At 42.5% G+C, this 288,358-nt stretch overlaps 3 protein-coding genes across 8 annotated transcripts; 2 read left to right on the top strand and 1 right to left on the bottom strand.

Annotated features, from left to right (window-relative positions):
- The first annotated feature begins 41,102 nt into the window (after positions 1-41,102).
- Positions 41,103-64,159, top strand: TNFSF11 (TNF superfamily member 11). Its single transcript, XM_075432491.1, has 5 exons — positions 41,103-41,330; positions 48,347-48,514; positions 55,053-55,098; positions 55,174-55,272; positions 62,871-64,159. Exons 1-5 carry the CDS (start codon positions 41,103-41,105, stop codon positions 63,290-63,292), a joined length of 963 nt encoding a protein of 320 aa, XP_075288606.1. The 3' UTR covers positions 63,293-64,159.
- A 63,551-nt stretch (positions 64,160-127,710) lies between these two features.
- EPSTI1 (epithelial stromal interaction 1) lies at positions 127,711-249,067 on the bottom strand. Of its 5 annotated transcripts, none has more exons than XM_075422350.1 (12): positions 248,715-249,067; positions 238,543-238,601; positions 236,296-236,379; positions 230,376-230,449; positions 229,662-229,745; positions 223,652-223,725; positions 212,692-212,785; positions 207,887-207,970; positions 205,150-205,223; positions 203,454-203,559; positions 198,534-198,566; positions 127,711-127,785 (listed from the first exon to the last, which is right to left on the bottom strand). In XM_075422350.1, exons 1-11 carry the CDS (start codon positions 248,909-248,911, stop codon positions 198,546-198,548), a joined length of 951 nt encoding a protein of 316 aa, XP_075278465.1. In that variant the 5' UTR covers positions 248,912-249,067; the 3' UTR covers positions 127,711-127,785; positions 198,534-198,545. The 5 variants fall into 5 exon arrangements, with proteins under 5 accessions (XP_075278465.1, XP_075278456.1, XP_075278449.1 ...); XM_075422341.1 differs by lacking the exon at positions 127,711-127,785 and adding an exon at positions 171,683-171,764; XM_075422334.1 differs by lacking the exon at positions 127,711-127,785 and adding an exon at positions 186,382-197,123.
- A 10,130-nt stretch (positions 249,068-259,197) lies between these two features.
- DNAJC15 (DnaJ heat shock protein family (Hsp40) member C15) lies at positions 259,198-285,312 on the top strand. 2 transcript variants are annotated; one of them, XM_075422323.1, is made up of 7 exons: positions 259,295-259,368; positions 260,142-264,321; positions 266,239-266,290; positions 268,189-268,262; positions 275,172-275,248; positions 279,895-279,965; positions 283,160-285,312. In XM_075422323.1, the coding sequence occupies exons 3-7, from the start codon at positions 266,248-266,250 to the stop codon at positions 283,228-283,230; spliced, it is 336 nt and encodes a 111-aa protein (XP_075278438.1). In that variant the 5' UTR covers positions 259,295-259,368; positions 260,142-264,321; positions 266,239-266,247; the 3' UTR covers positions 283,231-285,312. The 2 variants fall into 2 exon arrangements, with proteins under 2 accessions (XP_075278430.1, XP_075278438.1); XM_075422315.1 differs by lacking the exon at positions 260,142-264,321 and having other exon boundaries at positions 259,198-259,368.
- Positions 285,313-288,358: the final 3,046 nt, after the last annotated feature.

Below are 288,358 nucleotides of genomic sequence, written 5' to 3'. Positions count from 1 at the left end.
CAGTGTTAATTACCAAAAAATGTTAGTGATCTGTCTAGCCAACCACAGAGTGATGAAATCATGGTCATGTTAAAAATGAAAGCCTGATGTAACCCCCCCTTTTTTTTTTCAAGAACATAATTTTTCCTTGTATCTCTGACTTACCTCTCCAGAGCATCTGGATTTATTTATTTTTTTAATCTGGGCCCAGGAAAATGACACACATGCATACAGATGAAATAATGTGTCTGTTCCCGTCAACAGAAGGGAATATCATGAGTAGTGCCTCCACAGATCTCCATAGACCTAAGAATCAGCTAATTTGTGTTCAAATAGTCGTGCGGAACTAAATAAGATTTTGACTTTGTTTTTCACAGAACAAAGATGCAGTCCATTTTCTTTCAATGTGTGAAGAAGCAATAGTAACTATTGATAGTAACTATTTTGCATTTTTGACTTGCACAGTTTCTTACGTCACATTGTACATGGCAATATAATAAAGCTCTTTTTAATCTTGATTCTTCATTCAGTTGGCTGCTTGTAAACTCAGCAGTTCAGCATTACAATTTAAATGGTTCATTTTTCAAGAGTGCAATCAGTGTCTTCATTGTACTCATTGGTTACTTGGTCACTATCAGCATAATTGATAAATAGTAAGAGACAGAGTACATCCTACTGGTACTAAATTCTAGTATCCAGTTACTCTACTTTCCCCAGATTATGGCTATGGATGTCACACAAGATTGACTAAAAACATTCTTTGGAAGAACTGTACAAGTTCACATGAAGTTTAGAAAAGGTTCTGCATGCAGTTAACCATAAATAATCGTTATTTTGTAATATTCAGAGACATCTTATTTCCATGGACAAATTACTACTTTCTCTTTCTCTGGTGAAAATTTAAACAGTAGCTTCAAACAGAAGCTGCTTCTATTCCTGCCACAAGGTTATACAACACAGTGCTGATAGAATTTGAAGGGGCTGACTTACTGCTTAAAATAATGATGTTGCATATGACTTCAATAATATGAATTACATGCTGAAGTCATTACTGAGTTATTACCCAGGCAAAACATAGTGTTGCTTCAATAAATATTTCAGGATTCAACACTATAATTCTTATGAGACATTCTACAGAAATAAGATAGATAGCTACTTAAAAATTGCTGTTGAATTAATATCTCACTGTTTAAATATTTAGCCAGGAGCTTACTAAAATAGGATTGTTTCTCCATATATTTGTTAACCAAATAGTAAATTTACAAAAGACAGATCATATCTCCTGTCTTCTCCCTCCCCCATTCAATAAACATATAACAAGAATTCATAACTGTTCTTCCAAATATCTGGGTGAATCAGTATAGCTGCCTACGTCATAGCATCAGAGCGAAGTTTTGATGGGAATACACGTCTGTGAACAAAAGCCATCTTCTAATCAATTATAATTGTGAATCTAAGATACAAAAAAGTTGCATCTTTTAATTATAAAAGATTTTCTGTAAAAACTTTGGAAGAATCTCACAGAACATTTAGCGCAACTTTTATTTCTGTCATACGACAAAGTGGTTCCACTTCTACAGAACTGCAAATTCAGGCACAAAGAGGTGGTTTGTGCTTGATGGTAGTCCATAATTCTGAGCTCCTACATTTCAACCTCTTCATTTAGTGGGCTTAAGTTTGGATGACAAGAAGAATATTTCCAAGTGCTTCACAGCTAGTCGAATGCAAAGCCCAGAAAAACTCCAATAGTTTTGACATTTCTGTGATTGTGATCCGTAACTAATAAACCAATAAGTAGAGGATATATCTCAGTCAATTAGACATGCTGTAGTGTGGTATCTCTCTTTGACATGGAAGGTGGGAAGAGGGACAGGCCACTTGGGAAGAGTACAGAAACGTGGTGAGAGCATGCAGGGATGCGACGAGGAAGGCCAAGGCTCACCTGGAATTGAAGCTGGCAAGGGATGTCAAAAACAACAAGAAGGGCTTCTTCAACTACATCAGCAGCAAAAGGAAGGCTAGGGACAACGTGGGGCCGCAGCTGAATGAGGAGGGTATCCTGGTGACGGAGGATGCGGAGAAGGCAGAGCTAATGAATGCCTTCTTTGCTTCAGTCTTCAGTGCTAAGACTGGCCCTCAGGAATCCCAGGCCCCGGAGGTAAGAGAAGAAGCCTACAAAGAGGATGACTTTCCCTTGGTCAAGGAGGACTGTGTAAGGGATCGCTTAAGTGATCTGGATGTCCACAAATCCGTGGGCCCCCATGGAATGCACCCACGAGTGCTGAGGGAGGTGGCGGATGTCATTGCTGAGCCACTCTCCATCATCTTTGAGAGGTCCTGGAGGACAGGAGAGGTGCCCGAGGACTGGAGAAAGGCCAATGTCACTCCAATCTTCAAAAAGGGCAAGAGGAGGACCCAGGGAACTACAGGCCGGTCAGCCTCACCTCCATCCCGGGAAAGGCGATGGAGCAGCTTATCCTGGAGGCCATCATGAAGCAAGTGGAAGAAAAGAAGGTTATCAGGAGTAGTCAGCATGGATTCACCAAGGGGAAATCATGCCTGACCAATCTGATAGCTTTCTACAATGACATGACTGGCTGGGTAGATGAAGGGAGAGCCGTGGATGTTGTCTACATTGACTTCAGCAAGGCTTTCGACACAGTCTCCCATGATATCCTCCTAGGGAAGCTGAGGAAGTGCGGGCTGGATGAGTGGTTGGTGAAGTGGATAGAGAACTGGCTGAATGGCAGAACTCAGAGGGTTGTCATGAGCGGCGCTGAGTCTAGTTGGAGGCTGGTAACAAGTGGTGTCCCCCAGGGGTCAGTACTGGGCCCAGTCTTGTTTAACTTCTTCATCAATGACCTGGATGAAGAGTTAGAATGTACCCTCAGCAAGTTTGCTGACGACACCAAACTGGGAGGTGTGGTAGGTACACCAGAAGGCTGTGCTGCCATTCAGCGTGACCTGGATAGGCTGGAAAGCTGGGCAGAGAGGAACCTGATGAGGTTCAACAAAGCCAAATGCAGGGTCCTGCACCTGGGGAGGAACAACCCCATGCACCAGTACAGGCTTGGGGTGGACCTGCTGGAGAGCAGGTCTGCGGAGAGGGACCTGGGTGTCCTGGTGGACGACAGGTTAACCATGAGCCAGCAGTGTGCCCTGGCTGCCAAGAAAGCCAATGGGATCCTGGGGTGCATCAAGAAGAGTGTGGCCAGCAGGACGAGGGAGGTTCTCCTTCCCCTCTACACTGCCTTAGTGAGGCCTCATCTAGAGTACTGTGTCCAGTTCTGGACTCCCCAGTTCAAGAAAGATGAAGAGCTACTGGAGAGAGTCCAGCGGAGGGCTACGAGGATGATGAGGGGACTGGAACATCTCCCCTACGAGGAGAGGTTGAGGGAACTGGGCTTGTTCAGCCTGAAGAAGAGAAGGCTGCGAGGGGACCTAATAAATGCTTGCAAATATCTGAAGGGTGGGTGTCAGGAGGATGGGGCCAGACTCTATTCAGTGGTGCCCAGAGACAGGACAAGGGGCAATGGGCACAAACTGAGGCACAGGAAGTTCCGTCTGAACATGAGGAAGAACTTCTTCCCTCTGAGGGTGACGGAGCCCTGGAACAGGCTGCCCAGGGAGGTTGTGGAGTCTCCTTCTCTGGAGATATTCAAGACCCGCCTGGACAAGGTCCTGTGCAGCCTGCTGTAGGTGACCCTGCTTCGGCAGGGGGGTTGGACTAGATGACCCACAGAAGTCCCTTCCAACCCCTACTATTCTGTGATTCTGTGATTCTGTGACAGATTCTAGGATGCACATCTAAAATGTAGAATCATAGAATCATTCAATGCTTTGGGTTGGAAGGGACCTTTAGAGGTCATCTAGCCCAAACCCCCTGCAGTGAGCAGGGATATCTTTAACTAGATCAGGTTTCTCAGAGCTCCGTCCAACCTGACCTTGAACGTTTCCAGGGATGGGGCCTCCACTACCTCTCTCAGCAACCCGTTCCAGTGTTTCACCACCCTCATGGTAAAAAATTTCTTCCTTCTATCCAGTCTAAATCTACCGTCCCTTAGTTTAAAAACATTACTCCTTGAAATTATGTTACTCCTCCATGTACATTAAGTCCTGCCTGTGTTTAAAGACTGAAACATCTGTATGTATGCCAAAGATACAGCTTTCAGTTGAACATGTGACAATATTTTTAGAGGATCAGGCTCTTACCTCGTACCTACATATGTATTTCCCATAAACACCAGGTTAACGGGATTCCCAGCCTCCAATTACAATGACAGCTGCAAGAAAACATCTCTAAACTTTGAGACTAGAAATGGAAGGAGACAACTCTTAAACTTCACTGTTAAATGCACTAGAGTGGTGGGTCCGGTCCAAAGCTAAGTAATTCAGCAGAAAGACTCCCATTGATTTCAGTGGGCTTTGAACTAGGGAATGGTCTCTAAAATGCTCTGTGCCTCCTGCTCAGATATGAGAAGCACAAAATGAAGGGAGAGAGTTTTCATCCTCTATTGCCTAGTGTTTGTGATGACTCAGATACAGCAGACTGCTAGGAAATTGTACTTTTACCACAAGGACAACAGTTATTGCAACTCCTTAGTCATCAGAGAGAGAAGCTAAATTCAACTGTAAAGTTTGGTACAGGGTCACAGTCTGTAGCTTTTGCATTACTAATTTACTTGTTTAACTTACTGCTTTTTAAGATTAAGCTTACCTAGGAGTTGAAAATTCAGGTGTTTCTGAGATTTATTTAATTCAGGTGTTTTCTGAGATTTGTTTAATCCAGAATTTTGTGGAATAGCAGATTTTTTCAGTAACACCCATTGTTCCCAAAAGCTGACGAAATTAATCACACAAATGAATCTGGCATCATACTGTTACCAAATATCATCACATCAAATACTTAGCAAGCATCAGGGATAAGAAACTGCTTCTGACAATTGACTCATACAGGAACTATCTCATTTTTAACCTTGATTTTCAATCTGTTTGGGTCCTGTTACTCAAAAAGAAAAGGTGCTACATTTTATCTGTCTTCAGCACTTGCACTTCTGTCCATCACTTTAGTATCCTCATTCACATCTTCCCAAATAGATGCACTACAAATCTTTGCACATTTCAAACCTTTAATTTAGTGGAGTGAGCTCAGCTTTTGGGCTGTGTGCAGCCTCAAGGATTTCTTAAAAAAAAAAAATCTACATTTTAATACCTGTTTGATATTCACAAAGAGCATTTTGGCTGTGTCATGCTGTGCTAATAGGCTGAAGGATTTCTTGGTCGGTTTGACATTCTGCTGCCCCTAGGTAGCAAAAGGCTGCGGTCTCCAAGGACAACCCTCAAAACTCGAAAGAGCTGGGTACCGACTCCCAGCGGGGCTTCCTTTATGTGAACTCAGCCAACCAACAACTCCATGACTCCAACAGATGTTTCTGGCCTTCAGACCAATGGATGAATTTATACATCTTCCCTCATTCCCTCAGTCATCTCTCTGGCTGAAGCCAGCATGGTTAAACCTGGATCCCTGCCGAGGACAATCAGGAACGAAGCGTCGGCCCAGTGAGGTTTTCCAGCATGTACCAAGCAGATTGTATTCGGGGGCAAAGGGTCCATACTATATAAATGTCGTAGAGCCTGTACCAGTGTTCTTGGCTCCCCGTTGTGCTCTCTTTGATTGCGGGTTTTAAATATCTCATGTATTTTCAGATGCATTATTTATGTTTGCTTGTGTTGTTTTGCAATTTGTGGCAGTGTGAGGGGTCTACTGGAAGGCAGCCCTTGGTTTAGTGGCCAGCCCTGTAGCAAAGTATTAGTAATACAGAAATCTGCTGCTCTAAGTGAAATTTGATTTAAACGTAAATGACAGAAAGCATTCAAATAATTCATTTTTTTTAAAGTTGGTGATAGTAAAAAGTGATTAATTAGAACTGTAGCTATTTTTAATTTTTCTCTTTTCTTCCTCTTCTCGTCTTGTCTTGTCTCTTCCCTTCTCCCTTCCCTTCTCTTCCCTCTTCCTCTTCCCCTTCCTTACACTGCATGATAGGAGTGGGGATACAGCCTCTGGCTAGTCTGGCGATGCTCGAGCGCTATCAGATGGGTGGAAGCTGGTGGTGCCTGGTCACCCCTGTGGCAGTGGTTCAGATGACTTTTTTCAGCCAGTGTGGGTGGGAGGCTGTGTCTGCTTCTGAGTCTAGACTGGGATGCCATGAGCTATGCACACATCAGCTGGAGTTTAGGCGGTAGTCCTGCCATAAAACCATACCTTCAACCCTTCCAGAAACTGAAGCTAACACAGTTGACACATGGTGCAATTCAGTGCCAACATGTGACATTGGTGTTTCACAAACAGTCATCGCAGAGCTGATGGTTTCCAACACAGTTTAGCTCCATTTGTCTTCCAGTTTGATTTAATTGGTTAAAAAAACCTGACCCTTGCTGCGTGCTGTACTGCCTTGCAATCAGTGGAAGCATTTCATCAGGACTATCCTGAACTTGAAATGTAGCTTACAGAATTGCATCGTTCATGATGTATTCTAAAATAAAGGTCTTTCTTTCCCACCCCAAGTGGTTTTAAGGTAAATGCTTTTTTATACATATGTGTATAAATTCCAGGAGTTTCGAAGCAAAAAGTGTATTTGAGGCCAGATAATATGTGGTAGTACATGGTAGCTAGCCTTAATTTTAATATTTGCTTAGTTATTTCCAAGCATGATTTTATTCTTGGTACAATTTAATTTTTGCTGTTGCCTAAAATGCTTTGGTTTGCCCCCTCATGTATTGTCACCATAAATAAAAATTAGGAAGGAAAAACCATCTGCGAAGTTACAAGAGTGATAAGTTAACATTGTGAGATTATGACAATCTTTTTTTTACTTGGATGACCATTAATTTGCGTAAACTGCCAACTGTGTGATCGTCCTGCTGTGAACGCTACGTATGGTATATTGAAATTTACCCTACTCTTCTATGTGCCCACAAAAGGAATCCCCAGGGCCATATTTAATTTCACAGTCAAATGCACTACTTGACAGCAGCCTTAAAGCCAGTGTGTATCCTATAGTTTGGATCTCCTCTGGGAACAGTACTGTGCAGTTAATTTAGCTATTTCGCTTTGTACACGAGTCTCAGCAGAAAGATGGGGAGGGGGCAGGGACTGGGGAAAAATATATGTGCAAGTTAAAAAAAAGAAAAAGAAGACGACAGAGCAGAACTCTTAATGTTTTTTGAACAAGATGTAATCAGTTGCCATAATACTGTACTGTTTGTTTGACTTTTTTTCAGTGTGGTTACTGTTACTTCATCTCTGAAACGTATCCAAGAGAAACGAGGGATTGTCCACAAAATAATCACCGCTGTGTCTGACTCTTCTGCGTGTAGTATGGTGTGTCACTAAGATGGAGATGTTATCTATATGCAGTCTGTGAACAAAAATCAAGAATACTAACTGGGTAGTGTGACTTCCAGCATACATCATTCTGCGAACGGATGGTTTCTCCAAACAAAGTTTCTTGCTACTAGGTAGAAGCAGTGCTCTGTCTTTTTCAATATCAGTATTTCAGTGTCCGCTCTGTTTGAATGTGATGGCATCTTCAATACCTTCAATATCTTCAACTATCATTTAGTAGAAGACCAGTCTGATTCCTGAACTGACTTGCCTGCACATCAGGCACCAAGCCCACCTGGTAGCCTAAGCTGACGTCAGCTCAGTCCAAGGGACGCAGGTGATTATACGTGCCCATGCTCCTATGCGCTCAGAGGTGGTCAGCTATACCTGTCGTCCCTGCTGTGAGCTGGAATGTCCTGACAGATAATTTAATTCTTGCCCTGCCTGCAATAACCAGCATGGGCAAATTCCCCATCCCACAAAATAAAAGTCAGGGTTCACCAGCACGGTGTTTTCATTCTGACATATGACCATCTTCTCGTCATGCGTAAATCTGCATTATGAAAGTGGATGTTATGAAACTGCTGGCTTTGAGACGGGGCAGGTCCCCTGGCACCATCAGGCAGGGACTTTGCTCCCTAAGCTACACTGAGCATCTCACAGAAGCTACGAGAGCCACCAGAGCCAAATTTCAGGTGGGCATGCTTACTCCTCAGCACAGCAACCAGAGAGTAAACTTACATGAGTAAACAGCTTTTTTATGGCTGATTTGTATATTTACAGTAGGACCTATCCTGCCCAGCTTAGCAGGCACATCAATTTGACGTGCTCGATGAAGTATTCCTTCCCAACAGGGTTTTAAAATTCATTTTATAGTCACCAGGGAGAGGAAAATGCCTCTGGAGACATTCAGAAGATTGAGCTGTCACCCAACATGGTTCCAAAAAGGCAGGCTGGGTCCTAGCCTCTATCAGTACACAAGCATTTGTTTACGAGAGTTTTTTTTTTAAATTGCAGTTCTCATTAACTAAATAAAACTCCATTATGCTAGTCAGATTGTTCTTAAAAGTCCTTCCATTCACATCAACAGACTTTACTTCACTGTCAAATAACTATACATCCAGAATTAGGTCCATTAGAAATCTTGTGGGTTTTGTTATCCTTTTGCCATGATTTATTTATGTTTCAGCATCATGGAGAAGCCTGGTTTATAATCACAATTGAAAACAGCGTAATGAGAGATGATTTGCTGATGGATCTGCTAGTAAAAGCTACACTTACTCAATTTTAGAATGATCATTTTTCAAAACCTGCAATGTTGGTATTAGAAAAACAGTACGTTTTTGATATTTTTAATACTTACTGGATGGAGAGTATCTGAAGTGCAGCAAACAACAAGATGCTTAACATTTATGCCCAGCGCTGGGTCTTCATACCTTGACTAGCTTGAGTAGGTTTTTACTTCACAGATGATCTCATCAAAGCAAATTTCTGCTTGTTGTGCATCAGTTGGCAACGTCTGAAGAGTGATGGCTGTTGGGTACTAACATAATAACTGACACGAGTTAGCTGTAATCAGTCCATAGCTAATCAACTAGCTATAATTAATCCATATGAATGATGAAATCCTGTCTTCTGGTGTCAGAACACCTTGCAAAAAAGTTTTTTGTGCCACTTGATTTTATTAGAGTTTCTATGGACCAGTGAAGAAGGTAATATGTTTGATGTGTTTTATGTTAAGTCAGCACTTTTTGCCTAAAGTTGCAGCATGAAGTACCCTGGTAGAGAAAATTTGTTCTGAAAACGTCCTCGCAGATTTTAAGTCTGTGCAAAAAATTGAGTGATGATAATCAGCCAAATTGATTGAAAAATAAATCAATTATTCAAACTAGCAAAAATGCTTATAAAGATGTTGTGTAGGTGAAATTTGGAAAGAAAACCTTGACTTTGTTATTCCTTTTCTGTCTCATGACTTAAAATACAAGCCATTGCTCCTACGTTGATGGGAAAAGTCAAAACACACGCTTTTCAACTAACAAAAAAACAACATGCAAAGCATAATGTTATTGCAAGTGTAAAACTAAATGGAACTTTTCCATAAGCCATATTCAGAGCAGTGTCGATGGCCACAAGGCCAGCTTCAGCTTGCTTCTGGGGGTGTTGGAGCCCACATAGGCCATAATCCAAACACAGCAGAAATACAATACAACAATGTTTTCTCCTCCCGACGCTTTTCACGAAACCACCAGAAGTCATGCATTGGGAGCACAATGTATCAGCCTAGCTCAGAAATTCAGACTTGGGAAAACAGCTGGTACAACTGCTTCATGCATCATACTTTACAAAACTTAACTGCTTTACATTTGAAGAGGCATAATTATCTGTGCTAAATATCACTGGTTAGAAGCCACACTGAAAATGAAGTGACATGTTGATGGGTTGTTGGGGCAGGGAGAAGATGAATAGTTTTTGGTATTTTGACAAATACTAATTGTGTAATTAAATACCTCAAACTGCATTCTTCAGAGTGACTATGTGAAAATGGCACTGCTTACCCAACCTACCTACTCTCGATGTGAATTTACTCATTGCTCCCTTTATTAATCAAAAGCCATGTTTAACAGTTTTAACATGTAGAAATCCTGCTAAATCAGCACCAAATGGGGAGGGAGAGCTGGAGGCTTTTGGAGTCAGCGGTTACCAATAGCACTGTTAAATAAGCAATGACTGACAGTGTCTCAGCCCTTCACCTGCAGGCAGAGTACTCACGTCCTCACGTGAAATCCTGTGGAATAGGATGGAAAGCCATGGCAAGGAGCATTTGGCCTGTAACTTCACGGCCGCTGATGTTAATCAGCCAGCCAGGCAAAACACAGCTTGGCTTTCAACTGCTCAGATGTGTTGACAGGGCTGACAGTTAGAAATACTCTCTTTTTTTAACTTGTGAAATGAATGCGTTTTACCTGGAATCACTGAGTCACAACAAATACAAAAAACCACTCCCATGCCATTTCCCAGAGTAGAGTGGTCATTTAATAATAGCATGTTTATACAATATTTGTTTCCACTGTCCGTGTTAGGGCCTCAAAGTGCTTTGCAAATGTTAATAAAACTATTCGTAATCCTTTCTAGCTAAACAATTTATTTCCACTTTGTTGACCAGAGCCATGAAGAGACTGTTAACAGTTTTTAACTGTTACATGCAGTACTTCTAGGCCATGGCTTTCAACGTTCTTTGAAAAAAACCCACATTATCATTAAGCCCATTTTAGAGACGGAGAAATAAGGCTTTAAAAAATGCCAAGACTAAGTAATGGCCATATAACCAATCTGTTGCCACACTAAATACCAACCCCCTCCCTATGTCCTGATACCTATACGCTAGTGTAGTGCATAATGTAAATTGTTCTCACCACTCATGGGAGATTTCTGAGGCAGTGGGAAGAATTGGAAGGCCAAAGGAGGAGAAGCAGCCATCCTGTGATCACGTCAGTGTGGTTTTTCAGATTGCTTCCAAGGACTTGTTCAATGAGCACATCCCAAACTGGAGAGTCCTGGGTATGTGCACATGGTGGGCAGTTGCACATATTCACATCGCAGCGGAAGCCTGCAGGCATTGCACATTTGTGCTATAGGGCCTGTGGTACTGACAAAGCCCTGTAGTGATTTCTTCAGGGCTGATTTACCTGCAATATATATATGTATTTCAAAAACTAAATATATACATACAACTCAACCACAAAGCCATATGTATCTTCTCTTTCTCCACAGACTTTGGGAGTAGGATTGCTTGGTGGACATGGGGAGCTCCATCCATCTTCCTATTTTTGGCTAAAGGCTGAGTGTCTTCTCCATGGAGATCGCCCATAAAGCTGGTTTGAGAGCTGTAGCATTCACCACAAGCCTAAGCGCAGCCCTAAAAATGGTGGAGTGCAGGTGTGAGGGTACCATTCTTGGACTGAGGGATTGTAAGCGGGGGACTTTGGTCACTGAAGATTTTACCTCAGGCATTGAGTCAGAGGAAAAGTCCCTCTTCATCAAGTGACACAGACTTTATTCCTGGCAAGGGGCAAGAAATGTTGTTGTCTTGGACAACACCATTGCTATTCCAGGCTGTGGGCAATGAGCAGATTTTTGAGCCAATAGCCTTGATGCCTTGTGATGGTCTAGACATCACCTGAAGCACCAGTCAGAGATGGCTCTGTCTCCCCACTTGGAATTGCTCTCAGCCCATGTCTTGCTGCTATGGAAATGTGGGCTGTATGGCAGCTTCTTGGCTTCCAGTGGTTTGGGGATGAAGCTGTCCCTTGGGCCACTGGAGAGGAGTGGCCGGGGGCCGTAAGGTGCTGGGCAACACTCTGCCTCATGCCAGTCCTAAACCAGGGCTTATCCAAGCTTCAAGCAGTGGCTGCAGTGGGCTGGAGGACCTCTTCAACTTCTTTCCATGGTATTCCAGCTGGGTTACTCTCATGGTGGCCCTTAATATACTGCAAAGCCAAAAACATGTGGTAGATAAGAAATTTGTCCTCGATGGCTTTGCTAAAGATGGCTCTGCTAATGATGCCAAACCGAAGCCACTTAGGGCAGCTGAAGTTCCAAGTTGTTCTGTATTTTTTCAGTTTAAAGGGCTTTTCTGTGAGATGTTACTGAATTATCCAGCTTTTCTTTAATTATGATATGCTGAAGTGGGTGCTCACCAATACTCTTTCTTGCCACACTGTTGCCTATATTGCTGTAGGCACAGTTTCATTGGCAATCCCTCTTGGAGAAGAGAAACTCTAATGTGTGCATTTGGTTGGTTTGCTTGATGCTCTGTAGCGTACTTCGACTTCTCTAACAGCACTGATGTGTAGGTATGCCTTGATCCTCTTATGCTGACAATTCTCCTTAAATGTTTCTCTAAATTCATTAGAAAACAGGAGTCCGCAAAGCAGACAGGTTTTCTTCTTTGTCTTTTTTGAAGTTTATGTTTTATGAAAATGATTTTTGTAAAGGGAGGCTATACTAGCATCTGTCCCTGTAATGGAGAACCATGCTAACCAGTCTCGAGAGTGAAGTATCTTGGGCTCCTGGTTTCACCTTAGAGTGTTTCAAATGATGGTGTCTCATAGTTGTTGCCTAAAACAGAGTTCATAGAACAGCCCTTTGATTAATACCTGTCAGAAAGAGCTGTTAGCTTTGGGTCCAGGATATCTTCACAGAATCACCCTTCCAAGCCCATGAGTCAACAAACTTCAAAAATAATTACTAGATTTTGAGCTCATGGTCTACGAAAGTGGTCTCAAAATTGTGCAGAGAAACACAGACGCCCCAGCCTGTGAAGTTCACAGGATGTTGTTAAATCTCCATCCAAAACAAAATGCAGAGAGGAAGGTACAAACCTAAATGTATATCAAAGCTATACAGGTCAGCTTTTAAAATTATATTAGACTTTTAATTTAGCTTCATTCATTGCATTTTTAGGTTCATACACCCAAAGATTACAGATGTAAACAGAGGCATCGTAATGGAGGTGGCAAGTAAATTGCGAGCAAGATCTTCACGGGTACTTCTTCCCTTTGAAGTGTTTTAAAGCATAATTGCGCTTGCTAAAAAAAACACAAGATGGCAGTGCTCAGTTCATTAACAAACTAAAGCAGAAGAACTATTTTGCTGTACAGTGAAAATGAAATGGAGAAAAAAATGTTATCACACACAACAGCAGTGGGTTCTTAACCCTTTCTGCCCATCCCACACTAAGACAGTTTCTCCCTAACGTGTACAAGAATGTGTCAGTAAAACCCACAGTGAACACCCACAGCCCTGAAGAACCGCCAAATTCTGCTTTGTTACCCAGAGACACAGCAGTGTTTTGCTTAGCCAGCTAATCTTCAGACCAGCGAGAGAAAGTGAAAATGACACCTGAATTTGTCCCAATTTGTAGTTTATATATATATTTCTTGTCTATGCTTGAGGCTTAGAGCTTCCGAGATTACACATACTCAAACGGCAACATTTTTTTTTCTTTTTCCAAACAGTATGTAAGATAACAAATAGATGGGTTTAGCCTCCTCTATGCTTCTCTTTCTGCTTGTTTGGTAATACAGTAATTGTAAGGTTTTGCTGCATCATGGCAGTGCAGCGTTGTATTATGGTATTTTTAAAGAGACTGTTTTTCTCTTGATGAATTTTTCCTCAAAAAAAAAAAATTTGTCCTCTCTATTAGGACACCTTCATTCTTTAGCCTGGAAGCAGTTCAGAGCATGCCAAGTTAAGTACCTAAAAATAGGCAGCATGGATTCTCCGTATTTAGAGAATCATTTCACAGATGAAGCTAATTGCTGAGAAAACAAAACCCAAGCAAGGCACCTAGGCACCCAAGTCTTGGTACCTTGGCTTGAAGATCAATGCTTGGCTTCAAACCCAGTTTCCCACTTTTTAGATTATGCTCCGTGGCTGGTAAAGGAGCGGGGAAGCCAACAACCCTTCTGCTGGTCTTTGCACTGAAAGGACATGGGTTCACCCCTGCCTGGCTCAAACTATGCTGTCCTGTAAAGCCAAGTCTTTCACCATACCCCATCCCCTGTCTACGGTGCACCCAAGACTCCGTAGGATGGGCCTGTCCCTTATTTGTAGGGACACACACAAGGTTAGTCGGGCAGCTGGCACATTCGATGCCTTTGTCAGGGTCAGTGTGAAGCCATCGAGGGACCACAGCACCCTCTCCCGAAGGGAACAGGACCATGTTTTGGGGGGGTGGGGTGGAGGGAATAAGCAATGTATAATGGTTACAGGTACTCAGATGTTGCTGCCTGGTGTAGGGGAAAAAAGGTGACAGAAACATACGAAAAGGTCCCAAAAGGTACCCAAGTCCACTGAGTGAGTATACCCAAGTGTTACGGGCATCCTCACCCTCTAGACCGGGAGAGGGCAAGGTACTCCTGGGCCTCCAGGATACTTCCAGAGCCATGAAACCTCCAGCTGCTTAATGACAACTTCCCTTAGCTGGAAACACAGTAACGGGAAGTGGGAAAATGCCCTTCTTCGGTATTATCCCTCCCCTCACAGCAGTCCCCACCCAGCAATGGGCTGCAGCCAGAAGGGCATTTCACCGCTGCTCTTCACCTGGCAATGAGCTCCTGCCCCTAAAGCCATCTGCATTTTCCAGCCTTTTCCTCCTGGCAGCAAGCCACCGCTTTCAGTCTCCAGGGGGACCTCCTCACAGGCAGAGCCTGCTGCCCTCGCCCCATCGCTGCAGGGTGAAAATGTCCCCTCCAACTGCTGCAGCCGCTGCGCGGTGCCAGAGCAGAGCTGGGGCATGGGGTGAGCCAGCATCCTGGTGGAGGATCTCTCCAAATGATTTAAATTCTCTGCTACCTGGCTTTGCAGCAAACCCCAGCTTTCCACAGGTGCAGGAAGAGGCCTGAAATGTGCTGTTCTTCTTTGCTGCACCGCAGTTTGGAACCAGCAGTGGACAGACACTCATCTGATACCCTGGGAGCTGGATCAACATCCAAACCCTTACATCTCTGGGTGATTAAAATAATCCTTTTTTATGCTGGAGCAGGACAAATGGTGCAACTGGAATAAAAAAAAAAATACTTCTTTGTCCTTTTTGCTGTGCTAATGAAAATGGTTAAAATAAAACCAGCTCCTATAACAAAAATATATTGTTTAAAAACCTACCGGACCTTTGCTCTTCAGTTTATTAAATAAATTTTCCTCACATTATATGTAGATATTTCTTGTTCTATCCATCTGCATTCAGAAGGATCATGTCATTTCACTTTACCAAAATAAAAAAAGTAATAGAAAAGAAAAAAAAAAGAGTTGAGTCATCTGGCATACCTACAGAATACTGGCAAAGTGGTAACATATTCTAAAAATGAAAAGACAACTGTTCCAAAGTCAGCACCTGCTGCTTTGAGTTTGGTATTATTGTTTTTGTAGTACTTCCATTTCTGATGGTTTGTAGAAGCAGATGTTGCCATTTGGGAACGTCTCTAGTTAACAAGACCACTCGTAATCAATCACAGCATTTTTCCAACAGATTTATTCCTTATGGCAAGGTATTGCACTCGTACAGAAAATTCAGTATGCTCAGGATCTGAGCTGAATGTGTGTAACATAGTTCCTCAACCCTTCAAGCAATAACAGCCAATGACACATGTAATGCAGTTCCTCATTAAGGGAATGCAATGACTGATTAACACTTCACTCCTTCACATTTGAGACCAAGACATCCACATTCCCACGGGATATCACAATATTTTCTTTTATCCTTGTCAAAACTGTGCAGTCAGAAGGTAATATGGCTGTCTCCCACAGGCTATTCAGCTACGTTGGCAATGTTTTCACAAGAGAAGCCGTGCTACGATGACTCAGTCTGCAGTACTCGTCTGTTCGTATCGTGGGATTATGCCGCTCGGTTTTGCGTGGACAGAGCGAGCTGGAGTACTCCTCACTGTTTACAAACAACACATCAAATCAATGTCAGTACAAATGGAAGCTGAATTTGAGGGAGCTCACAGTGTCAATCACTGCTGTGGGATTTTAGGACTACTTGAATGGGCTGCAGACAAAGGTGCTGAGCTCGTCTGGAAAATCCATGACCACATGGAGGAAATGAAACCCAGAGAGTTATTTGTGGTTCTTACCATTGCAGCTAAGCATGGCATGAAATTAATTACTTAAAAATTGCTCCTTGCCCTAATAGTTGCTGTTCAGGCATGACATCCATCAGACTAGATTCATGGCCAGATAATGTACTTGGTGATGCAGGTTTGTGCCTTGCTCTAAGCCTCCTCTCCTAGCCACAGCTCTTACACTGTGGTTTTGTAATAGCTGAAGCTCACGTAAGCTGAAGATGATGTGGTCCAGCTCTCCTTCCCCTGCCTTTGAATGTCCATTGCCATCCATATCCAGTGCTGGTACTACTGAGTATGAACATATGTCAAGTCAGTTCAGGAAGCTGATATAGTTAAAATCTGACCCGTAAAAAAACCCCACCAAATCTATTTGTCTCAGCCAGATACGTTTCATGAACCGGCACACCCTGTCATCACAGAAACCACAGCCTGGGACACAGCTGGTGGGGAGTCAGTCCCAGAATGTAACCCCCAAAATGAGAGGGACAGGTGATTGTCCTGAGTGCATTCAATGAGGACAGTTGGGATACACTGATTTATTTCTGTTGTGATACCAGCTATGTCCAATATAGCAGGACAAGCCAGATTTTAGATGTAGGCAGAGAATACAACTGGCTTGGGCAGTTTTCTCCCTACTTTTGTGTCTGAGAGAGTCCTGGAAAGGTAGACATGCTGTTGAGACATGTTGTGTGGCAACTTTTGCTGGTGCTGAACTCCCTACAAGTCGTTACATTATGGCTTGTTTCTCCTAAGCAACAGCACAAGCCACATACATGGCTACGCAAGACTTTCCCCACCTCTGCCCCTTTCACACCAGTGCTCCTTGCCCTTGGGGTCACCGGACTGTCATAACACTGGCCGGGTCCTAGTTTTAGCATTACTATCGGCTCCCAACTCCCAAAACTCAATTTTCCCTACTCTGTTGAGAGACTTCAGCTGATGTTGAAGTAAATCTGTCGTCATCCTAAAAAGGAGCATAACAAGAAGGAAATAAAAATAATCTTAATGAATGCAAGGACATGTGAGACAGTAGTAAGTTGCTTGTCTGGGGATGTGCTAAGTTTTTATGTCACATTAGTTTCTTTCTACTGAACCCATCCTTTTCAAATTACTGTTCTCTGTACGGTGATAGGAAATTTCCACTTTTCCCATTGATCCTAACTTTTCACAGCCACTCTTGTATCCATTCCTTTTTTAAATGCCATTTTATTCAAGACAACACTACTCATCCTAAACCTAAAGTTAAAATCAAATTCTCTAAAAGAGTCTGCTACTTTTGGCCATGCTTCAGCAGAAAGTAATATAGCCTAATTGTAGGGTGAGGAATAACTCCTCACTGAGAGGGTGGTTGATCACTGCTGGCACATGCTCCCCAGGGAAGTGGGCACCAAGCCTGTCAGAGTTCTAGGAGCATCTGGATGACACCCTTAGTCATACGATGTAGTTTTAGGTAGTCTTACGAGGAACAGGGAGTTGGACAGGGTGATCCTTATGGGCGCCTTCCAGCTTGAGGTATTCTACGATTCTATGAACTGTGGTTCAGGCTTTTCTGCAAAAAGTGAGACAGTAGAAAAAAACAGACTATCAAATCCAGTTTTAAATAACTAAGGGATGGACAGGTATTATGTTGATGGGGAACAAATGGTCCCCATGGCCAGAGACAGACTGAGAAAAAGCACTCTGCCAACCTGTGTTGACTGTGCTGGACTGGACGAACATTTTTTCTATTGAATGTATGCATCCACATCCCCCCCCCCTCCCATTTTGGTACCTGACAACTTTGCAACCTCAGTCTAGATAAAAAAAGTCAGACTTTGTCCTTTTCTAGATTATGCATTCCCATCAAGACTGAAGATTGCATGCCTGGGACTTGGCAATAATGGTATTCAGCAAGAGGAGAAGCAATAAACTTCTTATGTGTGTCAATAAAGTCAGCAAGTAAGACTTGGAACACACACATGGAGCAAAACTGCTGAGTAAGGGAGAGTGACTTTTCCAATTATAACAACACATTAACATGAAGGTCAGAGGTTGAAATATTGAAAAGCAGTTAACAGGTCTCTTGAGAAGCACTGGTAATGCACAGCAGCTCTACATACTTGCAGACAATGTAAAAAGCCACAACATTGTACTCTAAAACCAAACACTTATGTGCAGAGCTCAGTTAGTAAAAGCTGTTCAGGAACTGAAATGTTAGTTTTGCTGGGAGATGCCCTGCCTGGGAGCAGAAGTAACAGCACTGTGATACCCTCCAGGACCCAGAGGTGCCCTGCAAGGCAAGGAGCCTGCTAAAGGCTGAAGTAAAAGCTGTCAGAAAGACATCAACTGGAGAAAAAAATAAACAGTAATGGTGGCTTTTAACACAGACAAATGACCTTTCTCACGACTGGCCTCGGGTTTTTTATTACCACAACTGCTTGAAGTAGCGACACTTTGGTCTTGATAATCTTGAACCCAATTTCAAGTATGTTGTGCACCTCCAATTACAGCTACATTTTTTTTATAGAGAGCTCTACTCTCTTTTAGTTATTAAAACTGAGTATCTCTTGTGGCTTTTATACTATTTGTTACTCTCTTCCAACCTACTGACAGTTGGCTGAGTGTCATTGGGAAACACCGTATGTGTCCTTCACAGCCTCTAGCTGAAGGGTTCTTATCAAATATATTTTCCAACATGGATGGCTTGGTGTAACAGGGTGCAGGAACTGTTAAAAGCACCCCAGACTCCATGCATGACCTGCCTGAGCTCAGGTATCCCACCTATCTCACAGGCCCATGCTATGGATGAGCCCACAGTCAGCTTCTGTGCCCTGTATTGTTTTATGATTTTGACATCTGCTCTATGGGACGTATGCTGATGGACTAAGATCAGTATGGAAGTCCATGATTGTTACCAGCTTATCCAAACTGCTGTACACACAGAGGAAGAGAGAGGAGTTCAAATTATCTGTGTTGTGCTCTGAAGTTATTTGAGCAGGAGATTAAATTCAGTCATTTTGAACATACACTGAATTTGAGATCACTGTTGTACTGCATCCATGCTTGGCCTGCAGCTAGGTGCACATGTGAAGTGACAGTCTTCCTAACTATTCCCTGGTTTAGGGGAGAAACTAAGTCCCTGTTAAACCATGTCTGCTTGCTTGGTATTCTACTGCAACTACATTTAAGCCACTGAAGAAGAGGCTTTAGTTTGCATGTAAACTCCATGGCTTTTGTGGTTTTGTTGCAACTATTTCACTCCCTGAATTTAAATAAATTGCGAAATAAAGGTCTGCTCCAGAGCCCACCCAAAAGATTGGTGGTCTTCCCAGCGCTTGGATCAGGCAATATGAAGGGAATGCAAAACTTACATCAGACCAAAACAATATGTAACCAAAGGTTCTGCACGCTCCATGCCAAGCAAACAAACGCTGAGACTAGCAATTTTTGCAGTCAAGGTGCTTCACCAACTATACGGTAACTTGGTAGATGCAGTTAGATCAAAGGTTTCCTTTCAGTCCCGAAGCAGAGGATATTCTACGGTGAAATCATGACAGTTGTTTCGGCTAAGCAAAGTACCGCCTGGCTCTGTCTGAGATAAAGCTCTGTCTGCTGGAAGGAAAATCTCAGTCACTCTGTGGCTATGTCATCCTTGCTCTGGGTGGAAGCTGTTTTGATGGGTAACATCTGTTATTTTCACTGAAATCTGAAAGACCTGTCTACATGTTTTGGTGTTTTTTTTCTTCCTCGGTATAGGATGTGAGGGAGGGAAAAATAACTAAATTGACCTTTCAGTTGACTGAGATGCAGCGTAAAAAGACTCAGAGAAATGAATATCCTTACAATTATGCATAGTAAGGCATTCTTACTCAGTTTTTCTCATGTAAAGAAAACCAAGAAAAACAGAGCTATTATGACTTTACCCACCTACAGACAAAGCCTGAGAAGATCCTATTTCTCAGACCTTTGTCAAATTTTCGGTCTATCTAGTGGGAATTCTTTTTCCTCCCTTAAAAGATAAATACGTTAAGTAGTCTCAGAGGACAATAGCTTTTCATCTGGGAAAACAAATGTCATCACTTTCTCTTGTTCTCCAGTCTTGTCTTCATTCTTCCCCTGCTCCATCTTTTATCCCTATCCCTCTGGCCACGGGAATACATATTCTCCTTCGGCATTAATCTCTTTTTCCTGGGATTTTATAACACCTGGGGACAACATCTACTGAGACAAAAATTGCACTTTAGGAAAATTGGTACAACTATAAGCCATCTTTCTCTTTGATTTTAAGTAAAATGTAGTAGAAAACATAAAAACAATGAGAGACTCACAGCCATTTAAGTAAAGAGGTAAGCCACTGACAATGAAAAAATGTTTAAACTCATCATTGCAACTTCCTGAATTTATCAACAAATTCACGTTTGACCCTGAACTGTGAAAGAGGAAAGGAAAGGAAAGGAAAGGAAAGGAAAGGAAAGGAAAGGAAAGGAAAGGAAAGGAAAGGAAAGGAAAGGAAAGGAAAGGAAAGGAAAGGAAAGGAAAGGAAAGGAAAGGAAAGGAAAGGAAAGGAAAGGAAAGGAAAGGAAAGGAAAGGAAAGGAAAGGAAAGGAAAGGAAAGGAAAGGAAAGGAAAGGAAATTACATTTCAAAAGTGATGTTGAAAGTTATGAAAATTCATATTACAAAACCAAATTTCTGCTCATAGGAATTGTACAGCAGGTAGTTAATATCTTCAGTCCCTGACATGGAAGCTGGCACTGGCTTTAAGACAGCTCTTCGTACCAGAAACAATCTTACAGTCCTTTACACATAAGCATACTGAATCACTGCCTCTTGCTCTTTGATGACCCATGGCAGGGCTGGATCATGAGCCTTGTGCTGGGGTTTTAGGCCATGAGATCAGCATGTGCTGTTGTGTTGGCTGCTGGTAATCCAAATCCTCACCTATGGGGAAAAACCAAGCTGGCTGGGGCTGGTATTGATTGATGGTCCCATTCCAAGGGTGCATCCCCAGCCATTTACAGTCCATACTTTGGGGGTCTTGTGCATATGGAGATGTTGGTGTACTGCAGATAATGTCAGACGCATTGGCCGGTTTGCTTGGTCCTGTGTACCATGTGAGTGGCTCCTCCAGCTCATTTGCAAGCTGATGAGCTTGTCGTCTACACAAGCAGATACTGGGGCAACAGCATAAAAGTGTGAAAGTTTCTACTGTACCCAGCTGTGTTGCAAAACTGTGGCAGTGGGTTGTCCTTGATTGCTCTGCTGCTGAAGCCACACAAGCACTACGGCAGGACTCGCTAATGCTTCTGGCCCTACGCAAACCCACACAGCAAAATCTTCACCACATTGATATCCAGAGGAGATTCACCACAAACCTTGGAGCAATAGGTAGAACAGGACCTCTAGGAGTTCACAGCCAAGAGATATTCAGGTATCTCCCACGTCACTATGAAGTGGGCTGGGGGCACAGCTGGTTCCCAGAGGACTCCACTGTTTTTGGGCTAAAAAAAATCCATGGAGGTACATTTCTGTCCATTTCTATGGGGTCACACAACACACATTCATTGAGGAAGTCGGTCTTGAATTGCTTGAGGTTTAGAGAGAGAGTCTGGCCAGTTCTGCACAATGCTGTATATTTTGATGCCTTCCCCAAAACTTATATATCCAAATCAGGCTTTCCAGAAAACAAACAATAAAAAATACTCTAATAATAAAAATTGTATATGATTCTGACATATACAGAATGTACTATAAAGTATATACCTGTTGCATGTTGCCTAACTTCCTCAGCAATCTTTTTTATACTCTTCACAGATTTGTTCTGTCTCCTTCCTAGATTTTTAAAAAAGGAAACTGAAAGGATAGAAGTCCCACTGCTCACCAGCATTGTGCAATGTGAATTTGTGGGACTGGAACATTTTGATCCAGTACATGGGCTTCTGCCATTTGAACTAAGGCAGAAGCTGAGTTTGCGGGTAGTTAAACATAATTGCAGGGAATATCCCTTTAAATCCAGATACTGAAACATCTGTAGTGTGAAAAGGCTTCTTGTCTGCCAGCTGCTAATATCTCACTAGCCATGTCCAAAATAAATGGTTTTGACTAGAATTTTTTTTTTTTAAGTTATCATTAAGTTGGGCTACCCAACATCAACAATTTCAGCCTGGAGAATGAAAGATCTACTGACTGATAAGAAGCTAAATCAGAATGACATAACAAAAAATGTTGAGCAAGATTAGAAATAGGCAGAACCACTTTTGGCATCCACTGAGGTGAGAAAACAAACCCAAATACACTTCCAAATTCAGGATTAAGTCACAAGGATGTTGCTTTATGCAAAATCTTAGCGAACCTGTTTATTTTTTCTCTCTTGACTTATCTCACTTCTGTTCTCTTGATTTCTTTGATAGTCATTGCAACATATCTAAAACTGGATTCCGAAGCTGGTGCTGGTAAGGTTGGATCATGGTCAGATCTCTTGGCAGAGCTGCCTTACTTTGGTGTTGCAACTACCACAGTTTATGAGTTCAAGAAAATGAGATTTGATTCAGGCTACCTGTTACTTAAGAAAGCCAAACTATGACTTCATATTCAAGAAACGGAGAAAAGGTGTTAATGATGCACAGACCCACAGTCATGTACCTGACTTGGCATTGACTTCACACTGAGAGCCAAAAAATTCCAGCCTAGACTTCATGTATTATGCTTTGGATATTTGTCTGTACTTGCATGCTCTACTGTAGACAAAGCTGATCTCTCCTTGCTGCCTTATAAACCAGCAAGGGCAAGGTGTGATCTAGAAGAAAAGCTATTTATGAGCATTTTAGGTAATCAGCTGTCCTCCCGCCACCCCCTCTTCACCCCTTGGCTTGTGCTTGGAAAGTGGGAGCTTTCCTCCACAGAATTCTTCCCTGCTGTCAGCTGTCATTAAACTGACTCCCGCAGCTGTATTGCGAGACGTGCTGGGTTGCAAGCTCATCGATACTATGCAAATTTACCCCATAAGTAGACTACCTGTCACTGTGGGAACAGACTAGCTTGCATCTGCCACATCGCTTTCACTTTTACTGGACAAGGTTAATGAAGAAAATATGGTTAATCTAGTAAAAGGTTAAGCAATTGATGAGTTACAAAGAACTAAAACAACAAACCATAATGATAATATCTTTATTTTGAGTGGTTTCTTCAGGTTTTTCTTTCAGCATTTTGAATTTGGTTACCAGTTGGGGATTTGGGAAAGCAGTATTTCTTCATATTGGCAGCTGGGGATACTCTATACTAGTAAAAATGATTTGTTTAATTTCTATGATAAATGCCACTATTTTTAACATGGAAAAATCAAGATTTTTAAAAAGCAGGCATTTCAAATCTAACCCTAAGTATTCTTGGCTAGACTATTATTTTTTTTTTTTAATTGGAACTGAACTGGACCTTTAGCTGTACCAGTATTATCTACAAGACTAACAAAAGGATGGAGAGCACACATTCATTTGACACTGTAAACTAGCTATACACATGAGATTACAAATATCAGAAGGCAAATCCTACAACAAAGGTATTTTCCTTATTAGCTTTCAAATTTGGCTGGCTTGAAGACTTCTAAAATGTCTGGTGGGGACTATCAATTATCTACACCCTGGTAATTAGCAATGTTTCAGAGAATATAAATTGCCCACTCTTTCTACTTTAGTTTTTGAATACATTTACTGTGCCTTGCAGAACTACTTTCAGGCTAATTTTAGGCTTAATCCACCTCTTCCCCCTTCCATTCAACCAATAGTGACACTCATACAGACCATATAATACAAATACTCTAAAAACCATACCTGAAACTTAAATTTTAACACAGTTTTAGAGTGAATAACACTCGACCTTTGGGAAACTCTCACCAGAATGGAGAGCTACACTTGTTTTGTGATAACTAACTCCCCAGCTATTGAGGTCTGATACTGAAAATGGTGTATTGCGAGCAAGCGAAAAGAGCAAATGGAAAATGCACAAACCAATTTGCTGTTTTCACTTATGCTTCAGAGCTCTGAATGTCATCTTGGGTGGAAAATGTCTTTCCAGTTTTCTCTAGCCATCTGAAACCATTGAAAAATGGCAGTGACATTTCCCCAAGTTATTTTTATGTGCAGTACTTGGTCAATCCTAAATGAGAAGAGAAAAAAGGACTCTGATTATAAACAACTGACACCGTGTCCTCAGTAGAACTGGTCTTTCTTTTCCCCACAATATATATCTTTTTTCCCTAGAAAAAAATCTCAATTTCATAAAAATGCTGTATTTTTAATTTAGAAATATAACTCTGAAGTAATATAACCTCTTTTTTCCTTTGTTCTCCTCTTTCTTCTTATAAAATGTAGACAAAACAGCAGCCGCAGCTATAATCCATTCAATTGCCGTTCTCTGTTCAGGCTGAACGTAGCTCCCAAGTACAAGCTCTTCAGTATCAGCAAAGGCATTTGGACTGGCAGGTAAAGAGTCTAATGACTTGGTAAATGGATATTTCCTCTCTCCCCACATGGTGGTGACTGAGCTGCAAGCAAGCTAGTGCACTTCAGGTGAATTATAAACTTTAGGTGCATATAGAAACTGAGAAATAGATCCAAACCAGCCCTGGAGTAGCAGTTTCCACATATGCCAGGTTTTATCATATCTTAGCGATGTTGCCTTGTGGGAAGCATAGAAGAATTTTTTTATCGAGTGCCAGATGGACTAAGCAAAGCTCCTTTTCAGGTTTTGGCTTCTCCTGGAGTAGCTGGAGCAATGCTGGATGTATCAGGATATGCCGCTCATGCTGTTATAGTTAAACAGGCAACAGGTAGCGACACCAGGTGCTACAAATATTTTTCAAGCTATAAAGATCCACACATGTCCCCTAGAATCAAGGTGGATTTAGAGTAAAACATGTGCTGGAGAAACTGGAGGCATTCAGGCATCTCTTCTAGTAGAGCAAGATGACTCCACAGTCCCACTGGCATTAGGTGCCAACTCCCTTATTTCTGAAGACAGAAATGATTTAGGACAAGACTAGACCTGCTCTGTAAGAATTATTGTCACTACTTCTCAGGTGATGTAAGCGAATACATTTCTTGCAGAATTAAACTACAACCCTTGTGCTGTTTTCTGTGCATATATTCTAAGACAAGGAATAATTTCTACTGTCAAAAAGTCTTAAACTATTATCTTCCAAGTTATATTTTATTTTGGGCTGGGACCAAGTAGGAGTTACTATTATTTGTGCATTTCTCACATGAAATCAGAGATAGGCTTGGACCTTTACTGAACAAGCCAGAGGATTTATTACACAGCCAGGAAAGCCTGTGATCTAAAACCAGCCGTGCTGCTCATGGACGTACAATTTTTCATGTGTGTTTATGAGCTCCACTCTGCAAAGTGCAGAAAAGCAGGTGTGAGAGGAGTAGGATGACGACAAATCTGCCGTGTATCACTTCAGAGGGTGAATTAGGGTCTTGATGCTTTATTAATATTTGTATACGTATTCTTGATGCATCGTATTGAGGTAGCTTTGGCTTGGCTATCAATTACTTGGGCTGAGAGCAGACAGCACTGCCAAATGGGGTGTCTATGGGATTTGGCAGTGGAAACCTCTTTTCATTTCATTTCCCAGCTTCTTTATGAAGTTGAACTTGTCTCTAGATCACCCCCAAGTGACCATGCCTCGATTTCCCTGTCTGTTAGGTGAGTACAATGACACTGATGTATTTAGAAATGTACTTGGGGATTCATGGGGGAGAGAAGAGCGCCAGCTGAGAAATGGGCATCAACATCTTTAGTATTGTTGTTACCTGTGTTACCTTACATACATAATGTTCTGGTACCTGAATGTCTGGAGTGTGAAGTGATCATGGGTACAAAGTAAGGTCAGCAGACAGGAGAATGCATCCACAGCTGTAAAAAAAACAGTTCAGGCACAAAAGTGCCCAAATTTAAGTGATGTGCAGCCTTGTCTGAAAGTAGAGGTGAAGCCTGTGAGGCCAAATAGCCCACTTTGAAAATCTCAGGTAGGAGGTTGTTGCTTTTTTGTTGCCTGGGTTTTTTTTTTTTCTTCAGGGATGTACATGATGACTGGTGTTTATTCAGATAATCAGCTTCACAAACAAGATTGGGAGTGTGAGCTGGGTGTTATCCCAGCCAGCACGTTTTCAAGAGAATCACTAAAGTGATGGTAAGAAAGCACTGGAAACACGCTTCCTGGAAATAATTCCCAGCTCTCATGTTGAATTATAGACAGACTTAGAGCTGCTAAGTTTTCCATGTCTCTGTTAAATCCTCTGTAAAGTGAGCAAAGTAAAACATATCTCAGAAGGATGCAGTGAGTTACCAAAATGATATTGTGAAAGATTTCCTGTCTCTTCGGAAGAGGTGAGCTGTCTAGTTCAAGGTATTAGTGTTCTGCTGTGATGAAGCAATTCTCTCTCCTCAATAAAACAAGGCAAAATCCTGTAACTTGGTGCTTTGCTGCTGATGACTGACAGCTCATTTTGAATTCATAATTATAGTCAAAACCCACATCCATTTCTTCATAATAAGTGTTTGGATTTGTGTAATTGTGATGTAAGAAGAAAATGTTCAGACCACTTCTTTAATTTCTGTAAAGAGGAATAAGGGAATAGCATGAGATAATGCTCTGGTTTCAAATAAGCACCATAAAAAAAAAGAAAAAGTATTTTGCTTTCCTATATGTTACACATTTTCCAGGTTGTGTTAGAAATACATATTCAGTTCATATGTAACGTATTTGTTATTTTCTGGTTTTCCTCCAAAACGTTTTGCCATTATCCTGCCAGGACTGTATGTTGTCTGACCACTTCCCCATTGCAATTAAGGATTGAAACCACTTGCTTACGCACAACGGAGACCATCATACCTAACCCCAAAGGAGGCCAGAAACTCCTAGCACACTGCATTTCCCAGACCAACCAGGAGGCCCAGGGCACAGAAGGACAGTGTGCTATTTGCAACAAGGGCTGGCACGCTGACAATCCACATGAGTGGAGCACTTCAAAACACAGAAAAAAAAGAAAGAAAAAGATGGAGGGCATTTAACGCATCTCACAGAGGTGCTGCCAGAACTTTCACAACAAAATGAGATAAACTACTTCAAAATCAGTTGTTAAGAGCACGCTACCAAAGAGCCGGCCTCAGGGAGTGATGTTTAGCCAGCAGCTTTTCTTCAAATCATGCAGTATGTATTTGGCAGTCAGTGTGCAGAATCACAGGCTTGATCTGAACAGACATCAGAATATGAAGCTTGCACAAGCGACGCAGCCTTCCCCGGGAATTTCACTTTGTCCCTCCTCCCCCTTCCCCACTTTTCCTCCCTTCTTTCTCTGGTGCCAGAGCCAAAGAGGAGGAGGAGAGACGATGCCTTGGGGTGCCAGAGGTGGGGTGTAAAAGAGAAGGAGGCAGTCTCTCACTCTAGAATGGAAATATTTCATCAGCTTCAGTGTATTTTGAATCAGGCCCATTGTACTCAACAAACTTAAAAGTGATCAGCATGCAATAAAGTAAGATTCAGAATCATACACTTGGGAAGATGAAAGCGATTGCTGAGTCCAGACTACAATTTTCATATGTGCGTGTGCGCATGAGTTTAGGGGCTAGGGATAGCACTAATCAGTCACATCTATGCACCCACTGAATTATTCTTTAGTTTCTCATAAGGTAAATCTTGTCATATTACAGAGCTGTGGTGACATGTGTGAATCTGGTAATCTCCACCGAAAATCATCTTTATTACATCTTTTCCTCAAGGCTGATGTTTAAGGACTTTAAAATGATTTGAATCACCAGACAACACAAAAAAACCCAAGCAGGATCAAATTGTATTGGCTATCTAAGTCCGCGTGGCAATATTTTTGAAATGCTCTTACACAGTTATAGCGTGAGGACATGATGTTTTCTTAGGATGAGCAAACACTGGGAGAGGAAGAAGCCTCTCAAATGACATACTGGCACAGACATGCACACATATATACAGAGAACTTAGGTGTGAGGGGTGCTCTGTCTACATGCGTATTCAGCCTGAAAGTGGATCTGTCAGGTCCAATTAAATAGTTCAGAGGAAAGAAATTACTATGTTACCTTTTTTTCCCTCTAAACTCTCATATTAGCCTGAAGCAAGACACGGTTTGAAAATAAGAAGCTGTTCGGCTTTAGTGTGTTCTGGAGCCATTAATTACAGTGTGTCCCATTTCTGTTTGTTTGTCTTAGTTCTTCTTGGTGTTGAAAGACTGACCCTCACGGACATAAAAAAGATTATCTAGCTTCATCTGTCTCACCAGCCTCTGTGGCTCAAGTCATTGTGGTAGGGCACTTCCCCAGACTACATGACACAGCCAGATGTAGCAACTGGATACCGGGTGATGAAAAAGCACTGATTTCAAATGTCAGCCTTCACACTTCATAAAACAGGGAGCATATTACAGTGTACGTTAAATTCTAGAGCAAATAATACCGAACATCAATGCAGATGTATTGTAGATTTGAGTAATCTGGCAGACTGTATTCGGAAATATTCTCTAAATTTCCTCTGTCCCTGCCCTGAGACTGTGGTAAGTAGCACAGAGACCAGCTGTCGAGCCTTGTTTTTCTAAGCCATTGACTAAACAGTGAGTTCATGTTAAAGATAACTGTGGGGAACCAGTTCATGAACTTCTTGAACTCTGCTGTCCATAAATGCAGTGATGGGATTGAAAAACTGCCACTTAATTAATGGTGGGTCTTGTAACTAGAAATGAACCTTGGACCAAGTGGGTTTTTTTCATTAAAAGATGTCTGGAGAGCAAAAATAAGTAAAAGCGCTAAGCTGGCTAAGCTGTTGACATTTTACCAGAGAAAGACATTGCTTTCTAAAAGGGGGAGATAAAACCATCACCTGCATACACAGTCCAAGGACTTGCAACGCGTATTGGATCTGATGCCAGAGCATTTACACAGAGCAGAATTCTCCCTGTGCCCCTTTCCAGATTCACTTCCCAATTTGAAAAATGGTTAACCTGGAGATCTTTCTACCAATGGTATCTATTTTAATGCAAGAGTCTGAAACTTCTCCTTTTCTTTGTGGGATTTGTTTCTGTGCCAGTTACAGGCAGAATAGGGATTGGTCTCTGAGGGAAGAAAGCTGCATAGAGCTTAAAGCTGCCATCTTGTATTGCAGTTTCAGCCTCTAAACCTCTCCGTTCACATTGATAACGATGCCTAAATGTCGAGCCTTTGTCCAATACAGACTCTTTGCTATTATACTTTTCAAAATTGCATGAAACACAGCCTTACTGTATACATCCACATACTCTGCTCCCCTAAGCTAGAAACCACAAAATTCCACTGTGCTTCAAGGTACATGCACCTCGCACAAGCAGAGCAGCATCTTCTCTTTAGCATTGGAAAGTGCTTGACGTCCATAAGCAGAAATCAACACAGAAGAAAGGACGGAAAAGATCTTCTGAGATAGAACCCTACTATTGCAAGACTTCTAAAACACTTAAATAATCCTTTTCACAGATAGAGGAAAGTCTGTCTAGTGAGGTTTCTAGAGTGGTTCCCTGCCCCCTCCACTCCAGCTGGTAGGTTGTTCCAGAACATCACTCCTTAAATGGATAAAAGAAGAGCAACAAAGCTAGCCAAGGCTCTAAAGCACAAATCTTATGAGGAGCAGCTGAGGGAACAGGGGTTATAAGCAGGCTGAGGGGAGAGCTTATCGCTCTCCACAGCTACTGGAAAGGAGATTGTAAGGAGGTGGGCGTTGGTCTCTTTTCCCAAATAACAAGTGACAGGAAACAGCATCAGGTTGCACCAGGGGAGGTTTAGATTGGATATGAGGAACAATTTCTTCACCAAAAGCATTGTTAGGCATTGGAACAGGCCGCTCAGGAAAGTGGTTGAGTTACCATCCCTGGAGGTATTTAAAAGACGTGTAGACATGGTGCTTAGGGACATGGCTTAGTGGTGGACTTCACAGTGCTAGGTTAAGAGTTGGACTTGATGATCTTAAAGGTCTTTTTCAACCTAAACAATTCTATGCTTCTATGAAAGCCACCTTCTGATTTCCTGCTTAAATATATTCCTTGTCAGTTCATATTCATATGTTTGTCTGTAAACATTTAGTTTAAATAAGCTCTTTTTCCCCTCTCATATCGCTAATATATTTATGGCTAGCAATTATACGCCTTCAGCCTTGACTTTGAAAGCTCTCCACTCCTCTAATATTCTGGCAGCTTTTCTCTGTCCTGATTCCATTTTGAAATCGTTTTTCTTCAATGTGGGTACCAGATTGGGACAGATTGTGAGCTGTCACTGCAGCATTAATACTGCCCGCTGTGGAAACAGAACTGGAACAAGAGCATTGTATTTGGAGTTTCACACAACTTCACCAGCTCAGTGACAATGGCCTTTGAGTAAACAAAGAAAATGCAAATGTTTCAAACTATAATTAGCAGGAAGTTCTCAACTAGCAAAGTATTATTTTCATACTTTGCCTTTATATGAGGCATCAAAGTATTTTACGATATATAATTAGGATCCAGATCTTCAAAATTGTGGCAGTATTCCCTGTTTCAGTTCACTCTTTTATTGTGCTTTTGTATGATGAAGCAGAATAGGGTGTAATCGTCTGCAAGTAGTTATTCGTGAAGAAACTATCCTATTTCTTCAGGCCTCAAGCTAAATGATGCTGAGGAAGTCGATTTCTGCTTCCATTGTACCTGAAACTGTTGCTGATTCTGCACACTCTTGGTGTGCTTGTTGAAGAAGTTATACAAGTTTTACTGCTAGTGACCTACAAACAACTGATTATTACAAAAAAAAGGTAACAAGTGCCTTTCTTTGCTATTGACCATGCTACAGTGTTAGGTGGCCTCATTCTGTAAACCCTGCCTCTGCTTTGTAATGTTCCTGGGCAGCTTTTACCATGGTCTTTATTTGAACTATGAAGTGGCACTGGCTGCGGGATCAAATGAGGTGATAAAGGAGGAAAAAAATAGTGGATGTGTTTCAGCAAGTTACTCCAGCTACTGCGCAGGCTTTGATCATCCGCAGTCCATTGCAGCTACCGTGCTGAGCACTGTGACACCAAACTTCGTGTGATCCTTGCAAAGTACTGGCCAACACTGTCACGAACTGGGTCTGTAGTCTACGGTCTTTATAGAAGGTACTTGGAAGGAAACTCTCAGGGACCAGTGCTGAGCAGCAAGATGCCTTGTGTTGTGGGGGGAAAGCAGAAAAAGAGAGAGAGAGGCTGATAATTGGGGCAGGCATCTGCAAAGAGAGACACAGCCCTGCATCCCTGCTTCCAGCATATACATTGCACATTATGTGACAATTTACATAGACCCTTCTCCAAATCATGCCGTCTCCTTTTTGCACTGAGTATTCTACTAAGTCAGACAGCCTCAGTTTGCTTTCCTCCTAATTATTCCAAGCAATGTGGAACAGTTCTGACAGGTGGGCTTACGCAAATGCCTTTGCTCCCACATCAGAAGGGCGGATGATTGTGCCGCTTTGCAGGGAAGTGGGACAAGCTGCTGTGCCTTCCTTCATGGAGGGAGAATTGAATCCAGATGCTCTTGTCCCATGCTTTAACCACTGAAATATGTGGAGAAAAGAGGAAGTGAGAGATGAAGACAGATGTTCCAGATAGATATTATCTCTAAGGAAGGTTTTGCTTTTTTATGGGAACACACCCATACACACACACATACACATGCTCCTTCTTCCTTTTCCCTTCCTCTTCCAAATCCCTAGAACTGCCATGCAGACTGGGAGAGCCCATCCTTCAGCCAGCACACAGATATGTGGTTAGGATTTCTTCCTGGGGATCCTGCAATATGTGTGGGCTTGAATCCCACTGTCAAAGAGGAATGTGAAGGCAAGTCTCCCACATCCTGCGGAGCTCTAATCTATGACCTAGTAGACAAAACTGTGTACTTGTGGGAGAGCCCAGCATCTCCTCCCCAAGGGCTGTTCTGTGCCAAGCCCAGTCCAGTGCTCTGAGAGCACCTACTGACATGGCTGGTACCAGTGAGATGAATGGAAAAAAAGTAGTTTGTGAAATTTGATGGGATTAGACGAGAGCACTGTCGAAACTTAAATGGGAAGAGTAGAGGCACTGACTTTTCTGTTACGAAAAGTAACAAAAGAATCTTACCTCCTCCCATATGCCCTGGGAATGCCATGTCCTTTTTGTAAGATCAAGATTTATCTACATCAAGTGGACAGTTAATTTATCTCAATCAACTTCCTTTCAGCTATCACTTTGCACATAGTACCAACAATGGCAGTCATATTTAGGGATGTTACTTTTCCAGAAGAAGCTTCTCTATTTTGTTGACCTCCAGTGTTTCAGTCTTGCTCTGTTCCCATGGGACTTCATCTACTATTTAACGTTTGCAGGTCTTTCCTGTTTGGTATCCTCTCTAAGGGATCTTTGCTACATCATCTGGTACTCTGTGTCCCCTCTTGTGAGCCACAAGCACTGATGGGTATGTCTGACAGCTTCTGTGTGGGAATTGGCTGGGCCGCGGGCGGCCTTGACGGTCTTGATGGAATAGAGCCATATCTATGAGCTAATTATTTTGTGCACCTGTGGTTGAAAAACAGGAGGAAAGGAACGAAGAAACAGGATGGGAAAATCCAACTCTGATAAGCGTGAAGGTTGTGTGAATGGACACATGATGACCAATCAGAAGAACAAAGGAGCTACATGCCAAAAGACCCTCACCAATAAGACTCTGGAGGTGGGGGACAAGGGGATATAAAAATGTTATGATTAACCATTAAAGTGCTTCTGCTGCTGCTTCTGCTTCTGCTTGCTTTTGCTTGCTTTGTGACTGCCGTAACTTATTGTGGCGTGCAGCCACACTTCTGACTCATACTCTCTGTTGTAATTGCTGCTGTGTTGGGTCTTTTCTTTTTGTGTCACATCCATTTGTCTGTGCCCCATCCAAGACTCAGCTCCCACTGAGGCTCCATCACATGTACATAAGCCATCAGAATCCTCAGGCATCTTCAGGCACAGTGTTAAGCACAAAAAATACCACCACTGGCTTAGGACAGCTCTGAGCCACAAGTTGCTGGAGTGTACTGGGAAGTTTAATTACATGCTTGCCCCATTCTTGTATTTTTTTCCTGGGCATAGACTATTGGCCACTGCTACTTCTGCAATCAGAACATTATTCTCTTGTCTTAGTTGGGTTTACTCACTATTCATTTTGCGGCTATCGGTTTCTTGGGCAGCAAGAGAGCCTGGATATTGAATGAGCATGCAACTGTTCTACTCCGTCACTGTGGATGGCGAACTGGAGGTGCTAGTGCATAATCCTGCCTTTGGGTTTTTTTTGGCCTGAACCACTTTTCCAGCCAGTTCGAGAGTCTCAGACCCAGAAATTCCAGCATGGTGGCTTGATCAAATGGCCGCTTGATTAACAAAGCCGTCCCTGTGAAGGACAGACCCCAGGGAACTGCAGTCTGGTTTCCAAAGAGCAGGGCTTGGGCTAGCCACACTGCTTTCCACAGTTGGACATGGCTACTCCTATTCTGCAGCAGCTGCCACCCACACAGGCGAATGTGAGCTAGACAGATCTCTGTCTGACTCAGTACTGCTTTTCATCTTCTCCTGTGTGAAAAAACTGTCCTTCAGCATAAATACTATCAACCAATGATTTGTTCTCAATTGTATGTATCTTAACAGTAATAGCAGCAACGGCTTGGAAGACGGCCACAAGAAGGTAAAGTTATACAGCTCCTAACCGCATTGTAAATTGAAATCTTAAATTTTAGGCAGATGGTCTTAAAAAGAACTTAGGGCTGCATGTATTTTGTCATAAAGTCTTGGACAAGGAAAGGCTGCTCAGTGAAAACAGACAGAAAATGTTCAACTAATTCTCACAACACCATTTAAAGAAAAATACTATTTCTGCAATGCTTTGATTTAATCAATTTATTGTATTTTATGGTGTTGTGTTTTGTTTGGAAAAATAAAACTGAAACACCTGGAATTTTTAGTTTGACCAGAGTGACTTTATGTAATATCAAACTCTTTTGACCAAAGTGCTTCACTGCCTGTGCTTCTGGGATGGATTGTAATCCGTGGTGGACTCCCATCTGTCTTTTGACTCCATCTCCTGAGGCACCACAGGAGTCTCACAGCTCTGCATGTCACCTGTAACTCAGGCACGGACCTTGTCTAGCTGAGGATGCTTGAAACTTTTGGCACTGTAAAGAGAGGTGCTGTCACAGTCAAGTGATGCTAAAGAAATCTTCTCTGCTCAGAAATGTTTCAGCATACCTGGCTTAAAGAAACATCCAGAAAGTTCCTCTTCTGCAAAAGAGGCCTTGAGGTGATGTAATCCAAATGTGTGAAGCCTATACAATGCAGAAACAAATTGCGCAAATTCATATAAGGTGACTTCAAGCTTCCTTACTGGAGAAACTTGATCCAAAACCTACTAAAGTCCTGAAAAACATATATTCACTAATTTATTTGAGCTTTTTAACAGGCTCTGAGGACTCTAACTGCTGACAAGCAATGTGAGTTTTTTTGTTTTACCAAATGTAGACAGACACGAACTGTTATTTTATTATTATTACTACTTATTGCCCAGTATTTTCCCCAACACCCTGTTGCTGCTTCAGTTCTAAAACAATGTATGAACATTCCTGCACTTTCATTTCAAGTAATTTTTTCCTGAACAGGGAAAAAACTATTTCTACTACCTTAATTTAAGAGGTTTTCCGTAATCATAAAAGACTTCAATATACTAATTATTTCTGTTGAGATTTCAAAATCAGCTTCATTGTTTTGACCTTTGTCATACCCACTAGACTAGAAAGAAGCAGAATGGCAATTCACTGGGAAATAGAAATGACATTTTAATGCATTTTTCCACTGTTTTCAAATATAGCAATTATTTGCCGGTATATAAACTGCTGTTTCCGAGCCTTTTCTAGAATACTATTTTAAATAAAAGCCTAAGTTGTCAGTGAGGAATTCTGTGTTATGGACCATATTTTTCCACCTTTCTTTTTACAATTGTACATCTACTTATATTAATCACCGTAGAGCATGTGGAGAAGTGAAAAAAAAATGGTTAAGTTCATTTCATGACAATTTTGGAGATTGCAGAATTGAATTTCCTCCTAACATGCATGGAAAATATCTTTGCATATTTTCAATGCTTACATCAAAATGTCCCTATTCACACTCAGTAGATCAGAGTTGCAGTACAGGATTTTCTTTACATCCCCTAAAAAGTCTGTTCTGTTCCTCAGAAACTTTACTGTCCAAAACATGCTCAGAATAGATGCATCTCAATTGAACATTTGTGTCAGGTCCAAAACAACCTTTTGCTGATGAAATAATTCTGCCAACAATCATAGAATCATAGAATCATAGAAAGTTTTGGGTTGGAAGGGACCCCTAGAGGTCATCTAGTCCAACCCCTCCGCAGCGAGCAGGGACACCACTAACTAGATCAGGTTGCTCAGAGCCCTGTCCAACCTGGTCTTGAATGTTTCCAGGGATGGGGCCTCCACTACCTCTCTGGGCAACCCGTTCCAGTGTTTCACAACCCTCATTGTAAAGAATTTCTTCCTTATATCCAGCCTAAACGTACCCTGTTTTAGTTTAAAACCATTACCCCTCGTCCTGTCACTGCTGTCTCTACTAAAAAGATTGTCCCCATCTTTCCTATAGGCTCCCTTTAAGTACTGAAAGGCTGCAATCAGGTCTCCCCGCAGCCTTCTCTTCTCCAGGCTGAACAAGCCCAACTCTCTCAGCCTGTCCTCATAGGAGAGGTGCTCCAGCCCTCGGATCATTTTTGTAGCCCTCCTTTGGACCCGCTCCAACAGTTCCATGTCCTTCTTGTGCTGAGGGCTCCAGAGCTGAACGCAGTACTCCAGGTGAGGTATCACCAGAGCAGAGTAGAGGGGCAGAATCACCTCTCTCGACCTGCTGGCCACGCTTCTCCTGATGCAGCCCAGGACACAGTTGGCCCTCTGGGCTGCCAGCGCACATTGCCGGCTCATGTCCAGCCTTTCGTCTATCAGTACCCCCAAGTCCCTCTCAGCAGAGCTGCTCTCGATCCTTTCATCCCCCAGCCTGTATTGATAGCGGGGATTACCCCGACCCAGGTGTAGGACCTTGCACTTGGCCGTGTTGAACCTCATGAGGTTCACACAGGCCCACCTCTCCAGCTTGTCCAGGTCCCTCTGGATGGCATCCCGTCCTTCTGGTGTCTCGACCGTACCACTCAGCTTGGTGTCATCTGCAAACTTGCTGAGGGTACACTCGATGTCGCTGTCCATGTCATTGATGAATATATTGAACAGCACCAGTCCCAGTACGGACCCCTGAGGGACTCCACTCGTCACTGGTCTCCATCCGGACATTGAGACGTTGACCACTACCCTTTGGCTGCGACCATCCAACCAATTCCTTATCCACCGAACAGTCCACCCATCAAATCCATGGCTCTCCAATTTAGAGAGAAGGATGTTGTGGGGGACCGTGTCAAAGGCTTTACAAAAATCCAGATAGATGACATCCATAGGTTTTCCCTTGTCCACCCTTGTTGAATATTCCAACCAATAGTAATAGCAGAGAAGTTAGTTACGAACATCTCTCTGCAGAATAATATCTTGCCGCTGTGAAAATACACTTGTTTAACAATGCTTGCTAAAAAAATTATGCATTTGGATGGATGCACTCACTGCTTTACTGAAATGGAAAATTTCAACTGCATAATCTCTCTTGAGTTAATAAATGCTCTCTCATTTGAAGTGTAGGCCAGGAGCAGAACTTCCAGCGATTCTCCCTATTTTGAAGGAGAAGAAACTAAAATTTAAAAAAGGACTTTTTTTTCTAATGTTTTACTTTGACTTGCAGGCTTGCTGTTCTTTGACATTTTCAGATTTTTCAAGACTTCCGACTTTGCAATGAGAATCGACTTTGCCATGAGAGCCTACTTTCAACACAGCCTTTTATGTAAACACTGTGTTTCCTGTTTTGCTTCAAAGCAAAATGATGAAAAAATCCTAGCATTTATGCAGTCTTCTCACAACAGGTAGTATATTCATGATCGTCTCCTGCAACACAAGTATTTTGTAGACAATAGCAAAGAGCTGTGTTCTACTCAGGGGCCAAGAGTTCACATTACAGAGCCAGGATTTCATTCATAGGAACTGTACCTATGTCATTAGTCCAACCCAAAGAAAGCCACATTTTTCAGGAAGAGAATATCTTTGATTAGGCAAACAGATACAGTTGGGTAAAGCACATTATTAGATAAAGCAGATTTATTTTCAGGTAGATGAACTACTCTTTGGGTCCAAAACATAGAAAGATTATGCAGGTAATTGTAGTTAATTGCTCTGAATTGCATTAATTGTTTCAATCAGTTGGACATTTGCGAGAAAAGTGTTTGCTATTTTGGGAGCAGAGGGTGATCCTGACCCTGCGAAGAGTAGAAGAGGTGACTGAAGCTAAATGACGAGAGGAAACTAATTCGCACCAAAGATCAGCAAGACTTGAGATGTGGGGAAACTCAGAGGTCTGTCTCAAATCCATCTGATACGGCGTCTGGTGTCTGATAGAGTTATATATTTCTGTTCTCTGGCCCATCTTTGATCTTGCAGTGTCAGGACCGCGAGGTTAGCAACGGATAAGTTGTTTGGGGAATACAATTTTCCAGCTGGTAACTGGGTATTGCTGTCCCTTCCTACTTGGTAGCACGTGGTGGTTGGCTGGTTTCACCCACAGAGTTCCCCAAGAGCGGTGAACGCATCGTGTGGCGCCTATGACATTTCAGGACGCACACGTGTAGGGTCTGTGGATTTTCGTGGTTCTGGTGTAGCAGGCATTTATCATGAGGGCTGTGGCAAGATTTGGATCAGATTTTCTCAAGCTATCTGGTTCTAGCCAGCATACGCTGGTCTGCCAGAAATTTGCTTTCAATGATGGAGCTGATGATAATGAGTGTCATTTGAAGGGAAGGAGGGGTGTTTCTAGGAAAAATAATTTCAAAGTATGATTTTCTTCCAACGTAAGTTGCAACTTGTTAACATTTTCCAGTATAGATTTCTTGCATATTGTGGTACGTGATACCCAGTGGGGGATTTTCTCTCTGTATTATAGGTTTAGGTGGCTTCTTCAAATATGCGATACTAGAGGAGAGTCACTGTTGGATGAACATCGTCTGTAGCTTTGTGAGGGCGTGTCATGAATGTTCTTCTCAGAGCAAATGAGGTGATGTCTGTGGGCTGATTGTATATCAGTTTTTCTAGTGTGTTTTGGATAGCTGATGGTTTGTGGAAGGAGGTGTGTTGGTCTGTGGATTTTCTGCATATGGTAGTTTGAAGGTTGCTATTTTTTATGTTGACCTTGGTGTCTAGAAAGTTGATGCTGATGTAAGTTTTCCAGAGATAGTCTGATGGACAATTCTGGTTGCTGAATTTGTGGTAGAAATCAATGAGGGAATCCAAGTTTTCAGTCCAGATGTCATCTATGTATCCTAGTGTATCCTAGGAAACCACGCTGGTTTGGTGGGAAGGTTCAAGTCTTTTTCTTGATGTAACTCCTGAAGAGCCTGATATCCTGGAGCTTGGATACAAGTACCTGGGTGCTTGTAGTTGCATCTGCGATTTGGTGAGGATGAAATTGTTGTGGATAGAGATGAAATAGATGGGCTTGATATATGTAAGATGCCAGTTAGAAGGCTGGTATCACTTAGGCATACAGGTCAAGCGCAATGCTTCCCTGGTGTGGCATAGTGATGATAATACAAAAGATCGTGCCAGTAAGAAGGTAGTTCACGATCCTGGAGGAAGCATGTTTTCCTGGAGAAAGTTGCTTTCATACACAATAAAGTGTCTAAAGATGGTGTCTGCAGATCCTCATAGCTCTTCAGTGAAAGTCTCACTGGGTTTCCTTCTGTAAGACTATAGAAGAGCACATTAAAGTCTTAAGGTGGCAAAAGAAGAGTTTATGCAATTTTTTCCTTCTTCATTAGGAAAAGATTTGAGCTCCAAGGTGAAAAGAGCAGAGGTCTTTCTTGAGTTCCTTCTCATATGAAAGCATCAAAAATCATCTGCTAGCATCACTGATGTTATCCTAACTCCTCCTTTATCAGTTGTTTAATAACTAATTGGTGACTGGATTTTTAAAACTACACAGACTCTTAAAAAAACCCCAGTTATATCTTTAGAAAAATTATTTCACTGTTATTCCTCTCCTGAAAAAATTGTTATTGTAGACCAATGTAAAATTAATTCAGGGGTGTCCAGCTCAGTATAATGTGAGATTATGTTCATGGTTATTTTCCAGGGGATGGTAGCTAGTTTACCTTCATTTTGTTTTCAGGAACGTCGAGACACACTTAGAGAAACTTCCTCCAACTCTCTGCAGACCACAATGCTACCAATGCTCCCGAGCATAAATGTAAGCATTTGGAAAGAAGAGCTAGGAGTAGCCATTCCAGGCTGCTCCATGGCTTCCTGGTGGGTGATGTTGGGAAGCAGGTGCTCTCACCATCATTTCTCAGATGTGTCTCACTGTTGGTGAAGTAATTGTTACTGCACTGTTTGGGTCCAGCGTTAAATGGTATCAGTTTATTTTGATAGTAATTTGTTGCATGGTGGTTTGGTGTATTTCAGACAGTTTCCTTTAATTTGCTGGAGCACGTAATCACGTCTGGTTCAGTCAACCTGTTTGGGAGTTAAAGTTTCTCAGCTCCTTAGCTTAGGCAGACCTAAACAGGACATTCTGTCATGTATCAAGAGTCAAAAATTAGACTGTTTTTCTACAGTCAAAATGACCTACATGGCTTCATCTCATACTCCCATGTTCCTCAAAACCTGAGCCGGACTTCAACTCACTTGCTTTTATGCCTGGACCATTTCCCCATTGAATTTTACAGGGCTACAGACCTAATATACCCGCACTGGCTCTGCAACAAGAACTTTCATAGTATTTAGGAGAACGCTTTCCACAAAGCGGACTAGTCAGGCACAGAAGACGGATCTACCGAAGAGACAAAGTGTCTCCAAAAGTGTAGATAAACTGATGAGTGGAAGTCCAGAGGGAAGAAAGACTACATGTAAGTGGGAAAGACTATAAATAGACAAACCCTGAATGAGCGAGTATATGAAGGGGAGACTTGACTGAAACGGGACCCCCAGAGGACCATGACAAGGAAAGTGCCTACAAACCGTCGCATGGCGTTGTTAGTAGGAGGTTTTGGTACGGCATGTCAGCCACGGTGTGGGGAGCGCAGGAAGATGCCGTTCCTAACCAAGCAATGCAACACCTCCGGAGCAGACCGGTTGCGTGAGGGGAGATGGGGGGGCTCTGATCCGGTTCCGGCACCAACCGACTGCCAGCAGAGCTTTCTGCCGTTTCTTTACCCCAGTCCTTCAGGAGGCCTCCCGTCTCGGGACAGCGCCAGCCAACGCCATTCGTGCCCAGTTCAGAGCGAGGAGTGCAGACACAGAGGGGTCGCCGGACCTGGGGTCTCCTGAGGACCTGGCCCCGCCAAGGGGGCCCGGGGGTGTCCGAGAGGCCCGCTTGGGGTGCGCGCCGCTGCCAGGCACCCCGGGATTTGGGGGGACAGGACCCTCCGTATGCTGCCGGCTGCCTCACAAGGCTGAGCTGGGGTGCGGGGTGAGGGGGGGCGGCCCGCAGGAGCCGGCCGAGGCAGGGCTGCCTGTACTTTGTTCCCTCATGGGGGTGGGGGGGGGTGGGGGGGGGCAGGCGAAGAGCTCCGCTCCGCGAGGAGGAGCAGCCCAAACCGCCATCGTCGGGCGAGCAGCCCGGCGGTGGAGGCCGGGGCTCCGGGGGCAGGGGCGGACCCGACCCGACCCCGACCCTCCCGCCGCGGGCCGGTCTCTGTTCGGGGAGGGGAGGAGGGGGCGGTGGTGCTGTGTGTGGCGGAGGCAGTGGCGGGGGGGGGGGGGGGGGGGGCAGAGGCACGCCGCCTGGGGCTGATTGGCCGCCCAGTTTATAAGAGGCGCCCGGCCGGGGCGGCGAGGTTGTTGGCCGAGGCCGGGGGAGCTCGGCGGAGCCGCCTGCGGAGCCGTCCGAGCGGAGCGGTGCGGTGCGGAGCTGCCCGCGGCGCCATGCGGCGCGCCAGCCGAGACTACACCAAGTACCTGCGCGGCTCGGAGGAGCTGGGCAGCGGCGCCGCCCACGAGAGCGCCCCGCCGCCGCCAACGCCGCCGCCGCCGCCGCCGCCGGCCCACCCGCACCCGCCGCCCGCCTCCCGCTCCCTCCTCGCCGCCCTCGTCCTCCTGGGGCTGGGGCAGGTGGTCTGCAGCGTCGCCCTCTTCCTCTACTTCCGAGCCCAGGTAAGCGGCGCCTCTGCCGGCGCTGGGAGGCGGCGGCGGGCTGAGGGCTGAGGGCGAGGAGGGCGGCGCGGCGGCCCCTTCCCGCCTCGGCGGCGGGCGGCGGGCGAGGGAGCGGCCGGGCGGGGCGGCAGCGACCGCCTCGCAGCTGAGCGGAGGGGGGAAGGTCCTCGTGTCGGTGGAGTTGAGGCGATTAATAATGATAATGATGATGATGATAATAATAATAATAATAACAAAAAAAGCACCAGAGAACACCTTTATCTGGCTCTGAAGTTGGCGCAGCTTTGAGAGGGGGTCGGGCTGGAGGGCTCCCGGTGCCCTGCCCGGCCTGTGCCGTGGGAACGTTCAAGGCCAGGTTGGATGGGGCTCTGAGCAGCCTGGTCTGGTTGAAGATGTCCCTGCTCGCTGCAGGGCGGGTGGGCTAGGTGACCTCTAAAGGTCCCTTCCAACCCAGAGCGTTCTGTGGTCCCCTGCTCGGTGGAGCTGCTCACCCTCAGGTGTTATAGGCAGTGCCCCAGCCTTCGGGGTGTGCGTTGGGGCACGGGGCTTCTCAGCGAGTTTGGGCTTGGAGGGTCCCTGGCTCGGGAAGCTGCTGCATGGTCCTTCACCTGAAGTCTTGCGGGGCTTTGGTTTTTAGTGGTCGGCTTTGAGTTCTTCACCGGAGAGCAGTTTGACGTGACTGAGGTCTTTGGCTGCCATTAATCTTTCACCAGGAGGAGAAATGTGTTTTAGGGAAAATAAAAAAAAAAAAAAAAAAGGCCACCGCACACCACCACTTGGGATCGTTTGTGCTTCAGACTGCGCAGGGGCACTGCAGAGCGCGGTCTGGCCGTTGGTGGCCGTCGGTGCCCGCTGTGGCTGGGGAGCTGGTTTCGGAGGGAGAGCTGCCCCTCGCCTGCCAGGCCCCTCGCCTGCCAGGCCCCTCGCCTGCCAGGCCCCTCGCCTGCCAGGCCCCTCGCCTGCCAGGCCCCTCGCCTGCTGGGGCACGCTGTGGGAGAGGCAGCCGTGAGCCTGGAGAAGAGCGCGGGGAGGTATTGCTGTGGGGGAGATGAGACCACGGGCGGTTAGGCTTTCAGAGGGAAGAGGAGCCTGCTTCTTGGAAACAGCTTAGCTGGCTGGCTGGATTTGCTCGCTGCTATGTCTCTTACCCCGGCGCGGCTGAGCCCTCTCGGAGGAAGTGGGGGGCTGCTGGCTGGTTGCTTCTTGGGGCTCGGTGTTAGCTTTCTGCTCGACTCTTCTGTCAGATGCTAATTAGTTCTGTTAATACGGGTCTCACTGCCTTCGTGGAAGTGGTGCTTCTGTTGCGTGTACTTTTCATTTAAAGTCAGTGGGCAGTGGAAACTGGTTTCTTTCGGTTTACTTTCTAGGTAGGTGCGCTTGATCTTGATGTAGCAGACTGGATTTCTTAATGTGCACTCTGAAAACAGACATTGCACGACTGTATACCCACTTAAGCAGATGAGTGACTTATCGAATATACAGTAAAGCTTCTGATCATTTATTATGCAGACCAGTTCGTATTTTCTTACTGACAATGGCTTTGTGTTTGCCTTTTTTGCAAAAACAAAATGGAACAGCAACACAGTACTTAGTTAATCATATCCTGAGTGCTTCAGAAGAGTGATGTTTAATTTCTGGGCCTCATTATAAAGTAGCTTAAATCTACTTGTTTTCTTGACAGTGAAATAGATTAATGCCCACTTCAGCTTGCGGCAGAGAAATGTTTTTCACTCCAGATCTGCATGAACTTGAAAAGACATATTTGTCAAAACATGGCTCGTAGAACTGCACAGCTATACATTGATTAGCAGGCTAGAGAGCCGTTGCAATCAAAACAACTAATCAAAGTATACTTTTTGAAAACCCCGTGTTTCCATTCCCTTTACCTTCCCTGCCCCCACCTTATTAAGGACTCTTCCTGATGTGTTCAAGTCAGTGCTTCACACAATGCCTAACAAAGGGTAAAAAGAGCTTTCTTACCATAATGACTGTTTTTCTTCTGTTTCTGCGATTTAAAAAATTACGTAGTCCGGGTGTAATTCTGCATTTGGCAGCTTAATTCTCGTGCTGGTTTCTTGTTCCTGTAGATTTGGAGTAATGCTGTTGGATGGGGTCCTTTGTGAACTTGAACTTCTGAAACGTCTGAAAGAGATGATGTAGCTAGATGTAGACTTGACTGAAGTCATTGCCTGAAAAATTTCGAATAGAGAAAATGTCGTGTTTGCCATCACTGAAAAACAAGTGTACTTTTGAAGTATATAATTCACAGTAATAAGATGTAGTAATCCCCATTTGTTCACCAATTTGTTACTGTGAAATAAGGTAGATGGAAAACTATAGTAGGTCCTGCAGAAGTTAAGTCTTAGTTAACCATCTTGCAGATTGTTTTACTTATATGGGACGTGATCAAACCTCTTTCTTTCGAAAAGATTGCTGTCAAATTTAGTTGTACTAAGCTATCTCAATTTGTACTTTTCAGTACAAATTTCAGCTGACTAAATTTGTACTTTAATAACAGAACTTAGTGTTGTGGTGTATTTTGTTAAAATAATGAGAAGGTAATAATAGAACCTGTGCATCAGAAGATTTGAATGGTTTTGTTGGTGAATTAACCATGTGAATTGGCAAGGTTTGATTGTATAAGCTGATATTAAGGAATTATTTATTTTACAAACTCTTTAAAACTCTACCTAAGAGGCTGAGCAAACTCTGACTCAGTTTTACCATACACATTTTATCTGTATTTACATAAAATCATTTGGGCTGGATCATGACACAGTATGAGCTGAGACAACAGTTGAGGTTTTGGTTTTTCCTTAGTTTTGTTTATTTTGTGGCTTAAGCATTTGGAATTTCACAAGACACATAACTAAGACTGACACTAGATTTTCACGGGTAAACACATGTTTGTGGACAAGAAATAATGCAGTGCAATGCAAGTGAGACAATGAGCTGTGTAAAAAGCAGAAAAAAGCTAAGAACTGAATTTTACCAGTAGTCTCGTAATAGTTTTCTGTAATGTAAAAGCATAAGGATGTTCTGGCTTTCTGAATCCAAGAAATTAAATGCTACCAAAATGTTTTGGTCTTAAGTGTTTATTTTGCTTATACTTTGTGAGGAATATTTGCTCGTGATCGATGAAAATGCTGTGAAGGAATAGTTACATACTTGAAGCAGCTGGTCTTTATTACGTAATAGAGACTCATGCACTGCACAAGGTGAGAGAGCAAAGTATTTTATTGAACTTTCACTGGTAAGTGCTAAAGTATAGTTTCCTAAAGTTATGTGTTTAAACTTTTCTTTCTGGCCCATTTCCTTAACGTAATTACATCATAAAAGAGCAGAAATTTGGTCTAACCCTGACTGAACTGGAGGGTGGTGTAAGAAGCTGGAACTGCTCAAATGCGGATGTGGACGCTGGAAGGCTAACTCCCATAGTTTAACCTAGAGTTCCAAGATTATTTGCACTTCCAATGAAAAGAAAAGTCTGTACTAATGTTAAGTATTCTACCGTATTGAAGAATTCACGCTTGGATAAATGGGGACTTGGAAGTCAGATTCTTATTGTCACTTCACGCATCTGCAGAACTCCAACTTTCAGTGCAGTGTGTTTTGAAACAATTGCCCTCCAGACTTCAGCTGAAGTTTTGTGAGCGTTCTAGGGCAGTGGCTAACAGAAAACAGCTTGCTGGTGGTCATTAGGACTTTCTGGAAGCCTGGAAGAGCCCCTTCTTGGTTGAAGAAAGAGCGCAAAGTGATATTTGATAATCTGGAAATTGTTTTAAGTTTGCAAAGAAGTGCAAGTATAAACATCAAACATTTATTGTAAGGAGTAAGTACAGAATATAATACTGTAACATTTCACAATCGAAGCAACATTTAATAGATAAAGGTGGCTGGAATATTTTGTATCTTTTAAAACCAAATGGAATCTTTTTAAGATTGGTAAATTGGTTCTGAATTCTGTAAATGCATCTGGTCTCACCCACAATGCTGGAGTTCATTTTGGCTGCCCTGAGTTAGGTGAAAAGAGTTCAGAGATGCTGGAAATCAACTAGAATGATGGGAGATGCTGGAAATCAAGGGGCACCAAAAGATTTGATCTGATGCCAAGGTCAGACAGAACAGAAGTATACACAATAGTAGCATAGGAAAAATAAGCTAGACACTCCTCTCTTTAAAGAGGTTAGTTTCTCTAGGATATTTAGTTTGTTTAACGTGTTATAAAGCTTTCTCCATTTTTTTGTTTGCATCTCGGTGTTTCTTCCGGGTATTAAATCTTTAGGACTCCATGCTGAAGGTCTCTGTGCCTTGCAAGTTAGCAAGCTGCTTCCTGTAGACCATTCTGGTATTTCATCTGGCTCTTTAGAAGTTTTTCTCAAAACAAGTCCTTGAAAGTTTTTCTGTGCATCACTTCTTGCCCACAGTTTTGGTCTCAGTGCTTGGAAATGTCTGTTTACAGTAGCTCAGTAAATGTTCTGTATAAAGATGGAAGATGCAGGATTTCTGAGAACGCCTTTTCAGACAAGTGAGCTAATTTCCATGGTTTAATGTGGTAAGGACTAGGTATTCTTCGAAAAAGGTAGGGGCAATCAGGTATCTTAGCTAGTCCCAAGAGTAGAGCTTCACCTTATCAAACACTAAATCTCTAGAGAATTGCAGTTTGTCCGTATGGGCTGCACAGCTTTAAGTTGCTGAAGCTATCAGTTACGCTGTTTCCATTAAGTCTTCAGTCTTTTAACTGTGGGTGCAGAGATGCTGATTTTGTGTCTTAAGCCTTCAGCAGATAAACTGTAATCCGAGTAAGTGCTTCCATATAATATGCTGTTACTGTTCTGGCACGGTGTTGTGTGACACATTTGACTGATTGCTGATGGGTGATAGCTGTAAGTCTATGCTACGCATGATTTGTCGTGCTGGACGCTCAGGCCTTTACAAATTTCATGATCTTTGTGTTATAAAACCTAGTTTTCTTGTCTACTTTTTGGAAGATAAATCCGAAACTGGGATAATAGTCTCTCAGTAGTAGAATTACTGATAAAAATGAGTATATACTGGCAGTTATTTGCTGTGGCTTTCTATCTTCTATCCTGTGATGTATGTGGAGGGGAGGCGACTTAGATATCCAGATCTTGAAGACCCTAATTCCCTCAGGTCTCTAACAACCCCAACAGAAGAGGCTACACCTGGAATAATGGGTCCTATTTTGGGTTCTTCAGTACCAGAGGCATGGCAAAAAACTGGAGAGAGTCCAGCAGAAGACCACTGTGATAGGTGGGGACCATAATGTCTGAGAGAGAGCTGGGTTCTTTGAACCTAACAAAGAATAGACCAAGGTGAGGGAAGCTAATTACTGTTTTTAGCTACTTAAAGAAGGAGCCAGGCTCTTCAGAAGTGCACAGCAAAAACAAGAGACAGAGTCACAAATTGTAGCTGGACATCAAAACCAGTGTTTTTACCTAATAAAAGTGGTTAACTTGTAGAACAGTTTGCTCAGAGGTTGAAAGTCTCCTCCATTGATGGAGATTCCACAAAGCTTGTCTAGACCAGGCCTTGACCAGCCTGACCTAAGTTGCAAGTTGGCCCTGCTTCGAGCAGGGGGCCAGACTGGAGACCTCCAGAGGTACCTTCCAGCCCAGGCCATTCTGTATTAACTGCCTTTTAGCAGCTGTTGCTAAACATTTTGTGCTGTGCTTTTTGTTTCAGTTTACAGTTGATTTTCTGAGTTCTGGATGCTAGGGGAATATACTGGGAGAGAATGCTTCTAGGGTGCAGTTTTACAGTTGTTAAGGCTAGTGTTGCTTTCCTGCTCTGTCATTTCTATGCCTGTCCCTCCACTGGCTCTGATGCTTGTCTGATACCTGGAGTGAGTTGATTTCAGGGTGCTAATCTTTCAGGAAATTGGATCAGCTAAAATTCCTCGCAGGTTACTGGTTTAGAAGAAGAGATTGAGAACCAGCAATGAAATTTTGTGGTGAAGAAGGTGAGGGCACAGACGTGCTGGTTTAGATCAGCTTGAACAGTTAATGGGGCTGCACTGCATAGCTGACCTCAGAAGTCTTAGTGTAGTTTTTAGTCCTTAATTCATAGAGCTGTAATGGGTACACACAGGCTTTCTTTTGGATTCAGCTGTGTCAGGCTATCCCAGGAAGATCTTGCTGCCTCCAAGCCATTCTGTAACTCATCTCTGCCCCTCTGCTCAAAGCTGTGGCATCCTCTGATGTTCGGGTGAACTTTTGCTGACCTGATTCGTTCCAAGCAGGGATAACTGAGACAGCTCAACCAGGTCACAGGGACTGCCTTTAGTTTGAATGAATTGGGCAAACAGCTCTCATCTGGAGACTTTGGCAGAAGGGTGGTGGTGGAGGAGGCAGCATTTGGTGTTGCTACCTGTGCAACAAATGTTTCTCTGCAGTGTGTGCCTGATGGGTGGCTGCCTGGCTGGTGTAGACTGCAACTCACCTCTGCAATCATAACCTTATGCTTTTACGTTAACTTGGTTCTTTTTTGGAGTTAGGAAGTTGAATTTATGTTCGTGTGAACAAATGATGTAACATGTTCATTTTTGGGGACCTAATAAATGCTTATAAATATCTGAAGGATGGGTGTCAGGAGGATGGGGCCAAGCTCTTTTCAGTGGTGCCCAGTGACAGGACAGGGGGCAGTGGGCACAAACTGAGGCACGGGGGGTTCCGTCTGAACATGAGGAAGAACTTCTTCCCTCTGAGGGTGACGGAGCACTGGAACAGGCTGCCCAGGGAGGTTGTGGAGTCTCCTTCTCTGGAGATATTCAAGACCCGCCTGGACAAGGTCCTGTGCAGCCTGCTGTAGGTGACCCTGCTTCGGCAGGGCGGTTGGACTGGATGACCCACAGAGGTCCCTTCCAACCCCTACCATTCTGTGATTCTGTGAAGTGTCTGTTCAAGAGACATTAAAAGCATTGAAGTCCGAGAGAATTTTCAACCATCTAGAAGTCTGGCACGCAGACTATGGTTGTGCTTGTGTTTTTGTCTCAGATGGACCCTACTAGAATTTCAAAAGAAGATGCACACTGTGTCAGAACACTTTTTGGACATCAAGAAAATACAGATTTGCATGATGCGTCCTTTGAAAATCAAGAAGCGAAGTTAGTGCCAGAATCATGTAGAAGCATGAAACAGGCTCTCCAAAGAGCTGTGCAGAAGGTAAGTGGCAGAGAGACTGTGTGTTCCTTTATTTCGTGCTGCTGTTGAACTTACAACAATTTTTCCAACATCTGTATTCAGAGGTAAGTTCTATAAAGTATTTCCTGGTGTTCAAATAATAACCGAAGTTGCATCCGACATCAGATGGTGTTTGTTCACGAACCTGGTAGCGGTTAACCAATTCTGTATTCAAACACATTTTTTTTTTTTTTTAAGAAAGGAAGACTCAAAGTTGCATTGAGAAAACTATGATTGCAGTTAGCTGATTGGCCATTCTGACATTTGGATGGGCCCAAATGGTAGTCACTTATCCTAATATTTGTATAGCTTTGCCAGCACTTCGGATGTGCATGTAAAAACAGTTCCACATTTTTTCAAAGCAATCTTCCTGACTGTGTTTCTGACAAGATTCTCCTGAGTCAAGACTGTCAACAAGAAAAATATTTCCTGAAAGACAGAGGAGATAACATTTCGTTTCTCCTTCTTACTCTTTCTGCTGCCCAAAATGAGGCATAGTATCTCCTTTTTATCTTTTTGCTCACTTTACCGGTTCTATGTTCTGTGCAGACTATTTCCACACTGGCAGAAGAACTACTTTGCCCAGCAGTTGAGAGTGAGAGCTTGTTCCCAAACACAGATAGCAAAAGTAGTCAGCTAAAGAAGTGAGCCCTAATGAAGAAGCCTAGGCAAGCTGGATATGTGTCACAGTCACCTCTTACTGCAGTTACTGCCTTTGATCTCTTTGCATGTTCGTGATAGTCTTCAGTGCTAAATATGAGCTATTTAGAAGGTGGATGTCTGCCATAGTATTTGGTTTTCCTGGCTTACCTTGTCCGTTACTACTACTGTCTGACTTTACACCAACTTCTGTGTTGTGTGCTGGTACTAGACTGCTCGTTCATGCAGCTCCCGTGACAGAGTAAGGAGCTTGTTACAGTAAGCGAATGGGAAGCCTTGTATTCTGGTCATTCGCTGCTGGTTACTCAACAAAGGCATTGGCTTTATTTGAGGCTGCATATCCTGCCATTCTGGATGGAGGTTAAATGCTGCAATGTCCGTGGCCAAGATAAGTAGTGAGTAAGGATAATTTTTTTGGCTGATGACTATCAGTTTGAGAACAATAAAATTTTACTTGCCAAAGTAATCAGACTCTGAAATTCCTTTGAATGCAACAGAATGTATTAAGCAGCTGTGTCAGTGTTCTGGATGCTTTGTCACCATATACTGATAACAAAGAGAAAAGTAAGGATAGGAAAACGCTTGCTTGGGGCTGCATTTGCATCTTTTCGGTATATCAGAGAAGTGAAAGAAACAGTGCTAAGGCAGAATTATACTTTATCACGTTCTGTAAGCTCTGCCTTTCATTGACTCTGCTACAATGAAGGGTAGAGATGCAGCTGAATCTTACTTCCAGTGGTGTTAGTCCTTTACGTGTAGGAATGCAGCTAATGTGATTTGAAAGAGAGTTCCTATTGTCTGTGCTCCTCTGAAGGCTCACTTTCCTGAGGGAGAATGTAACCTGTGTGTCTTTTAAGAACCAGTGTCCTTATCTGAAGTGGCAGAAATGGAACACTTTAAAATACCGTTTAAGTTTTCTGATTTTTCAGTATTTTGTCTTTTGCAATTCAAGCTGTTCAGGAAATGAAAATAGACAACTTGCTTTTTCTCAGGTTTATGGTCTGGTTACAGCTTTTAGCTTACTGCACTGGTTCTCATCTGTTTTCTTTGCACACCTGTAGACCTAGTGCTTAAATCTAAAGTAGGGATTGACATTGAAAATGAAAGTGCTCTTATGAGAACCAGTGTAGTAGGGCTGCAGAAACATTTGTCTCCTGAAAAAATAAGAATTAAAGATTTTCTTTTAATCAAAGTCTAATGGTGAATTCCTTAACATATTCCAGGATAAAAAAAACCCCAAAGTGCTTAGGGAGCAGCTGACTCAGAAGAAAACACATTTTCAATATTGCATATGAACTTTCAAGCAGACAAATAATATACTTTCCTAGCCTGTCTGTTTGCTTAATTTTTTTTGTGTGTAACCCTACAAACCTTTTGGCAGTCCAGATACACTAACCACAGTTCTTATGAAGTCCGTTATGAGCCTGAAGTAGAAAGGACTACAAACATATCTTGGGTCAATTCATAAGTAATTTTTCTTGGCTATACTCCCAGCTTCTAGCAGCCTGGGGAATTCAGGCGTAAACTAGTCTCTCACATGCAACAGAATACTTTGCTAGACCTCCAGGTCGTATGAAGAGATCTGTGTACTTAGCAGACATTTAAAGAGATTAGGTCTTGTAAAGACATCTGTATAGCTAGGTCTTACAAAGAGGTCTATATACTTTGCTAGACCTCCAGCACTTATAAAGAGATCTATACACTTAGCAGACATTTACAGTACATGTAGTTATGGGCAAAGTCCAGATTTCACGAGTGATTGCTGTAAGTTGTTAAAATTTCACAGTTTCTGTCCTACAATCTTTACATGCCTTTTTTCTGCAGGTGATAGACTACTCCTTTGGATAGAAATTGTAGTCCTGATCTCTAAACTCGCTTCTGATGAATATTGGTTCATGTACTTTCTTTTTGACTTCCTTCCTGATTAGGATTCTTTCAGATTGCTGAATTTCCGGCAAGATAATCAGATACTTCTTCCTGGTGTTAGCTGGACTTAAAGCACTCGGGTAGTAGAAGAAACAACTGCATAAAGGAGCGTTAAGATTGCAGCTGAAGTAATACATGAATGTCCAGGGAGGTTCTCTTCTGATTGTTTTCAAAAGGCTACTTATAGCTGCTCAAAGTAGATATTGAGATATTGTAGGAGCCAGAGGAGAGGAAAAACTATTCACAAACGTCACGTGTTCAAATGTAGCCTTGCCTCTGTATCCTCAGCATTGGACATAACTTGAAGAGCAGGAGTTGTTTTTGTTTTGAGGATGCTGAGATGCTAAGGGTTAAAATCTGCAGCCTGCTGTGGGTGAGGAAAAAGCAGTTCCCAACTTTCCAGGCACTTAAAGCATGATTTTAGCTTTTAAAATGTGAAAGTTTTGTAGCTTCCCAACGGCCTCTCAAATTTTTTGGGTGAAGGAGGACTCATTTTTCATTTTTGTGACAGACTGCTTGTCTGTTTAAACAGTGGCTGTGTGAAGGAGGTTGGAATGTGGGAAGCAGGCCAGCAGAGTTGACTTGGTGGGCAGTGAGCAAATGACGCAAAGGTGTACAAGTGCAGCTTATCGTAAGACTAGAGTGGTGTGATTTTTGTGTACAATTTTATAAAAATAACTCAACAGCTTGGTAGTGCATATGGTTCTGTGGGTGGCAGTCTTAAGAGAAGTCACTGGCAATATTTTGTCAGCAGTTCTCATGCCATTATAGCAGTGTCTTAGTGACAGGTTCTATTGAGCTGTTTCTGCTTTCTTAGTTGTAGTGTATGTTGGATTAGGTATGAGACGCTTAGTCTTGCTTTGAGCAAGATGCTAAAGAATACAGTTGATACTTTAACGATTTGGAAAATTCTAGCTCTTAATTCCTTGCAGTAAGGATACCAGGGGATTTTTATAATCCTACTAAAAGGCAGTGTTTAGACATCTGGATATCTTCAGACATGCACTGAAAAATGTAGTCCTTGAGTCCTTCAGGGTCAGAAGCAAGTACATGCTCAAATGCTTTTCTAAGGTAGGTTGTGTATCAGCACCTTGGAACTGTAAAAACATGAAATAACAAATCAAAAGAAGTGTTGAACTACTTATTCTTCAGGAAGAAACCCACAGCTCCATCTCTGTTATCTAGGGACTAGTTCATGTATTTCGACTTCCTTTTGGAAGCCTGGTATAGCAGAACAGAAAAGAATGTCAAAATTTTGTGGGGATGGTCAGAATCAAGTAAAGAACTTGACACTAGTCTGGCGTTTGGAGAACTTGGCTGATGGAGGATTTCTGTTTTCTGGCCACGGGCTAGCCACTTCTAATCCAATGACAAGCATGCAGAAGAGTCAATGAACACAAGGCAGTCTCCAGCTCGTCTCAGTGTGTTAGTGTTGGGCTCACGCTTATAATCTCCCTTTTATTGTAATGCCACTTGCATTCCTAATTGCGTAGTAGCATAGCTTCAAGAGGAGTACAGGAGAGTGTTCCTGGCAGAGGTGCTCCCAGAGAGCAGGAAAGTAGGCTCAAGGCCACCAGCACAGAGAGAGTTGTGGACCCAGGTTTTCCTGCGTAGCTGTTCTGCTTACCCAGTGGTGATGTTGCAGATGAACAGCACCACCAACAGTTAGAAAGCAAGCAGCTCAGACTGCATTTCATGAGGACTACAGAACTTTCTGCATGGAAGATGAGCTGAGTCAGGCTGCTAGATCTCAGAAGATGAGGTACCTGGCTGCTCAAGCTAGAGCATCATTGGAAATGTGCAGAAGCAGAACTCTATACTCCTAAGAAAAATGTAGGCTAAGAGGAGGATAGCGACTGGCCAGTTCGGGGATTTCAAGGGCTGTGCAGGTAACAACCATGGGATTTTTTTTTTAGTGCTGGTTTAGGTAATAGGAGATTGAAATGTACATAGCTCTTCGTGGATCTGCACAGTAGACTCCCCAGACAAGGAGATTATCACGTCCCCCAGAAGTAAAGGATGCGAAAGCAGACTCCACATCTGAGGACTTTCTGTTAAGAAAGCAAGCAAAGAAAGGAGTCTGCCCTCTCTAGGGAAGGGTTTAGGAGTAGGTGTGGTGCAGTAATCTCTGAGAGTGTGGTCCGTATCCCAATGTCTTTTACCTTATGTCCTGTTCTCTTCAGAGGCTGTTGCTACTCTTTGCAGTATCTAGTACTTGCAACTTTTTGTTATCTTCCTACTTCTCATGAAGTTAGAGCCCAAGTGTGGCAAGAGACTGATGCTGGTGTGCAGCTCCTAGAACTGAGCTCGACTTTCATGCTTCTAGAACTGACATTGAAGTAGGAAGATCAGAGAGGGGAAGTGAATGTAACTGGGGGAGGTGGACATAAGTTTTGCTTCCTTTGAAGTTGTGATTCTTCTGCTTTTCTTCTCGTCTCTACAGCAGAAAACATCTTAATGATTCTTATCTGCAAAATCAGCATATCTCTGCTGAAGCATTACGCTTTGATAGTCATACTACAACTTCCGTACTGCTGTGGCTTTTCATTTTGGTTTAACATTTAAACACCTACTGAAAGGGGAAAGTGAGAGTAATAAATGCACCAACTAAGGTGTTACAGATTTCACTGTGGCTGCAAAATTGCAAAAAAAGCAGGACTTTAGGTGTTCTCAGTGCAGGATTTCAAATTCTAAAACACTGCAGTGAGTGACAGCACAGTGGAACATTGCTGATCTGGCCAAATCTGAGGCACATTGTATATACATGGTATTGAATCAGACGACCAGCAATATGTGTGACGTAAAGATAAAACAAAGGACCACTCCTAGGTTTCAAAGATGAGATATGATTTGCTATCTTCAACAAAATATTTCCTTTTAATAAACATCTTATTGATGGCTCCATGGTATGAGGTATTCTGAATAGCAAGTAGGATATTACCCCTGTTTTTTAGAAAACTGAGAGAGAGTCATGGGGAAATAGGGGACAGAACTGAGGATTGAACCTAATATTACTAAGACTCAGTCCAGGCTTGTAACAAGAACAGGCTGCTTAGATTTTTGAAAGCTGCTGTTTGTATGTTTTCTCAAGAGGAAGACAGGTGTGGATTATTAAAAGCAAGGCTTTTTGTGGTGCCTGCTGTCTGTTACTTGTGATGTTCTTGATTCTGGGTAACATGGGCTTCATTCATGTTAAAATTAATCTGCAGTTTTGAAGGAAGCATACTTCCAGACTCTGTCACCCAGTCCATTTGGCCCAGTACAGGCATGGAAAATGCTTAATCCTTCAGTTCCTGTATACATTGTTAGAAGTAAGCCTTGAATATGAAGCCTAGTAGTCTTGCAACCTCCCCTGTTAGTGGTCAAGTGTGAGGGGTTGAGGTTTTCATTAACCTCATTTACCTCATCGCAAATGAAATTCAGAGCTTAACTTTCAGTAGTTGTTAGTGTGATTACACATTAGTCCCTATGTAGAACTTAGTCCCTGTGTAGAACTGCCTCTTTTGTTACCTTTTGACCCCAACTAATTAAGTCGTTTCATAAACTCCATTGTTTTATGTGATGCATTCTTAGCAGTCATTGTTATGTTATATTTGGAGAAATACTCTGAGTGCAATAAGTAGGAAAGATTGTAAAACTCTTCTCACCACTACTTCAATAAATAGTGCAGCCATCATACACACCATCATTCCTGTCCACCTTTAACAGGAGTGTTGGACAGAGGAGGTAATTTGATTGTGGCAGCTAAACTGTGTGTTCATGGTATACATTATGCAAATATGAGAATATGTATCTCAGGCATCTGAATATACTGTGGGTAGAACAACCCCCACGTATACATACACACAGAGTGTTGTAATTGTGCAAAATACCTGCAATACACAATATTACAGAACCAAGACAACATCAAAGCAATGGCTCTTTCTCGTTTTAGGAAGTCCAGAGTGTTGTGGGAAGAGCACCACCAAGACCAGAAAAAGGTAGGTGCTGATTTTTGAATAAGAAATATTTTAGTTCTACTAGACTTGTCTTTAATGCATTTCTTTTATTTTTAGCTGCAATGGAGGCATTAGGAATGGATTTGTACAAGAGAAACAAACCTGCGAAGCAGCCTTTTGCCCACCTTATTATTGATGATAAGAATATTCCATCTGGTAAGTTCAGTTTTAAATGAATACTTCCAATACATTAAACAGTGAAGTATATGAAAATAGTTCAGCAATACCAGCAACAGACTGGGATTTCAGAATTGGCTTTTGAGAATGAGAATAAATTGGATGAATTAAAGGGCTTCAGGGGCAGGAGGGGTAACGTTAACAGGAGGATAGCTCCCCTTTGCCCCAGGTGTCTTGCATCTCTGTTATGTGCTGAATGGCCTCCATTTCAAATGACCAGTTTTTGTGATCAAGCTCTGAGGGCTTGGCCTGCCTCTTTGTGCTATCTTCAGGTGAGGAATGAAGATATGCATTGGATGCTCTCCTCTGAAGTTTCTTCTTTTCTTTGGCTAGTAGGGCCCATTTGGAGTTCTTCACTCACTGGACACCAGCTGTAGGTATTCATACACATAGATGTATGCATACACACATACATACAAGGATATAACAGCACAAAGATTGGCCAGAATCCAGATCTTGAAGATTGCAAGATATTTCCTTTCCATTGAGTCTAAGATTTTTTTTGTCCTGTTGTCAGGTGAAGAAATGTGTTGTTTTCTGTTGTAAAATTCAAGAATGTCTTACATGCACCTATTCAAACATTCACAGCAACATTCCTTTTGTGTGCTGAAGTGTAGTTGGATCTGTACTGGGTGGCACAGCATTTGTCCTCAGGGTGGATCTGCAAGCTGAGAATCTTATGTGAATACACAACACACATGCATGTCAGGTGTCCCATCAGTGTAAGAACTTGCCATAAAGGAAGCACATCTTTGATTCTGAGGTGTTGAAAAACCTAGAGCTGCAGTCCCAATGTCATTAGTGTAACTTGCCTGCTAGTTCTGTGCCCTCTGTGGGTACATTGCACTCTCGTAGCATTAGGGCTGAATTTATAGCAAGTGTTCCCTGCTGCGGATGGCATGTTGAAAAGATTTTGTCGTATTCCATTCATTATTATGTTGCAGGGCTGGTAAAGACTTTTTCACATTAGGACTCCCAGGGCCTTCCTGATGTTCAGACATGCCAAAGCTTCACAAGGGTCTTTCTGCATACATCTAGCCCAGTAGCAGGAAGATCAAAGATCATAGCATTGTACTTTGAGCCACAGGGTTTCTGGTCAGTGTGTTGACTTGGATGCAGTATGTTTCTGAGCTATTGAGTAGGAGGAAAAAATGTTCCAGTGGCTTTTGCCTGCCCCTGTGGTAAGAGGATACGTTCTTTTATCTTGCATGAGCGCTTGTTCTCTACCCACAGGTATCTTTGGATGGCTTTGAAAATCTCACTAGAACAATGTGAGGGAACAAGCTGCAAGTCTGCCTTGGAACACTCTCCAGAGGAAAAGATTCATTCTTACAAATTTAAGATATCTTAGTACTGTTTCCTTTTTTGCCATGGGGCAGAGTCAGTTGAGGTATTTCTCTATATTCTCAACACAACAATCATCATTGGTGTGGTAGAAGTAAACCAAAGTATTCTGAAGCTGTCAGAGGATCGCAAGATAGGAGGGGGCTTTGATCACCACTGTCGTCTTCCTCTGAAGATGTATACATTATGCAGTGCTGAACAACTTGTTGATTGAGCTATGTACATTGCTTTTCTGTTTTATGTAACCAAACCAAAGGGGAATGCTGTGTTGAGGCTTCAAATCTGAGATTTCAGCAGCCTTCGTTATAATACTTGCTCTACTTAAAGACAAAGCACTTCTGTACACAAGAGGTTAGCTTGCCTGGAGGGATAGGATTCTTTCTCTGCTCAAGTGCTTTGGCATGGCTAAGATCCAGAGCTTTATAAGCAGAGAGCTTAAGCAGCTTGTCACATGGCAGTCAGAACTTCTACAAGCTTTTTTATTAGCTCAGATGCCTACTGACAAGCTTCTGTTTCAGTCAGATTTTGGCTTTTGACATAGGTCAGTAGTAGAAGATGGAGTATTGGTAAACTTGTCTTAGCATTTTGTCTTTGGAAGGATTCAATTAATTTGCTAATCATAGAGACAGATCACTTATCTCTATAGAAGTGGAGCATGTCAGTGACACGCACTGTGAAATCCAGTTTTTCCTGTGGGGAAATTTATTTGCTGTCTACCTGGATGTTGCTGTAGACTATATTTTTATCAGGGCTAGCAGCTGATAATTTTTACTGTTGTGCATCACTGCATTAACCTTCTAGGGAGCGACGTGGCACATCTGTGGGTAATGGCAAGGGAGGCATTGTTCTTGCTTGCTCTCTTCCCTTTTTTTTTTTTAATAGCACAAGCTGCAGGAATTCTCAGAAATACAGTGCCTGTGATGACAAGCTGCTTTGCTCCTCCTAGGAGCAGATCAGCCTGTTACCAGTGTGAGTTGGACATACTCCCCCCTGATCTGGCACATACGGCTTCTGCCTCTTTTGGAAGAGCATTGCCAGGATATTAATCATGAGCACAGCTTCTGTGGTCCTTGTGGGCACTGCTGCAGTAAGGGGCTGCATCCTTATGGGTAGCTGGAACCCTGAATCTGCTGGTTGTGAGGCATTCTAGTATCATGCTCGCTGGTATGAGGCAGTACCCGCTTGGCTGGGTGGCATGGAGGTTAATGACGGCGTAAAGGATGAAGAATTTGCCTGAGGGTCGCCAGGAGTTTTTCTCTCCCATCCTGTTCCCTCTGACTGCAAATGGCAATTTCTATTTTCTTCCCCTGATTCCTTACCCTATGTGTCTGAAATCCGTCTAAATTGTTTCATGCCCTCTGTGAGTCTGGACAGATCTGTTCTTAGTATTTTAAGGTTCTCTACTGTCATCACTCTGACCCAAAATAAACAATGTCGGGGGGGGCGGGAATCGGTCTTCATCACTGTCAAACAGGGTTTTATTTTAAGTAGTTTGCCACTGAACACCTTTCATGAAGGGGCACTGAGCAGTGTCTGTGAGGGAATATTTTCCTTTTACCTGGTTCACAATAATATCAAGCCCCAAATGGACTTTTGCAACTGGGGGGAGTGCGAGGGAGGGGGGGAAAATAACCCTTCCCAGATCTTGGTGTCCCCACCCATCATTTGGCTGCAGAAGCCGTAGTGGTTTGGCTTGCTGTGTGTATTTTTTAGGTTTGCTGCCTTAGGTTAAAGCTGGATGCTTGCTGGTTGCTTCTTACCAGAGCTCACTATAAATGCTACCTAGGTTTTAAATGAAAACAGTGAATTTTCATTTATAAATTGATTACAGAAATTAGTCACAGTTTAGAGGAGAAAAATCACAAACAGAAATAAATATAAATGTTAAATATATCGTTTGGGATGTGAATTGATACCTTTAGCTGTCTAAGGAAATGCTGCAGTATTCTGAGCTATTTACAGCCACAGGTTCGGCTTAGCTGCCCTTTGCCTCCAAAACAGTTTTTCAGAGCAAACAGTGCTTTGGTCCTTCCCTCAGGCTATATTTACACCTGAAAGCTACTAGCATGCAAAAAAATTATCAATACAGAGCTAGTTTCTTCTCTGTTCCCCTCCCATCATCTTCCTTCTTATTAATTTTATTGAAACTTGGTTCTGTTAGTTCATGCTTCCAAATATCCAAGACATTGTTTTGATTTGTCTTCAGTTACCAGAAAAACTGTGTATTATCTTGAGTGTTTCTTAATGCTTTTTACCATGTCCGGGAGGTTATCTTACTCATTATCTCTCTGACCCCTTCCTTCTCTGTCAACATGACTTACTTTGTGCTGTTTTTTTCATGGCTCCATAGTAAATAGTAAAAAGAAGATACTGTATTGCGGCATTACTGACTGCCCCATGGCTTGTGTTATGTTTCAGAGTTTCTTATATATGGACAGCTGATTTGGCACTTCTGTGCTCCAGTTTTCTCCTCTGCCTGTGTTTTGCGGTACTGATTGTTTCGGTGTCTTCAGATTTGGATGTATTAGCACCAGAAGCGCTGAGAGCCTGCTCACTCCTTCCATTAAAGGTTGCATGGCATAACTGCTACCAATGAATCTTCGTGCTGTGCTGCTGGCAGTGGCATACGTCTTCTGAAGCTCTGAATTATGGCAAGATGCCCATCTGCCTCAGTTAATACTCTCATAGTATTACAGTTTAGGCTGGAAGGGACTTCCAGAAGTTATCTAGGCTAATTCCCTGCTCGAAACAGGTAGGGTCATCTTCCATCATCTCTTGGCTTGTCCCTCTACCTGACCGTGGATGAATGGTGCATACTCCCCTCAACACCAAAACAGTGTGAGCAAACTTCACCCAGAGTCCATCTCAGCATCTCAGTTACAAGCGACTGGCACCTATTTTCTCTCTTCCCGCTTCTTCAGCAGAGAATCATGTGTTCCTACTAAGGATTTCTTCAAAGTTGCTATTTGATGAAGAATGGCAACTAAAAAATTTACTTGCCAGTTAGATAAAATCTGCCTAGCAACTACCCAGTGTGCCACCAGTTGGTCACAGCATGCCAGCATGCCTTACTGTTCCATCATACGTATGCATTCCTGTCCTATGTCTCTGAGGTGCCTCTCCTCTGATCCAAGCAGTGATCTCTTGCCTATGCTCCTCACCTTGAAGGTAGCCCAGCCTCCTTGGGGCAGTTTTCTGGCAGACTTAACACTTTGCACAAGAAGTTCTACAACTTCCTCAGCTATCCCCAGTCCTTCAGAGGTGTACTCTGGTACCCCTGTCTCGGCATCTCTTGCAGGTGAATAATTCCAGGCTAAGAGACTTCAGATCTTCGTGTCCCGAAGATGGTTTCTTATTTTATGGTTTTCAGAAGTTTGAGGCACTGCACAGAACACAGCTTCTCTGCATAATTTTTCTTGACTTAATTTCTACCTGGCTGTACTGGAGCCATAGGGGAGCAACTATTTATGATCTGCCTCTGGCAGCCTGGGCTTTGCTCAAGTCTTTGTGGAAGAAGACCAGAAGCTTTTTGTTCTGGACTACTGTTAAAGTATTTCTCTCGCATGCAGAAGTTGCTTGCCCATGGCAGCTACGAAAGACTCATGGCTCTGGAATTCCCCTGTCCCTACTTCCCCTCACGTCTTTCTGCACAAACAAATCCAGGAGGCATCTTTTTAACTAATCAAATATACCTGGGGCTTTTTCGCAGCACACTTGTGAGAGTGATGGTTCTGGCGTGTGCCTCAATAGATGCTTGGAGGAGAGGGCACTGGGCCCTGCCACATGCTGTGAAAATTTTGGTGGGAATAGGTTGTTTTGGTTTGATGTTGGGAGAAGAAGGTATTGAATATTCCAGGCAGGCATTTAGATGCACTGGGAGCCTAAGGTTTAAGGTCTTCTGGTGCCTGTGTGGACCCACTGTTGTGGGTGTCTCAGAGGGAACAAATGGAATTAGTCTGAAAATTGCTAGTGGTTAGGAGGACAAGATGTCCGACTCTCATCTGTTGTGTGATGCCCAGTGTATTACACTGAATGGTAGAGTCTTAGTGGCTTGTGCGTATTGGGAAGGGTCAGGGCCTGTGTGACTTTCTCAGGACAGTGCTGTTTCTTCTGTGGGCATGCCCATGGGCCTCGGCGGGATCTTTTCCTCCCACTGTTGCCTATTCCTCTGTTTTGGCAGGCAGCGGCTGTGAGATGAGGTGGGTGCTATAATAGAATGGTGGTGAAGCTGGAGAGGTGGAAGGGACTGTGGGATGTGTGCTGCAGGGCATGCTTCTCGACAGAAAATACTGTGATAAACCTCTACGTGATACACGTGCTGCAGTCGCAATGCTATCTGGGCTGGTGTTGCAGGGTGCTTCTTAACACGGTGTCACCAAAAATAAACTGAAGTGTCAAATGTGACCAGGTTTGGAAGAAGACTCAAATGCTCGCTCTCGGTGCCTGTCTGACCTCCTGCCAGGCTGTCTCTTAGCATGCCCTCAGCAGCAGAATCACAGAATATATTGGGTTGGAAAGGACCCATAAGGATCACTGAGTACAACTCCCCTGCTCCTTGCAGGGCCAACTAAAGCTGAACCATATGACTTAAGAACATTGTCCACACGCTGCTTGAACTCTGGCAGGCTTGGTGCTGTGACCACTTCCCTGGGGAGACTGTTCCAGTGACCAACCACCCTCTTCATGAAGAACCTATTCGGAGTGTCCAAAGAACCTTTTCCTAATGTCCAGGATCTATGTGAAATGACATCTGGGATTTGACCAGCTTGCAACTTCCAAGAGATGATGCAATGTGGATACTTGATGCTAACACCCAGGAGGTGCCTTGCAGTCCAGGGTTGCTGGGGGACATTTCTGCTTGTATATGTGAAGTTAGCTTTCAGTGACAGTGTTGAGCTGAGAAAGTAATCAAAACATCTCCAGTCTCTCAGCTCCTTTTCGTTCTCTTCACAGAGCATTCAGTCACGGTAACAGATAAGGGACAGCTTCCTGTTTACCAGGCCACCGTCATGCAGGCAGAGCTGAAAAGGCTTACGTGTACCTGTTAGAAGGAATTCAATAACGCTTGTTTACATATGTTAATTCTATTAATCTGTCCTTTTTGGTAGTCAGACTTGGTAACTGTTATACATATGTTTTGATTCCCATACACATGATACTCTATGGAGAGACAGAGAATATTATCATAATTTTCTTTCCTAATTTGTGGATCTTCAGTTCTCCTTCAAGCATGGAATATCAGCTCATTGTTTCTAGTTTGAAACTTAAGGTACTTTAAAATAAATAAAAATAAGAAAAGGAAAAAAAAAGGCAAAAAAGAGCCATGCATCCTTTCGTAAAGTTCTTTTTCCAAGACTTTCCACTAAATGTTGGACAAAGAATCAGAGTTTACCTTCCGAGTAGCCCTAATTGCCAAGCTGTGAGTATTTGTATAATTATCAATGCGTTAGGGTTGTGCTGTGGGCCACTATTCTTGACATCCAAGACATGACTAAACCAGATTGTGGAGCCTTATTCTGGTATATGGAAGGACTGGGTGAATTCTAAACCTTGTTTTTGCATAAAAAGGTTTGTTGCATCATAAACACTTGAAATGCTATCTGAACTCCAGGCAACTTACTGTGTAGTACTAAAGATGCACAATTGTACTGATTTTTTCTCTTTTATTTTTTGGTGTTCTCAAATGAAAATATGTTTACCTTTGTACCATTACAGTTGCAAGACCATAAAATACGGGAAGGTTTCGTAACCTTTCTCTTTGGGGAATTAACAGTTTAACTGGTTTTCAGATTTTGTTGTTATGCTTTGCAGACACTTACAGGTGAAAGACTGATAACAAGATTTGCTGTTTTTTCATTAGCAACCTTTCTTTTCAAATTCCTCTCAAGTATTTGTTACTTGAGTAGAGTTTTAGGTGGAATGCAATTTCTATACAGAGCTTGTTGCGCGATTGCTTAGCGTCATCAGGCTATTGGCCACGTAAATGTTGTGTACCGCGGCCCAGCAGCTGTTCTGGTGGAGGGGCAGACAGTTATAAATAGCAAGCCAAATATGGCAATACATGATGAAAAAAGGAAATTTTTAATGATTTTTTTGTCATAATTGTCCAATATTCACTTGAGCCTATATAATGGTAGTTGCTATTGATTCTAGAAAGCTGGGGATTGCTTTCGAAATGTTGAGTTTTGTTAAATGTTTATAAATAATTATTTTTTTTTCTCCCCTCTCTTCAGGAACGCGCAAAGTGAACCTCACATCCTGGCATCATGACAAAGGCCAGGCAAACTTATCAAATATGACATTCAGTGATGGAAAGCTAATTGTTAATCAAGACGGATTTTACTACCTTTATGCCAACATCTGTTTTAGACATCATGAAACTTCAGGAAACCTGACTAAAAGAGGGCTTCAGCTGATGGTGTATATGACAAAGACAAACCTTAAAATAAGGCGCTCTGATGTGTTGATGAAGGGAGGAAGCACCAAATACTGGTCAGGGAATTCAGAATTTCATTTTTATTCTGTCCATGTAGGAGGGTTTTTTAAATTAAAATCTGGTGAAATGATAAGTATCCAGGTATCAAACCCATTGCTCCTGGATTCATCACAAGAGGCAACTTATTTTGGGGCATTTAAAGTAAGGGATTTAGACTGAATATTTCTTTAGTGTGCTGAAAATTGTTTGGGGTTTTAGTGTTCCAGAAACAACTTGAAGACAGAACCAAAAATCTTTAGCCACCCAGTTGCGTCTGTATAAGCCATATATCTCTAAAGACACGTTTTTGCCCTGTGCTGACTCCAGAGGGAGTCCCACAAATGCACGGAAGGGCAAAATTACATAGTTCTCCTGACTCAGTCTTATAGCAGTTTTACTTAGTATGTCTCCTCCACTGGCTTCACCAGAGTGTCATTACGACTTTTACGTTGGTGTAGTTGAGATCAGAGCAATTAGTATTATCGAACTTCTGTTTCCAAGTTCTGCCCTGGCTTCTGAACCTGTGCTACCCTTACTAGTTTCGGCGCCAACGTAGGGCAGGACAGAACTTGGCTCCAGGCTTGCATTTAGGGCTCAGTTTTGCTCGGGGTTGAGCGTTCTGACCCCGAGATGGCAGATTGTGAAAGTATGACTAATCCCATTGCATTTGATGTGGCTTTTCACATGCTTAGTTAAGCCTGCTCTTGCTTTGCTGGATTAGTGTTGGAGAGCTCAGGCTGCGGCAGAAATGAGTTGCAGAACACCTGAACGCTTCAACTTAAGTTTTTGCTGGCTTAAAAGGGCTGTTCCAGGAAGAAGGGAGATCGTCTGGCCTTGCGGTTCTAAAAGTTAATTACAGGTCATTTTTATTATTGTTGCGCAGTTAATTGCAAATACACTGCCAAAACACGGTGTGCCTTTAAAGTATTACGTTGTGCCAGAACCTGCAAAGACGTTTTTTAGACAAAAAGTATGTATTTTTATATTCTGTAATATCTAAAGTTATATTTCAGGTGTAATGTTTTGTGTAAAAAAAAGTAAATTATGTTGTCCTATAGTATTTGATACAAAATATTTAAAATCTCTTGCTGTTTGTATATTTAATGTTTTAAACTGTTTTTAATGTACAGACATGTTAAACTGGTGCACTTTTTAATCCCAATGGGAAAAATTGCAGCTAAAAGAGGTTGTTTGCAATTAGCAAATGTAATATATATCGTTGTTCTTTTTAACTTAATAGATTTGTGTTAAATTTGTCAGTATTCTTGGGGTGGGAGGGAGCAATCACACCAATGTCATGAATAATTACACCAGAATGCTGGTCACTGGGTACCTTTCAAACCTGGGGGGTAATTGACATTGCAAAGCTGGTATTAGCTAAAAAAATTATTTTTGAAAAAAATTAAGACTTAATAAGCCACAGAAATGTATTAGGGGTATTTATAGTTACTGAACAGGCATATTTTCCTACAACAAAACCTGCAAGTTGTATATTCTGCAATTGAGTAATGACTTCTTTAGCTTAGCTTCCTGAAAAAAGTGAAGCTTTTGTCACTGCATTGCCTGTCCTCGTCTCCCCTTCGAAAACTCTGCCCGCGTCTGCCAGGTTTGGTGGGTGATTGGCAGTGTCGAGAGATACTAGTACAGGTTTGGTGACAACAGACAGCTGAGAACAACTCAGCCATTATGCCTTATTTGTCAGTGGCTGGCCACTGTTCATATTAGCCAACAAAATAGTAACAGAGAGGCTCCTAGCTAGCTGCAGCGTGTGGTGTCGCTTGTATAGTTGCTTGGCCACAGAAGAGGTGGGTGGGTGGAACCTGAGGGTGGGTGTGGGGGGCGTAGAAGGAAGCTGCAAATGCTGTGGGTGATGTTTAGAGCACCTCCGGGCAGGGAACAGCAACCTGTTGGGGAAGGGGTGAGGGAGGTTTTCGGAGTTTGTCTGGGTGCTCTAAGGGTGATGTGGGGAAAAGCTGCTCCTTCATGCAGTAGGAATCACAGAAGGCAAAGTACAAACTTGTAGGAATTGAGGCTTCGTACAAATCCTCAGGCTTTTTTTTCTTTTTGTAAGGAACTGAATTGAATTCAAGCAATTATTTTATACTGTATAATAAACATTTCTTTTTTATGTTAATATTGTTTTCTTACAAAATACATTTCTAAGAAAAAAAATCAGCTTTGTGATTTCTTTATTTCCCCCTGTCCCTGTATTTCAGTCATTTTGTTTAGGTTTCAGAACCTGCGGGCTGGGCATGGTGTACCTCACTCAAGAAAACTGAGGCAGAAATTGACTGTTTTGAAACAATTACAATGAATTTTATGGAGTCTTGATTTGGCTCCAAAGATGCATCCACTGCTTTCAAGTAGGGTTACATCATCAAGGGTTGGACATTTAGCTGGAAAGGAGGACTTTCCATTCATGTTTTACACCAAACAGCTGTCAGTTCCAAACCAGAACTGACTGAAGAATCTGGGTCCCTTCTTTCAAAATTTCACGAGCTATGAGTCATGCTCAAAGAATCATATTTTTTCCACTACAGAATTGTTCATTGGCAGGCTCAGCAAAAAATGTCTACTCTCTGTGCCTGTTCTGGGGGTTGAGTCCCCCTCTGAGGAGGTAGAGATAGGGGTTCGAATTACTTGAAAGTCAAGTTAGACATAGCATGTAGCGTGCTCTGCCTGTGTGTGGTGGCGTCTGAACGAGGGGAGCCACCAGCACCAAATGCCACCTCGATGACAGTGGCTGTGGGCTAGATCAGGTTGCAGCACCCTGGGAAGACACATGGTGGTGACGGAAGCGTCCCAAGCCACCAGAGCTTAGAAGCTCAGGCTTGGCTGAGTAGTATGTCTGCTTGTGAGGAGTGCTGTTAGCACCTGAATTTCCCCATGCAATATGGGGCTGTAACTTTCCCCCATGGGATGGCTTTGGGGCTTAAATGATTTGGGTGGGGTTTTTTTTTTGTCTTGGTGTCCTCTGGATGCAGATTGTCCAGCTGTGATGAACTAGGTGGGAGGGATGTGATAAAATAGTCTTCATGGGGCTATGCAGGCTACGCTGGGGGTTGCAATTAGGAACCATGCTCTGGCTATTCTCTACACAAAACAGAAAGCAAACAGGAGGTCCTATTCTGCCTGTCTTACCCTGGCCCTTGTCCCTTCTTACCATTATGTGCCTTTAAAGGGAAGGAGGAAAGTCCACGCAGAGCTGTTCGCGGAGTTTGATTTTGCTCTGTGCATCAGAGCAGCCACAGGTTGAAAAGCTTTGGTGGCGGCATTTGGGGCAGCCTGGGCACGTGTGCCAAGATGAGAAGGTAAAACCACCTGCTCTAGCACTGACCTTCGTAACACCAAGCCTTCCCCTCAAAGTGTCCCTTCTTTTCTGTCTGCTTCATTTATTTGATTGCTTCATCGGGACACAATGAAAGGAGCAGGTTAATCCGTTATCGAAGAGAGTTGCCTTGAGAAGGCGGCAATGCTTTCTTGGCGAAGAAAGGTACATGTGACTCTCATGTTTTGCTCTTCAGAAGATAGTCTTGGTCTGTGCATAGAGTGTGATTATTTGCTGAAATTTGAAGTAAAAAAGAAATCTTACTTGGAAATAGTTTATTTGGAATTCAGTGTATTTGTGTGCGTGTAAACATCCGTATATTCTTACTGTGTTCTTGCTAAAAAAGTGAATTTTCATACATGGGGTTACGATTGCATATTTTGGCACCTGGGTACTCCTCCCCCCCGCCTTCCCAAGCTCTTTCCAGCCAGTGAGTGTTTCTTTTTCTGTCTATCCCACTTCCTTTTCTCTGGCTCCTTCCAGCTGCCAGTGTCTCCTGCCTACCCCGCTCTCGCTCACTCACAGCTCTTTTTCCTGGTGGCAGCAACAGCCTTGGGTCAGATCTGGGCATATTTGCCCTTATTTGGCCCACTTTAAGGCGGCTTTGCTGTGTTTTTGGATAGAAAACAACAAGAATTATGTTTGTCAAAAAGATTTTTAAAGTGTTGATGCAAGGCCCGTGCTGGATAGGAACAAAGAAAAGTAGTTGGGGAATAAGGAACCAAGCAGATGAGACACACGGAGCAGTCTACACTGCCCTTTGGGTGGATGTGAGGGCTCCACATAACGTTACAAAATGGCTCTTCAGCAAAACTTTCCCAATGTGACCGTGCGCAGCATTTTGCTGTGGTGATTTGAGAACACTCACACCTAAAGCAGAAAGTGTTCTTACACGCATACGCAGGCAATTTCTTGTTCTTTCTCCCTCGCTGTGTTGGCTTCTTGCCCGGTGTTTCCTGGTTGCTGGTACCTTTGCCAGCTGCTGTGGTTTCTTTTTTAACTCACTGGGGTCTGACCCTGTAGATCCCATACCTCTCCCTAATGTTCTTGTTTGTGACTAACTCCAAAGCAAAGCTTGGTCACGAAAAGCTGAGAAACCTGTGTCAGCTTGAGCTTGTTTAAATCAGATTTCACAAACTTCTAGGCAACTTCGGATGTTGCATTTTTCTGCTTTTTTTAGCCTCAAGTTTGAATGTGCTGGGGTTTTCCGGAGTGTTTCCAAGGAAGTATTTGTGCTGGGGTGGAGGTGAGGGGCTGGGTATCTTTGACTTGCTGCTATCTGTTCACAATCCATTTTAAGATGTTTAGGGAGGGTAGGGAGGGCATATTTTCCTGCCATTCGTTCAGCGCTGGAGTCGTGTGCTCCCTACCACCTGCCCTCTTGTGTGAGACACATTGCTTTTCCCCAGACAGCAGCACGTCACCGAACTCCGGTCAATTTATCTTTGGCCATGACAGAAGACAAGCAGGAACTCCAATTGCTTTCAGCTCCTTACATGCTGCAAGTCACAAAATGATAGATTTGTTTTTTTAGCCTTCTGGTTCTTGATTTGTTCACCGCGTCAGAGATACCTGATTGTTCTCTTAGCAGAGGATGCCAGAATCCTGCTGTGACTGCCAAGCTCACGTTTTAGGTACTGTCATGACTTCATAACCACGACGTAGCTGCTGCCTCATCCTGTAGGTCCCAAACTCTCTCAGTGCCTAGGTCTGTGCTACCAGGGGTCAGTAAGGCTGCCTGGTGGGTGGCTGTGGGGACTCTGACTCCGTAAGGGGAGGACTCACAAACAGGATCTCTTCCTCCTGTCCCCTTCCCCGCAGCGCACAGATTTTGGAGTGCTGAAACATGACCCCGTGGAAGGTAACTCTTTGGCAAGTTCAGATGCTCTCTTGTACACAACATTTTTACCTCACGTCCCACCAGTCTGAAGGATTTGAACCTACTCTTTACTATTGGACAGACCAAGTAAAACGCTTGGAATGATTTTTTCCTCAGTGTCACAAAAAACCACCGGATACCAGAACTGCAACTTTCCGTGGACACAGGTAAAATCAGTGCACCACAGATGTTGCCTATGAATGCACAGAGTGGAGCTTCGTACAGGTTCACGTGCCTGGTCTCACCCCAGTGTGGGTTCTCCACTGTGCTGACATCCTAGGGAACTGATGTACGGCACATGGCATAACCTGTACATACTTATGTTGCCCTCTGGGAACTAACTACTAATGACACTGCTTTAGTTAGCAACTGGTTGCAGATTGTCTACTCTTTTTTGCACAAACATCTTCTAAATATTGAGAGTCCAGCGGAGGGCTACAAGGATGGTGAGGGGACTGGAGCATCTCTCCTACAAGGAAAGGCTGAGGGGCTGGGCTTGTTCAGCCTGAAGAAGAGAAGGCTGAGAGGGGACCTTAGAAATGTCTACAAATATCTGAAGGGTGGGTGTCAGGAGGATGGGGCCAGACTCTTTTCAGTGGTGCCCAGTGACAGGACAAGGGGCAATGGGCACAAACTGAAGCAGAGGAAGTTCCGTCTGAACATGAGGAAGAACTTCTTCCCTCTGAGGGTGATGGAACACTGGAACAGGCTGCCCAGGGAGGTTGTGGAGTCTCCTTCTCTGGAGATATTCAAGACCCGCCTGGACAAGGTCCTGTGCAGCCTGCTCTAGGTGACCCTGCTTCGGCATGGGGGGGTTGGACTAGATGACCCACAGAGGTCCCTTCCAACCCCTACTATTCTGTGATTCTTTGATTCTGTGTAAATGCAATGCTTTCTGTGTCACACAGAAGTTCGACCAGCTCCTGGGTTACCTGCAGCATTCTGCAAAGTGAGCTTCACTAGTTATTTTTCCTGCAGTAGAATATCACATGCAGTAACACAGCTTAAACAAAACAAGGTCCATCTGGTCTAAAGGTTTATCACTCGTCATGGCTCCAGATCTTTGCTCTGGCAAAACAACTGCAGTTCTGGAAATGGATAGTTAGGTTATTTCTGTCCTGCTAACTGGAAGAGGGCTGGAGTTACGAGGCATGGAGAGGCATACAGCCTTGCAGCTTAAGCCAGCCTCCCTCTTAAGCGGAAGATACTACCAAGTTGCAACCCACTAAGTTGTGTTTTTATTGCATGAAACTGAGCATAAGTGCTGCACGCCCCCGGGGCTAGAGAGAGAGAACCTCTCCAAGCAGGTCAAAACAGGGCCAGCAAGAGAGCTAAAATAAACCCACGTGGGAAACAAAGGTCCAGGCCTGAGCTTCTGCCTTTCTCTTCTTGGATCCAGCACTGCTGATAGAGAGTAATAAATTAGAGAATAATCTGGCAGCATGAAACATTTTTAATTTGTTTACTCTTTCCTGAAAGCAGCTGTTTTACCATCTATCGTCACCTGTAAATCTATAGTTCAATTGCTGCTTATGCGAATCTGCATTTTCTCTCAAGTCTAACAGCCCTATTATACCACTATGAATAAAAAGAGATAATTTCATTTAAACCTCACCAGCCTTATTATAAGTATAAAAAGTGATATTATAAATTAATGTCAAGTGTCTTGGACTGCAGTCCAGCATTCTGCTGCCTGTGGATTAATGGCACTTTATTTGATTTCTGCTTTGTTATCGGGCTATTTTTCTTTTGTTTTCAATTTGGCTGAAAATTACATTTTTAAAACTTTTTTTTTTTTTTAAATATGACCGTAATAGAAATGATCCCATGATTTATTTGAAAACAGCCAAACAAATTTCCTGAAGTTTGCTCTTGTTCTCTGGTATATGCCATCTGTACACTTGCAGAATTTTGCTGATGTGTGAGATTGTGGAACAAAGCAGCTCCCATAAAAAAGATAATTGAGAACTCTATTGGCCCAGCTGTGCTGTGAGACTTGCTGAATGTGAAAAATTCCCCCCAAATACATAAATTGCTTGTTACAATTCATTCAGTTTTATTAATCTTGGTTAATATTGTACTGGTAAGAACGGGCTTAGCTTCTCACTTTAAAATCAGTGGATGTTTTCCTGCTGACATCAATAAGATTAGTATTATAAATAGATTTATATGAGACAGTTTCTTTTTAAGCCTTTTTTAGGAGGTGGCTATTTTAGTGTGTGCTGCTATTTGTCACTCCTTGCAGTATAAACTGCTTTAAAACATAGCAACAATGCAAGTAATGTTTCTTCCACATAACATCCATTAGTTGTGTCTATTTCAAATATAGCAGATATAGTCTAAATGTAACTGAGAATAATACAGCCCTGGGAATAATATTTGCTCATTGGTGACAGGTCTTCTCTTTGTATCTCTGGTCAGATCTGCCATGAAGGAAGGTTATAACTTGTTTTGGCTTTTCTGTGCCTGTATTGAAAGAAAGACACCGAATGACTTTGGCAGCATCAACAACAAATAAGTGATGGAAATGCTGTCTTTGCTCACCGAATGTCCAGAAGGACTCATCTTTTGTCAGCATTCCAGCCAGGAACAGGAACAAGGGCTCATAGTTACTCCTTCCTAGCTCTTGAGGCCATAATCTAGTGAGGGCGAAGAGACATGACACACCTGACTTGCCAGAGACTTCCACATTGCCTTGTCAAGTGTGATTGTGCAATGTGTGTAAAACATGACCCAAGCAGAAATTTTTCCTCAGTGGTAGGGAGGCTTTTTTTGGTTTCATTTGTGTTGGTTTTGCCCAGGTATTGATGACACTCGTGAAACTGAAAGGCGGACAGCAGAGGAGGCTCCAGTCAGCATCCGCTGTCCTCTGCTTGCGAGCCAGAAGCCCGGGAGCACAGATGGCCTTTATGACCATTATGGGCTGGAGACACATTCAATGAAAAGTAATTTAAGTTCTTACAGAAAAAAAAAAAAGTATATGAATGTGGGTTTGCTCCCAACACGAGACAGTCTGAATCAACAATGGGAATGGGCCGGTTACCAAAGAGTCTGCTGGAGCAAGTTCCTGCTGCCAGGGCAGGATCTCCTCTCCCTCTTGGCCATTAGAGGGAGGAAAAAATAACAGACTATAAGAGCCACTAAAATAAGGACCAACACCAAGAATGTACCATGGGTTTAATACCAGCTCCTCCTCTCAAAGTAATTATAGCTGATGTTGCCCAATGGTTACCGATGAACTATCTTTCATCATGGTCTTTTGTTTGGAGTCAGTAGTTTGGGTTGAACATCAAGACCAGCACACACCAGTCGGCTTCTCACAGGGAGTAAAATAGGACTGAAGGTGACGGTGAGTGTCATGCTACTTCAGCCATGAAAACAGGCAGCCGAGCTTGGGCTAGACCAAAGCCCTTCCTACGTGTTTGTTTCACATTATATAACCTTTTCCCCAAAGTTCACCACAGCACTAATTTTAAAGTGAGAAAAGGCAGGCTAAATGAAATACTGGTATTTCTCATATTATCAACTCCTGCGTACTCGGAAATGTGGTACTTGCTAAAAATGTATCGGTAAACTCAGAAGTTTCTTTGAATTTCTTGATGTGACCTAGATTTGGGTGGCACAAATAACCCTTGCGATACCAGGTTCACCTAACTCATTCCTATTTATGTGCAGAAAAGCTGACATGTAACTGTCACCGTGACTCCCCCATACTCGTGTTTGTAAGGAAATTATTTTTTGTTAAGAGGAAAATTAACTCAATATATGCCTCTGAAGGCTCAAGTTCTGCATCCCTCCTGAATTTGAGTGCTGCATGTCTTGGTGTTTCTTCGGCTATGGAAGTGAGCCATTTGTTAGATGACTGGCTCATGGCTCCAAAAACACTGATGTGATGGATGTGATCGTCTATAGCTTTCCATACAGAGGAACCTCCATTTTAATTACAGCAGCGCTTCCTTGGTTAATCAATACAAACTTTTCTCTCTAATATTATTCTTCTTCCTGTTCATCTGCCTGGATGTGACAATGAGCAGTGCTCTCAGTTATTTCCAGTGTTTAAGGCAGAACCTTATTTAATGCAGTGAAAAGTTTGGAAAACACATGGAGATCTCTGTGACTGGTAGTTAGCAGTTAGGACATGCTCATTAAGGTTTTGATGTCTTTGCTAGAGCTGTGACGTGCTCCACTGGAATCGAAGCACTTAAGAGGAAAACTGGTCCCAGAAAACCTGCCAGACCATTTCTGTGCAGAAGGACCTCTCATCACCATCTGTCTTTGTTTGTAAGGAGGCAAATTGTTCTGATTTCACACATGGTCAGAACTGCCCCCATCTGAGCAACTCCTGCCTAATCCAGGTAGAGATTCGGAAAGAAAGCACACTGGTGCTCTCTGCCCCAGAGGAAATAAGCCCCCTGCTGTACGAAGGTAACATCAGAGCTGTGAACATATCCAGGCTCTTTATAAACAGAGGTTACATATAGGGAGACCAGACAAGCAAGGAACATTTTCCTCTGTCTTTGCATGCTGTTTGTGTGAGAAGGAAAAAACCAGCAGCTGCACTCTCCCCATGCTCCTCCGTGTTTCTCCCAGGTTGTTCCCTTGCCGGCAGGGCCAGCAATTCATTGTGACCGAGCTTCTCAACTGCTGGGCAACCCAGCTGTGTCTTCAGCACCGAAGCACTCTGAAACCACGGTCGTCAGTTGGCCATCCTGTGCAGGGATTTACAGAAGAGCCCCCAGGCCTCTTTTGATCGCTGGGGCTGGGCAGCAAAGCATTTCTGAGGACCTGAATCTAGTAGATCAAGTACCTCTAAAAATTCTTTGTTCCGAGCTTTCTAAATTAGGAAATACTGTTAACATTTCAGGGGCCAGATAAAAAGGAGCAATGATTTGAGGTGACAGTCCAGCTCACTTTCCACAAAGAGATTTCCAAATTTTACAATGCTGAGCTGAGCACAATGGGTGCAGGTTACCTGTAAATCTAGGTCACATCTTCGAGCTGTAACTTAAACTAGGTCATACTTTCTGACTAGTGAAGAGGGGGAGCATGAGTTTCAAAAACTTGTAAATTATTGTTTCCTGGAAAAGACCCAACATGATTAAGTGCTATCCAAAAAAATCAACCAAGCTAGCTTGACACATAAGAGGAAATTCATAAAACATCACTTTATCTTCCTCCGCTTCATGAAAATGGAAATGTATTTCCCTTTCAACATAATTGGTGGTGCAAACATTGATGCTGCTTGTGGTTTAAGCTGCTACTGAGTCATTTAAAGTTTTGTGAGCAGGAACATTCGACACAGACTTTTCTGGGTCCATTCCTATAAATTGCATAAATAAGGGGGAGGTTTGTTCTGCCAGACTGAAAAGTCACACAGGTTTGCAGGGATCAGAGCAGAAATTTAGAACTTTAGTTTCTAAAATCATCAACAAATCATTTTAACTTTAATAATCTCCACAATACCATGCAAAGTAGGTAGCTCTTGGAAATTATACATCAACAACTAGGATACTCCATAGGTTCTTTGGACTCACTAATGGGAAAAGCAGCCTCAGATGCCCACCACATCTGTGGAATCAATTGACCAAAACTAACTCTTCTGACATGTTGACATCTCTGTGCTGATTCCTGCAAGCATTGATGTCTGTGCCAGAAAGGGCAGATATCTGCAGGTTCTTCTTAATGTTCACATTGTGTCCTGACTCGGTGCCATAGCAAACAATAACTGGGACATGGCTTAGGATTATAAATAATACACCTGGCCAAAAGTATCTGAATACAGAATAACAACAGCAATGAATAATCTGGCTGAGATTTTTGAAGCTGAACTCAAGGATTTAGCTGCGAATTTTGCTGAGAACTGAGTACTGAAGTTCCTTCACTGGCTCAGAAAAACCCAGGCTTAGATTTTCTCCCCTGAATCTTCCCATCTGCTGTGTGGAAAGAGAAGTGTCCAGACTAATGTCTGCACAGGAGGACAAACAATGCTGGGATGGCTGCTGGGGAGAGAGAAAACAGGTCCACGTTTTCCCGAAATAGTACCTTCCCTCTGGCCCTAAGTTGGTGGGAGGAGAACATTCTTGACTTGAAAACCTCTCTGACTCACATGGCAACACACATCTTGCCTCCGTTCGGGGTGCTGGGGAAGCCTGTGGCTTGAGAAGCAGACTTGAGAAAGCACCCCAGGGACTTTTGTGCCTTCATTTTCTCTCCTTGCGCTGACAATCTGCTTGCTCACATCCTGCTCCTTGCGGCATCTCTGCTGCCTCATCCCTTCACCTCTGCTCAGCTTGGGTCCTCCTCCCCTCTCCCTCACTCTTTCTTAGCTCGTCTGTCCCACAGCAACCCCTTTCCTACCCCACTGAAGCCCTGCATCCATTTGGCATGGATATGGTCTTTGCCACGCTGACTTGCTTTGCGTCTACTGTGAGTCCTACCTGCCCCTACCAATGCCGATTTTTGGTACAGGCTTTAAGGACAGAGATTGCTTCCTTGTGCCAGTGCAGCCCCTAGTCTGGTGGGGTCCTTGGGTAATCCTTAGGCATCGCCACAATAACTGTGATTAAAGCTAAACTATGTTTTGCACGGAGCTGAACTAGCTTACCCTAGTAGGTCAGTAGATGAGACAAATGGGGATTTTTTGACTTGTATATCTCTGCACTGGAAAGCTTTCCCTCTTTGCACCACTGACAGGACCTCACACATCCCTCCAAGAAAGGCGGAGGGTATTCATCCTCTCCTTTTCTCCCCCAGCATTACTTCACTGGCTTAGATGACTAAGCAAGAATATGTGTCCTCCCAGGGTCCTTCCATCTCCTGTGGTTAGGGATGTTAGCCCCACTCCTCCAGTGACTGTCCCTGGGAAAATCCTGCCTCCTTCTGTTGATTTGTGTCCAAAATCTAAATACCTCCAATATCCACGCAGACTCTTTGTCCTATCGATCTCCTCCTCACCCCAAAATACACAAAGTTCCCCAAATGTGATGTGCTGTAAAGGGCCCAGATTCAGTGACCTTCTTTTGTGTAGTGAGTTGGCAGCTGCTTCTTACCAAGCAAGGAGACAATACTGAGATATTTGCAGTATCTGATTTGGCCTCAGTTGCAGAACCAAAGGAAGTATCTGCGTTAACCAGGACCTATGCTGCTTATCACGCTCTGAGCCAGCCTCCACAGCGCTAAAACTGCACCAGAAATCAGCCATTGGCAGGCTGGAGTCATGTAACACAGCAAGGCAGCTGCGCTACTGAGAATTTCCTCCTTGTTTGAAATACATAACAAAAATCTGAAGCAGGAAATGCGTTATCTGGTAAAATTTCAAATGATGCTGCTACTTGATATAACCTCAGCGCAGGCTTGAATTCATCACCTGCTTTCCAGTCCTTGAAGTCAGCTCATTTGTGACGAGCTTTTACTAATTTAAATTCTCCTAGTAAATGTGTAGACACACACATTCTATTATCTGTGGATTATTTCTCCAAAATACCCCCTTCAGCTTTCATCCAGGAGCTGCAATTCACAGGTGTCATGTAGATTAGGCAGTAGGATTATGATGAAATACACAAGTATACATGTATGTCCTTAGATATTTTCCAGATATACACTCAAAAATGAAAATTTTTGCTTCTAAACTAACTGTTCATTTTGTTTCCCTGGGACGACAGCAGCACGAAAGGGTGCGAGAAAGTTCTTGTGCTGTCTGATAAGACATATCCCTTAATAAATGTTTAAATATTATAGATGTCAGAGAAACGCTACCATTAACTGATTAGACAAAACTGACTGCCATTAGTAGGGCACAATGGTCTTTGGCTTTTCAAATGCAAGTAGTAAGAGGATAAGATTTCTGAGACACTTTTTAAATCCCATGTAAGGGCATAAACAAGAGCAGAAGATGTAAGAAGAGGTGTGAGTGAGACTGAAGAGGTGAGCAGGCCTTGGGCTGTCCCTCTAAAAGGAGGTGAATTTTAACACAAATCAGAGTATCAAGAGCGTTATGTGATGCCAAGTTAGTATTGAAGCCACATCAGTTTCAGCCATCTAAATGAGGCCTGTACCCAGGCTCTCCAGTCAGCCAGTGGAGACAGCAGATGTCCTAGATGGGGACCAAATCTGCTGTAAAAGAGGAGGTGGGAAATGTGGGAGGATGCTCTTTGTGGAGGTGTCTTTCTCACCAGCTCACGGGGGCTCCATATTTAGTTTGGCATTAACTGTTTGACTAAATTTTTAGACACTTCCAGGAGACTTCACTACTCCATCAGAGCCATCCAAATGGACCTGCTTGTTCCTGGTGACTACAGCTTTTGGTATCACTGGCAAATCCCAGATCTCTGGGACCACCCAGCAGAAGCCTTCCAGCAGAGCCAAACAGTTCCCTGAGCAGGTGACAAATTGCCAAAGGTAGGGAAAAACGGGCTACTGCTACGCTTCCCAGAATATGAGAGCCCGGAGGGAGAGATCACCTCTTCCAGTGGCAAAAGGAGCTCAGAAGATGCTGTAAGATCCCCCTTGGTCAGGCAGTGGTTCATGTCTTGGAGTGGTCTGCAGCAAGGTCCTGGTCTGTGCCAAAGGGTGCGGCTGTGCTGCTAAGTAACAGAGGAGCAGGGAGCAAGTTTGAGCCCAGGCACCCTTGTTTTGTGTGCTCCGTAGCTGCGGCTTTGTTTCGTGCTGCTGCAGCTACTGCCTCCCAAGCAGCCCCGCTTTGCACGGGCCATAGCTCTCTGCAGGATGGCCGGGAGCCCATCTGTGGGCTTGGCCTCAGGCTCATCCATGGGCCTCTCTTCTGTAGCAGTGTAGATGTGGCCTTGAATGGCTCAGCAGAAGCAACTTGTGGTCATTCTGGCCTGGAGACTGGTGGTTCCTTAGAAGGAAAGCCTTTGCATTTAAAAAAAAAAAAAAAACAAAACATGCTAAGTAGAAGTGAAAATTGCAAAAGGGATGTCAAGAACCAAAGCAGCCTCAGGGGGAAGGTTTCTGGCTGCTCACCTGAAGGCTCTTGGTGGTGAAATCAGCTGGTGGTTTCCACAGGGCTTGAGGGCAGGAGGGAGCAAGGACTTGGTCCCCACAGCTCCAGCAGCCGCAGCTGGGGCTGCCCTCCTTCCCCTCCTGCCCTCTGGTTGGAGATGTGCTGATCAGGAGCCAGCAGGGCAGAGGGCTGAGGAATTCACCCTTCCCCGACGGACGCCCGTAAATGAGGGAGATGAGCAGACTGAAAACCAAGGAGGAAGAATGTGGCCTTTAGCTTCCCCCTTGGCAGGCTTTGGTCAATTTGACTGTTTGCCACTATGAAACACAGCTGAAAGAGCTTTCCAAGTCAGCAGCTGGGCTGTTGTCTTCTTGATTTGCTTGACAGAAAATCAAAACATTTTTGAGCAAAATTGAAAATTTTCTCATGGAAAGCGCCTTTTTTGTGAGGGCAGTGTTATTTTTGCACTAAAATAATTCTCTCTATCTCTGTGTTATTGGTGCAAGGCTGACACAACAAACTGTGAAGCAACAGCTCTCTGTGGGGTGAATGTCTCAAGGATGTAGAAGTCCAGAGAGTCATGACTGTCCAAGCCATTTCGCTCCTTTTTGCCTTTCGCTTCCCTCATCAGTTGTTTCAAGCATACTTCCCTCCAGCATGTTCTGGTAATGTCTTTGTATTCTTTCCTGATAGCTTGTCTCTGCACCCAGCTCCTACACATACGCTTTTGGCATGTGAGTTCACTAGGTATTTCCCTATTCAACCAGGCTGGCCTCCTGCGAAGTCAATGCCCTGTGCTCTGTCTTGCACTCTGGGGTGGACTGTTCTCATGCATTGAGGTAGTTGCTCAGCCAGCACTCCTGGGATTTTTGAGCAGCCCCCCATGGGACCCTGCCTAGGACTGCCATGAAAAAAATGAAGTCCACCCTCCTGAAATTCATAATAATTTTTGCACTAATTGCCTACCTCATTTCCTTCAGAATCTTAGGCTCTGCCGTCTAGTGGTCCCCCCAGGCAAGGCAGCTATCAGCTATCATGTCCTTAATTAGTTCTTCATTATCTGTGAGCAGCTGGATTGGCTGAGCACCTCCCTAGCTGTCCTGTCCAGTACCTGTGTAAAAAAGTGCCCTCAATACATTCTAGAAATCTCCTGGTTTGCCTGAGCGCTACATGCTGCCCTTCCAGCAGATGCTGGAGTTGGTAAAGCCCTGCCTTGAGAACCAGGGCCTGAGATCAGGGGACTTTGTCCAGCTGTTTAAAGAAGGCATTGTGCATTCCCTCTTCTTGACCAGGCAATCTGTAGCAGATGCCCATTGTGGCATCCCCCTTGCCAAAACTGTGCGTTCAATGTACCAGTAGTGTGGATGAGAACAACCTGAAAATGTATCTGAGCCTTACAGTGTCAAACAATGTCTTCTTGTCTCCAAGAAGCAGCTGGATATAGTGTTTTTTGTTGAGGACCAATTCAGACAAAAGACTGCACACAGAAACAATGCCCGTAAGACAGTGAAGAGTCTACAGATGAAAAAGATAAAGATTTATATTTGAGTGTACACTTCAGTTCTAATGGGATTTTGATTCCACTGACTACGACCTCAACCAGGTTAGCAAACACACAAAACCTGAATTTAATCAAGCCTTTCACTCTTTGCAAAGCAGCAAACGATATGCTTGGTAAGCAGAGCAGACATATCTGTACACTGATCTCTCTGCAATGTGCAACATGTGCCATGCGCAACCGGGCTGTGGCTACCGCTGCCAAACTCCTCTGAGGAAATCAGCGGAGCGTGCCAATTTGCAGAAATAAAGAGAGCACTTCAGGCTTCAAGCTTCTCTGCATTCTCGGGAAAACATTAACAAATTCAGCATCTGGGGATGGTAAGAAAAAAAAAAAATCCAGAGCAGAACAGTGTTAGCTGGAGAAAGCTAATCTGAAGAGGGACGCATCACCCGGATCACGCCTCAGCAAAGAATGGCAATGGGAATCTGGAGATGTCAAAATTCAATGGGTTACTTTTGGACCCCTGTCCAAGTCATGGTGCCTTACAGTCTAATTCTCCCTTCCCCACAATATCACTTTCCATGTAGGCATTCCTGAGAGAGATGTTAAGGAATTGTAACTTTATCTGGGAATGCACTGGAGTACGACTGCCTTTCCACCACAGAGCTGTGCAGGAGAAAGAAAGAAGGGAGAGCACAGAGACCGGAGATGAACAGGAACATGAAAACAGCAAATAAACCTGGGTGCTGTAAAGCCCAGTCTCAGAGGCAGCCAAGCCTCACTGATTTCTCAAGATTTAGGAGCCTAAACATCTTTAAACATCTGTGCCACAGAAGAAGACATTTTGTTTTCCCCTGCATCTTGAGCTCAGGCTTTGCCAGCCTGTCTGTATTTGTGCAGTTCCTAGCTGCAACATTTACTCTTTTGAGTCAACACTTCTGTCTTTGAATATTCTACCTTACTGTCCACACTTACTCTGGTGGAGCTGGGGGCCGGACTCCAGTGTGTGCCAGTGCCTGTACAACACTGCGGGATTTAGCGCTGTATTTCCAGGGAGCGAGGTCAGGGAAGGAGCTGCCAGGGCTTTACCTTCTGGTCTTTGAAGTGTACTTAATTCATGCAGAAGGAGTGAATATTATGTCTTTGAGAGGTTATGTTATTCAGGACTAAACACGACCTTGATCAAAGATGTACACACTACCCAAGTCAGTGAGAAATTATTATTTTGCATCTGCCTGGGAGCGGATTGACTGGTGTCATATCTCTCTGAGTGGGTCACAGTGGGAAAGCCCTTATCAGTCAGAGGGAAAGTTACCCACACAACTTCTGCTGGCAAACCTGTCCCAGAAGTTAACAGTCTGATATTACATGTAATCCATTTGGACTTCATGTTGGTAAAGCATCAAGCTGTTCTTCCCCCATATAGAAATGATAACACTGAACTTCCACCTTACTTTCATATTCCTTGTGTTTCAACACACAAAAATTCTCAAGGGATACTCAGTCATCCGTCTACTTCTTGATGGGACTTTTACATCCACCAGGGAGGTGCCACGGGCAGCCTCAGAAACAGGCACCACTCTGCACCCCACGCTGCAGGAGCCTGGGATGCCACAGCAGAAAAGTGGTCAGCTGCAGAGACCTGGGTGGGGGCTTTCAGGCTTTGAGTCCCTGTCACTACCACTCACGAGACCATAAAGCTAATACCCAAACGCCACCCGCCACACAGAGAAGTGTGTCTGTGCATTCCTGTGTAGCATTCACACATTACCTATCTCAGGAATTTAACAAATGTGGAGTTTAAGCTGTGCCCAAAAGATGGCACTGTTTATTTGTTCTTTTTTCATTCTTAATTGCATACCCTCTCCTAGGCTGGTATGTCATCTCACAAAATTAAGGCAGGACTTACAAACTCTATAGAGAAAAGAGGTACAAATCAAACTATTGCTGCAACGTGGCCTTTCCTGTAACCTTTATCGTGCAATATTTTAATGGAAACGGGCATATTGATGCTGCTTAATATTATAACTACAAAGCAGTTGCCCTTTTATTTGCATCTAGCATTTTCACCATAGATGTTTAAATCTCATACATTTCATTTAATGCCTGGCGATTGAAGAACATGCTTCAGTTATTTAAAAAGAGAAAGAATGATTGACAAGAGATGGATCAGAATCAGAATTATGCCTTGAGGGTCCCTGAAAGTTAGCATAAACCTCTCTGTCTGTGCAGTAATCATTATCCGTATGCACTGAAAAAAACCCAAAATGCTAAATAGTGTGACAGCCAGGTTACAATGAATCAGTTCCCCACATTTCCATTCGAACAGCCAAATCCCAAGTCCTACCTTAACAGCTTGCTGCAGCCTCAGAACAGGAGCAAATGTGGAAATTTACCTTGCAGCAATGAATTTAATGAAAGGTTTGCTGGTAACCATAGCAAATGACAACATTAATGCCCATATCAGTTGTCAGGATTCTCCAGGCCTTTAAAACTGGAAGGTGTGCCAAACAAGCAATAATAATAACAGTAATAATAACAACAATAATGCCTTATTTGATTAAATCAAAGCTCTTCACAACGTGAACATAGGAATCACTTTACCTAGCCATTTCTGAGGTAACAAACTTCAGGTATTGGAGTACCCGACAGAAGGCTACGGTGGCTTTTAATGCCACATTTTCCCCATCCAGCCCATCCCATGTTACTTATGGCTGCTACTTGAAACCAGAGGGTACCAACCAGTGAGGGCCTGATGGGAAGGCAAACTCTATTGCCACTATCCCTTGCCAGATCTTCCCTCAGACCTAGTACCTCCTGTACTGGATATAGCTGGTCAATGAAGGTAAAGACAGAGAAAATCTGTGTTGCTGGTGCTGTCCAGGCTGCATAGCACCAGTCCAGGAGGCAGCTGAACAAACACCCCGCAGGCATAAAGCTTGAGACTTGACAGGTCTAAGTGGGTAACAGCTACAACTGGAAAGACGTCTTTCTGGTTCCTCAGGCCTCCACGGGGTTTCAACACTAGGAGCAACCTCCCCGTCCTAAATACATTTCTCCTTCATCTGCATCCTCTTCTGCCCTCCATAACATTTCCCGTTTGCTTTCCTTCCTGACTCCAGGAAGGAATCAGGACTGACTCTTGCTCAGCGCTACCTGGATGTGGATCTGAAATCAGTGTGGTGTGCTCAGATGTGCAGGACTCAGACACTCTACTGCTTAATGCCACTCACCTCTGAAGCAGTGTGTGAATGCAGTGCTGGGCTGTGCCCCGGTGATTGCTTCATTGGGAAGGGCCTTGCTTTTCAGCACGAGGTGACCGTGATGCTGTGTGTGAAGGGGAAGAGGACAAAGAAGCCAACCAGCCAGGCAGGCAACAGAGACGGGTGACTCTCAAACCCCACCTTTCTTCTGACTGTGGGTGCTGGCTAGCCACTCTGAGACAAGGGAAACGGGGATTCAGTCTGCCTGAGGGAGACTTGCTTCTGGGTCCACCCTCAGCATGAAGAAGTTCAAGGCTGTCCTTCCTCAGGAAGACTCCTAGCCACCAGCCAAGGGACTGGAGACAACCACCCTGCTGAAAAGCCTTTAAAAAAGGAAGATTTACTCAAGTCCCAGGCTTTTTTCTCTCATCCCCAGTGAACTGTGAATTCACTTTGGCAGATCATAGCTGAGCGAGTCCCAAACCATCAGACTCCGAGGAGTCCTAGATGCCACGTCAGGAACTGTGACATACAAATCAGATGCTTCAGGCTTTAGTTCCTCGGATGCTGCTTTGCATGCATTTGGCTTTGAAAACCCATTTTGTTTTGTTTGTTTGTTTGTTTTAACCAGGTCTTTTTTAACCAGATATTTGCTAGCCTGTCCCACATTGCTTACGCCGGTTGTGGGGCGGCCTGGCTTTTGCAAAGAACATTTGTGGTCATGTGAGTTTGTACTTTCAATTAAATACATAGAGGATGCTTAGAGACATGAAGCACGGGTTATGTCAGGATGTTCAGTTATTAACTGCTTAAAGTCATGGGTACCAAAATTTGTGCTCACACTGCTGACAGCTGTTTTTCAGAATTTAGTTCCACATGGAGTTAAAGTAAAAAATGACCTGTGTGGTTCTTCCTTATCTAATTTATTCTTGTGTTTAGATGCTCATTTACTGTTCAGGAAAAATATGTTCCCTTTTGTGGGGTGGTGGGGGTGGGTATTTTTTGTTTCGATGACAGTTTCAAGAATCAGATAGGTATCTGGAAATGAAACCAGTTTTTTTTTTTTTTTTTCCCCCATACATCTTCAATGCAATAATAAGGCATCAGAAATCAAAACTCAGCTTGCAATTTTGATGATGCTGCAAGAAATAGATATAGCTTGCTGTTCAGCTATATTGGCTCTGCAGTGCTGAAAGCAGTAAACATTTGATTGTGTCAGTAAACCGAGCTGATAGATCTTGGAAGATACATACAGGCAAATTTTCAAAAAGTACTACACGGGGCTGGAGCCGCAAGATTCAGTACTAACGGGAAATGAGTGACAGTACTGAAAACTTCAGCCACAGAGAGCAGATCTGTGCAGCAGCACGGTGCCATTTTAAAATCACCCAGATCCCCGCTATTTAAGGAGGTGTTTTTCTTGGAATGATTTTTTAAAGGTTAGTGTAGCTAGGTTGCTGCCAGCTGGCTGCGTACAGAGCAGGATGTGTGAAGGTGGCGGATGCCCTGGCACTGCTCCCATGCCCATGCCTCCAAGGGGTAAGTCTCCCTTCTAAGTGGCACCCTCCCCAAGGCAGACCTGGGAGCTCAGCACGGGGAAAACCTCTGGAGGCGGATGATTTTGGAGCTGCGTATAGGCTGGCTGGTGGTGGGTAGCAGCAGAGGAAAAACAAGAAGGTCTGTTGGGCTCAGGAAACGCGAGCCCTAGGAGCCGGCATCAGCCTGCTCCCACCCCTGCAGCAGGGCTTCCTCGGCTCTCCCAGCTGCTGCCTTCTCCTCGCTGAGGCTTTTCTCTTGTTGCCCCAGGTCCTGGAGCTGGAAGCAGAGCCTGAACAGCAGGATGTGTGGGGGTGTCTTTGACCTTGCTGTTTCATGACAAGCACCTCGATTCCCATCTAAACTCCCCCAGCCGAGGAGCACTCTTGCTTGACAGGCTAAATTATATTTAAACACAAATTCTCAGCTGGTCTCTTTTCCTCACTCAACTGACAGAGGCACAGACTGCAAATAGCTTGATATACATTAGCTGAATCTAAGCTAAAATCTTTTCAAAGGCATTGCCAAGCCTGAGAGGAGTGTTGACTTGCTCTGGGATAGGTTTGGTACATAGGCTGGACACAGGAGCGTGGCCAGCACAGATGAATTTGAGGCAGGGCTGACGTGTGGTTTGCCACATGTAGTCAATTTTTACAGGGCACTGCCTTCTTTTAGAGTATGTGCTTCAGTGACTCACCTTGTAAATCAGCTGTGGTCATAAATTGCTTTCCGATGAAATCCATCTTTTTTAGCTTTAGGGACATATAAGACATCCTCTGTTAAATCTATGCTTCACTTGCAGACAAGTCTTCTCTGTTTCTTTCCTTTAAAACTATCTTTCTGTGTTGATACCAGATACTAAAAGGATTGTTTCGTGTCACATCTACCCCTGCAAGGAAACAGCCGTACTCACAGTGCTGCTCAGCTTGAACCAGACAGCACAACCATTCCCTCCTGCAACCATTCCCTCCCAGCGAAGAGAATAGCAAGGTGTAAGACCTGCCTCAAGACCTCCACAAGTGTCCTAGTGGCTGTCTAGCAGTAAGAAGTTACAGAATTCCTTCACCTGACCCCATTCCTGTTGAGGAAATTAATCTCATGAAAATGCATCCAATTTTCACACACTGGGGCATCAGACATCCGAAAATTGCTGCTAAATCTGGATTACAAAGAAAAAGAAATAAAAAAGAAGAAAAGAGGCATTAGACTGTGTTCCCTCTCTCTCCCCCTCTGCTATTTAACTACCATTTAACACTTTAATCCTCCTGAGGCATTTTTTTTCCTTTTTACTATAATCCCTTAATATAGTCTGCACTGTTTATCATCATCCTCCTTTCTCACAGTTTTAGGTTCCCATTTAAGCTACTTTCTTTACCTTAATTACTTGGCTAGCTGTAATCTGTCAGAAATCAGACGCGCGCAAGGGCAAGCCCTTATGATGAGGCTGTCTTCTTGCCAAAGAAAAGCTGCTCACTGCAGTCTATTTTGTTAAGTTTTATTCAGCAGTCGAGGCTTAAATGCCTAAAGTCAGGAAGCTTCTACCATCTCCTTTGAGATATTAGACTGCAATAGGATAGGAGTTAGCGTTGGGAAAATTTTCTCTGAAAATTTTCAAGATTGATGTTTTGTATCCTCACTGCATTTACTATTAGCAGGTTGTCCCAGTTGCTGGCCTGTGTGAGTCAGCTTGTAGACATGAGAGCACTCCTCAGCTCCAGTAAGACCTCCTGTGTTCATGTTGTACCATCCCTTGGCTGAACAGCTGAGAAGAAAAATTACTCCAGGAAGGAACAGACCATCGCCCTGGAAGTATGGAGGCAGAGAGAAAAACTGAGGCCGATGCTGCTAAGTGGATCTGCTGGCTCAATTCTTCATAACTGGGGCTGTCCTCTTAGGTGATGTAGTCTCTAATTTGGTGAATTTGGAGCTTTGGTGAATACTCACTCTAGTGGCGTAAGGAGTAAGAACCCCATTGTGAGCCAGCATGAGACACGATCTTCAACATCTGCTGGATGAGCTATAATTTGTTGTTTTGTTTCCTGGCTTTCTTTAAATGATGCTTTGGATAGTCTTCATGGGATGCAGCTGTTTCTATCATTGCAAAGTCCCGGGCAGGAGTAGGCAATGCATTTCTGTAAAAACAGAACAGAAATGAGCCTAATAACCACAAAATATCTCCCAGAGCAAAGAGCTCACAGAACTTTCCATTCCAGAATAATATTTTGAAGTAACTGGAGATCATTTCCTATAACGTTCACCACCTTTGCTGGTGCTCAGAATGAGTCAGAACCAGCTGCAAGGCTTGTGTAGTCCTGGAAACACTTGAAAATGCGTGCTTTGCACCAGCAGCCACTACACAGTCACAAAATGACTTGTACGCTCTCAGCATCTCTTTCTGCGATCCAGCCTTCATGGCTTAGAAGATGATCTGCTACTAAGGACTCAATGTTTGACCATCCAGGATGTGTAGGGCTTTGTTGATGTGCTTTTAATGTTGTCTCTAACACTCATGCCTAGATCTAAAAAGACACTCAGGTACTTCAAATGCCACAAAGGTAGAACTGAGGCACAAGTACTGTGCCTAAGCCCTCAGCAGAAGTGAATACACAAGTGAATACACTTTTGCCTGGCCTTGACAGTCCTGCTACTGTCCATGTTCAAAGCTGCTACCTTCTCAGCTGAGTGTGGGATTAGTCTGAAGTCCCTGTGGGATTCACAAAGCCTGCCTGGACATAAAACCCTGAGCAGTCAGGGTTGGTAGGTTTGTTCTTAGCACACGTAATTCACAGTGGGGGATTGGTCTTGGTTTGAAGCAGAGAAACCACTGCAGCATTTTCGTTTATTGAGCTCACAGGATGGTGAGCCATCAAAGCTGGTTTTGTTCAGAAGAAAAAGAAGGAGACACCCACCTTCGGTAAAAGAATTGGTGGCTGGAATATTGGCTGAGGTGGTAAAACCAAGTTACTGGTGTCCTCAGCTGAAAACGGGTTCTACTTTCTTCTCTCACAGTCCAGGGTGCTATGGCAGGTTTCTGGCTGGGAGGTAAACAGGAGGAAGATGAAAACCGGATGATTTTACAGCTGAAATGGAAAGATTTGTGAGACTGGAGGGAGCCCTTGCAAAATCATCTTATGATAAGGACATTCACTGGCAAGTGTTTCTTCTCCTGTTCCCACAATAGTTTATGTATTTTTATTGTAAGAGTTTTCAACATAAAATTAATGCACAGGAACCTGGCTGTTGCCTTAGCAAGTCAATTCCGTAAGCACTAAGCTTTAGAGTTTTTTCCATTCCATCAATCTCCCATTCTTGCCTGGATGGTGGTTGAGTTTCAAGAGAGGAAAGAGCAATGCTGTCAGTGTGGTGGTTATGGGCTGTTCCTGCAGTCCATGTGAGCTCCTGTTGGATGCAGTTCCTTGGTCTGTGGTCCTCTCGGTGCACCATGTGATCCTTCAGGCACATCTTTCATGTGCAATGAAGTGTGGCACAGAGGCGCAGAGGCAGGGCTGATGGAGCAATAGCTGATCTTAGCATGGTGCTGTGCCTGGCTGAGACAGAGGACTTCTCGGTTCAGGTGCAGCCCCTATGGATGCACGATGTTAATGCACCAGGTAATGGACCAGCTAGCTCTGTAGCAGCTCTGCACCGTGCCATTAATGGCTGTTTTAGGTTTGTATCTTCCATGTGTTTACCTTACCATCAGCTATTGCTTGGTCTGCCGTCTGTTATCTTTGGTTGATGCACTACTTCATTTTGGGCCTGTTCCTGCTCATTTGTAGATGCCTCAACTCCTGTGAACTCCAGGGAGAAGAAAAGGCCCTTCATTAGTCAATGTCTGTACAATGCCTTGAAAATCTAAAATGCTGCACAAATGGTGAGTGCTATTTACTTCAAAGCTAATTTGCTAACCTTTCTTTATTTTGGGACACTTTGGTTTTAGCTGTTCATTTGATTAATTGCATCTCAAGCTTCCAGTTATAAATGCCTCATATACAGCAGTTATACCATACCCCAGGAAGAAAACATTGACAGGTGATGTTCCTAACTCATCAGTCACAAAGCCATTTCCACTCCTGTTCAGCAGCACTCCTTCCATCTAGCCACCCCCTGTCCTCAGTTCTTCCTACCATCTCCCATATGTATAGATGATATAACCATTGAAATCCCAGATTTACGTTGAGCCTAATAATACTTTCTCCTCTCATGTGACTCTTCTTCCTTACTCTTCTTCCTACTCATTACTTTGCTGCTTGGTTGTTTTTTTAATTCTCTCTGTCGCATCCTCGAATATGCTTTTGCTTCATTTAGAGTGTGCTGTGATATGATTTTGATAAATTAAGCAATAATCAGAAAACATTTTCAATATTCTGTAGTTTTCCATTAAGTTACAGATATAGTGACTCAATTTGCTCTGCTACACTTCACACTGAGTTAGCCTTGTTTTCATTAAAAATCTCATTATTTAGAGATTTATAACTCATCCATAGAAATTTGCTCTGGGGTGAAACTTGACAATGTTTTTAGCTCAAAAAAAAACTTAAAGAAAAGATTAATTTGCTTTGTATTTTATGATACTTAGAGAAAATCATCCCACCTGTTTCAAGCATTTTGTGTTCTTAGAACTCAAAATAGCCTCAATTTAAGAAATATGTTCTTAGTTATAATAATAATAATTGCTGTTATTACAATTTCTACTTACATAGAGAAGATAGCACTGAAGGGTGCAGACAAGAATAAAATGAAGGTATTTACTCAGAAGGGTGTGTAACCCCCACACATTTGGTAGGTGAATAAGATTAATTGTCCCTACTGCACTGTGCTTCCCTGTGGAATATTGCAAGAAACATATATGGAATCAAGCCATGGTGGTTCACATGCTGTTTTCCAGAATGATTTCTGATAGCTTTCCATGAAGATTTGGGCCACTGTCTGCACTAACCAGTGCTTTGCCACAATTCATCCCTTTAGTCATATTTGGATAATTCAACAGAAGGGAGAAGTTTTGAAATACGAATGGACAATTGTTAAATAATGATCAAGGGAAGAGTACAGCATTTGAGATGTACAGGTAGGCATCTTATAAAATATAGAAACAGGCACAGAAGACTATGAATGCCAGTGCAGAACAGATGTGGTGCAAGTATATTTTGGGATTGTCAATGGTCTTAGCAGTAATCTATTATTTCTGGTGTTTTATAGAGTCCCTGTTCACAGGGGTTTATAGACCGCCTTCATGCATGGCCTTGAGGTTCTCCTGAAGGACGAGGTCCGGCAATGAAGTCCTACATCCTGGTAGGCTAAAGCAATAGTGAGACCATGATACCAAATGTTAACATCCTTATAGGGCAACACATCGATGTTGCAAAATCTTCCGAGGGGTCCCAAGTCTCTTGGGAGAATTTGCTCATGTTTGAGGGGTTTGGACAGGAGCCAGTCTAGGAAAGTCAAAGTTTTCATTCTGGCCTGTTTCCTAGCCTCACCTATTTTGTACCAAAATAATTTTGCAGTGTTTCATATTAGTTTGTTGACGGTAGTTTCAGAGCCTGCCATACTTAATATTATGTATGCAGCAGACTCACAGTGCATTTGTTTAAGGACACACATTCAGCCAATTTGCGTTCACAAATATGAGTTTTGTGTTCCTACTTGGGTGGGTAAAGTCATTTGTGCACAACAAAATTAGACCACTAATTATAGAGACTATCTTAAAACTGCCTGAAAATTTGGTACAAAGCACGTATCCCCTAGGCAAAAAAACGGTTCAGCTTTGTCAGTTTGTGAACATGCAACCTTGCAGGAGAAAACTGATCCTGCACAACTTTAGACCTTATTGCTTTTTCGTATCAAGTACAAAATATAGAAGCTGCAGTTTCACCACCTACCATATTTCCAGGTCTACAAGAACAGAAATAAAAAGACTTAATATTTTGCATAGATGCCGTGACTAATCCTGAGGGTTGTGTCTTTATGTTCCTAATAAACTTTTTGGGTTGGAGTAGATGGAAAATAACCTTGTCAGCAGAAATTGAGGAACTAGTTATCTTAGTGAATAATGGAAACATCTTGCCTCCGTCTATGGAGCAGATTAATGCTACCCAAGTGGAATGGACTTGGTGATTGTGAAGAGAAGTAACACTCGAGACTGAAATTTCAGTAATGAACCATTTAGAAATGGTAGTTCACCAGGAAGTTTGTTCTACGTACATGTCTGATATAAAAAAAAACACTGATAGCATTGGGATATAAACTTGATTTCACTGCTGTATAAAGAGTAGTAAAGCAGCTTTTTCTGAAATCAGGACAAGGAGTAGATTGCTTTTAAGTAGTGTTTGGGATTGATGCTAGGGAAAAGAAATACCCAAATGAAAATTATTGATGCAATAAAAAGAAATTCAGATATTATTCTCTATCTCAGCCTATTTTCCAGGCAAAGTTAGAAGGCAGGATTCTCTGAATGAGTGAACATTAACTGTTTGTATATTTGAGGCTCAGCTTTCAAATGGGCATTTTGTGGCTCTACCCCTGTATCCACTGAAGTCAATGACTTTGCTTTTACTGAATACTGCTGACTTAACAGTAACACTTTTGCAGTATTGAATTCACTTGCAAATACCGGTTTCCAGGGATGGAAATTCAATTTTTTGAAAGTATGTAGGAATGTAATTCTCTCGAATCATCTGCATATTTCTGAGGATCTGGACCAGACCTGCCTGTCTGCACATGTAAACATCAAAAATATTGTGGCATCTGAAACAAGGGAGCGATGCCTGCCTGTTTTCAAGGACCATCCCAAGGGGAGAAAAGAAGCTGCAATATCTAAAGTAGGCAGGTATAAGGAAACTGTCTGAATATGGCTCCAGCAGCCCAATTCCTAGGATCAATAAAAGCTCGCTGAAGTCACAGAGAGGTAATATTGGACCTTAAAACAACACAAGGAAAGCAAAGAAGAAAGAAAACAGTTTAGCTTCTTTCAATGTGATCTTTAGGATTTTAAAGTTAATTTAAATAGAGACATGCAACTGTCAGCTATTTCTTGGAACTGGATCGGAACTGTTTTGGTGAACCTCTGGGGACTTGGGCAACTGTGTTAGTAACATATCTGGACTATAGACTTTGTAATGGAGTGACTCAGCTCTTGATTAGAAGAAAATAGAGAAGACTATCATCTTTGTCTTGGGAAGACAGCTTTGGAAATGCAAACCACTGCAAGGCAAATGATATAATTAAGATGGATGTACAGCTGCACGTTGTTTTTGCAGGCAGAGACAGGAAAGGACCAAAGGATTCCTCCAAACACATACACTTCTCATGCAAGACAAATCAGCAGAGCTTAGGATGTAAGGTTCTTGATGAATCCTCTGGATAAAACTTCTCCCTCACATGAATCGTTGGCCAGCTTTTTGCATAGCACAGTGTTAAGGCATAGCTGCCTCTTACAGCAGGGTGGCCTGATAGCCCAGGCGGTCTATTCCTCTCTGAGGTCTAACAGTCATATACAGGAAAGGATTACATTTCTGGAAGCTGCTACACGTCTTCTTAATGTGTATAAATCCATCTGTGGATACACTTCAATGTCCATACATACCAACAAGAACTCATGTGCGGGAATTTCCATAGTTATGTTCCCAAAAGCATGTTTTAAGGGAGAGAAAATGAGACTGTTGCAGAATCCTTGAATCCCCCTGCAAGTCCAGCTGCTTTGAACACATACAAGAGGGCATCTGCGGTTTTGGCATCTTCTTTCCCCATGATGGGACCCATACCGATCATACAAACAGCGATGTGTCTGGCCCTTGGGGTCACAGGGAAGAGCAGTGAAGCTGGATGGGCTCCTTTCCACTGGGGATGGTGGGTGCCCTCACAGTGGTGGCAACGCTGCCCTATTTACACCCCCTGTGCTGCATAGGGCTGGCTCACCTGGCAGGCTTGCTGGCCCCATATGGCAGCCAGAGCCAACTTTAGTTCTCTTTGCTCTTCTAAGAAAAGAAAAGTCTCCTCCCAGGCCACCCACTATTCAGGGCAGCTCTGCTCACCTGCATACACAAGAGGGGGATGGCAGTGAAAGGATTGATGCAACTGGGAGTCAGACAACACAGGACTGAAGAAGAGTTGTATTTTTTTCTGAGTAGGCAGGAAATAGATGATTTTTTTAAGAAATGTTTCATTTGTTGGTCTGGATCAGGGAACAGGGGAAAGTATATTACCAGGCAGATGTTGCATGATTTGCTGACAAAGGAGAATGTTTTCTGATGGAGCCCTAGCTAAAAATTTGTCAGCAAATTGCTTATTAGATGAGAAATGAGATGCATCAGATGGAAGGCAAAAAACCTTGTCATATTTATCTGAAGTGTCAAAATACAGATCAGTGGCTGGGTGGCTAAGCCCTGCTGTGTGCTAGATAACAGTTTATTCCAAAGAGACAAGATTTTCCTTGTCATGGAAGAACTTGTTGAAGGACTGTGTGTGACAAAATCTTTGAACTGGTGGGACCTACACAGGATCTGCTTGCAGCGTATGCCTTGCAATCACTCTGCTGCGGGGTCAGTCCCCTGGGGTGAATATGAAACACCATGCAAGAAGAAGACATTGTGTCCACATGCCTTTTGGGACTTGTGACCGCACCACTGCTGTATGGTATTGTCACCTGGGTATATCTTAGTGCCCCCTTACCCAACCTGGGAGGGCAGATTCAAGAAGAGTTAGTTAAAATAGAAAAAAAAGTGCATGAGAAAGGTTTTGAAGGGAATCACAGCTCAGTTAAGAATCACTAAGCAAGGTATTCCTCTGTGAAATTATTGTGACAGCCTGAAAGCTGAAACAGCTGAGTCAGGATGATTATACCAGCAAAATATAGCATAACTATTGTTGATAACAATTAGTACGATACATAAAATTCAAATGAGCATAGGGGTTAACAGGCCCCTTATCTTATTCCATCAGGCTATTCCCGTTATTTTGGCTGTTACTTTCAAAGCTTTAGCTATTGATTTTACTAAAAATCTTGCAATATGGAAGGTAATTTGGCATGATCTTAAGAAGTTAGCAGAAGTTTGAGTCACAAAGAGAATTTTATACATGCTAGTGAAAGAGGACCTTGAAGAAGGCTGTCGTACTAACTATGTGGAGTACAAGTACAATTGTCAGGGTGCTGTGGAGGCTGGTGGCTCCCTGGGACTGGGTGCTATGGGGGTTGCCCTTCAGGGCAGGGCCTGGCAGCCTGTCCTGTCCCACGGCCCCAGCCAGGAGCGGGGCAGCCGGGCGGCACCGGGGCAGCCCCAGCCCTGGGCATCGGGCACCTCCCTGGGGACAGGGACGGGCTGAGGCCAGGCCAGGACATGGTCCACTCGTGGGCCCAGCTCAGCGATACCCATGGCCGGGCAGGGCAGAGCTGTGGGGAGCTGGAGCCCGGCCCTGCTGCTGCACCCCTGGGGCAGGGGCTGAGGGCCCCGGGGGGCTGACATGGGGCCCTGGGCTGTGGGCAGGGTGGGGGAGCCTCGGGGGTGGGCAGGGACAGTCTGGCCCGTCAGTGCCCCCAGGACCCTGACAGGGATTTAAAGCAGGCTGTAAGCAACAGCAGTAACAGGAAAATGTAGTCATTCTTGTACTGCTCCCAGTCACTACCCACATACATACTTTCATCTCACGTGTGTAAACCTTTGCTAGAGAAGGAGAAATGTCATTGTATTAAAGGCTATTTTTAGTTCAAGCCCGCCACAGAAAGGCTGCTCAACCCGTACAACTGGAAGCAGCCAGATGAAGCCGTTGATCAGCCTCTCTTAGATGTCACTTAGCCAAACTGTACATCTGCATTTAGTCCTTCTGAGTTGTCCTTTCTCTTCAGACCATTCACCATCCTGGTACTTTTTGCCTGGATGCTTACCCGTAGTTGTGACACCCAACCAGGAGTCCTGCGTCCAGCTCTGGAGCCCTCAGCACAGGAAAGACATGGACCTGTTGGAGCAGTTCCAGAGGAGGGCCACAGAAATCATCCGAGTGATGGAACACATCTCCTGCAATGAAAGGCTGAGAGAGTTGAGTTGTTCAGCCTGGAGGAGCTCTGGGGAGACCTTATTGTGACCTTCCAGTACCTAAACAGGGCCTACAAGAAAGCTGGAGAGGGACTTTTTACAAGGGCATGGAGTGATTAGACAGGGGTAATGGCTTTAAACTAGAAGAGTGTAGATTTAGATTCAATACAAGGAAGAAATTCTGTATTCTGAGGATGGGGAGGCACTGGAACAGGTTGCCCAGAGAAGGTGTGAATGTCCCCTCTATGGAAGTGTTCAAGGCCAGCTTGGACGGGGCTTTGAGCAGCCTGGTCTAGTGGAAGGTGTCCCTGCCCATGGCAGGGGAGTTGGAACTAGATGATCTATAAGGTCCTTTCCATCCCAAACCATTCTATTATTCTTTCATTCTGTCATTCTATCATTCTATGACATTTTTGGTAGTGATATACACAGCAGTGATATCTGTGTTCCAGGGATTTGTCTGCACTAAAGAAGCTCATCAGGTGTGAATGAGAGCTCAGAAATGCCTTGCTGAGTTACCATTCTTCAGCTACAGCCTGACGGACATGCCTTGCCCTCCAGTCCTACCCAATGAAGGTGCTTCCCAGTGAGTGCCGATATAATGGTGAACTGCATTTCTGTTTGCAAAATATAACATAATATAGTATATTCACATGTGTTTTCAAAAAGGGAATGGAAAGTTTGCTTCTGGAAGGTTCCTCTGTCCATCAGCTGAAGAAATGTTAAGATACAGTGTTGGAAGTTAAAACTCAGCAAACTGAAGAAAGTAAGGAGTAACTTATCAAAGGTTGCAGTGAATTCATCACTGGATTTTTTGGAGGTGATGATAGTATTTTTTGTTTTAAAAATTGTATTTAATTCAAAGAGAAATTGAAGCTGGGCGTGCACAACAGAGGGAAGGACTGGGATGACTTCCAGAATGAATACAAGGAGATAGAAATGGAGAAATAGAAGTGGAATGGGTTTTGACAGTACAAAAGTGAAGGTCACTACTTCAGTAATATTAGGAAGAATTTCTGGTGTGAAATGAAGCTCATCAGTTAAAAATGAAGAAAATCTGACTGGATATAGCCCTGGACAGCCTGGACTGCTCTAATAGCTCAAATAATACAAAGTAGACCCTACTGTGAACACAGGGCTGAACAAAACATCTACCAAGGTCCCTTCCAGCCTGAGTCTCTAGTTTGTACAAGTGTATGATTCTGTGAAAGAATAGATCGTGATGTATTATCCAGCTATGTGGTGTAAAATGGAGGTGTGGATTCAGACACCTAAATCTAAGCATCTGCAATGTATGTGTCTCAACATGAGCTGGATAGCTGAGGTCCCAATATAGTCACCAAAGATCAAGTCATTACAGAAAATGGAGTCTGCAAAGGCTCATTTAAGGATGAGATAAATAGCTGTCTAGGTGCTACTGACTATGATGCAGACAAACACATAGAGTCACCTAAATTTTGGAGTCCAATTCTGTAGCTGCATCCCGTCCGTCAGAACTATGATATGGCTATGAAAAAGAAAAATGCACCCTCAAGTATGTTGCACAAAGCATTCTTTGTAGAAGTAAAGTGCTGTTGTTATTTTACAAGATCTTGTGGTCATTTCTGTTTAAATTGCAATTAACCATATTTAAGATAAATAGAAGAAGAGATAAAGGCTACTGAAAAGATCAGTGGAATCCCACAGAAATCTTACTGACTGTAAGGAACTGAGTGTCCATTTGACTTGTTTGTTATAGCAAAATGAGGAATTTACTTTCTCTGAATACTTGAGGAGTTAAAACCATGATGAACATCAAGGGAACAGTGCTGACATAAAATGATTTAACCATCAGATTTGTTTCGGATTAGATAAAACTTAATTATTACTCAATATTTTTGCTAGAGTCAACTCTGCCCAGGCTTAGAAAAATCATTAAAAACTGCTTATGTAAGCAGAGATTAAGAGTTAAAATTCTTTAGCACTAATACAAAAAAGACACCTTTACAAAACAAAATATTGGTTGTCATTTGCCAGCATTCTTATACTCACACATTTCTTGGCCTGCCAAAGCAAGAAAATCAACAGATTATGAAGATACCATCCTGAGAAAAGATCCAATGTGTCTTTAGATAGGTCACTGAATGCCCCAACTGATATTAATTATTTATTCATGACATACATATATTTCCATATCCACTTCTATCTGTCAGACATAATTTCCGTATTTTCAGCATAGTTAGGAGATAGTGACCTTACCAGTGTCTTAAAAAATCCTTTCTGCTATTATTTCCAACCTCATAAATATCTTCTTAGAAACTTATCATCAGCCACCCTCCTCAGCTTCTAAATTAATTCCAGTACAATAGTTTAACACATTTCAGGGATTACTGTTTTTTTAACCCTTTATGTGAATGACAAAAAATAAATGCCATCTTCTGTGACAAAAAAAAAAAAACACAAAGTAAAATGTGATAGCTGTAGCATTCTTCTAATCTAGGCATTTTCATTTTTTTTTTCACAATTAATAACCACAACGTTCTGGTTATTCCTAGCCTGGTTTTGCTCTGCACTGGAATGTTCTTTTTGGCTGTTCTTCTCATTCATCATGGATAATTAACCAAAATTCTTCCCATTTGTTTCTTTGGTAATTGCCTTGCTCTTAACCATTGGTAAATACTGTTCCTCAATTGTAAACTATGTCCATATCTACAAACATTTGAGGTCCAAGTTAAGCCTTGCAAATCATGTGTTGGACTTAAGATGTTTACAGCTTCATGATACATTAGAGGTGGCACTGCACTTGTACACATTCTATGTAGGTTCTGTTTTTAGCAAGACCACTAAATAGACAGTTGCCAGTTATGTAAAAATACCTGTATTTGGGCCAAACATTGGTAAAGGCATCATGAATGACGCATATAGGGCTTTTTAGTTCAAACAACAACAATCATTGTTGGGACGGGGTGTAACAGTTCCCAAAACCCCAAATGTTCTTCAAAATTTTTTTGTTATAATGGTATGCATTTAATTATCACTCTCTTTTTATGGGGATAGATATATATATATATGTACTTGCTTAATTGTTATCCTTATTAACTCATTAACCTGATTTTATATTTCATTATGCTGATGGACTATTTAATATGTAACTGAACTATGAAATCTTAATTTGTCATCAGCAGAAGTTGCATCTCTGGTTTTGTGTGCTCTTTGATTTAGATGGTCTAAAACATTTACCTCCTAACGTTAAATTTTAATTGCAAGTCTAGTACGGTATGAAATTGCACAAACCAGTGACATGTTCTCATTGACCAAACACATATTTTAAGGTTTCCTATACAAAATTTTGGAATACTTTTATAAGAGAGATAGCTTTTCCCACTTTCAGCTATGGGAATATGGAAATATAGCTAAGTTAGCGAAATCAGACCTGTGAAAAATGCAATGTAAGTTTTTGTGGCTTGGCCCCAGGCTTTTGCGAGTCTGAACTGCAAGCACGGCCTGACTTCTAAGGAAGGTATCATAATAAGCTCTCTTTCCTAATTCAGAAACTTATAGTCAGTCTCCAAATGCATGGTCACAATTTGGACATGAATAAACTTGAGTTGGAAATTTTCTTAATGACAGAGCTATGGGATCCTGGAACAGATTTCCAGAAGAAACAATATAAGCATAAAATCATAGAATGCTTAGGGTTGGAAGGGACCTTTAGAGGTCATCTAGCCCAACAACCCTGCAGTGAGCAGGGACATCTTTAACTAGACCAGGTTGCTCAGAGCCCTGTCCAACCTCACCTTGAAAGTTTCCAGGGATGTGACATCTACACCTCTCTGGGCAACCTGCTCCAGTGTTTCACCATCCTCCTGGTAAAAAATTTCTTCCTTATATCCAGTCTGAATCTAACCTCTTTTACCCTCTTTTAGTTTACAACCATTACTCCTCATCCTTTCACAACAGGCTTTGCTAAAAATATTATCCCCATCTTTCCCATAGGCCCTCTTTAAGTACTGGAAGGCTGCTTTAAGGTCTTCCTGCAGCCTTCTCCAGGCTGAACAGCCCTAACTCTCTCAGGCTTTCCTCACAGGAGAAGTGCTCCAGCTTTCTGACCTTTTTGTGGCCCTCCTCTGGACCCAATCTAACAGCTCCATGTCTTTCTTGTGCTGAGGGTTCCAGAGCCGGACACAGGACTCTGGGTGGGGTCTCACCAGAGCAGAGTAGAGGGACAGAATGACCTCACTTGAGCTGCTGGACATGTTTGTTTTGATGCCGCCCAGGATACGGTTGACTTTCTGGTTTGCGAGCGCACATTGGTGGCTCATGTCCTGCTTTTCAGCCATCAGCACCCTCAAGTCCTTCTTGGCTGGGCTGCTCTCAATCCCTTCATCCTCTAGTCTGTATTGATAGGGGGCTTGCCCCAGCCCAGGTGCAGGGCCTTGCACTGGGCCTTGTTGAACTTCATGAGTTTCACACATGCCCCCCTCTCCAGCTTGTCCAGGTCTCTTCGGATGACATCCCATCCTTCTGGCATATCAGCTGCACCACTTAGCTTGGTGTCATCTGCAAACTTGCTGAGGGTGCACTAAATCTTGCTGTCTATGTCATTGATGAAAATATTAAACAACACTGGTCTCAGTACAGACCTCTGAGGGACACCACTTGTCACTGGCATCCATTTGGACATCAAGCCATTGACCAATACGCTCTGGCTGTGACCATCCAACCAATTTCTTATCCACCAAACAGTCCACCCATCAAATCCGTATCTCCTCAATTTAGAGAGAAGGATGTTGTGGGGGACCATGTGAAGCCTTTACAGGAGTCCGGATAGACGACTGGTGTGGAGATGGTGAGGACAGACAAGGTTGCTTGCTTAGAAACACAACCTGATAAGTTTTAAATGAAGAGCTTCAGTCCATTTGTCTACAAAATCAAGATAGACTCATCAGATCAACGTATCTCACCTGGTTCTGCATTCTCTGTTCCTAATTCAGAAAAATCCTTTTGGTTCAGTTCTATAAAACTCAGGCTCACACACAGTGGCCCCTCTGGACTTATAGGTTATGAATCGTGCTAAATAGCAACATCTTCTTTCACTGTTATGTTACTTCTAAACTACTTTGGTTTGCTTTGTAGTACGGACAGACATGTCTATGAAGTTGGTCATTTACAAGCAGTGGAAAAACCCACAGTAAAAAGGAAGAATTGCTAAAGGTGGTCTGACAATCTTTACCTTGACACTATGCAAGTAAGTCAAGGAAATGAGAAAATTGTGTGAATATTAAAAAAGTTCTTCCAGCAGCTAGATTTTATTAGATTGTGGAAAAGACTAAAGATGTTAATTATACCTAAGCTTAACACTAATTCTTGTGGCAGCCCACTAACTGCCTTCCCACAATTTGATAAATGTCTGATTATCATTACCCTTTGTTTACAGGCCTCCACACGAAAGAGGAGGTTTCAAGAGAAGAAATGCTTTATTCCATTCCTGGCCCTAAGACAAACTATGCCAGTGACAGCTGCTCTCAAAGAAGGAAATTGTGCCAATTATAGCCAGTCAGGAAGGAAGCCAGCTAAAACCTCTTATAAACACCAATGAGACTAAGTATAACTGGTTTATTCTGCTTACTACAGCGAGGTCAGCTTTTCCTGTCTTGTTTTTGAAGAACTTCGTGTCTATCAGGCAGAATGGCAAGATTTCACCTGACTGTACTGCTAAATGTTGTCTGAGAATTTGACGTATATATTAACAGTCTTCATCTGTTGTATTTTGTTCTAGTCAGTGAACGAAAATGGCCTTATAAAAAGGCCCACAAGGTTTAGCAAACACTTGAAGTCCTTTGTTCCGATGTTGAGAACCCACGTGGCTCCTGCTTGAGATAGTTTTCCATCAGCAATGTGAAGTGTTTTTCATTCGGGTCTTCATCATGCAATGGAAAGCTGCTTAGTTACAAATAGCAAACAATGATGGAATATCTAAATAGATGGGTAGGACGGTGGGAGAAAGTCTGCTTCTATTCCAGAATCCCCAGAGCAGATCCCTGTTCTGCATGGATGGCATTGTGCACCAGCTCTGCTACAGGCTGGAGGTTTCATCCAGCATGAATAAAGTCTGAGCGAATAACTGGGTTTTGTTTCAGAACCCAAATCAAGAGAGCTAACTGGTTTAGATAGCGCTGAAAAGAAAACAGTCAGGTTTTGTTGTTAAACAGAACGTAAAAAAAAAAAAAAAGAAAATGGGAAAAGGAAGCTTTATTTCATACAGACAAAATGGTTTTGTTTCATTTTTAATAAAGGCAAAGCAATTCAAAGCCTCATCTACAAAAGCACCACAGAGGTAGCTACCACCACCCTCCTTGATCAATGGTGAGGGCACTCACCCAGGCTGCAGGATGTCTAAAAAGAAATACTTCTGCTGTCTGATGGGTTTAAATCTGAGCATCCCGTCTCCAAGAACAGTGCCTTAAGCCTTACATGACAGACACACTGGGGCAGGTACTGTTTGCATAAGCAAAACCACTTTCTTGGAAACCGGTCTTGAAACCCTATTTATTTCTCTGGCGGTTTACGCAGCAGGTTATAGGTTTGTTCATGCAAGCAGAGTGTTTTTCTTCTTCCCCCCCCCCCCCCCTCCCCCCTGGTGAACAAATTACTTGAGCCAAGACTCAGCAATTTTCACAGGAGAAAGTAGGAAATAGCTCAACCTGGAATACAAGACAGCAGGGCATTTACTTAGCAAGATCCAAGCACTCTGGCCTTTCAGGGTGAACGAGCAATCCAAACCCAGTTTTACACACTAAACGAATTCTTTAACCATTAAGTAAATGGGAGAGGAAGAGCTTTAAATCCCAATGGATAGGAATGTTCTACTCATCCACAATTTTGATCCATGCCAAATTTACACGTATTTTCAGGTTGCATACGTTTTTGTATTATTGTTCCTAATGATGCCTGATACTTATTTACAGCGACTGAGAAGGTTATTCTTTTTTTCTGTAAAGGTGCTTTCATTAATTTGTTTGTTCATTGAACTTCTTGATTCTATTCCTGTGCTTACATTTACAACTGATTTTCTCCATTCTAAACACAATAAGCAGACACAGATGCGATTTTACAATCAAAGGCCCAAACAGGGCATTACAATATAATGCAATCAACAGCATCAAACACAAGGCTGTTATTTAGAAGATGAAATACGAGGAGCGCTGACTGGAATAATGACACCTGAGATAGATAGGTAATACAAGTGGCTTGGAGAGTATCAGACTCGGAGAAAGAAAGTCAGGCCTTGGTAAGAGTGAGTAGGACGCATTTGCTTCATTAATGAATTTACCATAATATAACAAGATTTGGAAAAGTCTTTCCTCCTAAAGATGCTGCTCTGTTCTTTTTGCTTCAGGCTTTGGATCATCACCCAAAGCTTTTCTTCTTTAGAAAGCAATTCGTACACACTTTTTATGCAGAATGGTTCAAAGCCAACTGTTTCCTTGAATTAAGAGCTCACTCCTTTCCCAGCAAGACCATAGCTCTTGGGGTCAAAAAAAGATTTTGCTTTGTTATTTTTACCAGTATTTTGCGCCATCAGGCTCTCAACTTTGCTTAGTGCCTTTGTATGTTACTGTAATAAAAGTAATTGTTTATAACATATAATTTGCTGAAGTCACCTGGGAAATTGCTTGTAGGGGCAATGCTTGTAAGCGTTTCAAGGATACTTCATCATGTTCCTTTTCTTTCTGTCATTCCCCTCAGAGCCTGCTCTCGGCTTTCAGAGGAAGGCTGGCACAGGAGAAGATTCAGATCCCTGGAAGTGACTGAGATGAGGCAGAGAAACTATGAAAAACTGGAAAAGAAACTTTCAGAAAACAAAAAATACTCCTTCCCAGTCAATAAAACTGTAGTTGAATATGTACTTTTAGGGAGCAATTTTTGAAAATATTTTCAATGATACAGACAGAAAACCAGATTGCAAATATTTAGCATTTTTTCTATAAATACGTTTTTTTGGCACACCCAAATCCTGGACGAACCACTGCATGTGTTGTTCCACTCTTAATTACCATCTACCTAGTACTAGGATGCAGAAAAGGTTAGAGTAAAAGCTATGAAGTCATTTGCTGAAGCATGACAGAGGCAAACAGTAAAATTTGCTATTCCCATGTTTTAAGCCATTGTTCCCTTTTTGCTGTTGGTAGGGGTATTTTTTGTCTTTTAAAAGATGCCAGAAGCTTATCACCAGATGAAATGGTGTGTTCATCAGGAGAACTGTGATCACGCTGGGAACAAGGTTGTTTCATTCTATTGAAATGCTCTTCAGAAGTCAAAAGGGTAATGCACAAAGCCGAGGCAGGCAGAATGAGTGAAGTCTGGAAACACCAGGCTACCAGTGAATGGATTATAAGCACCTACGCGTGGAAGAACTCAAACCCTTCTGCCAGTCAGGGAATCTTCACCTGAAGAAACTAAAGCTTACAGGGTTGTGGCATTACCTTTCCACCCTCCCTAGGCAAAATACATCCTGTTTCTTTACTGCCTAGCTATCTACAAAATGATGTGAAACACAAAACGCACATAGCTGTACCGGGGGCTTACCCCTCACCATGCTGAAATCAATGAACATATTTTTGTGAGTAAGTACATTTCTTCTTTGGCCATTAGAAAAGCAACTCTGAGGAACATAAAATAACATGAAAGCTGAGATGCTGCACTACTGAGTTACAAAAACTTCCTTTCATTTTGTAGTCTTTGAGATGTAGACAGATTTTTTAGCAACAGCTGGTTTCGTCAGCTCCTTTAGCCTGTTATAAAGAATTGACAAAAATTATCCACAGGTGCCGACACAGAGAACTGGTGGGAGATTAGATGACTAAACATAGACACTAGATGTCATTTTAGGGGACCCTGCTTGTCCTCCAGCTGTGGCTCCAGAAAAGTGCACCTTCCCGATAAATCCTGTGACATATCTGCTGGCCATATGCAGATGTGCCAGGTGCTGTAGGGAGTCTAGAATCTCACTGGACATCTGTGTTTAAGTAACTGAATCCATCTTCACACCTAGCTGTTCTTTTAGAAATTTGCACTTTTTTTTTATTTAACCATCCAGTAAAAGATGCACTTTTAGTGGTTCAGCAAACAAAGTGCATTTACTATATGGAGGATGCCAAAAAAAACCCAACCCCATTTGGTTGCTCATATTTCCTCAAGAAAAAAAAGGCTTTAGCTTCCCGTGGTTGGTTGCAGTTATTTCTCCCTGCAGCATATAAGAAGCTATATTTCCCCTAGGACAGGGACTCGTGGTCTTCTCATCATTTGAATGAACAAGTGACTTTGGCATCTCTTGAAGAAGCTTGCTCAGAAGCTTGCACTCAGAAGACCAAAGTCATAGCACAAAGTTCATGTGGTAATTGGTTCCCAGGATCAAGGTAGCACCTGGGAAGCTGTGGAAATGATGGGCCATCACTATCATGGTCAAGCAGCATGAGGAAAGGGCAGGTTCAGTGTCTCAACGACTTGGGAAATCTGCTGTAAGGAGAGGGTAACTGCTCCTTTTTTTCCCCAGTGGCATTTTCTGTAGCATGCTGAAATTCATATGGCAAAAGCTTAAGACAAATTCTTTTATCTGTCTGAATTTATTTTTATTGTCTGAACAAGAGCTTTGCTGGCCTGTCCACTGCATTCTGGGATGGTTCAGCATGCAGTTGTGCCCATTATCCTATTTTCTTTCAATTTCCAAATGAAGATTCAATTGCAGTTGAAAAAAGGTGTTTTTCTTTTCCTCCCATGCACGTAACCATTATCTAGTCAGGGAACAATCTTGCAGTTGTGTCAAAATTAATTTTTTTAGATACTTTAAATTGTCCTCTCTTGCTGCAATTATGGCATTGCATAATGAACCCTTCATGTTTCAATATCCAGAGGGAGGTGCTTGAATAAATATTTTTAATTGGCCTTTCTGTGTTTCACAGAGGTGAGATTCCCAGTATGAAAAATGTCCAGTATGTCTTATTATACTCAAATCTTTCTCTCATATAATTTTTTCTGGTACTGTCCCTGATGGAACATTACCATTTCCCAAGTGAACACAGAGCTTCTGTATACGTAGCCAGTATTAGAAGCACCATACAAGGATTTCGGGGTGGGCACAGGACCTATTATTTGATGCCAGTAAAACATCAGACAGCTTTCAGCTATAATGTCCTCTGACTCAGTAAAGTTCTGTTTATCTGCTTCAAGAGGCCACTTGGCAAATGTTTATCTTTTAGAAGCATGAGCTGTTTTTGTGTACAGTTATCATTTTCAATTGCTTGCTTTCCACAAAAAGTCTTTATCTTTTGGCAGGTTGAGTCAGATTCATGAAGTGAGGTTTTCTTGCTACTACACATTAATAATTTACCTGCAAAACTGATCGGCAGTTTTCAATTGGTTTACATTTAGAGGAAGGAACAGCCACATTTAAAACTGAAGGCTGGCACATAAGCTTTGGAGTCTCACTTCCCACTGAACCTGGATCCTGAGGATCTTCTGTGTTTTCCCTGTGTTTGTGGCTGTTAGTGAGGCACATTCTCCATCACTTGAGAACTTTACCTGGTTCCTTCTTTTTGTCCAATGTCTTGCTAATTAGAATGATAGAATGATAGAATGCTTTGGATTGGAAGAGACCTTTAGAGGTCATCTAGCCCACCACCTCTGCAGTGATCAGGGATAGCTTTAACTAGATCAGGTTGCTCAGAGCCCCAGAGCACGAGAATTAGGCATGACTATCCTTCTTTCCTTTCCTTTTAGGTTTTGAGGCAAGTTTCTTTCCTCCTTGCTGGTTTCCAATAGGTGCAATAAGAACACAAATGCTTTTGTCACTTCCCTTTACATGTGTTTTAAAGAAAAAAAAACCTGTTGATGGGTTGAAATTAAAACCTCATATTCTGAGGGTAAGAAACTTGTAAATGAACAATATATATATAGAAATTCTCTCAACTAAGAAAGCAAAATAAAAAACAGCAGTGGAAAAAAACTGGAGAAAAACTGAACAGTAGACACTCAAATGGACTGAAAGACCATCTATGTCCTGCCTTTCCCCTCTTGTTCCTTTCTTTTCTCCCAACTTTTTGATTATTCATTGTGTATTTTGAAAGAAGCTATGTTGTGACTCCTTGTAAAGTGGAAGGTTAAAACTGAAGGATGCTGCCACAGGACTTAGTGCTGAAGATGACCAGGGAACCCCCTCATAGCCAACAAGAAAAAAAGGCCACCCAAGAGATGCACATGGAGGAGGTCAGCAAGTTAGTTCCCGCTCATGTTAGAATGAAGGGGAATTTTTCTGTTGAGTTTAAAGGGAGCAGAAGCAGGTCAAAAGGCAGCCAGGATGCGTTTCATGTAAAAGTCCCAGCAACTATCCGCTGCTTGTACACAAGTTCATAGCTCAAAGGGAAGGATCGTGCATGTGCAGGGCATGGTGGGACACTTCCCCAAAGAAGTGATAGCTCTCAGAAGCATCACTTCTTGTATCTTTTATGTATCATCAGAGTGGAAATGTCAAGGCACATAATCATCTGAAAGTTCAAACATTTAAGATAGGAGAGACTGATGGGAAAAAGAAATATCGCCTCCTTCTACTGAATCATGACCTATTTCTGTACTTCTGCACAGTTCTGTAAAGGGCAACTTGAAATGCTTTTTCTGGATATCCAAATGTTATTGCCGCAGGAGCAGTTCTTTTCCTCTAGGGAAAGAGAGGGCAGAAGGGGCAAGCTTTTTAATGTTGAAATAACCTGCATGGATTTAATTTCTCGTTCTGTTTATAATCTGGTTTCTTGTTCACTGGTTGTGTTGTGGTAAGGAAAAAACCAAACAACATTGGATTGATATTGCCTTCAATATTTATGTTTCTTCCGTTTAAAAACAATACTTGAAGTTCTACTGCTTCTTTATTATTCTTCAGTTGTATGGGTGTGTAAATCTTGTATCTTTGTAGCAAACTATTATTTTTATGCAGAGGACAAGATACTTACTACACAGTTCCAGAAACAATATGCCAAAAACCTAAATATATTGAATAAAAGTTTTCATTTTACAGTGCAGAGCTCACTAAAAAAGTTTTGCTGAGATATTCGCCTGTCTGCCATCCAGAGAGCTTTTCTGAATATTTTGATCAAGGTTTCCTGCAGTCTGGGATGCCATTTCTCTGCCCAAAGGTAGGCATCAAGGAATCCATTCTTCCTTTAGGGCTGATGTAGAGAAACACAAAGGCAGAAGCAACATAGAGAAACCCCCGAGGGAGGTTCCTCAGCTCCTAGGTTAGGCAGTTAAGACACACCAGCAGAGTTGCCTTCCAGAGTGCTTGCTTCTCCCTCCACTGAACACGTCAAATTTTGACACCAGACCTTTAGATGATCTCAGATAGGTGGATCCCACCTGTAGCATTGGGAAAGGAGGTGGTTCTCCTCTGGTAGAGCTGTCAATTATTACTCACTCTGCCCCTGAATGGAGTCAGAGATGGGGCACTGTGGTGCTCCTCGACACATAGAAGTGTTTTCATTGCTCTTGCTGTTTCTCAGTCAGCCAAGCGAGTGATGGGGCTTGTAAAGGTGGTATGAGATTATCTGTATGTGAAAAAGCATAAGGCAACAGAGTTTAGAAAGGAGAGAATGGCAGACAGCAACTTCTGGAGAAACAGCACAATAAGGAAGCAGAGAGAGGCAAGATAACCAGTCCCAGCTTGGGACAATCTGGCCAGCATATATCCATCAGCTGGAGAGCAGGGGGGGGAAATATAAATCAAATCAAACAGCTGGAAAATCTGCAAGCCAGCCAACAATCAGATGCATAAAAATTGGCTAAAAGCCTGTGAAACTGCAGATGGTTTTGCAGGGACATTTGCCGTTATCTGGGGCTGTCTCCCTCTGTATCCAGTGAGAGGTCTGTTGGAGAGGAAGAGACGAGGGTAACACTTGTGCCCACGCTCATCAGGCACTCACAGGGAATACCCGGTTGTCACCTGAGAGACCAGGAGACACTCTGAACTTTGGTCACTGATTCAGAGCTCAACTCCAGCTATGTAAAAAATCCACTTTGGAAACACAAATGAAGGAGCAATGCTAATCCTACACTCTCCGATATGTTCCTAGACCTAGTATTTACCAGCTCATTGACCATGGTGGAACTGCAGAGAGGTTTTGTTTGATTTATGATGTATAATGAGCACACGAAAGACTTTGGGTGAAAAATGCTTTTTTCCTTAGAGCCTTCCTCTCTTCTTCCTCTTCCCTCACATGCTCTCTCTGGTCCTTGTAGAGGTGTTATTCAGAGACGCAGGTCTGCAGGGCTGGGTAGGATCTTTGGTGGTCCTCTCATCCCTACTTTGCTCTGTGTCCCATCATCTCACCTGCACCAGCTCCAGGATTTGGACATCCACATTAACAAGGATTCAGAGAACTTGTTTATCTTAAAGGAAAAGGCACTTGCAGGGTGAGAATGCTGTGAAGTTGATAAATATTTAAGGATTTTTTCCCCCTGTAATTCCTACTGGTGACAGGAAAAGGCTGTGGGTGCCCTTATCCCAGCCAGCAGGAGGCAGCCAGCAAAGACAGTGCTGGACAGTGAGCTGAGATGAGCTTTGTGTTGGCAGTGCTGCTTTAGATCTATACGTGCCCGTGCAGCGCATGTGCAGTGCGCAGTAAAAACCTTATTGAACCCAGACCAAACGAGCAACATGACACGGCTCTTTACAGCTGCCACTAGATGGAGAGCTTTAGATGCACTCTGCATGCATGCATCTATACGCGAAGAGTCAAAGATTGTGAGGCTGGAAGGTAGTTGCATTATCTTTAAGTCTGTGCTCCAGCAAACAAAGAGCAGGAAATTTTACTTAAAGATTTCTGTGTCAAGGTCATCATTCCCTGCTGTGCCGAAACATAGCTTCTCAGAAGACAGACATCCTTTATTTCAGGACTTGAAACAAGAATCTACTGCATCCGTACTGAAGCTGTTCAAACGGTTGTTCAAAATATGCACTTCATTTCTTATCCGGTTCTTGTCTGCTTGGAATCCTAGCCATTGCATTTATGCTTTTACTTGTTTTAAACATAATGTCTTTAGTTTTTAACAGCTTTTATCTTCATTTTTTCATTTCTGACCCATATTACCCTGACCTGGTGTGCGTAGGAGTTGTCTGGCGTTATTGAAGAAGCTAAGTGCTCTGTACGTGTTTCGACACTGGATATTTAAATTGCATTTTTGTTTTAAAAGCACTAATTCCACACTTTATACAGTTCAGAATGGGGGAAAAAAGTCTTTGCTAAACCATTAATTTAAAAAGTTCCAAGGCGAGTTTAACTTCTTCATCAACGACCTGGATGAAGAGTTAGAATGTACCCTCAGCAAGTTTGCTGATGCCACCAAACTGGGAGGTGTGGTAGGTACACCAGAAGGCTGTGCTGCCATTCAGCGTGACCTGGATAGGCTGGAAAGCTGGGCAGAGAGGAACCTGATGAGGTTCAACAAAGCCAAATGCAGGGTCCTGCACCTGGGGAGGAACAACCTCATGCACCAGTACAGGCTTGGGGTGGACCTGCTGGAGAGCAGCTCTGCGGAGAGGGACCTGGGCGTCCTGGTGGACGACAGGTTAACCATGAGCCAGCAGTGTGCCCTGGCTGCCAAGAAAGCCAATGGGATCCTTGGGTGCATCAAGAAGAGTGTGGCCAGCAGGACGAGGGAGGTTCTCCTTGCCCTCTACACTGCCCTAGTGAGGCCTCATCTAGAGTACTGTGTCCAGTTCTGGGCTCCCCAGTTCAAGAAAGATGAAGAGCTACTGGAGAGAGTCCAGCGGAGGGCTACAAGGGTGATGAGGGGACTGGAACATCTGCCCTACGAGGAAAGGCTGAGGGAGCTGGGCTTGTTCAGCCTGAAGAAGAGAAGGCTGCGAGGGGACCTTATAAATGCTTACAAATATCTGAAGGGTGGGTGTCAGGAGGATGGGGCCAAGCTCTTTTCAGTGGTGCCCAGTGACAGGACAAGGGGCAATGGGCACAGACTGAAGCAGAGGAAGTTCCGTCTGAACATGAGGAACAACTTCTTCCCTCTGAGGGTGACAGAGCACTGGAACAGGCTGCCCAGGGAGGTTGTGGAGTCTCCTTCTCTGGAGATATTCAAGACCCACCTGGACAAGGTGCTGTGCAGCCTACTGTAGGTGACCCTGCTTCGGCGGGAGGGTTGGACTAGATGACCCACAGAGGTCCCTTCCAACCCCTACAATTCTGTGATTCTGTGATTCTGTGAGTTCAGTGCTGTCTGGTTTAATTTAAGCAGAGTTACCTTGAAATGCAGCGTTCATCACTACCAGTCTCTGCTTCAAAAAGAAGCTGAAAATCAGTCATCAGATTGTTCTGTCAAAGTCCAAAGCAATGTTAAGAACCCTACTTCTGTCTTGGTCGTTGCTAGTTCTGTCAATTATTTGCACTGGGAAGCTGAATCCATATAGTTGCCTCACCTCCCCAAGTCTTTTCTTTGTAGTGCGTTCCCTAGTGGTAGAGAAATATGGATAATATAGTAGAGAAGGTTTCCCACAACAAAACAGCTTTATTGCTATGTTTGTTCTAAGTTCAGTCCCATTTCCATGTCAGTTTACGCGCAGTTGCGAATTCCCCGGCAGTTTCCTGGAGGGTTTGGGAGCACGGAAATAAAACCTGAGGTTTTCTGCTTGTGGCATCGCTGAGAGTGCTTTCCCTACTCATCAATGTACAGCAGCAGGGGACTCCTTTTCCCCCCAGAGTGGGGTCTGCAACCCCTGTGTGCTTGCCCGTGCTCTCTCCTTTCTGTGACCCTCAGGTCTTGCCCGGACACAAGTGGGGATAAGGTACCACCCCAAGGATACCCACTGGCCTGGCCCGGCACTGCTTGCAGGGCACATTGAATGGATGGAAAATCCTCTGCAGAGCAGAGGAGATGGGCACATTGCATCTCTAGACTTTCCTGAGTCAGGCACCTCCAGGCCAAGCATGAACTGGGCATATGCTTGCCCCAGGCTCACCGTGTTGCAGTCCTTCTCCCAGCTGCCCCAGCATCTGTTGCTGAGAGGTCACCTCTTCATAGGCACCCTCCCTGTACAAGACCTCCCCAAGTCACAGGACCTCACCATCTGCCTCCTCCCAGCCTAGATCAAGCTGTCCCTCTGATGCCAGGGAAGCAAAATTTCCCAGTGATGTTATAACCAGGCTTGTGGGGCTAGCTTCCCTCCCTGTCCATTCACATGTCCAAGTGGGGCACCATCAGACAGTGGCCACCAGTTCCTCAGATACCTTCTGGGCATGAGAGATGCTGTTAGAGATGCTCTGCTTGGTGCCCTCCTCCCATTATCTTTCCATCCACGTTGGTGCCCTTAACCTTCACACCCCTTCCTCTCTTTTCTCCCCAACATTATTTGTACTCATGTCTCTTTTTTTCCCTTAGCCTCCTCCTCTCCAAAGAGACCTCTGTTCTGACACCAGAAGAGAAAATTACACTAAGTCTGCCTGTGATTTCCCATTGAGTGATGGAGCCTTACAGAAAACACCCTTCTGGGCAACTCTGCCACAGAGAAGGTATTGCCAGGTTGTGCCTGACTCCTGCATGCTGAGGCTGCATCATGCCCAACAGACATCAAATGCACTCAGTGCTCTGCGCTTCATGAGATTAGGTCTGCAGAAGGCTCTTGAGCTGTTGAGAAGGATGAAGGCCTCATACCAAGTTGAGCTGAGGAACTGAGTCTGCTGGGGGAAAAAAATTTGAGTGATTCTGATGCCATCAATATTAAAAAAAATAAAAGACAAAGACAGAAGTATTGCTGTCACTGACAGAGAAACCATTAAACAGGATGAGTTTATATGAACTGTAACTCACAGTGCAGGAGACACTGTCTAGTTGGGAAGGAAGCAGGAGCTGATGGGGAGCTCAGTGGCAGCCAGTGCAGGAACATGTTGCCTGTGAGAGGCAACTGCAGTGATGGCTCATTGAGAGCTGGAGCCACTTCTAGCTGCTCAAGAGGAGGAAAGACCCAGAAGTCATGGGGAGGATTCAGGAAGTCAGGAAGGAGAAAAATCTGGAGAAGATGGCATGTTTTGCCAAACAAAACTCTTCTGATGGAGACCTTTTTATATCTTTAATTTTGCTGCTCAAAATACCTCAAGCCCCAAAAGGTACCCCAACACTGAAGCATCTGCTCTTGTTCATGCACTTCTCAAACACTTAAAGGAAAGTTAGACAGGAATCTCATCTTTCTCAAGTCTGCATTTTCATAAATATTTCCCTTTAGGAGTTTGTGAAATTGAATTTGGGTTGATAACCCTGCTTTGTTCACCCAGCCTTACATCCTCAGAGAGTGGTGAGAAAAATGAAAAGATTTTAACAAAATGTAATCATGGCAATTCACTACTATGACATGGAGACAAAGATAAGATGAGAAATAAGGTACTGTTCTCTCTCCTTTCCTTGTTCCCTCGTTTAAATGATAATTTTCATACCTTACCTTTGAAAGATATAATTATAGTAATTGGAATCTGACTACGTCTGAGAGTTATGCTATGCAGTCCTTTTTTTTCCCCTTGACATTTGAGTCTTTTTAACTAATACAAGATCTTTAATCTACTAAATAAATATGTGGGACCTGATTCTCTGCTGTGTACATGCACTTTGTACTTCTCGGGCAGCTAAAAGCTACATTAATACCAGCATAAGCAACTGTGGGAAACATTGCCCTGGAAAAAAAGGCGATTGAAAACTGTTCTAGAATTTCTGGGACCACAAAGAGGTACAAGCACTATTGTGGGACACATCTTATGTGGCTTTCACCATGTAAACATTAGGCTGGTTAGCTGTTCCTAAGAACAGAACAGGGAAAACTGGTGAGTCCAGCGGAGCAGGTGTTCAAGAGAGAGGGAAAAAAAAGTTTCTGTTTCTGGCAGATGGGGGAAGGGGTGAAAGGCAAGGTGAAAATATGACCCTTGGGGAAATGAAACTGCAAGTCTGCCTGGCATGGTGTGTAAGCCAGCAGCACGGCTCTGGGAGGGTGAACAGTCCCCAGAGACTTCTCTGGGAGGGTGGGAGTTCCTGCTGCCTTCTAAGTCCTCCAGTCACTCCAAGAGGTGGGAGTTAGTTGCCTAAACCTGCACATCTAGATCTGGTTTAGGTGTTTTCTTAGTGTCAGCAGAGATGTCCAGCTTAGTTCCTTCCCCAAGTGTACGTATGACCAGGAATTTTCCTCTGCTCTGCCTTTGAGTTGAGGTAAACGGAAGCAGAAATACTCTGGGGGCCAGACCACTGCCCAGCCAGCTCTACAATTTGGGAAGGGCAAAGGTCCATGTTATGTTCTTTACTGTGCTCAGCTGCCTCTTGGCCACTTCTCAAAGCACGGACAGGATACCCACTGTCTTCCAGTAATGCCGTTCTGGGCAAGAGCCAGGTTACATGACCAGCAGGCAGTACAAAGAGGCCAGTGCTGCGAGCATCAGTGAGCTACAAATAGACTCCCACAGAGTAACACACATGCTACCAAAACCTTTAAATATGAAGATCCTGCATCTTGTGTTCAGGCATGCATATGAAGGCAGGGAGGCTGTGAGCAGCTGCAGGAAGTTGCGGCATGTGGACATATTTTAGAAGTTTCCACCCTAGAATAAGTCTTCTCGAACTTTTTTAGTTTGATACCACCAAAAGCAGCAGCAGCAGCTACATAAGTGACCCCCTGCTGCTGCTGAGGAGAGGGCAGGACCCACACCAGCACCCAACCCTGAAGGTCGCTTCCACTCTCAACCTTCCTGTGGTCAGTGTTGACTATGGCTGGGCCACTGCTCAAAGCTGCGTTGCAGGATTGTTGAGAAAATGGAGCAAGTCTGAGGTGTTACTAGGATGGGTGGGGACAGGGGCACACCATGTTCAAGGAGAGTCTGAGGGAGCTTGGCGTATTTGGCCTCAGAAGAGATGGTTTTGGGAACTGGGCTAACACCAACCTAGTAGGGGATGTAAAAAAGGCAGTGCCAGACCCTTTTCAGAGATGCACAGCAAGAAGACAAGGGGCAACAGACCGAAGATGCAGAAAGGAAAATGCCAGCTCAATATAAGGAAAAAAGATTTCACAAGGTTTTTTTAAGAGGTAGAAGAGGTTGTCCAGAGAAGCTGTGCAATCTCCATCCTTGGAGATACCCAAAACCCAGCCGGATAGCCTGACGTAACTTCAGTGCTAGTCCTGCTTTGTTCAGGGAATTAGATGATCAGGGGTTATACTAGATGGCATCCAGAGGTCCTTTTCCACCTGAACCAGCTTTAAGTGATTTCCACTTGCATCAGCTGAGCTCCACTTAGGCATGGGGTGAGTTGCCTGACTTTTTGTCAGCCCACTATGTTCAACTAGCATGCATAGTTCTAGTGGTGTGTGTAGTGTGATGCATTTTGGTAACCTCCATCATTACAGAAATAAATTAGGATTAATTTTTTCTCTTTTCCCTGAATAATCTTCGTAGTTGACAACCACACAGTACAATCATATCCGTTGATTAGGGCTGAAACAAGACTGCTTGAGAGTGATTACATTTTTGTATTAATGAGCTTAAAATCATCTTTTGTTCAGCACTACCTCAAATTTATGGTCAAGGGAACAAAGCAGGAGAGGGCATAAGGTTCTGCATCTGTTCACACTCTGGCAAGACTAATGCTGAGCAGGATTGGTACCTTGGTGTGGTCAAAAGCTTTTGTTTGTGACACCTGGCTGGATCAGGAAGGGCATGCTACAGCAGACATCCATAGCTCGGCTGTTCCTCAGCCCACTAGAGGAGTCTTTTGTGTCTGAGCTCCTCTTAAGCTAGACCCAGTGCAAAAGGTCATGGTATTTGGGATAATTAATCCAGCTCTCAGCCTGCATTACATTTTCTGTTATGGATACAGTTTTTGTGTCTGGCCCCATTTCTTTGTGTATTACCTGGGAGATGGATTCAAGACTTTGGGAGAATATTTCTGGGATCAGAGGAAGAGAATGGGCTTGACCCTTTTAACGTATTTTCTGCTCGTGTCATTATCCTGTACGAGTAACACCATTTTACTTAATTTTTTTCACTTAAGCTTTACTGAAGTCTTTTTAATGCTTGCCAAATTGCTGTGTAGCTTTCAGTACCGAAATGTAAGATAAATGCATGATGATATAATTCACCTTCACTGACTTTTCATCCAGTTAGAGGAAAGGAAAAAAGGTATGTCTTGACATCTTCTTCCATTTTAGCAAGTATATTTCACTAATTTCTCAGTCTGGTCTGTTTTGTTCCATCCCTTTGAAAACAATGATGGGTAGAAAATAATCCAGTGAAAATGAGCAACAGTAAAACAACAGTGACTCCAGATGTCCTTTTGGAAAATGGCATCTGGACTTGTAGGTCAGCTTTGCCTCCACAGATAGTTTCTGTTGGCATTTTCTAGTTTCTTTTAAAAGGACCTCCCTTTCCACTATTGTGAACTCGCACTATCTTTTTGGGAAGGTGCTTCATATGCTAAGAAAGCTTCCAGAGACATCACATGCATGGTGACTCAACAAACAGGTTAGTCAGAGTGGGTACTTTTTTTAGTGATTCCTGCTTTTTAAGCTAATTTGGACTAGTATGACTGAAGCACAAGAAGGTGGAGTGACTTCCTTACACTCACACTGAGTCAGTGGCTCAGTACCTCCAGGCGTTCCATATTTTTATTCCAACCACTGAGAAAACCACATGGCTTCCTCCTGGCATGCTTTGGGGTTTCACAGCTGAGAGGTGCAGGCTGCAAAGGTTTTTGTTGCCGATGTGTGAGATGGTGATTTTATAGCAGAACTTCTTAATGTTGGAGGACAGGATCCAGCCAGCAGCAATCTGTTGGCTTCTTGTCCATCCAATCCACCTCCTGTTTGTGGAGCTCCTCTCAGACATTTTCCTACAACGCTATCACTCACCACATAGTCTCTGCTTACCATGGGAGACAGGAAAATCGCCGTGGTTTCTGTTCCCAGGGCTCTATGTCAACCTTTCGTAGTTTTGACTGGTGAGGTTCGTAGATTCTTGTTTTTGCTCATCGCTTCAATTTTTGAATGAACCTTCCCTCTTTCCTCTCCTCCGCCCCAAAAACCCAAAGCAAAAATCAGCTGAAATGGCCAATTTTTGCCGGTTTTCAGATGGAAACCATGCAAAACCACTGAGTTTGGCCTGGTGTCTGCTGGAAACTATAAATAGGACTGTTTGACTGAAACTCAGCTCTGGTTTACTCAAGCCACAACCCAAAGTTGTGAGACAGTCTCTGAACCCGGGTGGATGTTTTGGAGTGCATTGACCAAGTATGGTGGCTACAAGAAAATCAAAATTCTGCTGAGTTACCTGCTTGGTTTGGGTTTCATTGCAGTAGTTTTGTATAGCTGTATTTACCATCAAATGCTCTGAAACTTGTTTCTAGATTCCTCCTGACCTGCTTCAGGTTGGGTAGGGAGCCTTGACCTGATGAGTTCTGCTGCTCAGCACCTCTAAATTTCTGGCTGTTCGGTGAAAGGCTGCTAATTCTTCCTTAATTTTTCAAGATGCTTTGAAATCAAAAGGTGAAACAGTATTTGCACGCTCTTACTCTGAGCATAATATGATTTATTCAAATCCCAACTTTCTTAGGATTTGACCCAATAATCTCTGTGAGATACAGGGCTGTTGAAGAAAAACATGCTCTTCCTTTCTGTTTAAAGTAACACTAAAGACCAAAACAAAAGTAAATATTAAGGGTCTAACTCTGCATGGGTTTACTTTAGCCTAAGACATAGCACTGAACTTCTAATGCATTCCAAAAATGAAGTTGAGCTATAATGGTTTTTGGATCAATACCTTTCCCTTACAGCAAGTAAAATATTTTAAACCCAACAATGAAATTAACTTTGTATATTTAAATTCTTCCATCCTTAGAGAGTAAACTGTCTCATTGCATCCTGCTGCTTGTTTCTGTCCGTTGCTCCTCCAAATTTTGCAGCTAGGGTAGGCTGGGATTTCAGCTGCGTTGTATCATGACACAGGAGGCCTTTCCAAAGACTTTTTTTCCCAGTTGATACATTAGAATTTCAGTTTGTTCACCTGAGATAACAATGTATTCTCATGTTAGAAGAGCTGTCACACTTCATTTGGTAATTCAGAATTGTTCTTTGGCTTAGTGGATGAGGTGGTTTTGTAAGGCAGTGTGATTTAATGAATTTATCTGCCTGGAAAGTGTCAACCAGAATCCTAGAGAGATCTATCTTTATATATTAGTAGATCAGCCTTGACTCTGGAAGCACCTCTAGGTCATGGTACATTCAAACCACTTCAGCACCAGGCACATAAATAGGGAGCAAGAAGCCAGCTCCCAATCCAGCTGTCACACAAGCGCGCCAGAGAAATTAATCACAGGGCCAACTGTATTTATTGCCAACCAACCATGAAATACCATAACAAGGACCCCTTGTGAGACCATAAATACTGTGTCTTCAATCAGTAATGAGGGTGACACCACCCAAACCAGAATGTCTATCTTGAGCTCTCTGTGCAGAGGAGGCAGGGCTGCAGTTTCTTAGCAAATCTAGGCAGGACACTGAAGTGCTGCTTTATTGTGTGTTTCTTATTTTCTGAGAGCTCGTCTTGAGCCTTTGATCTGATTTGCAGAAGAGCTGAACATTCACAGCTGCATGTGAACGCTAGCAGTCGCACTTTGAAAGTAGAAAGTGCCAGATCACAGGGGGTTAAAAATGAGAAATCCCCAAATTAATGGACATTTTTTCCTTCTTAATCCCCTTTCTACCTCATTTCTTGGTCTTTAATGGAGAGGAAAGACTGTTTTCTCATTTTCTGAGGGTTATGAAGGACTCAGGAACAGCAGCGAAGCTGGGGAAGCATTAAATATCACACAAAGAGGTGACTAAAGCACAGTGAAAGCTACCTGTCCTATTCTACGAGGATTTGTGATTTGGAAAAAAAAGGACACATTAGTTTTCAGTCTTATCTGTATCTCAAAAAATAAGGAGGATTTTTTTGGGAAGAAATGGGAATGGGTCTGTTGAAATCTTTTTTGTCTTTACTTTTCAGAAGCCTTTTTATTTGTATTCATGGTTGCCTTTTATTTTGTAATCTGTTTTTAGATTACTTGATGTAACTCCGTCCTCCTCTTCTCCAAGTTCTTTCTTGTCAGGTTACCTTTCTGGATTTCTTCCTCCAGGTTGGGCCCGGATTCCTGCTGACTTTCTCCTCTCCGGTACCTGGGCATCACAGATGTGAAGGACACTCGCGAAAGCCTGCCCCTAATTTCAGTTTAGCTCCAGTCTACGGCTGAAATGGCAGGAAAAGTCCTTCTGAGCCCTGGGCTGGGGCAGAGCCAGGGTAGGTAAAGCACCAGTAAGCCTCTATTAAGCCTGCACACACAGTAGTTTATCAAACCGTCATAACCTAGCCCCACGTAGGCATGATTTTCTTGTTTTCTTAACAGCACTAGGCAAGTCCTGGAGCAAGAGGAAGCCTCACTGTCAAATCTGAACATCTATCGCATAGCGGCACAAAAGCCTTCTTAGGGAACCATGCAGACAAATCAGTGCATTTTGCCTAGCCCCATTCACAGAAACCAGTGATATTTTTTCAATGAAATTATGTGTGTGTGTATACATCTATACAAACAGCCTGAAGCAGACATGCAGAATGGGAAATTTCAGTCTAAATGAAAAAAATTTGCAAAGGGCAAATAACCCTGTGGCAGGTTAGGCTGAACTGTACTTTAGCTGGTCGCTGCTTGTGTTGCTTTTATTCAATTTATCTGTCTAGACTAGCCTCTTCATCTGTACTGAACAACTCTCTTTTAAGGAATATTTAAATATGTATTATGTGTAGTACAAAAGTGAAACATTGAATAAGAAGGCATTTTAGGCTGACTGCTTAAATATGGTGTCTCTTTCTTCTTTAAATAAATAAACAGGACTGTCCTGATACTTCCATTGCAACCATGTTGTTTTCGCTGTTCGTTTGCTCGCTATAAAATACATTAAAAGGACACACAATGCTGATGGGTCACCTGATCCCAACCCAATCAATTAGCAGCTTTTAAAGGTGACTCATTGTTTTGTCTGTAACATAAAACAAAAGTACACAGTGAAAGACTGAACACAGCCTTTTAGAAAAACTCCAGAGATTTATTTTTCCATTTGTGGTTGCACTTATTAATCTTTCTCCAAAGCTTGAAGCACAGATTGGGGAGAGCTGATACACTGTGTGCATGCAGCAGGCATTTCCTCTTGCTGCCGCTCGCCTTACTGCCTCACCTCATCTGCAAGGACAGTTTTAGGGTATACATCTGATTCTTGCTCCTTGTCCTGAAACAGCTGGATTCATCCAGCAAGCTTCAACTTTTGCACAAATGGTGCTATTTCTGTCAGTGAGAGGACTTTTATAAGTGGCAAACAATTTCCTTTGCATGAGTCTGCAGAATCCCAACTGTTTGTTTTCGTTACCTATTTTGGGATGTATAATGCATGTCAAATCTGTATCTGACATGCTTTCAGATGCAAAGACTCTGTAAAAGGCTGCACTGAAATAGGGTCTCCCTATTTCATATAGTGTTGATAGTATCCCATTTTGATTCCGAAGACTCAAAAAGAGGCTTTCTTGATTGTCACTTTATATTAGTTTAACTCCAAGTCTTGGAACCTATCTTACTTGATATTTTCAGCCCTGAAAATCCAGTACAAAGTAATGTGTCGAATAAAAAAACCCACCCCAAAACAAACAAAGGAAAACAAACAAAGGATTAAAAGCCTCTCTCAATGAAACCAAAAATTAACTGGAACAAAGGGGCATCCCTCCACAAGATGGCTCTTTCTAAGGGGATAAGCTGCCTTCTAGATAACACCGAAGAAAATACGCCTTTCCCACCTCTCCTCTCTGACTTCTATAATTCTTAATCACTAGCTTCCTTTTTTGTAGACACACTAAAAAACATTGAATCCAACGAGTGGAATACAGAAAGACTTGCTAAGTAGTGGTAGGTTCCAGATATGTTTTCCCATGTGAAGAAGGGGAAAAAATGGTGGTGTTCCCCAGGGCTCAATTTTGGGTCCAGTCTTGTTTAACATCTTTATCAATGATCTGGATGAGAGGATTGAGTGCTACTTAAGGAATTTTGCAGATGACACCAAGCTGGGTCAGAGTGTCGATCTGCTTGAGGGTAGGAAGGCCCTGCACAGGGATCTGGACAGGCTGGATTGATGGGCCGAGGCCAACTGTAGGAGTTTCAACAAAGCCAAATGCTGGGTCCTGCAGTTGGGTCACAACAACCCCATGCAATGCTACAGGCTTGGGGAACAGTGGCTGGACAGCTGCCCAGTGGAAAAGGACCTGGGGTGCTCATCGACAGCCAGCTGAACATGAGCCAGCAGTGTGCCCAGGTGGCCAAGAAGGCCAATGGCATCCTGGCTTGTATCAGGAATAGTGTGGCCAGCAGGAGTAGGGAGGTGATCTTGTCCCTGTACTCAGCACTGGTGAGGCTGCACCTTGAGTACTGCTTTCAGTTTTGGGCCCCTCACTACAAGAAGGACACTGAGGTGCTGGAGCATGTCCAGAGAAGGGCAACGAGGCTGGTGAGGGGTCTGGAGAACAAGTCTTGCGAGGAGTGGCTGAGGGAACTGGGGCTGTTTAGTCTGGAGGAGGCTGAGGGGGTACCCTCTTGCTCTCTACAGCTACCTGAAAGGAGGTTGTAGTGAGGCAGGTGTTGGTGTCTTCTCCCGACTCACTAGCAATAGGACGAGAGGCAATGGCCTGAAGTTGCATCAGGGGAGATTTAGATTGGATATTACGAAAAATTTCTTTACTGAAAGAGTGGTCATGCATTGGAACAGGCTGCCGAGGGAGGTGGTGGAGTCACCATCCCTGGAGGTGTTCAAAAAATGTGTAGATGTGGCACTTCGGGATATGGTTTAGTAGGCATAATGGTGTTGGGTGGATGGTTGGACTTGATGATCTTAGAGGTCTTTTCCAACCTCTGATTCTATGATTCTATTAAATAGCCGTTGACAGGGGCAGAGTTTATAGAGCTTACCTCACACAGAATATGGGAGGCTTACATGTTGACTATTCCACTTGCTTAAAAGTCTCTGGTCTGAAATCCACACAAGTGAAGGAAAATCCTGCTTGAGCCTTCCCTCAGCCCTTCTCTGCCCACTTTTTCTGGAGAGCCCAGTGCATTGCCCTGCCTGCCTGACACATCATGGCCTTACGCGTTTTGTGTGTCTACTTCAATCTAATGAAGAAAGTTTCTCACTGAGCTGCACTGTCAATCACCTCCTCCTGGAAATTATATATACTTTATATTCTGCATGAGAAGCAGAGAATTAATAAGTCCTTGGTTCATCTATTAAAATATTTATTCTCCAAGTTCTTTCTACCCTCTCTTTTTCTTAGATATGGCAGTGAGTGATTAAAAGATCTGTCCTACATTAAGGGCTTTTGCAAGTAATCCAGAAATCTTCATTATAAAAAATATTGTTTCCTCTGGTGAAGGCTCCTGAAACTCAAAGTACAACACATATTTTCAGCTGCCATCAGTGTGCATACAGACCTGACTAATTAGACACTAACAAGCATATTTTGCCTGAATCTATTAGCACACAGTCTGAACCTGAGTATTTCTGGTAGCAGTCTTGGTGTTGCCTTCCCTGAGCTGGTGTGAGCTGCTGATTACGGGGACATAGGTCTGAAATAATGAAAGCGTCTTCTTTTCACTCAGAAGTTGATCCTGCTGATCACCTTTCCTTGCTCAATAGATGAATTGTGGTTTTTTATCCAAAAGGTGGAGACTTTACACAGCGGAAGCAAGACAGAATTCTGTGTCCTCAAGGTGATTTGTATTACTAGCTAAACACACAAATGAGGAGCTTGGAGGAAAATAGGTATCGAAGGAGAAACACGGGTTGTGATTCAGGCTGAGACAAGGGCATTGGATGGCAGATAATCGCTGTGATATTTGGAAGGAGAAATGCAAAATATTTTGTCTCTGCAGAAATCTCAGGTTCATTAAGCTGTTCAGCAGAGATCAGAAAGCTGCCTTTGTTCACCAGGAAGGGCCTTGTGGTTTTACCAAAGGGGTCAGTTTGGCCTCTTCCAAGGCATTTATTTGTAAGGACACATTTCCTGCCTCACGTCAAAAACTTCTGCCTTGCTGGTGATGCTCAGGGCTTAGGCTGCACTTGTGGCTTCTCCACAACCTATCCACAGAGCTGGAGTCCAGTTTGTCCAGCACTTTGGCATCTCAGCTAGAGCAGGGTGACTGGTTAACCTCCATGGCTGTCTTTCTGCTGATCTAAGCAGTGGATTTTCACATTATCCAAGCACCTAAAGGGGCAAAGGAGGCTGCTTTTTTCCTCACTGTCTGGCTTTGTTTCTTTTCATGGCTTTGTAGCTTTAGCCCGGGAAGTTTACTTGATATTGCTTGACTGAATGAACACAGAAGCACTTGGAACAGCAATACTTGGAAAATATGTTGGCGGTATTTCTACCAGTACATTGTTTCCCTTGTTGATAGAGGCCCTCAAGAACAGAGATGATGGTGTTATTTGCCTGCATGTAGGCATCTATCGGTAACTGAGCTGTCTGCTGTCCACTCTACTCAAAGCCTTTGCAGAGAAATGGGGGTTTCTAGGGGTGACTTACTTTGCCTAAGCATAGACAGCTGCCTGTGATTAGAGGAATTGCTCCCTAAACACACCCATTGATTTCCAGAGCCCAGGGAGAGAGATTGGGACTCTACCCAGATGACTACATAGGCAGATGTCTAGGGTTAAGTAATGTCCTTCTGTTTGTACAGAATTTGGCACAGCTTGGGCTCCCAGGCGCTACCATCCTGTAGCTCATCAACTGTGATAATGATGCTGGGAGAAGCAGACATGGAGAAAAGGAAGTCTTTACAAATCTGAACTCATGAGATATGCTTTTGACTGAGTGATCAGTCTCTCACTTCTAAAAAAAAAGAAGTCTCAGTCTTGCCAGCACTGAGGATACTGTTAAAGCTGGCTCAGCTAGTGAGGTGGTAAGATCGACCTCTTGTGCTTAATGCTGTCAGTGATCTGCATGGTCCAGCACTAATTTCCTGTAGTCACAGGTGGTTCTTCACTAGCAGGTGAAGATGGGCTTGATCTCTAGCCGCTCAGGCTCCCAGCATGATGCCTGCTTAGTAAAGCAAAGAAGGTTTAGCAAGAGTGGAAAACACTTCTGCGATAACTTAGTGTAACAATGCCTTAGAGAGATGGCTCAAAAGAGACCCACTTATCTTCTCACCCTTCTACACTAGTGCAGTTCATCTGCTTCCTTGCAGTAAAAGAAAAGACATGTGAGGTCCTGATGGTTTAGTTCCCAGATGAATGAGGTCAGTTGTCTCTTGTGTGCAGTTATGAGCAGGAGTCTCCTTGTTTCTCTTATACTGTCTGCTTTTCCGCTGGGCCATCTTTGAAGAGGCATGTATCTGTGCTAACACAAGTCCTGTCCAGTAAGACTGAGCACCTTCTTTGAGCAAGTATTTTATTTCTGGGCTAATAAACGTCCAGTGAAATTGTCCAAAGGTATTTCTTTCTTTTCTTTAATAAGGTGTCCCCTTCATAAGCAGAACATAACATTTCTGGAGGAGAAGTGCTGTTTCCAAGGAGGAGCTGCTGGCAGCACCTGCAACACCTTCAAGGAATGATGAATTCAATCCAATATGTGTGCACGGCATAGGGTGTTTTATTATACCTTTGTGTACTTGGAGCCTGTGTATTAATCATCACCTAGAAGCAAGAAGAAAATTGTTAGAGTCTCTTGAGGTGAAGGCTGTGTGTAAAGAAGCTGAGGGCTTTGTGGTATATTGTAGTGGTTTGGAAGCTGAACTGACCTGCATTCTTTTTTTTTTTTTTTTTCTCCCCTTAGCACAACCAACCGTGGCTACAGAAAAGGATTTCTTGCTGTAGAAAAAGAAAAGCAGGGTTTTATGTATTTCCTACCAGATCAAAGTGAAGAGAGCTGTAATTTTTCATCCTTTTGGCATGGTGATTGAGGATTAGGTACATTTAATCTATGTAATTCATGGACTGTGGTGGGCTTTTTATTCAAATTCTACAGCATTTACATTAACACTGATGTGCACTTTTAATAGTGGAAGGCAGAGTTCTGACGTGACAGAAAAAAAATGATGCTTTTTTTTAATTGTAATCCAAAGATGATCTTTAATCTCATCGATGTATCTGCAAGTAGACATCTAGCCTGCATATGAGGTAGTGCGCAAAATCTGATGCCTACATGTTCCCATGAAGAGCTACGCTTTTGCCTCTTGGCTAGCAGGAGGGAGAAGACAAAAGAAACTCAAAAGCAAAAATCAAAATAATCTTGGTATGTTTGTTAAGAACATGAAATGTGATACAAAAGTGGCAGGTCAAATCAAGTGTTCCTATGGTTCTGTATACTGACTCCAATGCTGGTGAGAACTGGAGGCTTAGGAAAGAGTGTATGACAGGGCTAGCAATCGTAGTGTTTTCCCCTAACTTTCTTTAAAATTAGAAATTTTCTGTGCCTGAACAGGGTTTATTGACCTTTAGCAGAAATCTCCAGTCTTCTCAGTCTTCCCTGGAACCTGTACACATTTTCTGGATTTGCAACATCCTTTGTCAAGGAATTCTGCTTGTGAAGAACCACATCCTTTGTTTATTTTGAATCTGCTTCCTACTACTGTTATTTGATTTAATAGTCCTGCTATTAAAACTTGGAAGTGCGAAGTTACAGGTCCAGCCATGGTTAGTTTTGTGTGAAAGGATGGTCCAGAATGCCAATTCAGGGACTTTTTTGCCAATCAATTACTAAAAGTATTTGCAATTTTCTTTTCTTTCCAGAAGAAATAAAATGAAGCCTATGCCTAATTACTTGTATTTACCCCTTTTGCTTGCGTGTTGTGGTAGCTGCATACACAAATCAGGACTAAACTTTTGTTTGCACAGCTCAGAGAGCTGTGTTAACATGACACCAATCTAATGTCATCAACTGCCTGAGGGAAAAGAACCCACAAGTTAGGCCAAACAAGCTGGTTGATTGACTGATGGCAATAAAACCCTCGTATAGGGCTACCACAAAGTTCGGATGGTTTGGCGAGGCCCTCTCAGCTGTATTGTCTCACATTTCTCTCCGATTCTCTGTAAGTGGACACTTTAATGAACACCCAGTCAAACGCGTCTTCTGCAGAGAGTGGTGCTCCCCTCCCCATGCCTCTGTGTTGTGTTTTGCCACACAAGAACAAACAGCCCAGCATTTCAAAACGGGGTCATCATCATTGCAAGAGAGCATGGGAAACCAGAACGGCAAATTAGGTCACAGCTGCTTACAAACCTTTCTCCTTCATCAGCCCTAGTGCTCTTTTTCATAAATTAAGCTATAAACTCTCAGGGCAGGAGAGTATGTCTTCCTGGCAGCCTGGATAACACCTACGATAATGAAGCCTCCTTCCTTCTTATGGCCTCTAGGCATCATCGTAATATAAATTATGAATAAAATGATTCTAGTTCTTGGTCACAAAGCATGGACAGAAGCATTCATGTAAACTGGGAACACAATAATCAAATACTTTGTAAAAAGGAATTAATAATCACTATTCCCAAACATGCAAAGCTCAGGAAGGATGCTCAATTTATTGGCTGAAAACGGAAGGCCTTCGCTCATAAATAGGGGATGTGAAAGTTCTCAAAACTAGTCTTCTTGGGTGCCTGTGGGTCACATTTCCAAGAGCATTTGTATGCCTAAAATTGCTGACATCAAAAATTCCACTCCAGGAGCATTTTTCCGTCTTTTGGCACCCAGAGGTACTGGACAACTGGTGTTGTCACGCTCTGGAAGGAGGCAGCCTGGCTAATGGGTCAGGCTGCAGGGCTGGAAGCTGAGTTGTGGTTTCTCTCTCCAGCCACTGACCCTGTCCTGCAGTGTTAGAATAGGCCATAAACTTATCACACCCCCTCCCACACCTCATTACTGCCCATTTGTAAACAAGGTGCAGTTTTACTCACTTTCAGAAAGTGCTTTAGGCTCAGCGAGTGATAAAAAGTGACTATTTTCATTCTGGGGCAAGACTCTAGTTCATTGTCGAAGGTCTTGCTATTTTTGCTGACCTTGCCCGCAGATATGCTAAACTGTGTGTTACTGCTAACTGTGATAAGGCTTCTCTGGTGTGAACAAATATTCATCAGGAACTTAACTGAAGCAATTGCTTCAGTTTAAATAGCTGAACAGTGATCTACTGAATGCAGATTAGCTACAGATCCTGTAGGACTGTTCCTATCAATGCTGAAGATAAGGAGTTTACGTTACGAAATCCCCAATCCATTCTTTCTTCTCCCCTTGCTGTGGAAAGTCTTTCCATCTTGAAAAATACTGGTTATAGCACCTCAGCTTTCTTAGTATGAGTGCACTCCTCAGGATCAGCTAGGACTTCTTGCAGAAAAATTCCTGCTGTCACAGAAAACTTGTGTGGCAGGTATCCAAACTGAATGCGTGTATACAGCTACGGAATTAGGGATTGCCATCACGAGAGTGTTGGGAAGACTGATAGATCAGAGAAGTTTTAAACTTTAAACTTTATTAAATCCACTTGTTAAGAACACCCTTTGTGCTCGTGGCGAACTCCCACGCGTTGTTCAATGTCGTCACTGTTGGTCTTTAGCAGCGGTATTGTAAGTCAGCTCTGAGGACACGGCGCTGCGGAGATGGTACCTCACAGCTGGCACCGATGGCTGTGCTCTTTCGTGGTCCCTAGTTGCTGAGGCTGGGTGATCATGCTTGAGAGCTCATTCATGGGGGAAGCCAGGACTTAAGTGGATTTGTCTTCTTTCTCTGATTTTTTCTTGCTTACGCCTGATGGTTTTATGCGATTTCCTGGTCTCAAAAAGGAGGAACTCATCTGCTCACAGGATCACTTAACTTGTTTTTTGCTTTTCCAGTCATCTTTCTTGTGCATTTGGCGGGATGTCCGGACTGTTTGCAGTCCCTTGCACTTATCTTATCCTCTGTCTGGCAACTTTTGTTACTTGAATGCCAGCTACCTGCAACTACACCCATCTTTGGTAGTCATGTTGCTCACGTACTTATGCAAAATGCTTATACATTACATCTTGCTGTGCCTTGAGTGTTACAAAATATTTACATTCTGTTGTTAGATACAGAATCCTTGTACGCGTTTAGGTTGAAATCAGATTAATATTAATTATGCTCTGATTAATATATTTCTAATTTCTAGGTTACGTAGACCTCTGTTTTTCTACACCCGCATATTTGCAATGTTGTCCACCTTTCTGACCTGTCTTTCTGTGGCACAGCAGGCTTGTAGCCTTTACTCTTTTACTGTCTGAACACTGGCGGCCACACTGCGTTGTGACCTTGTAAAACAGATGGATATTTTGTCAGCCTTTCCATGGCTATTTCTGCAGATATTGAATCTGCAATAGCCTGCTGGGGAAGAAAAAGAACTGTATTCAACGGCTAATAAGGCTCTTCATAACTCTATCTCAAGGACAAAGAATCCTTTGCTCTCTCTAGGGAAAGCAATTCTGCGAAAATATAAGGTCAAGGAGTGGGCCACATCGCTGGCAGTATGATGTAGTGTCATTTGTAAAAATGATACTTGGATTAACTGGTCAGTTTGTTGCTTCCCCTTTGAACTCATCCTGTCACTTTGATTTGGGAAGCTGCATTCCTCGGTGGACAGAAGGTTTGAAGAATGAGAATGAGATCCTCGACTTTGTCCACAGCTCTACTACCATCTTCCGTTCTGACCCTGAACAAACCACCGTGGACGTTATTAAAATGCTGGAATAGCAGTCAGCCAGGATAAAAATATGTTTTGTATGAAACATAATTTTGTCTTGGTATGGTTGGCGTTCCTTGAGATAATTACAGGGAAAGTCATTGATTCTGAGGGAACACAGCTATACCAGTGCTCAGGAAGATAAGTCTCTGAAGGGACCTCGTGTCTGGTGCCCTCTGCTCCTTGGTGGTCCTTCTGGGCAGGACCACACCACAGACGGCCTAGGGATGTGAAAAGGTTTGTTCTGCCCATTCCAGGTATTTGTACTCCTAACAGCAGGTGAGTCGGATCCCCAGGAAGCCCTTGACCCACTTTACTCTTAGCTTGCTCATACCCTCAGTTTACTCATGAAGGGGAAATTCTGACACCTGCTTTACAGCAAACGCTTAAGTAAATAAGGCAGCTGCTGTTTATATTGGTGTAATCATTCGCTGAGGTTGTGCTGAATAACGGGATGGCTGAAATGCTAGCTAAATTTCTACTAGTGTCCTCTTCCTTCCTAATTGATGAGCTGTTTTGTTATCAGCTGGACGAGTCAAGCAAGCATTCCTGGACCAAGCTTTTCTATTCGCCTTCTTGGACAGCAAGGGAAAGTACCTTGGAACAGGAGCTTGCAAGTAACTGGTGGAGTTAAAAGCAGTAGGGGTACTTACAACTAAGGAAAATAAAGTGAAAATGTTTGCCTTTGGGGAATACAGTCATGGATCATATTGAGAACTTACTTAGACGAACCTAGCCATGACAGAAAGGGGTTTTTTTTAGTTCAACAACGTGTTGTCCTATGTAGTTCACGAAGTGGTGCACCAATTCCCAGGCCCAATGATATGCTCATGAGTTCTCCCTGTGATCTGGGCCTCATCTTATGGCTCTATTGCAGTTTATTGAACTAGCCATTTAACTACTTAAATATTAAAAACATTCAATTAACTTTCCTTGGATCTATCTGGCACTAAGAAAGGAAAAATTCTAGGGTTTAAAATGTGTGACTTGGCATGATTAAATGGTGAAATGAATAATGTTTTAATGAGTGATTTGTAATTATTTAATAATTAAAGAACTCTTATGAATATTCTTGAACACCCTGTGGAAAATCTAAATGGTATGCTGATTTCATCAAGCATTCAAATCTAATCAGAATTTATTTTTATAGCACCATTTTAAACATAGTCTACAAGAACATTGCCACAATAATGCCAACAGAACAGAAAATCTGTAATAGCTCTTCTTTTTTAGTTTAAGATCTTGATTTTTCCATGCAAAAGATTTTTCTGCACTAACGGACTGCAGCTGAACTCTATTCCAAGTCCCGCAGCAGTCAGTCAGGTTTCATCAGTGGTTCAGTGACAGGTTAAGGGTGCATCAGTTTTGGCTTGCAAATACAGATGAACAGTAGCATCTTGCAGCAGGGAGAGCTGTCCCATTCACTCTTACCTGGAAAAAAAGACAAAAAGAGACCACGAAGGAAACCAAGAAGATGTGAAAAGGGAACTATTTCACTCCTGTCATGAAATCATTCAATCTCAGCTCAGCCCCTGGAAATCCGATTTCCTTTTAATTTGTGTTTCTGCAGTATGTACATTGAAGCTTTGGGCAGCATTTTAATAAGATGATGTTTTCTCTAGCTAATCCTGGAAATACTCATCCCACAGGGATAGCAGAGGTTCAAGAGCAAGGTAAACTATGCGAATCATAAGTCATCCCAGGTTTGTCTAACTCCAACATTCAGGGTCAGGTAAATTTTTATGTTAAACAGGTTGTTAACTAGTCTTCCAACAGCTCTGAAAAGGGATAACAGAGGCCTCTGGATGAAGGTTGTCAGAGATCCTTCACTCCATTTCAAAAATGACCTCTGCAGGCAAAAAAATAACTCCAGAAGCTTAACAGAAACCGCAGGTTGCTATTAAATTCTGAAAGCAGTTTGGTACGCTTATATTTGCTGGGATGGAAGAAGGACTGAATGAGGGCTCTCTTCCACATGGATGTCGATACAGTATTGCTTGTAGGGATATTATTGTCCTGTAGAGCTGCATGAATAATTCATTTTTAATTCCATATTAGATTAATTTCACCTCATCCTCTCCTCATGAATTGTCCTCAAATAAATTGTAATTTTCTTGACTGTATTTGTTATTCAGAACAGACTATAGGACTCATGAGTAATTCATTGCAGGTAGGTGACATTCAGAATTTGAAATGTTCAGGATGGGCACGCAGGTCATTGTTGTGCCCTGTTACATGGCTAAAAGTTACAGAATCACGATTCTACTTCCAACATGCATTTAAAAATCTGAAATTCACTTGCTTTTACTATTCTATAATGCTAATTCTAAATTCACCATATCAGCAATAGCTCCAGTAGATTCATTGGCTGGAATACTTGGAAGTAGGAAGACGTGCTGAATTAATTCATTGAAAGAGTCTGAAAGAAAATATTCATGCAAGCTTTTTATAACACCAAGTCTAGTCTAGTGACCTGACATTCTGCCAAAGACAGATTAAATAGAAAACTTATTATCCACTGTCCAGCTTCTGCTTTGAAATTTATACCTCAACTTTCCTTCTTTAGGTGATATAAATGGAATGTGATTTTGATCAGAGTTTATCACATCAACTTTTTTCCCCCTAAAACTCCCATCTTCCCCTATTCCCACCTGACAAAAACACTGAAAGATAAAAAAAGAAGTTTTTTGATAACTCCTTGGTTTTGTTGAGACTGAAAATAATTCCTATGGTGACAAAGGGAAACTATTTATTTTTTTTAATAGTAGAATGTTTTGATCAGTTGAGTCATAGAGTTCTTTCAGTTGATGTTGGTTTTCATTTCTAGCCATGGAACACTTGCCTGTTGGTAAGTTCCCCTCATCCAGAACCGGGTTTTCTTCTGTCCCTGAGCAAGTTTACGAAGGAAACTGGCGATGCCAGTTATGTGATTTCCTGCTCTTTCAGTCCAGCAGGTTTTCTTCACAGTAGAGAGGGTTAAACATCGGAGATGTGAAATGGCTAGAGCTTTGTGAATAAGAATAATAACAAGAAGAAAAATGTGGAAGAAATGATTGGGGATTGGAAAGGGACAGCGCCATAAAAGAAAGTCCAAGAAGCGGAAATCCATGGAAAGCTTCCATTTTCAAAGGGAGGGAAATCACAGATGGAAAAAGAGAGAAACAGAGAGAAGGATAGCTCAAAAAAAGTGCAAAAACCTGAACAGTGGGATCCAAGCAGCTTCTCTGTCATTGTTGGGCCTGTAGTGTAAGCAATTACATGAGCTTTCCGTACAGCCAGTAGAGAACAGGAGGTATCTCCAGACCGCCATATATCCAGTGTGAGAAAGGCATTGAGGGGAGGTAGGATGAAGCAGCTGTCACTGGAGGGCCGTAATGAACAGCACAGCCTAAGTCTCTCCACTTTTTTTGACAGCTAAATTCAGGCAAAAAGAACCTTACAGTGCAAAGAAGAAGTATAAGAAGGCAGGTGAGCAGAAATGGAGAAATTAGAAGAAATTGCCCAAAAGGGTGCTATTTACTGTGCTTTCCTGTGTCCCCAGATAGGCTGGGAATGGAACAGACATGGACAGCTCTCCACTCTGAGCCTCTTCAAACAGACTGGGTCCTCAAGATTTTGCCTTTGCATTTGGCAGGGAAGGATACTCTTTTATCCACACCTTGAAGCAAGAGCACTCATCATACAGTTGTTTTGGCTCATGGGAAAACTCTTCTCTTCACCATCCTGAGGCATTTAAATTTCATACACTCTTGTAGACATGGCTCAAGAGGAATATGGCACCCCAAGGCAAATATTTATGGAAGCACTTGTGTTTGGCTTCTGAAAGATACAGCAAGTATTTTTGGTACAGGGCTTCAAGTTACAGGGCTCACCGGATATAATCTGAGCAGGTAGCAAGGTGAAGTTAGGATGTCTTTTCCCAAGTATCTCCAGTGAGGCTGAAAAAGGATTCACTATTCACAAGGGGTTTGATAAATCACAGAGAAAGGTCCAGCCCAATAGCCGTCATGCTGTGTATCATGTGGGTAGCAGAGGGAGAAGCCCTTCAACTATAGCCCCCGAGTTTTCTGTCCTGTTACTGTCAAGGATGATACTCAGGGTCTCATCTTTTTTCCCTCGTCTTCCAGAGAAAAAGAGTTAAAAGGTGTAAATCGGCAGTATATGAAGAGCACTGATTAAGGAGTCAGATGCCATTTAGGTTACAAGCAGAATTATCTTGCTGCTGTCTTTACAGGGTCCAGTGGGTGCAGCTGTGCTTCAGCAATCCATTTCCATGCACGATGTGATGCGTCACAGTTTGTGGATTCTGCTTTGGGTCTGCCCTCTGGAGAGACAGCAGCAGGTTTGGCAGGCCAGCCCTGAAAGGTGTGTGGGCCTTTGTGCATTCCCAAGGCTTAGCAGCAAGTGGCTCGGCAGGTCTGGAGGGTAGTGTATTAGTCTTCGCTGGGAATAGCCTGTCTCTGAGGTAGTAATAGGGATTTCAGGCTGGTGCATCACGTTGCTTTGGAGAACGAGGACAAAACAGATCTGTCAGGCCTGAATGAAGAAGGATTTTTGCTGAAACTCCTTGGAATTGATTTCTTTCCAGTTTTCTTCTTGGTAAATAGTCAGCACAGTTGGGTTCAACTTACAAAATATCATTGATTTCTCTCCCCAAACCACAGATGATTCAGCTTGTAATTTCCTCTACAATTATAGAGCAGGTCTCCTTAGAAACTGCTTGTATCCATTCAAAGTTTCATCTTATGGAAACCACATTTCCCCTCTCTTTGGCCAGATGTGCTTGGCACGAGTCCAGACGAAAAAGGAGGGGGAAGGTACGATAAATATTCTTCTGCTCCCATTCTCTCTTTTCTGCTTCCTGAAAGGAGATTCACAGCATTACAATTTCAGCTCTGAGTGCTTTGGGGTCTCAGACCATCCCAAGCTATGGGGTCGGCTATGGGGCTGCTGGTGGCTCTGCAACAGAATGGCCAGCATGTTGCATAATCTTTGTCCTCTAAGACAGGGCAAGGGTGCAACGCAGCGGTCATGGTTTCTCTACCCTGATACAGTGTCATGCCACCAAAGGCTAGTCAAGCCAAGCTGATTGCACAACTGGCTCTGCCTTGGCTGGCTGTCATGTGTTTCTCCTCACATACAGCTTCAACAACACGCAGGGGAAGTCTCCACCTTCTCTTGGCATCCCCTGTGACCCTTAAAGCAATCCATCCTCATGCAGGGAGTCCCTGTCATGGAAATTGCTTGGCTTCTGGGTTTGAGAGATAGGCTGAGATAAACCACAGGATCTAGTATGGACAGATAAATCATAGGACCTAACGACAGTTTGCAGAGCTTTGCAAGAGAGAAGCTTGTGCTGGGGCAAGGTCACAGGCAGAGTGTCTCTAACCTCTGCTCTCTCCTCAGTACTTTTCTGAAAAGGTTAAGATAACATTAAATTCATTTCACATTTATTAAAAAAACCCTCAGTTTTTCTGCCTTGGTAACTACAAAGTGGGTCTGTGCTGGCAACAGAGGCAGAAACAATCCCAGTTTGCCCATATTTTGATCTTCACTGTGCCATGAGAAACCCCCAGAGTGATTTGATTTCAATCATCGGAGTGGCTGTGGATTGACAGTTGCATAAAAGATGTTGAAATTGTGTGGAAAGCTTACGCCTACACCAGTAAAGGGATAGAAAAAGCATAAGGAACAGATACAAATGGAAGTGAGGCCTCTATAGGACAGAAAGATGTAGGTATGTATGAATGTGTTTCTACATATAACACGCTTATGGATGTGTATGTATAAATGCATAGATATATACATGTGTGCACATACATAGACTCAAATACACATATGCATAACAGGTATGTAGAGGTATTAAAAATATGCAAGGAATATTAAAGCCCATCACCTTACTAATAAACTGAGAGTGATCTAAGAAAAGATGCGGTAAAAAATATATAGATACCAGTTTTATGGATGTGTGCTCTTCTTCCCTTTTATCCCTTCCTCCTCTTCTACTTAGGGAGAGAAATCTTTGTCCTTGAGGTATTTATATTATGCCAGCTTTTGCCAGCATGGTTCTTTGTTCAGGAAAATGAGAACACTTCCAGTATTATACCCGAGAGCTTTTGTTGTATGAGTGCTTTTCCTCAAACAGAGGTGGGTGGGATCTGGTCTTACCAATACCTTTGTGTACCTTGTTTTACGTATCAGGCTCTTAATCTGAACAATTCATTGAGAAATCATATGGGTCTGGAGGGCAAATTCCTGCCTCAGAATGGGAGGCAATATGTGACACAGCCGTCACCCCAGCATTTCAGCCAGCACTGTAAAGTTGTTTTCTGAGGCTAGACAGGTGTGCACGTGGAGATTTAATTTGTGTAAATTTTTTTTGTGCTGTGGTTTGGATAGGTGCCTGCTTATCCCTGTGTCAGCTGGAAGGCAACACCTAACATAGACTTTGCATAAACTGTCCCTTCGGGAGAGGATTTTCACATAATGCCAGTATTGAGGTTGGCTGGTAAAATAATGTTATGGGACATTGCTGAGAAGCTTTGCAAGCTCTATTAAATTTACATAGGCTCCTACCCATTTCTTAAGTCCTGTTCAAACATCCTTGTGTACAACAAATAACTTCCCCAGTCCCTCAAAAAAGCACTGATGCATAGTGCACATTTTCACTGCTGCACTTCTTCAAAATCCGAATATTTTGTAAAGGGGCTGAAATGACCTCTGTTCTTCCTCTGTACAAATACAGGCTACAAATACACCACTGAGCCCAGAGAATTTGTTTCTTAAAATTACTCTTGACTCTTAATTAGGGGTGGGATATATTTTGGTGAGGATATACTTTTTATATACACCCCAGACTGGAATCCAGGTCTTCCCTAAGATGGGCAGTGCGGGTGGTTTTCAAGAGATTGCTTGGTGATCACTGAGGTCTAAGTGTCCTTCAGCTTTTTGGAACACTCTCTTGGAAGCCTGCACTAGGGCATGTCCCCAGGCATGGCAGACGCCTCGTAGTGACAGTGCAGGGGACTGAGATCTAAAATCACACCAGGAAACTCTTTCTAGATTAGCTTATTTATGTACCGACTGCAAAACTGCACTTGACTTCAGAAAGCTGCTTTGTCTTCCACGTAATTCAATGCAAGCTCCATTCTCTGTCTTTTGAAATGAGCAGCAGCGGATGAGGATTATTGTGCTAATCCTGCAGAACAAGGGGAAATAAGTGACCAGAGTTTTCTACCCACTCTTCCGTCTCACCACAAAATATTTGTAAAAGATGTCATTTCCGAAAGCTTGCCACTTGCGAAACTGCAGTCTCTGTGCTCCAGCTAGATGCATAATTCCTACAGGTGCTGACACGTTTCACCACCTCTTTTTGTTTTGTTCTTGAATAATCTGTGAATTAACCGTGATCATCCCAAATGCATTCATTACCTGGTACTATTCACTGCACACTTTTGACAAACAATCCTTGGCTTGCTGGCTCTTTGTGAACAGCCGTATTCCAAATATTCATGCAAATGCGCGAGCCATGCTGTCTGCATCTTTCTCCTGACTTGATGGAATTAATTCTCAGCAGTAGGGTTTCAGAGAGTGAATTAAAAATTTGATTTCTGTGACTATCTTGCAATACTTAGTGAAAAATTACTGTCTCCCTCACTCATTTGCTACTATGTCGTAAATTGGTACAGAAAGTAGCAAGGGTTCAGGGATCACATCTAAAAATGGGATTTTTAGATTTTCAAGATTTTCAGCAGAATTCACAGCCCACAACCCCACCCCTGAAAGTCAGTGGGACACTGTAATTCCATTTCATTAGGACTTAAATGAAACTTTCCGTCTCTGCCTTATTAGCACAGCTGAAACTGGCTTGTTTGAATCACAGAACATTTTCACAGGATTTTCCTGGGTCTGTTCTTTCTGCCTTCATGAAGATGTCTGTTTGCTGTCTGGTTCTCACAGCATGGACATGTTCTGCTTCCCAAAACCTCTGCCTGATGTTAGGATGCATGATGCTACTCATTTGCACTCCAGCTCTCAGCAGCCCTATGCGTCCACGCAGAGATGGTTTTTGAAGGCTGGGCAGGGGTTTCACAGGGAGAATCAGAGTGGTCAGATGCATTGCAAAACAGCAAAGATGTGGTCATCCAAAAGTAACAGCAGTGCAATGGCTGAGGTTGTGCAAAACACTTAGATCAGTTCCCAGATCTCTCTGTCACACTTTCTGTCTCCTCTTCCTCTACCCCTGTGTTGCTAGGATATTTGTCAACAGAATGGAAATGATACTGTTCCAGGGGAGAAATAGAATTTAATATTAATACTATCTCCTGCGGAAAAGCGAGAGTGAGTCAGAGCCGAATAGAGTTTGTTTTATATATGAAGTCTTTCATTCTGCAAGGTAACTCAAAGCACAGCGCCGTAAATTTAATGCTACCAACTTGGGCGGCTGTGTAGGCAAACACAGCAGGCTTTGTGCATTAAGCAGCAACGTGCTCTCCTGTAGCCATTAGGGGCAGTTTCACTAGCAAAGAAATAGGGGACAAATGCTCATCAGAGTCTTTCTCAGTGGGCAGTATTTGATAAGTGCCACGAGAAGCTTTGAATACACACTGGGCTGAAATCAGGTAGGATCACCTCATGTTAAATGGACTCTGCTTTGTCTCTGTCTTTCCTGCCGTCTTTGGCTTCACCTTTATTTATATTCCTGCTCAAAATGAAGCTGTTCTGCTCTCCTCATCATTAACTCCTATGTTCATGCTGCCTTTATTTCCAAACAAAATAATCTAATACAATTTAAAATGTCAGTATTCAGTGATACAAAGCTCAAAATGAGCAGCTTTGCCTGTTTTTTTTTAAGTAAGAACTCCACCTTTCCTTTCATCTGTCATGTGTCATCATGTTTGACCTGTGTCCTGCCATGTCCTAATAATCTGTCCTACCAGATGCTGTGTAAGTAGCTGGTGCTTCCCCACACTTCAGCTCCCTGTGGGGAAGGAGGTTACCTGTTGAAGTAACCCTGCGCAGCTCTGCGTGCTAGTGTATGGGTATCACTGCCTGGTCAAGCAATACCAGCAAACGAGAGGCTACAGTTACTTCTGTTCTTCTCTGAGATGCTGCTTTCCCAGTTTGTGGCCAGGACAGACATAAGAGGAAGGAAGAGAGAAAGGATAGCAGAACTGGGGAAAAACATGGTGTTTTGTTGGTGCTTGCAGGATCCAAGGCAGATGGTCAGTCACAGATGGATGCTCTGGGCTGGCAGGTCAGCCACAACAGCTATCGCTCTGGTTGCTGGCTCCCTTCCCCAGTTAACTGTGTGGCCTGGTCAGCTCATTCTCTGTCTCTTTTTTTTACAGATCTTTCCCAGTCTGGGCAGCTCTGGATGGCTCATAACATCTCAGCCTGCTGGCTGCAGCACAGTGAGTCTCAAGATGGCTGAAAAGCCGAGTGCAAGATGGAGAGAAAAGGCAGATGATAGAGCTTTGAGGGAAGGGGACACAGGAGCACTGCGTGTTTCTGAGTCTTTGCCCACGCAGTGGATGTGATTGGGGAAGGACTCCAGTGGGGATCTCATGGAGCTACTGTGATTCTTTAGGTCCAAAAGGGCTTTGTTTCTCTAATGGAGCAGGGCTGGCCCCTGCCCTTTCTACAAGTCTTTCTTCCCTCCCCCACTTACTTAGCTTTTTTTTTTCGAGGAGGCAAAAATGCTCATCCCTTCATTATCTTATCTCATTACTTCTGGTGCATCTTTTAATGAACTAATTTCTGACTCCAAGCAATCTCTACACATTCTTTGGGCTTTTCCAGATGGAGGGTTTTATTGGTGTAATTCAATATCCTTCTACTCCTTTTGCATCTTTCCCATTTACACTGAGGTGTTCAAGAGTAACAGAATATTTATAAACCTGGTGTACACTTCCCAAGCTTCTATTCCCAACTAGTGTAAGCTAGCAAAGCCTCAGTCATTACTGTGTTCACCCGTAGGAGTCAACAACTGAATTTAAGGAACTCTCAGCTTTACTGACATTAATAAAAAATGGCAAAAATACTTTAGTGCTTCTTTCTTCCTGGCCCCATCCTTGGGCTCTTAGTCCCCAGCAGGTGAAGAGCTGCACTGGCATGACTCTACACGTTGAGACTTTGAGATGCCATTTTTCAGGCTGTTGCTGTCTGCCAGCAAAAAGTAATCAATTCTTTTGGAGATAACAAAGGGGGTTGTGCTGCATCATGGAAATATGCTCTTAGTGGTGTTAAATGGTTAAAATGTTCCAATATAACCCTCACTCTGTAGTTTTCTTCCTTGTTTTTATTCTCTGCTTCATTTACTAAAATTCCTCTGCAAGAAAACAGTGGGAGAAGGAAAAAAAAAAAGAACAAACCCTTTCAAAGCCACATGAAATTACATTTGAATCAGATGCAAATTCAGTCCTATTGTTCACAAATTGCTATGTGCAGCCTTTCTCTGACGGGTCCTGAAGCAAGTGCAGAAACCCTATCTCTGCAGCACCATGAAGCTGTACGAGAGCAAAAATAGGAGGGAAACACTGCATCACCGATATGAGCCCAGCCTCCAGCAGCAGAGCTCACTGGGTGCCTGCTGGCGTTATTACATGCACATCAGTAACCTAGAGCAATCAGAGCCTGAAGGATAAAGCTGGGGTTGGAGGGGCTTATGAGGAGAGGTTTGCTGGATGTGCAGTCACAACACACACACAAAGAGGCTAGGAGGACCTCGGGAAGCTTCTGGCTATTGAACTGTGCCGTCTCAGCAGTGATTATGACCACAGCAACAGGTATAGACAATATCCTTCTTGCTTTTTATGTGGGTTTCTTCACTGAGAGAATGTCCCTTTCTGCAGGCACTAACCACAGAAGTGTTAAATGCAGACAGCTAGAGAGTACGTGTACCAATGAGCTATTGGTCTTGTCCATCAACTTGCTTGGTAGCCGTGGTCTTCAGTCAGCCATTATGTCTTTTGTCTCTGCAGCTCCTTTAAAGCTGGGAATCCTGGGCTTTGTGGCACCATTAAAATAGGGTTGCAGCCTTTTGCTGAAAGAGCATAACCAGCAGCAGCTCCTGGAGATATGCCATAGCATTCCCAAGTGTAGCATGAGTTCAACAAATATCAAAGGTTTTAGTATCACCTGGGGATGATTAGTTCCCAGACAACTAATAATTATTTCAGAAAAAAAACAACATCAGATTTCTGGGATGAGATTTTCATCTACAGAGCACTGAAAGAGAGAGGTGCTGAATGCAGCCAAACAGTTTTCTTCTCCTGGCAGAGCCCCTAACCCTGATACATCAGCCAGGATCGCTGCTGCTCTCAGTAATCCCAGCAGGAGCAGCTCCATGTCACCAGGAGATGCTGACTGCCAACAGAAGGCTCAGCATCTCCAGCTCCTTAATCGTGAATGGTACCTTCAGACTCCATCATTCAGACTTGGCAAAGGCCAGTCAGTTTTACAACGTTCTGCTGCTTTGACCAGTACTGCTGTGTTTGTGGTTTATGTATTGCAGGAGGCTTCTCCTGCACAAGCAATTCAGCACTTTCAAGGGTATGTGGCCTTGCCACCCACTGGGGCAGCAGCAATCAACTGCAAGTGTATTCATCCAACAACACGTTTATTTTCATTTTCCCCACCTGTCATCTAGGTCACATTACCCAAGAAGAAGTTAGGTTTTTACCTGTCATTCCTGGACCATGCTTATGAGACATCCCCCAGAACAGTCAGCTGGAAAGAGCATCTCAGCTCAAAAGGGTTCAGCTGGGTGTGAATCAAATGGATTGTACAGACACAAAGATCACAGGAAAAGACAACTTCTAGCTTCTCTCTGACTATCACTTTCTGTTGGAGTCTTGCTCTGTCGCTGGGGGATATAATATTAAAGTGTTATTAACCTGTATTATTCCCCTTTGTCCTATCAACATCCAGGAATTAATGTAGATTAAATCCTACCAGGTGCACATGGTGTATTCTTGTTCCCTACATCCACGTTAAAGCATTAAAACATATCCTAGCTTAAAAAAAAAAACCAAAAAGAAATCCATGTTGCTTTTTCTGAACTGTGTGTTGATGTGAGTGATAGGGGAAAAGACAGATCTGTGACGGGAACAGTCCAGAAACAGCTTACAAAAGGCAGCATAAAACTGTTCCCATCTGTCCATGGCAATGATTTCGGCTGGGATTTTTAAAGGCACCTGATGTAGTAATGTGTCCAAAGCCAGAATGCTTTGCCAGATTCCCAGACTTTAATGTGGGATGAAGAGCATCACTGTATGGCCCACATCTGAAATGCTCCACTCTAACTTCCTGGGTTTTTGCTGACCAGTTTTATTTTTGATTTGAAGGAAAATGACTTGAATGAAACCAGTATTTTTGCTCTCCCAGTCAGCTCTAGCTGTGGCAGTAGTACTTCAGTTTATTTGCTCCCATTTCAGAGTCTTCAGTGTGTTTCAGTATGTCTACTTAGGCTCGGCAGATAGACAGATATGCTAACTGGCTGTTCGGCTGCTCCATTCTTTGAGGAGCTTTTATCCCTTTAACAACAACTCCAAAAATGGGTTTCTACCTGAAACAAGCAAGGAACAATTAAGACTTCATTCCACTTCTCCAGCCTTAGACAGGGCACCAGTGATCTTACCCTGTGCTTGGATCCCTTAAAAAACACATCAGCCTACATAATTGTCTTGAAAAGCCACGAGGATGGGGATGAAGCAAAGGAATCCTACTCTTTGGTGAGGTTTCAAACCTTCTTTCAGGTTTAGTGTGTGCCCTCAATGGACTGTCTCCCAGAGGAAGAGACAAAACAGAGGATGGGGCACAGATGATCCTGGCAGAAGCACGCTGGGCTTAAGCAGTACAAAGACAGCACTGCTGATGTCCTTTTTGGCTGCTGTTCTTGAACTAGGAGAGAAACATACCTAACGGTTGCACTAGCTGGTACTTTTTCTCCAGAATGAGCTGGCCCAACTACAGCTGGTTAAAAAAGTTCCATTTAGGTTGTTTTTCAGAGGTAAACTGGATTTTCAACTAAGAAAAAGCTCATTTTTTCCACGGAAAACCTTTGGCTTGGGAACTGTAATCTTAGTTTAGAAGGCAAAATAGGGTGTGATATGCTAGTACAATACACCCCCCATTTCTCTCAAAAATTGTGTAGGCTTGAGTCAAAAATGAGACCTATCTGTTTTAAATTGAAAAATAAAACTTTCCAAATCAATAAAGAAATTCTTACAAGTTTAATTAATTTTGTTGCTGCTAAAAACACCTCCCTCCCCCAAACTAAGCTAGCTAAGAACACGTGCAGGAGTACACTCAAACAACGTGCTAACAACGTAACAAAAATATTTACTTACATTGACTTTGATTCAATTAGATGTTTATTCTAATTATCTGACAGAAATTAGCTACCTTTCCTTATTAGACCCTAAACAAAACAAATTCAGTTAAATTCTACCAACTTGAATAACTCACAGGGGGAAACTGTGCGAAGAACTGAATACCCTGTTCTGCCTGGTAAGGGGGTGCAGCCTGCTCAGCCCCTTGCAGGATGAAGCCTTCTGAGCGCTCCCCTCTCTACAGGCTTGCTCTGCAACTCCCCAGCACTTGAAGGGATCACAGATATGTGAAGGGATAATGAGGTCTCTATCTATACAATTATAATGGATTACTAAAAGTATCAAAGTTGCTGTAAATAAATCATTATATCAGGCTCATTTAGCCTGATTCCTACCCTCAGATGGCTTGTAATACAGTCCTGGCTCTGAAAGTCAGCCATTCCTTCGCAATTAGATTTATCACTAATCAAAAATGGAAGCTATCCTGCCAGCTCTGAGTTGCTCTTGGAAATGCCGAGTTGGGCTCAAGTCTCAAAGCTATATTTATTCATTTATTCAAGTTTAAAAAACACCCATCTGCAAAGATTTAGATGGCCTAACTATTAATTAAATCTTACAATGACCATCTAGCAAGGTGCAGTGCCCACATTAACCCAACCATCTAATAAATCACAGCAGCAGAAGGGCTCCTTTCACCTCCTGTCTCCTGGCAACACGCCTTCCACCTGCCTCAAAAACTCCATCCAGTAAGTGGTTTGCAGCAATCACATCTCTGCAAGCCGCAGTTTTCCCTCTTCACAAAGCCTGGCGGGATGACATGTCTTGCAGGGACCGTGTGGCCAGACCTGCTCCAACCGTACTTGGGGCAGAGGTCTCTCACCAAGCTGGGGTTGGTGGCCTGCTGGCAGGACCTGGCTTGGCGCTGTCTGTCTGTCCTCCCACACAAGGGGACTTCGCATCTGTGAAGAACTTGCTCCTGGTCCAACATTATTGTAAAAAGCATCTCCCTTGTCTCCCTCACCACCATAGAATCACAGAATCATAGGTTGGAAAAGACCTCTAAGGTCATCAAGTCCAACCGTCACCCCAACACCACCATGCCTGCTAAACCATATCCCAAAGTGCCATATCCACACATTTTTTGAAGACCTCCAGGGATGGGGACTCCACCGCCTCCCTCGGCAGCCTGTTCCAATGCATGACGTCTCTTTCAGTAAAGCAGTTTTTCCTAATATACAGTCTGAACCTCCCCTGATGTAGCTTGAGGCCATCGCCTCTCGTCCTATTGCTAGTGAGTTGGGAGAAGAGACCAACACCTGCCTCACTACAATCTCCTTTCAGGAGGTTGTAGAGAGCAATATGCTCCCCCCTCATCCTCCTCTTATGCAGACTAAACAGCCCCAGTTCCCTCGGCTGCTCCTCACAAGACTTGTTCTCTAGACCCCTCACCAGCCTCGTTGCCCTTCTCTGGACATGCTCCAGCATCCAACGTCGTTCTTGTAGTGAGGAGCCCAAAACCGAACACAGTACTCCAGGTGCAGCCTCACCAGTGCTGAGTACAGGGGGACAATCACCTCCCTGCTGGCCACACTATTCCTGATACAAGCCAGGATGCCATTGGCCTTCTTGGCCACCTGGGCTCACTTCTGGCTCATGTTCAGCTGGCTGTTGATGAGCACCCCAGGTCCTTTTCTACTGGGCAGCTTTCCAACCACTCTTCCCCAAGCCTGTAACATTGCATGGGGTTGTTGTGACCCAAGTGCAGGACCCGGCATTTGGCCTTGTTGAAACTCCTACAGTTGGCCTTGGCCCATCGATCCAGTCTGTTCAGAACCCTCTCCAGAGCCTTCCTACCCTCAAGCAGATCGACACTCCCACCCAACTTGGTGTCATCTGCAAACCTCCTGAGGGAACACTCAATCCCCTCATCCAGATCATTGATAAAGATGTTAAACAAGACCAGACCCAAAACTGAGCCCTGGGGAATGCCACTTGTGACCAGTTGCCTGTCTTAAAAAGTATCTCCCTTGTCTCCCTCACCACCAGACCATATGGTTGGATCTGATGCCCGGCTCCCCACCGAGCCACACTTGCCGCTGACGCTCTCCGTTTCTGCTTCATTTTGTGTCCAAAATCACCACTTGGAGAGAAAAACGATTTTGTGTCCTGAAGGTCTCAGGTCACTTCTATTTCAGGAGCAGAGGGTCATGCAGAGGTGAGTATGATCCCTCTCCCCCACTGCCAAACACACCTACAAAATCCCAGCAAAGTAAATTTGTCTTCTGCAAATATGCATTGGGCCAGGATACCAAACAACGTACTGTGTGGGTGGATGTAAATAAAAATCCTTTTGCCACTGCAGTTTAGCCATCTCTTGGCAGCCATGGCAACCAAACAACCGTACTCGGATTCTCTCGTCAGTGACACAGAATAGAAGTTTATATAATGTATCACAGGATAGGTTTACACCAAGTTTCACACAAGGTGGTCAAAAGGTAATATTGTATTTACCTAGAGCTACAGTAAGAGCCAGCTGCACGTGGGAGGAGACATGTGGATATGACCAGATTATATTTTGTAGTTTAATCTCTTTACTGTCACATAAATAGATTTAGGTGTTAAAATGCTCTTTGAAACTGCTCCTCAGTGAAATCCAGTTCAATGAGCAGCATTCTGGGAGTCTCCAGATACAGTCTCCAAGGCCACTTTGAAGACATGAAAGTATTTTTCTACCACTGTACGACCTCATGAAATACTAATATCAGATATACTTCACAGGTAATTCTTGGTCCCTGAGGGGATGATTAAGGAGAGAAAGTAATGTCTTGTCTAGGGACAGAAAATCTGCGGGAAGGTGTAGGACTTGGTGCTGCAGGGTGGGAACATGGCTCCGTCCCTTCTGATATACCAGCCACAGAGTAGGAAATGTCATGCATCTGGTGAGGTTTGATGGCACAGAGCTTCCCAGCTGTGTAAAAAAGGAGTTCTCAAGCTGCTAAGGAGCATCGCTTTAAATTTCTTCCTAGTCCCTTGGTTTTGAGTGAAAAGTCTCAGTGTAGCCCCAAAGTCATTAGGACGAGGTGCAGACTGATAATTAGGGAAGATGCTGCTATGTGAAGAAGCTCAAAAATGGTACCCTAGACAGTGTACAAAAATGAAACAAGCTCTCAGATCTCCATAGCATGGAGGAGCACTGCATAAACATCTCATACGAATCCATGCTGCTAGTTTCCAGAATTATTCAGTAAATATCTCATGGCTAAAATTTCCTCGAAGAGCTGATGGCAGAGCTAAGTGTATTGATCTGATCCATGAGACCTTACTCCCTATCCTGTCACAGTGGTTTACACATTTCTGGCACCAGCATTGCAGTAATAAACCATCGTATTCGTATGAACACTAGTAATGTGCATTGGAACTAAGTAATTAAACAGGATAATATGTTTCAACAAAAAAACAATTTCAATCCAGCAGAAGCAGCAGGAAATAATTTAATTTTATTTTAGAAAATGCTTCTTTCATTTTTTTAAAGAACATCTTAAAAACTCATAACAATTTGAGTAAATGTGAAGGGAACTCTTTAGTTCTCTCTAAGCACTCAGAAAATGAGAAAATGGATGATTTAAGATGCAGAACATATAAACCTGGCCTCCTTGAATTTATCAAAGTTATCATAGGATCTGATTATAAAAGGGACGTTTTAAAAGAATAAGAGAATGCAGTAGAATAAAAAGCATGGACAAAAACTACACACATTAAAGAAATTATTGTTCAACTTGCTGCTGCATAACACATTAGTATAGCATAAACATTACATGCAGTTTTGCGATTTTAGCAAAAATGAGAGGAGGTAATTTTTAAGTCTTCAGACCAAATGGATACATCAGAGATTTGGATGTTTGATCTGGACATCACTTTAAAAGCAGAAATAGTACTGTGGGGTCCAGGATGATCTGTGGTTTCAACCTTAGGTATTACAACAAAGGCACAGCGCAGACCTTTGGTCACCTGCACAGCCTGTTCTACAACAGATGTTACCAGTGGGTCTCCTACCATGTCTGGTAGATCACATGTATGCACATCATCTTACTTGACCACAGACTTGAGACTGCACAGCTCCCCCCCTCAAGGTCAGGGCCTGGTGTTGACCATGTTGTAAAGACAGACATGCAGGAGATGGGTGTTTAAAGGCATTCAGGTCTTAAAATTAGGAGTCTGACTTAGTAACCAGTTGTTGGACTTTGACTACCTGGAGTAGGCTGCACATTGAGACTGCCTATGACAGATACTAACTTTGGGCATTACGGCTAGATCCTGACATCCTTACTCACATCCAGTGAGTTCTTACCTCTGCTGGTTGGAAAGGGTGTGGCAGCCCTGTCTGCAACCCCTCCGAGTCATTCACTGCTCTTCCGACAATGAAGGATGTCTTAACAGGCATCATCTCTGCCTAGCTTAGGTGCTATGGCAGACAGTCTGAATATGATCCATCTCTATGTTGCCAAAATAGAAAAGGGCCAGGGACCCAGCCTCTGAACCTTAGGCTAGGTAGAGTGGACAGTGTCCTCACTGCCTTGCACAAGGCCCTCTACAGCAGCCTTGTCTTGGAGACATCTGCCTGAGACAAGCTAGCAAATGAGCCATTCAGATGACCAAAGATACGCTGTTTGACCTTTTTTCCTGATGACATTGACCTACACAATCTAATCAGTTATGCAACACCACCCACAGGCTGATGTAACATTCCCAGTATGAAAATGAGGAAGAAAAAACAGATCTACCTAGGAAGGTCAAAGTCTGCATTCTAAAACGTTATCCTACTATATAACTTACAGTATTTATTAACACCTCTATAAATATTGAGATTCTCATACTATAAAGATATTTCCAGTAGCACTTACATTGTGCAAGACATCTCTCATGCATTACAGAAAATCATGTCCTTGCCTTGCAGACCTCTTCTGCTTTTTGCACTAAGAGAGAGATACCTTTTTTTATCCCAGCTGCTCCCTTTTACAGGAGGATAAGCTTGCTGTACTGTGAAAGAGCTAATGAATGCATTCTTGAAACTAATTCTGAGCTAAAGGGGATGAACCAGATGACTCACAGGTTTTGGTTGCAACAGTTTTGTTCAGCCCGTCAGTGGCAACACCTGTTCCTTGAGTGAGTGAAGCTGGAAATGCTTTCTTTCCTTTTTTAGTTATGGGGGTTATTAAAAAAGGAGGGGTAAAGAGCTGGCTCTAAGGAACTCCAAGGTGTCATAGCTAAGCTATTACTGGCACTTGGATTACTTCATCTGAAGCTTCTTCAGGCCTTTATACTGGACTTTGGTACAGATAAGCCTTTATCAGGCCACTGTGGGTATATCTGGAGGAAGGGAAACATGACAGTTCCACCATTGTCCATCTGATTAACGCTCATCCAACATGCAAGTGGTCTATTTCCTGGCTTTGGAGAACAGGAAAATCCTCCTGTAGTTTTGACTGTGAGTCGATACCCCTGAGATAGCTCAGCTGTAGAGGCCAGTAACTACGAAACACACCTCACCTTCTCAAACCATCTCCACTTCTACCTGCTTTGGAAAAGAGGGGAGAATTCATGTGAGGATGAAGGTGGTGATGCTGTCAGAGTTAAAAGTAGTGTTGCACAGGCTCTCCTTTGGAGACAGCCAAGTAGAGCTAGTCATAGTCCTGTCCTGGATGTCTAATACAGGCAGACCTACCAGTCCTCAAGTAAGAGGCAGATGGAGATCTTCTTTCTTACAGCAGAATAAAAATGTTGATGCAAACAGTTCCAGTGGGACTACTCAAGGGACAGGTAACTCATGTGAGAAGGAAACTCCTAATTCAGCCACATACTAAAAATAAACAGGTAAACAGAAGTCCTTCACCAGGAAGCTTCTGCCCACTCTGCCCATGAGCATTTGGATTCATCCAGGCCTCCTTAGGGCAGGCAGGATGTTAGTCTACTCATAATCCCACTGGAATCAATGGAGTTTAAGGGGTTACTCCTGGGGACCTGTAATCTAAGACCATGTCCACTGAGTGGAGTTGTACAACACACCTCACTGCATGGATACCACTGACACATCAAGCACTAAGAGAAGGTCCCTCAGCCTGCTCTTGGTTTTTTACATGAAGCACAGGAACCATGCTGAAAGAAAGGGGCACTAGAAACTGGGAGACAGGTAGGAGGGCTTGTCTGAGAGAGCTGAGGAAGGAGAGGCACATAGAAATTATAAACCCCATCGACCTTGCTAAAACCCAGTCACAGAGCCTGGTGTTGTGTCAAGGGGGAAGAACAGATGAGCTGGTATTGGAGACAAGACCATGAGAAGCAGGGCCCTAGCAGATATGCATAGTAATCCTGTGGCTAGTTAGGCAGCCCCAGAGTGGCTTTTGTGACACATACGGGGACTGGCCCCGAACCAGGAGGCACAAAATTCCATTCCATTTTTGCCATCTGCCACCTCCTCCCCGACCATTGCCCACACTCCTGAGGCTCAGTTTCTGTTCTTTGTCCCTTTGAAATCCATCTAGGATCCACACTCTCTCCCCAGTGCCAAGAGGGTTTCAGAATCTGCTCCAAGTAGGGGATGTTAGAATAAAGCCACCAGAATGGGGACTAAACCATGTTCACCCTTCCCACACCCACACCGACGCAGTACCACACAGTAAAGAGATTAGACACATTCCTTCTGATACTGGCTGTAATGAGAAACAAGAAGTAATGAGGTGATTTATTATCCTGTGTCCTTCCCGAAGACCTCAGCACACTGTGGCTGTGTCCTGTACTCCCCAGCAGCTGATTTCAGAGGAACAGAACTCTATTCACTTCTTTGCTGTGGCAAAATATCCTGCCTGTTCCCCAACACAAACAAATGAGGAGACCAGGCAAGTCGCCAGGTTCTCAGAACTTTCCCTCATAAAAGCAATATATGTGCTTATTGTTCTTTTAGAATACAAAAATTGGAAAGGAGAAGAGAAAACAGTAAATTGCACGGTTTGTTTTATGGAATGGAAAACAGCAGCAGACCACTACTGCAGCGAAGTCCATTTAGCCATAAATGTGTCAGGGCTTGATGGAGAGCACCATAGCCACGCAGATGAGTCAAGATTCCCCAGGAGGAGTTTCCACTGAGTTCAGCACAGTTTACCAGATCTGATGGAGAATGAAGAACTGTGGAACTACTCCAGCAGTTAACTATCCCCCAGCTTCAGACAGTCCACTGCTATCAGTCTTCTGCCCTCCCGGGTGTCCCAAATTCTTGGAGTCAGAGTCCTGTTGTGCCAAACATTGTACAAACAGAAATGAACAATCAGTCCATGTCCTGGAGACAGTATAAGGCTATCTTCAGATTTTTCTTGTACTTTAAACGTGTGTCTGAATGGAATCTAAGGAGCAGATGAGACGTTTAATGTAGAATTGTGAACTTCTTGTTCAGGATAGATTAGATTCTTAGGCTTTCATGCTAGAATGCTTTTCTTTATACTTGATCCTCTTGGTTTCTTTGAGGCTCCTGGTGAGGATGGAACCAAATCATGCTGCTGAAAGGCAGACACTAGTACACCCAGTGATATTAATGATACTGCTGAGCATATAAGCAACAGCAGGGTATTCAGGCTGGTCTAGCTGAACAGGCAGCTCTCCAAAAGAGTGATGTTGATACTGTCATTGTATATTGAAAAGTTTAATTAATGTTTATTCAATCTCATGCCACGTTTTGCACCCACAAAAGCAGGGTGCCTCCAGTCCACAGCTGGCAGGGTTCAACTTCTTACATCAGTGATTAAAAACATCACAATCACTCAGTTAGGCAACTCCATGTCATTTATCAGTCTGGTCCAGTGGCTGCTTGGGGTCACCAGAAACGCCTGCTGTTTTCACTGTGTTGGTCTTTGTAAGCCCTGCTGGGTCTGATGATACTGAAATGATCCACAGTACCTCACTTAAATGAAGTAGCACTACTGTTGTACCAGATTATAATCGCAAAGTGAGCTGACAGGACCAGTGGCCTTCTTCATTAGAAATACAAGTTCCATAGTGTGAATCTGGGAATCTAGACAGTTTTTCACGTACTAATTAAGCTACAGTGATGCAAAGCAGTTCCAGCAAACTCAAGTTTCCAAACAACTCAGAAAAAAAAAAAAAAGTCCTTCTCTTAATACAGAGGATTATTCTTCTGGAACACAAACACCCTAAAAATGGAGCTGGTATTCTGTTTGCAGCACTCACTGTGTTGATCTCATGCTGCTTTGCATCAGGAGCAGTATTTGAATAAAAGATAGCTTTGGATACTCCTGTTAATACTGCAGTCCGTTCTTTAGGAGTCTGTTAGGGCTTTGTTCTTTCCTTTGAAACTACCTCTGGACTGGTATGTGGCCAACAGGTTTAACCTGACATCCACCATTGGTTCTTGCTCTGCAGCAAGGAGATCAAGGGGAGACCATATACCCCCTGGTCATTGATTTCAGAACTCTGCCACCCATTGCATCTGGGTTTGGGGTCTACTTTGGCAGACTGGCTATAAGACACACCTGCTGTGTGCCACAAGGTATCGGGAGGACAATTTGGAGCTACCACCGAACAGGCTTTGTTCTGACCATGCAGTCCAACAGAGAGTCAGCACACACCCTGGCTTGGTCCCAGAAGAGCTGTGGCTGCATTAGGCTGGTGCTGTGCCCAGAGTAATTAGATCTGCCTCTCAAGAAGACTAAGAAGCCTGGGCAGAATGACAGGGCAACGTAATTATACGGCTTCTGGAGCTAATTCAGGGACTGCAGCGTTGGGCTGAATTGTGTCACCGAGGTATTTCAGAAGTTACTCCTTTTTGAATTATCTTTGATAAGAACTCACAAGGGAGAGATTTAGCACTGCAGCTGTAGGTACCCATCCATCTCTCCCTCCTGCTTCTATTAGCAGTGACTCCTGTGGTGTTTTCCCTTCCAGTCCCAAAACCCATGGTGCAACCACGTGAGCTTTAGCCCCCCTCCACGCTCCAGCCTCCATCAGGATCACAGTCCACCACCGCTCTCTGTCAGAAAGGCATCTGTCACAGCTTCCCATTCAATATTGGAAAAAAGCTTAATCCAACAGTTTTCAAGATTGCAGAATGGGGAAGCACAACATGAAAGGAATGAAAAGTAATGGTGTCAAGCACAAAGGAATAGGTTAGGTTAATAATACTGGAAGATCATTATTAATTTTTGCTGGCTTTTCAGAGTATTTTTTTTCAAAGCATGTGTTACTATGATAAGCACAGCATAAATGCTCAGCCAGACAGTCAGACACTGTACCTTCACCTTATTACGTGTGACTGAAACTGCAAACAGCTCAGATCAATCTCAGAGATATTAAATTAGAGCTGAATCTCTGTCTATCTCTCATACAAAGTGAGCTGAGCTAAATCTGAGATAATGCCGATATCAAGAGACATTACGAACCACATTCTACCGGCTAAAGATTTATTTTTAGTTTTTCCACAGAATATTTCTGGCTATATGAACAATGGAAAAGGAGCGAAATTCTTGGCATTAGAAATGCATTGAATCAGTGCATGCATTATGTAGCAGCTAGAGGTTCTGTCTTTAAGACAGGACCGAATAATGATTCTTGCATAATGTAACAATATGATAATTAAAAAGAAGGCCTGGGTTGAAATGGGTAGCAGAGTATTACAGAATCACAATAACAAGGACGTTTGAAAATAAGGGCAAGTAACTAACCAACCCAAAGAAAGCAAAAGTAGATATAATGAACAGAAAGGAAATGTTCATTATGGAGTGCGTGCAGAGCAAGGAATTAGTTAGATTCCTAAACGAAACTAAATTGGCACAAACTGGCAGTTTTCTATCTGCATTTTTGAAAAAGCATCTTCTCCCACTCCTCATACTGCTACTGCAGTTCTTCTGTGAACAAAATGGATCTTGCATCCTAACTACTGAGCCGAGTATCGTTGTCATCACCATCACAACTAAACTGGTTTAGGCCATCTCAGACTGTTCAGTGATCATTTTTTTGGCTATGTTTATAGTCACAACTAGAGCAGAGGCAGGTTATAGACGAACATGCTGTCCTAACATCACCCAAAGTGTTTATTGCTAAAAACTCTCTGGCATATTTTTGTCTTTTTGTCCTACTATTTTCCCAGGCACTTTCTGGACACAGATGGGGAATAACCTGAGTGAGGGATAGTTTGAATGTGAACGCAGTTTTCTAATGGGTGAGGGGAAAGGTTTGCCATGTGGAGATGAATTGTGCTGTGCCACCTGGCCTCGGGGCCACAGTGTGCTCCATGGTCTGTTTTATTTTGTAGTACAAAATGAAGCCTTTGAGAATCATAGAGGTCAAATAAGGTACCAGAAGACATGAAAAATGGTGAGCATAGTGGTTATTCTTAAAGAGGGAAAAGATCAATCAACATCAGTTTCTAGAAAAAATCGAGAAGAAATAGTTGACTAAACTGTATGTAGGTACCTGAAGGATAGCAACAAAATAAATAATAGCCCACTGGAATTTATCATAACCAGACTGCATTAAACCAATTCAACTTCAGTTTATGACAAGATCTTGTAGATAGAGACAAGGCAGTTAATTTCACATATTTTGATCTTAACTCTGTCTCATATGACATTCTTATGAAAAAATCTACATGTAAATGGCCATGGCAAAACTTCTATATTGTGGGACAAAATTGACCAGATAATCATATGCTAAGAATATCATCTGTAGTTTACTGTTAAGATGGAAGGAGGTACTGAGTGGTGTGCCAGAGGGATCTGTCTTGCATCTCACTCTACTAAATATTTTAATTAATGATCTGGATGATGGAAGAGAAAATATTAAATATTAAATATGCAGATGTCCTGAATACAAGAAGGACAGAAAATGCATTGGAGGACAGATGTAGAATTTAAGGAGAGAAATGAAAATGTCAAAATTCAAAGTGGATAAATGACACCAAGGGAAAAGTAGCCAATACATATGTGGTATACAGTACAACCAGTGAGGCACTCTTCTTCAAGACAGGTTCTGAAGGTTGCGGGGTACTTCTGTACCCTGCAGGGATAGCCAAGCAGGGCTGGCAATGGCAGCAAGTTTGTAGAGTGAAAGAGCTAGGACTGAGGGCTTTTAGAGGGTTAACTTCAATCTAGCTCTAGTCCGGTCTTGTGGACTGACCATCCAGTATCAGAAAACAGTAAGTGCACTCCTGAGCAGCATCTTTTGGTTTAGTTTCATTCTAAAGGAAAGCAGGTCACGCACTTCAAGACTGCCCTGTAATGCAAAATAAAATGTGTTACATGGGGATAAGGTCAATCACTTCAAAAGTGCTTTTGTAACAGCTGAAATACTAATGCACATGCATACCATAGGGCATCCTAAGCTGAACCCAACATAATTTTTCTGTTGCAAAAATGGCAGACACCAGATCGGGTTTTACACGCAGAGAAAAAGCTTGCAAGACATACTGTTATTTTCCACTTTTTGTAAGAGCTCAGCTGAAGTGCTCTGTTTAGTTCTGGGTATCCGAAAGACAAGCTGGAGTCAGTCTAGAAGAAAGAGATTTTGAAAGTATGATCTGTTGGTAAGATTAAAAGACATGGGATTAAAGACTCATTAGGGAGATGAAAACTGACCACAAATACTCATACAGAGAAGAGAACAATCTGTTCCCTCTTCCCACAATGGATAGCACAAGCGAGAAAAACAGCAAAAGCCTTCTAAATCTATGCACTGAGAAGCACTGGCACAGATTACATACGGAGGTATGGCAGTCTCTTTCCAGGAGGAGCATTAGTAATTAGACAAGCAGAAGGTATAAATGATCGTTCCTTAGGTTAGGTGGACGAACTAGAGAGTTTCTGAAGGTCCCTCCCTATCTATGACTCTATGTTCACTCTCCTGACTCAGTGGAACTCCACTATTTTTTTCAAATTTCCTTGTTTCATGCACTGGAGAGCAGAATGTTTTTGTCACAGAACAGCTTATGGACTGGTGTTTAGGATGTTTTCCTGGAACACAGACTGAAGCTGCTAAGGTGAGCAGGTCCCAGAAACCCATCTTGCATATCTGACTCCTGTGCAGGTCGCACTCCTCTTGGAATACTGGAATGACTGGAGAGAAGAGGTGTCACCTTCAGGGGCTTTCCTCCTCTTCAGACCATGGTTTCAAATAAATGTCGTTATGCTTAGCTGGGTGACATCATGGCAGCGCAGATCACATGCAGAAACAGAGTTTAAGGTTCCTTGGAAAATGTATTGCCTGTTTGTTTGTGCACCTGAGGAAGTGTTGAGAACTAAGCTGTGACCCTAGATGCTGCTTTAATTTCCACGTCAAGCACCTGAGCTCTTTTGTACATGTGAATCACGGAGACTTCCTTCAAATCACATATGACCGTTGAGGCAAAGACTGGAACACAGTTTGTATATTCTGTGCTTCTCTCTCAAGTGCCTTCAGCAGAAGAACATAAGGACACCAGAGAGTAAAAAGAGAAGAAAGAATTAACTAGAATTATCTGTTGCAGTGGCATATCCACAGGAAAAATAAAACAAGCACCTGACCACTGACTGCAATCCTTATATAGAACAGGATACCATCTAGATTCAGCCAGTAGTAAATTACTGCTAGTTGCATAATCTGTATGTACAAACCTAGTTTATATGCAAACTCCAAGGGGGACAAGTGGATCCCTGTTGCTCTGCACTGTTCCACCTTCCTCTCTGGCATGGTACAAATGGCGCTAAAAGGACGCCTTTTCTGAAGGGACACAAGCTCCGCCGCAACGAGATGTGGCCATGAACAGATGCTCAGAAGCTCAGAATACTTTGCCACTCACAGAATGAAGGCCATATTTCTCACACACCAGAGGGCAGTTTCTCTTCAGGAACAACATGACATTTAGCTCGGAGTCAAGTGAAACACAATGGCCTAAGCAGTGCTGAATTGTTGTGTTGATGACCACAAGTGCAGTGACATTTTGAAAATGAGCACTGGCTTTTTAGTGCTCTACAAACTACAAACCTGATCCTTTAAAGCCTCCATGAGTGGAATTCACATTCACTTGTGTATACAGAGGACCAGCCAGGTCAAGCCCTGAATTTTAAATAATCACTTGACATTCCTGATGTTGCTGCTTAGAACTGGCATCACACTCTTTTGTTTAGGCAGAAAGTGTTCAAAACTTTTTCATACTCCAGGCTTTACTGAACTGAGAAGACTAATATTTATAGAGCAATTGTTCCGGGAGGGAAATCTGCACTCTTTTTCATCCCTTAAAAAACCCCTGAAATCTGAGATGAGTATAACTTTGGCCATATCTACCACCAAAGCAATCACTGAAATAAATAGTGTTAAAAAGATTATGAGGCCATCTCAGAACAACCTCCACCTTATCAGGCAGTCTAGACAGTCTGGTTGCAATAACCTGAAGAATTTGGTTTTCCCCAGCTACCACATATTATTTTTAGAAGCCAAAATACTCCACAGGCAAGGAGAGCATAGAGCCAAGTTAATTGGCACTAAAGTGGTGCTGTTAGTTTTTTATATACAGTGGAATAAATTGTAAAGGTGACGGCATTATTCAGTGGGGCCTGAATACAATGAACTACACAGGTGGGAAGACTGTGTCTCCTGGCCTCCAGGACTCTGCAGTTTAACACTGTATCATCCATACATCGAAGCCCGACTGAGATCAACTCCTGCTGAAGTCAAGATCAGACTCATCTCTAGAGGATGTTAACTCTAGAAACTGTAGTGGTCTGCACAGTTCATTTACTGTCCAGGGAAAATATATTAAGAACCTGCAGCTATGGCATGACTCGTCTCCTTACAATGTACGAGGAGCTGCAAATTCCTCCATTTTATGAAAACAGAGCATGTCCCTTGAAGTATCTGGAAAGCTGCCACGGTGGTTTTCCATCAGGCAAAGTTTTGCTTCTCTAAGCCAGAATGAATAAAAATGAAAATGCAAGGATAAGAATGAATGCTGATTTCTAGAAAACTGGGGAACTGCAAATATAATTGACTAAAAGGTAATATATAGAAGCAGTGCATTTTTAGGTAGTGGTTGATACACCTACTAAATTGATCATGTTTTTAACAAGGAGAGTTTAACAGATGTGTAAACAGAGTCCATAGGGTCAGTTCTTGGTAACTGCAAACTTGATAGCTAACATATGTATAGTCCATAAGTAGAAACACCAAATCACTAGCCATATTACATGAATAGCAGATGGCTTGAGCAGCCTTGCAAACTTTGTTTATGAAAGTTGTTTTCCATTTGAATGAAAATTAAGAGGAAATATAATGAAATGAAGTTGCTCTTTCGCCATCCATGGGTTGGATCCAGCTCTTGCTGAAGTCAGTGATGGTGTTGTTCTATGTATAGTGGCCACCTGCTGTAAATGGTTATCTACTTTCAGGAATATTTTAGGGAAAAATCTGGGAAGAATGTGACTCAAGGCTTGTTTAAGAGCAAGGCCTTCAGGCTGTCTTCCCAGCCCCACCCAAAAGCCAGTCATTTCTTATTTCTGAGTTTTTATTTACTTCAGGGTGATAATATATCTGGTACTACATGCTCATACAGCACATTTTTACCCTAGCTTGGCTGGTGTCCCTGTGCAGTGCTCTCCGACAGACGACATTAGCGATATTAATGACGAGGAAGAAACGTCACCATTGGCATTAGTTCTCTGCTCTGTGAAGAGCCCAAAGGTGTGCAAAGGGCTGGAAGGCACAGGTCCTCTCTTTCCTCCAGATCAAGATTAAGGCTGCCATAGAGGGCAAACCTCGCATAATGTTGTGCATGGGGCATAGGTCCAGAAACTTTTAGGTCATGCCCATTACAAGCACCACATTTATTTGTGTCATACTAGTAGTAGCAGTAGCAATAGTAGTTGTAGTAGTAGTAATAGTAGTAGTTGTAATAATAAATTTTCAGACATTAACTGACTGGCCTTTCTAAAAGGAGTTGCTATTATCTGGTGCTAGAAGAAGGAGGTCTGTAAGGAGTGTGGGACCTACTACCTCTACCACACTAATTTCCCCCATTACTGTGCCTACTAATCTGTTTCATTATTTCATCAACCTCTTTCACTAGAGCTAGAGTTAATGTTAAGGCAGGTTTTTTTGTCGTGTACTTCCCCTGGCTGGGATTCCTCCAATTTCTGGAGCATTACAGCATCTTTTGCAGGCAGCTTTGAGAATATCTCCAAGATATGCATAATATGTCATTTACTGAGAAAGTCATAAAGAAGAAACTGCCCTTTAAAATAAACTTTGCTAGGCCTAGGCAAATAGATTTGGAAACATAAGAGTCAGAGCATTTTCATCTACATGAAAGGATTCTTTTTTTTTTGCCAACCAACAGCTGTGCTTCATGGATAAGCCCCAGCAGAAGAAAACATGTCCATAGCTGTTATCGCTACTTCAAAGGACTATTGCCAATATCTGACTTTACCACTTTCTTCTCAGTGTTTTTCAACTTTAAAATAATTTGTTTTCTAAATATCCTCTCAACTGGAAAACATACCCTTCAGAATTTTCTCGAGGATTTTCTGTAGGCAGGCCACGTGAGCAAACATAGGGCTACTCTGAGAGAGAAGCTTTTTAATTTGTATGAATGTGGGTCGGAAAATGAATGTAGAGTGTCGTTTTATCTGAAGCGCAAAGACTTTGGTGGTCTGGGTTCTTCTGGTAAACACATTCGCTTTCCTGGAAGGCAGTATGTAATTTCACATAGGATCTGCTCAGGGAAGAGGACAATTGCACTGTAGACATTTAAGTTTTGTATATACTTTGGAAGATGGTAGCCAGCATATTTAAACATATTAATTGTCATTTCATTCCCTGATGTCAGTTCCCAAGAAGAGTCTTACAACAAGGCCAGCAAGGATCAGTTGTTTTTTTAAATTCTTACGGCTAGGTGAATGCATTGCAAATACTGGCACCACAGTCAACATTGGTTACACTGGCTGGTAGCACTGGCAGGAGACAAGTCCAGATTGCACTGATCTGGGACACAGCACTACCATTCAGCCTGGGAATAGCCATTTCAGGTCCTCTTTTGCAGGGCTGTTTGCAGCTGTGTTGCCTCGCAGCTGTACATCATGCCTTATGAGTGGTACTGCAAACTGTCCAGTACAGCAGGGAAGAGCTCATGTGGTGTAAGCCCTCCCTTTGCTCCAACTTCTGTTGACTTCCATTCAAGCATGCTACCATTCAGGCCCTGCTTTTGCCCCTCAGAGAAGATTTTCTCTATCCTGTTTCATTTTGACACATACAGAGCTGACTCTTTGATCAAACTTCGTGTCAAAAGCCTTCTTTGAGTGTAACTTCGAGCTATTGTAGTAATAGGCTAGAAGCAGGGCATGTCCAAGGGACATGAAAACTTAAATGCTGGTTGTACTTTAGTAACACGCTATGCTGGAAACTGTGTTGGTTGAACTGCCAGTGGTATATTGTTCTTATTTGTGGTTGACTGCTTCATCAATTTTCGTTTGGGAACTGAAATGGAATTTGGATGTGGATATGGTATTAATTAGGAAGGAAATTGGCCGCAATATGCTTGGAGATAAAAATCTTTTCCGGTGGGAATCTGGTTTTTATCATGGCCAAATTGTTAAAGATGCATTTTACTGGAAAATACATTTTTATGCAATACCGTTACCTCTCACAAGAGAAAAAGTGAATTAAACATGAAGATGATTGGATTAATGAGAAAAAAACCACAACCAACCAAACCTAGAAAAAGAGACTTTCTGGCTACATCAGATTCTTAAGAACAAACGTTTGATTGGCAAGGTCCTCTACATAGGCCACGCATAGCTCCCATGTCCGTGTAAGCAGTCAGGCAGCTCTCATCATCGTGACACTGTACACTATTCATTTGGCCACTCCGTCAGGAGCAGAAGATCATTGCAAAATGCTCACAAAGCCACGCATAGCTACAACTTCTGCCCTATAGCTCATAAGTGCCATAGAAAAACATCTTACATACTAGCAGTATATAATGGTGTGCATTTTTGAAAAATTAGTTAAGAGTTTGTCAGTGAATTCTGATTTAAGGCTCTCTGGCATTGATCAACCTCAGACACCAAAACAGAGCTTCTTCAAGCTTCGAAGGAGTTCAGCTTCCTTCCCAATTGCAGAGCACATCTTCCTGCAATTGAACTGGCCCTGCATGGAGTTTCTTGCTCTGCTGGGTCCTAAGCATAAATCAAGGCAACAAGACGATAGCAGCAAGCCTGGAAAAGAGAAAAAAAAAAACTACAAAGAATACACCCTAGTTACAGTCAGATGTAAAGCAATGCAAAATATCACAGGAAAGGAGGCAGAAGAATCACGGTAGAATGCTATCTGAGAGAGGAAAAGGCAGGCTGAAGAACATGCTAGGAGACTGAGATTCGTTAGAGGGATTCTAAGACACAGGAAAGAATGAAATATAAGGAAGAAAAGCAAGAAATGACAGAAGGGTGTGGAAAGACTGAGTGGAAACTGGAGAGAACAACTCCAGCAATCAATAGGACAGTTGAAAGCTGACAGTAATCCAGGAATTTAAATTCATGCCATGAAAGACTAGAGCCAGGCTGACTGTCAACACGAAAACTGAAGTCTGGCCTCCTAAGGAAGGGAGGACTTGAAATAGAGGGAGAAAAAAACCCAAAAATTCAGGAAAAAGGAAGCTGAACTCACCAGGAGATAGAAAACAGACCAGCAGTTGGAGTTCCCAAGAGAAGTAAGATAAGAGGAATAGAGATTGACCTGACAGGAGAAGGCAGTAAGAGTGGGAGTCTGGCATCTCTGCAGTGGTTTTGGGAGTCAGAGGACACGTGCCTTGAGCCAGGTCTCAGCAAGATCTAGAAATGTAAGGAGCAAGCTAGGAAGGAGGAGTCAAAAAAGCCTTCACTGAAAAGCTGACAAAAGCCAGTGAGATGGGTTAGTGGCAGTCCTGCCATCTGTGTTGTACCAGACAACTGTGAGAAAGAGACTGTAGCCCAGCAAAGGAGATAATCTGGGACATGCCATTGTGGTTTGTTGTCAAGAGTCCAAATGATTTGTGGGGAGTATTGTGGTAAGGATAGGTCTGTATTTTTCAGACCGTACTGTATACTCCTAAGACTACCTTGCCCCTGAAAAACTCTGGCTGTGGCTTGTGTCTCGTGGCTTGAGGAGAAAGGGGTGTCTTAACTAAGAGATTAAATCTTTTATATTAAAGTAAATTTTATTTCTCTGCATGGCATCACTGGTAAATTTGAGAGAGACAGAGCAAGCAATCAGAAGGGGCAACAATTTCCCTGTCATAGTGGAAAACATTGGGCTTTTCTTGAAGCTCAGAATTACAACTCTCCTTTAAGAGCTTCCCAAAGAGGAGCTATATCTTACCTGGATGTGCCTGGCTGGAGAGATTGTTTTTTAGCCACAACATTAAAATTAGATGTCAGAAAACTCAAGGTCAAGCTTTTGTTTTTATCAAAGCTTTAAAATTTTAAAAACTTGAAAACCAAACGGAAATGTTCTGCAGATCTGCAAAGAAGCTCTACTTATTTACACAGAAGACCTCATCTGCACCAGAACGATTTAAGCCCATGAAATGCTCAAAGATGCAGTGCCACCTTTTGGACAAATCGATATCATGTTAGGTCAGGCATGAAGTTAAAAGAGGGAGAAAGAAATAACAGGTGACATTCAGGCCCTGGCCAGAATTTGGTCTCCGAGAAACAATCAGTAGTAAAAGAAAAAGATAATTGGGAGCAGTACTCATGAATGTCTATCTGGAATTATTTTAGCAATTTTATGGCTTTATTTCCCAACTTATTTTAAAAGCTTTTTAGGGCCAGTGAAGTCTACAACTTCGCTTAAGCAATCTGAACACCCACAAATCCATGGGCCCTGATGGAATGCACCCACGAGTGCTGAGGGAGCTGGCAGATGTCATTGCTGAGCCACTCTCCATTATCTCTGAGAGGTACTGGAGGACAGGAGAGGTGCCCGAGGACTGGAGAAAGGCCAATGTCACTCCAATCTTCAAAAAGGGCAAGAAGGAGGACTCAGGGAACTACAGGCCGGTCAGCCTCACCTCCATCCCGGGAAAGGTGATGGAGCAGCTTATCCTGGAGGCCATCATCAAGCAAGTGGAGGAAAAGAAGGTTATCAGGAGTAGCCAGCATGGATTCACCAAGGGGAAATCATGCCTGACCAATCTGATAGCTTTCTTTGATGGTATGACTGGCTGGGTAGATGAAGGGAGAGCCGTGGATGTTGTCTACATTGACTTCAGCAAGCCTTTCGACATGGTCTCCCATAACATCCTCCTAGGGAAGCTGAGGAAGTGTGGGCTGGATGAGTGGTCAATGAGGTGGACTGAGAACTGGCTGAATGGCAGAACTCAGAGGGCTGTCATCAGCGGCGCTGAGTCTAGTTGGAGGCCGGTAACTAGTGGTGTCCCTCAGGGGTCAGTACTGGGCCCAGCCTTGTTTAACTTCTTCATCAATGACCTGGATGAAGAGTTAGAATGTACCCTCAGAGAGTTTGCTGATGACACCAAACTGGGAGGTGTGGTAGATACACCAGAAGGCTGTGCTGCCATTCAGTGAGACCTGGACAGGCTGGAGAGTTGGGCAGAGAGGAACCTGATGAGGTTCAACAAGGGCAAGTGCAGGGTCCTGAACCTGGGGAGGAACAACCCCATGCACCAGTACAGGCTCTGGGCTGACCTGCTGGAGAACAGCTCTGCGGAGAGGGACCTGGGTGTCCTGGTGGACGACAGGTTGACCATGAGCCAGCAGTGTGCCTTGGCTGCCAAGAAAGCTAATGGGATCCTGGGATGCATGAGGAGGAGTGTGGCCAGCAGGTCGAGGGAGGTTCTCCTTCCCCTCTACTCTGCCCTAGTGAGGCCTCATCTGGAGTCCTGTGTCCAGTTCTGGGCTCCCCACTTCAAGAAAGATGAAGAGCTACTGGAGAGAGCCCAGCGGAGGGCTACGAGGATGATGAGGGGACGAGAGCATCTCTCCTATGAGGAGAGGCTGAAGGAGCTGGGCTTGTTCAGCCTGAAGAAGAGAAGGCTGAGAGGGGACCTAATAAATGCTTATAAATATCTGAAGGGTGGGTGTCAGGAGGATGGGGCCAAGCTCTTTTCAGTGGTGCCTAGCGACAGGACAAGGGGCAATGGGCACAAACTGAAGCAGAGGAAGTTCCGTCTGAATATGAGGAAGAACTTCTTCCCTCTGAGGGTGACGGAGCCCTGGAACAGGCTGCCCAGGGAGGTGGTGGAGTCTCCTTCTCTGGAGGTATTCAAGACCTGCCTGGACAATGTCCTGTGCAGCCTGCTGTAGGTGACCCTGCTTCGGCAGGGGGGTTGGACTAGATGACCCACAGAAGTCCCTTCCAACTCCTACCATTCTGTGATTCTGTGATTCTGTGAACTGTAAAAACAGAAAGCAATAAGAAAGAAGATAAAAAAACCACCCTATGGCCATATAGAACTGGAATATGGGTATTAACACACGGCGCTGAGCCTTGGCTGCTGTAATGTTAGATAAGCAACACCAATTTCTCCAGTGACCACAAATCTACAGTGCATGTTGTTCACCATTCAGGGAAGAACATTCAAACAAATATGTACGCCATCATCTAGATCCAGGGGGACCACCTCTGTGGTCTTGAAGATTTAAAGGCTGAGAGCATGGGAACTGCATGTAGTTCTCATGTAGCAGAGGGATACTTGAAATGATATATCACTCATCTTCAGTTAACTGTAAAGTCTGTGTATTACCTCGACTGACCAAAGCATCAGCACACAAGAAGGAAGGTGAACTGATTAGTCTGGAAATGGCACATCCACCTGGTGGTACCCTCCTGCTCTGCTGTAGGTACTTTCAGTAATCTCCATAGGTTATCTGTTTCCTTGAAAACACTAAAAGGACATTGTATAAATAAGGCACCCAGCACTGGAACTATAATGAAAAAAATAGGATCTGCATCTTTCTGCAGCGCAAATCCTTTGCCTCGTACCCAGACTGAACCTGACAATAAGGTCTTAGATAATTTCCTCCATTTCTTCTCCCTGGATCTTACAGCAGCAGCAGCAATTGAAGCCCTTGCTCAGAAAAAACTCCTGTGAGACCCAATAGTCTGCCACAAAATAATATCCACCAGTAGATTGATCATTAGGGTATCAGATATTTCCTGGTAAGGCTGACATAAGGACTTGCAGTTTGAAGCAGGGCGATATTCTGCTACAGGCTCCTGTCTCTGCTAGAGCTATCACCCTACCAAGCGTGGCTTGACACAGGCTAAGACTCCAGTAGCTTGCATCTGTGAAACTTCTCCATTTTGTCACCACTGCCAAGTTCTGCAGCCTCCATCTTACCTCCTAGTGACCAGAACTGGGGTTCAAGGATTTGGGGACACTTCTTCTTTCGTTTGAAATTACTGCTAAGTATCTTGCTGGTCCTGGTCAAGTATACAGTCTGACTCTCTCTCTGCGCCCTGTCTGCCAGCACAGGGTTCGTTATCAGGCTCCCTTTTCTTCTCACCAGCTCCGCTGATTCCAGTTGCAGACAGTTTTCTCCATAAAGGTAAATTACAGAGCATGCGTGTGTTGCTTCCTGGTAGTGAACAGGCACTTTGAAAAATGACACAAAGTTCTTATTCCCAGTGGCGTACCTGCGCTAAAGCAGCTGTCCTCTCCCCAATGTTTCACTTGTCTTTGACAAAGGGTATTATAAAGCACCCTCTCTCTATCTCCCAGACCATTCCAGTAATGCTGTGGATTGTATATGATTCAATCTCTGGCCTTGCTAATAACATTATCTTATTTATTTTCCTAGCTTGACAGCTAAAACAAAAATATAATGAAGAAAATGCATTTCCAGTGACAGAAATCCTTTTCATTCAATCCCAGATGACATATTTTAGTTTAGTTTTGTGCATTTTTCTCATAAAAAATAAAAATTTAGCTGAACTTAGTCTTGAAATACCACTAGAACAATACTACCTATACTATATATAGCATACTATATGTATTTCATAATTTTGAAATATTATGATTGTTTCAGTATTAAAAAAGAAAGTATTAGAATTGCATCCCCCCATAAAAAAAAACCCCAAACAACCAAAACCCATGTTTGCTTTCATCTGTAAATATTCCTGGATTTTGGCAAGAATTCAAATACTGACAGTCCAAAGCATGTTTTTCTTTAGTGAGTAAATTATGCACATGTAAAAATGCATCTGACTCTTCTTTCAATTCAGGTACATGTCAGGGGAAAAAAAAAAAGTTTTCTTACCATTAGCAATGAGTCTGAAAACATGAAAGAAATAAACACAGACCTCTCAGAGAAAATGATATTAGAATTTTATATTATGCTCAAATTTGTTTCAGATGCCTCTACTTCACCTGTGTGCAGGGTGGGCACATACCAACAAAGGGCAATTAATGGTTCATGTTTTCCGTTCTCTGTCCTTGCCTGCTATTGTGGGATTGCTGTACTGTGTTGTATTGCAGTTTTTCTGGTTTTTTTTCAAAATGTGTTAAACGTGTTGTGGGGACACGATAAAATATGACAGGAGAGTCAAACCAAAAGCTGTGCAAAAATACGCAATTCTGCACATACGCAGCAGCTGCTGTACCTATGATTTTGCAAGGAGAAAAAAGGTGAGCGGGGAATGTAAAGTGAAGGGCCTGACTCCAGCTCTTCCCTTACACCAGCTTTATGCAGGCACCATAAAATCCAGATGTAGTAGAACTGAGAGCTGAGCTATTGTCTGTCTTGTCATGGGCAACTAAACCTGTTAACAGGAGCAGGGCTTCCTTTCACTTTCCACGGATAATCAAGTTTGGTAGAATCTAAAATGCTATAAAAGGAGGACATGCACATTAAAGAGATGGACCAGCAATCTACTGGGCTTAGGAAAAAAAATGCTCAAATCTTACTCCCATAGCAGACTCCAATAAATGAGATGGAGGAAATAAGGTGTTAGTCCTGTTAAAAATACAGAGTAAAGTCGCTGCCATGCATAAGAATAAGGTGATGGTTTAAACCCGAGGTCATGCTGCAATTATCTTTCCTGAGGTGCTAAGCATCTCCAAATCATCATCCAATATTCATGCCAATATGCTACAATTAGTGAGATGACTAAGTAGCAATACACAGTATGCGAGAGAGGAAGAGCTGTAGACAGCTAAAAAGGCTTCTCTTCGCAACTGCAACAGAAGGTGTTCTAGCAGGGGCATCAATTTCCCTTAGGACACTGAGTTCAGTTTTCAAGTCAGCATGCAGAAGTTGTTTTGCCTTAACAGGACCGATATTGCTAAAGCAATACAAATCCTCTCCAGGATGAACACAGTTGCAATGAGAAGCTTTTGAGGTAATAGATTGTCCTCTGTATTAGAAGCTGAATCAATATTATCGCTTTTAAAATGTCACCCTGTAGTTACTCTATAAGTACATCCTCTGTAGTTGCACATGGATCTGTGTTTGGGTCTTCCTCCGATGCTTGAAATACTATGCTCTTCTATCACTGTTGGTGAGCCACAAATCAACTTGCCCCTTACTGTTATTTCACAAGGAAAAAACATTAAAAACCACATGATGAACCCATAGCTGGCATGAAACGAAGTGACAATGCGTGCTGAGTCTGTAGACTGCAGGTGCCCCATCTCCGTTTCCCTTGAAGGTTTTCAGTATTTCAGTGTGAACTCCTCTGTGCAGTAGCACAGTGGTCTTGTTGTAAGCAAGAGCTGGGTGCTCTGAGAAAGGCTTAATCCTTGTGTAAAAAGTGGGATTTCACCCACCTTGGGAGAAAGCCACCCCATAGCTGAATCAAAGCTGTCTTGTGTGAGTTTAAATCTGGTAGGAGGTTTTTCTTTTTTACTGGTCTTGTTTTTGGGGAGAGGGAGTTTATTGATTTAATTTAGCAACACAATAGGTTTTGCAGATTCTGCCCGCTATGTCCTGGAGATAATAACACACTGAAACATTATTGGAAGGTTTTTGTAAAACTCCTGGGACCAAGCTCCTCAAATCTTCTTGCCTTGCCCATAGCAGTTTATGCTGTTGTTAGAATCTGCCTGGATGAATCAGGGGTCACATCACTTGAGCAGAAGTCACAGTTCAGTGGACACCAGAAAGTGGCACCTAAGAACAGAGTGCCCATACTTTTACTTGTACAGTGCCTACATTCTTGTTGTGTGTGTGGAAATACTTTGCATTCAGGGGGTTTGAGGCTTGTTTACACTTAGAGCAGCCCTGATGCAGCAGTCAGCAGAGAGCAATTGGTGCAGCTGGACCAGTTTTAGCCTGCTATGGCGAGAGGCAGCAGTCAGATGCTCTGCTGAAGGAGTGCTTAGGGCAACCTATGTGTGTCCTTCCCTGTTCCTAATTGTCGGTGCTGGAGTGTCTATATTAATAGTTTTCTGCCAACTGTTCCTAAGCAAAGCTATGAAAGTTGCCTCACATATTCAAGCCTGCTCTCCATGTGCAGCTGTGGCACTGGAGTAGCAAAAGACAGCAAATGAAATGTATGTGGCCCTCTGTCCTCATTTCTGGCCCAGTTCTGTGGACCTTATATGCAGTGGACTGTGCAAGTAACTCTGTTATGCAAATGTACTTTCTAGAAGTGTGGATTAGCTTATACCTCATTCATCAGCAGAAAGTTAAATACCAGATGGAGGAAGGATTTCCTCATCCAGATCTCATCTGTCTGATTCCACAGTCTCCCTGCAGGCTTTTTCAGGTGAAAAATGATCAAAACTAAACATTCATATGATATCAGGCAGCATTTATGATGCAAAAGAGAGTGTATTTTGGCAATACCAATGTTTTCTGTAATTGGTAAGACTGCAAAAGTGTGTACTTGACTGAACTCTTGAGTGGCAAGTACTTTACTCGCAGTAAACAACAAGATCATCAGAGAGGCATTCACAGGAGAGAGACCAAATCAGTGAGTGAGCAGCAGATGGGGCTTGAGATTCAAAAATGAAGAGCACAGGCGACTTCATCTCCTAAATCTATTATTGATTAAACCATGAACAGTCAAGACTCTCATTTCACTGATGTTTAGCGCAGCAGCTCTTGGCTGCCAAGCTTAGGGAGTGAACAACCTAGCAGGAATTAGAAAAGAGTTGGATAACAGAGTCTATGCAGATGAAGAGCAATCATACCATTGTTATTAATAATAATTCATGCACTGCTGAGGCCATTTGCACAGATACTAAAATCAGAGATGGGGAAAGAATTCTTTAGCAATACCGGTGGCAACACAGCTGCACAAGTGTGGGACTGGCACAAATCCCTTGTTACTGAGTAACTGATTTCCTCAGTTACTGCTACCTTTCACTCCTTCCTATTGGGACTCTCTTACTCATCCCTGTAGTAGCCGACGCACATCTACAGAAGAACCGGTAGCTCTGCCTCATTGGAGGGTGATGCTTTGATTTTCTTTTTGTCCCATAGCACCTAGTCAAAAGTAACAGATTCTCTTTCCTACCATGTCGGCCTCTTTTTCTTTTTAACGTGGTTGGGGTATTTTTTTTGGGGGGGGGCTTCTAAGTTTAGTCTCCTTTTTAATCTTCCTCTTGACCTCAGCCTTCTGTTGGGTATGATACCCAACCTTTTCTTTCAGTAAAGGATTCTCTCTTTCTTCAAGCTTCTCTTCTGACAAAATCTGGGCGCTTCTCAGGGTCTTAATCCAGTGACAATGTAGGGACCACTTGTTTCTGCATGGCAAATAGTGCCTAGGCTTTAAGGGAGTTATTGCTCAGTCTTTCCTACTTCCTATTCTAGCTTGTGAACATGGAAGTTTGTTTGGCCCAAGTAAGGCATTGAATATCCAAAGACAGTGCATAGAGTTTTAATTCCTATTCTTCTGTGTTCCTTCTTCCTGAACCTGAAAGCTTCCTTGACCTTATAGCAGCCTTCCAGTACCTGAAGGGGGCCTACAGAGATCTGGAGGGCATGCAGTGATAGGACAAAGTGTAATGAATTCAAGCTGAAAGAGGGTAGATAAAGATTAGCTATAAGAAAGAAATTCTATACTATGAGGGTGGTGAGGCACTGGAACAGGCTGCCCAGAGAAGTAAGTCGTAAGTTGTGGATGTCCCTTCCCTGGAAGTGTTCAAGACCAGGTTGGATGGGGCTCTGAGCAACCTGGTCTAGTGGAAGGTGTCCCTGCCCATGGCAGGGGGGATGGAACTAGATGGTCTTTAAGGTCCTTTCCAACCCAAATCATTCTTTGATTCTGTGATTATATGATTGACATGATTCCTGCTGACTTTGAGAGATTTCCCTAAGACAGTTGGTAGCACCAACAGGCTTATGAATTACAAAGTGCTATGTCACCCTAATCCGGAAAATTTGCTGTCCTGCTACTGGCAAATTGTGGCCTGAATCTGAGCTCTTCAGAGACAGCACTTCTGCTCTACTCCTCTACTTAAGCACGTGCCTCCAACTACGTGTATAGAGCAGACCTTGGGAAAGAAGATGCAGTGGGACAGCCTCTGTGCCTATTGTTAAAAAAAAAAAAAGGCCTGGATCCATCTTCTTTACTCCCTCCACCAGGCATTTATCTACATGGCTAAGAACCTCCTCAGCCTTCTCTTCTCCAAAGGCTGAACAGTCCCATCTCTCTCAGCTTCTTCTCATGTCAAAAATGCTACAGCTGCTTAACCATCTTCATGGCCCTTCACTAGACTCTCTCCAGCATGTCCATGTCTCTCTTGTACTGAGGAGCCCAGGACTGGACACAGTACTCCAGGTGTGACCTCACCAGTGCTGAGCAGAGGGCAAGGGTCACCTCCCTTGACCTGCTGGTAATACTTTTCCTCATGCAAGGAGACCGCTGGCCTTCTTTGCTGGGAGTGCACATTGCTGTCTCATAGTCGTCTTACTGTCCACCAAGACCCTGAAGTCCTGCTCTATAGAGCTGCTTTCCAGCCAGTTGGTTACCAGTGTATACTGGTGCCTGGGGTTGTTGCTTCCTGGGGACAGAGCTGGCATTTCCCCTTGTTGAACTCAATGTGGTTCTTGTCAGCCCACTTCTCCAGTCTGTCAGGGTCCCTCTGGACAGAAGCATGAACCTCTGGTGTATCAACCACTTCTCCCAGTTTTGTATCATCTGTGGACTTGCTGAGTGTGCACTTGCTCCCATCATCCTCGTGATTAATGAAGATGTTGAATAGTACTGGCGCCTGTACTGACCCCTTGGACACACTGCTAGGGACTGGCCTCTAGCAGGACTTTGTGCCACTGATCACAGCCCTCTGGGCCTGATCACCCAGCCAGTTTTCAGACAACCTCACTGTCTGCTTATCTAAACCATACTTTGTCAGCTATGTCTATTTTAAGCCCAAGTGGTAAAAACTGGAGTGTATGGATGGATGGCCCTATCTTGAGCTGGAGAGGGGGGAAATTGAGCCATTGGCTGTGCATACAGCACGAGGGAGTTGTTGCAATCAACCACTTGAGTGCTTTTGATTCTGTGATAAAGAAGATGGTAAAGGCCTTTTTCAGCTTCCAACAGCACTTAATCCAAACAGAGCATGACCTGACCTACCTGCAAACAGCTGTCATCATATTTTGCTCTCTATTTTGTCTCAAGAGGTGGTTACACCTTCCTTCCTGCTAGACATACCCAGTCATGTTTGATTCTGCTCCATTTCTTAAGAGGTCAGGTCTTTAGGCAAGCAATAAGAATTGCCAGTGGTGTTTGGAGATTTACAAGTTTGTTCTATATCCTGTAGGCTTTAATCCTTTGCACTTGTTCAGAAACCCCTGGGATGGCCAGCTGAGCTGGTTTGTTTTTTCCACTGGGCTCTTTTTTCTTTCCCTTCTAAATTTATTAGCATGGTTTTCAATTACTTTTAGAACCCTGCTAGTAATTTATTTTTAATTATCTACACTATGTAGCTGTAACTTGCTAAATATTCAGGTCAGTTTAAGGTCTCCTTCTGAAAACAAGTATTACGGTCATGGAAAGGCTCTCAATCTAGTTCTATTATTGTTATTAATTCTAATTAAAATAATGCTTACTGCTTATTTAGCAGTTTTATATCTGGAGTATTTTGTAAACATTTACTGATTAATTTTCACACAATTATTGCAAGGTAGGCAGGAAATAACAGTGAAAAAATCTGTACCATAGAGTGAAGAGAAGAAAGTCACTTATCTAAAATAAGAGGAGTTTGTGAGCATGTCTCATCTGTAGGCTCATTCTCCTGCAAGTCTATATGGCTTCCTGCACATGCGTGTGGACCCACTGTACAGTAGCAGAAACCATGCACACTGACAGCATGTAAGCTAACGCACACTCTGTTTCCTCTCAGCAGGGAATAGAGAGCAGAGCGGTTCACATCATCAAGTTCCGCTTGAAAAGAAGAAATTTAACCAAACTAAGGTCAGGATTTAAAGAGACAACCCCTGTCTTGATTCAGAGCTATAAAAAGAACTGGATTCCTCAGCATATGGTTAAGTACCAAAGGAAAAGGACTAAATAGACAAGATTGGACTGAAAGGAAGAGAATAGATCTAAAATTCAAATTAGGGAAGCAATGATAAGTCCTTGGCTCTGTTACCAGATTTGACACTGACAGAGATTAGTCTTGGCACCATCAGTAATGAGAGAGTTGGGGTGCTTTTTAAGCTAAATTTACTGCCAATATCTAAAAGGTTTGCCATCCATGGATGAGCACATCGTGTCAAAAGGCCAAGAGCTATTAATACAGTCACCACATAATGAGTGGGGAAAGACCAAAGGAGCAGCTTCTGTAAGATTAAAGGCAGTTCCAAGTCAACACCATTTCTGCAGTGTTACAGTTCTGCGGACCAGCTTCAGCTGAAGTCTGGGACTCCAGTGGAGAACAGGAGGGATGCAAAGCCATTGACCAGAACATTTGCCAAATGAAGCCCAGGGGGCACAAGCAAATGATTTGCTCAGGGAAAAAAAAAAACCAATCCAATCGAAATGGATGGCTCTGCTCCTTGGAACAGAATAATGCCAGTATGATACTTCCAGGCATAAGATGGATGCACAGTCTGATCACCAGCCATCAGGAAAGATGATGAAGAAGCCATCACCAAGTGCTCCTTAGAGCTGTGTCATTAACATCCCAGGGGCTGAAGACTTCCCAGGACTTTTCCCGTAAATGGGACAAATTACCTCAAAGTGTATGCTGCCTGTGAATGGTTTCCTTGTGTATATCCGAGGGCAGGACCCACACAGTCAAATGAAACGTGAAGCAGGGTGATGGCAGACAAACCACCCTTACACAAGACTGGCTAAATTTCCAAGACCTAAAGCAGAAGACATTAATATCATGTAAAGTGTAGGCTGGGTATGTGCAAAAAGGATATTGTTTTATGCATCCAAGTGGTTATTACTGCTGTCATGAGATAGACAGGTACTGAAACAAGCCAGAAGTCCATGGCACGAATTGCTGGTGGAGAGTGTGCAGAAAATAGTGAAAGGGGTATACAGAGAATAGAGAGGAACTTCAGAAGCATATTGCAGTCCCAATATATTGCCTCCCCCTATACACAAAATGAGAAAGCCTCATTTACTTTTACAAGACACAGCAGAAATCGTAACTGTTTTCTGTTCTTTTGAGCTGTGGAGACTATCTGGAGCATACTTGGATGGGACCTATGATCAGAAAGGAGCATTTTCAATAGGAAAACTTAAAAACTTCCTGATGGCTAAAGCCCTGAAGAGCCCAGTTCATTACCTTCTACTCTGGTGGGCAGCTGCAGGGGACCCTTTGCTTGAACAGAGTGTATGTTCCTACCCTGTGTCAACAGAAAACCTCAGAAACCTGAGAAATACCAGTTCAGCACATTATTTTTTCCTTTTCCTTAAGGAGCTGTGCATATCTGCTTCATCCAGCGTGAGCAGTTCAGGTCTGTGGTATTTGCAGGCAAGAAACTCTGTTCATCTCACAGAGAGAACAGGTTATTGTGGCAGAGGAGCAACCTGACTGGAACCTCTAATAAGAAGCATTGGTAGCCACGGCAAGGGTAGCAACATAGGAGCTTAGCCTACATGAGTCTCCGGGTTAGCACCCACAAAATCAAAAATCTACAGGAGCAGAGTGTATACTATTCAAAACACTGATTCATCCTTCACTCCTGCCATACACTGCCATACAGTGTGGATCAAAAGGTCCTCTGTGTTCAGTCACCAGTGCTATGCTCTGCCTGATTTCCTTCGGTTTTGAAGGCAGGTCAGGGACTGCACTGACCTGCAATAGACTCTTGTGAGGTCTACTGGCCCACACCTTCACAGGCAGTAGCGAGGCCATGACCCACAGGATACATTTCCTACATTTGTTCTCTTATCGATGCCGCCAGCACCCTCCCCGCTCCTCATGGATGCTGGGCCAGCATCGGTGATACTGACTCCTGCTCTCCTTTCACCTCAGTGCATTCACTGCCAACTTGCAAAAGAAATTGCTAAATAGTTTCCTGCCTATGAATAATTGAAGATTTAAAGTTAATACTTTGACCCCATAGGAGAACCTCAGCCACTGCCGTACTTTTTGTGCCTTGCAGAAACAAGGCTGTGCACAGGTCTCTTCACAGCCAAGTACACATCACAGTTCTTCAGCCTACGCAGGTGGCACACGGTTCTGGGATGAGGGAAGCTTTGGACTGGAGTAATGACTGTTTGTTCACACTGATTGTACAGGTTAAGTTATAACAGTCTGAACACGATATTTAAATATCTGAATATCAGATATCTAAATGAATGAAAATATCTAAGCGTTTTGAAGGGGCAATCAGAGGAGTTTGCAAGGCTCACACCTTGCAGGCTGGGGCACATGCTGCAGCCTGTCCCTCAAGGGGCCTGTGCTGGGGAAGGTCATGAGGAAAGAAACCAGGTGGCTAGGGCTAGAGACACACTTTTGGGGGATGAGAGGATAATTGATGTAAAAAGGGTAGAGACAGCCATGAGAAACTGTGGCCATGGGTGATCAATGCTGGGGTAGGGACCTCCCTGAGGGACTGCAGCCATGGGCAACTCGTGCAGAGCTAGTAACATCTACAGCGACTGCGGCTGTAGGTGACCACGTGCCTGGGGAGGAGGGGAGATAGATGTTTCTGTGAGTTTTGCAATCCTAATATATTTTCATTTTTTTCAATACCAAGATCAGTTACTGGGTGTTTGTGTTGGCTGGCGATAAACTAACTAAAGTAAGATTCCCCAATTTGAGACTCTTCCGTCTGTAATAAATGTCCTACTGTGGTGTCATACTCTAGGGTTGCCAATGGTATCCAAAGGTACAGCACTGATGATAATAAGGGTAATGAGGATGCTGAAAAAGATTGTGGATTCAAATAATCATGACAGAGAGAAGGGCACGTGGTAGCACCAACACTATCCAATTTCTTCCATTTCAATAGCCACATATATATACGATACATGCAATATCGTAATATATAGTTACATTCATGTGTGTATGCTTAAATGCATAGATATCTCTGTACGTGAATATACTTTACATGCATATGCTAATTTCTATTATGTATTAGCATCATTCATTGGTTAGGAGCATAATTTTGTACACATAAATCTATATATAAATATTTGAAACTGAGTGTATAAAAATTATCTACTCTGTATGTACTATCCATATATACTAGATACAATATAATATATGATAACCAATGAAAAGATTAAGCCATATTCTTTATGGATTGATATACTACTGCTCAGCCATCCAGTCAGTATCTCTGACAGACAATAGCCTACACTAAAACTCAGGTTGGTTTGAACTTTTAGTCTGTATTGATGAAAGCTCAATAGATTCCTGAAATGTGACTGGGGATTTTTGTTTCTTTTCTAAAAAACACAGTTTTTGATTGTGTGTGCATTTCTATATATGTACGTATGTTCTCCTGAAAAAAAGAGAAGCGGTTTTTCAGTTGAAATGTGCTTTAAAACTTTTTTATGAACTTCAGGGGAAAAAAAATGTCTTCCCCTGTTCTTATCAGCAGGTTTTCCTCTTCAGCATCCTTCAGGAATTCAACTGATTCCCTCGCACAGCAACCAGCAGGGCAGCTTGAGGCCAATTCTGTCCAGTACCTGTTGATGAGAAGAGATGGAGTCCTGGGGACTAAAGGAGTCTTTGGGTTGGGTGCATGCAGGAGACCAGCAAGGTACCAGCAATGCAATGAACCCATTAAAGGAGAAAAATTTATACTTAGGAAAAAATAACTGAAGTGTCTGCTAACAATACATATGAGGCCGTTTTGCCTCACTATGTAGCACAATGCCATTTTTTCTTAATAATATTTCTGTTCACCTTTCAAGACCCAACGTAATGTAATTCCTTAATCATGACAGTTTGGCACCACATCTAAATTTACGACTAAATGTAGCTTTCATTGAAGTCAACCCCCTGCTGGCATCCCAATGGCCATGAAAAGAAAATGTTCTCTTTCACTGCAGAAAAAAGCGAAGGTGGCTGCAAAAGAATAAATGAGCTACTTATCAAACTGCATTTTAAATCTGTACTTTTTAATGTTACAGGAGTATTTTAAGTGACTTATTTTCTTTCTACTCTTTCTTGCTAATTGGTTGTTCCTCTACCAAAAAAAAAAAAAAAAGAAAATTAAGTAAAAGAAAACAGAAGTGCTGATCAGAGAATAGATTTGATTTCTCGCATGGTCATGCTGTGGTTAGTTGGCCACCTGCTCAAAGACGTGCAAGGACTATGGAGGAGCAGGACTATTCCAACACACCCCAGCTTAGGGAACCTTTCAGAGCAGTTTCTAAGAAATAAGTATACATACACGCTGTTGCCCATTTGGTGCTGGGTGAAATGATATGATAGACAGACTTAAAAGGAATGGCTGGAGAGATAAAGTATGGAGCTGTCATCTGTACAATAAAAAAACCCCACAGAGTCGCACTGAAGCTGTTGGAAGCAAGAATGGCTGAGATTTTGGGTTCCCTTTTAATACTGTGTTCTGCTGCAATGTTACAGTGAAATTAGCTGGGGAGGGCTAGGGCAGTAGTATGTGACATTTCATTTCACTTCTGAATATCAGTGGAGATGAATGTATGGGGGTCCCCACATTTCCATTGCCGTTCCTCCAGAAATGAAATGTAATGTACAGAAACTTATTCTTTATGGCTTAATTTCCTTCTGCCCAGGCAGCCAATCAGAAACATAAATGGACAAAAGCAATTCTCCAATAAAACTGTATGTGTGTTATATCACAGCCATATTATTCTGAACTTTTGCTCTATTTTTGCCCAAGGATCGATGGATAACTGAAACACAACAGGAAATATTTTGTTTGTTTTCTTCTTAAAGAAAAACAGAACCACTCAATTGATAATAAAAACTGGTATATGCTTTTCTGTGAATGCATTCTAGCGTGGCAATTAAGTATTGAGTAAATAATAAACATCTCAAGGCAAAACTTTTACAGCCCAAATAAGACAAGCGAGTTACAAAATGTTCACTTATAGTAGGAAGAAAATGCTTCATCATCACTGGAAGAAACATGAAACCACTGATGTTACAATTCAATTTCTTGTGCTTTCTCAGCCCAGTGGAATATTGGGTATTGTTTGGAAGGAATGAATCCCTTTCTTTGAGCCTGTGGAAACCAGCATTTTCAAGACTTCTCAAATTCTGATGCTGTGTTACCCAGGAAAACATGAAATATTTTCTGCATCCATCAAAGGTTCTGTTGTTTGTTCTTTTTTCAGTCTAAGGGCCTTGAGAGCTATTTTCCTTCATAAAGGTACCCAGAAAATGATTAGTTTCCGTAATAGTACAAAAGACATTGATTGTCCAACTGGCAGAGTAGCAGTCCTTTAATTAGTCCAATCTGCAAATTGGATGGTCCTCCGTGACAATGTCTGCTGTTGTGTGAAGTATTGCTCCTGCTGAAGTCAATGCTACTGACGACGTCTGCTGAGCCAGGTTTCGTCTCTCAAGGACAGCTTGTTTTTTTTGCAAAAGCTCACTGGCACCAGTCTCTCGGTTGCCTTGGGCAAGGTCTCACTTCAGCTCTGAGCAGGGTGAACCCTGAGACTCACAACTGAGAGATCCCAGCTCCTGGGAACATAAAACCCTTTGGGTTTCTGGGGCTTGCACCTCCCTGTGAACGCTTTCCTTGGGCAGATCTCCGCAGCACTTAGGTTTGCAGTGTGGCGGTAGGCCGTTACAAGTGGACAGGGTCACAGACACGACAGGCTGTCTCCTGGGGACTTTGCTTTCTGTTTTGCTTGGGCACTTCTCTTGGGTAGTCAGTTTTCACAGCATATTTTCCTGTACGATAAAGGAGAGTTTCATCTGACCAGGAATGGCTGCTCTGGGTTGTGCTGTGTATCACTAACCGATACAAAAAACACAGAGACATAATGCAGAAATGAACTGATTTCTGTGAAGAGATCAGAATATGACTAATTATTGTGAAGCCACCTGCCACTACAGCCGGATTGAAACTTCTCCACTGTTCACTGCTACATTAAGCAGCAAATTCCTAAGTGTGAAGGCTTTCTGCCAGCAATGTAAATGCCCGGCACGAGAGGGTGCCTTCTTCACAGCATAATTGTACAACTTCAGCTTTTGTAGACAAACTGACCTCAAACCAGCAGCCCAGGTGCTGCTAGCAAAATAGGAGGTGTACAGCTCACCCCATTCTCCTCGCTTTTAGGAAGGATTTATGAAGGCAGTTGGAAACTGAGCTAGGGACATGACCACGACCTGCAGCCCCAGCACTGACCTTGTTATCAACATGCCTGAGGTATACTCTGTTGCAGGAAACTCATTTTGAACAGTGTTTTACCTCAATAGGTCTTGAGATGCTTGACAAAGACTGCCAGAGTTATCCCCTTTTCCAGATGGGAAAACTGAGGCAGGGAGACAGTAGCAACTACTTTTGACCATCAAGAGAGCAATGGCAAAGGCTGAAAATGAATACAGGTCATTTGCAAAATCCCTGCTAGGTGCACTATTTCCTAGTATCTGCCCATGCTTGCTTTTTCAGTTTCTCTGGGAACTCATTTGCTCTAAGAGAAAAGAAACGACCGATCTCACCTGAGTAATTTTCAAAGCTAGTTATGTTGTTTACATCAGTCCTAGACCTATGAAGCTGGCCTGGATGCTCAGTGTGGCTACACCAGATACATTGCATTGCAGCTTCGGCTGGTTGGTACTAAGATCTGAGTGATGCTTATGCCTGTAACAAATCTATTCATAATGCCTTGACACTATTCGCAATTCTAGAATCCTCATGGTCTTCAGACAAATCGTCCCTTATTTCTCTGCTCACTGAAAAATTAAGCTTTCAGCTCATCTCACAGGATCAACATGTGTCTGAGATTCCCTGAGCACATTGACTGAATCACACTGATTTCTCTAGTGTTTTGGAGCACCTGTCTTTTTAATATGATTGCTATTCTGATGCATGGAAAAATTTGCCAGCTCAACATTAGTCTCACAGTGGTTGGTTTTTGCTGTTGTTTTTTTTTGTTTTTTTTTTTTTTTTTTAATGTAGACTGGATACCTGTCAATCTGGAGAGTGTGCTGTTTGCCTGCTGCTGTCAAATATTTGATTTGCCATCCTCCTTCTCTTCCTCCATTCATTTCCAAATGGACACACAGACAGAGACAGTAAGACCTTCACTTACTTAAGTGGGAATATCTAGGAATGCATGGGAAGAGAATTTAATATCTCATATTTCAACTAACTTAGATCTCGGATTTCCCTGCTTAAAGTCCCTTTGAAGTTCTTTTTTAATTGGATTGGACTTGGAAATTAATTATCATGATTCTCAGCAGTTAGAGAGTGCTTTACCTCCTCTGAGCCTTTCTCAGACGTTAATGAATTAAGGACAGTTTGCATCTAATTTGGACTAGGTGACTAAACAACTCAGAAAAAGGACCATGTTTCTATCGTGTCCCATTTTGTCGCTGCTGGGGGAAGTACCTGCTGGGGGATGGCTGAAATTTAAGGGCTTCTGCAGTGAGGATACTTCCTTTTGCAGCATGGAATCGTTAGGGTTTGCTCCGAGCAGGTTTTCTTGGCATGGCGCTGCAAATAGTTGAGCTCTGTCTGCTCCCTCAACACACAGCCAGCTGCACCGAGTCACTTAGAGAAACAGCCAAAAAGCGTGGACAGCATGTACCAGGGTAGACGGGCATATTAAAGTGCTAACTACATTCAACCATAATCAATGGTTCATTGCTGGTGGGTTAAACAACCTTCTCCCTTGCTGAAGGATTTTATTTGACAGCAAGGTTATAGTGAAACACAGAAATCCAATATCCCTTCTATAAAACACAGAAGGAGAAAAAAATTATGTGGACTAAAATTATGACTTAATATCACATTTAGTTTGTCCTTTGCAGGGATTGGTAGGCTGTGTTTCAAAGCTTTATAATTGATATTGCTCATAACACCAGGGAAAAAGAGAAAGAGGGCAGCTATAAACTAAAAGATTGGAGCCGTAAGACAAGCATATTGTAAAGTGACAATAGGGAGCAAGGTGGGTAAAGGGATCACTAGATGGCAGTCAGCTCTCCAGCAAGGATAATCAAGGCAGGGAGAAATGAACTTGTGGAGACACAAAAACAGCACGGAGGAAAGCAGCTGTAATGTCATCAAATTATTGAAATGATGTCAAATTTGCTTTGCTTTGTGTCAGGAGTCCCAGAGCAGGCAATGCTCTCTTGAAAGTGGTCTCATTGCATCAATGGATTTACTGACATGAGAAGAGCAGGCAGGATCGGTCTGTGCACACACAAAGCCAGGAAGAGAAAGGAATTCAATTAGGGAAAAAAAAAAAAAAAAGAAGAAGAAGAAAGGAAATTGTCTTGCCAAGTCTTTTAGCCTTGTATTGGGACGTGAAAATGTGGTAGTTCAAACTCATATCCTAACGAATTTTTTGATACAGATTGCACCCATTAATGTTACTTGTACAACACCAGTGCAGGAGGGACATATATTTTAGCAAGGCTGAAAGCAGTAGAATATCTGACTATCTGCAGAGTTTATTAATGGTTGTTTATTATTTCTATTGCCCTGTTCATGGTGCATAGGCCTGTGCTAACTTCAGCAGAGGAGAGGTATCTCCAATCCATAAACCAATGCCAGGGAATGCATTAAAGTACCTGAATTTGGGATCACCCCAGCATTTCCCTTCATGGCCATGTTAGAGGAAGGCAGGGATTTGGAAGGCAAGGACACAGATCACAGAGTAGCTATGACTTACTTTATATGCTCTTTTCTGATTCACACGACTTTTCCACGCTAACTCTCCTCCAGAAACATGGCGGACACAGTTCAGCTCTTCACACGGTTTCCTGGAATAATTCCCAATTTCAAGGGACACAGGATTATGTGAGTTCCTATATACCAGCAAAATCCGTAGGATTGCATTGAATAACGTGCTCCCCCATCAATACTGCACATTTGCAGTGGAACTATGAACCTGTGGGGTTGTAATTTTAAGTAGATAGTCACAATGAGAACTGGGACAGTATTAGTCATAGCCCAAGTTCTCCCAGTTGGCACTGCCACATGTAAGAGCTCTAATACAGGAATTTAACATCGGTCCTGACGCCTTTTTTGTAAGTGCTAAGACCAAACTTGCCTCTCTCGGGGGAATAAGAAAAGCATCTTTTTAGAAAGTCATCTAGCTTTGCTTAATGACTTGGAATGATGGAAAGGTTACTGATTTTGCTTCTTCAGCATTACTCCATCAGGCATCACTCTGAGGCAGTGATTTACAGGCAAAAAGCATGAAACCCGCTAGCACCTTGGAGGAAGAATACACAGAGAAATCACTTTCCTGGGAACACATTTTCACTTGGAGGTATTATCTTGGAAATAGGGTAAAACTTCTTGACTCGCAATATTTGGTGTCTCTTTCTCCTTATTTTTTCCACATGGATATCCCTTTCTTGGCCCTGATGGTTAGTCTCCAGTGTGATTTTATCCAGTTTTCTTAACATTCAGTCCTTGGTTCTTTTCTGCACTTTACTAGATGGCTCTCCTATACTTTCTCCTTGCAATACCACGTGTTGAATTTGAACAAGCGATCACCTCAGCTTCCCAACAAACAATGAAGATGGTACACCTTCAACCTGTCATGCTGAAATGCATTTTCCAGACTTCATATTTATTGTGTTTTTTTCTCTGAACTCTGACTTTTTTTTCTAATGTCATTTTCTCAAAAGCAGTGACAACAGGATCAGACTAGATATCCATGACACTTTTCCTGATGTTATAGAAAGGGGAACTACTACCTTCCTACACCTATATGCAAGAAATGTATTAGTGTCCCTGCAAGCAGCCAGCCCCCAGGAGTTAGGAGTAAACTACTCAGAGCTAATGTTTAGTTGTTTATCCAACAAGGATACCTAACAAGATGTCCAAGGTCTTCTCGAAGTTATTGCTTTGTAACACAATCATCTAGTCCATTTAGACTCTGTTCTTTATTTCTAGAGGGACCACTTTATATTTAGCAGCATTTAAATAAATAATTTGAGAATTTTCAACACATATTAAAAAAAATGTTGATTCAACAATCTCAGGAGGACACAAATATTGCATGTGATGAACCTTATACCTGAAACTTGTCTGATGTCCCACGCAAAGAGCCTTAAAACATCACAAACCAAGGAGTACTCTGTACACTGTAGGTAGAGAAGCCTTGCTTTTCAGCTTCCATATGTTCACAGAGTTCATTCACCATTATAACAAGAACAAATTGTTCCCAGTGTTTCTGAAATAAAATACTGTAGAAAGAGGAAAGGGAAGGAAATGTTTTGGCTCTTAATTCTGACTCTGCTTGAACATTTTATTCAAGATTATTCTTGAGATTTTCAATGGAACTGAAATCTTGGGTGTGTCTACATCAGTATTTTAAGTCAGATCAGCAATGTATATTTGAAGCAAGTCTCCTCAGCATGCCAGTCACCACACTTGGGCTCACATTTCAGTATAGCCTTGGATCATGTTCTTCCCTGACCAAGCTAAAATATAGGAAGGACTCCTGTGGTGCCTTCAAAGTGCTCCAGTCACTAATGGGCCTTCAATCTGCAGAATTAGTCCATAGACAAGCCACTGAAAATAAGATAGTGTTGGTCTGGCTTCCTCAGCAACAATAGTTTTGCTCTACAAATCTCATCCTATTGAGCAAAACCCCTTGCTAACATGATACAGCCATTGCATCCTAGCCAACCTAACAAAAGCACACATTTGAACGCACACAATTTCTCAAGCAACACCCTTTCTAGTCTTTGTTATTGTTACCTACTGTTTGAAATTTTTTTGCAGCAATTCTGTTACCAGCCCCAGGCAGGATTCTTGATTTTCACAAAGGCAGGTTCCCTGTGGTCTGATCTGACCTTTATAGGTATCAATTTAGAGTCACCAGCTTGGTCTTACTAAGAGCAAAGCGGAGGATCTGATAGGACTAGGAGCACCTGGACTCCTAGGTGCTGCCCACTGATGTCTGATGCAGTTATATCATGCTCCATTGACCCATAAACCACAGAGGATTATCAAGGTCTCATGATCTTCAAGCGATACAAGTTAGCCTACTTTCACCGTCCAGCAGTGGATATCTAAAGCTGAGCTAATCCCAAGAGGCTCCTTCTGTAGACAATGAAGAGCGATAGGCCTCCAAAAATAATTTAAAATTGCCTGCACTTGAAGATTATCTTAGGATAAGATAATTACCCATCAGAAATACCTTTTTTTTTTTTACCAAAAGGAGGCAAGGGTTACTATGTCAGATCTATGTGTTTTGGCTTTAGAAGCAGATGAATCCTTTCTGTGGACTAGTTAGAAAAAGACTGAAAATTAAGATTTTGGAGTAGTAGAAAATTGAAATTTACATTTTCAACTGAAACCATTACAAATCTCAGCATAAAAAAATAAAAATGCCCACAATGAGGATAAGTTCTTCAAGTGACAGGTCGGGAGGACAGTTTGCTCTTTTCACAGAAGAATTTAGCTGAGATAAAAGTATTGTCTACAATCAGAGTAATATATATGCAATAAGCAATTATCAGTTAAGAGCTCTGCTCTCCAGGCTCGTTACAGAAAAAGTGTACCTAGGACTGCTGCTTAGTATCATTGTCTTAAGCTGAGTTTCACCTTGCTGGAGTCATGTCAAATCAGCGAGTTCTTTTCTTTTACCTTTTTCTCTTTCATGGTAAGGATAAGAGATCTGTCATTTGTTTTCCTGGTGGTATATATCTATTTCATGCCTTCTAGTTCTTGTTTTAGCCTGCACTGCTGCTTCACTTGGCAGTATCAAAGCAACCCTGTCCCCTTCTTCTTATGCATCTGTTTCTGTTATGGAGTGAAGAAATGAGGAAAAATCATGTCATCAGACTGGGATTTGTGGATGTCATCAGAATTCATTAAAACTAGTGAGTCCTGTAGCTTCTTCCCTATTATTCTGCAATACAGTTGGTATATGGATTGACACATTAGTAAAAGTAGATGAGGGCATTGAAGTTTTCTCCATAGAGAAAAATCCCTCTGCTTCATTGTCCCAGCTTAGCGATATGCTTTCCATACTGGACCTGAGTATCAGTCCTTTGCTGCTGATATAAATGCTGGTTCTGTCTCTTCCAGGTATTTCCTTCTTCCCTTATTCTTTGACTTTTGTCCTCCTGTAAGTCATACAGAAATCAGTAGAGTTTGTAAGGCTTTCTATAGCATTTTAAAAACATATCACAGCACTTCGTAAACAACGCACTTCTGCTAGTTGATGCTATCGGTCAATAAAACAAGATGGATAAATGCCTTGTGAAAGCATACAGACTTTTTGACCAACTTGTTTTTAGTGCAGTCGTTTTTACAAGACTTCTTCCAAAGCAGAGCCTTGGAATGAAGTTTTATCTCCCAGGGACATGGAAGGAAGACTTGCAATAGCTCTGAGCAGTACATCACACCTCAATCCTGCTCATAGATCTTGCTATTAAGAGCTTGACTGGCACTTAATTTCCATCTCTATCTCACTGTTCACAATGGCTCCTTTCTCTTTCCTTTACCTTCTCATGACTTTCAGCTCTTTGTGTCCTTTCAGGACTTCCTTGATAAATTCAATATACTTTTTTCTGATCTCCTTTTCTTGATATTATTATGTTGGAAGTGCATTGGTTTCTTATTAACATTTTATTTAGACCGTAGAACGTAATAATGTGCTTATTTCATTATTACAGGTGGTTTTGCACCCTAATTATTGTAACTAATCAAATGAGGATTTATGTTTGGTTGGGATTTTTTTAAATTATTGTTTAATCTCTTCTGCTGTTGTTCCTAGCTGGCTGTTTTATTCCAAGACAAAGATGTTTTGAGACAGGTTTCCTTGATCATACATCCAGTGCTTCTCTTCGACAGTTTTAAGACAGAATTGATGCTTGTGAGAGCTTAGATTAAGCATTCTGTATTCTCCTATGTTCTTGCTTTTTTGCAGAGCCCTACAACAAAGACAACTAGACTCTCTTCTTGTGCTGGTGATCAAACCAAGAATTAACACTGAAAGCTAATCCCTGCCCAAAGAGGTTTTTTTTTTTTTAAAGACCGGGCAGGAACATACGGTGCTCCCTGACTTGCTCCGTTCCCAGACATATGGATGCCTTCCAGCCACCCCAATGGCAGAGTGGGCTGGCAGCAGACTCAGTGCCAATGCCATAGGCACACTTGAACACAAAGCCTCCCCCATGCTATGGAGGGAGCCCTGCGGGGCACCCATGTCTGCGCTTCCACCGGAAAGCTGTCTTGAGTTGCCCCTCGAAAGATCTCGGAGCTGCGCCCAAAGACCTTTTGGATTAAATGTGCTGGATATTTGTCACTGTCATCTTTTGAAGATTGTTGTCCCTGAGTTGAAAGATTTTGGCAAGCTGTGTGCTTGGCATTAAACTCTGACTCTGAGTAACCAATAGTGAACTATTCACTGTCAGTAAAGATCGATTTATGAGTGTAATAACAGTTATACTTTTACTGTTAGATATTTCTCAATGGAACTCTTGCACATACGGAATAAAGACAGTTTTGTGACATCTTTTAACTCTGGTCCAGTTTCATTAACTTTTATTTTCCTCACCTGTTTCCACTGTCATTGTTGTCAGCCTGGGGGCAGGCATTTTTGAAGCATTCATTTTAATTACAGCACAATAAGAATGCAGCCCCTTGTGATATTTATCAGTGGAATACTCTAGAAATTTTTAATATATTGAAAATAAATCCTGTTTATAGCATACTGCTTTCCCAACTGTAGATTTTAGCAGTTCATATATCATGCATTTACCACCTTTTTAACATTTAAACAGAGCCTGGAATTTATACCCTTTGATGACTCACCGGTCCCCAATGCTCAGATGTAATCATCACTCAGTAAGAAGTGGAAGTACTGAGCGAACACAACTAATGCTGCAGTGCTGACCAGGGTGGCAGAGCTGAGCAAAGTGGGTTAATAAATTCCAACATGATCTATTCCTAGTGACAGGCTTGGGCACCCCAGAACAGGCTGGGTCTGATCCATACACGTGCAAGACCAGGTGAGAAAGTGAGACTGGTGGATACTCAGTACAGAAGCTCGTTATAAAAGTTTATGGTAGACTTTTACTGGCACTTGAGGAATGCAACCTTTGGTGAGTGAAAGATTAACCATTTTCTGGGAGCTTGGGGAAATCATTGAGCAAAATCTTTCTAGAACCCATTGAATAGGACCTGGTGTAGAGGACAACCTTTGACAGGCTAACTGCACCTTATTATAGTAGGAAAACAGTTCACACATCCGTTAGCAAGGAAGTGTCCAAGGAAACTAACTCGTCACCACCGGGAGCTATTAGCACATAGTACTACTGGCCTTTTTCCCTGACATGTGGAAGGGTTGAACATAACAGCCAAATCTTTGGCCTCACAGCTCTGCAGTTAATATCCTTTTGCAATTAAACACAGTGAGCTGGTTCTGCCTTCATCTGCGGGCTTTAGCCGTAACTCAGTTCAGGCAGTGGCTTGGCACATCGTTGACCCTGCCGGGCATCTCCAATATCTCCTCTACTGATGTGCACGACCTCACTGCTTTGGCACTCGCAGCAGATGCACAGTTGGTGTGTTTAGGAGTTGCAAGGAGGTGCGGTAGCAACAGGCTATAGCTTGCTGAAACGATTCCCGGGATTAAGTCTGATGCCAGCCCCGTCTGTCATAGGGGGTGTCTGCAAATCCCCCAGCCTGCCCGGAGCCAGCTGCGCAGCTCCTTCAAAATGCATGAGACTCAGCTGCTCAGGGCTGCTCACGCTGAGATATGTAATTCATGTGCAGTTTAAAGGACCCAATTTCACCAAGGCTATGCTGATTTACCCCTCTTTATGATCTTACCATACATATTTATTTAAAATGCTGTCAGATTCAAGGTATCTGAGAGGCCTGCGTGGCCTATATTGCCTTTAGGATGAAATAGTGTATCAGGTGACACAAACCTCAGGACTGGTACTAGGTATTTATGGATGTTGTCGTCCCCTTCAAACAGATGCCTGACAAACAGCAGCTGAGTGAAGCAAGGTGGCTCAGGGATGAAAAGGTTTTTTAGCAACAATAAAGTCATAATACTTCAGCTTCTCAAGGCCTGACCTTGCCTAGATGCCTCCAAGTCAGGATGTAAATGACAGCTCCTCAATGGCAGAGGCATCTCTGTAGGCCATAGAAAGGGAAGAAACAGAAAGATGCCAGTTCACCATAGTCAGAGCTCCCTCCTGGCAATCCCACTCCAGAGCTATCGAGTGGTGCCCCTCCAACTCTAGCACAACCATAATACCCTGAGCAATTTCTCTTGAAGCATGTTGGTCCCAAAGTAATTTCTTTCTATCCCTCAAGCCATGTGGACTTGATGGAAGGCAGTTCTAGGGAGATGCCACCTTCCTGGGACCAAAAAAGCTTTTAAGCTGTCTAGCTGCTGACATAGCGTCTCCACAACCATCTTCAGCTACAAGCTCCTGTGCTCTCTTCTGCCCCACATCAATCACCCTCCTTCCACCCCAAGTTCCTCTTCACCTCCTCTTATTTCCTTTGTTTAGTCAATCCTCTCTAATCCACTCCTGAAGAATTAAATAATTAAAAAATGTATCTGGGAATTCATTTGTTGTTTGCCAGCCATCGCTCTGTTCATGTATTATCTTCTTTTTTCCCCCACCCTCTGCCTTGCCTGTTTAAACAAAGCCTTTTTGAGTCATGGACTCTCAGTGAACAGCAGCACACAGCACTGTGTGCTCACACAATAGGCTTCTAATCTCAGCTGACCCTTCAACAACCCTCAAGCTTAGACTGCCACAAATATCAACATATAATTTCAGCTAAGAGATATCAATGAGTACCAAGGCCTCCATTTTAAACTGTGATCCCTGTATTTGCCTTAAAGACTGATTTGTGATAACTGACAGATTGAAGTGTGGAGTACTGTAACCTTGTGCAAAACCCTTGTGTTTATTTGTGAAAGCAATTTTTTTAAAAGGCCCAGGACTACCCATATAGTTGCAACTATGGGAATATGCAAGTAAATCCCTCTCCTTGGTGCTTAGGCTGTCATAGCTGGGATTCACGACACCCAGAAATTAGGAACATCATCTGTGGTGATCATTTGTGTGCTCCCCATAGACAGCAGAGACAGACAGACATCCTCAGAGGCTGATTCATCTTAGGTGTCAAAGCTCCCCAACCAGGTGGCTTCTGAGATGTGCTCTCCAGACAGTTCAGAAAACTGAATCCTTCCCTCAGCAAATACACTCCTTGGAACAGAAACTAAACTGCTCCTTGTGCTGGTTTTGGCTGGGATAGAGTTAATTTTCTCATAATAGCTGGTATAGGGCTGTGGTTTGGATTTCTGCTGAAAACAGTGTTGATAATGCAGAGATTTTTCGTTATTGCTGAGCAGTGCTCACACAGAGTCTAGGCCTTCTCTGCTTCTAACAGCACCCCACCAGCGAGCAGGCTGGGGGTGCACAAGGAGTTAGGAGAGGACACAGCCAGGACAGCTGAACCCAACTGACTAAAGGTCATGATATTCCATGCCATATGAAGTCATGCTCAGCATATAAAGCTGCAAGAAGAAGAACGGGGGGGGACACACATTCGGCGTGATGGAGTTTGTCTTCCCAAGTAGATACTGCATGTGACGGACCCCTGCTTTCCTGGCAATGGCTGAATACCTGCATGCTGATGGGAAGTAGTGAATTAATTCCTTGGTTTGCTTTGCTTGTGTGCGTGCCTTTTGCTTTACCTATCTCAACCCACAGGTTTTCTCACTCTCATCCATCCAGTTCTCTCCCCCATCCCACTGCAGGGGAGTCAGCAAGCGGCTGTGTGGGGCTTAGTTGCTGGCTGGAGTTAAAACACGATACTCCTGCAGGACCTATTTGTGTTTGCTTCTGCTCACCACATACAAACTACAAACCTAATACGTGCCCTATTTGTACCACCTCCATATTTGTATTCCACCTCCCTTTTCAGTTTATTCTGCCTCAAAACATTAGAAGACTGCTATAAAGACTGCTGTTACCTAGGTTAAATTGAAAATAGAACCAGCAAGAAAGACAACATCTATGAATCATACATTTCACAAATGCTAACACTGTAGCATTTGCTTTCAGTACTTGTTCATGAGCCCACACATCCACTCATGAGTCTTAAAAGCTGTCCATTTCGCATGTCCAGTTTGTGACACCAGCGAGCTCACCTGCAGGAGACACTAGTGCTGGCTATCCCACTTGAAGGCAAAAGGAGCTGCAACTTGTAATTACAGACAATAATAATAATTGAATTTGTTTTGTTAAATTATTTATATTTATGGTTGGGATTCTTTCCTAGCAGTTTAACCTATTTCAGTTCCCATATTTCCCACTGCCTTCTGACGGAGACAATTGCCAGGGTACAAAGAGCAAGCAACGCATTTTCCCAGATTAAACAGAGAAAGCAGAATGAATCAACTGCTTTCTTACAGTCTTTTTTTGAAGGAGAGCCAAGAGAGACATTGATTTAAAGAGTAAAGTAATTGGCATTTCGAGTTTTGATCTCACATATAGAAAGCATAAAAGTTCAAGAGAACAGAGAATTCATCAGAATTGACCCAGTGTGACAAGCTACTTCAGAACTTCTGAAAAGTCACATGAAACAAAGGCTAACCCCCCAAAAATTCCGACCTATCAAATTCAACCATTTCTTCTCTCCGGAGGAAATGAAAACCAAAAAAAAAAGGAGACTTCCTTTTTTTTTCTTTTGGTTGGTTTGGTTTTGTTGTTTGGAGATTTTTGTTGTTTTTTCTGGGGTTTTTTTTGCCATTTCATTCAGTTTAAAAAGAAATTGGGCAAAATAGGTGACATTTATCAAAGAAACTTCCTCACGTATTACAGCTTTGCAGCTGCAATCCACTTACCTTAAACTCCAGGAAAAGGTCCAGATTAGTTTATTGTAGCAAGTCTTTTTGATTTATTTAAATAGGGTTGGATCAGGGATGTGCATAAAGAGAAGTACTCTGATTTCTAGGACTGAAGGGTCTAGTCTTGGCTTTGCTGTGCTAGCAATTGCTGACCTTCAAGATGTGCTACAACAGCACAACGTCTGTTTCCCAGACTTTCCATGAAGAAAAAGGAAGCAATTCAGTTGCGCAGATCAACATAACAAACACACATCAAGGTACAAGTGTTCCAACAAGCCTTTTGCACCTTTTATTTTTTTTAAAAAAAAGGAGAAAGAGACAATAACAAGAGTCTTTCCACAAAAGCAGAGAAAAAGTGAAATAGCACAGGGTACTCTACATTAAGGATGAAATTATAGATTCTCAAGGTGAGAAATGTTTTTTTTCTGGTTTTGCATTGAACAAATTAGAAAACTTTTGGCTGTAACTGAGAGGACAGTAATGAAGAGTAGACCTGGCTGTTTTCCTCTTGGCTACTAAGCCATAGTCTTACTCAAGGCTTTGAAGTGACAGTTAGATGACAGCTTTGGTATCAGGGATACACCAAGACTGCATTTTTTATTTTTCTCTTTTTATAACTTTGTTTTCGCCTTTGCAATCCAAGATTTAACATTTTCCTCAGCAGAGTAAACACGGAGGTTGGTTACGAAGTCTTATCTGCTATGAGGATCAAATTTTACAAAAATGAGATATCCTCCTTCTCCAGTGGTCACCAGTCAGGTATCATGGTTTGTGAAAACAGACCCTCTGGGAACATCTGTAACCCAAGAGGAGTTTGGAAATTGCTGGCACTGGAGTATGCCTCCTGCTAAGGGGCCAGGGTCATTTTGGAGGCTACTTCTACCATGTGCCTACCTCCATGGAAACACCGTGCTCCAGGCAGAGACCAAAGTATCTAACACGAGAGGCACCAGCAAAGAAAGTTTGCCATCCCATAGATTAGCTGAATAACAAACACCGTGCCAAAGAGGAGGCAAAAGTGCAAAATCCTCACTTCTGGTAATAAAATACATTCTTATTTATTTTTGAGAAAGGGACAGATGGCTATTTCCAGCTTAGAATAGGGAAATACATAATTTTTGTTCCTCTAGTAAAGCAGTGAGTTACTAAATATCAACAAAGCAGAAAACTTGGGCTATTGACTGTAGACGTATTTACTGGTGAGATTGTTACATTTCTGTTTTCAAAGTAGGATGCTGGGTAAGTCCTCTGAGATATGGTGACTGTCCAAAAGACTGAATAGAGAAGACAGGAAATAAATTTTTCAGTATTTCCAAAGGATAATGTGCTGAAAATGTAACTATAGGTCTGTCAATTTAATGCTTACCCAGGGCAAAAATCTCAGGAAGGCAAAATAGGATGTACTCAATAAAGAATTAAGAGTGAACAGCATAATTAATACCAGATGACATGGTTTAATGAAAGATCAAGCTTTAAAGATAAATAAGTTGCATTTCTGTTGGGATTACTAGTCTGACAAAATGTGCATTTGCTAAAATAGCAGAGTTATATAAGGCCATCTGACTTTCTAATTTTAAAAAAAAACCTATTCAAACTTCAAAGTCTAGGTAAGCAAATTAAAAATTTACTAAAGAGATTTTAAAAGAAAACACTAAATGGGAATGATCTTTCAAAAATAACACTTCTGGCAGGGCTTTCTTATCCAAATGTAGTTCAGGGGAGTTCACGGATTGGGAGGGAAGGCAAGAGAAATTGGTGGTAAAGCCTGTTGTTGGCACTAAATGAGAGATGAAGATAGCTTCTAGAGAGAGGTCCAGACTGCAAGAAAATCCATGCTTGCCTTCTTTTAATTAAAGAGCTAGGTACAAAGATCAAACAGGGAATGTGGTCTGTAAGTAAAGTAAAAGTGAATTAATGTTGGCAAGAAAAAAAAATGCACCCTTTTTTAATGAGAGCAGACTGGAGAGAGTTCAGACGAGATCCTTAGGATGATTTGAAATTTGGAAAGCCTTTAATGAGAGACTGAAGAAGCTCAGGTGAATTTTCTCTCATCTTCAAGCCCGCATTTCTGCCCAGCCCCAGTCACCGTGAATGCTTCCCCTCTACTAACAGTTTCAGCATCTGCTGAGTGCCTGCCCATGATCACTGGGACTGAAATGACTCCTTTGAGGCCAGGACAAGAGAAATCGTTTATTCTGGATAACCTGAGACACTTACAGGCTCCTCCTCCACACATGAGGGAGGGAAGAGAGCAGTTCAGACTTCAGGTGTGCTGAAGCTGGTGTGTAGGATCTTGCAGACCTATCCAGAGTTGCCCAAGGGAGCAAGCAGAGAGCTGGAGGAGAGCCAGCATGGGCAATGCTCAAGAGGACCAGGACTGGCTGTTGCTAACAAGAAAGGAGGGTGAAGACAAAAGGTTGACTCTGAGACTTGGAAAAAAATACATAATTTGAGATATTGATTTAAATTACTTCTTAGAAAATTAAGTTAAAAAGTGTAAATTTACTGTAAACAAGTTACAAAAAAAAAGAGGGTTGGAAGCAGTTAAAATTAATTGGGGCACAAAAATTTTGGTTTATGTCTGCAGGATGAAACAACTCTTTCTTGGATTGTGAGCTGAAAGTGGAAAATGTGGGCTGGGTAAACAAATGAGTGATAGCAGAACATGAGAATAGCCATGGAAAGATTAGGAGATCACCACAAGACAGGTGAGGTTCATAGGCACCTCTGGAGGTCCCCCTGTCCAATCTCTTTGCTCATAGAGCAAGGCTCTACAGCAGGCTGCTCAGGACTGTCCAGTTTGGTTTTTAGTATCTCCAAGGACGGGAACTCAGCAGCCTCTCTGGCCTCCCTGTGCCAGTGCTCGATCACCCTCACGGTAAAAAAAAGGGGGGGGTGTTAAGACAGAAATTTCTGTATTTTAACTTGTGCTCATTGCCTCTTTTGTGGTCACTGAGCACCAAGAAGAGCCTGGCTCCACCTCCTTCACTCACTCTTTTCCCATATTTACCCACATGGATAAGATCCCTCTGAGCTTTATATTCTCCAGGCTGAACAGATGATCCAGTCCCTTCATCATCTTCTTGGTCCTTTGCTGAACTCACTCCAGCATGTCCATGTCTTTCTTGTACTGGGGAGCCCAGCATTGGAGCCAGTAAACTGGACGTGTCTCACCAGTGCTGAGTAGAGGGGAAGGATCACCTCCCTTGACCCATCGGCAATGCTCTTCCTAACGTCATCCCATACCAAGATGGGAAAGGATGGCATAAGTAGGGGAAATAGAGAAGAGTCAGAAAAACACACCTGCTTCTCAGCAAGGAGAGAGAAATGATTGCAAAAGAAAAAAGTCAAGTTGAAGCAGCAAATAGCAATAGTATTTTGTCCATTTTTTCTTCAATAAGATATAGCAGAGAAAGAGCCTGTTGATGAAGGAGTCAAGAGTGCCAAAGAAGAATACATGGATTACAGGCACCTGATTCAATTCAGCTGGTGAAGCAGAGGGATTTAACAAGAAAAGGGGCATGACTGAAGGGAAAGGAGGAGGAATGCTTAACAGGGGGAGCAAAAGGGATTTCCGCAAGAGAGTCTGTACTCCAGGAGCAGGACTAGAGAAAATAAATATCTGGAAGCGTAAAGGAGTGAGTGCGCTACATGAGGGAGCCCTTAGGGAAGACTATGATGGGGAGCAGAGACATAGCATGGGCCACTGCAGGAACATCCAGCTCTTGGGCTAGATAAAGCCATGTGCCTTCTCACTTCACATGAATTTCTGTTCTTTTCCATAAAGCAGAAGAGCCATCACAGCCTGGGTGCTGACATCTACCCTAAAGAGCCTGGTGGTTTAGATATTCTCCACGACAGGAGACAGGGATTTGAACTTCTTGAAACAGAGGCATGAACTGAACATGGATAAGTACCATAAAATATAAGCTGTGGATTATCTCCCTTTCTAGTGGCTAATAATGTTCTGCCTCAGCATCCGGGTAGTGGGGCACATACCAAAAAGAAGACACACTCATACTGAATCCTATCACACCTAAGGCTTTCTGTAATTCTGGGATATTTTTAAGAATAAAAGCCGAACAAATTGAGTGAAGCTGTCCAAATATGCACACTGAAAAAAACAAGAGTCCCAAAAGCAGAAAACTCTTTAATTTACTAGGCAAATAGTTAAGAAAATTCAATAACAGACACCAGAAGCGTGGTAAGTTTGAACCAGGAGTCAGGCAGATATTTTTAAAAGCAGGGGCAGTTAAACCATTGGAACAACTTATAGGTACATAATGGAGAATCAGTCTTGTAAGTCCTTAAATGAACATCGCATTTTTTCATAGGAAGGTAGTTTCTGATTCAGGCAGACCATAAAATCTAAACATAGGAATCGTACTGTCAAGTTGTATCGGAATTCAGAATAGCTGATCATAATGGTGTAGTCAGTTTGTTAAAATGAGTGTGTCTCAGCAATGAAAAAGCAAAGGGGGTTTCCTCTTGTAAATTCCAGCCCCATACCACTCCCTGTTGGAAGGTTTATTTTTGAAATAGCAAGGAGATCACCAGTGAAGATTATATTGATAGAACAACAATCTTCAAAACAAAAAAATTAACCTCCATTTACTGTTACTTAGTAATAAAATCTAGGTTTATGGCACTGCATAATAGAAAATTAATTTGCTTGGTGTTAGTTATAACTAGAGGAAGGTATTTGTATTTGAAAACCTTTATCAAAAGCTTGCTGTAACAAGTAGATAGCAAACAGACCCAATTATCAGTTCCTAATTCTCGACAGACATGAAGCCATTTTCCCAGTCTATCTCCAGTTTATTTCATTATAACCCCTTTAAAGAGATGTCATAACATCCCTTTTTTTTCAAGCTTAGAGTTTTGGCAGGATGTGTGTTTGGGGAGGTGGTAATTCTGAGACATTGGAAGCTTTTCAACAGGATAAGAACAGCATTTTCTGGACATCCTACTAACATCAATTCATGGATGCATGTAACTTCTTATCATCTCCATTGCAGGCTATGGCTCTAAAAGATACTTCCTGGGCCGCTGTTCACATAGATTTGTTTGTTCTGTTCAGCAAGATAGGAGAGGAAAAATTCAGATACTTCACCATTAAAAAGGGCTGGAATAGTTAATGTCTGAAATAGTTTGTAGAAAGCATTTCAAGTAAGAAATTGAAACGCTGGATAAGGGGAAGCACTTTGAAGATTGTGATCAAGTTTCATCTTTGAAGAGAGAAAAAAAAAAAGTAGACAAGCTTAATGGAAGAGGTTACTCAAGGTGACTTGCCATCACTGTTCCTGAATGTGAAAGTAGTAGGTTAATAAAAAGTTCTTTTTCTTTGGATATAGAAACACAGCAACACAGTCACACTGAATTTTAACTTGTCAGTGACTATGGTGACTTCCCCTCCCACTCAGCCTTTGTCAGCGGGGTCTAGGGGTATCACACGTCAAGTGTGGAGAGGCTGCAGGTTCACTACTTCAAAAAGGCCACCTACAAGTCTTAGTCTGATTAGAGTACAATACAATGATCTAATTAAAAACATTTCCTTTAAAATATGTGTGCGTGCATGTACATATATCCCACTCCACAGACATTGAGCCCCAGCCCTGATATCTACTAAAGGAAGTTGAGTGAGGGAGTTCTTGGAGGAAGATGTGAATTTAATTTCCAAAGGAGCAGAGTCTGATAGCTCAGCCAAGTACCACTTGTAACACAGTGCCATTATATAGGGATGCAAAAGTCTAAGGAATATTCCCAGTGCGAAATACTTAAAAAAAGGCTAAACCACAGAGTAGTACCAAGCATTTCTTATTAACAAGAGCTAGCTAGTAGTATGAGAGATCTGAGTAATTCTCTGAGACGAAGAGAGCCAAGGGCAACTGCAGAGACTCCCGGAGGGGAAAGCAAACATAGCAACATCCATGGTTCAAAAGAAAACATCAAGTGATCCATTATAAAGTTTCCATATTGCAAGGGTGATGGGAAAATATTGTGTCATGCCTGCATGCTGAAAAGAACTGCTCAGGAAACCTTTAATTTTGCCTAAGATGTACTTGTAAATGCCACAGATACTTTTTCTTGTCTGCATGGTTTATCTAACATGTACTGTGGACCCTTTTTTCCATTAGAAATAACTTGGTCATGCATCTGACTTTTGGAAAGCATTAAAATGTTGTCATCTGCAGAAACAGGGAGATATAACTTAAATTCTATGTTAGACTAGAGGGATAAAGAAAAGCAAGAAACTATAGCTAACCTTGCAGTAGTTTTCCCCACTCATGTCACTGAAGTTACCAAGGTAAAACAGGAAAAGTGAAAAACCGGTATATCATATCATGAAGGATGTAGGAGAGATCAAATGAATTGCAGTTTTAGTTCAAGTTTTATTTCTTTCACATGTTGCATTTTTCTAAGAACATATTTAAGAGAGCCTGTCTGCAATAAACACATCTGTTTCTTCTTGAGTGTCTGCTGTTGAATACAATAGTAAAACAATTCCAAAATATCACCACCAAAACAAAACAAAAAAACTACAAACCAGAGCCACTTCTCCTTCTGAACCTAAAAGAAAACTCTCCACCTGCTTCTTTACAAGAGGCTGGCAGAAGCCTTGTTCTCATGGGGGACTTTAACTTACCAGACATCTGCTGGAAATACAACACAGCAAAGGGGAAACAGTCTAGGAGGTCCCTGGAGTGTGTGGCAGATAACTTCCTGACGCAGCTGGTGAGTGAGCCTACCAGGGGAGGTGCCTCTCTAGACCTGCTGTTTACTAAAATAGAAGGACTGGTGGGAGATGTGGTGGTTTGAGGCTGTCTTGGGCTTAGTGACCATGAAATGAAAGAGTTCTCGGTTTGTGGTGAAGTAAAGAGGGGGACCAGCAAAAACCACCACCATGGAATATCGGAGGGCAGACTTTAGCCTGTTCAGGAGAGGGTCCCCTGGGAGAGAGTGCTGAAGGGCAAAGGGGTTCAGGCAGGCTGGACATTCTTCAAGGAGGAAGTCTTAAAGGCACAGGAGCAGGCTGTCCCCATGTGCCGCAAGACAAACCGGAGAGGAAGACGATTGGCCTGGCTGAACAGGGAGCTTTTGCTGGGACTCGGGGAAAAAAGGAGGGTCTAGCACCTATGTAAGAAAGGGCAGGCGACTCAAGAGGAGTACAGGGGTTTCATTAGGTCATGCAGAGAGGAAATTCGGAAGGCAAAAGCCCAGCTAGAACTCAGGCTGGCCACTGTTGTAAGGGACAACAAAAAATGTTTTTACAAATACATCAACAACAGAAAGAGGGCCAAGAAGAGTCTGCATCCTTTATTGGGTGCAAGGGGGAATCTTGCCAACAAGGATGAGGAAAAGGCTGAGGTCCTCAATGCCTTCTTTGCCTTATTCTTTAATAGTCAGACTGGTTATTCCCAGGGTAGACAGCCCCCAGTGCTGGAAGATAGGGAAGGAAAGCAGAATAAACCTCCCATAATCCAGGAGAAAGCAGTTAATGACCTGCTATGGAACCTGGACACTTGCAAGTCTATGGGGCCGGATGGGATCCACCCAAGAGTGCTGAGGGAGCTGGCAGAGGAGCTGGCCAAGCCACTCTCCATCATCTATCAGCATCCCTGGCTAACAGGCGAGGTCCCAGATGACTGGAGGATCACCAATGTACAATCCATCTACAAGAAGGGCCGGAAGGAGGATCCTGGGAACTACAGGCCTGTCAGCCTGACCTCGGTGCCCAGCAAGATTATGGAGCAGTTCATCTTGAGTGTGCTCACCGAGCATGTGAAGGACAACCAGGGGATCAGGCAAAGCAAGCACGGGTTCATGAAAGGCAGGTCCTGCCTAACCAACCTGATCTCCTTCTATGACCAGGTGACCTGCCTAGTGGATGAGGGAAAGGCTGTGGATGTCGTCTACCTGGACTTTAGTAAGGCCTGTGACACTGTTCCCCACAGCATCCTCCTGGAAAAACTAGCTGCCCGTGATTTGGATGGGTGTATGCTTTGCTGGATAAAGAACTGGCTGAATGGTCAAGAGCAGAGAGTGGTGGTGAATGGAGTTAAATCCAGCTGGAGGCCAGTCACAAGTGGTGTTCCCCAGGGCTCACTTTTGTGTCCGGTCTTGTTTAACAGCTTTATCAATGATCTCGATGAGGGGATTGAGTGCTCCCTCAGTAAGTTGGCAGATGACACCAAGCTGGGTAGGAGAATCTGCTTGAGGGTAGGAAGGCTCTGCAGAGGGATCTGGACAGGCTGGATTGAAGGGCCGAGGCCAAGTGAGTTTCAACAAGGCCAAATGATCAGTCCTGCACTTGGGTCACAGCAACCCCATGCAATGCTACAGCCTTGGGGAAGAGTGGCTGGACAGCTGCGCAGCAGAAAAAGATCTTGGGGTGCTCATCGACAGCTGGCTGAACATGAGCCAGCAGTGAGCCCAGGTGGCCAAGAAGGCCAACGGCATCCTGGCTTGTATCAGGAATAGTGCGGCCAGCAGGAGTAGGGAGGTGATTGTGCCCCTGTACTTGGCACTGGAGAGGCCACACCCGGAGTACTGTGTTCAGTTTTGGGCCCCTCACTACAAGAAGGACACTGATGTGCTGGAGTGTGTCCAGAGAAGGGCAACGAGGCTGGTGAGGGGTCTAGAGAACAAGTCTTGTGAGGAGCGGCTGAGGGAACTGGGGCTGTTTAGTGTGGAGAAGAGGAGGCTGAGGGGGGACCTTATGGGTCTCTGCAACTAGAATCATAAAATCATAGAAAGCTTTGGGTTGGAAGGGACCCCTAGAGGTCATCTAGTCCAACCCCCCCGCAGAGAGCAGGGACACCACTAACTAGATCAGGTTGCTCAGAGCCCTGTCCAACCTGGTCTTGAATGTTTCCAGGGATGGGGCCTCCACTGCCTCTCTGGGCAACCCGTTCCAGTGTTTCACCACCCTCCTTGTAAAGAATTTCTTCCTTATATCTAGCCTAAACCTACCCTGTTTTAGTTTAAAACCATTACCCCTCGTCCTGTCACTGCTGTCTCTACTAAAAAGATTGTCCCCATCTTTCCTATAGGCTCCCTTTAAGTACTGAAAGGCTGCAATCAGGTCTCCCCGCAGCTTTCTCTTCTCCAGGCTGAACAAGCCCAACTCTCTCAGCCTGTCCTCACAGGAGAGGTGCTCCAGCCCTCGGATCATTTTTGTAGCCCTCCTTTGGACCTGCTCCAACAGTTCCACGTCCTTCTTGTGCTGAGGGCTCCAGAGCTGAATGCAGTACTCCAGGTGAGGTCTCACCAGAGCAGAGAGGCAGAATCACCTCTCTCCACCTGCTGGCCACGCTTCTCTTGATGCAGTCCAGGACACGGTTGGCCCTCTGGGCTCATTGCCGGCTCATGTCCAGCCTTTCATTTATCAGTACCCCCAAGTCCCTCTCAGCAGGGCTACTCTCGATCCTTTCATCCCCCAGCCTGTATTGATAGCGGGGATTACCCCGACCCAGGTGTAGGACCTTGCACTTGTCCATGTTGAACCTCATGAGTTTCACAGAGGCCCACCTCTCCAGCTTGTCCAGGTCCCTCTGGATGGCATCCCGTCCTTCTGGTGTATCAACCATACCACTCATCTTGGTGTCATCTGCAAACTTGCTGAGGGTACACTCGATGTCGCTGTCCATGTCATTGATAAATATATGGAACAGCACCGGTCCCAGTACGGACCCCTGAGGGACTCCACTCATCACTGGTCTCCATCTGGACATTGAGACGTTGACCACTACCTTTTGGCTGCGACCATCCAACCAATTCCTTATCCACCGAGCAGTCCACCCATCAAATCCATGGCTCTCCAATTTAGAGAGAAGGATGTTGTGGGGGATCGTGTCAAAGGCTTTACAAAAATCCAGATAGATGACGTCCATGGGTTTTCCCTTGTTCACCCTTGTTGTTACACCATCATAGAAAGCCACTAGGTTGGTCAGGCAGGACTTGCCCTTGGTGAAGCCATGCTGGCTGTCTCAAATCACCTCCCTGGCCTCCACGTGCCTTAGCATATGTTCTAGGAGGATCCGTTCCATGATCTTCCCAGGCACAGAGGTGAGGCTGACAGGTCGGTAGTCCCCAGGGTCTTCCTTTCTATCCTTTTTGAAAAGAGGCACAATGTTTCCCTTTTTCCAGTCACTGGGGACTTGCCCTGACTGCCATGACTTTTCAAATATCATGGAGAGTGGCTTGGCAACTACATCAGCCAGTTCCCTCAGGACTCTGGGATGTATCTTATCAGGTCCCATGGACTTCCACTGCCTGTGCAGTTCCCTCTTCTTCCTTCTTCCTCCTGAAAGGAGGCTGTAGTGAGGCAGGTGTTGGTGTCTTCTCCCAACTCACTAGCGATGGGACGAGAGGCAATGGCCTGAAGTTGCATCGGGGAGATTTAGATTGGGTATTAGGAAAAATTTCTTTACTGAAAGAGTGGTCAGGCATTGGAACAGGCTGCTCAGGGAGGTGGTGGAGTCCCCAACCCTGGAGGTGTTTAAAAAATGTGTAGATGTGGCACTTTGGGATATGGTTTAGTAGGCATGGTGGTATTGGGTTGATGGTTGGACTTGATGATCTTAGAGGTCTTTTGCAATCTACGATTCTATGATTCTATGATTCTATAATTCTACAATTTAGTTCAAGTCTCTGAGACATTTTTGGCTGGTTATAGACCCTCAAGTAAACACAGACATTACTGCAGCTTCTGCAGCCACTGATGTCTCCTTTTTCTAAGATCCAGAAGACTGCGATAATTACACTCTGCAAGAGGCAAAACAATTTATGAAAAAATATATGACACATTCTCTTATTAAAAATTAAATAGGACTTTCATAATCAGCTGCTTCAAATATGCTTGAATAATGACAGCTAGAAACCAGTCTCTGCAGATTGCTCATGAAGTGGGTGTGAAACTGAAGTCAGGGTAATAAAAAAAATTGCAATGACAAAAGAGCACTTTCTTGGAGCTTTTACAGGGTCATTTGGCTAAGGCCAGATAAAAGTGAATATTTCTCCAATACCCTGTAACAAGAGGGAGAAAACAGAATTAAAAATTATCTTTTGCAGCAAAACCAAAATTCAAAGTGAACTTCTTTAGGATTAAGTCCACTGGAAAATAAAGGCTCCCTTTTCTTCCAACAGGTTTTAGCTTTTAATTATGCAAAGCCTTCATGAAGGGATTTCTATCTTTTTGTAAACTTAATTCACAAAATGTCCTAATTATCTGCAGACATATTAATAACTCTTTGAACAATATATTAGTGTAGTAAGCTGAAATGTGTTTTCAAAACAAGAGTAAAACAAGGCTTAAAAACGTACACTCATCCATAATCGTGTACAGTTCATATGTAAAGATATAATTGGTATTGTAGATATTGTGAAAAACTACAAAGAATCCAATGCGTTCAACCCCTTCAGCTGGCCACAATTTACAAAACTCAGTAGTATTGTGAGCTGCAAAATATGGGCATTGCTTCCCCCACAGGGAATTGCCTTCAGCTACACATTGTCATTTTTTAGTGAATTTGAGTTAAAATTTAATAACAAGTTTATTTCTTGTAAAACTGAAAAAATGACTCATGGGAGTCCAACAATATTATTTAGATACCATCTTCAGAATACAGCCCTGCTGCAAAAATACTAAAATAACCATTGGAGCAGAAAATGAGGAAGAAAGACACAGAATATCTGCAGTTGTGGGAGAAGGGTTGAAAGAAAGCGGCTTTTTTAAGTTTGATATTTTTAAAATTCCTTTTTATGAAATCCAAGCTTTCAACAAAAGAATTATGTCAAAGCCATCTCCTAAGGCAACAACAATGTGTGTCAGTACATGAACTTGCTTCAAAAGTCTCCAAGCTTAGAAGTAAAAGCTCTGCACAGATCTTTATATCGGAACTGAGAATCAGGGTAAGGAACCCCTTTCAGAAAAGAAAACAGGTGTAGTGAGCCTTATGAAAAGTCATTTGGAAACACAGGGCCTGATTTCTCTAATTCAATGGAGGTGTTTTACCAACAGCCTCCACTGATACGAATAGTCCCCCTTTTTGCTCATGGGAAATAGTGGGAAGAACACAGCCCACAACAAAGTCATCTTCTTTTGCTTAAGACCACTGAAAGTCTGCAGTCACCTCCTTCATTTCCAGCCACATTCCTCAGTTGCCCAGGTTTATCCACGCACAGCCCATGATACAGACAACATGGCTCTGCTGAGGTTTTAGCACCAAATGCAGTTCTTTATGAAAATGTATTTCAGAATAGGTATGTGCCATTGCATGGCCCCAAACACAGAGCTGGAAAGCATTTATTTTAAGACTCCCTCTCATATTACTTGACAATTAAGCCCCATAAGCTGTTATAATGAAACATCACATACGAAACTACATTAACACCAGCATTGGTATGAAAAAGAATAAACAAATACATTATTCCTACCTTTCTCCTCCTTTATTCCAGGTAGCTTGGCTCCTGGATTGAAAAAAAAAAAAGGCATTACTACAGTAGAATGTACAAGGTGTACAAGGTACAGTACAATAACATATTTATGTAAGGAATTATGGTTATTCAGTTGTGTGGAACTTTCTTGATTAGTTGGTGCCCTTTCTTGTCTTTTGAAACTCCACTTAAAAAAACAAGAAAACCCTTCTGTAAGATTCCAGTTCGAGCAATAAATATTTCTTCGATCTGAACTCAATATGAATAGCAGGATGTATTGACTGAAGAGATAAACATAATCTTGTTTTTGCTGAAAAAAATCCATCTAGAAGTGTTCCAAATATCTTCAGATGCCTCATTCCTTTCTTGATCTCACACAATTTGAAAAGGAAAAGTTTCTTCTGCTCCTCCCCAGACTCCTACTATTCTCTTTTAGAATGAGATTTTCAAAGGAAAGAATGATTGAACGCAAAGTCAAGACAGGCAGAACACATCTGCATATGCTGTTTCACTGCCTCGTTAGAGGTAAGTCATTAAACTCAGCTACAGCATGCCTGAACCTACTCATCAGAGGTCCCTGCATCAATGCTGATACTTCTGCTGAGTAGTTGATTTATTTTCTGCCATCATTCTGCCAGGAAAGACAAGAACATTACTCTCAATAAAAAAAACAAAACAAAACAACCTGTTTTAAGAAAAAAATTAATAATCTTTCCAACTCAGACTGTACACAGACTAACCAGGTTAAAGCTAAGTTGGCAAACCACTTTCTTTGTTAAAATAAACATAACCTTTGTGGATTGCACTCTGGAACTTCTTACATAAAAATTTTGTTCCCAATATTCCCATGTTAAATAAAAGCATTTTCTTTGTGATGGGAAACCAGCATTTTCAGTGCAACCTTGTCCATCTAAAAGCTCCTTAAAGTCTGCCTTAAAGACTGATTATGTACAGAAAAAAAAGAGTCATGCATGCTGGTCTTATAACTTCAGGGATCTCTGAGCTATGGTTCAGCAGTAAACCTTGTGACATTCTCCCTCCCAAACTGGTAGCAAAGAGCATAAATCAAGTGCTGGTTGAGACTCCAAAGAAACATTCATGTAGATCACACTACAAAAACTAAACCGCGTGCTAACCCACAAACCATGTTTATGTTATCGTTTAATAGTTTTATCCACAAATCGTTTCCTCAGAATGAATTTATCCAGCATCCATTGAAGTCCTGTTCTGCATACAGGAAAAGAAGAGAATGTGGCTTCCTGTCACACTCCACCTGCGTATTCAGGACATAGTTGCTTCCCACAACAAATGTCTAGAATTATGTGTCCACTGGAAGAGCAGAGTCAGCATCTGAGAGAGCATTTCTCACCCTTATGCATGACACCGGCTGTAATAGCGACATGAAACGGGAAGGTGTAATACGTCATGTTGCCTTCCACACTCTCCTGTAGCTCAGAGAGCTTCAACAAGACAACTAGTATTTCATTAAAGAAGAGTAGATATATAAATATCATCTATTCACCATGTGACCTCTCCCCATTAACACAATAGGCAAGAGGGTCCTTGACAGTTCTCCATTTCCACGCAAAAAATAAACAAGGGCTCTGTTACAGGCTTGCCATGCATTATTAGCACTTGGCCTCTGCAAATCCTTGCGTACTTGAACACGGGCAGATCTCATATGGGAGTGAATATAAAAATGTGCAACTGTTTTAAAGTTACTCTTCTGTAAAAATAGAAGTGTTTTAATATTTAAATAAACCTGATCATTTGTGCCATTACAGTGAACAGATACTGTCTCAGTCACAGGTCCCGGCTAAGTAAGGATTAAATTTTATTAATTAAACTTTGATATCACAATGACAACTGTTACTTTTTTATCCTCCTATTCTAAAAGGTTTGTCCTTATGTTAGAGACAATGGGAGCCCAAAGGACATCAAAACTTTATTGATAGCATACATCAAGTCTCGATGCTCTCTCAAGGGTGCAGTAGCTCATCGAGAGATGTGGAAATTCATTAATTTGTCTTCCCATTAAAAAAAGAAACCACACAACCACCCAGAGAGCGCCCTGACATTTATAATCAAAAATGGAGAAAAGATTATTTTCCTGAAGATACTTCTTGAAATAACAGCTTATAAATATTCCTAATAAAGCACAAGATGTCTGGAGGGCAGAGGAAATAATGAAAACTGGATTCCTATTGATTAGGGGACAATTGGGCAATGCAACTGTTCTCCTCCCCCCTGCCCAGACACACACAATAAATTTGCTTTCACCCCCTCCAGTCCATGTCCCCTGGGATATGTACGTCCTATTTTGCCTCTCCTAGCTCCCAGCAAAGCAGAGCAGAGCTGCAGCTGCTCTGGAGCTGTGCCTACATTGATCACCAGGTCCTTCCCACCACCCCTCAGAATGGGGCACTCTTTTGGGGTCTCTCCTCTGCCCAGCCATTGCTTTTTATGAAACTCATAGAAACTAACTTATCTTTATACTTACACTCCCTTTCAAATTTGGCTAAAATTGGCCATCAGGTTTAAAAACCTTTTTACATGTAGACAGACAGCATGATCATACAAACTTCTTTTCCTTAGGAAACCAGGCTAACAGAAATAATAATGAAAAATACAGCAGGTAGATCGATAACAGGGCACAGTGTTCAGTTTCTGTAAGCGTGAAACCATTGTGACTAGAAGGAGTTCAATCAGGACAAAAAGAAGCGGCAAAGAGAACAAATATTTCCTCTTCAGTGACACTGCACAGAGCAGGCTCAAAAATTACCTGCAGGTCTCAACTTTGGGAACCTTTTTAATATCTTTTCATCTTAGTATATAGTCTGACGTGCTTTGGTTAGCTCCCTGGTAACGCAAAACACCATGCTGCAGACTACTTGTTAGCCCCACATGGAGTTTAGTGTTTTTTTTCCGAAAATCCCAAGGGAAGGGAGAAGAATCTCAGTATAATCAAAGACACTGAGGTTGCAGCCTCCAGCCTATCTTTTGAGAGATATTTTTCTTTCTTGCTCTTGTTACCAACACTCACTTTAAATTCTTTTCCATGATGACATATTCTTTCATAGTTTATTTTTTCCTTGCTTTGTTTAGTCTTCTAATCTCACATCACAGGATAAAAGAAAAATGCATAATCTAGCATTACCCAGCAGAAGGCAGGCTCTTTGGGAGCCATTAAGTAAACATCAGAGCAGGAAATTTATCACTTCTACACACAGGGTGTTATTGCATTTGTACTGATGCATTCTTTGAATATATATATTTAAAAAAAAGCATAGATTGGCTGCGTATATCACAGAGCCGTCTGTTGTTAGAACCGTGCCTGGGCTGAGTGCACTTGTTCGGTGGTACAAACACGAGCCCCATGAAAGAGGACATATGGCATCTGGCTAAAGGCAAAATCCCGCTCCCTCTGCAGACAACGGCAAGGTTTTCAGCAGTGATGCAAGTGCCCTGATGGAGATGCTCGAGTTTAAATATTGGGGATCTCGGCTGTGTCACACATTCTCCTTTGAGTTTATCAGGAAACAGGATACAAACTGGGATAAAGCACACAAAGTGAAATAAAAATAGTAATTTCTGCCCTTGCTGCCTTTGTTAACCAGGCTCTGTCTTACCTGAAGTCTCTAATTCTGCTATCTGCAGACATGCCATCCTTCAGGAGATAGTTCAGGCCTGCCATGCAGAGTGCTCTCTTATGCTGATTTTCTAACCTGGACATCTGCAGTTTGGCTTCCAACAGCTCCTGGATTTCCTGGCACATGATACAGGCCCTACAAGTAAAGCCCCTAACTAACTGGTTCTCCAAGCAGCTGCCCACAGACCTTATGGGAGGTCATGATGGCAGGTTCTGCCTCCTCTCAGCAAGACTGAGAGAAACGTTATGCACAAAGGCACCCTCAGTCCAAGGTTCCTGAGCCCTCTGTCATGGCCCAGGGCTTGCCCAAAGCTTGTAGTGATTAAGACACTCTTCCTTCCAGTTCCAGTATCTGGAAAACTCCAGCAGCAAGAATATCTGCTTCTTTATCATGCCTTGACTTCGCAGATGCTTGAACACAAATCTTCCTGGCATTCATCTGCCAAGATACACATCTGCACCAGACAGTTCAACTAATCGAAATCAAGCTTTTCTGGTTATCAACTAAACATCTTTCTCTACACTGGCACATTAACTAAATTCTCTTGGACTCTCATCCTTTTGCTGCTCATTCTTTGTAAATCTTCCATTTTTACACTATGGTCCTCTCAGCAGTGGAATTTCAACCTAATGGAAATTTCCATGATGGGAATACTACATGATTTTTATTTTTTTAACACTGAAGAATGCAGTTCTAAATAACAGTCACATTAATGCCTCATTAGGACAGCTGGAAAGATTTAATGGATGTTTAATAGGCTACAGTGAAGATAGCTTTTCTTCAAAAAATCTTTTCAAATACCATGTATTTTAAATTGGATGCAGTTGAGTCTTCTTTGTCGTAATTTCACATAGGTAAAAAATGAACAGCTGTACCTTTCATGGGATTTTTCCCCTCCTCTTTTAATATCATATTAAAATATTGACAGCTTTTCCAAACATCCTTCATCTAAAGACTTTAAAAAAATCCCTTACGATTTCACTACCCTTCTTCTGAACTTAAGGAAGTACCTGACATTCGGTTCCTTGCACTACCTTGCATGCAAAGCAGCTGAGTTCTGCTGCAAGAGTAGCTGTTCCTCCCTCCTCCCATTTGAACAGCTTACATATTTAAGATAGGATTTCTTCTCAAAAGCTATTGTAGGCAGCCAGTCAGGACTGTAAGTTCTGTCAAGCAGGCTAAACGTACACAGACACAGAACAGTATCTGGGGAAAAAGTAAACTTTTAAACAACCTCATTGCTTTCACATTCTTTACCCAAAAATCTTACCCAGGCGTTATTACTGAGGTGCTCCAGACTTCCAGAATATCCAGGTTGGCAGACAGTATTAGGTTGCGTTTTGTTCTGGAGTCGGTCCAGGAAAGCATTATTTACCCTTAAAATACAACAAAAAGTGAATAATCATTGAAGGTAGCTGAGGAGTTCAGAAACTTTTGAATTTTAACATTCTGTTAGTGGCTTTCCCTGTTCTCAGTTCAATAACCATCTTCCTGTGTTTTTCAAGCCTGTGCTGAATAACCATGGACTGGCATGAGATAGGGCGGATTTTATTTTCGATTCACCAGGTGCATCCTTATCTTGTGATCAGTCCGTTGCAATTAAAACGCATATCTCGGCTGCTGTGAGAAATGCACCAAAATTCTCTGTAGAAAGACGACCTGCATACCACCACCCATCTTATCAGGGAGGTGAGCTATTTCGACCATTCACCTTTGTTAGTCTTTCAGCCTTCAGTACACATGGAGAGCTTCTAGAAATACTGATTTCCTAATGCCAATGAAAAAAAACACTTAACCTTGTTACTAATAGAGACGATTTGTGTAGCTGACAGCTTTCCCTACCATCCAGCTCTGGAATCAACTCTAGCATTTTCTTGTACCACTTTATCAATCTGGAAAGCATGCACACATACAAATACACTTTTCCTCAATCTGTCTTAAATATTTTCAAACCTTCTGAAAACTGTTTCTTCTCCTCCCCTATTAATGCTTAGGACTGACACACATGCTTGGACATGACTGTTGTTTTAATGTTTTACAATGCTATTCGTAAGAATGATGTAAAAAGCAAGATACTGGATTATTTCTATCTAGGGACATGAGATAGACTGAGTAGAATATCCTTCATTAACTTCTATGGGTAATTATCTCAATATCATTGCTGGAGAAAAAAAGACATGAAAACAGTATGAAGAGTGGCTGCCTACAGAAGTAATTGTTTTTTTATATTTCCCTAATGATATAAAATAAGAAACAAATGGTAGGGCTTCAGGTTTTTTTTGAGTCTAAGAGCTGTTTCTTTTTACCAGCAGAAAAGAAAGCTGAGAATAAAGCTGTGTTTCAAGATAATGGAAAGTCAGTTTAGTGACAGAAGCGCAAGATTAGAACGGCTAAGCAGAGAGAGGGCACAGCAGTGAGGCACGGCCTAGGTCTTGCTGAACTGCAGTGTCTATCTGTATCGATACCAAATCCCAAGTTGAGTTCTGCCTGTAAACCTCAGTGACAGCCAACGACAAAATGTGGTATGGAGAAAGTAGCCTATCCTGAAATAAAGTAAAAATAAATAGGCAGGCAGGCAGGCAGGCAGGTAGGTAGGTAGGTAGGTAGGTAGGTAGATAGATAGACAGATAGATAGATAGATAGATAGATAGATAGATAGATAGAACGTTTCCCAGTTGAAATGACGATGCTAGTAGTTACCCACAAAACTGCTAATAGTTTCCACCCTATGATGTATCCTACACTGATAGGACAAATAAAGTGAAAAAGGCACTCCGGGTCATACTGCATTACAGTGAGCAGTGATAATGACGGATATCAGTGGCTCCTTTAAAGGCAAACTTAAACCAGAAGCGAAGACAGGGATGCTCTTTGAAATCATCTTCTAAAGCATGAATGCCTGCAATTTTGAGACCCTTTCCAGACAGGAATTCAACTAAAGTGTTTGCTGCATTTTTGCATCATACCTCCTCTGTTCGTTTTGACGTGCTCTCGTCCTGGCTTCCTCTTCCTGCCTTTGTTTAAATTCCATTAATTCAGCCTGGAAATGATAAAAGTGAAAGAAAAAAAACAACAAACTTTCTGTTAACTAACACACCTATGTCGCAAATGAGCTCATTTTACTCTTCAGCGTTGCACTGGATAAATTTTGCTTGTGCCCTAAAAAGTGGGAAGTTACAGGATTCAGACGTTCACAGCCCTGCATTTAAAGGGGTACGCCAGACAGCAGTCTACTTCCCCTTGCCCCAAACCAAGGGTTTGAATTTCCCCCTGGCTCCAAGGGAAGACAGCCAAAGTCCTCTACCAGGAGCAGACACAGTCATCGTGCCTGTATGGTACAAAGGAGACATCTTCCCTTTGCCTCCTGCCTCCGTGGAGCATTAGGAGAAGATGAGAACGGGGGTATGCGGCATGGTGTGTCACCTCCAGCTCCCTGGGGCTCCTCCAAGGGCGAGGGAAGGGCAAACGGTAGCTGCTGGTGTGGTGAAAGCATGTGCAAGCTCCCAGGGTTGCAGCAGCCTACCGTCCTTACGTTACATAATATTAAGGTTTATATTAACAGTGTCAAAGGGAATTCTTTTCAGAGGAGAGTTTGCTTATGCAATTTTAGCCAGGACCGCAAAGGAAACACAGCTTGTACGACTCTGCTCTGCATGTGCACTTGTTTGTCTGGCTCCCTGCAATGCACCCAGGAATTGAAGACGCAGATTTTTCTGCAAAGAGAATTTGGCTTGCAGGGTGAGGGGGAAGGGATAGGAACAGACCCATCCTTCATATTTTCCATAGCAACTGAGTAGCAGTAGGAATCGAAAGTAAAATAAAATGATGCGGGTAGATAAAAGCTTCAATAACTGAATGGAACATCAAAAGTAAAAAAAAAATCAATTTAAGTGGAACATTAAATAAAAACTATGCAATAAATGTATGAAGAAAATCAATAACTGCGAATGTGTTGTGTATCAATATTTGTCTAGCCCTAAAAGAAGAAACAGGATTAAGAAATAAAAAAGCCAACCTTAATTTTCACTGTTTTAAATAACTATTCAACCTGAAAATTAAAATCCAGTATCTGACTTTCCAATATGCTGAGTCCTCTCTTGGAGTAATGTTCTGAAATATATTGTGTGTATATGATGGCGCGTTCAAAGCCTACTGAAAATTTCTAAATCAAGCAATACATACTAAAACCTGTTCTGAAAAAAAAAAAAGGAACTGGCAATACCTATACTTTTTATAGCTACACTGTGCTAGGAGGTACACACAAGACAGAATTCACAATTACTTTAATAAATACCAGTTGGAAGTAGAAATGAGCCAACATATATCTGAGGGACAATTATTGGAGCCTTTAAAGTACATATTATTTACAGTAGGTTTGTAAGTAGTGCATTACTCTGAGCAATAGGTAGCAGCAAGTGTGAAGGCAAGGAGCACTTGGAACCACGCACCAAGAACAAGCAGCCTCAGAAATGGCCAACACCATCTCAGCAATCTGTGGAAATCGGTAAAGAGTCTACAGCTCTACAGGAGTCCCTTCAACCAAATTCATAAGGTAAGGGCATGCTAATTCACATCTGTAATTATTTTCTCTATGGAGGAACAAACGTAAAGAATACGACAGCTTACAGGCTTTACACCTGTCAGGACTAGCTTTCAAAGATTTTTTTCTCTGTATAGTTCCTGGGAGTAAGCTAAGTAAGCTGAGTAAGCTGCCTAAGTGTATACCACGTCAATTAAGAGCCTCCTTTTGCCCCACCTTTTTGTTTCCAGCATCCTGGTTGCTAGAACACTACAAAATGAGGACACTTATCCCCAACATTTAAAAAAAGATACCCATGAGGGGGACTGAGCCACTTGTCCAGCTCTAGTAGAAACTCCCTGTGTGGAATTTGTTGCACTAAGATTCTGCTGCGGGGGAAGTAGTTTAACATTAATTTGTATGTTAGTAACAGCAGAGGCATAGCAAGAGGCTCAATATTTGCTCCTATTTTTTTGAATGATTTGCAGTCAATGCTGCCCTCCCCACACTTGCACAGTTTGACCTGGAGCCAAGACAGACAACGCAGCCCAGTGCTATCGCCTTGCGTAGATGGACTTTATGTGGATATGGTACCCAAATCCACGCCCGAGGGACTATGGTGGTTGAGATGCCTTTCAGAAGATGGAGTTCAAACATGCAGTTACGGCATGCCTGCTTTTTAGACAATTCAAAACTTTTCATTTACATGGTTAGCAAGGGAACTGAGAAGCATACAGACTTCACAGCACATCTGAGTGCTTCTACATCCCTGTTTGGGGAGGCAGGGCACACAGGCCTTGATTCTCTACAAAGACACTATTCAGAGTCTGAGATCATCACAAATATCTCAGTAAGATTAATTCTGCCTGAAAGAGAGGAAATTGGTTTCCTTAGCCTACGAAATCAGGTACCATGGTCAAAAAATGCCCTACACAGCTGTTCAAACAGAGAGGTAAGCAGCAGCTAGTCATCCAGATGCAAACAGCCTTGAACTCAGAAGATAATTGTCCTGCCTGTGTCCAAATTTACAGCTTGGCTCATCCTCTCACAATATTTGAAAACAGTGGCTAAATCACTTTTGCTAAAAGGAAGCTCTGTGCGTAGGCTACAAGTAATCAACGTATTTAATTGGTTTCACAGCATGTAAAAATGATACAATATGCAAACTCTTAATGTATAATTACCTTCCTCCGTTGTTCTTGCTTCATTTCCTCTAATCTTCTGTTTTCATCCTCTCGAAGAGCTTGCTTATAAGTATGGCTCCTAGTCTATTGTTCAGCAGAGAATATAAACATATTGGTGTGGGGAGAGGGAGAAACAAAATCCCAAACCTTATTCCCAGAACTTTATACAGGTAATTAACAAAACAGAAACGGTTGAATGATTCCAGTTAGTTAAAAAACAGATTAATCTCAACACTAGAATTTAAATAAGAAGTGGTCTAAAGTCTCTCTGTGATTCGATTTGGCTGAATGTCCATCTGTACATCACAACCAGGCAGCCTCAGCACACGCTATTCCGCGTCCCAATGGCAAGCATAAAGACACCCTGAGCAGTCAGAAAACACAGTCAGAGTACATGATAGTGAGATGCGGTATTCTGGGAAGAAAGAAAAGTACTAGAAATATCACTGAGATAACAAAGCAGAAGGGAGGTGTGGTAACAGAAGGAAAGTCAGGATTATTTCCAAAGGAGTATTGGAAAGGCATTTGAGGAGGTAGAGCAACAGAAGTCACAGAATCACAGAATCACAGAATCACAGAATGGTAGGGGTTGGAAGGGACCTCTGTGGGTCATCTAGTCCAACCCTCCCGCCGAAGCAGGGTCACCTACAGCAGGCTGCACAGGACCTCGTCCAGGCGGGTCCTGAATATCTCCAGAGAGGAGACTCCACCACCTCCCTGGGCAGCCTGTTCCAGTGCTCCGTCACCCTCAGAGGGAAGAAATTCTTCCTCATATTCAGATGGAACTTCCTGTGCCTCAGTTTGTACCCATTGCCCCTTGTCCTGTCACTGGACACCACTGAAAAGAGCTTGGCCCCATCCTCCTGACACCCACCCTTCAGATATTTGTCAGTATATATTAGGTCCCCTCGCAGCCTTCTCTTCTTCAGGCTGAACAAGCCCAGCTCCCTCAGCCTCTCCTCGTAGGGGAGATGTTCCAGTCCCCTCACCATCCTTGTAGCCCTCCGCTGGACTCTCTCCTGTAGCTCTTCATCTTTCTTGAAGTGGGGAGCCCAGAACTGGACACAGTACTCCAGATGAGGCCTCACTAGGGCAGTGTAGAGGGGAAGGAGAATCTCCCTTGACCTGCTGGCCACACTCCTCTTGGTGCATCCCAGAATGCCATTGACCTTCTTGGCAGCCAGGGCACACTGCTGGCTCATGGTTAACTTGTCGTCTACTAGGACACCCAGGTCCCTCTCCACAGAGCTGCTCTCCAGCAGGTCTGCCCTGAGCCTGTACTGATGCATGGGGTTGTTCCTCCCCAGGTGCAGGACCCTGCATTTGCCCTTGTTGAACCTCATCAGGTTCCTCTCTGCCCAACTTCCCAGTCTGTCCAGGTCACGCTGAATGGCAGCACAGCCTTCTGGTGTATCTACCACTCCTCCCAGTTTGGTGTCATCAGCAAACTTGCTGAGGGTACATTCTAACTCTTCATGCAGGTAGTTGATGAAGAAGTTAAACAAGGCTGGGCCCAGTACTGACCCCTGCGGGACACCACTAGTTACCAGCCTCCAACTAGACTCAGCGTCGCTGATGACAACCCTCTGAGTTCTGCCATTCAGCCAGTTCTCAATCCACCCCACCGACCACTCATCCAGCCCATACTTCCTGAGCTTCCCTAGGAGGATATTATGGGAGACTGTGTCGAAAGCCTTGCTGAAGTCGAGGTAGACAACATCCATGGCTCTCCCTTCGTCTACCGAGCCAGTCATGTCATCGTAGAAAGCTATCAGATTGGTCAGGCATGATTTCCCCTTGGTGAATCCATGCTGACTACTCCTGATAACCTTCTTTTCTTCCACTTGCTTGTTGATGACCTCCAGGATAAGCTGATCACCTTTCCTGGGATGGAGGTGAGGCTGACCAGCCTGTAATTCCCTGGGTCCTCCTTCTTGCCGTTTTTGAAGATTGGCGTGACATTGGCCTTTCTCCAGTCCTCGGGCACCTCTCCTGTCCTCCAGTACCTCTCATTATATTATTTGTGGGGCAGTCAAGATAACTGAATATCTGAACTATACATCATGATCAAGGTATTCAACTGTGCAGGTTTTCATTACAACAGCTAGCCCTGATCTTTCACTAGTTCTTAGCAAAGAGTCAGCCTACCATTGGGATCTTATAAGATCCTTAGCATCATATACAGAGGAACTTCTACCGTAAAGTCTTTGAGCAGGGACAGAGCGCAGCACACTAAGTAACGAGGCAGTATAATTTAATACAAGAAGTGTGCAGGTTTCACTTTAGTGAGGAATTCGTTGCTGGTCTACACAGTGTTCTTGAAACTTGATATATGTGTGCAGAATGACACCGTTAAAATGACAGGCACATGATTTGCTAAAAAGATTGAATAGAGAAAGCAATTATTAATAGCTCAATTTTGAGTTGGGAGGAGTTGTTGCATGTGTCCAGGGAGACTCATTCTGGGTCCAATATTATTCATTATTCTCCGTAATGGCTTGGAGAATTGTGTGGAGTGTATGTTAATCAAGTTGGAAGACAATAAAAATCTACACAGGATTGGTAACACTTTGAAATACAGGATTAAAATTAATTATGAGCTTGATTAAATAAGCGGGCCAAAAAAGTCACCAATGACACAGTCACTCCAAAGAAGTAAAATTTGTTCATGCACATCAAGTAATATTTGACACTGATATTTGAACTAGGTGTGCTAAATTAATATCACCGTCAAAGAAATTATGTGAAGGAAAAAATTCGATCAACATTACATTATCCCAAACCTTTTTTTAGAACATTAATTTAAAAAAAACCACACATATATATATGCCCCCCTTTTAAGATGCATATTGGGCACTTCTAAGCTTATCACACTTCACTATTTCAAATACATTGTTCCTGAATCTTTTAATTACTCCAGACAAAGTATAGGTCCAAGATAACTTCAAAATTATAGTTCAAGTTTTCCCACTGGTTTAGTGTTTTGGTAGTCAGCCAAGTTTATCTGTATAACAACTCATTGGTTATGCACTTCAGATTCCTTACACAGAGCACAGAGGCTGTGCCTATAGACTGTAACTCATCCAAGTTCAACAGAGACATCAAGAAAGACATTTTGCTAACTCCATTGCTGTGTTATAAGCAAGTGATTGAGTCACAAAGCTATAGAAATGCTGCCACACAAAAGACATGTACAACTCCAGCTGATATTAATAAAAACCAGTACAGATAAACTATGTATTTTATCTGCTTGGATACTGGTCCAGTCAAAGATGAACTATAGTATGTAATTTGGTGTAACTTACTAAGAAATCACTCAAAAACTGGAATGAGGAAGGCACACATAGGCTGAAAAGCAAAGGCTAAAAGAGGGACCTGTATGCCTGAAAAAATTCTGTGTTCCTTCAGGCATCCATCCACTTCTGTATAGATATGAAGACACCACACTAAAATGCTGAAATCCAAGTGAGTCCTGGGGACATGAGCCCACTTGTCTTCGCAGTTCAATGTTCACACCATATGAAAGGCTGCAGAGCTAGGTCTTCCCTACCAAAGAATAAGCTCCTCACTGTTTGGAGCGTTGGATGCTTCAAGAAGGAGGGGTTTCAAGACGTCTCTCTTCCCTTCCCATAGTCCTTCATCTTGCTTGTCTGCCCAGGACTGCAAAAGACAGTCTGAAAGCCACTCTCCTGAAGTTGTCCAGGAATGCTGGGCAGAAGTTGGCTCCTCCAAGCTATAAATCTGCCCACATATGCTAAGATTTCTTTCTGGGCTTCAGAGACACAAAATGACCTGAGGAACCAAATGGGAAAGGAACATACGTTCAGTATCACCTTCCTTTTTCATGCAACTGAAAACCAGGAAGAGACACTAGAGGCAAAACAGAGCTGTCATATATTCTGTTTGCACCAATTTCTGTAAGGGGAGGGTCTTGCACATTTCCAGGGCTCCGAGGAAACATGGCGGTAAATCTTGCCCTCCCTTTACTCAAACTGTTGGTGTCCAAGGCTGTACATAAGAGAGGGTTGCTCAGATTAGATACTTCCAAGTTTCTGCTGACTAAGGACTATTGCTTGTAAGAACAATTTCTGTCCACTTGGCTGCCTGCTCTCTGTCTTCACTCAATGACAAACCTCCCTAATGGAGAAATGCTTCTTTCTCAGGGTTATGACAAACCTCCCTAATGGAGAAATGCTTCTTTCTCAGGGTTAATATTCCTCACTGCAAGTTTTCATATCAGTAGAAAAGCTTGGTTTAGACAGGAAGAGACTAATCATATGTGAAAAAGCCTTTTTTGAGGCAATTAGAATAATGAAACTTAAGCAATACTTTCTCTGTTTCCTAATGACATTGATACTTACCAGGCTTATTCAAACTGGGACAAAGTCCCCAAGCAGTCTATGGAATCACTTTTAGGATGCAGTGAGAAATAAGCTTCTTCTCTGACTAGATTTTCAATGCAGTAAAGCACCCACTGACATGAACTAGTTGAAATTTCATAAAAGCTTGCTACCAGCTGATGGGTACAGAGCACATTTAAGATTCTGATCTGACCTTAGAATATAAATCTGACTCTCATTTATCAGAGAGAGCTCTGTAAGTAATAAAGGCAGTCCCCTACTATGTAGGATACTCTGCCAGTGTATAAGAGACAACGCAGGCAATCTCCTTCACCCAGAAACTCTCCTTGCTACTCACTGAGTTATGTCTAGGCAATTAAGCTCAATTAGAATATACTAATATTACACTATTGACAGCACCTGGAAAGCTGACAGAAATATTGCACATGCCATGGTTTTGCTTACCCATACTGTAGATTCTGGGCCACGATTAGCAATCTGACAGGAATCACTCTTTGGCAAGCCCAAGTCCAATCTGTTCAATAATTCATTGGTTTTGCTATGAAGAAATCCAATCCAAATAGAATTGTTAGTGCTTCCGTAAAAATAAATACAGATTTTTATTCCTCCCTTGGAGTCTAGCCTAGACATTTTATCATGTGACTGCTGAAAAACATCACAGGTGGAACAAAAGGTTATGGAGACAGACAGAATGAAATGGTACAGAGGATATAGAACCTATATTGTAGATACGACATTTGCTAGGAGTAATTTAGAAGATAGCAATTACCGTTATATGCATATTTGGGGTCTACAGTGGCTATGCTTTCTTTCCTCATTGTAAAGCTCCTAAAACACAGACTCGCATACCATCAGACTTCATCAGGATGCAACTGCTTCACTGTATTGTTGCAAATCCTTCTACCAGATCCATAAATCTCAGATAAGTAATTTAAAAGATTATTGTAAGGAATTTTCCTTCACAGTTTATACAATGAACCCTTACAACAGATTACTTAATCAAGCAGCAAGACTTCAAAGCTTTTTATAGCATTGAAAAAGAAAATGCTTGTCTTTATTTGAAGCAGAATTGCACAATATTGTCATTTCTTGTTCTGGCAAGGGCAATTTTATTTTTCTGACCGCATCCCTTATAAACCAGATTTTCAAAGTAGCATCACTTTGCTCACAGTTTCAACCAAGTACAGTTAAACAAAGTCACAAGCAACAACATAAACAGATGTTAAGAATAGGAGCTCCAGCGCAGTGATCAGAAATCACTTTCCTAACCTGCAGTCCCAGGAATATCTGTTCAGGTCTTTGTTCACTCAGAGGAATAGAGTTAGAGGAAAGAGGCAATTTTATTTCTGCATACAGCTTTGGAAAGCATGAAAGTACTGAAGTGAGAGCAGAAAGGGTGCTTCAAGATGCATTCAACATGCAGATCTACTCTGCTAACACGGCTACCCTCTAGCTCTGTGGAGAAGATGCCACTACCAAAGACAGCTACTCAACCGTGGAGAAAAAGCCCTAGCTGCCAAAGAGTGGTGATTACTAACTGCTGAAACAGACACCCAAGTGTGCTTTTATCTTTCACACCATGAACCAAAATCATGAGTAGATGCGTTTTTCGACCTGCTGGTCAGTGGGCATATTGAGGAGAAATGGGGGAAAAGAACAAGAACTCACAAGTTCTTCGGTGCTACTCTACAGAATACAAAACTATGTTACCACTTCAGGTGCAGAGTACTTGATCAAGCCATAGCAAACTGTTGTGGTTTAACCCAGCAACTAGGACCACGCAGCCACTCACTCACCAGGGTATGGAATATTTCCGTTGGCCAGCTTGGGCTAGCTGCCTGCCTATGCTCCCTCCCAACTCTTGCACACCTGCTCTTTAGCCAAACACGGGAAACGGAAAAAGTCCTTGATTTCTTAGCAACAACTAAAAACATCAGTGTATTATCAACATTATTCCTACACTAAATCCAAACCACAGCAGTTACTGGGAATAAAATTAACTCTATCCCAGCTGAAACCAGGACATAAGCTATGCTTTTCGAGTGTGAGCATTCCCAGTTCACTCCTGTTCCTCCATTACCTGGGCAGTTAACATGGACCTCAGTCAATGCACAATACAGAAAGAATCAAGTGAAATATAAGATTCCCTGATCTACAGAGCACCTTTATATCAAGGTTAAATGAATTAATAGCCTCTTCTTACTCAAGCATTAAGCACACAAAATTTTCCTTGAAAGATGAGTGGTTGAATGGTGAAATTGCATATAATAATTTTGTGAACTTGAAGTTTTAAATTGCAGATTATGTGTTTCTTTACCTACACTAAAATTGCTAAGATAATAGTTTATTTCTACACCAGAAAAACTAAGAACTCCTACAGAAAGTCTGGAATATATTTGAGAAGGTTGTAGCTCTGTAAAGAAATATCTGGCAACTTGGGGGGTATAGATGAATGTCTTAATTTCTTATGGATGGCAAAAGAGTGACATGGGGTATGTGGAAGTTCTCATTCTTTGCATAAAAATGGGGTGGAGGGTTAAGACACTCCCTTCCCCATATCAGCACATTGATACATGAAAAGCTAACTCAGTTTCAGTATTAGAAAAGATTATTACAAGAGTGGAAGCAAATAAAATTTCTCAGCAAGACTGTGCACTGTCATTTAATACAGAAAACACTCTACTATGCCAAATTAAGTGATACGTTAATGAAGCATCCCTATCACAAGAAAGGGACTCAAGTTTCCGAACCTGACTAAAGACAAACTCAGTCAAGTCAGTCATATATGCTAATTCATTGTGCATCCTCTCTATAGAAACGCAGCGATGCATCTGGAGTTGCCAGACTGTCAAAATATTGTCTGAACGGTATTTTTCATTAATATTAAACCTAAAGGCATAACAATGCAGAGGATAGCATAAGCCATGCTGCAGGAAAAGGGGGAAGTCGGAGAGATGAGAGTTCAATTAATGTTCCAGAGAGAAAAATATTATCTCCAGAAGGAAATCAGCATATCAAAGTGTCCATAGGTGTTCCACATTCAGACAGTTGGAGAAACATCTCACTCACTTGCTAAAACTTCCAGGGCTAATCAAAGATGCTAATAAAATATGCTCCTCTAATTAATATTTAGGAAAGCAGGGCATGAGCTGAAGGGAGTAATTTGAATACAGCAGCATCCTGATAGCCTTCAAAAATAACTAGGCAAAAGGAGATCCAAAATTTGGGCAAACCAAGAAGATGGCACCCTCCTAACAGGCTGCTAACCTGAGCTCTGACTACCCCTAAGCATCAGGGTGAATGGAAGACAGCCATTCAGAAGCACTGGTTAAACTGGTTTTTTCCAAGGGTATTTTGTCTTTCTTGGTAGCCCTGTTTCCCATTGCACCATTGGGAACAACCCTTTTGCTCTCCTAATTAAAATAGGCTACTCCCATACTGGTATGTTTAATGGCACCAGGCAATACTCTTAGCATGGGAACTCAGCCATGTATATTCTGGTAACAGTTTTTCCGTCTGAACATGAGGAAGAACTTCTTCCCTCTGAGGGTGACGGAGCACTGGAACAGGCTGCCCAGGGAGGTGGTGGAGTCTCCTTCTCTGGAGATATTCAAGACCCGCCTGGACGAGGTCCTGTGCAGCCTGCTGTAGGTGACCCTGCTTCGGCGGGAGGGTTGGACTAGATGACCCACAGAGGTCCCTTCCAACCCCTACCATTCTGTGATTCTGTGATTCTGTGAACAGTTCCTGGAATAGTTTTGACCTGTTTCAAAAAGCACTTTCCCAAATAACTCCCGGTCCGGGAATGAATATCAACCACAAGTAACTCCCATTTTGGACGCAATTGCCCCATTTTAGGAGGCAAAAAAGTTTGCTAGCAATGGAAGGAGGCAGTCTCAGGCCTGCTGGCCTCAAAAGTGACAGTGATTGATAGTGTTTAATTTATTAGTACAGTTGCAGCTGTGGTGGAGTGAAGCACAATACTGGATACGAGGGCTGAAAAACTCTTAACAGCTGCCATGGGAAAATACTGACTCTGCTGCCAGGATCATTGAGTAATGTGCTAGGAGGGGACAGTGCATGACTGTAGAAATCAGCCCATGTTGCAGAAGCTTTCTGTGGGTCCTCAGATAGTTTTACATTTCACAAGTATTCATCAGGCAGAGTCCTTTCTTAAAAGCTGTTACGTAAAAGCATATACTTGAACCTCAACAAGTACATTTAAAATGCAGAAACATGAACCTGCTAAGTATTCCACTGAGAATGGTGTAATTTAGGGATTTAGAGTTGGCATCCTGCACTCACAAGCTACTTGTAGATCAGGGAATCCACACGCATTTCTTATTGTCTGGCACTAAATGCATGTGCTGCCCTTGTTCCCACCGGGGTGAGACATGCGGTTGGACAGAAAAGCTGAAGTGAGACTAGGTTCCTCTGGCCTAGGTAGGAGTTCCCATGCTCTAATAGAGTCACCAGCCTTCACAGTCAAGAAGCAGAAAGCTCCATAGTTGACTCCTGCGTGCAACTGCGGAAGGTCTGAAGATCCTCAACTGAGCTCTAAAATCCTGTGCAGAATGAGGGCTTTAACCTCCTGTGTCACTCGGTCTTAACTCCTGTCTAGTTGGCTAACTCCTGTCACATCTACAAGGCAAACACAAGAGCCAATCCCAAAAAGGATTCATCCTTAGGGACATGAATAAGGATACAGACTCAGCCCCCAGCATCTTTTTCCACCCAAGAGTCGCACAGCACTGCTTACTAAGTTTTTCATTAGAGACTGTATTGCTCTCAGTACAAAGACGTAAAGAAAAGAATTTTTCCATCTACACATAAAGTTCTTGGCTTTAAGTTTGTTTTACAGACTAACATTAAAAATGCATCAATTAAAAAGGCTTCTTGTAATCTTCATTACTGCTTCCCAATGAAACCAGTGGCAGCTAATTCTTTTACTTTAATTGATGGATATTGAAATGCCAGGATACAGAAAAATATACTGGCTTTTTTGCCAGTGCTTTTTTTTTTTAAAAAAAAAAGCATTATACTTTTGCATATATCATAAATCTTTTTATTTCTCTTGACAAGTTTTAAAAGATAATGGCCTCTCTTATTACTACTGAAAACAAGACAGCTCCTGAATTCCTTTTTTTCTCAAGCTACAGGATCTCCAGCATTACAATTCTGCCTAATGAACGTCCACAAGTATGCCAAGAGTCACTCAAAAGCAGTAATAAAAAATAAAAATACAGAATCCTAAGCCAGGTAAATCGTTATAGCTGTTTCAGAGAGGAGACAACGTGATTAGTCACCAGGTCACTAACAAAAGTAGCATCCGGTGCTGAATGACGTGGACACATCAGCTTCCAACTTCATTGCCAGTAAGCAATGCTAAAGTGATATTTCACCATTTTCTTCCAATTCAGCTGAAAAACTAAGAACCATGTATAATGCATACATAATGTTTGTTTCACCCATCTGCCCAGAAGTTTCACAATGTTTTTTAAACAATAGCAGGACGACTCCTCTCAAAACCAAAACCAAAACTCAAAACTGAATTCCATCCAAGACACATCTTTTTGCAGCACCAGCAAGCAATCTGCACTTCTCTGCACTTCAAAGTATTTAACTGGCTAAGCATAACAACGTCCTCAGCTTCTGCAGAAATTAAGATCAGTTGCTTAACGCTACCAAAGCCTACCCACAAGAAAAGCTGCCCTTCATTTCAGCATGGTCCATGGATCCTTCCTCAGCGAGGGCTCTGCCTTGCGCATTGCCATATGCATCATGGTTAGGCATTTGCTATGACCACAAGCCAGGCTGGCCAGTACAAGGGCCATTGCTGCTCCTCTGTCACATGGTCCTACAAAACCAAATGTTAAAATAGAAGAAATTCCAGAAGTTGACACAAAGGTAGATGAGATTGCTGTCCATTTATACAGGTTTCCCATGGATTCTGTGTTGGGAGATGGATAAAGAGACTCCAAATGGAGGTGTAGTGGGGATTTGCACAAATGAGAACTATTTTCTAAAGTGTGAATGGCACTGGGGGCTGAAAATAAAATTTGTGAAAATAATCTCACCACAGGCACGAATTTCAGAATTAAAGCCATTAAGAATGTTGCAAGTAGTCTGAGTGGAGAATCCAATGGCTTTTGCTGATACACAATTCCACATGCCTCCTCTCGCATCCACTCCTCTTTGCAGAGATTTGTCACAGCAAGAAGAAGTTTACAAAGTTGAAGTAAATTCAGAATGCTACAAGCAACTGTCACTTTTCCCACAGATGGGCCATGACAAGGGGCAAGGTAGTAAACCCACCTCCATCTGTCAACAACAAACATGCCCTCAGCTTTGCATGGATTTTGGTTCTCTTCCTCTAACTCGACTCTAATCCATAAGTGCAAGACACAGTCCGCTTTGGGGTAAGAAGAAAGAACAAACATCAGCCACTTGCAAAGTTGTCAGCATGAACTGATGTGTTTGGGGGTGGGGGGAGCACGTGGGTGGGGAGTTCATGTTTTGCTGGAAGCTCTAAGGAGAAAAATTACAATGGGAAATAATTAACCCATAAAATTCCAGTATGATGTCGATGGCTCTTCCCCAATGGCTTTCCTGAGAGGCAAGGCCACCCTCTGGGTATTTAGTTCACTTGCTTTCCAGCAGTAGCCACATACTGAGCTTAATGCAGTATTCACAGACTTCACTGGGAGTAATGCACAAGCATACTAAGGAGACAAATCTAATGAAAGTGATCAAGACTGTGCTATCTTTGGCTGCTAGGTATTCTTGTCTGCAAGTTCTTGAGCATGTGCTCCTGTTCTTGGGGATAAGAACAAAAAATGTGGCACTCATTCATCTTAGGTATAACGCTTCAAGAAAGTATAAAAATAGGGGTTTTTTTTTAAAAAAGGCAACTTTCTCAGCAGAATTATTTTCTTCACTTGCCACCCACACCCAAAACTAATCTTTCCTGTCAACCCACTTGCTTTTTTTGTTTTCCTGACTGGATGAAATAATACAGCTAGGCTATTCTTTCCTCCCACCAACTCATCCAATGTTCCTGGAAGTTATTTTAGACATCAAGTTTCATTTATAATCTGAAGTAATAAGCATAAATCCAGTTTTAAGGAAAATGCAGTTTTGTACAAGTCTATTGCATAGATCTCCCATTCTGTGTGCTCCATCTGCATGTGCAATCTGCTTCTATATTTTCAGCCAGCTTGCATGGGCAGATTAATGCGTACAATTAGAAAGCAACCTCACAGGCGTTCAATAAACTGCCTTCATTATTACACTCAAGAGAGTCCCTTTGGATGTCTGTAAAAGCCTAGTTTTCTGCCTGTTAGCTAAATAATTGACAACGCTTAAAATAATCAGGAGCAAATGAACAAAACGAAGACCATTGTGGTGAAAAGAAGCAAACAAAAGATTCTCAAGGCTGCAAACCCTTTTTGTGCAAGCCCTCTTTCATTCTCTCTAGCAAGCTATGTTAAAAGTCTGGTCAGGTTTACATTTGCACTTCTGTGGGGAAAATTTGTTACCAGCCTGCTGTTTGAACCACACATCATAGGGGACTGAAAACTGGCAAGGACACTAGTATTTATCCTGTAAAAATAGATAAATAAATAAAAATTCTGTTTTGATTCAGGTTTATTTTTTTGCATTTTATGAGTTTTTAGAAAACTGCTTTGGCAGGCTAGTGTATATCAGCTTGGTTTGGTGAACCTCCTGCATTGTGCTTGGAATGTGCACTTAGAGGCACTCTGGCAAATTCTGTTTCCAGCTCCAAATTCTGAGCAGAATATATTGAGTGCACACATGTACTCGAGTGCAGCAGTGCCAGGAATTTTTACAGGAGTACAACCTTCACATAAACAGACGCACGAATATGTAACAAATGGAAGGATGAAGTGATACAACATCCATCATGTACTATTAAAAAGAAAACCTATGTTCTAGACAGCTTTTCCCATTACATAAATAGGTAGGTGGCTATCAGAAAAGCCATGGACCACATCCAACACTACAGTTTCTGGGAAGTTGAATCCAAATTAAATAAAAGCACCTTACTAGAGAGCTGGGCTAAAACCATATGGTGAGACACGCTACAGTTCAGGCATGGATTCATACAGCCTGCACAGCAAGCCACAGAGAAAAGCAAGTCACGAGGTGACCATCCCTCATTAATGTTTAAATGACAATTTTTGTGTCCCAAGTAAACAGGGTTGTCCTGAAAAGTCCTGGGCCATCCATCTAACCTCTTCTTTGTTCCCATTTGGAAAGATGGACACCCAGTCCTTCCCTCGCAAGGACTGCAAGTTGCGAAGTATGGACTACACAAGCATTCAGTAACTTCTAATGCACTCTGACAGAAACAGTCTCTACCACAGGCCATCAATGTAAAACACATCCAAGACACCATTACTCAGAAGGAAGGATTCCATTTCATGTGTAAGTAGTTTCCAGTAGAAAAGTGCACACATCCTTATTTTCTAGATTTGGCATCTGCGGAGGCAGAACCACAGTGACGCTTTCACCAATAAATCCCTCAAGTGTTTCTCCTCTGTTAGTACAAACCGTAGTAATTCTACCATGCAGCAACTCCCCTGGCCCAAAGTCTGCTCCCATGTGCTCTTCAGGCTTTTTATACACAGCTACTTTAGGAGACACCTTGTGAGTTTATTCAATTTAGTCACCTAATAGAACTTGAGTGCACCTGGGTCAGAGGAGCTGCTGATCCCAAAAGAGAGAGGCTTGAAGACTTTTCCACAGCACTCTGCATGCGTGTCTAGACCTCATTGTCACAAGGCACAAACTCATACTCAAGCAACAGCGACAACAGATACTGCTGACTTTCAAGGGCCGGTTGTACACAAAGAAGCTAACAAGGCTTTCAAGAGATGGGAAATAACTGTGCTTTGCAGATGGCGGACAAGGTTGCAGGCAATTTTTTCTTTCGGCATTTACTTACTTCATGTTACTCCCTTTGAAGCAGGATTTCAGGAAGAAGTTCTTGGTTTTAATCATGACAGGAATTCAGTCAGAACAACGAACTTCTGGGCAGCATCATACTTTATTGTCAGAGTATGTTAATGACATGAGAATCTTAAGTGCCTTTCCTTATCAAATAGAAGCAGCACGTCATACAAGAGAGGTACTGATTGGGATGTACCCCATGGAGGATGATACAGCTAGAGTTGGTGATCAATTTTAAAAGATTTCCCAGCTAATGAGACTGCTGGTAGGCATTGATCTCCTCAGGAAAATTGTGATGTTGCAGCTACAGATGCTTATAGAGAACAGACTAACAAGGCAGCTTATCTTTTGAAATGGCTCCACAGGCCATGACTTTGCATAGGTCATTGCTTTATATGCAGCGCATGACCTTCCTCTCCCCCTCTCCCAGCAAGTAGTGAAGAAGATCAAAATACTCTAGTAGAGACAGAGAGGGAAGGTGCACAACCTCATATTTATTCTCTTTGCCTTTAGTCATAGGGTCTTAGATGATGGAAGTAATGAGTCACTCATTTCTGCAGAGTATGCAAAAGCACGTACATAAATACCAAGCACTTTTATGCAAACATGTCTCTAATAACAGCCAGTACTTCGATGGAGTTGCATTACAAGATCTGAGATGTGCACATCTCTTTCCATTACTCCTACATGTTGTGCTCCATAATGCCAATGCATCTTAGCAATGCAACCTCAGCAACAGCCAGTGGTAAAGACTCCTCTTCCTCTGCCCATCAGAGGATTGTTTCAGACCAGGGAAGGCACTAGTGTCCCTTTGTACTGCATGGAAGGTTTTTGCCTAATCAAAACTGCATTCACTTTTGACAGAATGAAGCTTGCTTTTAATGGAAAAAGCGCTGATCAGCAGAATTCATTTCACCCTAGACAAAAGAAGTTACAGACAGGGTAGCTGAGGAAAAGAAAGAGATCTGTCTCTGTTCATAACTGAATAAGCTCTAAGACAAAAAAAATCAGATTAAATGTGAAGTTAAGAACCCCGACAATCCCCTCAGGAAAATGCAAGTCACATAACTGAGGGCCCTGCACTGAAAACATCTGATGAGGTTGTTCTTGAGTTAGGCTCAAAGAGCATAAGGGTGTCTAGTCTGTCAGAAACTAAAGCTGTGCAGAGTCTTCAGAAATCCTGAGGAATCAAGGTGTGCATGTGGGAAATCCACATTAGGACAAACAGAGGACAAACAGCAGGCAAAATACCAATATCTAGAGACAAACATTGCCAAAATATATTTAAGGAAAGAGCTGTACACAAAGCCAAATGGGAAGATATAAAAGGAAAAAGACAAGAAAGGCTGAGATCAGTAAGAAAGCACTAAAATGTCTATACATTAGAGAACAGAGTCTGGGCAAATGATGAAGGAACTGGAGCTACTAGCATAGGACAAAAGTGACTCCTCTAAATGTCACAGAGGAGGAAAGAGCAATCAATCATGCTGAGAACACAGGTGAGTAATTTCAGGACCCAAAGATAAAAAAAGGTAAAGGTGACTAAACAGCATTGGGTGTTAATTATGTGATAGCATTGGCTTGGATCAGTTAAAAATAAATAAACAGAGTTGGGTGAACAGGCGAGGCAGGAACTTCACTGCCAGTGGAATTAATTATTTCAGGAGTTAAGTCATATCTAAATCTGACATTAAGGAGGTATTCTTGGAAAACAGGTCTTCACAGCAGATGTCTACATTTAAGCTGTAGGATTATGCTAAATACAGGAATTCCTCATTATTTCCACGTGGGATAGATTTCTTTACTAATCACTAAAATAAAGGGGTGGAAATGTAATTTAGAACCTGTTTTGATAATTAGTCTTGGATTGAATGATCACATATTGATTCAGTTAGAGAAAGAAAGCACAAAGTCATCCCATAATTCACAGTTTTCATTGCAAAATGTATGTTTTCAGACACTAAGAGAAATGTACTGAACCAAATTGCTCACAGAATAAGGTATGGAGGAGGCTTGGAATATTTCACAGAATCATAGAGTGGTTGAGGTAGCAAGGGACCTCTGGAGGTCATCCTGTCCAACCCCTACTCAAGCAGGGCCACCTTGAGCCAGTTGCCCAGAACTTTTGAATATCTCCAAGGATGGAGACTGTACAACCTCCCTGGGCAACCTGTGCCTGTGCTCAGTCACCCTCACAGTAAATAAGCATTTCCTGACATTCAGGAGGAATCTCCTATATTTCAGTTTGTTCCCATTGCCTCTTGTCTTGAAGTCAAAAGTTTCAAGTCAAAAACTGAAAAAGTATCAACAGAAGCCAAACCCTTCCTGAGCCCCAAATCAGACCAAAGCAAACAAAGAAAAAAAAAACCCAAACAAATAGAAGGACAAGCAGATGAGGAATTTCAGGTAATAAGTTTCATATTATACTTACTAATATTGATTTTCAAGAAACATCTCTCTTCTTTGCATTTCTTGTTGCCTTTTTTTAACTTCAAGTCTCTCTGCCTACAGTATTAAAAACAGGAAAACATACTTGAGATTTCCAACAAGCCAGAAGCAAATCTTCATTATTTCAATTCAAGTATTTCAAGATTCTGATTTTTAAAACAACTATAGCAGCAGTTGGGTACAGAAGTGGCCCAATCTCAATTTTAAAAGCATTCAGACATGACCAAACAGCTCCTAGTCAAGAGACCAGTCTGAAATAGAAAACCACAGGGTGCTCCTGGCAGACCCATCTATGCTCTCACAAAGAGCCTCGTGAGGCTTCACAGTTCTCAAGCCACTGCACTGGTTGGGACCATCTCTTGGTGTAACTGATACAATGTTGGTCCTAGTAAGAAGACAGAGAATGCGAACCACTGTACCAAAGCAGATGATAGTCTTGTAGAACTGAAAGCACAGTCATATGAGTACTTGCAGCTCTGCACATAGACCTGTGGCCTTCAGGAGCATTAGGTACTGGCCAGCTGAATACATGCTAAGATGGATGAAAGTGGGAGACATTTGTACTTAACCAGTGTTACTCTGCCTCATTTACCATTCTCAGTGCAAGAGTCAAACAAATCCTTGACACACAAAACTTCTCTGGAAAACTGGACACCATACAAGTTATGAAGTCCTTTAACATAAAATTGCACATAATTTCCGGTAGAAGGGTCATCTAAGTTGCCTCATCCCCCAAATTCAGATAGAATAAAATATTAAACTAGAGCAGAAACTAGACAACTTGCTGCAACAGCAATACATAGCTCAGGCTAAATTCCAGTCAAAAGGAGGCCAGCCAAATGTGGTTTTTTGACATTCAGGCTGTGGGTAGGTCCAGTGGGAAGAGCACTCAAAAGGCAGTTCAGTGTATTAAAAGCACAAATCAGAAGTGCCAAACAGGGACTTCAGCCCTGGTACATTTTGAGCACAAGCTCCCACACTGCAGTTGGTGGGGGGATGCTCCAAGAAGAGCTCCCACCGGAGGTTCACAACAACTAGCACGTTGAGCAAACTGCAGTCTCGGACTGTCGCTCTACTCATCGCTCACCCTCTAAATGAAAAAAAGTAATTGTCTGGTAACCCAGCAACCAGACATTGCTCTAAATGAAATACCCTGGAAATTTCAGACAGTACCTTGCAGAGATGAGAAGGGAGCTGTAGGTGGGAATGGCCTGTTTGCTCAGAGCCCCAAATCAGGGAGAGGACACCGTATCTGGCTGGAGGTACTGTGCAAGGCCAGGTAGCACAGGGGGAGTGTGCGTGTGTAAAGGGGGAAAGTGTTGTTAAGAACAGGGCTGTAACCCCCACCCCCATCATTTTCTTCCTGTCCTGTAATCACTAACATCTCAGAAAAATTACAGTTCTACTGGCAGTTACTCAATCACTTTGCCTTCAGTGATTTCAGGGTACTTTTTAATTGGATAAAGAATGACTGTCTGGAAGAGATTTGCAAAACAAGTGCAAATTCCTCCTCGGCATGTACTGGATTAAGAAAAAAAAATCCTGCCAGATGTCTGCAGATAGGAAAAGAGCCACTACGTTGTGTAACGGTACAAACTGTTGGAAGGCAGATGGCCTATAAGTTGTTATTTGGGAAAAGGCAATGAGAAAATAAATAAAGGAGGAAGATAGATCTTTGAATAAGGTGTCCTGTTGCTCAGTCATCTGACATGCTGAGACGGTAATAGAACGCATGCAGTATCGAGGTAATTAAAAAAATAATCAAACTAAAGTAAGGATTATCAGCCCATGGTATAGGTAAATTATTATAGTATTCAAGGGCTATCTTGTTTGGTCCTAACCCCTCCACCCAGAAACAGATTATTTTTTTTGGTAAAAGACTCCCTCCCGTCTGTCCAACTTCACAACTTGCAGGGAAAGAAAGAAAAGAGGAAGAAAGCAAACCTGATGGCCTCTATTACTGTCAAAGGTGATGTTGACACCCCCATGACACCAGTGATAACTCCCAGGCTTTTGCCCACCTCTGCTCAACACTGAAAGCTGATGCCTTCACCTCTGTAAATGCATTTGGCATGGGATCCACCATCATATTGCAAGGCTCCTGAAAGTTCAAATCCAAAGCTCACCGGAGTTGCTGTGGTCTAGCTCCCAGCTAGAGCAACACAGTGATATTAACTTTGATAAATACAGTCCTTCAATATCACTCCCATCTTCCGCTAGATAAAAAAGAAGGAAATATCCTACAGCTATTCTACCACCAGAATGGTGCCTGAAGAAAACTCCAGCATATTGAAATTGTTTACTTGTGGCTGGTGTGACTGCTTTCTACTCTGGCGGTTTACCCTGGGATCCCTGCTTAGGACACGTACAAATGACAGGCAATGGGACTGGGACATTCTCTGACTAATGCCAATATATCAATAGATGTTGCCAAAGCACTCCACATTTGGCATGGTCTTCAAAAACAAAGCCAAGAATGGAACAGCTGTGATATTGAAGGTAAACATGTTGAAAAGCATTAGCAGAAGGTCTGTAAAGTGCCTGGTTTTAACAAATTCCCGCAAAAGGCCATTCATGCTGAATAACACAGTCAAATTAAAGAGCACATGATTTGATAAAGAATAAAATGAAATCACAGCTTATTCTAAATAGGACAGTTTCTAAAGATGGCAGGACTGTTACTATTCAATGTAAGAAGAAAAGAAAGTTGCATGCAGCAGAATTACACTGAGCCTTTTCACTTCAAATCTTTGGAATCTTTTAAGATTTAGTCAAGATTTAGAACATACAAGGAAAGCCTAAAGGCAGGGTAACAGGAACAGAGATTGAATGGCAGGAAACAGAAAAATTCAGTGCACCAGAGTTGTGCTATTTTGTGTACAGCACAAATGCAGAAAGCTTAAAAAACAAGAAGCCAAATATCGGCCGTGTGTTTATTTTCTTGGGAACTTCGACAGTTCTTTCACCCAAAATGCACAAAGGAAGTTATGGTGCAGTCTGGTCAAAATCTGTGATGTGAAGGGCTGCACAAAAAAAACCCAACTGCAGATGCCTGCTACTAATGAGCAAATAATAATAACAACTTTACTTCCCATGTACTCCCACGCTTTCTGTGAATCAGACATGCACCTCAGTACTAGGGGCAAACACAGAAATAGGGACTCCCCTGCTAACGTTACAAAGTTGCTCCAAAATTATTTCAGTGAGCACTTAGAGATCACTAGCTTAGAAGACTATCCAAACTCATGCAGCCCAGGGTTACTCCACCAACAAATCACAGCAGTCCCACAACAAGCTGCCTGATGCGGAGCGCGCAGGATCCCAAATCCCATTCCCTGCTACACACGGAGACTCAAGCACCACTTCACACAAACCGGTCCATTGAACACAGAATGAGGGGGAAGGATCCACTTTTCTTCTCTCCGGGAGCTGGAAAGAGACTACGTTGGTGCCAAGAGCGTTAGTATTCCAGCACCTAACCTCACGGTTAATTAAAACATGACAGAGACAGGCAGGTGGACTCGTACAGATGGTAAGGCAGACCTTTCACATTTGGGTAGTGCTTTGGCAGACACCATTTTTCTCTTGGTCAAAAAGACAACGGGAGAGTGGATACTGCTTTTCTCTGCAAAACCAGCATTAAAGCAGTAACATAAAAAGATCCTATGTTCATAAGCAGCACTGGCTTACAGTATACCATCCTTGAAAGCAAGGAAGAAGTGAGCTGAGTACCAGCACCCATTCTAGACATTTGTGCACTAGTCTGTGGGGCTTCACCATTCACAGAATCACAGAATCATAGAATGCTTTGGGTTTGAAGGGACCATTAAATGTCACCTAGGTCGAACCCCCCAGCAATGAGCAGGGACATCTTCAAGTAGACCAGGTTACTCAGAGCCCCATCCAAACTGACCTTGAATGTTTCAAGTGATGGGGCCTCCACTACCTCTCTTGGGCAACCCGTTCCAGAGTTTCACCACCCTAAACATTCATGCTTCTTGGCAAAGTAGCTCTCCAGCTGTGCAAGTTTCAGGGTCTCTGTTGATAAAGCTGGTTAGCCATTATCTCTATCCAATGGCTGGCTAGCCATTATCTCCCTTCAGCCTGTCAGACAATTTGTTTTTTACTGAATGAATAATAACCTCAAGCAAAAGAAGGACTGGCCAGCAAGAAAGGGCACCTTGTGAATTTGCAGAAAGACATGCTCTTGACTGATGCCCTGCAGGTACAGTTGCCTACAAATCTAGTACTTCAAGAAAAAAAGTTCCTCTTCTGCAGCAACCAGGGTGCAATGTTGACCCTACAGTAGCAGTTCTTTAGGATGTCTTTCCCATCATCCTCAGCTCTCAGGAGCCTTTCATTTGCAGGCAGGGTGGGATAGCCAAATCGACAACTTCTAGTGACTTTCCAGTATGCTCTTCTTAAACAGAGTTGAAATTTTAATATATAAACATCTTCCAAGCAGAAATCTTCATCAGCTCAGTCAGTATTATGGAAGACAACCCGAATAAACAAATTCAAATTAAGAGTTCCCTTTCACGCTCCTCTGTTCTATTTGTTTGCTTTGTGGGTATATGTTTATTTATTCGAATTAAACAATCTGTTTGGCAAAGATGTTTGCCATGATGTTGCATTCTCCTTTAGAAGAAACTGATAGTTACAATTTTACTATCTACAACATCTATAAAGATTTTATAATCTGTGGGAGTGAAGGTAAGGAAATTACAGAGCATGAAACCAAAACTGATACATCAATATATTTTCTATGTGTGACTATAAATTATAGTAGTCTTGCAACATTTTTCTTGTCCAATGCCCATGGGCAAACAACATATATTTAATAGGTGAATAAAATATAATTAATCCCCTTTCTACCATTGCTGTCATCACTGCTTCTAGAGCTATGCATGAGCTGGTAACTGTTAATGACATTTTGACATGATAATATTTATTGCCCCTGTGAGCTACTGTGTATGGGCTTATCCCCAAAGACTAATGCTAACCACTGAAAGACTGGGAACAGGCTAACCCTTACCTAGAGGCAACTAACGCTATTTTTGTTTGTGCATGTCCTTGTAGGTCATCTGATAGTGATGATTTTTTAATTAACTCTCAACATTCAGCTTCTGCGCAGAAGACAATTTCCACTGTTGTGGAGACAAAACTTGCAAACCTGAAATCTCCCTTTCTCTCATTACTACTGTGCACATCAGTATCACGCTCCCTATCTTTTCTTTTTTCATTTAAATTCCACATTGCGTTCTCAACCGAGTGCTAGTTCATTTCCACCGTGAAGGAACTTTTACAAAGGTTTGTGCAGCACACAGGATGAGAAGATGCTTTGTGAGAATTACTAGAAAAATGAAAAAAACAAACAGAAAATAAAGCAGAAGATAAGTGAGCTATCATGGGTGACAATATATGGCCAATACTGGAAGGAAAAGTGATCTTACATATTATCAATACATCTGGGTGTGCCCCCCCAGAGAGGCCGGAGGGGCATCTGAATTTCAGGGTGCACTCAGCACAGTGCAGACAGCCTACACTGAGCTTTTCATGATCTGGATGCCTTTTCCACCACAACAGGCCAGATTTTCTTGTATTCTTCCCATGTGTACAGCAGGCAATTATGGATTGCTATGAGGTCTTTGTGCCATCTGCCACAATCTGATCTTACAGAGAAAGCTCATGCCAAAGTGAACTATATAACCTGTATACACCGCATTAGCGTTCTCTCTTTCTGTTAACTCTTCAGAATGGACGAAAATGAAAGGCTGGAGTTTCTGAAGAGCCGAAGGAACGCTCAAGCCCCAGAGAACACCAGGTCAGGCACCCTTCAGTCAGCTACAAAGAGGAGGACTGGATTTCCTAACTCCTTGATGTAATCCTGGGCCACCATTTAATTTGATTACCCTGCAGACCATGTAGTTCAGCTAAATCAAGCGTCAAGACATGAACTTTGCTGCCTCCAACTCTGCAGGAACCATGTTTACCTTTTCTCTCTGAATTGCTTTCTTTTTCATGATTTCAGCTTCTTCAGCTGCCTTCTTTGCTTTTACGTATTCTTCTCTCTTGTGCTGTATGACATAAACATAGAAAATTACATATGTATGTATACAAAGAACACATAAGGTAACTTGTCTTGATTCCTGTACTGCACATCTTTCAAACCTAAAGTGTGTTTGAGGAAAGTTTCCAGATTTTTTTCTTAAAATGAGGCACTGAATAAAGCAGGCTGTGCACCAGCTAATCCAATGTTGGCTTTATGAAGGCTGAGAAATCTAGGACTGATAAATGGGCATCCATGCAAGGAATCACACAGCTGATTGATAACATACAAGCATTTGTACCTTTTGTAACAGGAACAACATATCTACATAAGCACTGGATCAGGTGGTACAGTGATCAATTAGTCCAAGTGCAGGCAGCATGCCAGAAGGTACAGTGAGGCATACAAGTGGCTTTACAACTGTACTGGTTATCATTTTAGATATGATCTGCAATACCGGTTGCTACACATTTATAGTCAGATTTCTCATTTTCTTTGGTGCAGAACATTTGTTTCTAGTTTTCCGCTGCTTCCTTCAGGTTTCATGACTTTCTTTTGTCAAGCAGCTGTGAGTTCATTTTATCACCATATGAAACACTTCATGAAAAGGTTTTTTTTGAGCTCTTAAAATAAACAAACAAATCTTATTCTTCCCGACCTTTTGCTGGTATTTAGATTGCATGAGCATCATTTGCTGTTTTTGCCTTGCTTGAGCCTCTGATTCCTTTCCACCTTAAAAAAATGAAAAAAAAAAAGCATAAACTGCCTTTTGCATGAGCATTTTAAGTTCAAATGCCAGTCATTTCAGAACAGAGCAATATAACAGCTTGGATGTATGCATATACAGGAAATTTTTCATAATTACGGTAGCTGTCTGACATTGAAGAGAACAGACAAGAGACCTTTTTGATCATTTTATCCATCCTTCAAAAGCACTAGCTTGTTATTTACAGAGCATCCACTGTATCATCCACTCTACCAGCAAATACATCCTACAGTATATGATCAGTTTACCAAGAAACTATTCCATTTTCAGAAAATCAGTCACGCTTTGCAGATGAGTCTTCATTTTCAGATCCATCTCTCCCCACCTTTGCTCAGTTTGTCACACACTCATACAGAGTTAGAAATTTTATTGTCAAAAAGTTTCTCTTTTATCAAATCTAGGAGCTTGGAGTCTCTGCCAGCTCTAATGGGATGCTACCACTTGAATATCTTCTAAGTAATGTCTTGGAGCTCGAGGCAGAATCCCCTTTCTGAAATAGAAATCAAAGCCTTTTCCCACAGACTTCATGTTCATATCCAGGTAGCAGAAGGTGCCCTTTCCACAGACACAGGCTCTCTTATAAGAACATCTAAAGCTCTGGTCATAATGTTCAGCCTTTAATTAAAAAAAACAAAACAAACCCATAAACAAAACAAATAAAAAAAAAAACAGCCACACAGAGAAGGTGATAAAAGGTGTTAAGGGATGGAGGCAGTGAGTTTGATTATATTATTCTGCTCTACTATTTTCCAAATTATTTTCTTGCTTTGGGAAAGCAAATAATTCCTTCAGTTGTTGCAAAAAACAACAGTAGCTCCCACCACATTCTGAGGATGAGGGTTATATTTTCACCCACTGATTTTCTGAGAAGTTCCACACTCTGTGACTGTTAATTCTACAGAAGCATCTGGACCGACCTGTGCTACGTGAGATGCCTGAAATGTCAGACAACTATAATAGATCCTTCAGGAGGGATCACCCTTCACTAAAAGTAGCTTTCTCCCCTAACTAATGGAAGGTAACTAATCTTTAAGTGCCTTTGTGAGTTTCACTGAATGGGAGATCAATTGCCTAAGTGTGGAAACATTCCTATGGAGACAAATAACTCTGTAAGATTAAGCTCTCAAGACAGACTGGCCATACAGTATACAAGCAACAAGCCTACAGTAGCAATAAGCATACAGATGTCATTGCAGAATGGCTCCTCCCAAGGTCTAGGAAATAAAATTGATACTAAACAAGTTTTGAAACCTCTTGGATGTTTGATATTTCTTTCTTTCTAGCCTTTAGAATCATAAAATCATAGAATCATCACAGAATCATAGGTTGGAAAAGACCTCTAATATCATCAAGTCCAACCATCAACCCAACACCACCACGCCTACTAAACCCTATCTCGAAGTGCCACAGATACACGTATTTTGAAGACCTCCAGGGATGGGGACTCAACCACCTCCCTGGGCAGCCTATTCCAATGCCTGACCACTCTTACAGTAAAGAAATTTTTCCTAATATCCAATCTAAATCTCCCCTGATGCAACTTCAGGCCATTGCCTCTCGTCCTATCGCTAGTTACCTGGGAGAAGAGACCAACACCTGCCTCACTACAACCTCCTTTCAGGTAGTTGTAGAAAGCAGTAAGGGCACCCGTCAGCCTCCTCTTTTCCACACTAAACAGCCCCAGTTCCCTCAGCTGGTCCTTGAAAGACTTGTTCTCCAGACCCCTCACCAGCCTCGTTGCCCTTCTCTGGACATGCTTCAGCATCTCAATGTCCTTCTTGTAGTGAGGGGCCCAAAACTGAACACAGTACTCCAGGTGTGGCCTCTCCAGTGCCAAGTACAGGGGCACAATCACCTCCCTACTCCTGCTGGCCTCACTATTCCTGATACAAGCCAGGATGCCGTTGGCCTTCTTGGCCACCTGGGCACACTGCTGGCTCATGTTCAGCCAGCTGTCGATGAGCACCCCAAGGTCCTTTTCCGCCAGGCAGCTGTCCAGCCACTCTTCCCCAAGCCTGTAGCATTGCATGGGGTTGTTGTGACCCAAGTGCAGGACTGAGCATTTGGCCTTGTTGAAACTCATACACTTGGCCTCGGCCCACTGATCAAGCCTGTCCAGATCCCTCTGCAGAGCCTTCCAACCCTCCAGCAGATCGACACTCCCGCCCAGCTTGGTGTCATCTGCAAACTTACTGAGGGAGCACTCAATCCCCTCATCCAGATCATTGATAAAGCTGTTAAACAAGACCGGACACAAAAGTGAGCCCTGGGGAACACCACTTGTGACTGGCCTCCAGCTGGATTTAACTCCATTCACCACCACTCTGTGCTCTTGGCCATTCAGCCAGTTCTTTATCCAGCGAAGTGTACACCCATCCAAACCATGGCCAGCTAGTTTCTCCAGAAGGATGTTGTGGGGAACAGTGTCAAAGGCCTTACTAAAGTCCAGGTAGACAACGTCCGCAGCCTTTCCCTCATCCACTAGGCAGGTCACCTGGTCATAGAAGGAGATCAGGTTGGTTAGGCAGGACCTGCCTTTCATGAACCCGTGCTGGCTGGGCCTGATCTCCTGGTTGTCCTTCACATGCCTGGTGAGCACACTCAAGATGAACTGCTCCATAACGTTGCCTGGCACCAAGGTCAGGCTGACAGGCCTGTAGTTCCCAGGATCCTCCTTCCGGCCCTTCTTGTAGATGGGTGTTACACTGTCGATCCTCCAGTCATCTGGGACCTCCCCTGTTAGCCAGGGTTGCTGATAGATGATGGAGAGTGGCTTGGCCAGCTCCTCCGCCAGTTCCCTCAGCACTCTTGGGTGGATCCCATCCAGCCCCATAGACTTGCAAGTGTCCAGGTTCCATAGGAGGTTGTTAACTCCTTTCTCCTGGATTATGGGAGGTTTATTCTTCTCTCCTTCCCTATCTTCCAGCACTGGGGGCTGTCTACCCTGGGAATAACCAGTCTGACTATTAAAGAATAAGGCAAAGAAGGCATTAAGGACCTCAGCCTTTTCCTCATCCTTGTTGGCAAGATTCCCCCTTGCACCCAATAAAGGATGCAGATTCTCCTTGGCCCTCTTTCTGTTGTTGATGTATTTGTAAAAACATTTTTTGTTGTCCCTTACAGCAGTGGCCAGCCTGAGTTCTAGCTGGGCTTTTGCCTTCCGAATTTCCTCTCCATACAACCTAACGAGACCCCTGTACTCCTCTTTCTTCCATAAGCTGTAGACCTCCTTTTTTCCCTGAGTCCCAGCAAGAGCTCCCTGTTCAGCCAGGCCAGTCGTCTTCCTCGCCAGTTCGTCTTGCCGCACATGTGGACAGCCTGCTCCTGTGCCTTTAAGACTTCCTCCTTGAAGAATGTCCAGCCTTCCTGAACCCCTTTGCCCTTCAGGACTCTTTTACTGGCAACATTTAACACTCTTGTGTTCACTGAACTTTTCAGCATGTACTGCTGGACATCGGCTCTAAACAAGTCTTTTACTGATCGTTATTAGCCATTGCCTATAGCCTTTCAGCCAGCTTTAATTGATTCAAGTTGGCTTGGCTGTAATGTGTCACGTATTTCACTGAAGTCAGAGTGTCCTGACTGGTTTTATATAATATGGTCAAAAAAGAGGCCATTGCATTTATCAGGCATGATTTGTTGCTCCACTCACTGGAGGAGGGTGGAACTTGCATCCTTCATTGCTCCCATGCTTCTATGTTATCTGAAAGTTTGCCAGTCAAGTATTACAGAGTTGAAATCCAGAATAGCTATTTCCCTGCAGAAAGCATGAGTGTTAAGAAACCTTAACTTTAAGAATTCTATGGTGATTTGGACTAGATGTGTAGTCTCTTAAAATCACTCTGAGACAATAACATACGATAATTTTATACCTTAATGAGTACCTACAGTTGTGAAATTAGAGAGGCCACTTGTATTTTTTTCTCCTTCCCTGAGCCCTCTTCTGTTTCAAATTTGTTCCCGTGGGAATGATAAGATCTAATAATCTTTGCACCTTACCTCTTTTCAGAGGCACTGAACATAGTGCATGAGTCTTTCTCATAGTGCATGGCTCTTTCTGAGTGGCAGCTAGACAGTGACTGAAGAGCTCATATAACCTTGAATTCTTTCAGCTTTTTCTTCCTTTTTTTTCTTCTTAATTTGCTTCTTTCCCAAGAAAGTTTTTAAATACAGTGGGACCAGAAGAAGTCAAGACTCCCCACGCTCAGTTACTGCGGGTTTGCCACCACGTTCCCAGTCATACAGCCAGACTGCACACACTCTGCACAGACACCACATCCCAAATTTCTGTTTTCAGATTTCACCTTCTTCAGCAAAAAAGCTTTGCGGTCTTCTTGGGACAGAAGCATGCCTCCTAGGAACCATTCATAGGCAAAAAGCAGCTGGTATGTATGAACTCACAAAGAGCATGTCTGGCCACGAGTGCATCTGATGGTGGGAATATAGGGCATTACACCAGCTTGCAAAGGTAGGTTCACCACTGCAAACAACTGGGAATCAGGCTGCAGGGCAAAACAAACACATGGGACCAGTATTACCTTGCCCACAAAAACAAATCTGGGTTGGAATCAGTTCAAATTTGTGTATCTCCCTCCTTGTATCTATTCTTATACACAGTACACCACCAAAACTTATTTTGTGTAGCACGGCAAAGAAAGAACTTATATTCCACGTCAGGGCAGACAACAGCCTACACTGTGCACCCCAAATTCTGCTATGACAGCCAAGCGAAGGAAGCGGAGCTCTAGATTTACAAAATGAATAAAGGCATCATTATAATCACTCAATTTGTCAGAAAGAATTTTGTCCCATTTCTATTAGTCTTTCCTCAAGGTCATCCCATTTTTACTGCACAGTATGCTCATCATGTTCTACACAGATGATGCTTTCAAGTTTTGTCTTCTCAGCAAGTTTCGTCCGCTCTCTCCTACTTTTTGTGCCAAAGACATTAAAGAAAGATACTAAAACAAGATAGGTCTGAAGACTGGTACTTGAAAAGCACTTCTAATAACCTTCTTCTTGCTTCAGCACAACCTGTAGTACTATTCTCTCTACAAGACAGAGAATAGTACAAGGGTGAGTTGGGATTTTTTCTGGTCTGTTAATTTTGGGTTTTTTTTAAACTAGCTCCCAAATATCACCAAATTAAATGCTTTATAGTGGTTGGAATTGAAGAGATCTACTACGGTTTCTCTCACTTGTCTAGAAAAAAAGTTGGTTATGTTCTCAAACACATCAGTTCCATTCAGGGTGACTTAAGTTAGCTTTTAATCCTGTTTTTAATTTACTTGTCTCTGTTGCTATTTTTATAAATTTGGTAATACAGAGCCTCATGTATGTTTAGCCTGCAAATGCCTGGAACTGCAGGGACTGCTTCTGCCTCTTCAGGAGCCAGCCATCAGGAAAGTGCACACAGTGGCCCCTAACACAGAGGAGTTCTCTTACAGGTAACCAGAGGGTCTCCGACACGTGCTGTCCATCTACACGCTAATGCCAATTGTGTGCCCCCTCAGAGACATCAACCACAGACAACATCACCAGCAGGAGGGATAATCCACCTGCCTTTCCCAAATGTTAGTATAGTTTTTATGCATTGATCCCAACAGATGATTTGAGTGACAATCTATTGCGTTTTGCTTCAGCAATAACTTCATCGCCATGACCATCAAAGGCCACAGAGCACAGTAGGCTCATGTTAACCCTATTGACACTGAATCTCTTTAGCAAGTAGCGTGTGAGAAAAAGTGAAAAATGTCTCACATCCTGGAAAATAAAATTTTGCAATTCAAAATAGCTGATTTACATGTCTTACCCAGTCTCTGTGGATCCAACTTAATTGGCCCTGGCCTGTGCTTTTCCTTCCATCGCTCCAGGTCATCTAGCTCTTTCTTAGCAACTGAACAGGTACAAAAAGAAACAAATACGTGGAAGTTAGAGGCACTACTAAAAAACAGGCAGTATCAGTAACTGCATGTAACCCTGAAGACCCATCCAGGAACAGACAAACTTGTTCTCTAGGGGTGCAGACAACCCCCAGGAGGTTACGCAGTCACTGCAATGATAGCTCAAAAGACAAACGCTTTGCCTAACTCGAGACTGTATGGTGAGCAAGCCCCAGGACTCAACCCCAAAAGCAAAAGAAAAATCAGCTGACGGACTGCTAACAGACTGCTTTTTAACCCCTAGGAACCTATAGGTAAATGTCACAGTATTTACTCTTGCAGGTAAAGCAGAAGTTGTTACAATTAAGATGTTATTGCTGCATGGAAGGAAATGCTTGCGGTGTAACACTCCTCAGCTGGGAAATGAAGAATAAGTAATTTTCCCTCCCAACCACATGGTCCCTAAGTAAAAACAGGAGGAGTGTGTGATTCAGCTTCAGATTAAGAGACCTCAGCACAGGTGCCCACATGTGAGATGGGTGGCAAGCTCCCAGTGTAGTCAGTAGAAGCCTAGTCAATACAGCCAGGGTAGCCAGCCATATGCTCTAGGATGGCTGGTTGATTAAACTGCCCTCTCGAATAAACTGGCAGAGGAAAAAACCCAATTCCTTTCAGTAGCTAGGCGCACAAAGCCTCTGGAAAGAAGAGCCGTGTTTCAGAATCACAGAATCACAGAATGTTCGGGGTTGGAAGGGACCTCTGTGGGTCATCTAGTCCAACCCCCCTGCCGAAGCAGGGTCACCTACAGCAGGCTGCACAGGACCTTGTCCAGGCGGGTCTTGAATATCTCCAGAGAAGGAGACTCCACAACCTCCCTGGGCAGCCTGTTCCAGTGCTCTGTTCAGAGTAGTACTTCAGTTGCTCTAAGAGTTAAGTCACTCATACAAAAACCAGTAAGAGCAATATCTTCTAATGGCAGGCTACAGCTATCAGACGCTAACACCAGCTCTCCTCTAACAAGATACAGCCCGTTCCTGGGCAAGTCCCTAAAGAGGCCCAAGACATACACCAGCTTGTTATTCTATCTTTAAAACAAGCACTTGGTTAGAGATTGGATTCAATGAGGCCCTATTTCTGCCAGTATCCAAGGCAGAAGTACTCGGCATGCTTCAGACCTTGCATGGCACAAAGTGAAAGCAGATCTCTGTTAGAGCAGCAGCATCCCTACTGTTCGCATCGGTCAGCTCTATGATGGTCTGCTTTTATTGTTCCTTGCAGAAGATTACGATTTGGTTCAGGAGAAGTCCATTCTCTTTCTCGCAACCAAAGGTAACCCAACCCTACACCAGTCTGCTGGTGAAGCATTTCAGCCAAACTCACAATGAGAAGAAATGTTTTTATTGCACTGTTTCCTTGAGGGCTCATAACATGAGGAATGCTGACCGACACTCCTTCAGCTTTCACATCTTGCACAAATAGCCAGGAGTGCAGGACTGCAGTGCTTGGTCGCCCCTGCATACAGAATTTATTTCATGGCTCTTTTGTTGTAACTTTTGGCAATGAAAGCTTTTTAACACATACCTAATATTTCTGGTAGAGGATCAAGGTGTTCCTGTTTAGCTACTTTCACCACCAAGACTTGAAGCCAATCAAAAGTTATTATATTTTCCATCTAAAATGATCTTTCACATCTTCACTAAAAGATCCACCTACAGTCCTTAAATGGAGATTCAAGAACCAACAGTGGTTCTAGCTGCTTTAGTCTCCAAAAAAAAATTCAAAAATGTTTCTTACTTAGACTTTTCTTTTTCCTCCCCCTAACCCAGACAGTGTTCAAAGTTGGGTTCTCCAACCTGAATCCAACCCTGTAAAAGTGGGATAGAACTAATTCCAGCTGAGTCTTGTAGAAGACAGCCAGAATAACTCCAGCCCTGCAATTACCAAAAACCTTTTCCTGAACAAGACTTATTCTGCATGAGGATCAGCCAGTTAAGAAGTTATTAAGAAAAGCCTACACAATAATGGAGAATGCTCACAGCACTGACTTCACTGTCACAGCTGCACACATAAAAGCACTGTAAAAATGAGGATGAAAGTTGCAAGGGCGATGACGTGCACAAAGCCCTAACTTATTCAAGTAGAAATAATGTATTACCATATTAGACAACTTGACTTACTTTGCTGCAACTGGTTTCTTCTGGTTTCATCTGGAGTTATCAAGACATATGGTCCGACACTAAAATGAAAGAGAACACTCTCTTACTTTTCCTGTCTACAGAAAAACAGGACTGGAAGAGGTTTCCTCATCAGCAAGGTCAGTCTTCTGCTTCTTTAGCAAACAACTTCATATCAAAAGCAGTATTTATTTTGATTCAGCTCTTCAGGAATTTTTGGTAATTAGAAATACTTGTTATATTCTGAATTGGCTACAAATACCAAGGATAACATTTTCAGACACTTGTAGCATAATCTTCAGTTTTCTTATTTAAGCCTCACTCTAAATTGTTGACCTCTAATCTCAGCCGTTTCAAACCAAATCACTTCCTCAAATCAAATAGTTCCATGTGGTAGACGACTACTTTCACAGCTTGCTTAAGCACAAAGGAAGATCATTGTCTACTGAGAAGAGCACTGGGGCTGGCAGTCCCACCCCGCACCTCGAGGGCACCACACACCTCATAGATAGGCAGTCTGCCCAAAAGTTGTCCAAGGAGCGTGTGAAATCGTACTGTTTGTGATGGACCCAGGTGACTTGCTCTCGGCCCAAGCCTCGGTTTCCTTCTCAGCCTTGCATTTGTCAGGCACCGGGAATTCCTTGGGCATATTTATCTTTCTGTGATGCCTAAGGTCCGACTCACTGGATCAGGACAAAGGCCCTGGTTTTCTAGACTTAATTCAAAATGCAGTTGCTGTCTCAAGGAGCTATCAATCTAACGTGACAGCAAAGAAGCAGGACAGGGTTCAGAGTGTATTAGAGACTCAAGGTGATCGAAAGTGATGAAAACATGTCAGTTCCACTTGGAGAAAATAATGAGCTTTATCTACCCAACGTATTGTGTGGGTACGAGTTCACATTGCTCCCGCTGAGTAGAAGTGAAGCCACTGGGGTGCAGGTTTCCCAGAAATGCACTAAGCAGCAGTTGGCTCCACGTATCAGAGCAAGCTCACATCTCTCTGCAGCATTCGGCAGGGTTTTATCTGTGCGCGTGGGCACAAACATTTCATCTGACTTCATCGCGGAGAAGGCCCAGGGAGAAGAGTAGAAAACAAAGAATAATGAGGGGTGAAGGCTGAGCTTCTTAAAAGAAGAAAGGGCCACAGGTGGTGGCTAGAGGACAAGCTAGGCAGCAGAGAGAGCACAGTTGGCTGTGAAAAAGTAATGAGAGAATGAGGCCTGAGACTAAGGCTAAAATCATGCAAAGAGATCAAAGTGCAAAAAGCTGACTGCTGCCTTATCATTGTAATTCAAGGTTTGAGAATGAAAGTATTTATATCCAATTACCTCTTTTTCTTTGAAGACTTATTCTAGGAGGATGTGGATTAATTTATGAGATTAAACTAGTAAAGACAGAGCTGCGAGCTTTAATGGTGCCATTTAATATGATCCTTTCCCTTCCCGACAGCTTACTCGGGTACCCGTGAGATTGTTCTTCACCTCTCCACCGAATCCCAGACCCTCAAAGGCAGGAGCTAAGAAAGCAGCAACTACCCTCTGGCATTCACAGCACAGCTGCAACAGTTACTTAAAAGAAATGTTGACAACCCACCTGGCTTATGGCACAACATTCCCCATCACTGATGGTTTTTCAGATTTTTCTTTATTTGACCGAGTAGTAGCATTTACAATTAATCCCTAACTGCCTTTGACAAGCTGCTGTACAGTTTATCAGTTTCAAGATTTTTTTTTGGAGTAGATTTTCTTGGGTGTTTCATATATTAAGATCATATTTCTCTAGAGTTCATACACAAAAATTCCTAAGCACCTTTTACACTCTCCTCCCTTTATCAATGAAAAAAATGGCTGGAATTATGAGTTGCAAGACTATGTATTTTTCCCCCAAAAAAACAGCAGTGCATCGCTGACATCCCACTGCTTCACAGCACTAGAGGGCAGAATAGTTTTTGTATCATCAGATGCACTTTGATGGCTTCAGTTTTCATTTGGTCATGACTTTTTAAATTGGGAATCTAATTTAAAAGCAAGCAGGGACCTCTGCGTGTCTGCACATGTACGAGAAATCACGATATCAAATCCAGCCCTTACGCCGTGAATAATTTCCTTTATCTGCTTCTGTTTTTTGGCTTTGAGTCCAGGAGGCCAACTGGTGGCCACTCTTCCGACATCTGACCGGGAGCTCAGAAGGATGGCACATGAAATATAGTAAAGATTAACCAGTTTACGCAAGGGGTAGAGGTGACACTACACTTACCGTCAGGGAAAACCCTGCTCTGTTTTCCAAATGGCAGCGTAAGAGCCTTTGTTGTTAAGAGTGCTTGCTGAAAGGCCAGTCTGGCTTCCATGTTATTGAAATAACGGCAAAGTTAAAATAAAATGAGGATTTTGAGTCTCCAGTGGGGGAGGGGAAAGGGAGAACAGGATATCAACTTTTGGTTGTCTTTTAGAGTCATAGAACTGTTTGGGTTGGAAGGGATCTTTAAACGCCATCTAGTCCAACCCCCGCCCCCCCAATAAGCAGGGACATCTTCAAGTAGATCACGTTGGTCAGAGCCCCGTCCAACCCGGCCTTGAATGTTTCCAGGGAGGGGGCGTCTACCACCTCTCCGGGCAACTTGTTCCAGTGTTTCACCACCCTCATCGTAAAAAATTTCTTTCCTATATCTATTTTAAATCTGTCCTCTTTTACTTTAAAACCATTACCACTTGTCCTATCACAACAGGCCCTACTAAAAAGTTTGTCCCCATCTTTCCTACAAGCTCCCTTTAAGTACTGAAAGGCCGCAATAAGATCTCGAAGCACTTTTACTCCACACTTATACTACATGCTTTGTTTTAGTCTAAGTTAAGAAAAAAAAAAAAAGCATTAGTGGATTTACCTAATTTTATAGTGTTCACCTTGGTCTCTGGAAAGATGGATGTGTAAGAGTATAGCTTTGGGTACTGGGATCACGGGTAAGGAAAAGTGAGCCCACGGTAAACTTCTTGTGGGGTGGGTGAATGTCAGGGTATGAAGCGGTCCTTGCTTTTCAAGCCCACAGCAAGAGAGGAGCCAGATGAGCTGCTGCCTGAGAGACTCCATCTGTCCTACCAGCTCTAATGCTAAAATTAAACCCTCCACCTAGCACCCCTCATTTTCTTGTGATTTTTTCTGAAGGAAAGAAAGTTAATGCAAAACCCACGACCAGCTTTCACCTCGTGTTTTAGCCAGTTTGCAAGCTATTGCATGTCATGTCTTTGTTCAGACAAAACCTCTGATCCAGTAAACTTTATAAAACACACTAGAGGCTGCCAATTCAATATTTCAGTCAGCTTCTAGGCTGCCACAGTAGCCATAAGTCTGGACCAAATTATCCTGCTTACCTGGGTAGCAATTAACGAAATGTGAAGATGTGAAACTATCAGTGATGTACAGACTTTTTGTACTTTATACAAATATACGAAGTGCTTCAAAATTCACAACCAGAAAAGATGATACAGAATTTAACTTTTCAGGTTCCCTAATAATGATTCTTATTGTTATATTACTTAAGCCTATCTTTGAGGTAGGGTTGTTTTATAAATAAAAATACAGAAGTCACTGGAAGGGTGGAGGGAGAACTTCTTGCCCAGGTTACAGCTCCTCAAAACAGAGAAACAAATCAACTTCTGCCTTTATAGATCACATTAATCTTGATGAGACTTTTTTTGGTTTATTTTCTCCACAGAAAATGGGAATGTATTGACTGTTTACACAGACTGAACAGATATTAATGTGAGTAAGAAAGTTACAACCCACTAAGAGAATGTATCTGTATTAAAATAAAAACCGAAAGCAACCTCCTGTGATTTTTCAAACAGATAAGACATTGAATACCACAGTAGTGGGAAAATAAATACCCATATAACAATACATATAAATAGATAGATATAGAAACATTTCAGTCAGGAGAAACAAGAAATACAGTCACAGAAAATCTGCAAAGATAGTTTACAGTTTGAATGATCAGCAACACAGAGAACATCGTGTCTGCAATCTTAAATTCTTAAGCCCATGTTTAACTGTGATTCTAACTAGCACTGCTGAAGGACACATTTCCAGTGCTTCCAGGGTACAGACCACAGAAACCTTTGTTCTATTTTCTTTTTGGTTTGTATAAAATAGTTTATTTCTAAAATTGAATAAACACATGAGAATTGCCATTTACCAATGATGTTTTTTGCAGAGCTGTGCCCTTCAGTTTTTCCTCAAGCCTGCTCCAGCCATCTACCACTGGGGAGGCTTCCAAATGAAGTGTGAAATAGTTTAAAGAGTTACAAAAGTAATGGCTGTTATGAAGTATTTCTAGTTCCACTGTGTCTTATACTGTGGATGCATTGGTACATGAATGCTACGAAGCTGAAAGCTAAATATTTCGCTCTGCTGGGCAATGTGCTCTGTGTAAGAGGCAGAAACCAAAGAGAGTGTAGTTGAAGAGCAAAACAAATGAATAAACTTTGGAAAAAGACCTGGGCAGGTTCAGTCTGCAGGAAGGACTCAAGAGAAGATACAGGTGAAATACTGCATTAAATAATAAGTTAAGACTAAATGTAAAAGAGAGAAGGGTCCAAACTGCCAAAGACAATGGTTGAATCTCCTTCAAAGATGCGCTAAGCTGAACTCTGCATTCAGCTATCAGGAATTGTTTTAAGGGCAGTCAAGTTCACGCCACCACAAAGCACTGTTTTCACCAAGGCTCCCGTGCCTGACCAAGCAGCCATATGCCGCTAAGCACCACAGAAGCTGCCAAATCAGGGGGCCACAAGACGCCAAACCCCAGCGAGCAGACAACAACTTTCCTGTAGGTAACCCTGTCTCGCAATGCATACACAGCCAGATGTTAACGATAACCTACAGCCACAGCCCTAGACTTCAGTCGAGCAACATGCTCTGTGCCCTGGTGGTGCCATAAGTGGATCTCTGGGAGGGTGTACAAACCTTGCGTGAAGGCTTGGGGCTCTGGCTTTCCAACTTGATCAGCAACAGAGTCTTACCAGTTTGCAGCTCAGAGACAAAAGTGAATTACTGGGGCTTAACATTATACACTGTCTGATTCATCCTAGCTGCGTGTGTGCTCTTAACACGAGAGGCAGAAAATAAACTGCATTAGCAGAAAATGTTTATCATCAAAAGTCTATGTTCATGGATTTTGTCCTGTGTTTGCCACAGGCTAGGAGTGCACTTAATTACCACAGTTCAGCTGATGTCTGGGAGCTTATTAAGCCAGGGTAACTCGTTGCTGTATCTGGTCCCTCTGGTTAGCTAAAGCTTTCATTAAAACAGCCAACATTTTTGCCAAGGTGAGGCCTCAGGAAAAAGAAAAAAAAACAGATTTAAATCCTGCAGAAGTGAACTTGCACAGGAAAAGAGTGAGAAGGAAAACAGCAGCAGAGAGAGGCTCAGGAGAAGGCATGAGTCAGAAACAAGCAGGAAAGCAACAGACCTGTGGTTCCACTGTTGGCACCCAAATCTCAATTCTCCAGTACCCACAAGCTTGTGGAGAAATTGCTGAAGTTAAAATTTGGTCCAAAGAGTAAAACTGAAACTCGGAACTGAATTTCCCAGAGTTAAGATGAGGCTCAGATTCAGCAGCTTGGTTTGGGCTCAGCATGCGATAGCACAGCGGAGAGAACAGCAGGTGCTTCAGCCAACATTTTGGATGATCTCAACCACCTTCTAAAGCTCCAAGGAAATTGTCACAGTGATGGATCAAAGCAGGGAGCCAAGGGATAGCTCTCAACCCAAACTCAGCTTGCAACACAGCTTTCTTCCTTCCTTGAAAACGCTAACATGCCATTAGTCGGCATACGCTCGTGGGTAGACTACACCACCGTGAGAGAATTCACTGTGGCACTGTGGTAGACTAACACTGGACCCGAAGAAGTCTATGAAGTCAGTGCCATCCCCAGGTCTCAATGCAGCTCAGTCACCTCCTGTGCGCAGCACAGTGCCAGGGATGTGGCCAGCGTGCCAGAGCCAGCTGGAGCCCCAGTAATCACCAGCCGTGAGGAGCGCAGAGCATCCGTAAGCGGGCAGGCCAGGTGCTGGGCTTGCCAACACCAGCGCTGAGCCAAGCTGCCTCCTGCAGAGGTGACCGTGTGCTGGCAGTCACGCTTGCCAGTATGCCTGGAGAGCTGAGCAGGTCAGACACTGCATCACACGAAGATTAAGACCTAAGCTAGTGGCACGTTCATCACTGCTTCCCTCTCTTTCTTTTCAACAATCTATTTCCTCATTCTCTACCTCTGCGGCACAGTATTTGTTGTTCTTTTATTGCCCCTGCCCAAACACAGTATCCTCCCATATGTTCCTTATTCATCCTCTCACCACAGCTCTTCATCAAGCTATGAACCAAGGGAACATGTCAGGGCTTGTGCAAACCATGCTCTTCCAAGAAAGCCTTCTAATACAGGGGTTAAAAGGACTTCCTTCCCCTCAGACGCACATTATGAAGAACACAGCAAAGCTCATCATCCAGAGCAACAGAAATCTTACTGCATAGTTATCGTCTCACATGGACTCAGCCACCAAACACTTTGCTGGAGATAACACTGGCTACTGACCACATCGAAGCCAGGCATATCTGAATCGCCCCACTGGGCTGTAAAGGTTTGTCCCTCAGCCTGAAAGATAAAGAGTTGGGAGATTCCTCCCATGCAGCAAATGCAGAGCTCAACTCTAAACAGATTGTCCATAATTCAAATTACCTTTCTAGCACTCCCCACCAGTGGCAGGGCAGTGGGCAAAACAAGCATCTCCAGTTTCACAAACTAATTCAGTGTTTTTAAAGAGAAATTCCAGACCGTGAAAGAAAATAAATTTTCAGTAGAACTGCTAAGTATACTCTATAAGCAAAAGACTAAGAGGTCTTACAACTCTATAGATTTTTTTTTTTTTTAATTCAGAATGAAGACTGGAAAAGGATGGAAAGAAAACCCTGATGGATTTGGCTCCTACAGTCAAAGAATACAATTTCGTGAGTCAAGCATTCTAGTAACTCTGCTCTTCTTTCACACAAAATGATGAGGGACTGTTACCAGCTGTGTGACAGTGTATCTTCAGATTTTATTATTTTGAATTTGATTTTTTTAAATGGATTTTATAAGAACCAATGTTATTGTTGCCAGCCTTAAAGGTGCCAAGGACAGACTGCTGAATGGGGGCAGAATTTTCTTTTTCAAGCACTAGCTAGAGTTCAGCCTCTATTTTCCCCGCCTTCCTCCATCTTTTCTTCTGTACAGACTTTTGTTTCGGAATAGATATGAACAGGCGCAATTTGGGAATTCACTTCCTACAAGTTAATTTCATGGCACTTAGCAGAAAAAGTGAAGTAACTTAAATGCAAGGTTATTATTGTTAGCAAGCACTTGTTGTCCTGGTGATTTTTTCTCCATAGCCTGAAACTACTTCCCAGCCTGAAAGTGGAGGGGGATAAGCAAAGTTTCATTCCAATTTTGCATTTGAACATGTATTTTTCTTAACTTAATTAGGACCTTTTTATTATCACTTCTCAGCCTCGACATATCGTATAAGGACTTATCCAAAGCATGAGAAAAATTACCCTCTAATATCAGTTGCCCACCTTGTACTTTTTCAAAGGATTGAGCTTGAATATTGACTAGTGGATGAGGCTACAATATGCCACATCCCACACACATTTCATGTGCCCAGTCTATATGAAAGGTCATCTGATCCCACCCTAAGATGCTGCTAAGGTGTCTTCCCACTCTCAATTGCTCTGAAGCACAGCCCAGGACTGAGAGTTTTTGTGGAGGCAACTCACACATATACACAGAGACTTCAAGAGACTCTGACTCCTGCTGTGCTGGCAGCAAAACCGTATCTTGGCTGTTTCCAGAAAATAGCAAGCAGCACACAAGTTGGAACAGAGCCACTCCTTGGCACACAGGTATCCTGCTTGGGCCCCTCATGTTCCCTCTGCTACACATATTCCTGAAAGCCTTCTAGGTTAATGTTAGTCTCTGCACTTTTTCTTCTACTGACACCCTATAACTTCAGCTCTCCAACTGCTCTGTTCAGCCCCTGGTTATCCCAGAGCCTGAAAACCTGGACTGTTCTGAGGGTGTCTAAGCATTTTGGTTTTAAAGCTCATGTTCAAAAGGATTGATGGCTAAAAGGCTGAGTCAGCTTTATCACTGCTAAAATAATATTCTAATCTGAGAACTTTCTTGAAATGTAACTTGAGATAGCAGCACAAATATATACCAATGAAAGTAGCAATTAATTTGTGTATTAAGAATAAAGATCTCCACTTCTCTGCTTCAGCATTTCATATACCTTCTGTGACTTTAACCTCGGTTAGTTAAGGAAATCACAGTTCTAAGTGGTTTCATCTCCTTCAGACTGACTGCTAGCATCCTCCTTCTCGAGGAAAGGGAGCAAACCCCAGTCTTGTTCATCTCTTTTTATGAGTATTTGTTTCCCACTCATATCACCTGGTTTCTGTTTGAACCTGCCTTTCCCTTATCCCTCTGTCTCACTAACTACATACTAATGCAGACTTTAATTTGTACACTCCAGACTTACGAATGAAATATTTGTTACACCTTCATGAAGACACAGAGAATCTTCCATATCACATAGCAAAAAAAATGAAGCGCACAGTCCTTGCAGTAGATGCACAACAGCTTTCTCTCTGCAAGCATCATATAAAGATGAAAACAAGGAACAGGCCTTTAAATTACTCTTCCCAGAAAGCTTACCTAGTTTTACGGGGGATCTTGCCATCTGGCCAGAGTCTGCGTGGATATATTTGCTCCAGCCTTAAACTCTGTGGGGAGCTCAGGTTAACCAACTGTTTAAGTATTTACCTAACATATAGCAGGGAGGTTGCATCCCAGACAAAATTTGAGCAAAGACAGTTATACTAATGCAAAAACTCCCACTACTCCCCAGCCAACCCCCAAAAAGGGGGGGGGGCAAAAAAATTAACATAACACAAATATGTATGCTCACTAGGGCTGCTCTCACAGTACTGTGGATATATGCCAGCATGAGGGCAGGCAAGACAGAGGGTCTTTCATGTTTGGAAGTGGCAGAAAATAAACATAGACTCTAACTCAGGAATGGTTGTTTGCTCTCCTGCAAGTCGGTCACTAAAGCGCTGACGGATTTCAAAGCTACCCAGCTCTTAATAGTCCCTGTATCATTACTACCTAGTAGGCAAGTATTCATGGGTTACAATGGAAAGCTGCTGATTGCTGTTTGTGACCAGCAGCCTGCCACCTCTTTCACAGCGTGGCTCCCCCTTCTTTATCCAGAAAGAAGGGAAAGGAAACTGAAACAGCTTTCAGTTCCTGTCAGCTGCACTTTGAAAGACGGGGAGAAAAGGCAAGCTAAGCAAACTTGGCATATAATAATAACAGCATTACATGCACTGTTCCTAACAGCTCAAAAAAAGCACATTTGGAGAAAAAGACTGTAAACAATTCGCTTCGGTCAGCTAAGCCTATATGTATTAAGCACATGTGCATAAAATACATGTGCAGTGCTGTCACTTTCCATCCTGTATTATATCTGCAAGTTAGAGTTTATACCAGCTATCTAAGGATAGTCACTGCAAAATCAGAGATGGACTGAGCATAGATCTCAATAAAGCCTAAAATAAAATTGAGGGCTGAAGCTTTGGCTTTACTTTTGTCAGCATGAAGTTGTTGGAAGCTGCTCTGTGTCCTGGACTGCATTCAGATCAGTGCTGGAACACAGCCCCTGTCTATCTCTTAAGCCAAAGGAAGTATTTTTAGACTTTCCAGGATGAAATATTAGGAGACAGAAGACAGGGAGCTAGAAGCACGCTCTAAATTTCACTTTGAAAAAAGATGCCAAGAAACTGACACTATGTATGGCGGTACCAAACGTACAGAACCAGTCGCTATAGCTTGAGGGGTATGCCACGCCATCACGAAGCCTGCCAGCACAACTCAGGTCCCATGGAGGAAGCGTATTCATAGGGAGGCTTCAGGCTGACCGTAAGTGGCTCCAAGGGCACAAGGACAAGCTCCATGTGTGCCCAGTCCCATTCACAGGCTCGCTATAAAGTATTTCTGCCTTCAAAGGTGCACACCTCGAGTAAGGTGGGAGAACCGGCACCCGCTGCATGCAACACCACCTCAGCCAGGCTCCTTGCTACTTACTGCTGTTCTACTTGTTGTTGGCAGGCTGCTGCTTGGCCGCTTTGCTCGTCTTCGGGTGCTGTCAGCTTCTGAGGGTTTTCAGCCTTCTCTCTTTTATTGTTGCCATCCCAGCGGTAACCGTGAGAGGAAAACGGGGTATTGGAGGCAGGAGCCATCCTGTACCTGCTGCCTTCCTTCCTTCCTCCAACCCCAGACATTGCTTCAGGAGTACCTCGCCTTGTCAGAAACGAGTATTGCAGCTAAGGCTAGGGAAAGGCTCATAACTTTCAGTTTTACAAATTGGTTTCATTTCCCTGTAAGACCCACCCCTGGCTGGACTCTGAGCTGTAAGACATGCAAATCCACGCTCAGGTTTCTGAGTCGTCCTCCAGCTGAAGCTCAGTTTGCTCATCTCAACCACAGCACCCAGGCAGACTGGAGTCACGGAGTGACAGCACATCTGATCTTTACTAATAAAACAGTCAACAACACTGTGCAGCCCTGGAACAGACTGCTTCAGCATAAGCACGGTGAGGCCCGTCTGAAAGTCAAATTTCTGACAATTTTTTACCCCAACACTTAAAATTTGCCTATGAGAGAGGGGAATAACTCTAGGGGGTTTCTATTTTGCAAGAGTGTAAGCAGAAAGATGAAAGTGAAAGTAAAAACCAACCCTCAGATAAATAATAAGGCCATGTTCCTGCACAACTCCAATTCAGCCTTTCAATCCTCTTCAATCAGAAATTTTTTTTACTTTAACTTTCCTAATTCTACCTGATGAATAGAGGACAAATACATGATCCTCTTAAGTGAAAATGCAAATCCCTTCAGTGAACACATCTGACCACACGTACCACATCCATTAGATGAGATACTGTGGCATCTGCAGGGCTAGGGAAAACTAGCAACCTTCTTAATATCAATTAATAAAGATGTTTGGCAGCTCTTAACCCAATAAAAAAAGAACTAGCAATGCTACTCAAGCTTTATGCAGCGGAGCTAGGGAAATTCAGCCCCACACATACAGATCCTGTCATTTTTTATCCTCAGCTGCTCAAGCTGCACTAAAACCACATCGCTGAAGTGATGCTTTTGTGGCCAGGTTTCCTGACTGTCCAAACTGTCTAGGTCTTACAGCACACCCCACACACGCTGGGAAACTATCAAAATAAAATGCCACACGGGATGGGGAGTCACAGGCTGCCTGGTGTTCGCGATGCTCCTTGGGGTGCTGTATGGGACCCCATCACGAGCAGCACACCTCCCAGGGCTGCCACATCCAGCAGCACCTATCTCCTAGAGCTGCCCGATGAACGCAGCATCGATGGTCTCTTCCTCCTGCCATGCCTCCCAACATGCTCGGCAGCTGGGACGATCTTCATTTGTACACGAATCATTCTGCAGAGACTCTGGAGTGCAATGGCTGTGTGTTGCAAAGGGATGAGCTGGTGCATGGTCCCTTGCACCCGTCCCAGAAGTGTCTTGCTTCTGGGCCATAATGGATCTAACCTGGTAGACAAAGACACAGAAACACTGTGGGAGAGTCCAGTATGGTCGCTTCTTGGAGACAGATAGCAAAAGCGACCCACAGGCCCTCTCCCTTCCTTCTGCCAAGACATGATCTCTCTAATCCCAATCTCTCTTGAGATAACAACGTGGCATGCATTGAGACATATGCAGAAGCCGTCCCAGGCTGGAAGCAGTTTGTCTTTTTGGTTTCTCAGTAGAAGAATTGGTCTCTGGGACATTTTGCAGGGAGCTGGGTCAGCTGGAGAGGGATGGATGCTAATTGTGTTTTAGCTGCCTGGGTCATTAACCATAGTGCTTACTCATAAAGCCCCTGTCTTGGTTTGGAAACTGTCCAGGAGGCCAGAGTAGGCTACATCGCTCTTTGCCTCATGTTGTTTAAAGCCATACGCTGTGGGCAAAGGAATCTGTCTAGTCTGTAAGACATTGCTGGGTCATAGATCCAAGGAAACTCTTGATGTTGCCAACAGCCAACATAGGCAGTTTCTTGTTTGCGAGTGTTCCAGGTTGATCTGGGCAAGAGTGTCTCATCTGCCAGATATCGTCAGGAACTGCTAAAAGAGCAAAGTGCCTCACAGCCTCGGAATGGAATGGAATGGAATGGAATGGAATAGAATAGAATAGAATAGAATAGAATAGAATAGAATAGAATAGAATAGAATAGAATAGAATAGAATAGAATAGAATAGAATATTTCAATTGGAAGGGACCTACAATGACCATCTAGTCCAACTGCCTGACCACTTCAGGGCTGACCAACTTCAAACACGTTGTTAAGGGCAATGTCCAAATGTCTTTTAAACACGGACAGGCCTGGGGCATTGACCACCTCTCTACGAAGCTTGTTCCAGTGCCTGTCCAACCTCTTGGTAAAGAAATGCTTCCCAGTGACCAGTCTAAACCTCCCCTGGCATAGCTTTGAGCCATTCCCACGCATCCTATCACTGGATCCCAGCGAGAAGAGATCGGCACCTCCCTCTCCATGTTCCCTCCTCAGGAAGCTGCAGAGAGCTATGAGGTCGCCCCTCAGCCTCCTTTACTCCAAACTAGAAAAGCCCAAAGTCCTCAGCTACTCCTCACAGGACATGCATTTCAGCCCTTTCACCAGCTTTGTTGCCTTCCTCTGGATGCATTAAAGGACCTTCACATACTTCTTAAACTGTGGGGCCCAGAACTGCACACAGTACTCCAGGTGAGGCCACACCAACGCTGAATACAGCGGGACAATCACCAATTTTGACCGGCCAGTTACGCTGTGTTTGATGCACCCCAGGACACGGTTTGCCCTCTGGGCTGCCAGGGCACTTAGATGTGCAGGTTTATTCTTTACCTCTGGTCTCTGCAGGGAACACAAACATTTTGTCCTGGACAGTGATTGGGCTTTTACCAGAAATCACATGCATGCCATTTGACAATCTGAGTCATCCCCTAAGCTGTCTAAGAAGGTGTTCTCAGGTAGGCCAGAATGCTTGAGGCTTGCTGTCCTGCTTCACTTGAGCTGCTGGGCACAGCTAAAGCCAAGCTTTGTGGAAAATCTCCTAACCCAGGTACCCCTTCCTCTTCACAAACATGTATATAAATACAGTGCAAGGTGTTGGCAAATGGAAGTAAGCATCAAGCTTCATCCCTTATACAGGACTGCAGGGTAGATATGAGGTGCAGAGAGAACAGAGGCAGCGCAAATGATAGGAAAGTCATGTCTGAGGTCTGTAAAGATTTGTGGGTTAACAGCTGTGCCTACAGGCACCCTATTTGGTAAAAAAACAACTTCAACATCTGGATTCTTCTTAACCCACGTAGATTGATGTCTTAATAATGTAAATCTAATTACAAAAATTGATTATAATTAATGTGGCCATTGATGCTGCATCTTCAATCCCACATTGTTATGTAAAATTCAGATCTAATATCTGCTTCCTGTTGAAAATTAGAAAGTTTTCGCTGCAAACAGTAACTGTAGAATCTATGTAGTTTACATCTATATTGCTCAAAAAAAGAGGGATGTAAAATGAACCTAAACCCTAGTTCAACCACATCGCTTCAATACTAGTTTATTTCTTAGCTGTGTTCTGGATAATCCAAACTAACTCGCTCCAGGACAAAATCCTGGACAGGCTCTGATGATGGTCATGCCAGACATAACCTCCAGAAAGTCAGTATGGATATGACTGCACGAGGTTTAGTTTCTTCCACCCTAAACACCCCTCCAACACTGTCCCAGTAATCTCCACATCTCAAACACAACCAATGTACCTCTGTGTCGTACTGCACAGTATGTCATTCATCAGCCCTTCCATTTCATGCTACTAAAGTGCAACTTTTGAGGGCTGCAACACATCCCTCATATTACTTCAGACACGTCGAGCTGAAATATTCCCCAGAATAATAATTAAGATTTAGGGTGACAGTAATACCACCTGGGGATCTCAGGACACTTGAAGCTTAAGTGCTATGTATGAAGGACATGCTATTGCCTCCTTAGGCTCCTCCTAGCTTAGTGGAGGCCAGTCTTAGGCGGCATACACATGAGCAAGTCTGTGTTAGCTGGATTTAGGACAAAGTATCAATCTCCAGACCCGTAGTATTCAGCGTTGTAGATGCTAAAGAGTCTGTGCTTCCTAAGTGTCAGCATGCCAAGGTATTCAGCCTCCTGAAACATGCAAACCCCCACATCTCTCAGTCCTTCCCAAGTCCTCCATAAGAATTTTAACTCAATACCTCTATTTTTCTAGACCCAGCTAAGATTGGCTGCCTATTCTATCTGACAATTTATGTTTATAATTGTCTTACACCCCTAACTGGGTCAGATGCTGTGGTGCATTGGCCGTTGCTAGCAGGCAAGCACTCACACAGCTGGTGGCTCCCTCCCTCCCCACCAGTGGGACAGGGAAGAAAAGAGGAAAAGGAGGGAGAAAATTCAGCTATCAAAATAAGCTTTTTTGCCTGTAAAGCTCCATTGCCTCTAGCTATTAACAACATCTTTTTTTTTTTAATTTTGTGGGAGGGAAGTCCTCGACAGAAAATGATATTTCTTTTGCTTTGAGAAAACACTTCAGTGGACATGCAAAATATTAAGAATCGTCATATTCCATCCCTCACCTGTGTTTTTCATGAAATTACAATAATAAAACAAAATAACTTCTGTGGAGAAACATTCTATACTGAAACTTCATTTTCAACTCAGGAGTACCATGAAATATACAAAAAATGAGAGATAACAGGGATCCTTTCTCAATATAAAGGATACTCAGAATCCAGGTCAGCCACTTCATCCTTTCTTTGGGAATGTCAGATGGGATAAAACTGTCTTATATGAAATAAATAGCACTGAAATAAAAGAGAACTATTTATAATAATGTATTGTCCCCTACTTTTCCTTCCTTGAAAACACCTGTTCATTCTTCATTATTTCACTCTTGGTTTATGGATTTTAAGGCTTTGCATTTTTAAGTTTTTTCCACAACCATGGACACTTTTCATTAACAGCTAAGATTTTCATTTAATCAGAGGAGACTGGAAGGCTAAAGTCAGAAGAAAAGCATCAAACTGCAGGAGACTTTTGAGACTGAAAAGACAGCCAGGACAGGCTAGCTTTCCTATAGCCAGGAGCCAGCAAACGGTATCAGAAGGCCTTGACTGCTGCAGAACTGCCTTTTCCTTTGCCGTCAGCTAAAATACTTAGTCCTACAGCTGAGTATGATGCTCAAGGGTTCACACACATTGTTTTTTTGCCTGGATATTTTGGCTTAAGTAGGTAAGACACACAGCTGAATATACATGTTACAGAGCATACACATGTAATTGATCACTGGGAACATCTCCCTATATTTTAGGGCAATGACAAGGGATGGCAAATATAGCTAGAAGCATATCTATAATGAGCATGGCATCTAGTATTTTTATACCATGATGGCAAATTGAAAACTGGATTTTTAAAGATGTATTTTGCTCTACCAAGGTTTTTTGACTGAGTAGTCTAGCCTGCTGTACAATTAGTTGTGAATGGAAAACCTTAAACTGGACAACACAGTAATGTTCAGCTCTGCTTTTAAAATACTTGATCTGAAACACCCTCATAGCAAGCAAAACACCTGAGCTCACCATAGACCACACCCACAAATCATTAATATGAATGAAAGCTGTAGTATCACTTTCAGTTTTGTGCACTTCACAGAAAATCTTTCATTAGGAGCAAAACCACTCTGTTGTGAGGACAATGCATTCTGCAGGGTTGATAGTGCTAATTGTTACAGCTCAGGATGCTGAAGAAAGGAAATTTCCCTGCTCCCCGGAGAAGCAGCCCCAGAAGGAGGGTGAAATGTCATCATCTGTCCAAGATTTATTCTTGTTTAGATTTAGGACTGGAATTTGTCAGGCTCAGCAGAAAGAATGCCATTAGCTTTGACAAGTGCGTGTGTGTGCCTGTGTTGGGTAATCTATTTAGGAGTTGTAAAATGCTGCACACACTTCCTATTTTATTGCAAAAAGCTGAAATTGACGGTACCTGTCAAAAACTATCATCTTCCACTCTCTGAAAGAAAATTGACCCTTGCTTTCTCTGCAGTATCCTTCAGCATTAGAGCAGGTCCACCTCTCCTTTAGCTAATACTACTTCAGTAAAAGGAAATGGAGATTGAAAATATAATTGACCTGATGTCCAGGACTTGCTAGATGAGGTCCTCAAATAGTGCCTGAAAATTATTGCTGCATTTTAGAAGTAGAGTATTCCTGGGTCTAGAGAGTGCTATGCATATCTATATTGCTATATAAATAACACAGAACAATAAAGCAGGGCTATTTTTAAGGTATGATGTTATAAAACCAATCAGGACTACAAATTAATGTTTTATACCATTAAAATCGCCCGCAACAAATCTACTGCAAAAGACAATTGCAAAATTAACTGGTAAACTACACAAACGCTATCAGAAGAAAGAACTCTTACAGCTATTGTTCCACCAATGTGGCCAGCAGGAAAAGGTCCTTGAGAAGTCTGACAATTAAAATAATATTTTTAAAATTCCTGAGTATATCTTTTTCTAAGCAGTTTTTAAAGCAGAGGAGATTTACTTGCACATAAAGTACTTTAACACTCTTATCCACAAAGGATACCTCAGCCTCTTGCCATATATACCATCTTCTTCAAGGAATAATTGTACTCTTGTAACTCCTGAAGGCCATGATTAGTTCCAGCTTCGGATTTTGTATAATATACTCCCCGTGGTACCTAGTCAACCAAAGTTGTTATACAGACAATTATTATAGTATCTAAAAAGAACATTACATTCTTTATTGTTTAATGTTTCAGAATATGTTACTTAAAGAAATTACTAATAGTCCACAGCTCTTGCCTCTTTTTGCTTTTACAGTATATTGTGGTAATTAAAGAAACACACAAACGCTTTTAAGTAGCAATGAACTCCTCTAACCTCTAATCCTGGTGCAGTGGCTGGGAAGATTTATTCTTTATTCATTTGTATGCACATGACAATTCAGCAAGGCTCAAGTACCGACTCTGCCAATTTTATATGATACGCCTTATGATTTCCTTGATAACTCTCAATTACACTCTCTTCTCTGCCTGACCTCAGAAACTTTAATCTCCAGCATGGAACTTCAGTCCCTGCCATTCTAATGTCACTGGTCAGGTGCTAAACTTACAGGTAGTTTGGAAATTCTCAGTGGTAAAGAGTAAATGAAAAGCCTCTCCCCCCATCTTGTTACCAATTTCACAAGCTTTAATGCGGTATCTGATTCTAGACTCTCCTTCATTCCTGACAGAGATTCTTGCCAGCATTGATCCTGACTGCTACACAGAATACTGCAGCACAGACTGTTTAGGAAAGTCAGTTATAGGAAAAGTATGCAGACAATCAACTTAAATGGCATAACAAATACAGACAACATTGCTACACATTAATAGTGACAATATGCTGGAACATACCAGTGTTTAGGATTAAATTAAAATAGTAATGGACAGATTGTCTCCACCACCACCATCCTGTGCATAGCGTAGCACACAGCTGTGCCATGCTGAGAGGAGCTTCAGGAGAGAGCCATATCCGAAGACCCAGCTGCTTTCATTCCTCCCCTCCTTGCTTCCACAGGAAACAGCCTAGGGTCTTCACTCCCAGCAAAAGATGTATTTTCTTCGTGTTGATTATCCGGTTTGCTCTGCTTAATCTATATGCTTCCTGACTCTTCACTGTCCAGAAAGTAGCAATAGTAGCATAGTTGGTGACAGACATTACGGAAGACACTCAGAGCACCGTTTTACACCTCAGAGTTCGCCCAGATGTATTTGGATGGACTATAGGATGACCCAGTGTCTTTAAAGGCCAGATTTTCTGCCCTTACAATGACATGTTTCCTGAGTGCATTGATGATAACTCCCTGGCCAGGGTGTTAAAGGAGCTGACAAGGGGAGATGCTCTTCTGGATCTGATACTTAGAAATGGGGAAGAACTTGTCCGCAATGACCATGAGACAGTAGAATTAAGGCAAAATAGCAGAACCACAACCCCGGACATAATGAGAGCAGACTTTGACCTGTTCAGAGGTCTCAGGGATCAGCTTGGAAGGATCCTATGGGGTATAGTACTGAAGAGGAGTCCAAGAGAGTTCTTTGATTTTCAAGGACCCCTACCTAAAAGCTTAAGAACAGTCCATCCTGACAGCAGGAATCCAAGCAGGAGTGGCAGGAAGCCTGCGTGGATGAACCCAGCTGCTCTTGACTAAACTCATGTATAAAAAGGAAGGGTACAAGAGGCGGGAGCAGGGGCAGGTGACCTGGGAAGAACACAGAGCCACTGTCTGTACGTACAAGAAGAAAGGTCTGGGGAAACACAGGTTGTTCACCGTCACCTCAGTCCCAGGGAAGGGGTGAAGCAAATAATTCCTGGTGTACAAGTTGACCATAAGCCCGCAAAATGTTTAGGATTTCTCACCCTTCTGTATTTCATGTGGATTTTACCTGGTACCACTTTGGTAGAGTTTGTAAATTATGGTCGTATAGCTAGATATTAGAAGAATTCTTCTACTTTGTGTTTTGGTAGTCCAGAATTGCAAAGTACTGTTAAAAATCATTATTGTTGACTCTCTGCTGATTTTTGTCCAAAATCCTTCAAATTTTTCACAGCAATGCAGCTATTCTTGTTTAGAGCCACCCTTGTATTTCCTACATTTGCCTTGCCAATCACACTTGATGGCTAAAATGAGTGACTCTTATTCACTTTACTGTCCCATTGGACTCAAGGATACTAATTTTACGGGTAGGTACTTTTCGGTGTGAGTAAACATTACAGAAGCTGGAAAAAATAGATATTATTTTCTGCAGTCTTTCACTTCATAGATTTGCTTCTTACTTTCTCCTAGTCTTGTTTGGCTTCTTTTCTTTTCCTGCCATTTCAGTGTTCTCCCCAAGTACAGTGTTTCTTCTTTTATAGCTGATCAAAGCATTGTCATCAGGAGAGACCTAGACTTTTTTAAACAAGTTGCAATAAAATGCAGAAGAGGAAAATTAATACTTTTATTTTTCTTTAAACTGAGTTTGCTAATCAAAAAAAGTAGTGACATGCTATTCTGCGTTCCTTCTATGCAAATCAATGAACAAAAAAATGATTAGTTTGGGACACTTTAATTGATTATAAAACAGATTTTAAGATTACAAGAAATTCAATTCCACTGCAGGTTTAAAAAATTAATCATGTACAATTGTATGTTGTATGTTCAATGAAGAAGGAAAAAGAAATGTATTTCTTCCCAAATGGATCATCACACTACTTCCAATGACTTCTGTGCTGTAGAAAGTTAAATTTATACATCTGCCTAAGATCACTGAACTGCTATACTTGGTCAACTCAATTTATGGCTAATAGCAGCTGTACTTTAAAAACATACTTAGAGACGAATTAAAGTAGTTGCCTTTTGGTGTTACAGGATTGATGAGTACCAATCAGATATACAAAACCACATGTGCTCAGAAAGATGCCTCAGAAGAGCAACTTTTGTTTGAAATGGGGCATAGGAAGGGTGATTCTCTCCGTTGAGTCACACCGCTCAGCAATCTGCAGATAATTCAATCTCATTGCCAATACTACCTGGTAGAAGAGAAGGAAAGCCAGCATAAGGGCAAAAGAAGAGCTGTGACGCTGCTGTACTGAAGTGAGATTGAGCGTTTTACATTTCATGGTACAGGACTAATGGTGATTGACTTCTGCATACAAGGTATCACTTGAAGATTTTCAGAAGGGTGAACTATGATCTTAACAGTCAGCATTTTCATTAAATCAAAATATAAATATACTGAAACATGTACACACACCAACTAAGGTGCAAACATATATTAAAAATCAGTTTTAGTGGTTTTGCTTGGTTTTTTTTCCAGATAAATTTTATCCTTCCTTTCATGCGTTTCCCCCTCCTAAAACCCTACGCTCTGTTTGAAGATGGACATGACTGATTTCCCTCCCTCTTCTTACTCTACTCTTTACGCATAAATAATCTCTCGTCCCCTCACCTCCCCCCCCTTGTTTCCTGGTTGTCTTGGGATTTCGAACAGGCAGCCGCTTCCAGTCCTCCAGCTCCTCAAACCCGTCAGGAGGACACACGCAGGCAACGCCAGCCCCCGGCCTCCGACCCAGCGCCAAGCCGGCGGCGGGGAAGGGCCTCCCTCAGGAGCCGGCTCCCTCCCCGCAGCGAGGAGCCACGAACCTCCCTCGCACCCGTCCTTCCTCGGAGAGGCGGGAGCTCCCGAGGAGGGGCAGACCGGCTCCCCGCCTCTGAGTCAGGGCGGCGGCGGGGACGCTGGGCCCGACCCGCCCGGTGACGGAGCCCGCCCTCCGCCACGGCCACGCCCACGGCGCGCCCCTCCCGCCGCCGGAGCCCCCCCCTCACACACGGAGGGGGCGGGGCGTGTGACGCGCCAGCATCGGCCCCGTCCCTCGCCCGGAAGATTGGCGAGGGGAGGCGCTTCGGAGTCCGCCTTTCCAACTGGTTTGTCCCTCCGGCCGACCTGTAGCGCTTCCCCCTCCTCCCCTTCGTCATGGAGGGCGCCGCCGCCGCCTCCTCCGAGGGCCTGCGCCATGCCGAGTACGCCAGGGTGGCTACGGGCGCCGGCAAGGGCCAAGCCGAGCTGGACCGAGGGCTGGTGAGCGCGCCGGGGGGCTGGGGTAGGCTGAGGAGGGGAGAGCAACAGCCAGCTCGACCCCTTCTCCTCGGCTCCTCCCTCCCGCTGCCCCAGAGCCGGGGTCGCCGCTCCCCTTGGCCTGGTCCCCCCCCGCGAGCCCGTGTGGCGGTTGGGCCCCCTGTCTGGGCCATGAGGCCGCCTCCCGCCCTGCTTCCCAGCCATCCCTCCCCCCCCGCGGCCTATCGGCAGCCCAGGCACGACCAGACAAGGCCTAAAATTTCGCTGCCCCTCCGCGAAGAGATGATACCCATGAAGTTTCACCTGCCGTGCGAGTTTTACTACCGCAGGCTTGAGCGTTAATGGTCCTGTGGAGCTCTGCTTCAGAACACTGATCCTCACCGGGTGTTTTGTCATGTGGGAGAGGCTGGGTGGGCCTGGAAGTGGAGGCAAAATGCCTCCAGAGTTTGCTATGCTGTTACCGTGCTGCGGTGGGAAGGGTGTTGGAACTATATCCCGTTCCTTTGTACTGGTCGCTTCGGCTAGTGCGTGGGACGGTGGGTTCTCTTTGGGAAAAAGCTGGGAAAAATGCATGGATCTGTGCCTAAAGCACTGGATGCTGAAGGTCTCATGGTTTTAAAGTGGCTTTACATGTGTATTTGCCATATTTCGTTGTGTGCATGCTGTTGTCTCTACAACATTTATTTTTTTTAAAAAAATACAATTCTTAAAAATCATTCTAAGTTACTTATTCATTGTTAGTACATCCTAGGACTTTCTTTTTTTTTTCCAAACAGAGCATTTCTGTGTATTTAACAGTAAGCTGTGTAATCTCAAGAAGTTTACTCTGAAACTCATTATTGTCATGTCCATGCGCTCTCCCCGTGGAATCCTAGCAGGGAAATGCCTTGTGAATTTTCTGGAGCCCTTGGGTCTTCTTACATATCTGGGATAAAATTTGCTTGTGGGGTTAGTATGGTTTGCTTGTTTGAGTGAGTTGTGTGCTGTCAGGTTCTTACTAAGATCCAGAGACTGTGGTAGGTTTTTAGGGGACTAGGTTCTAGATTGCTATGATTTTCTATCAAAACTTATTCTTCATCCGGGCCTTTCAGTGGGGAATAAAGTATTTTTCAAGCATATCTACACTGTAAACTGTTAGCGTATGGTTGGCAGTAGAAGCTACTTCAGAAACTTCTCTAGATGGTCTTATGCAGATAGTTAGTGGAAAAAAGGACAGTACCCATGCTTACTGCATTCACGGCTAAGGAATTCAGAAGGGGGTGAAGTTGCGTATAACCAAATTCTAAAATTTTGCCAGAAATAGCCAGATCAGCTGTAGTGCTGTGCATGTGTTCCTCTGACGTACAGGGTTAATGAGGCTGCCTTGCCACGGTGGAAGGAAAGAGTAGTAGGAGAAGCAAAGTCTCACAGCAGCATCCACCTCCAGGGCTGAAAGAGCTCTGTTCAATATCCTACCTTGAATCTTGGTTGTGAGTTCTCCTGTGTGTTAGCTGTAGTCACCTTATGTGTGCCACTTTTGTGGTTGTTTTACAAAAGTGTTTGGAGCAACAGAAGAACAACATAGAAGCATAAGGAGTCTGTTCTCAAAGACAGCTGCAAGAGGCCGTTGTTAATTAACATATGCTCAACAAGATTGATTTGAATGCCATATCGCAGCACTTCTACTAGTGAATCGGTTGCTCAGGTACTGTTTCCTATGAAAAAATGTAAAATTTTAGACATAGTTTTATATACAAACCAAAAAAGTACTGTAAAATAGATGACACGACATGAGGACTGGGTGTGTGTGGAGAACAGGATTTGGCTGAAAGTACTTTTAATTCACTGTTGGAAAATAAATTGAATTTCATACGAAGGTAAGACTGGAAGGAAAACATTAAATTATGAAATCAAATCTGTTGCAGACAGTTTATAGTATAATCCCACTTCAAAATGTATCTGGACTCTTATAGTGTTAATTAGGTCATTTGCTCTGAAACAGTCTGCTAATAAGTAGCTGTAGTAGCTATGCTTGTGAAGAATAGAAGCCTTATTCTAGCTTCCATACCAAACAATCATTGATTTCAGGTTGTCCTGGTTTCAGCTGGGATAGAGTTAATTTTTGTCTCAGTAGCTGCTGTGTTTTGGGTTTAGTAGGAGAAGAATGTTGATAACACTGATGTTTTCTGTTATTGTTGTGAAAACAAGGACTTTTTTCCAGTTTCTGATATTCAGCTGATGAGCAGGTGTGCAGGTGCTGAGAGGGAGTGTAGACATACAGCTAGCCAAGCTGAACAATGGAAATATTCCATACCATAGACTCATGCTCAGTTTACGGATGGGGGTTGACTGGGAGGTAGGAAGCTCTCTTCTCTTCTTGCTTTGGTGAGTTTGAATCCCCTCTTGTCCAGGAGTTTGAAATTTTTTCGGAATTTGGCAAACTTCGTGATTTCCGGGTTCCGTGATTGCTACTGAGGGACTGACTGTGACTTGGTTGTCAGGTGGTGAGAAAAATTATACTGTATATAGTTGGTTTTGCATATTCGTTATTATCAGTAGTAGTAGTATTCTTTGTTGCCTTATTATACTGTCTTTATGTCAAGCCATGAGTTTTCCCTTTTGTCCATTCTTCTCCCCATCCCGCGGTTGGGGAGAAGAGGATGGATAAGCGAGCGGCTGTCTAGTGCTTAGCTGCTGCCTGCTGGGTTAAGCTATGACACAGGTCAAGAATTTTTATTTAAGGGAAGAAGTTTCAGAAACATTTTTGTACACTTGGTTAATATGCCTGAATATCCTACTTCTTAGCAGGATACAGCACTTAAAAAAAGACAACAAACCAAACCTTCTTGAAGGAGAAGAGGAATGCTAGAAAAAAATGTAGGAGAAGTTGCAGTGCTAGGAATTACAGAAGTCATTATTTTTTTTTTCTTAGTATGGCTAAGTTAGCAGAGACTGTGGATTTGAAGTTTGCAGAAAGAGTGTCTCATTCTTCCCTCTTTCTTCTGCTAAAAAGTTAAAAATTTTGAAAATTACATATTAAATTAAATTACATATTAAAGCATTAGGCCACAGATCTCTATGCTAACAGTATACGATGTATACCTCTAAACATACTGTATGCTAATTAATATGCTTTATCCTCTTTTGTTTGCCAAAAACTTTAGTAAGTCAGGTCTTGCAGTTGCCTTTCTAACGTGTGTGTTTTCTTATACACGTTTCTGAAAAGAATGAAGAAAAAATCAGTTTCTGCAGATTTAGCAAAACTTTGTTTTATGTTTTTTTTGCATCTGGGAGGTTTCGTTACTGAGAGCTGAACTACGTAGTAAAATGAAAATACTGAGATCAGCAGAATAACATAGGGCTGATCACTAGCCTTTGGGAGCTGATTCATTGAATAAAGAAAGGGACAGATGTTACTTTTTAATCTTTTATTTCTTTATTTTTCCCTCTTGGATCTTAAAGCTTTCATTTAAAACCTACATCTTAGAAATTCCTTCATGGCGTTTTTTGAAGGGGGGGAAGGTCAGTTCTGTCATAATTGAATTTATGGGGTTTTTTTTTAGCCTTATGAGTCTGAAGTAAAATGCAGTTTCAAGCAATGAGAGACAAAAAATGGTTGTGGTGGTAGCTGTATTAGCATGCTGTAAATGAACTAATCCCTTCTGCAATGATAGTGAGTTGCTTTCATTTAATATTGACATGAAAGGAGTGCAATTAATGAAAGCTTTACACTTTATACTCTGCATTTCAAAGCACCAAACTAACCTTGACTTGCTCTTCTAAATAACAACTGAGTTAAGTGAGAATGGAAAAGGAAACAGAGTCAAGCTGGACTGAAAAGATTTACTGGTTAGTACTTGAGGTTGCCACTAATTTTATGAGAGGGGCTGTGTCAATAAAAGACAAACCGTGCAATATTTCTTACATTGATTGAAATTCAGTTTTTATCACATGTGTATAGTTAGTATATATTCACACCATAACATTCGAGATGCCTTGGTATGACAAGTTACCACTTTGCTACTGTGTTGCAAGTGACTCTTCTCTAACCTGGTCCTAATGCAGATAAGGAGAGTTACCATAAACCAGTATTTCTCAGCTTTTCTGGTGGTTATGCCTCACTTCAAAATGTGAACAATCTTCTGTGCGTCTCTGGCTTGAGCTTTCCACCACTTTTGCCTAGATTTCTGGCTTGTCTTCATGTTCCTTTTGATCCTGTGTGCTGCTATTCTAGAGCTCCTGCCATGCTTTCTTTTTTGCCTGCTGTTTTCCAGGCAACACTAGCGTTCCACTAGCTGCTGGTGCTTTCCGCTGAGATTGAAATAATGCATCCCAGTGGACATGGCTGACTCTATCAGAGGCCCTTAGGGTCTCTATGCTGTGTTCCCAGACTACTGTGCCAAAACGCTTAAGCTGTTCCTGCACTGAACTGACAGAGCCCAGGTATTATTTATTAGCCTGGTCTCTGTGCTTGGCCTTACCTGTGATGAGGTGTCTGCTGCTAATGCCTTGTTGCGAACTGCATACCTTGTTGCAACCTGCATACGTTGTAAACCGCTGAATTAAACCACCTTTTTGGTGGCAAAGCAAGTATAACTTAATTTGGACAAGCACAAGCTAATAAATACATATTTTTTGCCAGTGTGATCATTTCACACATTGTTGAGCTCTTAATTGACTGTAACCACTTAGTAAAAGATTCTCACTGTCACTCTGAACTAGTCAAGGAAAGTCTCTTGAATATAAATCCATGGTCACAAATCACAGAAGAGAATAACAGAGGATTTCTATAGGGTGATATTTTCAGAAATGTTGTGGGTGTTTCTGGTTAGTGTCTAAACAGAGGATTTAGAGAAACTTTTTAGTAGGTTTGAATATTGAGAACCTGGGAAAACCAATTTGTGAGAAGAAATGAAAAGAACTTCAGTGAGGATATGAACTGTGTGCTTCGTTATTTTATGTCTTCTGCCATTTAAGGTAATGTACTTATATTTTTTCATGGTCTAAAGATGAGGGGAAATTTTGTGGAACTGAAAGGAACAACAGACATAAAACTACTACATTATTTTTACATTTAGAAATGTATGCTAATATCGAGACTGAAGACTACACTAAAATTCAAGAGTTAGGTTACTAAAATGGGATAGACAGGCAAATTTTTGAGGCAAAAACTCTCCCAGTCTTAACTTTGGAGCTCCACTTTCAGTATGTTTAGTGAGTCTTTTTTTTTCCCGACTAGAAATCACTAGGTAATTGCTGTATTATGTTATGCAGATAGCTAGAATAGCCCCATCCAGGTGGGTGGGGGGTAGGTGCTTAGTTAAAATGCATAGGATGCAGAAGCTAGCTGTAGAGGAATACAGCTGCTTCTAGCTGAGCTCAGAGCGGGCTACCACTTTTTCCATGCTGCGCTCAATACCCCAGGCAGCAGTCATGGCAGTTTGCCTTCAGAGCTGAAGCTGTAGGAGCCACTGGATGTGATGGCTCTAGAAGGCTTTAAAACCGGCATTTCCCAGCTCGTCCCCTGCTCCCTCTCTGTCTAAAAATGAGATTGGGTACAGTCAAAGACAGAGAATTTTAGCCTCGTGAATCTTAGTAGCAAAGGCAGCTTGGCTCCAAATCCAGTTATTAGGGCACTCACATTAAAATTTGGGCTTTAAGTCCTGCTGTCAGGCTTATTGGTAGAAAATGTATAAACCAGTTATTGGGTAGATGCAGAAGTCAGTCATATATAGAAGAGACAGTCTGGTGATAAAAGCATTTTCACTGTTGTTACGTTTTGAATTCAAGCTAAACAGGCCTAATCTGATTTCTCGTGTTTTCCTGGGGGAAAGTTCAAGGCATTACTGAACTACTGTATGATAAGGCAAGTAGTGCCACAGATGACTTTATTTCATTTGTTTCAAAGACTACATGTAGGCTGTTTGGAAGTGGTGAAATGTCCCCAACGCTTGCAATGCTCATTACCCTTCTTGAATTCTGCAAGTGAGACTTTCTGAAGTCAGTCTCTTCTTCAAGGTTTACTACATATCTTTCAGCAGCTTCTTGTTCAGCGTGGAAATACTTCTTATTGCCCTTATTGAGATGCCTGACTTTCTTCAAGCAGTGTGTAGAAAAATACATACACCTAATCTGTGGGTTTTAAGTTAGTAAAACGTAGGAGTTACTATTGTCTAAATCAGACATTCAAGTTTTTTTTGTGGGTTTGGTTCCAAGAGCTTGGTTAGACTTAAAGCGAATTTTAGCTGATAATGAACATTGTTGGAAATCTGTCTGAAGTCTGCCAAGTTACCAATATTTGTACTCTAAGATAGTCCAGCCAGTGACTGACGCGAAGTAATGAAAAGAGGTTACCGGGCTTCATGTCTCTACTGGGGCTTCCACGAGTCAAAGCATGAAAGCTGGAAGACACGTACATTTGTGGCCGTAGTGTTTAACATTAGTATTTCAATACCATTTTTAAGCAATGTCATGGTGAGATTCCCAGTGAAGGACTTTGTAAAACAATATTTTTTTAAGCTCTTCATGTTTTTGTAATAAACCAATGCTTTCTGTTATGTACGATGTTGAACTAGTCTGCACAAATAATTTGAAGTAATCCTGAGTAGTTGTCTGCCTTGTGTTTTTATCATTACATACTATGAGCTGCTTTGTCAGTGTGTGTTCACCAATTTGCTGATGGGTAGTTCCAGGTTAAACCTGATGCTTTGGCATGGGTTAATGGGACTGAACTATGGAATCTAATGTAGCCTGTAGAATACAGAACATCTTAGTTGTAAATTATATATGAAATGTCCACATCAAACATCAGAAATACTCTCTGTTAAAGTAAAAAGTGCATATATTTCAGATTAGAATTTGCATGTTATTCTGATTCCTGTTTTTCTGCTTTAGGCTAGAACTATGATAGCAGTTGGACTTGGTGTTGCAACTGTTGCGTTTGCAGGTAAGCTAAATTACCGGTTAAGTGTGGAACTGTCCCTTGTGAGCTGCTGTTTCCAAAAGGGTTGATGAAGTTTTTGTGAATATAACTACTGGAATGTTGCTTAAGAGTACTATGGAGAATTGTGTCCAGTTGTAGTTCCTGTCCCTTCAAAATCCTTGACCTATTTTACAAGATTCTTTTTGAAAAGTCGCAGCTGGAGAAACTAATTTTATGGGCAGCAACTAAAGGTTCCATCTGCTTTTTGTCTGCAAAACGTAAAGTGGAAAGTTTACTTTCTTTCTTTGATAATGTATTGCAAAGTGGAGGATCTTTAGCACAGAAGAGTGCAACTGGATCTTGTGATGTGAAGGTAATGCTAGACAAATTCAGACCGAGAAAAACAGAAGGTTTTAGTGACTACACTCATTTATCATACTAAACTGTTCCCATAGTACATTGTTTTATTACTTGAACTCTTTGCATCTGGACTGTATGTTCTTCTGAAAAATGGGTCCTAGTCTGAACACAGGGCATGGGCTTAACATGATTTATACTCTGGTTACTCAGACTAGATAACTATGGTCTGTTCTGGTTTTGAAATACACAGCTCGATTTCCATTATTTTCAGCATACAAAAGCAGCCATGGTCAGCTGTGTGCAAACGCATACATCAAGAATAGAGGCAATAGATACACAAGTTGCACTGAACTTCAGCAGATATTTTCTGGGTGCAGCTGTGTTGCGTTTTTTGATTAGGGGAAGGAAGGATAAGATCTTTGGTGATGTACACCCATTAAGCAGTTGGTTTATCTATGTGTTTGTGTAGAAGCAGAAGAGGAATGCCCTTAGAATTTCTTCTACTGGTTGAGCCGAGTAATTAATAGCAGCTAGCAAAGAAGTGGTAACAAAAAGTGTTAAGAAGAAGGTGAAGTAATATATTAGTACATCACAGCATGTTCAGCAGTGATACTTTTCACAATGGTTTTAATTTCTGTGTTAGCATATGGATGCATGGCGTATTTGAAGAGTGAAAACATGATGCTGTTTGAATGAAGCAGAGGCACATTTTATGAAACATTTTTCCATTGTGTGTAACAGTAAGTTACATTGCTAATGAATAGTTAATCAGAACAATAATTTGGGAGAGGATACTTACAGGAAAATCCTCCAGTAACGTGGCGCAAATCTTCATTCTGAAGTTGATAGACCTGCTTTGTACTTCTGAGAACACAGTCTAACAGAGTTCCCCCTAGCCTTTCCTAGCTATAGACATTAACTGCTGGTGGGAAGTTGCATGGCTGTGAATCCCGGAAGATCCTCTCTCTGTAACAAAATGAAAAATGTAGTACTTAGAAAACGTGTGATTAAGCACACAACATCACAGCAAGAAACATGTAGTACATAGATTTCTTTTTTTGAAGACATAACCTTTGAACAGTATTTAATAAATAATGTATATCCAAAGCTAACATTTCATACTGTCCTTTTTCTTAAAATTCACAAGGCAGATATCTTCATTTATCATATTGAAATGCATTTAAGTTTATTTTGTGAATAAGCATAATGGATTTTCGCAGTCCATGACTAGGTGTTTAGATGAAGTTTATTAAACTTCTCCTCTTTCCTCCCCCAGTAATGCAAAAATTGAAAAATGTAAACCATAGCAAGTTCACTGTGGGACTTCGACTGGGCAGGGTCCAGAAACGTCTGTTGAGGGAACATGTTGAAAAGCAGTAAAATGCAGTGGTGCAGTAGAGTGAAAAAACGAGACAAAAAGATTAACAAGGAAGGATTTTGATTTTCTTGTTTTAATCCAAAATTCTTTCTGCTGTAAGATGATGAGCATAAGTTGGAGGCTTTTTTTTCTTTCCTTTTAGTGAAGGTTGGTTATAATTTCATTTAACCTCAATGTTTTTCAGGTCGTTATGCTTCCCACCTTTGGAAACCATTGGAGCAGGCAATTACAGAGACAGCAAGAAGGATTTCAACTTCTGTAAGTTTGGAGGTTACTTTATGCTATATTTATGATCTTATATTTCAAGTATTTAGAAAGGACACATTTTATTTTAAATTCAGTAAGTGCCACTTGAATTTTTTTTTTTTTCCACAGGTAGGGGTGCTCCTTACTGTGTATGTTCTGGCATATTATCTGGTATAGTTTAAATCCTTGTAGATGAAGCTGTATCAAAAGATGTTTGTGAGTTTGATGAACAGTTCTGATTTTCCTGGTGATGTTCTGTGTTTCAGAACTCTTTGCTAGGAAGTGTATGATAAATTGTTGAAGTGCACTGTGAGAAAATTGCTCATTCATAGACATTACAAAGTGATGACATGCAGTTTCATTTCAAGAAGCTAAAAATGAAAGAATTTAATCATTTTTCTTTCAGATACAGTGTTAAAAATTAAGATGACAAATTGATCAACTTCTAGAGAAGCTTGCTATAGAAAGGGCGAAGCTTGTTTTCTTGTTCACGAGTTGTCTTTTTTTTTTCTTCCCCAGCTAATTTGAACTGTTAACCAAGTTGTTTTTCTTTGTTTTGCCCTACATATTTAAAAATACAATTATAAGGTAAAAAATAGAGGTAGAGTGTTGTGAGAGGAGCATATGCAGGGAATATTCAAGAGCATTGACTTTTTGCTTCAGTGACTGTACTGTCCTCTGGTGAAAAACTAAGTATGTACCATTCCTGTGATTGAGTTAATTCCTAATGAGGTAGGTGTCTGCTTGTGGCAGTGTATTCTTTCGGAATTCATAGTCTGTGAACACTTACCCAGAGTGGAAGGAATATAGTTCCCCTCTTGATGCTGATTGGTGAGGGTGTTGAAGGAGGAGTTGTTGCAGATTGTTATTTCCTGAAAAGTATATTAAAGGTAGGGGTTTTTTTTAAAAAAGCGATCATTAATGTTATACCTATTAATGTGAGGTCGATTCAACACAGAGCCTGTTGGACAGATGCTAGAGTCCAAATTCATTTGCCATCTGTACTTCGTGCTCATGTGCTGAAGGTGCAAGCTGGATCAATGCAAGCTTCCCGGGGAGGGGGAGACACGAAACATGGGCTGTCTCTTGGGGGTTGGTCCACACGTATTCTTAATTGCAATGTCTGTCAGCGGTGTTCTTATTTGCGATGTCTGTCAGCCAGAAACGGTGCGCTTGGATCAGTTCTTGCTCTCTGTCCTTCTATTGCATTGCTGTTCTGAGACCAATACCAATTTTATTTTTTTTTTCCCCTTTCAAAGTATTTTTTTGAGAGATTCCCAAGTTGCCTGCCAAAACAGCAGAGGGGACTTTAGGTACTGGAATTAAATTGCTTTTGTATGATATGGATACAGTCTGACTTGCAAGCTTGCTAGAAGTAGCTAGCAAGAAGGACATGTGGCATCAGAATAGGGAGTGCTTCAGTCTTCACCCTCTCTCCCAGCAGTTTTACTCCAGCATTTCTTCTTCTATCCATTTGTAGACATAGGCTAGAGAATCTAAATTCAGACATGTTCACATAAGAAAGCAGGCAGTGGCTCTTTTTAACACCTTGAAATATGACATGCTGCTGCACAGTGAGGTGTCTTGTTTCTAGGAAACTGTACCCCTCAGTACTGGTGTACTGGCTGAGCCAAGCTCATTACAGGCCTGTCTCGTTTTTACCACAGTGACTTTCACAGTCCTTCAGAATTCATGAGCCACCATAAAGAAAAACCCAGGAGCTTCTGCATTCTCAGTGTTCCTAGTCCTTGGAGCTGCATCCTCTGTCTGCCTTCACATCCTGCCTCACATCCATACTCAGAATTGTGTGTTGATTTCCAGTAGAGTATCTCTCTTCTTCTGTCTTATTTCTGAACTGGAAAATATAAGTTTTCAGTGTAAGACAAGATCTGCTGAATACAGTAAAAACTCTCCCTGTTTGTCATTAACCGTATGCATTTGTCACCTTTACATTTGTGAGGGTAGTGATTTTTCTTCTGCAGTCTTTGTCCAAATTTAAGACCCTTGTATAATTCTTAGCCAAGATTATTTGTTCTTTACTAAACTACAGCTACTACTTTCTTGGATTGTATTTTTTTCCAAGTTTTTTTTCTTCTCCCCTTTACAGTCAATTATTTCCTATTTATAGTTTTTCCTTAAAATAGCAGAGAAAACATTAGGTACCAAGATCCTATGTAAGTGCTTATTGTCTGAACTTCGTATTTTAGTGACTTGACAAGATTTTATTTGGGGAATGTGAAGCTGCTGAGTATAATCTGTGGATTAGCACTTTCATCACATTTCTTTACGCATATTGCCCTCTAAACTACGCTGACAAAGGAAATCAAGCAGTTAGTACTTCTACCTGTGCTTACTGGAAAAAGCATCTCACGTGACATTTAGTGTCTAGGCTTACTGTTACTTTACTGGTGTCCTATAGTGGTCAGAGGCACCTAACTTGGTCACTGTAATTTTCAGTGGTTACTCTAGCTTTGTAGAATCAAACCCTTTCCCTCATCACCTCCTTTTTTGAGAGACTGTGAAGCAGCTGCCTATTTAAAAGCTAGCTGGTTCTCTCTGTGAGCTGCCGTTCTTCCTCACCCTATTTGTAGTTCTACTCCACTCCTCCCCTGTTTGCAATAGAAGTCACAGTTCACGTTGGTTGTAGTCATGCGAGGTGATCCAGATGCTGTTCATCCTTTCTTCCTCCTCACTAACAAATGACTTGGGTAAGGTCAGGTTGAGCAATTATGAAGTGATCGTTTAAAAGGCCTGCTTGCTGTATCTTGAATATCTGACACTTTCTGTTTCCTTACCTAAATAAATAACGTGCACAGTCAACAAGTGCACTCATCTTCTAGTCCAAAATAGTAAGTAAAGGCAAGTAAAAGTGTTACGTTTTATTCTGAATTTCTACCTCTCATTTAACTTTAACTTACAGTAGTTAAATATATATTCTTAAATATGAAGTGTAAATGCTGCTGTAATTTATTCCTGAAGTTTTCTACCATCTTTTTTTCAGTGGAGAAAGATATAGGAGGAAACATTGTCATTTCCTCTCTCTGACAAGTCACAGTGCTCATTTCCAGAGAAACACTTTTTTACTTTGAGCCTAATTTTGTTACTGGTGTCACAAATGCCAGTGACATTGTTTTGTTTCTGTGTGTAGTGACAAGTGTCTGTTGCCTGTAGAAGGTGCATAGCACTAAGTAGTCATCTGGCTTTTCTTCCTCAGACAGGCCTTAATGCTGTTAATTATAATGGTAATATTTCCTTAAAATGTGAATTAAAAAAAAGGGGGAGTATTTCAATAGCATTCATTACCTTTCTTTGTTGAATCAATGATATTGAAGTTTGAAAGATATAGAAGATATTGAAAATAGAAACAGCAATTCTAGGCAAAATGAACTGTCAAAATACTCAAATCCCACAGTCTTGAAAATTCTGTGTTCCAGAAGAAAAGGATGTTTCTATAGCACTTCATCAGAGAATTTTGCACTGTGTTTCCCTTGCTGGATCCGATTCAGCTCAGACTCATAGAGTTCTGAATTGAGAAATAAGGGTAGCAACCATCTCGCTTGTCCTTCATTGAAAATAAAGTTTCCAGAAAATAATAATGCAATTTGCAGTACATTTTATAGATTATTTTTTTTTTTCTAACTGATGTTAAGGAAGTTACAGTTGATCTTAGCAAATTGTAGGTTACATTGTAACACAGCTTCTAAATAGTTTGTTATTGTAGTTTGGGGTTTTTTTTTTTCCTTCTAGTGTTTGTTATTTTTTCAATGGGGGACTGTGTTGGTGGTGGAACAACACATAGAGTTTTCAGTTTTCGAAATTCACTACTTCATATAATATGATGGATGGTCTCAGTTACGGAGTTTTGAATCTCTTACCTGGCGTGGAAACAGTGATTATGCTTTCCTTGTGCTATACCAGGAAAAGTATCTTGAAGATATCACGGTCCAAATAGATTGGATTTTCTTAGCTGACTGCTGTTGTGAAAATTTGCAAGACTGAATAGACATTTGCTGAGCAAGTCTAGCCACTTCTTGTTTCCTCCCCAAACCTATTAATAGCATTTGTTTAGGAAGCAGAGTGGCTTACCTAAGTGTCTAAACAGTAACAACATACAAGGTAATGAGGTAAATTAAATGGTAACCCCTCCCCTCACCCCAAATAGCACAAATAAATGGAGAGCTCATTTTGATGATTTTTCCAGTACAGAATTTGTTTGCAGTAGCCGGGGTTAATAAATTAAGTGTCTAGAACTGCATGCTCATCAAGGAGTTCTCATAACAGAAAAATATCTTGAGTATTGTTTCATTTCATTGCAGCCATTACTTTGAATTTACAGCTAGGCAAAAAAAAAAAAAAATTGCTTTAGTTTGAATAGCGTGCAAAAGTTGTTGCATTAGGGAACTAGAAATTTGCTGTTTCCTAAAATGAAGACTCGTTGTTTCTTCCCCTTATTCTAACCAATGGGAAAAATGGCTTTTATGTCTAATTTCCTTTTGCTTTAAATTCTGTTTACGATCAAGATCTTAATTTAAGAATTGATTATTCTTGCTACATGCTTCACTTCTGAGAAGACAATGTTTTTTATTGATGACTAATTCAACAAACTGTTTTTGTTTATGTGCCAAAGGACATAGACAACAGAATTTTTTTTTCATTCGTCTTGGAAGTGAACCGAATCAAGGCTTCCCAAGGTTAAAATAGCATCAAGGAAGTAGGCTTTAAAAACATGAAAATGTATTTCTGAATTTAAGCCTATTGCCATCCCTCCCTGTTCTCTTATTTCAAATAGTATTTTAGATTAAATCTACCAAGAATGGAGACGAGCTGTGTTGGAGATAATTCAAATACTGCTTTTCTCTATGCGAGTAGTGAACCAGTGTCCTCCTGTATTAGAGCTGTATGCCAGGGTTGAAGGGCAGAGAGGAATTAACCTTTTCAGAAATCTATCTGCACCTAAGCAGCTTTGGGAGAAGCTCTGGAAAATCTTTAAGAGGACATTAAAGTCTGCTTTTGTCTCCTGGCTGTAGTAATTGTTCAGCATCGTTGCAAATTTCTGTGCAGTTCTGCCTCCTCAAGGGTGTTATCTGGTGGACATTAAATCGTTAGCATCGTTTCCTCTCAGAGCACTGGAGAAGCCCTCTGTATTCCCGTGGTGTTGCGTCCTCCAACCTGTAATGTCGGTGTGCACTATTACGCACTTGGTTTGTGTTACCCAGCAGCTATAGAAGCAGTTCCTCAACAGATTTTTGTTGTGGGCATGGCATGTCCTTCAGCTTTGATACATGAAATAACCACTGCTGTAACACTACAGGTATGGTTTAGGATGGGAAGAAGAAAGATAAGATTAGTTTCAGATCATAGTAGCACACCAAAAAGATCTTTTCTGTGGCTGTATGTGACTTTGTGGTAGCGATAGGTAAAGTATTTCTGAACCACGCTTTGGGGTGGATGCCGCTCCTGAGCTTAATTAAAGGCTTTGCTTAGAGATCATAGACAGAGCCCTTTAAATTCTTAAATGCGTTTGAAATTACATAAGAGAGAGTTTGTGCAAGCATAAGGCAAAATTCTCACTGAATATGAATGGATATATTTAGTGAGAAAAGTGTTTTATTAAGGGCCAGGCACGTTTTTACTTGGGGGTAGAAGGAACACTTAAAAATAATCTCAGCTCTCAGGCCAGACTTCCCTTTGATAGCAACAAAAGAAGCTTATTTTTCCCCAGTTGATAGGTTTGCATTGAGGAAAAAAATTTCAGTCTTGTTGAGTGATTTCTGTGTGCCAGTTCCCAAAGGCAGGCTGTTTTCGAGCTAGATCTTCTGCCTCTGGGACTTGTGCAGCTTAGGCTATTATTTGTGTAGCAGTGGGCTAGTCGCTAATTGTTCTTATAGAAACATTTATATTGAGGAGGTCGCTGCTAACCATCAGTGGTGGTTCAGTAACTTTTTTTAATTTAAAATATATTTATGGTTGACAAATACTCTTTCAGCCCATTCGCTATGATAATTAATTCTTGTAATGATTTACTCTCATCTCCATCTCCTTTTTAGTGTTCTTTTCTTACTCGTGGTTTTTTTCCCTTTCTTAAAACAGTGGCTAAAGTCTCACATGCCAATGAGTTTAAAAAAAACTAACCCCAGATCCTATATCTCATTGTCATCAGTCATAAGTATCTAAGAGAGGATGTAAAGGCAAAAGTTGGTTAGGATTTTCCCATACACTCTGCTGCTTTCCAGTGTTCTCTAGCTCAGTGATTTCCTGAAATAGAGGTTGTGGCTTTGTGCTAAGCCTTTTTGTTTGTTTGTTTATTTCTTTTTGTTTATTTTTCAGGGTTTCTCTTGATATATTTTTTTGAAGTAACATTCCTTCATGTGGAAAAACATAGTGACTATTCATCAGTATATTATATTTGTCTGTTCTTATCATTCCTTTTATTGTTGTTTTTACCTGTTATCTTTGTAGAAATATCTGTGCTTCAAAATGATTGTCCACAATTCCTTGGATACCGAAATATTGTGGCTTAGGCCATTTTCCTTTGCAGTGGTACCAAAGCTGTTCTAAACAAGCTTCCCTCTTTCCCTCCCCCACCCTCCCCAGCGCACACACTGTACCACTCTCTGCTAGCATATACTTCGATACTGGACTCTTTCGCCTGAAGACAGGATTTTAATAGCTGTGGCTATTAATATCTCTTGTTAGCACTAGAAGATTGTAAAAACACAGATAGTTATTTTTAAGTTGGGTTTTGTATGTTAACATTAAGGAGAAGACCTTTCATACTGTCTGGTTTGTAGTCATTCCATGCTTTCGAAATAAATTATACATGAGTATAATGCTCTGAAAGAGGTCATAGAAATACGGTTTAGGTCCTGGCACCTTGTACATGAAGCTAATTATTGCTTGTTTTCCCTTTCTGCTTTTTAGAGTCTTTCATCTTACTATAAAGGAGGATTTGAACAGAAAATGAGTATGCGAGAAGCTAGTCTTATTTTGGGTGTAAGGTAGGTGTGTTGTATTAATATGTTTTTGTTTGGTAAGTACTGAATGAAGAAAATGCATGTTGCAGGAATGTGGAATACTCTTGCCAAAATTGTAACTTTTTTTTTTTAAAGATTTCTAATGGCTCATAAACCATTGTGTATATTCCGCTTAAGCTAAAAAGCAAACAATAAAATGCTAATAAAACATGCAACTTGTGTTTGGCTTGAAGGCATGATAACATATTGCAGTGGAGAGTTGGTGCTCTAGAAATAATCAGAATAGCGCATACTGTGCTAATTAGTGTGATCACGTGACTTGGTCTCCACAAACCCCTTGAGATAAGGAATATTGTAGATCATATTAATAAACGAGGAAAACAAATCAATTTTGCTCATTTTTTTGTGAGTCAGTAAAATTATTTTTTAATTTTTTTTTTTCTTTCTCCACTCTGATTTGTTTGGATTTAAAAAGTTGCGGCATATTCCAAACAAAAATACTTGGAGAGACTTGTCATTTAGAGTAGGTACGGGAAAGAATTTGCAAGTTGAGTATTCAATGGATTTTTCAGTGGGTTTTTTTCAAAGACATTTGGATGGCCAATGGTAGCACACACCTTAGTGTTTTCTGTAAAGCAGGTGGTGAGTTTGAGGGCTTTCCAGGTGAGAGGAGCAGATTTGACCTCAGGTAGTAGATTTCTTATTTATGGTTTAGATCAGTTCCGAATTTGAAGATTAAAAGACAAGAAGGAAGGTTTTAATCATGCCCGGAAGAAATTATTTCAGATGTTGAAAACAGACTTGAAGTTCAATGTGCTATTTATGTTTACTTCTAATATAATGGAAATTACGCAGATGTGGCATTCATTTTAAGAAACTGTAAAATAAAACATTACATTTATTTGAAATATTTCATGCTCGCACGCTGAAGAAGAGAATCATAAGAATGCTCTTCAGAAATTTCTCCTTGACCTTTGTTTGATAATATATTAACACATTCACTTTATGAGGGCAAATTCAGAGATATTCCAGAGTAGCACATGGAAGCTCATTAAAGCGTGTTTATGGTGGCAGTGCCTAGCCTGAACACTGCTCATGTGCATGCCTGAAGTTTCATCACACCTGAAATCAGGCCCCTTAAATTTTTAATTTTAATAGCTTGAGTCTGCACTAGGAAGAGTGACCACTGTTTGTTGTGTTTGGACTGAGTCTTGCAAATACTAAGACTTAATTAGACTGGAGGAGAGTTCTTATTAATGTTTAAAAGATTGAGCCGTTAATTGTGTAGATGCATGGCTAACATCTGTATAGCAAATTTTCACATTGTTTAAACACACTTTTCTAGACCAGTTGTAACTCACTGTATTATGTATATATAAAAATGCCACCAAAAAAAAAAGTGAGTTTTAAAGTGTTACGGAAAATGCCAGGTGATGCACAAATGCACAAACTAGATCTGTCTAGGCCCTGATCTTATTATTGTAACACTAGTCCTCTCTGTCATCACTTCCAAGTCATAGTAAATTTTGAGGCAAGGACTTTCTTCATTATTTCAAGTGCTGAGTGTGCATGGGCGGTATAAATAATAAATACAAGCTGTGATAAAGGTGAGCATTTAATGGTAGCTTTTAAATTTCAAATATATAGGCCCATTACACATTCCAAATTTTATTCTGTAATAACCGCCTTGTAAGATTGCAGAGGTTTTGATAGAAACATGCATGTGCGTTATTTGTATTTAAACTATGTAAAAAGTATCCAAAGCTACGAAGTACTGTATTGGAATATTCAGTAATTTTAAGTTTTAATGTTCTTGCATTAGTTGTTATGAAGCAGCACTGATTACTGAAATTCAGTATAAACATAGCAATAATATTAACAGCTATGTACTCTGTAGAAGGAACTGCTGATGGGAGAAATGGGGGAATGTCTGAGATGACATGGGAGGTGAAAATGTTAGGACTATTTTCCAAACATTAGACAAAATAGATGCTAGCGAAATATGGCTGTCCTAAGTATAATGGTTTACAACTATCAAATCCATAACACTGAACTTCTGAAGTTAGAAAATGTTTGAAAATCATCAATTAAAATTCTAGATAAAAATGAATAAAATTTTCTGTTGTGCCATTTCCTCTGTGAAACAAGATGCATATTTTTTCTTTCTGTAGTAAATATGTAATTGTTTGTTAATGTACAAAATATATATATGCATTAAAAAATGTTTAAATCATTATTCTTAAAACATGACATAACAAAAAAATTAGACTATTACATTAAAAAACATATAGTGCCTTGTATAAGTGTACAAACACAGATATATTCAAGATTTAATCATGGTGGCTTTGAGTTTGGCAGGGTTTTTTAATTTTATTTTATTTTGGTTTTTAACACAGTTTACAGCACAGGTATATGATATGATCATAAGACCACTGAAGTTGGGAGGGATGTCAGGAGGTCTCTAGTGGTACCTGCTGCTCAAAGCAGGGCCACCAGTGGGGTCAGAGTGGATTGCTCAGGATTTTGAAAGAAAGTCTTGAAAGACTCCCAAGGATGGAGAATGCAGAACCTCTCTGGGCAACCTGTGCCACTGCTGGAGTGTCTTGGGCATGAAAAAGTATCATGTCCAGCCCGCGCCTCCCTTTTCAACTTGTCCCCGTTTTCTCTCACCCTCCCACCATGCATGACTGTGAAGAGCCTGGAGCCAGATGCTTTACGACCTCCCTGTAGGTGCTGGGAAGGCTGTCATGAGGTCCCCCCGCAGCCCTCTTCTCCAGGCTGAAGAAGGCCCCCCCCCTCAGCCTCTCCTCACAGAGTGAGTGCTCCAGCCCCTGACCATCGTGGTGGCCTTTGCTGGACCTTCTGCAGTTGGCCAATGCCTTTTCTGCACAGAGGTCCCAAAGCTGGATGCAGCAGCTTGATGTGGTTGACCGAGTAGAGGTAGAGCAGCTGCTTCTGTCGACGCAGTGGCCGTGCTGCCATTCATAGGGCCCAGGAGGCTGTTGTCCTTCTCTGCTGCCAGGGCACGCTGCTGGCTCATGTTATGGCTATGCCCCAGGTCCCTGTGAGCAGAGCCGCTCCCCGGCCCAGCAGTCCCCAGCCTGGAGCGCTGCGAGGGGCTCGTCATCCCCAGGCACCGGGCTCTGCGTCTGTCCTTGGTGGATTTTGTGCAGGGGTTCCTGTCACCCCACTCCTGCAGCCTCTCCAGGTCCTCCTGAACGCCAGCCCTGCCCTCCAGCGTATCGACTGTTCCCACTGAGGTGATAGACTTTTCAGCCAGCTGGTGATGTTAGAAGGCAGCCTGACGTTGATGTAACTCAGGTTGTGAGGCTGTACCAGTTCAACGAAAATGTGGTTTTGACACTAAAGGTTTTTTTGATAGTGATTAAGAATCCTTAGAGATTTGTCTGATTGTGGGATAAACAATATCTCATAAACTAAGCAATTTTAATGTAAAACACCATTTTCACAGTTGCTTCCTGGAGCAGGACTGCATGGTTTTCTGTGATGTACAACTGTAGCTTTTCCAGTTACGCTTTGGTCATCCGAGTTTCTAAATGTGGTATATCAACTTTCCTTTTTATTATTAAGCAACAGCTTTACAAAGGAAAATATAGATGATTGTTATTTTTAGCTGTCTGATACCCAGTCATTTAATTTTTCTGTTTATATAGTTCGAGGCCTTTCACCCTCTGCTTAGTTTTTACTTTCTGGATTGCTTTCTGTTACATGGAGGTGTTCTTTTCTTATGCAGTTCTGTGAAGTACTTTTGCAACATACCCTAATTTCCCTGTGACAGAATAGTAATTAGAGGTTGTTTACCTCAGGAATGCAGTTAGGCTGATACCTTGCATTCAGACTGTATCTACAAAAAGATTAATTGAGTCATCACTGATTAAGAAGTCACCTGAAGTGGAAAACACTGCTTCATTTCTGCATGCTAACAAATTATGAAAAACTAAACCATTCAGACTGTCCTTTTGCATACGATAGCCTTACTGTGTTGTCACACTGCATCGGTAAGTGGTTATTTGTCTGGTAAGGTACATATTTAATTTAGGCCAAGTACATATTTTATGTATCTGTCATTGAAGGAAACAACATTATGTAGCACTTGTAAATCAGCATGTCCCTGAATGTAACACATTGAACAGCATTGCAAAAATAACAAATAAAGGGTTTTTTTCAGGCCCTAGCGGAAAGGCAAATTGTTTATAGCAGCTATAAAAATATTTACAGTAGAACAAAATGTGATAATATTAAATATATGTTGGTTTGTCACTGGTCATATAAATACTTATTTTCTAGGAGGAAAAAAATGTGTTTTCTACATTTAATGATAAGAGTAACCAGCTAGATAACACTCTAGAGCTGCTGGTTTTATTCCTTCCCCCACCACCACCTTGGTTATTTTAAATAAATGACTGTATTGCATTTAAAAAAACCCAGATATTTGTATGTGTAAAATATACAGGCTTTTTAAAAATGTCCTGCTCAGTGTGTCTTGCATGTCTTTGTTATTGTTACTTCCTCAGAGATGCAGTTTTATGTTTTGTCCACAAGATGGTGAAAATCTCAAGTTTTAATTATTTTTGACGCCAGTGTAAACTGTTAATTTATAGCCTAAGTGCAGTGGCATTTATGGTAAGCACTTGAATTTATTTTTGCAGCCCATCTGCTGGCAAGGCAAAAATCAGAACAGCCCATAGAAGAATCATGATTTTGAATCATCCTGATAAAGGTAAATAATAAATTATGACTTTTTGTTAACCAGAGCTGGAAAGGAAGAGGCTTAAATGAGATCTTTTTAGCTTGCTGATCGTATAAATAACCACACTGAGTGCAAATGTATGTTGTTTATTTACAGACGAGCTTCTGTTTGTCTTCTTTCAGATAAGCTAGGCTTTGTGAACTACAGTTTTACCTGTTTTAAGGTTGTTTTATAGATTTGTGCTCCTTCATTTAAAACTGTAAGCTCAGGCACCAGTGTTCCACACTTTAAAAAAAAAAAAAACTTAGTCAAAAATAAGAAAAAATTAGATACAACATTTTTACATTAAACTAACATTCCTGTTTCGAACTGAGATGGACCAGCCGCATGTATGAGAGTAACTTTCTGTGGGGAAGTGTTCTGCAGTCACCAAGTACATCACTGATGAATTTCAGACTTCCTGGTATTCACTTGGAAAAAATGTAAAACTGGGCACTGTTGCTTTACTGGCCAGGCTTTTAATGTAAATTTATCTTACAGAAAGGCTATTATTATAACTTTAACTACACTACAGCTGGTTGAGAAAGAAAGCCCATATGTTCATTGCTGTTTCTACTTTAAAATAACAGATGGTGAAGAGTTGCACTGTATTTCGGAAGTCAAAAGGGGAAATCAGAGGGGTTTTATATCTTTTTGACAGAGTTACAGGGCTCCCTGCCAGCACCCCATTTTAAGAAAATGAAGAAATAACTGTGACTACTCTCCATGGGAAGTGTTTAGTTGATGCTTTTCTTTGCTGTCTTCACCCCTCAGTTTAATTCTAAACTTGTTCCGCTTATTCGATTTCACACTTTGTTTTTTTTACCTGTTTTATAATGTATAAGCTGCACAGACATAGAAAAGAAATTCTTTTCTGCATTTCTAATATATTATGATGGTCAAAGGCCTCTTACCCAGTAGGGTACCTATTCGGTCAAAATTTTTGATGATGAACTTCTGAGTTTGTTGTAGCAGTGCTTAGAGATGTGAGCCGTAACCATGAATCTCCGTGTAGGTGTTGAGTAGACCTAAAGAGGCACATTCGGAAGATCATATGTTTTAACTACCCGCTCTTAGAGCTCTAATGCACCTGCAGGTGGGCGCAGTGTAGGTTTGGATGGTTGTAGCGAGCCCTCCTGTGTGCTACTAAGATGGAGCATTTTCGCAGTAGGAACACCAGTTGAAGGGATTTGTGCCTCTGTACTGCCCCTGCAGCTCTTCTGGCATGGCTGTAGGAAAAAAAAAAAAAGGCGTGTGTAATGTCTTCAGCTGCAGACTGAGGGCCTGGAGTAATCTTGAACATGTGGCATCACACAGAGACTTGTTTGCTTCTGTATATATCTTGATTTCTTCTGGCCATGGGTAGTACAGATGTGCTTTTAAAAATAATATTCAACATTGCAATGTTACTTTAATATTTTACCAGCTGGAGCTGATAGAAGAAAGGGCCATATGTTATCTGAGATCCAAAATGTTGAAGAGAGAATTATTATAAGTAAATAGATAAGAAATATGTAGAAGTTTGCATAATATCAGCTCCAGAGTGCACTACTAAAAAGGTTGCTTATTAACCTTCACGGTTCAGTTCTGAAGTGGCTTTATATTGATACATTGTATGTTAATTTATCAGTTACTAATTTTATGAAAGAATATTTGCTCAAAGAAAAAGAGAAAGAAGTAATTTGGACGTGCCCTAATTATAAATAAACACTTAGGCAATCATGAGATTGAATTTTCTCTCATTGGAGGGCCACAAAATTAATATGGCACTTAAGGATGTAAATGTAGTGAAAACACTTCCAGCAGATTTGAATTTACTTTAAGATCCTGCGCTCTAGACATGTAGAAAATCAACACGCATTTAAAAATTACTTGGTATCTGTTGTTTATTGCAGGTTTTAGTCTTTACTGTTTGTTTGATCCTCTTGTCTACTCTTTCAAAGAAGCAATACCCAATGTAGTAAATCCTATTCCTGGCTAAAAATGCCAATTGGTTTAAAAAAAGAAATTAATTAGTTTTCCAGTAGCCAGTTCCCTACCGTTCCCTTGCCCTGCCTCACTTTCCTCCAGTATGTCTTACCTATTAGGGAGCTACATTTAAACAAAACCAGAACATAGAATGGTTTGGGTTGGAAGGGACCTTACAGATCATCTGGTTCCAACCCCCATCCCCCATTGTTCAAAACATGAACGAGAGAACTCCATTACTTTTTCCAGTCGTTTTATTACACCATGAAATATTTTATAATGATTTCGATTCCTGCAGAAATGTCCTAAAGAAGTCTTTAAGCAAGCCTTGCCTTTTTGCTTTGATTTACGTGTGTCTACAACTAGTTTTGCGTGTTTCTTCTACCATTATCTTTTCTCATAAATAGAATAGAATTAATGAAATGACGAATGAAAAAATACAATTGAACAGATTCCTTGGAAAATGCTACTCCAGTGCACAGTATTGCTGGAATCACATTTTAATGTAAAAAATACAGATGTATTATAGTAAGTGGTAAGTTACTGATATACACCTTGTAACATTGTTTTTGGTGACTGTAGGCAGATGGTTGGCACTCAAGGGGAGAGTTAAAAAAAACAAACAGAAAAAGACTGCTGAACTGTAATCAGATTGTTAGATGGAGCGTAAAGCAATGACAGTGTTCAGGACTAGAAGTTAGAAGGCGTACCATGTTTAAATAGCTTTAATGGGATGGTTTCTGGCTGGTAATTCTGGGCATCTAGCGCAGGAGAGGCTTGGGGAGTATGTATGTGTGCACACACTTAATGATTCTTTGTCAAAATCATTTATAAAATTTTACCTCTTGGTTTTTGGGATGATGGGAAATAATAGCTATTAGCTTTGGATGAATGTTCAAGACAGCTGACCTTGCATACATTTGCAGCAGTATTGCAGTGCAAGTCTAGATCACACTGATGTAAAGTGATTTCAGTCTTCTCTGAGACAAATTGTTCAGCATTATTCTTCAGTGACTTCAGTTTTGATTACATTTCTCATGTTTCCTTATCAAATAATTTACTTCATATCAGTGTCATTTGTAAGCAGTTGTATGAAAAGGATCTGTTTAGGAAGCAGGAGCTAATAAAAGTGAGTAATAAGGGAATGCTGCAAGTGAAGTAGTTTGGTACTTAATACTGATATGTAAATGTTATTCCTTTCCCCTTTTTCTTCTCAGGTGGATCACCTTACTTGGCAACAAAAATAAATGAAGCAAAAGACTTGTTGGAATCCAGTGCCAAAAACTGAAATACGAAGCCTTGGGTAATGGGAGATTCAGCAGATACATTGTGCAGCTGCTTTCGTATCTACTTACTCTGTACAGTTTCTTAACCCTCCATTGATTGTTCATATTTATTGTCATAATTTAAAACTTAGAGGTTATTTAAAAGCAAACTAAGATCTTCTACAGTTATGTAAAGTTATGTACAGGTATGCTCCTTTGAGGATCAGGGAGTTGCTCCTTATGTATCCCTTCCAACTCGAGATATTCTATGATTCTGTGTCTCAGTTTTAGTGTATTTTTACTGAATTATGATCCATTACAAACTGTGAAAATGTTGTCGTACTGGGTTTTTCTTCAGAAGTAGTCACTTCTTTCGTTAAAGTTTTGGAGCTTCTTAAAATTTAAGAAATAGTCTTAAATATAGGGTTTTTTCTTCATTGATGAAGATTTGACCATTGCCAGAAAATCTGTGACAATGCATTGAGTCACGGGAAGTATGGCAGACCCTGTACGGCAAGTTTTCAGCGTAACCTTACACTTGAATCTGTTCATTTGCGAAATAGTAGGGTTTATTCAGTTTGAGAGGTGCCACTCAGAACAAAATGACCAACGGGACCACAGACTGTGGTTTCCATTAGCTATATGTGTGGGGCTTGGAGATATGAAGGAAGAGTCTTGGTTTTGGTTAGTTCTTTTGCATATTAAAAGATCTCTGAAATTGTCAAATAATTATTTGGACATGCTGTTACCTCAAGTCGCAGAGCATGTTTACTCTGGAGCAGCTGGGATGGTGCAGGGGTTCTCATGGCAGCAAAGCTGAAGAAGGCAGGTCCACGTGTCATGGAGTTCCAATGGATTTTATGGGCTGCGCTTGTCTAGGTCAGTCCAGTCACGTCAGCCTGGTGTAGAACTGATAGAGCAGGGAACAAACAGGACTGTACCCCTGGTGACAGTTGCTTTGCTTGTGGCTCTGGGTGGACTTACTGTGTTAGCTCTCCAGTAATTCTCACATCTCTGCGTTGTGCTTCATTTCCCCGAGTATCATACATACCTCCCTACGTAGCACCCTAGCAACCTAGTGCTGCCTTCGGGGAACACCGAAGCCGTGGAGCTGTGACTTTAAAGAGAACAAGTTTTAACTGTCAGCTGAGCACAGGTGCTATTTGGGGCACTTGGCTGCTGCAAATTCCTGCCAGTAAGTTGGCTGCAGATGCATTACCTCTCCTAATGAGATGTTGATGAGATGAGGTGGTCCAGTGGATTCAGTGCAGGACTGAAAAACTTTCTAGTATCCAGTCAAACTCTTACTGTTTGAAGTACAACAAATAACTTGAAGTGCTACAAATATAAAATTTAGATATCCCATTTCCTAGGTTATTTAGCCAGATGAAAGTGGCGAAGAGCAGTTAAATAATTAAAGCATCCAACCTCGTATTATCCACCAGAATGTGCATTTATCTGTTCATCCAGTGGTGATACGGATTTTTCCTTGAATGGAAGAAAAAATGCGATTTTATTTTTGTCACATTCCTCCCGCTTTGCAACAATTCCCTTATTTTCATTAAAGAGAGATGAAAAAGTTGCCCGTGAAAGAAAATACTAACTTTAGGTAATTTACAGAGTTCTTTACAGTTAGAGTGGCAAGATGTATGACACGACTGGATAAAGCAAAAAAGGCTGCAGAGAAAAACTTGCCTGAGAATAAGCAAATGCTATACAAGTACTATGCTTGTGTCATTAAACTAATGCTCTAATACAAGAAACTTTAAAGATAACAGACTTCATTCTTATGCAGTAGCCTTAGTTGTTTCTTGTTAAAGGAGTAGCCACCAATTAATACATATTTAATGTTAGTTATTCCTTTCACTGGTACTTCAGTATGTATTAGCAAAAAAAGAAATCATGTCGTGAAGTGCGATGGTGGGATTGTTCCTAATTTTCGTAAGTGGAGTCTGTAAGTGATCTGAGTCATTGTTCAAAAGCAAAAATGATGTGTATAGTAGGTAGCAAAAACATTCTATCTGATGATTTTGAACTGACTTGCTGTTGTTTTCATGATTGCCTTTTTTTTCCTGAGTAAAAGTATAAAGAGCTATTCTAAAGTATCAGTTGAAACAAATGCATTGAAGATGGCTACTTGTTCGGTTCTTAAAAATTAACTTCCCATGGCTTTGTAGGAAGTACGGGTTTGTTATGGGTTTGCGTGGCAAGGTTTTGGTAGCAGGAGGGCTATATAGGGGTGGCTTCTGTGAGAAGCTGCGAGAAGTTTCCCCTGTGTTTGATAAAGCCAGTGACAGCTGGCTCTGAGATGGACCCACTGCTGCCCAAGGCCAAGCCAATCAGCGACGGTGGTAGCACCTCTGGAGTAACATAGTTAAGAAGGGAAAGAAGAAAAAATGGATGACACCAAGGTCAGTGAAGAAGGAGGGAGAGGAGGTGCTCCAGGTGCTGGAGCAGAGCGCCTTCCCTTGCAGCTCGTGATGAAGACCATGGTGAGGCAGGTTGTCCCCCTGCGGCCCATGGAGGTGTCACGGTGGAGCAGGTATCCACCTGTAGCCTGTGGAAGGGACCCCATGCCGGAGCAGGTGGGTGCCTGAAGGAGGTTGTGACCCTGTGGGGAGCCTGCGCTGGAGCAGGCTCCTGCCGGGACCTGTGGCCCTGTGGAGAGAGGAGCCCATGCCAGAACAGGTTTGCTGGCAGGGCTTGTGACCCCATGGGGGATCCACGCTGGAGCAGCCTGTTCCTGTAGGACTGCACCCTGTGGGAAGGACCCATGCTGGGGCAGTTTGTGAAGAGCTGCAGCCCGTGGGAAGGACTCATGTTGGAGAAGTTTGTGGAGAACTGTCTCCCGTGAGAGGGACCTCACACTGGAGCAGGGGCAGAGTGTGAGGAGTCCTCCCCCTGAGGAGGAAGGAGCAGCAGAGACAGCGTGTGATGAACTGACCGTAACCTCCATTTCCCCCTGCGCTGCTCATGGGGAGTAGGTGGAGAAACTGGGAGTGAAGCTGAGCCCGGGAAGAAGGGAGGGATGGGGGGAAGGTGTTTGAAGATCTGGATGTATTTCTCACTATCCTCCTCTGATTTGATTGGTGATGAATTAAACTCCCTTTTCTCCCCAGATTCAGTCTGTTTTGCCTGTGACAGTAATTGGTGAGTGCTCTCTCCCTGTCCTTGTCTCGACCCTCGAGCCTTTCATCGTATTTCCTCTCCCTTGTCCTGCTGAGGAGGGGGAGTGACAGAGCGGTTTTGGTGGGCACCTGGCATTTATCCAGGCCAAACCAAAGCAGGGTTTTATTTTTGTGAGATTGTGTTATTGATCATTTTCTTCCTGATCTAATTACTTATATCTGATTTTTTTGGATGAAACACTTTTTCTGGCTTTCAGTTCAGAGAGAAATTGTCCTTCTTAATAAAAAGAAATAAAACCGAGCTCTAGTACTGCTTTCTCCCCCTTTTCAGAGCAGAATGTTGACTGATTAACAATTTTGACAAAAAATTCAGCAGATTAACTGGCTAGTCATATCTCTGGAAAATATTGTACAATGAGTGAAGCTAATGAACAGCCGTTGCGGACGCATCATTATTGTACATCCAGTGCCGTAACGTCACGCATACAACGGCATAAGTATGTATCTGTGGAAGCAACTAATTTTTCTCATCTGTTTACTGGCAAAGCTTGCTTTGCCTACTGAGCAATGGATGGTTGGACGGATGAAGATAGGACAGAGAAAGGGCAGATGTAGTCAAGCACATCCTGTAGATGCTGCTCAATTTGTTGTCAACATTGCAGGCTGAGGAATGTCTTTGGAGACTGCCTTGCAGGACAGCACCTGGGTTGGTGCTCAGCCAGACTAGGAAGAGCAGGATACTACTTTTTTGAAGAGCACAGCCTGTTGATTTAACCTTATAAATACTTAGCCTCTTGAGACTATTTTCTTTACTTGTCAGATGCAGAGGTTTTTTTTTGTGTAAGGAAACTGCACAGAGGTTGATTTATTCTGGTGCAATTGCTGTCCATCCATAACAGCAGCAACAAGCAAACTCATTTTTTTGTGTGTGCGCTTTAACATGCAGAAAGTATTCATCTGTAACCTCTTAGCTCAAGAATTGCCAAGTGATTACTTGATGATAACCAGGGACAGGCATCCTCTGTAACTGCAGAAGTCGGGTGAGACCAAGTGCGTTCATTTGGCATTGCTGTGGGCAATTCGCAGTTTGTTTAATGAAGCACAGCTTGCTCATCTGCCTGGTTTTTGCTCTTAGTCTGTGGGAGTTTTCACAGAAATTTCATTCTTTACCCTTGCCCCAGCCAATTTAGGCACAGGTACACATAAAGATGCTGTGAAATGTGGTTATCTGCCTGCACGAGTGCAACTTGCGAAGTCTTTGCTGGCCCCGAATGGGACGTGAGTAGAATTGAGACACACGAATACATGCTGAGGTTGTGCCTCAGTGCAGAACAGAAGGTTCATGAAGCCTGCGAGATCCCAAGGCCAGAGTACTGAGGTCCAGTCAGTTTACAGCTTCTGAATGGTGTCAAAGCAACTCAAAGAAGTTCACCGGCAAAGGTATTGTGAACTTCTTTAGCAGCCTCACTTTCCACGTGTTGGGCTTTAGGGTCTTTCTTTTAATTCACACTCTTCTATGAGCTTTTGTCTGTCCATCCCTCTGTCCTTGACAAGCAGCATGGTAGACTGGCACTGAATTTCCAGCTGCAGCTTCCAGAACTTTTTAGTTGGATGGTGATAAAATTAACGTTTTCCTTGGGTCGTAAACAGCAGCTTTTAAGCACATAGGTTGCTAAGACGTATTTGTGAATCGGCATCATCAGTCATCGATGCCAGCAAAATCTTGGGAATTTTGAGATTTGTAATTTGAATGATTTGTTTTCAAGCAACAGAATGTCTGTGTATGTACACACTGCTTTTCAGGATCCTGTGAGGAATTTTGCAGCTGTACTGGGGCACACTTTTAAAATACCATTTTTCTTGACTTCTTTTTACTTAATTTTCCAAATCGGATTACTACATTTTGAAAGCAAGAATAACTCTCCTCTTCGTGGGTATATGCAATTTCTGACATACCTCTTATTCTTTTAAAGACAGAAAAATTAATGCTAAAGTAAATAACAGGTCTTAATTTAATTATGGT

Source organism: Opisthocomus hoazin, chromosome 1 (genome assembly GCF_030867145.1).
Source record: "Opisthocomus hoazin isolate bOpiHoa1 chromosome 1, bOpiHoa1.hap1, whole genome shotgun sequence".
NCBI classification, from domain to species: Eukaryota; Metazoa; Chordata; class Aves; order Opisthocomiformes; family Opisthocomidae; genus Opisthocomus; species Opisthocomus hoazin.
The sequence above is the reverse complement of the archived record's forward strand: the minus strand, read 5'-3'. Positions and strand labels throughout refer to the sequence as shown.

Bases quoted from the DNA above. Each gene is read 5' to 3' on its own strand.
- TNFSF11 (XM_075432491.1), top strand. From the start codon at position 41,103: ATGCGGCGCGCCAGCCGAGACTACACCAAGTACCTGCGCGGCTCGGAG. The intron at 48,515-55,052 runs GTAAGTGGCAGA...TTCTCGTTTTAG, and splicing joins TCCAAAGAGCTGTGCAGAAG to GAAGTCCAGAGTGTTGTGGG. The intron at 55,099-55,173 runs GTAGGTGCTGAT...TTTTATTTTTAG, and splicing joins ACCACCAAGACCAGAAAAAG to CTGCAATGGAGGCATTAGGA.
- EPSTI1 (XM_075422350.1), bottom strand. From the start codon at position 248,911: ATGTCTGGGGTTGGAGGAAGGAAGGAAGGCAGCAGGTACAGGATGGCT. The intron at 223,726-229,661 runs GTAAACATGGTT...TTAATACTGTAG, and splicing joins AAGCAATTCAGAGAGAAAAG to GCAGAGAGACTTGAAGTTAA. The intron at 203,560-205,149 runs GTATGATGCAAA...TTGTATTTTAAG, and splicing joins CGTCAAAACGAACAGAGGAG to GGTAAATAATGCTTTCCTGG.
- DNAJC15 (XM_075422315.1), top strand. From the start codon at position 259,264: ATGGAGGGCGCCGCCGCCGCCTCCTCCGAGGGCCTGCGCCATGCCGAG. The intron at 266,291-268,188 runs GTAAGCTAAATT...AATGTTTTTCAG, and splicing joins TGCAACTGTTGCGTTTGCAG to GTCGTTATGCTTCCCACCTT. The intron at 279,966-283,159 runs GTAAATAATAAA...TTTTCTTCTCAG, and splicing joins TTTGAATCATCCTGATAAAG to GTGGATCACCTTACTTGGCA.